Source organism: Lytechinus variegatus, chromosome 12 (assembly GCF_018143015.1).
Source record: "Lytechinus variegatus isolate NC3 chromosome 12, Lvar_3.0, whole genome shotgun sequence".
Classification (NCBI taxonomy): Eukaryota; Metazoa; Echinodermata; class Echinoidea; order Temnopleuroida; family Toxopneustidae; genus Lytechinus; species Lytechinus variegatus.
In genome coordinates this window covers 29034682-29287256 of record NC_054751.1, presented here as the reverse complement: position 1 = coordinate 29287256, position 252575 = coordinate 29034682, and the positions used below count along the sequence as shown (strand labels likewise).

General features: G+C 36.3%; 3 protein-coding genes and 1 long non-coding RNA gene across 8 annotated transcripts; 2 read left to right on the top strand and 2 right to left on the bottom strand.

Annotated features, from left to right (window-relative positions):
- Positions 1–1676: 1676 nt before the first annotated feature.
- Positions 1677–6940, top strand: LOC121425524. Its single transcript, XR_005971500.1, has 4 exons — positions 1677–1787; positions 3691–3820; positions 4461–4573; positions 6404–6940. It is a non-coding gene; the product is annotated as an uncharacterized LOC121425524 (long non-coding RNA).
- Positions 6941–30076: 23136 nt separating this feature from the next.
- On the top strand, positions 30077–67825 carry LOC121425696. Of its 4 annotated transcripts, XM_041621866.1 has the most exons (5): positions 30078–30282; positions 48516–48600; positions 51191–51849; positions 53303–62021; positions 62641–67825. In XM_041621866.1, exons 3-5 carry the CDS (start codon positions 51256–51258, stop codon positions 62649–62651), a joined length of 9324 nt encoding a protein of 3107 aa, XP_041477800.1. In that variant the 5' UTR covers positions 30078–30282; positions 48516–48600; positions 51191–51255; the 3' UTR covers positions 62652–67825. The 4 variants fall into 4 exon arrangements, with proteins under 4 accessions (XP_041477797.1, XP_041477800.1, XP_041477798.1 ...); XM_041621863.1 differs by having other exon boundaries at positions 30077–30282; positions 53303–67825; XM_041621864.1 differs by lacking the exon at positions 30078–30282 and adding an exon at positions 30338–30678 and having other exon boundaries at positions 53303–67825.
- Positions 67826–75461: 7636 nt separating this feature from the next.
- Positions 75462–152755, bottom strand: LOC121425600 (STE20-like serine/threonine-protein kinase). Of its 2 annotated transcripts, none has more exons than XM_041621714.1 (18): positions 152536–152755; positions 124158–124322; positions 122333–122531; positions 116512–116584; positions 113603–113797; positions 98452–98533; positions 96264–96368; positions 95611–95724; positions 93219–93923; positions 87357–87487; positions 85628–85751; positions 83569–83697; positions 81885–82140; positions 80783–80907; positions 80372–80563; positions 79262–79387; positions 78259–78372; positions 75462–77476 (listed from the first exon to the last, which is right to left on the bottom strand). In XM_041621714.1, the coding sequence occupies exons 1-18, from the start codon at positions 152665–152667 to the stop codon at positions 77354–77356; spliced, it is 3090 nt and encodes a 1029-aa protein (XP_041477648.1). In that variant the 5' UTR covers positions 152668–152755; the 3' UTR covers positions 75462–77353. The 2 variants fall into 2 exon arrangements, with proteins under 2 accessions (XP_041477648.1, XP_041477649.1); XM_041621715.1 differs by having other exon boundaries at positions 93804–93923; positions 152536–152749.
- Positions 152756–161876: 9121 nt separating this feature from the next.
- Positions 161877–197565, bottom strand: LOC121424761 (uncharacterized protein ZK1073.1-like; the record flags this gene model as incomplete). The annotated part of the gene is made up of 11 exons (XM_041620529.1): positions 161877–162481; positions 170638–170689; positions 172623–172709; positions 175133–175220; positions 182075–182175; positions 184826–184912; positions 188856–188942; positions 191254–191323; positions 192703–192765; positions 196635–196752; positions 197424–197565. Coding segments are annotated over 11 exons (993 nt in total), but the record flags the coding sequence as incomplete, so codon positions are not given.
- Between the last annotated feature and the right edge of the window lie 55010 nt (positions 197566–252575).

Below are 252575 nucleotides of genomic sequence, written 5' to 3'. Positions count from 1 at the left end.
TGTCCCTCGGACTCCCCTCCGATGGTTTGCGGAGCCGAAGCTGGAGGGGAAATACATACATTCATAATTTCATTATAAATGTCACTAAATTCAGTTTTACCACAGCCTTTACTATTCAAATACCTTCTTACATTTTTTCAATAAATTCATGCGTTGCATAATAGGGTATGAACTAAGAACTAGCGGGCGCCATCGTCAAGGCCTGTGCATGCAGGGTACTATGTGCATATGTGTAGGGGGGTGAGCTGAGCCGGAACCTACATGATCGTTCCATATTTTGTTTGTGGGTTGCTTGGTTATTTTTTTTTAATATTTGAAGGAAAGAAAAACTAGAATGAGAAAGAAAGGGCCTATCAGAAAGAACCATATAGGACTCTATTCGATTGAATTAAAAAAAAAATACTTCCAAGGCTCCGCCGCCAGGGTGAGCTTCGGACACCCCCCCCCCTTAAAAAAGGTCCACGACCAACAAAAAAGAAAAAAAAGTTAAGGAAAATGGTGATACATTATATCATTTTCTGATAATTATTTAAAAATGCATCACAAAATTTCATTTTCATTTTAAAAATGTCAAAATTTTCGCTCGCTCACAAAATATGCCCCAGTATCAATAGTGCCTCTTGACATTGTGGCATATTATCATGAGTAGCAGTATGGGTAAAATACCATACAGCGGATCCAGGATTTTCCCAAAGGGGGGCACATTTTATTCAAGGAAAAATGTTAAAAGGCAAAAAAAAGTCTTCTTTTAAAAAGGGGGGGGCAAACTTCTACTTTCAAGGCATTTTGCATTACAAATTTTAATTGATCCCCTGGATCCGAAAGTGCACAAAGTTATTCACCAGTTAAGCTTTTCATCATTTATCTTTAATGTAGGCCCTAGTCTTCAGTGGCGTAGCTACGGGGGGGCCTGGGGGGCACGTGCCCCCCCTGAGATTTGGTGTGCCCCCCCAGGTGCCCCCCAGAAAAAATTGGAAGAGCAAAAAAAAAAGAAAAGAAAGAGGGAGAAAGAAGAAAGAAAAAAGGAAAAGAAGAAGAAAGACAGAAGAAAAAAGAAGAGGAAAATAAGAGGAGGAAGACGAGTGTAAAAATAATGTAAGGGAAGACTTGCAATAAAAAAAAATCTTTTCATGTTTTACTATATAAAATTTTTGCTGGCGCTTCGCGCAATAATTGCCTGTTCGATGGGATTCATATCTTGCTCAATAGGCTGATGTGGAGCAAGTTTTGAAGTCAATATGCAAAACATATTTTAGCTCGGACATCGAGCTTTCATTATTATTTTTTTTTTATTTACAAATTTAAGTGCTCTGTGAAATGTCCGTTTTGTGGTCTACATATCAGCATTTTAAGCTCACGCTGCATGGTCACATTGTTTGATTTGCCAAGTTCATATTGTCTACGTGTATTCCATAATGTTCATAAACAAAGGCTTATGTCGAAAGGGTGGGTGCTGTCGCGTTAGGGTGCGTCAACGCGAACGCGAAGATTCGTCCAAAGCCCCCCCAGTTTGGCCGAAAGGGTGCGTTGGGAGCGTTAGGGCGCGTCAGTGTCGACAACGCCCCCAAATGGCACAACCGGGGGGGCTTTTCCCGAACCTTCGCGTTCAGTACATTTTTATTTTACAAATCGTCTTGAACGAGGTTCGCTGACTAATTAGGCCACGCCCACTCCCAAAGTTTTGATAAAAATGTAGTTTGTTTGATGTTTTCGCCGCGACGATTCGAAATGAAACGAAGAAATTAGCAGAAGTGAAGGTCACCGGAGAGGTGAATGAGGATTTTACCGTAAGTAAAACCATTCAAAATGTCGTTCATATTATATGTAAGGTGATGAATAATTTGTGGTGCGTAATTATCAATTGAATTACAAGAAAAGATAATCTTCTGGCAGGAACCCTGTCGATACGATCGACAAACTTGACAGTACATAATCCAGTCTAGTCCCATACCCGTGTTTCTGTGTCTGCAGAACTAAGTATCTGACTGAGGTCCACACAACGACCCATCGCGACCCTGTCCATACACGTTTTTATGATGCACACAGGGCTGTAATTTTGCTAAGAGAAATCTTTATATTGTTTTACCTTTATGACATTCGGCATTATCGTGATATAGGGAACCACCGTTCACTTCATACAGCAGCGCTTTATTCAGTCACACGCGCACGCACTACCCTATTTCCACCTCCATTCACTTTGTACACAAGTGCGCGTACACAAATCTATGAGTGGTTCCCAAAACCACGATTTGGCCTGACATTCTATATTAAAAATCATAATTTTTCTTTTCCTTTGGTTTTTGTATTAATTTTGTTGCTCGGTGTGGTCGGGGATATCCTCGATTACCAGCGTGTGCAATAGATGTACACAAATCCAATGTGGCCATCCCAATTCTGTGTTACAGTCATTGGAATTGGACAGGAGCTAAATCACATATTGATAGTGTGAGTGATAAATTGGATATTCTCAACTTATTTAGCATATAGGCTTAGCGAACACAAGTCAAACGAAATGGAGGCACTCGACAGCAGGCGAGGATTCAGGGGGGAGTTATGTGGCAGAGGTGCGTTCACACCCAATCAAAATCTAGATATTATAAGTTTTAAATGGTGCACCCGTGGCAGTAGACCAAAAGCTTCGGTCCCTGTTTTGCTGGTTGTTCAGCTGAACTCCGTTGGCTTCACTCACCAAATACAGAGACCGAAGTTCTAGCGCGATCTGTACAGGGGACTCAATGGCCATATGTTTACGTACTTAAGATCGGATAAAAAGGGGAAGTGAATTTGCGCGACAGCCGAGGTAAGTCACTGTTTTGTTCCTTTTAACTTCAATTTTCTCCGTTTTGGGGAATTATTGCCAAGAGGGAATATAAATTTGCATTTTGGTCGCGTTAATTTTCAAAATTGTTATTCATTAAAGACAAAATTGAAGAGCCCCGACGGGGGGATTTTGCATTGTAAGTCCCCTAATGGTGGCTGCACAATAGCAAGCCGTCTGTGTATGAGAAATAAAAAAAAATGTTTAAAAACTCCTCGAAACAGACAGCTGCCAGCTGTCTAGCTATCGTGCAGCCACCATTATGGGACTTACAATGCGAAATCCCCCAGTCGGGGCTCTTCAATTTTTCAATTTTATTTTTCATTTTTATCGTACCACATAAAGTTAGAGTCTAGATCTAGTCAAACCTAACCTTAAATAGCACGTAAAGGTACTTAAAGGTCCATTCATTAAAACAAAAATAAAGGGGAATATGCAATGGATCTCATCAAGCCCAAGTATTTTTTTGCCTTTGAATCTCATAATAAAGTACTATTGAACAAAATCCAGTAAATTAAACCAGCAAGGTATCCATGTGCTATTGGGTTAGAAAAAACTTTTATTTTAATTCAAAAATATATTAATGACAAAAATGTTTTATTATTTGTATGATTAATATGTTAATGACTGTCTTGCTTATAATCAAGTGGAAATTATATGAATTAACAAGAATTAATTGTTGACCGATTGTTGGTCGATTCTAGAAATTTCAGGATAATACAACAAGAAAGAAAAATGATTGGTATATTTGAATCATTCCCCTTTATAAAATGTCAACAATATTCATAGAAAGTGCAATATTTTTCAATGATCACTGTGTCAATCTACATATTCTTTGTTATATCAATGTAATATTAATGTTCTAATTTCAGACTGGAACTAGAGAGCTTGGCTCTGACTGGTCTACTACAGCAAGGAATGTGCCAGGGGCCAATCTGATGAACATGTGGCAGAAGATTTGGCAATGGGTGAAGAAACACTGAGATTGAAATGCAACCACAGGTAACATGTAGACTAGTAAAATGCTATAATGATGACAAAAAATGAAGGATATTGTTTAGGTTGCAGAATGTTAAATCATTAAAACCCACATCAATGATAATGAAATCGCACTGTACCAGATTTTAAAGTCAGTTTGTAATGTAGACATTACATAGACATGAAAGACCATGACCATGCAAAAAATCATCCAGATGGTCATTTTTGTACATGGTTTTGGAAAACAGTGCGGGAGCTGAAAAACATAAAAATTACCATTTGGTCATGATTTTTTGCATGGTCGCTCACTTTAAAAACTCTACAGTTAACATGCGACCCCAGCCCCCCCCCCCCTTCTGTTTTCGTAGCCCCTACTCACACCCCTCAATCCATTTTTCACTACTTGCTCATGTGTATGTACATACAAGCTACATTACGAGGAATAATTTCTCTAAGTTTCTCAGCCAGAGCATATGTCATTTACTATTTTTATTTTTGATTAACATAATAAAAGCTTGAACCCTTTGTTTACCCCCTTCTATATGAATTCTGGTAATCAAAAGATGTTTTATTTCCTGTTTTTAGACATGTACATATACATGTGAGAAGAAATACAAGATTGTGGCAAATATTTTAATTAGTTCAATACTCTTTTTTCCTTCAGGTGGAGGCTTCACCCAAACTTTTCAGACGGATGCGAGATACAAAGTTACCCAAGTATAAATGGTTGAAGGTTTTGGAGAGCCAGACAAGAAGGCAGGAAATGTGATGTCACTTGTAAGTTAAAACACTCTTAAGTATGACTGCCTCACTTTGGCGAAGAAAGTAGTCACATTAAAAAAAAATTAAATTGCCAGTACTGTTCTCTTCTTTATTTGGTCTTCTAGCAGTCAATATTTGAAAACAGTGACATCTATAAGTCTATAAGATAATAAGTGCTTAGATGCTTAAATGATTATTGATGATATTTCTTGGACAGTTGTAAAACATCCAATATCAATCAATGCTAGATGCTGTGTCTTGCTTTCTATTGCCAAAGTAGTAAATGAATGTTCCATTGTTCTGCATTCCTATTAGACCCCCCACACACCATCACCCTCTGCTTTGTCAGCTAGGAACACTGCAAAATTACCCAAAAAAGAACACAATTTTTTTTATATCTCTTGTAGGCATGTATAAATCAGATAAATTTAATGACTACAAAAGCAGTCATTAAACCTCACTTATTCAAATGATCTTGGTAGGGGGGGGGGGGGTGGCTCAGGATCTTGCCTGTAGATTGTGCACTCACTTCAGAAATCAGCAGGTTGGTTCTGAATCACGAAATAAAAAACAAATGTGATAATTTTGGATTTTGACTCCCTTTATTTTGTCATTAAAGTCATTAAAATCAATTATGTATACATGAACATTTTAATTTTTTTCTTATGCATTTTTTTGGGTTGTTTAACCCTAAGAAGACGGGGGGGGGGGGGGGGCTCGACATTTTTCGCGATAAATCAGCTGCTCAAAGTTTTCTTAATGTGTCGCTCGCTGACTTTTTACTTTCAAGACTCTCGCGCAACTTTTGAGACCAAAATTGTGACCCCCAGGTACGCGTTTCCGAAATAACGCAACATTTCGTAAGTGCATGCAGACCCAAAATTGCTCAAAAACATGAATTTGTGTACAAATCCAATGCAAATAGTGTTTTTAGCCAAAATTCATAAAATGTATCATTATTTTTCCTTTTACTGCTTAAAATCATTTAATTTTATCTTGTCTATGGTAAAAATAAAGTCCCCGAAAATTTCCATTGAAAACACAATGAAAAGCAAAAAGTCATAAAACAAAGAAATACATAAGAAATTTAGAAAACAATAGAATACATAAGAAAATAAATGTGATGTGTACATTTTTGAAAAATAAATTTGATCAGATGCCTATCTAGAGTATGTGAAACAAAAATGAGCATTTTAGGGGCTTTATTTTATTAATAAGCCAGTTCGTAGTTCCTTTCTGCGCATGATCAAAAGATTCTATGCATGATCAGAAGAAGGTCATTTGTACTAAAGTGACATGGTGCTTTAAAATCTAATGAGATAAGCACCAACTTTGATGTCTTGATTATTCATATATTCTTTTGAATTGTCATTTTCATTTTCATCCACAAAAAACAACAATGCTTCCACGAACGACTGGTATTTCACAGTTTGCAAAGTACATTGTGCAACATGCTAAGATATGCATTCAAAGTAGGAATGCAACAAATGCCTTCATTACGTGTTCATTTGTGTGCTATTCTAGTCACCTGGTCTATTCAATTTCTTCATCCTGCTATGTAAGGCAAGCTTACGTAATATCTTGCTTTGAAATCTGCCTATCATGATGAAAGAAATGAAAGGTCATTTGACCAAAATTGTCCACGAAGTAACTACGAACTGGTCTATTAGAGCAAACTTATGATTTTACGCATAAATTTTCATAATCAATGAGCAGTGAGATTTTTCGCAGAATTTTAACAGCGATAATTAAATTAGGAATAAATGACTTTGGTATCAATAATCATGGAAATTAATATCTTTATTAATAAAATATCACATGCTCTATAAATTAATTCCATTTCAGTTACTTCAATAAACATGAACAGCAGCAGGAGCAACAACAGCATCAGCAGCCGAAACCTCAACTGCAAGAAGAGATGCAGCAACCGCACCGACAACATCAAGAGCAACAGCAAAAATACCTACATGTATTACAGCAGAAATGCAACAATCACATTGGCAACATCAACAGTAGCAGGAGCTCCAACAACCATGCAGGGAACATCGCGCGCAACATGAATAACTTCATGAAGAGATGCAACAACCACAGTGGTAAACATCAACAGCAGTAGCGACAACGACAGTAGAAACAAAGCCAATGTCAAGGATTAAGCAATCATACAGGAAACAACACAAGCGGCAACATCAATAAATGCATCAGGGGATGCAACAGCCATACTTGTAAACAGCAGCAGTAGCAGCGATGACAAGAGCAACCACACAGGCAACACCTTGAGCAACATCAGTAGCAATGCACCAGCAATGAAACAATCACACCAACAACACCAAGAGCAGCAGCAAAAAGAAAATAAATTACAGCAACCATGATGACAACAGCAGCGGCAACACCAACAACACTAATGAATGTTGAAAAACTTGTACAAAAGTCAATGACACCACAGTTTTTTTTAGAATTTATTGGACATTATTGATTAAAAAAATGCACAATGATTTATTCAGGTTGAAGAAAATTATGTGTGAAAAAATTGTGTACATTTGAAGATGTTTCCTGTGTATTGAATAATTTTTATGAAAATATAGTTTTATAGATGAAAATATGATTCTTGAAATGTCTACTTTTTATTTGTCATTGACTAAAGATAAATACATTTTCTTTGAATTTTCTTAATGAAATGAAAAAAAGGGAATTTATTCAAATGTTATCATTATTATCATCGTTCTTATCTTTATTATTATTATCACTATCATTATTACTATTATTATTATTGTTATTGATATTATTATTATCATTATTATTCTTATCATTATTGTTATTATTATTATCGTCATTAAGTATTATTTTTCTCATTATTATTATAATTATCATTATCATTATTTTTTTATTATTATTATGATCAATAGGACTAGTAACATGTTAGTATTTGGATTAATTATTATAATTATTGTAATTAAAATCATTCCTTCATTTTTGTCTCACCTGCGAAGCAAAGTGAGACTATAGGCGCCGCTTTTCCGACGGCGACGGCGGCGTCAACATCAAATCTTAACCTGAGGTTAAGTTTTTGAAATGATGTCATAACTTAGAAAATATATGGACCTAGTTCATGAAACTTAGACATAAGGTTAATCAAGTATTACTGAACATCCTATTACAGTTTCATGTCACATGACCAAGGTCAAAGGTCATTTAGGGTCAATGAACTTAGACCATGTTGGAGGAATCAACATCGAAATCTTAACCTGAGGTTAAGTTTTTGAAATGTCATCATAACTAAGAAAATATATGGACCTAGTTCATGAAACTTGGACATAAGGTTACTCAAGTATCACTGAACATCCTGCATGAGTTTCACGTCACATGACCAAGGTCAAAGGTCATTTAGGGTCAATGAACTTTGGCCGAATTGGGTGTATCTGTTGAATTACCATCATAACTTTGAAAGTTTATGGATCTGATTCATGAAACTTGTACATAAGAGTAATCAAGTATCACTGAACATCCTGTTCGAGTTTCAGGTCACATGATCAAGGTCAAAGGTCATGTAAGGTCTATGAAATTTGGCCATGTTGGGTTTTTTTTGTTGAATAACCATCATATCTCTGTAAGTTTATTGGTCTAGTTCATAAAAAGTGGACATAAGAGTAACCATGTATCACTGAACACCTTGTGCGAGTTAGAGTAGTATTCAAAGTCAGAACTGCTGCTATATTGAACCGCGTGATGCCGGTGAGACTGCCAGAGGCATTCCACTTGTTTTCTTTTATTCTTCTTTTTCTTCTTCCTCTTCTTATTCCTCCTCTTCTTATCATTATTATTATTTTTATTATTATTATCATTAAGCATATTTTATCATTATTATAATTATTATAATTATTTTTATTTTTATGATCCATAGGAGAAGGAGCATGCTATTATTTAGATTATTATTATTGTAATTAAAATAATTCCTTCGTTTTTTATTTTCTTCTTTCTCCTCCTTTTGTTCTTCCTCGAACTTCTTCATCTTTTTCTTCTTTTTCTTCTTCTTCTCTTCTTCTTCCTCTTATTATTATTCTTATTCTTCCGCTTCTACTTATTCCTCTCCTTCTTCTGCTTCTTCTTCTTCCTCTTATTATTATTATTATTGTAATTAAAATAATTCCTTCGGTTTTTTGTCTCGCCTGCGTAGCGGAGCGAGACATAGGTATCACTATTTCCGGTGTCGGCGGCGTCGTCGTCAACAATTGTGTTGTACACCCAATAACTTTCTACTGCTTCGAGGTGGGATCACCAAATTCATACCAGAGGTCCATCTCGTGAAAGCACAGGTCAAGTTCGAATATGAGTTGAATTTGAATAAGGTCAAAGGTCAATGAACTTTCCATGACTGGCACTGTGCTATGTTGTACACCCAATAACTTTCTACAGCTTCGAGGTGGGATTGCCAAATTCATACAAGAGGTCCATCTTTTGAAGGTGCAGGTCAAGTTCGAATGTGAGTTGAATTTGATTAAGGTCAAAGGTCAATGAACATTTTACTTCAGAACTCAGTACTCTCTAATTGAACCAGATTTTGTATTTTACCTGTTTATTCTTTAAAAGCTATTGTTGTTATTTATTTAATGAGCTATAGTTCTTGACACCATTTATAATATTCACACAAATTTGCCAAAGGTACAATAGAAAAGCTGTCAAAGTTTTCACTCACATTGTTATGAATTACATTCTTTTTCACTAAAATTAATTTCCTTACTTCCATGGAAGTCATTATACATGTAGCTTCATAGTATTAACCGCATTCTTAGTCTCATTTCCTAGGGATAAAGTAGGCCTATAGCATTATTGCATATGTAAACTGTCAGAACCACAATTCACCCCCTAAACTGCTGACAGCCTCGGAAGTCATACAGCATAGTTTTGACATACATTCTCTTCATGACTGCAATATGCAGGCGAGACAACGCTTGGCGTTTGCCTTGTCTTCTTCTTTTTCTTCTTCCTCTGCATCCCTCTTCCTCTCCTTCATATTATTATAATTACTATCATTATAATTATTACTAAATTTGTATTTTCATAATTGTTGTCTGTGATATTTTTTTGTTATTGTTGTTCTTCATCATTATCGTATACTCCTTTTTCTTCTACATCATTTTCTTCTTCTACTACTACCTCTTCTTTTTCTTCTTCTTCTTCGATTCCTTCATATTGTAATTATTTTTTTACTATCATTGTACTATCTTCTTCATCTCCTTCATATTGTAATTATTTTTTTACTATCATTATTAATCATTGTTGTTGGTGATATTATTTTTCTTGTAATTGTTGTTGTTTTTCATCATCATTATCTTATTCTCCTTCTCCTCCTTCCGCTTCTTTTTCTTCTTATTGTTATTGTAATTATTATTATAATTATTAATATTACCATTATTATTATTATCATTATTATTGTAATTATTATTATTGTTAGTATTATTATTACTATTATTATTATTATTATTAAAAACAAAATAAAACGCACCCTTTCGGCACTTCCGGGGGGGCTTTGGACGAATGGATGCGTTCCAGTGAACGCGACGTGACATAACGCTCCAAGCGCACCCTTTCGGCCAAGCCGGGGGGGCTTTGGACGAATCTTCGCGTTCGCGTTGACGCACCCTAACGCGACAGCACCCACCCTTTCGAAATAAGCCATAAACAAATGTATTCAGAATGCCCAGATTTTAGGTCTAAATATAAAACATGCGCAATAGCCTGCATGTTCTTTATTTAAAATGTACTTAAATTATCCAGTTTCACATCAGAATATCAATAATTTTCTGCTCACGCTTCATGATCGCATTATTAATGATACCCAATTGACTATATCCTATTTATGACTTACAAAATATGAATAGGGTGTTCCGCTTTTAGGTCTAAAATCTCAATTTTCTTCCTCTCGCGCTTCGCGCTCGCATCAATTGTTTAGTTACATACCTATCCCATTAATTAATACAAAAAGTGCTTAGAACGACCTTTTTTAGGTCGGAATGTCAAAAAAAATTGCTCGCGCTTCGCGCTCGCATTATTGAAATATATACCGTCTTCGTGGGTAACTGTAAGCAGTCCTTAACAGGTCCCTTTTCGATAATGCTAGAACAGTTGATAAAAAATTCTGTTCGCGCTTGGGGGTAAATTGGGGGTAAATTGTTCAGGATCACACATAATATTGCCCAGAAAATTAAATTTTCTGGAAAAAATACATTAAAGTAAAAAAAATCGCTCGCGCTTCGCGCTCTCGCTTTTTATAAGGCTTATGAGATTATTTTATGTTTATGTTGTTTTATAAGAATAAAACTAAGAAGTGACTGATAAAGGTGAAGATAATTTTGGGCCCCGTCCCCTATTGGCGAAAGTCGGATCCGCCCTTGTGGACACATACACACACACCGGAAAAATGGCCGGTGCCCCCCCCCCCCCCTGAAAAAGCAAGGACCCCCCAGTGCCCCCGGGAAAAAAAATCCTAGCTACGCCACTGCTAGTCTTTAAACTGCGTATGAGGCTCTACGTCTGTTACGGTCTTAGATCGTAACATACGTCAATAACTTCATGGTCACTCCTTTGAATCACAAGAATACTCCATACTGATCATCCGCGAAACATGAAGGAGCAGGATCAAACCAAAGGCCAAACCCAGGGGAGGATCCACTGAGTATTCCAAAAAGGGGGGCACATTTTCCCGAGAAAAAACTGAGCCAAAGAAAGATTCCTTGCTTTAAAGGGAGGGGGGAACATGTTATTATAATGATGATAATAATAATAGTAATAATAACAATAATAATAACAATGATAATAATAATATTTATAATAATTATAATAATCATTATAATAATAATGTAGGTATATTTACTCAAGGAAACCACTTCAGTTCTGGAAACTGTTCTCCCAGGGCTGCCTAGGCATGTTCGGATAGGCATATATAGTAGGCCGCTAATCTCGGAAGAAAAAAAAATCCCGATTTCACTTGCTATCCGATTTATGGTGTATTTTGTTTCTGTCACTCCATTGAAGTTAATGTTATAAGCATGGGGTTTATCTTTAATTAACAGGAATTACAAATGGGTGGTAAGCATCATGGGAAATCGATCTGAAAGAAATATTTATTTCATTCTTTTGGAATCGAAACGCCGGGCCTTCAAAATGGATTTAAGATGTCATTTGAATTTTCCATGGTCATGGAATACAATGTCCACTAGACTTAGTATTTGACATGTTTGAAACAAAGTTGTTCGCTGATGAAATGGCTTGAAAGAAAAGTAACCAAATAGAAGAAAAAGTGAAAATAAACAAACTGAACATCAAATCCAAGATTCGTATAAAGGTTCGATAATGAATTTTCGGATGTGCTGCGCAGAAGAAGATCGGGATGATTAAAAATAAAAAAATAAAAAAGAATTCATTATCAAAAAAGTCTTATCAAAATCTCAAAAGCGTAGCACTTTTTTCCTTGTTTCGTTTTACCCAAAATGTGTATTGTGTGCGTCCATGCACTGTACCTCTTTTAAGAGCCGAAAAGATGTCTAATTTCACCTTCCAGTATGACTTAAATTTGAATAAAATCGAAAAGTAAATTCTATGACCATTGCAGGGGGCCCGGAACCGGGGGTTGCTGGGGGAGCTTCAGCCCTCCCCCCCCCCCCGTCAGCCCCCACTTTTTTTTTCCAAAACCGTGTACAAAAATGTAAAAATAACCATGATTGTCGGATTTTTAGCATGGTCAGTCCCCCCCCCCCCCCCGTTTGAAAACCGTTCCGCCGCCCCTAGTGACCTAACTGACAAACTAAAACTAAAAAAAAAAATATAATATTCATTAACATATGGTAAGATAATACAAAATGAATACTAATACTACAAAAGAATAATCCGGGGGAATAATACGAAGGAATGTAAAACGGGGCAATCAGAAAATGGCGCCTAATTAGGATACATCTCTCTAATCAATCTTCTCCCCCCCCCCCCCCCTTCTCTAGACTCTCGCCATGTTTCCCCATCTCTGACTCTTTCTTTCTCTCTCTCTTCCCCTCTCCCTTTTCTCTCTGAAAAAGTAATGACTTTTATTGGTTCACCGAACTCTCTAATTTACCGTGTTCATTATCTATAATTATTTTGCACTGAACGAAACTGACGAAAACTAACCGGTCACTTTCTAGAGAGGGCGGTGTTCAAGAGAGGAACACACGATCGTATCAGGAAGTATTTTTCTCCGCTTTGTTGTCTGCTCCAGGAAGCTGCTTCAAAATAAAGACCAAGCCAGGATATAAACGAAAACAAAGATAATAGATAGCACAAGACTTGATATGTAAGGCGTAGTACCCCGGCGTAGCACACTGTTAAAACGCTGTTTAAAATTTTACACAACGGCTGCGGTTGCATTAAGAGTAGAGTAACAATATAAACAACCATGCTTATCCATAGAGGATTAAAAAATAAGAATTAAACTTAGTTGTTTAAACTGTTATAACTTCTGTAAGGGTCATATATTAAACAGCCTTGTTTGAAAAAAAATAGATTCCTCAAGCTGCAAAGGAATTATGATTTTAACTGAGCAAAATTTACGTTACAATACAACTTTCATAAAACATTTTCATAAGTCTTTTCATAGGTATACCATGACGGGCTCGGTCTTATTCTTAAGCACATTTCTGCATGACGTTTTCCCTTGGGTGGGAAGTAAGAGATCTGAAGACCATCCTTTGCATAACAATGATTAAACAAATTTATAGTTGAAAAAAAATATTTTAAAGTATAGAGTCTAATGAAGGCTGTGGCACCATGAGCCAAAATAAATTGAGTAGGAGATAAAAACAAGAACAAACGAACAAAACGATGACCTTCTAATACTGTAAAAAACCGATCTTTTTGAGGTTTTAATTCTTAAACATATTAAGAGAAAATTGTGATAATTCTTTTTTTATCGCTTTCCCTTTTCTTTCTTTTCTCTCTTTTTTCTTGGTCGTAAAACTGTTAGGGGCCATCGCCTAAAAAGCCCCACCCATCCCATCTGTACGCCATTGACTGAAGGAAAAAGAATTAAGATATTTTCTTTTTCATAAGAATATTAATGAAAGTCATGTTTTTGTTTTTTCTGTATATTGATTAACATTTGATTGGACATTGCGTTCATAACGACTAAGCTCCCTTTCCTTTCTTGACCAAAATTTTTCTTCGTTTAAAAAACTCGATGCATTAATCAGTAGCCTTGAATCATTAACACAAACAGAAAATACAATAACAACAACATAAGAAAAATTGAATTACATATAACGAAATAAAAATTAACAAAATGCAAATAATAACAGTATAGCATATTCCTCAAATGGCAGCAATGTTCTTCAGTTCTACACAATTTTCCAATTAACATGTCCCCCACCTAAAATCCAGCGTTATAGTGGGCCTAAAGGAAGAAAAAAAGGACAAAGCTCGTTAATAAAACACATTAGACGTTTGTTTCGGCAGGTCATATACAGAGATGATTTTAATTGACCTATCACAAATGAAATGAAGTAGATGGAAACTGTCTTGGTTGATTCATTTTTTTTTCAATGAAATATTTTTGCTTTTAGATAATAGCTTATTCTCGTGTGTATTTGCATATTTGTTTTTTTTTCATTTTATCATTGTGAATGATAAAATGATTCAAAATTACTCTCTTTATTTGACATAAAATCAACCTTGCGTGCATCGTCCATAGAAATTGGGATTTCATTGCAAGTTAGACTGTATAATTCAAGAGAAGTTTTAGGGGAGTAAAATTTTTACTTTCTTATTCGCTATTTTAGCTATTACTAAACTAGACTTCGAATGAACGAATACCGTTTACATTTATGTAAACGGTATGTTACGATGTTACGATGACGTAATCTTGTGTATAATTCATGACGAAAGCTATTATAACTCACTGAGTTTCAAAGGAGAAAGATGTAGTATAGGCCAAACGATATTTTTCACAAATCAGCATAATCCTGGAATACAGCGACTATAATTGGAAAATGAAAAGATATCATCCTTTTTTTTTCGAAAGGATCTGAAGAGCTTTATCATTCTATAAGGATGTTTTCATTTATATAACATAAAATGAAAATAAACATTTTTTTCATATCGTAATAAAATCTATAACTTCCTACTATCAAGATTTACCATGTATCGAATATCACTATTCCCTTTTAAATACATTCCGGAAGTTCTTATTTTCGAATAGCATAAATATTGATTTTCAGTGTGAACATCAGTTTATTTTTCCCCAATAGAACTAAAGCGGTTTTGAAGAAAGTAAACAAACATGAAGATTAATATTGTCATTTTGTCGTCGTCATTTTATCATTGTCATTTTGTCATTCTATTCCAGCAACAAAATAATTCACTCACTAAGCTGAGCGTGAAAAGAAAACCACTTTTTTTAATGTTTGACCGTCAGTTTTTATGGTGATCTTTCTAAAGACTACAAAAATGGTACACATTAGAGACTTTCACATGAGTACATACAATTTAATCTTAAAGAGCGGATTTTGGCCGATAGAGTGCTGACGTCATACATGTCATAAGGTTGAACGACAACATTAGAGAGAGATAGCAAAATACTGATGCATGTGGATTGTAAATCAAAAGATAGCTGGAAAGGGAGAAGGGAAAGGGGGAGGAGAAAAACATACAGGTGTACGGTTCAAACTTACGTTAAAGTTGAATTACATTTCATTTCAAGCATGTATTGTCTAATGTACTGTCTTTTGCGTGTAAACCAGCATGGTAGCTGATTTTACCGCCAATAAATGAAACCTCACATCTATATAACGTATGATTTGGAGGAATGTACTCCCTGTGTATTGCACTTCTATCTTTACCTTCGTAAAAACAATACCCCTCAAAGTAATATGAATGACTTCATGTCGCCGTATGTTCAAAACCCTTGATAATAATTGAACGAGACAATAATGCATATGAATGTTGATATCATTTTCGAACAAGAACGTCGCCAGAATTAATATTTGGCGGTAGATGATATATTATATTGTTGGTTTCACTTCCGCCATCCAGTCACTTCACGTGTTGGTTATGTATTTACATAGGTCTTATATGCATATATCTGAAAAGTGTTTAGGCGCGTGTAGTTATTGCGTGTGGGGGGTACTTTAAAGACACATGTATAATAACATTATTATTTCTATTGACGTACGAGAGAAGGCAATTGCACAACTTTTCACCAAAACTATTTTCTTTTCAGTTTACCGTAAAATGCTTTAGTATTTTTTTTTTTGGGGGGGGGTTGCCATATTTTCACTGTTAAATATTTTCACAGTTTCCCCATGAAAATATAGTTATTTCTTACAGTGTAGGCCTATGTTATATTTTTACAATTATTGATTTATTTTGATTATATTAGTATCAAATCTTATATTGTTTTTGTCCTCTTTTCTTATCATCTTATATATTACTATAGATGTTATCATCTTAAGCTAACGCATAACCTAAAACTATAAAATACTTAACCTTAAACTATACAAATATATTTGTCAAACATTACTTATTCTAAAAAATGGCACTACAACATGCTACAATGCATTACGACCTGTGCACCTGTCATGTTCCTCTTTTCAATTTCAGTTTTTATTTGCACCTCCCTTATCTCCCTCTTTCTTTCCTTTGCCACCATTTACCTCCCTATATGATTTGTTAGTACTATTTTTATTTTTTTTAATTTATCATTATTATTTTTGTTATCACTGTATTTATTATTATATGAACTACTTTCTCTCGTTTTTGTTGTCGCTTATTCGCTTTATTTTGATATTTGTGGATTACTTGTTTTAAGCTCGTCTTCCGTGTCTGTCTCCATTTTTGTATTAAGTTTGTATAATATAGTTTGTTCATAATTAGTATTGAAACTAAGTTTAGGGACTTGCCTTCCATACAGGCTTTGCTTGGCAAGTCCCTTCGTTCATTTCTACATTCTTTTCATAGATGAAATAATTGCAACACACTTTAGTTTTGTTTAATTAATCATCAATATTTGTTACGAAATGTCATTGATCTGCCTGTATATTGAATATGCATTGTTACTTTCATCATATTTTGAAACTTTTGTTGAACGGAAATAAATAAATAAATCTAAAAATAAAAAAATCTTATCTTATATTTTCTTGTATTGTTATATCTTCTGTTATTTATCTTATTCTATTTTTTGTCAATATTTTTATTTGGTTTATCTTATGATATTTTTTAAATGTATATTTGCATAATGCTTTTTTACTGCGTATTCCTTACCATGGAGTTATTATACATGGCTTTGTAATACCATGGGCGGAAATCCGGGGGGACATGGGGGACGCCCCCCCCCACCCTAAATACTAGAGGGGGCACAATATCAAATTCCCCCTTTACTATTTTTGGTCTTTTATGATGGAAACAAAATCATCATTCAAAATCGAAATAAAGCATGTATTTTGAACGAGATGATCTTACTTTTGGGGTGATAAACTTTCTTTTATTTTCTTGTCAAATTTCTTTTGGTCAAAATGACATGGGATGATAACCCTTTTTTTTCTAGTCAAATTTTCCCTTTGGGGAAAGATTTCCGCCCTTGTGTAAAACACCCAACACTAAAAGAGTTTTTATATCAATCCGTAGAGGTGGCACAATTAACGAATATAATCTCTTACACTGGGTCACTATTTCATCTCTAGACAGTAAAAATGCGGTTTATTTTTATTTAAACAACGTAAATATTGTTTACTATATTAATTGTACAGTAGTTGTTTAACAGTTTAAACAACCATGCTTAATTTATTGAGAATTAAATATTAGAACTTAAACTTTGTTGTTTAAAACAACTACTGTACGATTCATAAATAGTAAACAGCGTTGTTAAAAAAAATTCAATGTAGCATAATTTTGTCCTATAGCTGTCTAATAATCGATGTTTACCTTGGACATTCCTTCTAAGATTAATTACTCCGTTTCAAGTAACATCCATTCAGAGAATATATTATTACATATAGCGTCTGTGTTGGGACTAACCGTACTAGGCTAATGAAACTCATTTCTTCGCCATTTTTTTAATGTCTTTTTATTTGAAAATTCACTGACTGAACGCGTAATGAAAAAGATGAAAAATTTATCTATTTCATATTGCATTTTGTCTCTCTTATTTAGGCTAAAGGGCGTATGAGGTCGGATTACCTTTGGAATATCGGGCTTAATTCATGCTGAAACAATTAAATTAGGCCCTTTATTGCACACCCTCCCAGATTTTTTTGAACAATATTGTTCATAAATAGAACAATTTAGCTCTAATATGAACCGACGATGAACTAGTATATTTTTAACCAACAGTGATCAGGTCATATTTTCACACGAACTTTGGGTTAGCTTGGTTAGTTAAAAAGTGTCTAAATATGAGAGTGGAATTCTGCACTCTTTTCACATTGGTCACTGAAGTTGCTTGATTGAAATTTTAAGCGTAGATGGATTCACAAGAATGTCATGGAAACGGAATAAATAAAATATATTAGATCTACAAAAATGTCTTTATGGTGATATGCGTCTGCCGTCATTACTTTTATAGCTAACCTAACCTACAGGTTCACTTGCTGTCATTCCCAGTCAATCGAGTTCATACAGTTTGTGATTGGTTTCTAAATATTTTGTGATTGAATTTGATAATTGTAATTACAACTTTTGATAACACAAGAGGCTCAGCTTTATCCAAGATGGCGGATCGAGTGCACACATGAAGACAAGGAGGCCTATATATTTTTTTATCGGCTATGCCTTCATAGCATGCATTATTGACATTATACTAAAAAAACACATTTCATCTTCTTTCAATACATTATAGGCTTATAGCTTTATACAGTAACAACATAGCACACGTACGATACTGTACTCCGTATGGCGTCCTAAAGCTATACTTCATTGATATGCATGGTTCGCTTTAGTGCCTTCATTTGTGTACACAATACACATACACCGTAAAAGGTGTACACCGACTTCAAGAAGATAACAATAGTACGAAATGCAAAGAAAGGGTCCCAAAGTCCACAGAGCACATCGAAACCATTTTCGTATAGCTTGCTTCGCGAAGTTCGCGCCAAGCTTGTATTCGCATTTATGACTATTGTATCAATCCGCAGTCACGCACGAAAAGTTTCGATAGACTTTAAAATTGCATGCAGGCGAGATAGGACACATATTCTATTAACGTTCGTTATCTTCGTGATAATATCGCCTTGCTGCTAATTAGTGTGGCCTTCCAACCAATGTGAATTAGATAAATTACTAAACATCCTACATGATAAAGTTAAGTATTGGTGATCCTAATTGATGAATTTCAGTTTTTACTTTCGTGTAGAAACTTTAAGTATAATTTACATCAATGAAAAATACAGCTTTTCACCATGTACAGAGGCTGAAGTACCTTTGATTTTATAAGCAGCATTTTAGGAAAAAAAAGATATATCTACGTTTTTAAGTATTTTTTAAGTCAAGAGATTACAGGTTGTGTCTTTGTATAATCATGATTATCACACTTTAGGCCTGTAGTGTCTAAAAATAGTAATAACACGTATTTGGCAACATTGAAGCATTGAAGCTCCCCAATATGATACATTTTAATAACTGACAAAATGTTTTTAAAAAGTATATATATATATATATGTGTGTGTATGTGTGTGTGTGTGTCAAGTATAGGGATTAAAAGCAGAAACTATTGGAATGAATTTCCCACATTCAATAATCACAGCTCAGCTACATCTTTACATGTACACACACACACCACCACCCCACACACAAATATATATATATATATATATAAATATATATATATATATATATATATATATATATATATATGTATGTATGTATGTATGTATGTATGTATGTATGTATGTATGTATGTATGTATAAAGCAAAATACAAGGTGAATAAAACAACCGTAGAGAGAATAGTTAGGAATGATGAATTTATTACAGCATCAAAAAACGCAGTGCGCAAAACGCAGATCGTAAGAGGCACAGCGCTAAGAAGTAAAATGTTGCATTTCCTCTGTGGGTGTGTGTGTGTGTGGGTGTGTGTGAGGGTGAAGCAAACTTACTTGCTATATAAAAGCTGCTTTGAAAACCCTCAAGTGTTGCATCAGTTACTCTGGAATTACATAAACGATAATTCTAAAACAGATTTAATCATTAATGCAACTAAACTAATTTATTACACTTAGAAGAATTCGAATGGGAAAGAAACCGAGATCGAAACTGTAGTCCTACGCCATTACTCAACCATCACGAATGCACGTAATTTATTGTACGTGATGACGAGACTGCTAATATCACGCATCTTTTCATGAAACAATGGCACCAAATCGGAACCGGGTATAGTTTATTTGTTCAATAATTATTAACCCCAAACCAGACATAAAGCAGAGAGGAAGGGAGTAACAAGCCAGGCATATAATCTTGATAGAAGGAAGTGCAGTCCAAAGATTATGATATGGTTCTCGAGTTTGTAATGTCAACACGAGTTTTGATCGGAGCTCGGTGTGCAGAGGAAGCTGGAAATAACGTGTGGCGGAAGTGCGTCAGGCGCGTCAACTGATATGACTTTGACTCTGGTTATCATGTCCCGATAAAACATTAACCCTTCTCATTTCACAAGCTAAAAGAATGTGATCAATCCTTATACAAGGAAACTTGTATATCACCACGAAACAATAATTAAATAATTACAATATTAAGTCAAATAATAATGATGATAATGATAATAATAATTATGATAATGATAATATTACTAATAATAATACTAATGATAATGATAATCATAATGACATTGATAACAATAATAATCCACTTTTATATAGCGTTTGATACATCGGAACGACGTCTAGAGCTTTACAGATTATTGAAAATGTTCCCCTCCTCTATACACTCTTTTTATTGTCCCATGTTCACCATGTTTGCTCAAGAGTATGTCAGAGTACGAGTGTATAATTATTAAAGGGTAACGACATACTCATCTGACATTTTGGGTATGGCTTAAAAACCTTACTATGGAACCTTAGTAGGTGTTTATTAAGCTTGGATACAATAGTGAATACAAAAATACGTACAAAGTATGAAATGTCACTCTATACTTTTCTATATTGATGTATCTATGTCATGTATGTTGAATTCCTTGCCCCCGCCCCTTTCACGCTCCCTTTCTCTCTCAAAGAGAATTGATTTATGACGACAAAATTTGCTGCGGTTATCTTATTAACTTTCCCATTTCTCTATAGGAAAGATGCTGTATCGGTATTTTAGCAGGACACTGGATGTTTGAGCTATCTTTAGATCCAGGATGTGACTTTCTTTTTCAAATGAACCAAATTTAGATACTCTGTTCTTTCGATCTCCAACTTCTCCTCTCTTTCTCTCTCTCTCAATTATTCTACCCCCTCTCTCTCTCTTTATAACCCCATCAATGTATTATTTTACCAATTCGACGATGTTCCATTCATCTCTCTTCTATCGAATGTGATTTTAAAGGTATTGTTTAACTTTGTGAGCAGCCGATTTAAAAAATTCTCAAACCAAGATGAAACATGTGTACAAGTGCATGTATTAGAACTAATAAACCCTGAAAACAACCATTATTGAGAATGAAAAGTTAAAACTACAAGGCAAACCCCGATTTTCTAAACAGGTGTCTTATAGACGCCTAAATACTACACATAAGTGTATTGGATGAAATTAAGATGGTGTTTCCGGTCACTTTATATTTCAATTTTTGAAGCATTAAATAATTATTTTCGAATGCAATTTTTTCTGGGCTTCATTTTTGTAACATATCACAGACACAGGCGACAAGTGTGACCTTCTAGCTCAGATTTTTTAAAAGTCAAACCAATGTTAACCAATCACTTTAATGATAAGGATAATATTGGACATTGCAAAGTGTTATTAAGCATCAAATAAAAAAAATAGTCATTGTAAGGAAATGTTCACTTGCTACGGCTTGATTCGCATGATAAGTAGGGCATATAGGCCTACAACCAAAATGCATAGCTTTTACAGACTGAACAAAATTCATATTACATATACAGTATGTATCGAATTTTAATAATCACGTCAAAAACCACTTTCCGCTTAAAAGCGCCTTATAAGCAAAGCAAGAAAAAAAGTTGATAAGTAAAAGCTTATACAAAAAAAATTAATAAAAAGCAAAGATAAAATAAACGGGTTCACTATATGAGCAATGAAATGGCGACGAAACAATTCAGATAAAACCTATCATAAAAAATGGGGGCGCACGAAATAGGGCCTAATATAAATATTTCGCCATGACGTTAATATTTATTTGATAAAACATGAATCTTGGTACTTAGATGTAAGAAGGCCTATGCTAATTTAGAAAGCAAAATATGAGACGTCAAAGTATGGCTGCTTTTAAAATTGATATTTGCTGAAAGGTTTTCAAAATAAATATCTAATAATTATGGTGTTACTTTCACTTTTCTTACCCGTTATATAACTTCCTTCTTTTTATTTGCATTTGCTCATTTTATTATCGCTTTTCTATAAATTGCTTTTTTTAGATGCATACAGAAAAGGGATGCCCCTTACTATTTTTTTTTCAAAAATACCTCTTCCTCTCTTTTTTCTCCGTATATCTTTCTTTCTTCCTTTTTTGCATTCACGCACCTGAGAACTTATTTATCACCATTGCCTATATTTAAGTGAAATGTTCGAAAACTAAACAGGTCAAATTTGGAATGAATGGAAGTGACTTATGTTTATCACAATTTATTTTATCTGTTTTGGTTTTAGTTACTGCTTAAAGGACAAGTCCATCCAAACAAAAAATTTATTTGAATAAAAAAAAGATAAATCCAACAAGCATAACACTAATAATTTCATTAAAATTAAGTGTAAAATAAGAAAGTTGTGATACTTCTATAGTGTCGGTTGATTTCACAAAACAGTTCTATGCACATCCTGGTCGGTAAGTAAATGAGGGGACTGATGACATCACTCACCAACGCACTATTCATTATATGAAATATTGCAATTTTCTTCGAATTTTTATATTCCACGAGTTTTTAAAGGTTCGCAAGATACTAAAATTATTAGTAGTAAAAATGACATCATTGTGTCAAAAAGAACTTCTCTATATATTTTTGAGATACGCTTAAGTAGTACGATATTTAATGGTCCGAACTAGATGACTGCCTCTTTAAATACAAATTCAAATGCTGTATCAATGAGGAATTGTATTTTTAAATATAATTTATTCATATTTTTCTTGTATCAATTATATCAATGATGAATTACCTAAAGGAACACCCCACATTCGGATTCTCTCGGTAGTAAGAATCCATAATCTATTTTTTTCTTCACCACTTATCGATTTTAAAAATTCCAAGAACAGCAAAGCTATCTGTCACACATGACATGTTGTAAAATTCTATCTGAAATAAGATTATCCACAATATTGTTTATCCCTTATGTCAGTTTGTTTATCGTTTATATAATTTTTATGCACCGATCAGGGGCATCGATCCATTTTTAAGATTGGGGGGGGGGCAAAATCATGAATTATTTTTCTAAAGGCGCTTGATCACACAGAACAAACAAACTCACCCACACACACACACACACACACATAGGCATATATATATATATATATATATATATATATATATATAGTATATATATATATACAGTATATATATATTTATATATGTATATATATGACTCATGAGAAAGAGACACATATCTCACCAACAAATTAATGCGAGCGCGAAGCACGAGCTGAAAGTTTTTAGTATATTGACCTGAAAGCAGGAAAAAAAAGTACCTGTTAACTGTTTGTAGTAACTCATGAGGAGGATACATATCTCACTACACAGATAATGCGAGTGCCAAGAGCGAGCTGAAATTTTTACATATTCTGACCTGAAAGCTTGATTTTCTAAGCATTTTCGGTACCATGAGATGTGTATTTAAAAAAAAACAATATATGCGAGCGCAATGCGCGAGCTGAAACTTTTGATATTTCGATCTGAAAAATGACAGTTTAATGGATATTTTTAAGAACAAGATATATATCCAACAACAAGTTAAATCAAATCGAAGCGGGAGTTCTTTTGAGGTTTAGATCTGAAAACGGGACATTTTATTCACCTATTTAATAATGAAAAGTATGGGTTTTTGCTATAGAAATGATGCGAGCGCGAAGCGCGAGCTGAAAATTTTCATAGTTCCAATCTGAATAGCGGACACTTTAAGCACGATTTAAATGAAGAACGAGTTGTCTATCTCAATCTCGCTTGCTGATTTCTGTGTAACATTACAATCTTAATTTATTTTTGCACATGCTGAATTACTAGGGAAGGGGGCAAAACGATATGTTTGCCCCCAATATTTTCATTGGTGGGGCGACCCCCCCCCCCCCCAGGATCGATGCATCTGGCACCGATCAATATTTTAAAGGTTTTGAAACTATAGCACATGCCATAAAACCTTAAAACATTATCCTGGAGAATTTCTATTGTATTGGTCACTTTTTAATGTCATTCTCTATAAATGTATTTATGCATGTGTAATGTTTTATTACAAATGTTTGTAATGTGAGCAAAACGATTTTCCATGTGGACTATAAAATGAAACTAAATTTGAATTGAACTGAATTGAAAATAACAATATGAAAAATGCCAATAAAAGGATAAATCACCTTCCCATTACCGTGCATACAATACTGAAAAGTATTATTCATCATCAATCACGAATTCATTAGATAAATGCCAGATAATAGCATATGGTCAATATGGGTTCCATAAACTCTACTGAATCAGCTTTTTAACTCTTCTGATCCAACGATTATTCTGAAATCAGGGAACAGTTTTAAACCTCTCATGATTAATCGTCATAAGATCATGTCTTGAAAAGTGAGACGGTTGTTCCACAGTATTCAATGATAGGACCATTCTTATTTAAACGATAAATTGAACAGTTCGAAAAAAAACTTTACCGTTTCATCACAGATGATATAACGTTGTTATACATTATACCGAATTTGATTTGTTTCATGTGAGAATCATATTCATTGATGAAAATTCCAAAGCTTTTCAAAGGGTTCAGAAGCAAGCAAACTCTTAATATCAACGAAACAAAAATTAGTATTCTACTCCAAAAATAAGGAGATGGCTTGTGTCCCAATGTGAAATACAGTTTAGAGTGTAACAAACTCGTAAAGTTCATGGGTATTACCTTCTATGAATATCTGAATTATTATACCAAACACTGAACAATTTATCTCACAATCATGCTTGGTATTATTCTTTTTGTTTTAATTCATAAAATTACTAAGGAATTACTCCCACAGGATATTATATTACTATTATGCGAACTATATATTTCATCACATTATGTATCTTTATACTATTACTTGCTTGAGCAGCTATAAGAACAAACACTCTTCGATATCTAATACCTCATTTCAGGAATGCAGAAAGAAACTGTAATTAATTGTTCAAAATAGTCCAATATACTATTTTTCTTCAATACAACATTATTGATCATTTAATATTTTCTATTTGCTGTATTTTACCGAACTCACTATATCACATACGTATGTATGATTTAATCATCAGTCTTTTCTGTATTGTTTACAATGTATCTCTTTATTGTCACCTTTAAATTGTTTTATATGTTTGGTATTACGTGGTATTACGTGAACGTGTTGATTTATCATCATGATCATTGATTCATGAATAAAATGTAGAAATTCCTGCAAAAAATAAAGAAAATAATTTTGTTTATATTGTAGACCAATTTCATTGAAACATGGTGAAATCATATCAAAGTCAGGTTGCCATTATGAATAACACAATTCATGAATCTATTCTCACCAATCGAGCATAACGTACTATTTGAATCTCTGAGACTATAACCACGCTCGTGTGAGTCAGCTAATGATTTCCATTTTGTCACGTTTTAATCTTATCTATGTTTGGAGATATAAATGCCTGCTATAATTCGATCATGTCGTAATTAATGACTAAGTCAATATCCCATGTTCGGCTGATGAGGAGTATATACACCCGCATACATTCGTAATTCCGAAGTTTCGTTATTCTGAAGCGTCGGATATTCCGGGGGTTCGTTATACCGAAGGTTCGTAATTTGATGGTTCGTAAGTCCGAAAAAGAAATGAGGTTCGTGATTCCGAAGGTTCGTTAGTCTGAAAACGTAATGCGAACGTTACTTTGTTTTCGGACTAACGAACCGTTCGGAACAACGAACCTTATATCGTTTTCGGATTAACGAACCTTCGGAACAACGAACCTTATTTCGTTTTCGGACTAACGAACCTTCGGAACATCGAACCTTATTTCGTTTTCGGATTATCGAACCTCCGGAATAACGCCACAAATGTTCGGATTAACGAGCCCTTTATACGTTTGCGGATTAACGAACATCGCGGTATAGGCAATTTACGTGTTTCGGAAGTACGAAGTGTAACCATGATATACACCATGCAAATCAACATTTTCATCAGACCAATTGAAGAGTCTCAATGTGCATAATTTTTATGATTTTCATGTGACGCGTGTGGTTGTGAAGAGAGGGTGTGGGTGCCGAGTGTGAGTTGGAGTGTGTGCGTTTTTTGCGTTGATGTAACAAATATGATTTTCAAATAAATCTCTATATAGGCTATGTAAAAAACATATGTGTATTTGTGTACTAGTGATGGAAGTGTGGGAATGTGCGAGTGTGGGTGAATAAAAGTGTGTTTTGGCGTGTTGGTGTGTCTATAATACTTACATTATTTGAATGATGACGTTCAAGTAATTGATGTCATCTAAATTGAAAAGGATTCAACCGAAAATTGGCGTTGAACAAGCAATATGTGTACATGGCGTTATCGTTATGACTTCTATTTCGTCCTATAACACTACTATAACCACAGAAAACATATATGAAAAAAAAACAGTACCAAAGTTACTTCCATAATGTACAACGATACTATATGGGAGTGTTAATATAGTCTTCGCCCCTTTCTTTTGCCGCGTGGCATTGCATGCTCCCTTCTCGGAACTAAAACTATTTCCACCACGACACAAACCGCCATTCGGCACAGACATGTCAATCCCGCTTGTTGTGATACTCTAGTGAAAGTTTTCAAGCAAGCGCCTTCAAGCTCCTCACTATCCAGCCACTATACGATTACTGTATATACTGTCTGCAGCATATACGGTCTCGTATGCGACAAAAGATTATGATATTATGGAGGGGTACAGAATATTACTTTCAGCCACATGTCATTACCTCTCCCTCCCACCCTCCCTCAACTTTTTAATTTCATGATGTGGGCCTACATGACACCATGAACCTACCACTAGGTCCATGATGACACCCACCACACACACAAATTCCTATAGAGCTATATAGTTCTGTGTTAACATTAGGGTTTGCTTACCACGAGTGCGGAAGCGGGGCAGAACTCTAAAAAGCACGTCTGTTTCGTTGATATAACGAGCTCGGTCAGGCCAGGGTCAAATGAGGAAGGTCGCCATTTTTTTCGGTTCCCGCCAACAAGTGGGAATAATTCTAGCCCCGCACGAAAGGAAATGAAATCAAGTCTGACTACACAATACTGTGATGCAAGCAAGCAGGGACCTTTCTCTTAAAATACACACAGCTTCACTCTCCTCAATGTATGGATGTAATTTGCTTCCGAATATACAAAAGAAGTAGACCACAGTGTTATAATTTAGTTGTATAATATAGCATCAATGGAGACATTATAGAAATATGAAAATGATAGACACATCTCAACACTTTTGAGGACTTAGAAAAAATAGATATAACCGGCCAAGCAAAAACCAGACAATGTTCAATCAATAAAAACAATATAGACCCAGATCCAATGTGGCCATGAGCAGTATTGGAATATTTCTATGCATTTTTGTGTAATTTATTTTCATAAACGAGTGGGATTATTCGTGAAAAAAGTTCTCAAAATTATTGTAAATGTTATTTTATGAGACTCTGCACTATATATTGACAGGGGACGATTGTTGCCGTTTTATTTTGGCGGCGTTAACTTTCAATACGCCTATCTGATAACAAATTTGGACAGCTGTACAAAACAGATTTTGGAGTTACAATGTGGGCTTGAAGTATAGGCCTGTTGCGGGTTGTTGAGTTGTAATGAGATGAACATGATGTTGATTCTGCTAATAAGAATGATAATAACAATAACAAACCATGACGAATTATAATGAATTATAATGGAAATGATGATGATGATGATGTTGATGATGATGAAAATAGTTTATTGATACTGCTCAAACAGATTTTCAACTAAAAAATAAAGAAAGGCTTTTCATCCAATGGAAACAACCTCAACTAAAACAACAGGTGTACAATTACCAAATAATGTTATCTATTTAATTTAACTAACCCCTATCTGATAAATCCATAGACATTGTAATTTTTTTTACTTCATTCCATTTAACAATTGAATTCACACCTTGTAATCCTGTGTAACTACATTCTTAAAATTTTTACTTGACATCCTAACTGTATAAATACCAATGACTCTGATAATAGTTTTCAGGCTGAGGATGAGGTGCGACACCTCGAAACATGTTCCGTTTATTAAAATGTTATGTACTATTCTTTATTTTTGTCTTTAATGATATACCATTTCGTCAGATAAGATGATAACAATGATATTCATTATTAAGTGATAATAGTATTAAATGGTACCAATCCTTACAATAATGTGAATATATTCCATCCAATGCTTTCCAGAATCGTCATGCAGCAAGTCAAGCTATGATTAAAGTGGTAACCCCTGCAACCTTGTTTAATCGAAATGTAATAGAAAATACCAAATACAACTTTGTCCATTGCTTTGCTTGTCAAATATTTTCCATTCTCTGTGCCCAGGACTCTGTGCATCTTTTTTTTTTGAGGGGGGGGGTGGAGCGGAGAGTTGATTTATATCCTATTATACCGCATCTAGTCGTGGCTAAGCCATGGGGCTGCTGACACAAAAGTATCTCCATAATTAAAGACAAGTTTTCACCGTGGGAAATGTCCATCTAGCTTATTCAACTCAACCGATTCACCCGGTTCACACATAATCTCACCACCAAAAGAGATTCTATCATTTTGCTTTGAAATAACGATAACTATGTATCAGAAGTGTCATTTAAAACGAAATCAATTTCATGGTAATCTTTTACCCGTGTTCACTCAGTCTTTTTAATTTCTGCAAGTATGTGAAAATTTAGATATGCAAATTTGTAACCATCAAAATTGGCTCTGCGTCCTCTGAAAATAATTTCGTCAAGAATGTGATATTTTGTACCAGAGAGCAATTCGTGGATGTATTATTTATTTATTTATATCTATTTATTTTGTTTTATTTATTTTATACTGCACGGTAGGCCTGTTCAGTTCTTAAAACTGCTTTACAAAGGCGCCCTGCAGTTTAAAATACAGTCAAGATAACTATAAAATATATCATAATATACATATATATTACACTCTAAAAACAAATCAGTTTAATAAAAATGACTGGTTAATAGGGTCAGCTGGGAGCAACTGTTATTCCAGTCATATTTGACTATTTTCTAGTCATATTTTACTAGAACAGAGTTATTTCTGACTAGAATATATGTCACAAATGTAAATATCAGTGATTGTCATATCAGTTGCTCCCAGTTGACTACTGGTCTAGTCAATTTGACTGATTTGTTTTAAGAGTGTATATTATATGTATATATATAATATATATTATTATATATTATATATATATATATATATATTCATTTATCTATATATAGGCTTAAGATTTCCAGATGCATTTCCAGATGCGATTAGTAGTGTTGGCATGTATGTAATATATACATATACCTTCTTAAACAAAACAATATAAACAAAAAATAAGTTGTCACATAATTAGGAGTCCTATATGCAAGACTTGCACATCATAGTCTATGTCAGATGTGACATTACCCACTTGATTTTCTAACGAGTCTGGCGCCTTCAAGAGATGTTCATTCTCAGCTGGTCTCAACAAAGTAATGGATTCGATCACTTCAAATCTACTCTCATTTGGGGGACTGAATGAAGGTCTTTGCATTTTGCATTTTAAATTGAGTCATATAAAGAACGTTGCCTCAGTCATGTAAAGCATTCCGAGAAAGAAAAAAAAGGTGGAAAGAGCAAGAAATATAGCTAAAATATTCAGCCTAACATTTGTGAAAATCATTGATGATGGTAGCAAATTAAGATTCTTTTTCAAGAATAAGCGTTATAAAGATGATCATTATCTACCACTTAACAACAATTGGGAGTTACTGGAAAAACATTATTAAGCCCAATAATGCATGGGCGGATGAGGACCTTTAAGTTTTGACTCTCCCCGATGGCAGAGCACGAGTTTCCAGATGTGCCTGGCCGCCATACGAACCCTAACGAAAATCCAATCTAATACTTTCTACCCATGCACACTCAGTTTCCAAACTTTTTTTCATTGGTGAGTCTGCATATAGCTAGAGAGAGAGACACTGGTGAGAGCGTAAATTGCTTTACACTGCACGCATTTCCTGTCGAGTCCGTGCTTGGGGCCGCAGCCGATCCGCCATTGAGCTAAACAACTCCTAAGTTTACCTAACTTTGCTTTTTACTCCTGCGAATACATTTTGATCATTTTCAAGTCATGTAAGTATTATCTGTTCAGAATGTTTTATCGAAATTAGCATTTGGTAGATTTTCGTGTACCCTACAAAGAGATAACTCTGATTCGCTCCATCATGCGCCGCACCTCACCGACTTGAAAGGTTTTTTTTCCCCCTCCATCAGCCAACCATGTTCAATACACGCGGTTTTCCTGTACTGTGTATTGCCAGAGCGCTGCGCGGCGGCTCCTCATTTATTGTGTACCGAGTGTGTGGCAGAGCTAGGTTTGCAGTCTTCTGTATGCGCTATGCTGAATAGGCATTTTAAACATCGATTTACTTCACGGCATGGCGTGACGGCAGGGCTTGTGATTTTCCCGACTGTTATTATCAGCCACTTCTCGCATTTCCGTTGAGATTATAGACGACCGAGCTATTTGTACGTATTTACTATTAATTTGTTTTTATATGCCATTTTTAAATGCCGATCGAGTGGTGTTTTGTTTCGTGATGATGAAGTTGGAAAAGTAGAGTGGCGATGAATTGCTGATTGTGTTTTGTGAACCGTGACCTTGGTTAATAAATTGGCGGATCCAACTAACTTTTAGGATTTTGTTCTTTCAGAATCTTCACACTTTGCTTGTATGAATAATGTATATTTCCCATTCAAAATGTAGTGGTTTGTGAGCTTTTGAAAAAGTATTCTCATGCGAGACAGCATATGTCTTTCGTCAATTATTAGATTGTCGGTCGTGATATTTAGCGAGGCAGAGTGGGTTAAATTGATACGGAATCGGATCTTAGGCGGCCTACTCTTTTGGCCTCGGGACACTTGCAAGCAGTTTTGTTGCAGTGTGTGTTTGTGTGTGCATGTGTAATAACACTTCTTCGGGTGCTGTGTGCGACTTTTAGATGCCTGCTCAACGCATTATCGAGTGAGTGTGTCTAAGCTCAATAAGATAACATGTAGGAACTTTTTGAGAAAACTTTGCGTGGTGTCGTCTGCGAAACTTGTAGAACCTATTAGGGGGTGTGTGTGTGTTGTGCTGTGTATTGTACATGCGGTTTGTGTGTGTATGATCAGGCGATGACGCCATGAGGCATGGGGTTTAAGAGTTTGCAGGGGTGCTATAATTTTGGGGTCATCTGGTTTATGGGAGTTGTGTTGAGGATGGTGACTATTGGGTTACAGTGTGTAGGAATTTGGGTTGATTGAATGTCAAATGCAAGCTCTAAGTAATTCTGTGTTGTATCTTTCTATTTTGATCTTATTGTGTTTCTTATGTTAACAAGGGCTAATTGTAACTAAGCAAATATCAATTCATGTTTTTCTGGTAGTATGATTTTTGGTGGGGAAGGGGTGGGGCATATAAGACATTCAATTTTTTTTAAGTTAATAAATTTTCTCATTTCTAATCAAACTGCAGGTCATAATTTTATTTCATGTTTTTTCATGTTTAATCTTCAATTATTCATTAATCATATTGTTAAAGCATTTTGTCTAGAAATGGGCATGTCTGATGACAAGTGATGCATGTTTTTTTTTTTTTTGCAGGGGGAACAAAAAGTTCAATTTCTCTTGTCAGGGGGGTAGAATTTCTGAGTGTCACTTAATAAAATAATTACAAATGTGTGAAAAGTATAGGATCTGTGAGGGAGTTGAAAAAAGAAGCAGATTACGATAATTGACACTGCTAAAAACATGGATTGCTTTCCAATAATTACTCTTCAAATTTAATGTTACAGTGCTCATTTATACATTGTATTCCACATTTTCTGTCTGGCATAATTGTCAAGAAATCCTTATTCTTAGTTGATATATGATCTGTGGTACATTGATCTGATCTTGTTCTACTTTTTATAAATGCAATTTATACAGAATTTTTAGAGTTATGCTTACATGTACATAATAAAATAAAAGGATTGAAGTTTTTAGTAAATATGATGACACATCACTTCTGTTTTAGTTGAAATGTAGGCCTAGTATAGATGAATATGTAAATCATTGTACTCAATTTGTTTGAGTTAGGCCTAACAAATTTTTGGAATATAAAGTGAATTGACTTTATTTCATTTTTCATAAAAACATACAAGTGTTATATGAGGAAATTATACAAATACACGGTTTAAAAGTAAGAACAACAATGAAAACAATTTATGGCAAATGAGGCGTAATAAAAAAGCAATATGCCTTATGGAGCGTAAACCCCAAAGTCATGAATATCATGGACTTTATTTAAATTCAATAATACAATTTGTTTGTTAAATTTAAATTTGAATTGATTTCCACAATCATAGCGCCTACAAAGAATTAAGAAGCAAAATAACAAAAATAAAAGAAATATAAGGGCATATTTAAAAAATGCTACAATCATTTGTGATTCAACTTTGAAAAAAACAGTCCAAAACCAAAGTGCTGTAGGCCTACTAGTCTACAGCTTGTATTTGTGCATTATGAGTATGCTCACTTACCTTCCCTGTACTGTAGAAGCGAGATAATAATTTCCCTCAAGACAACATGCATTCAGTAGTCATTGTCAAGCATGTCTTGTATTGGAGCATATGGACCTACAACAATTATGTTGTATAGTATAGGCCCATGATTGGGGTGATGTCATGAATTGATTACTCTTATAAGGAACTTCCTGTCTTTTATTGTTTGCTTTCAACTCATGCACTTGTTGGCCAGGTACATGCTTTTCTGTGGATTATTGTTATTTTTAGTTTAATTGTTTAATTAATCAACAGTAGTATGCATAGTGTAAGGAAGTTTGTATTATGAAAGAAAAAAAGAACCCTAATTTAGAATCATCCCGACATGCTGGTTGTTCATACTTGGTACCTTGTCCATAGTAATTGTGGACTGATGGAGGAAATTCATTAGGGGGACAGGTTTTCCCTAAAGTGGAATGATTTGGGCCAGAGATTCGGGGCTCCTTCTTTCCTTAAGCACCCCGAAATTAATGGCAAGCAATATCCAATCTAATAATTCAAAAAATAATATTCTACACGCTGCAGAATAATATTCGCATTTACCGGATAATAGTTCATTGCACACAAAGTAGCCCTTGAAATAAAAGAAATACCCCAAAAAATTCAGCAATTGCCCCAAGGTGGAAACAAAAAAGAGCCCCTAAAAATGACAAATTATTTCCTTACTGAGGAATCAGGATGTAGGGCCTATATGAAGATTCCTTGTAAGGGATCACAGTGACAAATAAATTGAAATTAAACATAATGCTGAATTTTGGAAGCTGCTTATAAAAATGAATAAAGGACTTTTAAACATGAAAACAATGAAAAAAGTAATGATGTCATCTATATGTATGATGCTCATATACAAGTGAGAATGTTTTATAAATATAAAAGTATTCAAGATTTATTCAGGAAGCACCTCGTTCAATTTGGAAGTACTCAAATGACTCAATTGCACAGTAGCAGTCTATAAACCGATGTCTACATGTACATGTAGACTCTCTCTGAAAACTTGTACAGTTTGTAGCTAACAAGATTGTTGCACCAAAACATTGCAAAGTTCAAACAGGTTAATGTTAAAGTCTACATTACACTGTATGATAATGATTTGGTAGAGGTAAAATAATTTATATCACAGCTAAGTATTTTTAAGGGAATTGCAACTTTCAGAGATAGAAAGCTGATTCTCTGATAGTGACTCCTTTATGTAATCCAGTCAAGAAATTGTAAGTCAAATCAATTTTAAAAACAATTCAGGGAATAAAAATAGTATTTATGATATTTATAGTGAAAGCAAGTTGATGTTACTACTTACTATGAAGCTAGTTACTGTAACTGATTATTTCCTAACATAAGCATTTAAATGACGGGAATCATAAAAGGGGACGTCCAAGATGAATTACATGTATTAGTCAAGAAATATCCCATTTTATGATATAAACCTTTTACTTTAATATTATGTTATGTAAATATGAAACACTTTCATATTTTCAAACATTTTCAAGAACACTAGTGATTTTTATTTTAGGATTTTTCAATTTTCATAGACTCTCCCTCCTTGAAAAGGTTAAATCCAGACTGCAATTATTACGTTATTTCCTGAAAAGGGCGATTTTTCTTCTTTCATTACACAGCAGGGAAATTTTAGTGACAATACCCTGATTGAAGGTATTTCCAGTTTTTTTCTTTTTTAAGATATACTAAATTATCAAAGCGAAGCAAGAGCAAACTATAGAATCATAATTGATAAAAATGAATTAATCAGACATTCATTGTAATCTTCTCTGCATTTCAAATTTTCTTTTGTTTTTGAGGAGCATCAATAAATAAAAAACAATATGCCTTAGAGCCCACTAATATTCAACCTTGAAATTTTGATAATTGTTGCATTTATTTGGTTTTGTTAACTCTCATTTCAAAGTCTAACAGAGATATCCTGACTTTCAAAATGTAGTCAATGATTGAATTGAAGTAGTCTAAAATACATTTATATGAAATCTTACTCTCTAAATGCATAAGAGCTATAAATCTGGAGACCTAATCACAACCCCCTCAGAGAGAGGCGAGGGACTAGTCATTTATTGAGTGGGATTTGTATCATTTTGAGAGTGCATTATAGCTCATTCTGCAGTGAAATGTGCATATTTTTTTTTTACATTTTCACTCCAGAAGGAGCTATAATCCACTACAAAAAGATGCAAATCCCGCTCCAAAATAACCGGTCCCTCGTCTCACTCCTGAGATCAATGTGATCATGGACCAGATTAGCTCTTTTGCATTTAGAGAGTATATAATCATAAAATCATTGATAACACAAATGAAACAAAACAAAAGCATGATAAGGACAATCATACATGTATGGGTTTTCAAGAAAATTATTTGTTTTGAGAAGAGAAAAATGCTCTTTCTATGTCTGATAAAAGCATGCATTTTCTATTCTATCAGTCTTTTTTTTGCTGCATTCAGAAAGCAAACAGTCAGTTGTTGAGTGCTTCTCAAACTCTTTTGTCATGCGGTCTTGGTGGAGTCGATCGACATTTACGCCAATTTACCATTTTGGTACCCATTCAATGCACGTACACAAAGGATTTTGAGATCTTTAACTGTACTTTGTATATATCTTCAGACTATGATTTTGTTCTCTTTTGAAGAGAATCAGTTTGAGATAATAATAGTTGCTGTTCCGTTAATGTACATACATGTGTACATCTATACACTGATATCATTTAAAAACTTGATACTAAACATCATCCATTAAAGGACAAGTCCACCCCAACAAAAACTTTACTTGAATAAAAAGAAAAAAATTCAACAAGCATAAACACTGAAAATTTCATCAAAATCGGATGTAAATTAAGAAAGTTATGTTATTTTTTAAAGTTTCGCTTCATTTCACAAAACAGTTATATGCACATCTCGTTCAGTATGCAAATGAGGGAACTGATGACATCACTCACTATTTCTTTTGTATTTTATTATATATGAAATATTCTGATTTTCTCGTCATTGTCATGTGAAATGAAGTTTCAATCCTCCCTGAACACGTGGAATTCCATTATTTTAACATTTTGTGCTTCAAGCAAGGAGGTCCTAATCATCAAATTTGTAAAAATTGAAATATTGTATATTCAAACAGTAAAAAACAAAAGAAATAGTGAGTGAGTGACATCATCGACTCTCTCATTTGGATGTAACTGGCTCGTTCAAATAACTATTTTGTTAAAAATAAGCGAAACTTTGAAATGTCATAACTTTCTTATTTTACATCTGATTTTGATGAAATTTTCAGCATTGTGCTTGTATGATTTTTCTTTATTGATTCAAATCAACATTTTTCTGAGGTGGACTTGACCTTTAAAAAAAAAAGTATCAGATTTGTCATAACTTTTTTCTTGCAGTTCCGAACAGGCCAACAATCGAAATATCTTAAGATGTACATCCTGTTTTCACAATTATATTTCATTTGGATTTTACTGTTCTTGTAAAATCTTATAGGAATTTTAAAGTTAATTGCCACTGAAGTTCTAATTCTGGCATTAATCAAGGTTTTTGTCCTAAGTCATATTCATGGTTATGTGATATTACCTTCATTAGTATTGACGCCCTTGTTGTATTTCCTATTTGCACTTTTTATTAACTGTGACAACTACATGTAGCTATTGATATCATCGTCAAGGCCAGATCCTCTAATGTAATTACAAAATATAGGTTTCTATCAGTTGATAATGGAGAGTGGAAAGGGATGTACATGGATTTCATGTCATTTTGAATAACACATACTTTCAGTTGTTTGCTCATGATTGATATTGTAATCCCCTCAACAAAAGTTCTGCAACTCAATTTTGAGGGATGATATATTTTTTGTAACGGAGGTGGAAAGGATGAAACTGGTATCATTGAAAAGTTCAAAGGGATGGTCCGGGCTGAAAATATTTATATCTAAATAGAGTAAAATTTACAGAGCAAAATGCCGAAAATTTCATCAAAATTGGATAACTAATAACGAAGTTATTGAATTTTAAAGTTTATCAATATTTTTTGAAAACAGTTACATGTATATACACATCATCATGAATATTCATTAGGTGGGCTGATGATGTCACATCCCCACTTTCCTTTTTCTTGTATTATTACATGAAATCATAAATGTTTCATTTTCCATACATGTGTAAATGATGTGTCTCCATTATGATGAAATCAGTTGCGGCGATAGATGCAACTTAATCAGTTGTCAATCCAATTTTTTAAGTTCTTGTTAGAAAAATTTTGAATAAACCTAATTTCATATAAAAAAAATACAAAAGAACAAGTGGGGATATGACATCATCAGCCCACCTAATGAATATTCATAAAGACATGCCTAGAACTGTTTCACTGGAATAAGGAAAATCTTTGAAATTCAATAACTTTATTTGTTATCCGATTTTGATCAAATTTTCAGCATTTTGCTCTGTGAATTTTACTCTATTTATTGAGATAAAATATTTCAAGCCTGGACCATCCCTTTAATTATTACTCTTTAGGTCAATTCCATTGTGACTTATGGGACATTTGATACTTTTTTCCACATTACTGAGGTGCATATCTGAAATAATAGCTGCACAAACATGGATTTACTTTATTAAACTGTAAGAAGAATACTGAAACTTACTATATACAAAAATGTATGCTTTCAGCTTGGTTGCATAGGGTGCTATATCGTCAGAAATGTCATTGTGACTTATGGGACGTCGATGGACCACACAAATTGAGCTCTTTTGTTCAAAGTGCCATATCTATCTCAGTTTTATGGCAATGTTTTTAGATTTGGGCTTGGAGATTTACCAGTGATAGTGCTCACTAACAGTACTTGAATTGGACTTGATTCATTTCATTTGTTTCAGTAGTTGTGTGCAATCGTGTGTGACTTATGGGACAAGTGAATGTGACTGATGGGACCCTATCTCTTTTCATGGAATTTACATTTCCTCTCGATGACTTTTTAAGTCAAACTTAATTTCAGCATGAATAAATATTCCCTAATAAGATGACACCTTTAATAATTCATGCCATTGTGTCAGAAATAAATTCAACAAAGGGCAGAAACATCTTTTCATGCACTTCATTATATAAAGGGAACATTAACCAAAAAAAAGCTTCCTAACTTGTCATCAAGTTTTAAGAACTGTAATCAAATAAGTACAAAATAATCAATAAACAATTACAATCATAAATAATTAGCAAACAGATGAAAAATGAACAATTAGAAAGAATGTACACACTTTCCATTGTGACTGATGGGACATAATGATAGGACATATTTGTTACAGATAGGGCAAATAAATGTTGCTTTTCTCTATCTGTCTCGTACAGTATGGTAAGAAAATGACCTTTACCGTGTATACATGTAAGAAAATTAAGACATTAATGCTGCCATGAAGTATATCAATATTCTTGTTAATATATTCTCTTTTGTGTCAAATGCTGATATTTTTCATTAGTTGTTGATGTTAAAATTTTGGCATAAATTCTTTTAAAAAAATTATTAACTGGACTGTCTAGAAAACAGTTGCAATCGATTTCTACTATCTTAACTGCATGTACATGTACATGTATACTTGTATAGTAAAAAGTGTATTCATTTTACATGGAAGATTTTACCATTGTCTGTGCAAAAAATATGAAAATAATTGATTTTCATGAAATATCCAAGATGGCCGCCAAAAATTGCCAATTTGGAACCCCATGGGACAGGATTTGACAAAGGGAACATCAAGATTCATTAACTATACACTTCAGGCAATACAAAAAATGTTGGTTAAAAAATATATCATGGGGGTGCACCCTATCACAACTTCTTTTTTGCCAGCTGCCTGGGTTGATATGCCATCTCTTTCATAGAAATTCTGAATGTCTGTAAGGACATCATCATTTATAGAGTACCAAAGTGATGATGTCAGTTGTCATGGTGTAATGGCAGCCTGGTTCTAAACAAAATAACCTGGGGCCATTTCATAAAGCTGTTGTAAGAACTTTAAAAATGACTAGTGATCCTTTCTTATATGCTAAAACATTGCCAATTTATGATGACATTTACCACAAGGATCATCCGTCGTTCTTAAAGTCGCTCTTAAGTTACGAAAAGCTTTATGAACCAGTGCCCTTTTACGACTCAGAATGATGGTAACAACCAGGGACAACACACATCACCATTTTTGCAAATACAAATGTGTAAGACGATCATGCAGCTGCGACTAGGTTTAGAACCGGCCGATTCGATGTTCATGACATTGTGACATCACACTTCGGTCCTCTTTAAATGCGCATGTTCCTTTCTATTGGCAGGCGGCAGGAATGATTCTGAGAAAACTTGATTGCAAGCTTCTGAACAATTTTTTGGCATTTACAGGGGCTTTAATAGCTCTGCTCATGGTAGCCTTAAATGCATCTGAGGACTGGTGCTCTTATTTTGACAGGATCCAGAGGGTCGCTCAACTACAAAATTTGTGACTGATGGGACATTGACATAGGTTAATAATAGTTTCCATGGAACTACATGTATATACCAAGTTCACATCATATGTAAAACAGTGGATGCATACTCCAAGGGGACAAGAAAACCAAGAGAGTGATCTGGACCTAAAAAAAATGAATAAAAGCTAGGGTGAAACAAACCCAATTTACCTGCACTCAGCTTTGCAATTTAGCGATCATATTCAGTTTTCTCCTTCTTTCTGGACTGGGCACACAATGCAAACTTTTTTTTTGTTCAATGCACTGCCTATGATATTCAGACTGTTTTTTCTGACAGTCAGCATACTGTTCTCCAGCTTTTAAGCATTCTTGTCTCTCTCTTTGCTGTCATGGACAGCTTTAAGGTGGCATGGTTTACGAACTGTATATGTGACTTATGGGACATGTGACTTATGGGACTTAAATGTAGGTCCCCCCAGTATAGCTATTTCAAGTCCAATACAGATGCAGCTGGCTATGTTGATGCAAGCATGTACTATGGTAGATAAAAAAGTCCAATACTTGTCTCCAGGAGTCTATGGCAGCATATGAGGGAAACTTATTGCTCAAAACTGTGACTTATGGGACATCAAACATACACACCTTGAAATGTATTTTGTGCCTCACAGTTTCACTGCAGCGTGTAAAACAACACAGCTAATGGTAAATTATTGCTAGGAGGTCACATGGACAGTGGAATTTTTCATCAGCACCCTTTGCTTGCCAGGAGCCAGGGATGGGTGAAAGTTGTACACTTTCTATGAAATCTCAGTACCAAAATGCAACAGAGTGCACATTGCGTATTTTATGAATGAATGAGGGTATAGTAAATATAAGTATGTTTTTGTAAACCTTAAACTGTATACTTATAAACAGTATAAACAAAATTGCTCAGAAAAGAAATTTTTGAAAATGGAAAAATGCAACATTTGGCTGGAATTGACCTAAACCATGATGTGCCATCTGCTGTGATTATGTAATCATGGAATGTGCAGTTACCCTGGGAAAATAGGGAAAAGTCAGAAGTGGAATGTTGCAAAATACATTGTTTTCCAACCAGAGTCTCCATTTCTATTGAATTTTGACCATGTAAGCAGGTGAATATATTGCAAAAGTGTATGTGGTGAATGGTGTATTTTTAATTAATGAAACCAAATTTGAAACTAACATCTCATCTTTTTTTTTAAATTCAACACCCTAAAACTTTTTGAAATGACAAGGTTCAACATTATTCCAAACACATTCAATCCATTGCGCAAATGAGAATACACAATGTGTGGACTTTCAGGCATCAATGGAGCAACATCGTTCAAACTCGGTCCATTCTCGAAGCGATTGGAAATTTGCTATTGTATATGTAAAAAACAAATATTGCAATATTTCATTTTTTACATTGCTGCGTATTTATCATGTCTGCGCATTCCATGATAACATTAGCATTACAAATGACACATGATTGTAAAGAGGGATATCCATGCCTTCCAATATGATACCACTTTTACATATAAAGTATGTCACAATAGAAATGTATTACTGCTCAAACTTATCTGAGCTGTAGAATTTTTTTTGAAGGGCTTAGTTTTATTTTCTCTCAAGAACACAACTAGGGGATTCTGAATTTTACAAATAAGATAAACCTCTATTCTGTTTCAGCAATAGAAAAAGATTATAAAGCCTCAAGCTCCATACACTTTCAAGCACAGTACTTTGATAAGAGCAGACAATTCTGAAGCAGAGCAAAAGCCCAGCCTGTTTCATTAGTTCTGTTTTGTTTCCCTCTTGCCTTCTTGCTGGAAAAAAGGAGAAAAAGAGAGGGAGAGAGAGAAAAAAATGAGGCATTGAGTGATCTTTTGACCTCAGCTTGGCTTGGAGCTGCATCAACCAGTGTGCTTGTGATCTGTGCAATCTGATTGGTTGATTGTCTCTGGGTGAGCGGTAGGATGAGCGCTTTATGTACCTCCCTGGATGGGTGAGGTCATCGCTGTCCCCCTGGATGCCCTTCCACTCAAGACTCTTTGCTGCTGTGGAAGCCTCTGAACCTCTCCGGGCTGGCCTACCCAGGGAATAACTATTGCACACATCATGCTGCAGGCTTTCGCATTGCTTAAAAAACAAAATGACTTGTCAGAAGAGGAATTTAAAAAAATGTACAAATAACAGATACATGTACACTGCTGTATTGGGTTGAGAGCCCTCCAGCAATTCCAGATAATGACAAAGAATGAGTAACTGTACCAACAATTCTAGTCAATCTGTACATTCATACTTCAGCAGTATCTGAAAAGAAAAACCACTCCATTTTACATTAATTCATTGACCCTCTCCCTTGCTATCTCCCTCTCTCCTTCTCTCTCTTTGTGACTGTTGTTCACTTTTTTGCCTTTACATGTATATTTTTTTCTATCTATCTCTATTGGCTTGTATCTGCTTGTTTTTGCCTTGTCTTTCCCTCTCTCCCCTTCTTTATCTTTCTACATACCTTCCTTTACCCAATGCCCCTCTTTGCTCTCCTTTTCTAATCTCTCCCCCTCTCTCTAATTCTCTCTTGCCCTTTTTTGGTCTTTGGTTCTTTCCGTCCTAATTCGTTTTACCTTGTATTTTTCATTTCTCTTCCTTTTTTCTTCTTTTCACCCAATTTTTACCCTTTTCGTACATGTACCTCTTCCTCTTTTACTTTCAATACACTCTTACTATAGGATATGCTTTCCACATTTGTCTCCATGACATTTGAAGGAAACCAGCTAAGTATTTAGGAAAATGACTTGCATCAACATTGCTAAATCAAATTTAACTTAAGCTGCATATGTTAAAGGGGGATGTACATGTAGTTAGTTCAGATATTGATGTGAATGAGCAGAATAGTAATTAGGCCTATTGAAATCAAGAAAAACAAATAACTTAATAATATTGTTGGCCAACTTTTCATAATATACAATGCTCTTGGTCAACAACATGAGATTAAATTTCTTTTCAGATATCAGTTTTCTGCTGTGTGTCTCAGTTCATTATGTAATCATGGAGCTATCTTATACCCCTTTCATAAACCCAATTATGCGGCTAATAGCAGCATAATTTGGTCGTAAAATTGGAGGAGGACCAGAGTTATCCGCATTATTTTGATGCTGCTATTATCCGCATAATAGCAGCATCGGGACAAGATTTTGAGTTTATGAATGCATTTCCAAATAATGCGGATAATTGCCATGATGCGGTCACAAGGTCACCCTTTTCCAACACAACCGCATCGGAGGGGGCGTGTCCAGTTGTCATGACGATTATCCGCCTTTTTCAGGACGGGCGCTCGTAAAAATAATGCTGCTTACTTTTGGAGTTTGTGAACGCAATTTTTATTGAATTATCCGCATTACTCTTAGGTGGCTAATTGGAGGATAGGTTTATGAAAAGGGTATAAAGCTCCATGATCTATTACAGGCCTACACTTCTTTATGTTTCAGGAAGCAATCATGTGTGAATTGAGATAAAATATAAAGAAATAAAACATGCACCGACACATTGGCTTCATTTTTAAACTACATTTTAATACATGTAGAGCTTAAACTTAAAGTACATTTTATTCACAGCAAAAGCAATTAGTCAAGCTCAAAAATGCTCTACCTCTTTGTGCATTAATCTCATTTACCATTATTCTACCTTTTTAATGTATATCTGTAAACTACATGTACTTGAAAATTAGTGCATTTTACTGTGCACATTGTAACAGGCTGACAGTTCATGTGCATTTGCAGCATGCTTTTAAAGGTATAGGCTAGTAGAGGGTTATAAATACCATAAATGGACGATGTCAATTTATAACCCTTTATCTGATTTAATCAATGATAAAGCCTATTCAACCATTGTAAACAATATGCATTAGCCTGTCCATGCGTGTGTGTGGCTCAATGCCCTTTGTGTATACAATTGATACTGCTATCATTTTGTGAGTTGTGAACTTGTAATATGCTATAAATTTTATTTTTGTTTAGTAGTTATTTTTCCTTTCCTCTTAAAATAAGAAAAGGTATTTCAATATCTTGTATCTTGTGATTAAGATGCATCATGCAAGATGTATGCACATATATAGCCTTTTGGTTGTGCATGCTTTTTAAGTCACACTGATAGTGATAAGGCACTATAAATCACTGAGGAAATAAAAATAACAACTTGCGTCAGAAGTTTCTTAGATTCAAGAAAAGTTGAGGCAATTCGCAAAATGAAACAGTCATTCCGGCGTGTTGGGTTGCATGTCGTCGTCGTTGTTGTGAGGCAAGCATTTCAGAGTTATTCTGCAAATCCCAGGCTTGTTATTGCTCGATCTAAATTACCGGTTTCCTGTTCCCCTAAACTGTGTTATTACCCCAAGAGAGGACACGAAGCTCTATTACCGTTGTCCTGCCTTCTTTGCCTCTCCCTCGATCATATAACACAGACATCCGAGTACTGAAAGTTTGGGTAAAGCTTTTTTCAACACAGGCGCACACTGCTACATGCATCTGTATATGTGGTACTGCTAGGGAAGTGAACTTCCCACATTGCATCCAAGTGCAGGAAGTACAATGTTAATTCAAGTGACAACTTGTGTGCATGTTTCCTTTTTTTGCAGACAGTTTTGCAGAAAGAAAAAAAAACAGATGGTTGGAAAATTTGCCTTTTTGGGCAGCTAGGCTTTTTACCTCTGTACTGAATGTATTTTCTATTTATTGTTCATCTTTAATGGACTTCTATCTTGTTTGAAGCGGACTAAGAGATCATGCTAATCATTAGTTTGATATTGTAGGCCTATCATTTAAGATAAGGAGCTTTATATTTTTCAATCCCTCTCCCCCTCCCCCAAAATTATGAATGAAATGCAAATGAATGCTATTTTTAATGAAATTGTGCAGCTTTGATATGAAGAAATTATTTCAACCTTTTTGTCAATGGATATTTAAGTGGAAGAAAGATGATGAATTTTGGAAAACTTAGAAATTAGAATGTACAAAGTAAATTTACCTATAACCAATGTATTTCTGATAGACTACATATAATTATTTGGTGTAATGTGCAATAATTTCACGAAATAATTGATTAATTCATCAGGTATTTCAACGAACTTATTAAATACCTGAATAAAATATAGATATGTGGATTTAATCAATATTTGGAAAGATTGATGGATGCTTTAAAGTGAATAATTGTTGAATTCATGATATGAAGAGAAAAATGGATGCATATGATATATGTGAGTGAATGATGAATGTAAAATTTAAACAAATGAATAGATGCATTGAATAAATGTGAGAGTTGAAAAATTAAAAGACACATTGATTAAGTGAGTGAAAGATAAATGCAAGAGTTTTTAAAATGAATAAATGGATGCATTGAATAAGTGCAAAGTTGGAAAGATGAATGGGTGCATTACATGTATGTGAGTGAATGGTAAATGCGAGAGTTGAAAAGATGATTAGATGCATTGAATTATGAATGCAAGAGCTAAAAAGATGAATGGATGCATTGAATGAATGCAAGTGTTGAAAAGATGAGTGGATGCATCGAATAGGTGATTGAATTATGAATGCAAGAGCTAAAAAGATGAATGGATGCATTGAATGAATGCAAGTGTTGAAAAGATGAGTGGATGCATCGAATAGGTGATTGAATTATGAATGCAAGAGCTAAAAAGATGAATGGATGCATTGAATGAATGCAAGTGTTGAAAAGAAGAGTGAATGATGAATGTAAAATTTAAACAAATGATAAGATGCATTGAATGAATGTGAGAGTTGAAAAATTAAAAGACACATTGAATTGGTGATTGAATTATGAATGCAAGAGATGAAAAGATTTGTGGATGCATTAAATGAATGCAAGTATTGAAAAGATGAGTGGGTGCATCAAATAGGTGATTGAATTATGAATGCAAGAGTTGAAAAGATCAATTGATGTGTTGAATCAGATGGAAAGATGAGTCATGGATGCATTGAATGACTGCAAGAGTTGACCAGATGAATGCAAGAGTTGAAAAGATGAATGGACGCGTTGAATCAGCGAGTCATTTGATTGAGTGATTGATGAATGAAAGAGTTGAAAAGATAAATCATTGATGCATTCAATGCATGAGTTCAAAAATGAATGGATGCAATGAATGAATGCAAGAGTTGAACAGGTGAATGCATTGAATAAGTGAATGAATAATGAATGCAATAGTTAAAAACCTGGATGGGGGTATTGAATGAGTCAGCAGATGATGAACGCAAGAGTTCAAATGATGAATGAATACATTGAATATTTATAAGTGAGTAAATATGAGCAATAGATTTTGATGAGGTGAAATAATAATTTTGTGCTCATAAGGAATTTTAATCATTGTTTGTTGCATTTTGTTTGTAGATTTTTGCTTTTAGTGAAAATGTTGATTTGTTGCTCAGCCATTTAATTTTTTTTTCTTAATTAGTTAGTAATACATGTACACCCACTGTGCCTAAATGCACTGGCTTATTACTGGGGCATATATGTGTAGTTCCTTGTTGGTATGCAAATAGATTACTGCACTCAGAGTTATAATATAAGGCATACTAGTATAGAGCACCGAGCACAAGACTATATTCATGCCCCAAAACAAAGACAATGCCATTGTTTTGCTTTCAGGAGACAATGCAGAAGGATGCATAAACATTTGGTATCAAATCTCCCCCAATTCCTCCCAGTCATGGAGCCATGGCCTGCCTACAACCGAGCTTTCTCATATGCATACAATGCATTTTTAGTCACATGCCGACATCATAATCTGCGTAAAAGGTCATCGAGTTCAGATTTCATGGAGTTGCTTGCTTGTCGCTGGTACAGTTCGGGGGTTTTCTTATCTGTCGTTGCCTCAAAATATCCTTGTCTCTGCCATCAATCTCCCCTTCTTTGTTTTTTCCCCTTCAGCAATGCTTTTTTCTGCCTGCATAGGTTATCTTGCTTCTACCTGAAAAGTTCATGAAATTGAAAGAGAAGAAAAAGTATTCAACAATCATGCTCTTACATGTAAAATAGAACACATTTTCTTAAAAAAAACTTTTCATAGTTTTTTTTACTGTTTTATGAGACATTTGTTTTGGGGAAAGTTAAAATGTATCTAATAATATACAGGGATGTTTCTTCCTAAAATTGTATTTTGATTTTTTTTTTGTAACATAAGAGCACAATCAGTCAATCATATGATGATATAGGTGGTCCTATATCATGATTTCCCTTTTTTATCATCCTAAATGAAGTATGGTTTGTTTTGATGTTTGGAGGGACATATTCTGTACATTATGATTATGTAAGACTCTCCCATTATGCATTTGGAGAAGTTCTTTACTCGAAATTTACATGTATGTAGTCATAATTTAGTTTCTTGCATAAAATGTCCATCCCTTCTTTCTCTGTCTTTCTGTATGTCTCTCTCTCTCTCTCTTTGTCCGCCTCTTTCTCTTTCAACACTATTGAATATCCTGTTATCTTTTGGTAAATCCCATACAGGTTTTTATGAAATTACAAGAAAAATTCCCTTCTCAACTTGTTGCGCAAATCAAAGTATCACAGTGTGTAGATATCAACTGGGCATTCAAGGCCTACATGTATGTATCGTTGGAAGCGCAATGAGCCAACAATTCTTAGGAGGCATAAGGGGAAAAATGTAAGCGTTGCAATTTCGCTCGATCGCTTTAAAAAATGATGGCATTTTAAAAATAAAATTTTAATTTTGTGATAGATTTTAGCATGATATTATAAAGATGATTTCATATTTTTTCGTGCTTGTTTTTTTTTCGGGGGGGGGGAATATCCCCAAGCCCCCCCCCCCCTCTCTCTCTCTCTCTCTCTGCATGCCAGTGTGTATTATAAGCTTACATTTGATTGTACGAGCAGTATGAAACTAAAGGAAAGAGATGAATCATAATCGTACCCAGATCATGGTGCATCAAGGATCAATTTACTGCCAGCCCCACTAATCAGTCTTTTCTGTCAGTTGGTCACATTATTGAATGCAGAGTTAAAAGTAGGCTTTAATTATTCATTGGACATGCAAAAAGCTTTATGATAGAAAAACTACATATCGGCCTGTTTCTTACATGTACACTCAGTCCATGTATAAACCTTGCTACAGGCTCTTGCATTCATGTGCAAGTCTGCCTTCATCAGCTCAAATCAAATTTTGCGAGAAATATTCTTCAAGGTCGAAAGATTTTTTTGGTTCGAAAAGATTCGGAAAAGTATGTACAATAACATGTACATTATAACTTCAACAGATTATTTTTATGTCATGCAGAAAGTCATTAGATTTTTAAAGTGAACTTCCCCCCTTTTTTTGCCTTGTGTTGCTTCCTGTCTGTGGTATGATTTTAGGCAAAGTTACAGTATGTACAATTGATTACATTATACCATGGAGTTCTACCTCCATGATTATATTTAAACTTCAACAGAATATTTCTTTGTCATGCAGAAAGTCATTAGATTTTTAAAGTGAACTTCTTCCCCTTTTTTGCCTTGTGAAGCTTCCTGTAATGTGGTATTTGTGCGTGATGATGTAATGATTGAGAGGCGAGAGCGGTTAAAACGTCTTCATGTCCCGTATTGTTTTAAAGGTTTTTATACTTGGTGTGTATGTACATGTATCCTGTTTGGATATATGCAGAACCAGCGTCTAGAATAACATATTGTGGATTGCACACTCTACATACACATACTCTAACAGACAGATATTTTACACGAACAAATGGTTGACCATTTGTTTTTATAATCACTGAATAAAAACATGTTATAAATAAGTTTTATATTTTGAAATAAATTAATAAATTCAACATCATCATCATCATCCATTAAAGTACAGTCCACCAGGTTGGTGTATCATTGTACTTGTAAAATTGTGTAGGAGTATGTGCAATGCTGTGGAATTAAGATCTATTCTACATACGTGCGGTTAAAAAAGAGAGAAAGAAAAATAATAATAATAATAAAAAAAAATAAATGAATGAATAAAATTGATATGTAATAAGTGATTCATTAACAATTACATGTAGAATCGGTTTTTCCATTTTGTTATTTACTATGGAAACCTTTATTTTGATTGGACAGGGAGACTTTTACTGTGGAGTTAGCATAATTGTGCTGTTTCTTTAAGAAAAAAGCCCCGAAAGGCTTTCTACCATAAGTCTTCAAGTATCTTGGGTGTGCTATGTACAGTATGTGTTTATTGTGCCTTTTGATTACCAGTCTCTATGAAGGGATTTCTCTTGAATTAATTAAAAAAGAAACATAGATTATAAACATAATTTCTTTTTTTATTTTCATCCTTTTCTTAATTAGATACCATAAAGTGCCTTACAATGGAGTGATCAGGTGTTGAAGTGGTGCTAGCTTCACTGCATGTACCCATGCAAAGTGAACTGAAGTAAGTACTGACACTGTACACTGAATTATAAAGATGAAATTCATTGCAAGCTCATGGATATATAATTCATAGTCATTTGGTCTAATTCTCTGATTCTGATGTAAATCCGTTGTAGTTTAATCCATTAGCCACTAATTGGACTAACACAATTTCATCCAATTCCAAGATTCTTATTTAAATAAATGTGATTAAATCCATTTGGTCTGCTTTCAATCCCATTCTTTTGCCATAATAATCATCTGGTCCAATCATGACTTGGTCTCTAAAATTACTATCTTTGTGTCATTGTTATTTTTCCATGTGGTCTAGGATCAGAATACATTCTAGAAATGAGTAATGTGATACTGGCTTTGCTTCCCTTTTATGAAAAAAACCCTTTTACACTGCTACATGTACATTGCACATGTAGTTCTCGTAATATTTGAATTTTAGATGATGATCAAAAACGGGGGGCAGATCCAGGATTTTCTTGAGGGGGGGGGATTTTGTTAAGGAAAATTTGCCCAGCAAGTAAGGTCCTCACGGGTGTATGCATGACATATTCCCCTCAAAATATTTTTGTGCCTCTCAAAGGGGGGGGGGGGAGCATCAGCAATATGATAATTTTGACAATACATTTATTCTCTTCTACAAAGGGAATTTTCATTCCAAACAACAGATCTATAGTCAAAACAATTGAATACCAGATAACAGGAAAAAGTAGGGGTTTATCATTGCAAGGAAATAAATCTGGCATATTGATTTATTCTCAAAGTAAAGTTTAAAACATGAATATTATCTATTTGCCTCATGGGTGGAACCCTTCCTGCCTTTTATCTTTATGGAATATCCATTACAGATATGACTTGTACACTCATAAGCCTATGTCCATGTATGTGTACATCCTAGCATTGAAACAATGCATTAGCATTCGACAATGCATTATCACTTCAACAATTAGGGAATTATCAGACTGTGAAAACGAGTAACGCAATTTCCTGTGGTAAAATCAGAGTCTATGTTTGCAACTCGTAATGCATTCATTGACAATGTTTTTTGTTTTTTTAATTCCATTTCAGGATGAGCTATGCATCTACTATGCACTCTGTATGAATAGCATTGTATCGACTACATACAATACTCTAAACCCACCACAAGATTTGATTAACTGTTTCAGATGTACTTGTAGATTACAAACAGGAATTTTTATGAAGCAAATCAATACTTAACTATTTTCAATATTTACTTTGTATTAATAGGTATTAATAGTAAGAAATTATTTAATATTTCTTTTCTTAAAATCACTGTGTTTTTTTTATTACTTGAAGCTTTGATTGTTATATTTGATATTTTATACTCCAAACATATTCAAACCCTAGTTCCACTCTCTAGAAAAGGGATTCGTGTGACATTAGTTCTGATGATTTTCTTGTAATTCTTGGAGTCAGTTAAATTAGTGCAACTGCACCTTTAGACTCAAGTGTGTACATTGAACTAATACAGATTTATTGATGATATGATAGTGGATTCACATGGAGTGATAATGAGAAATGCACATTGAGCTATAAAATGACTTTTAATTCATACCAGATGCATGACTCGTGTGACTGTACTAAGGTGTGGTTGCACTGTAATACCCCTTTCATACTGCCCTCTTCATTTTTCACTGGCGAACTTCTCCGCCTCGCATTCCTCACTTCCCAGGCGAAGAAAAAATGTACCCTTTCGCACTGACATTTCTTCCCCGGCAAAAGTCAATGAGCAATTGTAGAACAAACAAAAGAAAATTGTAAACATTACTTCTTACCTATTACAATACATGTAGGTATACAAAAATAAATTACAACATATTTTGGAAGTATTACAAGAAAAACAAGCAATATCACTTTGTTTTTATATTTTAGCACATTTTATACATGTAAAAATTGCTTTTTGATAAATATTGTTAGTAGAAAAAAAAAGTTCAAGGGTATCTACTTGGCCATAGCAATCAGCTGAGCTTGCAACTATCGCGCGCAGAATCTCAGTACAGGGGACTTCGTGAGAGAAAAAAAAATGACCTCTGACGTCATTAAAGAGGAGAAGTTCTCCGGTTTGCTTTCATACTGGCCTTTTCACCTTTAAAGTTACCTTTCATACTGGACACTTTCCCCTTCGCTGGCAAACTTCGCCAGTGAAAAGCGCAATTTGAAAGGGGTATGAATTTATTGAAGATCATCAAATTTAATAGGGCTTAGTCAATGCACAATGTGACAATAGAAACTTTAAAAAGAAGCAGGTTATTTATGAACATAAATTCATTGTGCTAAATTAACAAAAGGAATTTAAAATGTTATTGAATCTACATCACATTTTAGACTACTTATGATAATGAATCCTACTTTGAAAAGTGCAAACAGAAAAAAAGATTATGCCACATGAAAAGCCAAACGCATTGAACTTTGATTTTTTTTCTGGTAGGAAGAACTTTACAACCTGATTCAAACTGTTTATTTAGAATTGGTACTTAATAATGCTCAACATGTTCTTTAACAATCATTTGAGAAATTCTTTGCCGTGATTATTAAATGGTAGAGTAATAAAATGTCAATTGATTTCTACTCTTAAACAGGTGGCTTTTGGAGAGGAAAGAAACAATGTGCAGATAAGGGGATTCTATCATCACATCTCACCACGATGGATGGCAACAGTGACCATAATGAAGGTGGCACAGGAAGTGCTGCAGAAGAGAAACCTGTACTGCTCTTTGATGAAGCCAAGTCTGTAATTGAGGGTACCACATTGTCATCATCTGAGGAAACCCGCACCAAGGACAGAGGTCCCGATGAAGAGAATGTAAAGCCAAAAGAAGTTTCAGAAGCTTCGAAGAATGGACTGACAGAGGACTCCAAAGACACCTCATTGTCTCATGAAACGAGACAAGAACTTGAAGCTGATTGCTCTGAGACCACCAATGATGTAGCCAAAGCAGTTCAGGATCAGCAGCCATTGGGCCAGGGGATAGAATCCACCAAAGAAGAGAACAAGGCAATTCCTCTTTCTCTAGATGATACCAAAGTATGTGCGGAAGACCCTCAGCCACTGCAAGACCAAGAGAACTGTGACAGTCAACAGAATCTCAAGGACCACACCGAAGCCAATGCTGCAGAAGAAATCCCCAACAATGTTTCAGCAAAAAGTATCATCATGAATGAGGTCAAGGACCAAACCACCCCTGGAGATGCTCCAACCAAAATCACAGCTATCCCACTGAAAGATGAATCTGCCGATGTAAGTATGACATGACAAACTGCATTTCCATAGAAATCTCTATTTCCATTCAGAGCCAAGCTCTGGACATCAATCATCATTAGACAAAACCTCACTGTCATTCCAATCATAATCACTATACATGTAAATTACCTTTGACCAAGTATACAATGTATGACTTACTCATTGTAGAAATGTAAAAGCTAGTAAGAGACTGAATGATAATTATTGTGTTGTATTCATTCATCAAGTTATTAATTATCTGATACTGATGGCAATGATTAAATGTTTCATGAGATTCTTTGTTTAAATAGATACCGATACTGGTAATATATGAAATGAAATTTGATACTTTTTAAGATGCATTTGAAATAATCGTTAGAGGGTATTCATTTGTCACGCAATCTACTATGGTCAACAAGGAAATTCGTGATCACTCTTGCAAAAAGTGTTCACTGGCTTTCTAGGAAATTCGTGATCACTCTCGCAAAAAGTGTTTACTAGCTTACAAGTTCACGAGCTTTCGAGTGCCGCTGCAACTCTTTATCATTTATCATCTGGTTCCAGTTAGGATTTCCAATTGCCCAACTGGTTCCAGTTAGGATTTCCAGTTACCCGACTGGTTCCAGTTAGAAATCATTTCCAGTTGGAAGTCATATCCATTTACCCAACTGGTTCCAGTTAGGATTTCCAGTTGCCCAACTGGTTCCAGTTAGGATTTCCAATTTCCCAACTGGTTTCAACACTCGTGCTACGCGCACACATGGGACATCAAAATCCAGTGTTCAAGTCAATAGAGTTTTCATTGTTCGTTTAAAGCGAGATATACACATCCTGCAATTTTCATGAATAAAACTCATTTGATAAAGAGTTGCAGCGGCACTCGAAAGCTCGTGAACTTGTAAGCTAGTGAACACTTTTTGAGAGTGATCACGAATTTCCTAGAAAGCCAGTGAACACTTTTTGCGAGAGTGATTACGAATTTCCTTGTTGACCATAGTAGATTGCGTGACAAATGAATAGCCTCTAGCGATGGTTTCAATTGGTTTCAACTGGAAATTGTTAAATTCCAGTTAAAACCGATTGAAACCAGTTGGAAATCCAACTGGTTTAAATTGGATTTTGGTCCTGGGCATGCCTTATAAAAGAAAAGCTCCGAAAGTAATTCTCTTTCTATCAGTGTGACAAAAACATATAATACAATCAACACTTAAAAGAAAAATAAGTTACTCAAAGAAAGTATGGGATGTGCTTCAATTTCATGTGAGAGAATTCTTAAATTGTAACTGCAATTTAGTTACTGAAAAATGGATATGAATGTGCAGGATAAGCCCATTGATTCATGCAGACTGCTATTCAGAAATTCTAAAGCTCATAGATAATTTGACATGCGTTTGTTTTCACTGTTTAGGATTTATGTTGACGGGGCATGTCAGTTAATTCCCTTCATATTTTTTGTCACTTGTCATTTCAGATCAAGGATGAGCAACTCATTCATTGCAAGAAAGAGGAGTATGATCTTCATTTAGATGAAACAAAATTGTCTTCCACGATATCTTCCAGCCAAAGTGCCAATACCTGTTTGACAGCAAACGTTACACCAAATGGACAAAACAGCAAGCAGGAGTCCCTGCCTTCATCTCCGAACTTAAGTCTTCCATCTCAAGAAAATATGCAAATAAAAATAGATAACAAATGCTCATCAAGCGTTGAAGATTCAGTTAACAATAACATTCAGAAGTGCACCACATCTTGCCAAGAAACGATTGAAGTGGATTTAAGTGAATCATCAGTTCTTCCAGAGAGCCCTACTAACTCAGATCAATCTGATTGCGCCATGAAAAATGGACAGGAAGATAAAGATGGACCCTTACCTTATGTTCCCAAACCTGAGGAAACTGTTGAAAACACCCAGAATCGTTCAATGCTAATGAAATATCTTGGGTTACAACCTGTAGGGGAAAGTGGTAAATCAAGCAAAGACCCCAGAGCTGATGTATCATCCACAAAAATGAGATTGAGTTCATCATACTTGGATTCGTTTTGCCTGATGCCTGGCCTAGACCAAATGAACTCTTACCGAAATGGCCAGATCTACAATACATCACCTTTTGAAGCATGCAGCGATGGCAGCCATTCTCCAGAGCCTCCAATTCTGTCAGAGACTCCCGTCGTAGGTTCATCCCCACCTCACCATGATTATGATGCAATGGAGGCAAGAATGATGGACATGACTCCCAGAATGGGCCCAGTGATGACCAAGGGGGATCTACCAACCAGTTTTGCTCAATCCCATCCACCAGATCAAAATATGAAGACTGCTTTCAGCAAGAAGCAACATGGATTCTTGGGCCCTGCATCATCACATGCCTTGAACAGTCTGTGCCATAGGCTCGCAGAACGTGTAGAACCAGATGTTCCCTGTCAAGATCCTCATATTTCTCAGGGAACAAAACTCAGTGAAGACTTCTACTCAATACCTAACAAGAAGCAGAAAGACCATGACAAATATGCAGCAAAGACAAAGAAGTTCTCCAGCTTGTCAGATGTTGTTCCATGCCCAAGATGTCACAGAACTTTTAAGAACAGAAATCAGTTGAGAGGGCACCTTCGCTGGCATATCAACGATCCAATAAACCTTCTCTCTGGAAGATGGCCTAAAGATAGGTCTAATACACATGAAAGCAGACTTTCTTCTGCAAAGACCTCGGGAAATATCTTGGATAAAAGTGGAAAAAAGAAGAAAAACTCAAATATCCACCTAGTTCCTGAAAGACAAACTTCATTTTCACATCTTTCTGGAGAGACACAAGACAGTTTTCCTTGCACTCTTTGTTCCAAGGTGTTTCGAACCTCCCTCAAGTTACGAGGACATATGATGGTACACAAACGTAAACAATCAAAGAAGAAAAATATTTACTGGAGGAATAAGTCCAGTAAAAGCCCTGGTTCTCAAGGACAATTCCAGTGTGAAATTTGCTCTAAGAGGTTTGTGTCTCAGATAAAACTCAGTGCCCATATGACAACCCATGCAAAGGAAGTCCATCCAAGGAGCAAAGGCGTTAAAAGGCTTGGGAGTTTTGCACACAGTAATGGTGAAAACTCATCAGTTGATAATGGCCGTACAGGAATTTCAAACATAGAACAGACGGTAGTCCTTGGAAAAAGGAAAGGACCATTTAAATGTAGTATTTGCTTCAAAACATTCCATTCATTGCGAGCTCGGAATGGTCACATGGGTATCCACTCCACTAAATGGAAGTTTGGAAAATCTGTTCACCAAAGAAGTTCAGTCAGAATCAAAGAAGAAGCATCTGATCAAATGTCATCCTTTGTAGGACCATCTTCCAGTGAAACCTCTGGACCAACAGACCAAACAGTGTCAATTAAAACAGATGAGAATGTTGATCCCAACGAATCCAATGGTTCAGCTACCGGGAACAGTTACCGGGTCCGTAATCTATACTTCAAATGCATCCATTGCCAGCTTGTCTTTGCCTCACGGCACAGGGTGAGGAAGCACCTCATGAAGGTGCACTCCATCATGCCTCCTGGATCAGATTCGTTCACAGAAGAAAGAGTAGATGGTTGTAAATTCTGTGAGGTTTTCAAGAAGAGGAAAAGGGGAAGACCAAAGCGAGGTGAAAATTCTCTGGTGCAATGTCCACATGGGAAAATTGTAGTGGGATACAACTTACCTTTGAACTCTGTCAGACTTAGCAGAAAACAGAGACGTACTTCTAAGACAGTGAAAACTGAGGAACAATCTGCTCTCACACCAGGAGATGTCATGCCCCAGAAATGCTCTGTCAAGTTAAGTCCAGTAGATGTAAATGCAGCTAGAGAAAAGGACATTCAAGACCATCTAAATCATGAAGTGCAGAAATCAGAGGAATCTACGTTGCCAGACTCTCAGTCACTCAAAAAAAGAGGAAGGCCCCCCAAGGATCGCTTGAAACCAGCACATAATATGCAGAGTGCCCGCAAGATAGTATTCTCAGTTGGAGCAAATAAAAGAGGTAGAACACGTGCCCTTTCTTCAATTAGGAGACGCAGAATGGGAAAGGAAATTTCTCTCTTGGGCAGGCAACTTCAAAGTGGATGGGATCCAAAGAGGCAAAGGTTCATTGGCCGGCCTTACAAGTGTCATCTCTGCAAGATGTCTTACCGTAGTGAAAGGCAACTTTGTGGTCACATGAGATCTCATGGCATTCATATTTTTGACCTATCACAACTTCCTGCAGATCAACGAGGAAATACATTCATGCCCTGTGAAGACATGGATGCCAAGTTTGATGATGGGCCAGAGGTGGATAATCCTGAAAGAGATTTGAGCACTGAGAAGTCAGAGAGTCAAACAGCAACGCCTTCTACAGAACCAGATCTTGAGATGACAACTGGAGAGAATGGTGTTGGAGGAATCTGTGGAGTTTGCAAGAAAGAATTTGATAGTGATAACATGTTCCATCAGCATTTGCTTGGTCGATACAATAAGAAATGCAGACAAGAGTGGATGAAGCATACCTTTGGGTTTGGAACTAAAAATAAAGCACATCATGCTTTAGAGCAAGACATTGTAGATGATCATGGAACTGTCGATTCAAAAGATGAACAAAGCTCTGGTAACCTTTACGTCATTGACAAGATCAACATGGAAACCTTTAAAGGTTCTGGTATATTCAGTAACCTTCAACAAAATGTCAATGACAAGATCGAAAATGTGTTGCAAAGAGAGAAGCTTGTCAACAACTGTTCAAAAAGCCTTGAAAATCCTGAAAGGAGAGACAAGGAACAGCCACCTCCTGTCTCGACTCAAAGTGATTCTGGACTCGCAAGCAGCTTTTCCCCAAAAAAGGGCTCAGTTTTGAATGCAGTCATTAACAGGTTAACCCAATCATCCAAACCAAGTGATGCTGTCTTACGCAACACACCTTCGTATTCTCCCAGTAAACCCAAAAGATCGCGCAAAGGATCCCAGAAACAGATCTTCACTTGCAATATTTGCAACAAGGTTTTTGACAAGAAACAGAAGCTAAGTGTTCATGCAATGATTCACAGACTGAAGGTAGCCACTGTCATGGATCATATAGAAAATGCTTCTCAGAGGAATGGGTCTGGCATCAGCACTCTGCCAATTGGTGAAGATCAAGAGCCTGCTCAGAATCAAGAAGTGAATGACTCTCTAGTCAACACAGAATCTGTAGCCCCAATGCATTTTATGTACACATGTCCTGATTGCCCAAAGCAGTTTACATCAAACCTGAAATTTACAAGTCATTTGAAGATGCATGGAAAGAGCACTATGAGTAAAAGTCCCAAACGAGACACCAGTCTAACGTGCAGTCAAAACTCAAAGGCAGAGCATCCTGCTGACTCATACAAAGCAGATTGTTCTGGAAGTCCTTTAGAACCTGCAAGTAATATTGAGAAGCTTCCCAGTGAAGAAGTGTCTTCTGCCACCAAAAGTGATATATCAGCAAGGAAAGAATATCATAGCAATGAAAGCACATTTGACTTACCAGAACAACCTAGTTCAGATGACACCACAAAGACTGTGGCTAGTGTTCAAGATGTACCTATCAAGGAAGACCTAAATACAGACAGAGAGAAAAGCCAGGCAGAAAAACAGAAGCTGATAAGTAGGCCTCGCCTGCTTTTGAAAATTAACCCAACAACCTTGCAGCGCCTCTATGACTGCCCAGATTGTTTCAAATCATTCAAGAGTCGGCGTCATTTAGCTCATCATCAAAGAATTCATTCTGAAGAAAAGTTATCAAACAGTCATCTACAAGAAAATACCACACCTCAACCAGAAGTTTGTTCAACACTGTCTACTAAAAATGATCATAGCTCTCCAGACCAGTCTGAATTAGTATCAGATTCTTTTGAAGAAAGAACTGGCTCAACTGAATTTGGCTTCCAAGATGGTGATCAAGCTATTGGAATTGCTAATCCTGAGCCAGTCCCTCTGGAGAATATATCTGCATCTGCAAAAAACAGTATGGAAGGACACCCCCCTGAAAAGAATGTGCCCTGCAAAATATGTGATAAAGTCATGAAGAAGTCCCAGTTGGGTGGCCACATGAAGTCCCATACAAAGGAGCTGCTCTCCAGAAAATTCAATGGTCCTGATCATGGTAGTGCCTTCGACAAGAAGCGATTTTCTAGTTCTGCTTCTGCCAAGAGATTTATGGATAGAGAAATAATTTCTGGAGTAGATTTATATCGCTCAGTATCAAGGAATGCCGAACCATCTCTTGCAAAGTCCTTCACAGGAACAGTACATGATATTGCTACAATTGACAATTTGGATAAAGAAGAAGCAGAGTATGGTTCTAGCACTGCTATTATGGAAAACTATGTAGAAGAACTCACAGACAGAGAGCAGGAAAAGCAGCATCACACTTGCCATATTTGTGATATAAAGTTTGACACCTATCAACAACTTTGTCAGCACTTGAAAATGCATGTTGTGAAGAAACCAAGTTTTAGTGTGTCAACTGTTGCACAAGAGGTTAATGGAGTACCCTCTACAAATATGGTTGAGAAAGAAGTCTCCTTCATCGAAAGCTCCAAGCAGACATTTGCTCGCCCAAAGATCTATCCCTGTGAAATCTGTGGCATTCCTTTCTCATCCTTCAGACAATTCCGGGTTCACATCAGTCAGACTCATGGTGGCAAATACCAGTATCGTCTCATGCTTCAGCAGAAGGAAGCTGCCAAAGCTGGTGCTTTTCTCAAAGAACCTGATACCATTAACAAGACTCATCCTCACAAATGTGATGTCTGCGGGAGACGGTTCAAGCGATTAGCTCTGCTAATATTTCATCTGAACAAGTTGCACAAGGGATGGAAACAGAGATTGTGCATGATGAATGTTAGGAGCAGACCTCGACCACCTCAGACTGCTGTACAGAAGATGCCTGGAACCAATGCACCAAACGGACAGAGTGCTTCAGGAGACCCTGCAGTGAATCCTGCAGATCTTCCATTTACCTGTGAGCTGTGTGGCAAAAGCTTCAAGATGAAGGTGCAGTTATGTGGACACATGAAGACTCATGGTAGAGTTGGACATTCCCCAATCAAAATATCACCACTTGCCATGAAGGGAAAATATACTCTCAGGAAAAGTAGGAAACCAGACTTCAGGCTCAGTGATGAGTGGATTCTAGACATGGATGATGAGCAGATGAAATATGAAAATTCCATGGCCCTCCAGCAAATACCAACTGGGCAAAGTATAGTTGATCAGCCAAGCAACATGAAGAGTCCTCCCAATGCTAGTATGTATAATGCCCCCATGTATGCAGCCAAGCCAGTGGCGAGTAGTATGGTTGGAACACCAAAAGTCATTCCAGGCCTCGCAGAACATAGTGATCAATATAGAATGCCTATGTCAAGTCCAGAGATGCCGATGACCCCACCAGCTTTAGATCTTAAAATACCTGTAGCACCTCCACCACCGGAACCCAGCAAATTCATCACAATCCAAATGGAACCAGTCCTGCAGCAGATGCTTCACAGGTGTCTTCTTTGCCATTCATACTTCAGCTCACAGGAAAGTGCAGTACTGCATTGCAAGGAAGTTCACTTTAAAAAGAAACCCAAAGTCTTCCATGCTGCTGATTCTGCCCAAATTCCATCCCATCCACTAGGGCAGGATTATCATATGAGTGGTGCAGCTCAGGAGCTTGGGCCACATTCTTCTCAACACTCACCTGCTGTTTGTCCTGGAATACCTCCAGTTTCACCAAGCCTTCAACCACCAGTCCCACAGCGTATGCATTGCCCACCTCCCATGGCAAGCCAGATATCTCCAAGGAATCAATCCCCCACACCATCAATATCCAAAATGAAATCTCCTGGTTTTGATAGAATGAATGTGCCACCTTCTAGATTCCAGGAGAGAAGTTGTAATCCACCGGTACACCCCTTCTCTGGTCCTATGCCAAAGGCAGCTCCAACATCAACACCATCAGCAAAGACAATCAGTCAAACACCATTCAACGAGATGCTCTACCGGGTGGAGATGCTAGAGGGGCAAACACGGTATGTGTGTAACACTTGTAAATCAACATTCCTACACTACAATTTCCTCATGAGCCATCTGGCAGAGCATAATCACCTGGCATACACATGCTTGCAGTGCGGATATGCCACTTATTCAGAGAGAGATTACCAGTTGCACTGTCAGCTTCACGATGGTCAGATTTCCAAGAAAATTAGAAGAGTAAGACCAAAGCCACCAGGATATGCCTCCAATGCCGACAAAGGACCAGCTCCAAGGGCTGTCGCAACTTGTCATATTTGTCAACGGTCATTTGTAAATATGAAGGGTCTGAAGGCACACATGGTCCTTCATTCTGCTAACTACAACAGCATATCAGAGAGGAGAAACGAGTCCAAGAAACTCCCTAGAAATATCATTGTGCCTCTGACATGCTTCAATGAGGTGGCTTCAGAGCCACTTTCCCTTGTGAAACCTACAGAAGAGCAGACAGAAGCATTAGATCTAACTGTTAAACCAGTAGAAGAGGCACTTGACTTGAGCATGGGTCCAAGGAATTTTTCAGACCAAGCAGAGAGTCCAGATGTGGAAAGTTCAATTGATATGACAGTCAGTAGCATTCCAGACGAAAGTCCTGCTATCAGTCTGCCTGATGTGTGCCAAGTTATGCAGCCACTTGAGGTGCCAGAAGAGCCTACATCATCCCCCACCCCATCGCCCACAGAAAAGCTTACACATGTCAGAAAGCCAAAGAACAGCATTAGACTTGTAGGTGCAATTGATGTTGATGTTGCCAGCTTGGAAAATAAGTACAGTGTTGTTACAGATTTGATGGATACTGACAGTGATATTTCACCTGATGTTCCTTTATCAGCTGGCCAGGAATCTCCGGCCAGAAGTGGAGAAGGGGAGAGTGAGCTTGATGGCAAATCACCCAAGAAGACAAGAAATTATAAGTGTACAATGTGTCAGTATGCTACAGACTTCAAAGACTCGATGGAACGGCATGAGCAGAAGCATCGCAAGTTCCGCACATTGGCCTGTCATCAGTGCAGTTACAGGACTCCAGAAAAGAGACTCATGTTAAGGCATGTACTCACTATTCATGAGAAGCAGAAGCCATATCAATGCAAATTATGCTCGTACTCATCGGCGTATAAGCATCACTTGAAACGCCATCATACAAAACGTCACCAACAACCCCTTTTGACCTGCAATCTTTGTGAGTTTACCACAGACGATGTGGACAAGCTGAAAAGTCACAGTGCTTCACATCCTGAACCAAAAGTCTACCAATGCAAGCTTTGCCCTATGGTGTTTAATAGTGGTAAGCTCTTTCGAGCTCACAAGCAGATTGTTCACCACAAGAAGAAGAAGAGCAAAAAATCCAGCCGGGACAAGCACCATTCTTCCTCTCGTGTTGTCGAATCGTCAGAATCCACGACAGAGGGAAAAGAAACAGAAACTTTGGCCACGTCAGAGGAGACCACAGAACCAGTTGCCCTCAAGTATCCTTGTAACCTGTGCAAGTATCAGACAGATGATCAGAATGAACTAACCATACATCTCATGGAAAAACACTTTAGCAATCAGATCAAAGAAGGTTTGGGTGATGTCTGCTCTACAGCGCAGTGTCCTCAGTGTGGTTACCTGACTGGGAAAGAACAGATGAAAGCTCACATGCAGATACATGACATTGGGGAGCACTTCAACTGTGACCAGTGCCTCTTCAAAGCATGCACCCAGGAGGAAGTGGATGAGCATGTGAAACAAAAGCACAAAGTCAAACTTGCCCCTACTCTGACGTGTAAGATGTGCAACATGCGTTTCTGGAATGCAGAGGATATGAAGCAGCATACAGAAATGCACCTGAAGGATACGTCCATTTCTGTGAAAAACCCTTTCCTCTGCAACCTGTGTCCTTTGAAGCTGATGAACCGACGCGATGCCCTGAGACATCTCCAGCTCCACACTGATCGCTACCCATTCAAGTGTCGTCACTGCGTCTTCTCCTGCTTCACCAAGGCCTCCATACAACGCCACCTTGCCATCCACCGCCACGCCAACAAACCCAAGTCCCTGGGAGCCATTAGAAAGAATGGAAGGAAGACTCACTCCATGGGGGCAAGTGGGAGCTCCGGCAGTGAGAGTGATGTCCAGAAGAGCCAGAGGAAAAGCCACAGCAGTAAGTTCTCTACCTTTGGTCCTGTAGCTAATCGCTTGCCCATATACCAATGTCGGTTTTGTAGTCATAATTTTAGAGTAGCCGAAGATTGGCAACGTCATGAAAGAAGACATCATATGATTTGGCCAGAGTAACTTATTTATTTTTATTCTCATTTCTTCTTATTTGTTTTATTCATATAAATATAAAGCATTCTATTCAGTAAATTTTTGTGATCAGCAATATTTTTAGTCCTTTATCTATGCTGGTAGTTAAAAATTTGTTTTCAGGATGATAAATATAAGTGCAGTCCAGATACAGTGTATATTCAGAGAGAAAATATGATTTTATTCCATTCAACAGTTAATAGTTAATGATACTGATGATTTTATTCCATTCAACAGCTTATAGTTGATGATACTGCCATAGTTTATCAAGTTCTATTAATTCCAGTTTAAAGCTTTGTTCTATTTTTCCCGATGTTGTTTGTTTTCATGTTTGGTTGTTGTTTTACATTGCTCATATCTCAAAGTGAAATGTTTGATACATGGATTTTTTTTTACACTTCATTCTTTAACGATTCTCATTCTATCTACCCCATCCCCCTTTCCTTTTTCTCGTTTTTTGTCTCCCTCTACAGCTACATGTTAAAGTAGCTTTAAATTGATCAACGGAAGGAGAATTTATTGAATGCATCCAGCTTATATAATGTTGGACCTGGCCGCAGAAGATAAGGGGGTATCTTAGCCCATTTATTGCAAATGTATTGTTGTAGCCTAGATGTGAAAGAAAGTTCGTTGAAACCCTGTGAATGCATGATGCCCAAGATAACCTCTAATAAAGGATTTGTTTAAGGTTTTCTTTTGGGACTCCATGGTCTTTAATGTTGAACCTTTGAAGAAGAAATTGGGCAACCTCTGCATAATCCTGCTCGGATTTTCCATTCACATTTGATACTGGCTTTACAGGAGTATCTGTTTTTACCATTGTCCCGGAAGATTTCAGAGACACCAGCCTCAAAGTTTTAGCAAAGAAATCTACATTCCACTCCCATAATATTCATGTGAGACTCTAAGAAATAAAAAAGCATGTTCTGTTCTTTTTTATACTTTGAATTGAGGTATCACATTATTATTAGATCGCCAGTAACGACCATTATTCAATGTTGAATGGAACTACGTAGACTTGCAGGTGGTTATTGTGTACAGGCTTCCCATCTGTGGGTCAGGTGGGCCAAATTTGCATGAAAATCTCAAGTCTAGCCCCTGTTCACTGTAAATACATTACTTCTTGAGACTGGGATAGGGGTTGCATCCATCATTGTCTTTAGTGGCATGTCATGTTGCAAACATTGCTTCGTTGTTCAGCTTGCTATTACAGTAGTCGCTTTCTTCATGCTTCATCCATATCACTGCTTTCCACTTTTCGTCCATCCTCTTCACAAAATAACTGTTTCTTTCGTTGTCTTGCTTTCGCACTCTCTGTTCCCAACGTATAAAAAGTGTGTTTCATTGCATTTTATTCCACCAATATCATTGAAGAAAGCATTCCTTGTAGAGTATATGTTGTGCTCAAGTCTTGTGTTTTTTAAAGGTAATCACGGCATAGTTCATGATTCTTAGATGTTCCTTCACCCGTATTGGACATTTAGTGTGTTCCCGTTCATTAAGCTCAAGTGCATTTCATTTGCTTGTCACACTATTTCACTACAATGTATTTTAAAGCAAATTTTTAGAGGTTTTACTGCCATTGTACACTGTATGCTAAACAATTAAAAGTATATTACAAGTCAAATTGTGATCCTAACAAGTAATAAACTTGGATGATTTTTTTCACTAGGCAGAAAATGAAAGAAGTGAAGACAGCAAAAATCATTTTTTTTTACCATTTGGTATACAGGTGCTCCTCTTTGATAAAAAAATTGACTCTGATATTGAAGGATTCCTGCTATATTTTGTAATGCTTGTCGTATCAATGTGTGAAATATGTACATATTCAATTGAAAGAATGTCAGGGTTCTCACAGTCATGGAAAATCATGGAAAAATTCATGGTCATGGAAAGTCAGATAAAGTCAGGGAATTTGGAAAATTTGTGAAAAGTCAATTATATTTACCTCTCGGCTATGGCAGCTTCCCAGTTTGTCGTGTCTTACAACTCTTAAACTCTGTGATCGTACTCTGCATTAATAATTGGTGTTCATGATTTCCATTTTTTCCCAGTTTTGTGATATCCCAAATGCTACATAAGTCCCAGCACGTCATGGGAAGTCATGGAAAGCAGCAATTCAGTCATGGAAAAGTTACGGAATTCTGTTTTCAAATTTCTGTGGGTACCCTGGAATGTCCATGTAATATCATTACCGGGTATTCATTTTCATAACACCTTTTTCTTTATCCGCCAGTTTCCATGGTAGCGTTTTCTGTTATTGCATGCATCATTATTTCACCTTTAGACAGTGTACAAAACATATCCCATCATTCCATTCCAACTGCTGCATGTTGATGTTGGGGTGTTTTCCCCAAAAAAAATCATGTTGATTCTTTGTATGTTCGTGCTTCTTTAAGTTATGGCTATCAAATATTTGCAATCGCTTTTACCGTTAATTGCTTGCCAAGTTATCCCAGTGCTTTGATTGTAAAATCGATGGCCATCCCCAATAGTTTGAATTGTGAAAGTACTTAAGTTTTAAATAGGATATGTGTCTGTCATCTTTAGATAAAACATGTGATTATTATGTAAATATGTATATAAAAATGATTGGTTTTCTGCCCTACTTTTATCCGAGAAATGTGCCTTGAAAATTAAGATGGAGGAAGATATGATTAAAGGGTCTGGGTGACATCGCATGATTCAGGTCATCATCATTCTTGCCAAATTGTCTTCTTTATAAAGACAATTACAACCAAAGTTTTTTTTTAGGTATTATCCAGGTTTATTTGGGGATAACGACAGATCTCTGTATGCCACAATAGAAATACAGACCTTAACTCCCAATGTTTGTAAATTTTATGGTACCATTTGATTAACAGGGTCCCTAAGTCAGTCCTGTATTGCAATACCATACCTATCAACCTTTCTGAATTGAGAGGAAATCGTCTCAATTTTCTTATTATTTGGACAGGATTTTCCTAAGTTTAGATAAGTTTTACTCTGCTGTGGGGAATATTATTTTTTACCTTTCTTAAAAAAAAATCAATCCCTATTTTTTATTGGAAAGGATTTTAGGTCTGGGAATGAACAATGAATGCTCCTAATATTTGTTGTACACGATAGCAATTTACATGTTCTTAAAATTATGCGCAAATATTCACCCACCAGTAAAAGTATTTTTACTGCATATTTTAGCTAACTCATATCTTAAAAGAGACATTAAATGACACAGCAGTCAATATCCAGTGTTAAAGTCTAGCTGTTATGAATAATCCTTTTACATAGTATAGGACAATAGTTCAGAGGCAAATCCTTTTCAAGTTTATTTCATGCATCTTGTATTTGACTTTAAAAAAGATGAGAATTTTATTTCAATCAAAACCCTTTCTTAATTCCAAATACAGTCAATTTTCAAAGATAACTTGTGTACTACATGTATGACAGAACTGGTTTGCAATAAAACCAATATTATGTAATGTCGGGTTCAATTGAAATGGCAGACTTATGTGAAAAGACCTATTTTTGCCTGCATGTGTATACTTTTACTCTTTGCCAACCATTTTATTTTTACCTCATGGGCCCGTTTTATGAAACTTGGTATGATACACAATAGCTATTGACACCATTTGATTTGAATGGCTGTTGGTAAACTTGTTATAGAAAGTGTGCATTTGTCATTTTTTTATGAAATTGAACCCAGTGACCAAACTACTAATTCATAAATAATCAGAAAAGAGAAAGTGGGTCAGTCCAAAAGAATTTTCTTACAGAAAAATAAGGTTTTAGCTCAAAGGGGAAGGGGTGGCATTTGCCTTATTTAGGGGAAAACAGTGAATGCATGCCCCCTGACCCCCCCCCCCCCCCCAATTAAGCATGCATTCTGGGCCATTTCACAAAAGTTTCCAATTAACAGTTTACAATAAATTTTAGAGATGAGTGAAATGATGAAATCTTGCTAAGGGCAAATTTTTATATCAGAAATACATGGTATAACAGTGTTTTATGAAATCAGACCCTGTCTCTCTTTATGATACTTAAAGCTTTTTTCATTTTTAACCCAAATTTGCCTAAATTCTGACCAGTTTTATTTTAGTATACAATGCCTTATAAGAAAATGATTGGCAATGAGATGAATGTTTCTCAGTCTTCCATGTTACATGTTATGAAGTGCCAAAATACTTGTCTTTACTTGTATTATTACATTTACCACCAAGCCTTCCATACATAGAGTACTCGCCATATAGATATAGAGCTTTAGTATGAATGTCACTCACAATGTCTTCCAAATAACGGGTGGAAATGATGTTTAAGTAAATTATAGTTGTTTAAAATGTCATCAAAACTGACTTCTGCATTTATCCTACCCGCTCTAAAATAGATGAGTGGAGAAATTATAAGCAAATATTTCTTAAGTCCTCATGAAAATAGGAGTCAAATATTTTCAGAAGTTTGTAATGAAATAATTTTTAATACTTACATACCAAAAGATACATGCGTTTTGTTGTCCGTATAGGGTTTCGTTGAAAGCTTAAAAACAGAGCATTTTATCAAGTACTCAGATACTAATAAGTTATAATTTTATCAAGCTTGTAAAGTCCATTGTATTAGTATATTGCTAGGGGAGGGAGATACATGTACATTGTAGTATTAAAGTATAGGCACTCCAAGTATTTAAGATGTCACAAGCACAACTAGTAAGTAAAGGAAAAAATAGTATTTTAATGAAAAATTTTAACTGTGTACAGAATGCATGTGGTTGGTATTTTGTACAAATGAAAAGTACAGCTTTAAGGAGTGGTTTCTAAAAAGAGTCTGTGCATGTACAGGAGTAAATTAACCCCCCCCCCCTCCTTAATCTCTCTCTGGCTGAGATAGAAAGCTTGAATTTGAATTTTTCAAAATTTTCTTTACCCCAACCATGACAGAGAAAAACTCAGTAGATGGATGATTTTTATGTGCATTAGCTTTTTGTCCAATTTTGTTATTAGAAAAATGTCAGCTAAACTAGACTAGGTTATTTTTATTTGACAATGTTAGCATTAAATTTTAGAGGGCATTATATTTCTTGTTAATGGCAACTATGCAAATCCGTCGCATCTAGTAAACTTGTCCTATGCAGCTGCTAATCAATTCAGCTCAATTACACCAACTTTATTTGTATCAATCAAACACATATGATAAGATGATCGTGTTTTCTTAATTGTTCTTCCAGTATTTGTACACATGCATCTTCCAATCTGATGTAAACTTTTGCCTTGTTTCTTGTATTTTCAAAAAAAAATGTTCCATTTAAAATAAAATATTAAGAACTATAAACTCAATGTTTGTGTTGTCTTCTGTATTATATACTAGGTTACCCTATTCAAGTTTTTTTCTTTTCTCTTGCACACAAGGCCTAAAGGCCACTACACATATTATGATTAGTCTGTAAACGGATTTTGGAATAAAACGTAGTGGAATTTGATACTAATATGGAGACATAGAATATATTGCTGTGTAATGTTTTAAATCCATCGTACAAATACTTATGTACAAATCTGTGACTATTATGCTACCACCCTTAGAATGAAAGCAAATATATCTATTCGTAGTGACGTCATAGCAATGGTACGAATGGCTATGATTTGAAACTAATTTGGCTTTTTCTCCTAAATAAAGGCTGGTCATCATCCATTTTTTCTTTATATTAGTAGTCTTTCAGGTAATTTGAACCTGAAATAAAAAGATAAATTTCATTCAAATTTTCATAAAATGACAAAATGCGATTTGTTCCAAAACTTGGATAGTGGACTAGTCATAAAATGTGCGGTGGCCTCAGGTAACAAGGTATCTATTGGCCTATTAAAAATGAATGAGACACGGCACTATTGGCATATTATATTTGTTGCTATGTCGGGTATTTTCAGCTTAGATGGTCCAGCTAGAAGAAACTTCTATTTGAAAAGTGTGCATAAAAAATTTGAATTTGTTGGTAGACATCAGTATTGTGTTCGTCTGAAGCCCTGTGCACACGACAAGATCCGACGATGGCGTAATTTGTCAACAGATCGCATTTACCGTTATAAAACTGAAAGTTCCATGAAGTAAAATAGAAGTTCAGCATAATGCCTGGAATACTAAAATCAGAATTTTGCTTCATTGCATGCCTTGTGGTCAAAGGAAAGTCCAAAATCAGCTTCAAGTTCCAACCGACGATAACATCGTTCCTATTTGGAAATGACTTTGCATCTTCGTACGACGATGATCAAAATGGACTGGAAATTTTATTTTAGTATTGGTAGTAAAAGTTGCATTATTGATCGTTAATATTTTATAGATGGGAAGTACATACCAAAATGCTACTTTAATTTCTTTGAAAGTCAAATGGCAACAGATCTTGTAGTGTGCCGTGTGTGCCAGCCTGACAGTTGTTACACTAAACTGAGGTTTTACAGTTAAATACTCTGAAGGTTCCTTATTCTGAACATGCAAATACATGCATTTACCAAGATGTTTGTTAGTTTGAAAATAAGAGAATTTGTTGATGTAATATCTGGCATGTTTCTGAGGGTTCATTAGATCTGAAGGATTGTTATTTTGAAAAGAAAAAGGTATTTATTATCCCATAGTTGTATTAACCAGTCTTTAAAATGCAATCATGATTTGGTATTACATCGGTTCAATGGACTAGAAATGAAATAAGATTTATCAGTATGAAAATAACACATGATATCAAGTAGTACGGATTTTCAGTATTTAGTACTGAAAAATGAGAATACTGATGGTTTCATGCAAAATACTGATTTCTCAAGTTTCAGTTTTATGTGCTGTCTTATGGTATTTCTTTGGAAATACTGATTTCCTTGCCAAAATACTGATTTTCAGCTTTAAAAATACTGAAATGTTCTTGTGCAGGTTGGCAGCTCTGATCATATGAACTTACATGTACATGTACAAACCTTCTTTTTCAGATTATCAAACCTTCCCTATAGCAAACCATGTTCAATTTTGGAGTAACGATCCAATATAGTAATGAACATCTGTACTAGTTTTTTATTTTTTTCCTTACAGAGAGAAAGAATGGTGGAACAGAGTATAAATACATGAGAATAAGAGATACATGTAGGGCTATGTGAGTAAAAAAAAAATTGACACCTCACAAATCCCAATTTAAAAAAAAAACATGTCATGAACACAATAATTAGACAATAAGATGACAGGAAAGAGTACATGTATCTTCTCACAATTAATGTGATACCATATTTATGTGGTATGTGTTAACACTTGGATAATTGGAAGGTTCAGTATCCGATGTATATTTTGACTTGCGCCAAAGTGCGACTCGACTGCAATGAATTAATCCAGATGCCGACGATGTCATAATCCTACATGAAGAGGGAACCATATAAGGAAAAGGAAAGGAAAATCCATAATTTATTGTTCGAAACAGACATTAAATAAAATACTCCAAAAATTTGCTTTGCCCAATTGATCGTGGGCCCGGCAGCCACCGTGCAGCGCCAGATCGACGAGGCTCTATCCCTTTAATCGTTGAACGCCAAACAGGGTAGCAGCAACTCTCATCTTTTAATGTCTTTTGGTCTGATGCGGCCGGGGGTTGAACCCCCGACCTCCCGGTTGTGAGACGGATGCTCTACCAACTGAGCCAACACACCAGTGCAAATCCCTTTTCAATGAAATTAACTTGAGAATTGAAACTAAAAAGAGTTCATTAAACAATTATGTTAATTATTAAAAAGGTGTTAAGAAGTATATGTTAATGCAATTGTAGGATTATGACCCTAACATCTGGATTTATTCATTTCAGTCATATGAGCCTTACTTTGTCGCAAATCAAAATTTACATCACTGCAAAGAATACCTCCTGATTATCCAAGCATTAACCCCTACCACATGAATATGGTATCAGATTGTGTGGGAGAACATACTCTTTCAGGCCATATATAATAATGCGTTCATGACATAATTTTTTTCTTAAATTGGGGGGTTGTGAGGTATTAATTTTTTTTTTGCTCACACCGTAGATTGAAAGGCAAGGAAAAAATAAATAACATGTATCATATAATAAAGTGTTTTAAAATCAGGGAACTAAAAGGTTTTGTTTTTCCTCATTTTTTTGTGTTTAAAGGACAAGTCCACCCCAACAAAAACTTGATTTGAATAAAAAAGAGAAAAATTCAACAAGCATAACACTGAAAATTTCATCAAAATTGGATGTAAAATAAGAAAGTTATGACATTTTAAAGTTTAGCTTTATTTCACAAAACAGTTATATGCACATCTCGGTCGATATGCAAATGAGGGAGCTGATGACATCACTCACTTTTTTTGTATTTTATTATATGAAATATTTTGATTTTCTCGTCATTGTCATGTGAAATAAAGTTCCATTCCTCCCTGAACACGTGGAATTCCATTATTTTAACATTTTGTGCTTCAGGCAAGGAGGTCCTAATCATCAAATTTGTAAAAATTGAAATATTGTATAATTCAAACAATAAAAAACAAGAAATAGTGACATCATCGACTCTCATTTGGATGTAACTGGCTTGTTCACATAACTATTTTGTTAAAAATAAGCAAAATTTTGAAATGTCATAACTTTCTTATTTTACATCCGATTTTGATGAAATTTTCAGCATTGTGCTTGTCTGATTTTCCTCTATTAATTCAAATCAACATTTTTCTTAGGTGGACTTGACCTTTAAGCTGTAAAAAAGTGACATTGGATGTCTGTGGTGAGTTATGTCATCATCCACATTCTCTTTTTTTTAAAGGAGTTCAGTAAGTAAAACAATTGACAATTAAGACAGAACAATTATGATACATAAGATGACCGATTTATTACCAAAATGCAACTATGGCATAGCATATAACATGGCACAAATGGTACAGAATCGGAAAACACAAAAAATGAACATATATCTTCGTAAAATTTAAATCATCTTTAAAAAAAATTCCCACAAGTTTTATGAATATTTACAAAGGTACAAAGTGTGTTTATCCTTGAGACATTTAAAGGGGAAGCTTACCCTGATGGATAGTTGGTTTTCATAAAAGAAAAAATAGAGAAGAACATTGGTGAAGGATTGGTGAAATCCGTCAAACAATAACAGAGGGGTTATGCATTTTGAAAGCTTTAACTCTGTGGTGTCATGGACGAGCAGCATCTCCATATATGTGATATATCATGTGATTTAAAATCATGATTAATATTGCGATTTAAAATTATAATTTATATTGTATATTGTGCCATCTATCTTATAGAAAAAATCTATTCTGAGGCGCATTGTTATCATTACCCCAGCTTTAGCTCAAGCAGCCTTCCGGTGCTCAGTGCACTTGAAGGAATTAATTCTGCTGGGTACCCATTCACCTCACCTGGGTTGAGTGCAGCACAATGTGAGTAAATTTCTTGCTGAAGGAAATCACACCATGGCTAGGATTCAAACCCACCTCCCCCCTGATTGAGAGTCATAACCACTAGAAAATGAATCATTGTTTAATGTAGCATGATTGATATGAATATTACTCTTAATGAATGGGGGTTTGATAAATGTTGATTAACATAATCTTTTAAAACATGGCATTTTGGTAAATTTGTATTACAGTACATAAAGGAATGCTGCTCATCCGCGACATCATAAAATAAATTGTTATTTTTTTACAGATTTTTTTCATCAAACTTTCAACAATATTTTTCTGTTAAGTTTACTGCTTATATCAAAACAAACTAATCATCGGGCCGAGCTTCCCTGTAAATAGACAGATATAAATTTCAGGGTATAAAGACACAAAAATCTCGTTGCAAATTATAATTCTCTATAAAACAAATCCATCACAGGCTTCCTGTAACAGATGGCATTACAAACATGTACATATAACACAGATTGGAAATCACATCACAATTAAACATAGTATTTGCATCAAGCTTTTAGTCTTTTTCATATTGTACTGTTCCATAAATGTTGATATACACATTAATTGATTAGAGATCGACAAATTACATAGACTTCACAAGCAGAAATAGGCATGTTCGATGAATAAATTGCTTTGAAATTAACTCTTGTATTAACAATCTTACCCACATTTCTCAAGAATATATTCAAATGTATTATTATAGTAATTAAAGTAAACAGTTACATGATAAATAATATAAGAAAATAACCTTCCTTCCAGGTTGATATACAAAACTATTTTTTTCTTTTTCAATTAGTTAAGTACATTCTCATCTGTTACAAATACTGAGTAAGTAGCTTTATTTCATTTAAATATCTATGTCAACACATACATTTCGATTCAAACTTCAGGCTAATTTCTTTTAGAAAAGGGGCATACAAAAAAAAACTTGTTCATCCAATTATATCATAATGCATTTTCAAACATAAACAAATCATTTTAATCAATTTTGATTAACATTCATGGTAGAGGTTAACATAAAATAGCTTGGAAAAATATTTCATGATAAATATTTAAAGGAAAAAAAGACAAAAAATGTCAAAAAACATTTCCTATATTTTGACAACCCGAGAAATGATAACATCACAAATAAATTTCGTCCAGTATATATACTATACACAGTACTGTTCGTGTGAGACTTGAATAAATGTAATGTTGGATTATTCATATTCTAAAATAGACTACACACTTCTAGCTTAAAAAGAAAATACCAGGAAAATCAGATCTGTGGCCTTTGCATGAAGAAATTAAATAAAATATGATTAATAGCATTTCTTAATCACCTTTTTGTCACAGTGTCATGATTGATTTTAATTCTATAATTTATCAGATTTTCTAAGTTAACAGGAATAAGGGCTAGTTTTAAATTGAGGTGTTTCATATTCCATGAGCCACAACATTCGTTATCATGAGAGGCTCGTGGGGCAACCTCTTTTTCCTAAAACATTTAAAACAGTGCAGGTTCCACGAGGATTGTAAGATTTAAAAAATTATTTAACTGAACGAGTAACAAGCACGGGGAAAAGTAGGGATTACTCAGTAAAACTATTGAATTGGATATAAACCCGTTTCCAATTCTGTCTTTAAAAAATCCAGCAATTCTAACTTCCCCTTTTTCAAAAAATTTCATTTAACTTCAAATAATTGTATGAGAAATGCAATGATATGGATGACAAAAAAAAAGAACAGGAAATAAAAAATACTGAAATATTTTGTGAACAAAAATCTTGACAACCATGGTTACAATTTATAGTTTTGATTGCATAAAAAGCTTTTGATTTAAAGTGCTTGAATTATGCCAAACTGGTGAGCGAAAGGGACAAAAATCTTCACATCCAGCATCAAGGTATGTTGATTTATATTGAGCATCTGTGAATAAGAAAGAAAAAATAAGAAAGGGGCAAAATGCTGAGGGATCCCTTATCCAGAATTTTTATTCAAATATTAAAAAGGGTGTCATACTTGTCAAACGTTTTTTTCTATGTTTAATATTTTTAGAAACATTGTGTTACTACATAGAGTAAATATGAATATTACCACTGTTGCCAATTTGAAGAATGTGATTATTTTAATATGAAAAAAATCCTGTCATGCAGCCCATATATTCAATGTACTGATGAATACCCTAAAGCTTCCACTACATCAACATAAAGACATGCAGCTGTCAATTTTGAAATACATTATTTGTTTCAAGCAAAGTCCTTGCGTTTAAGAAAGTTTTAAGTAAATCTTATTTCTTGAAAGTGTTTTGATTGAATACAGGCCTCAATTCTGAGCTAATAAAATGGAAGACTGCCCAACATACAAACGTATGGAATATATTTTAAATAAATTTAGTAAAATCAGGGTTTCAAGATCGACATTTGAATGTGGAAGTACAAGAAACATCATTTTCAAGATTAGATTCAAGATTAATTTTAATCTAACAAAACAAAAGAAATGGAGTTGCAGGATTACTCAGGAAGATAATTAATCCTTTGAAATACTCTCATTAATAAGAAAATAAGAATATCACTATCAGTAAAAGAAAATTGCTGTTATCAAAGGGAGCTGTAATTTGTGACCTGATAATTGGCATGATCATTGCCATCCCAAAGTTTTAATTTAAAACCAAGAGCTAACAACGTTAGAAATGTGTTATTACACAAGGACTACACAACATACTCCAAAGAATAGCCCACAACTTGACTTCACCTGTAACAATATGCTTAACTTTAAGGAATACAGTGATACAGTGAGTACAAATATTAGACACTAATTTCTAAAATTGATACATGTATGCTCTTATGGCAATACTAATACTTTTATACAAAGACCTGAGGGATTATGAAGTGCTGCTACGGGGAAAGCACTAAGCATTTTAGAAAAAAAAGCAGACATATATTCATATTCTTCGCCTGACATACAACTTGCCAATTTGCTTTCAAACGGGAAGACGATAACACAGAAATATTTCAACACCAAGTAATGGTTTAAATAACAAAAATCACAAGTGCTTACTAGACCAGTCAAATCCAAAGGCAAAAATACAGAAAAATGAAAAAAAAAGAAAAAGAGTTGAAAAAAAATATTCCACTTCAATAAAGACTTGCTTACGCATGCTTTGAGACTAAGCAAAACATTGATTGAAGACAAATATCTCAATCTCGGAGGCTTCCATTTGCTGTTGCAATTTTCAAAGGGAAGGTATTGTTACAAATATTTGGCAATAAGTAGATGTCGTAGGTGAATACTTTTCATCATTAACTCTGGGTTTTAGGTGTAGGCCGCGAGAAGTTCTCACTAAGTAACTTGCACATGCATGCCTTTAAAGAATTGTATGTGTCCTGGCAGGGGGGGGTTCACAAAGAGTTAAAGTGTGATTTATGGGGCATTGCAAGAAACTTGTGATCAATTGCGAGTCGATTTTTGGTCTTTAAATCAATTGTAAGTCTTGAAAGTGATTGGATTTGCAATTGATTGCTATTTTGCTGCTTGAAACAAGGAGTGTAATCTGATTTGCTACAATTATTATTGATCTATCAGTGGTAAAATTGCAACAGAATATTTGCGATTGATTGCAAATATTTTCTTGCAACACCCCCATAGTGTCATGCTTAAATGTCAAACCGCACGATAAGTATTAACATGCAATCTTATTGATTAATAAGCAGCAGCGCGATGTTCTCTTAGCAATTTAACCAATGTGGTAACGTCTTCAATACAGCATGCAACTGGGAAAATTAAGTGCGGCTCGAAGTCACACTTCAATCTTTGTTTCTAAGTTACGAGCGACTTAAAGAACGACTGGTGAACCTTTCTTACGTGCTAAACCATCACCAATGAACATTTTGGTGTATAGTATTTACCACAAGAAATGATCCCCAGTCGCTCTTGACTTACGAACAGCTTTACGAAACACCCACCTGGTGTATATATATACAGCAAGGCAAAAAAGAAGACATATTTTACCAATCCAGTCACAGCCATTTGGGGCTTCTACTAAACATGAATGCAGCAGATTGTACTTGTGGGAATACTACAAAAATTATGTTTTTATGACTATTTCAACATAATCTCTGATGACTTATAAAAAAAATCTTATCTCACTTGCAGATGCAATAGCAGAATATGTCAACACTCATATTTTTTTAAATGACCCAAAGTAATACATAATTTTTAAACATTTTGAGTGACACTTAAAATAATAATATAAAGTTCTATAAAGATTTCAAGAAAATATATAGGGAATGCCAGAAAAAGAAACAAAAAATGGATTTGCCTTACACGTTTTCTGCGCAAAATGAAACAAAGTAATTTTCAGTATCTAAATAATATCTTCAATGACATTAAGTACAATGTATCTTCTGAAAAAGGGAGATATCAATCTAGTTTTTGAAGTCAATGCTTGGCAATAGTATTTACGATTGTGTTGAAATGTCTCATAAAAATACTCGTAAGTAAATATCTGCCCTTCCTTGAATGCATTTGAATACAAGACTGCGTTGACCGTGTCCACCCCTTAACAGAGACTGAAGAACATCTAATAAATTAAAAGACATCATGAGATGTCTTCACTTAAATACATTCATCGTTAAGTATCCTTGAAAACGGACATACTGAAGCTTTTCGACATGCACTCATCGGAGTAAAATCGCATGAAAGTCTAGAAGCAGAGGCAGCGTATATCCAGCTAACAGACCCGATTCTGTGCTGCCAGAAAGAGTTCATAAGAACCATTGCGTTATTTTAGTTGCTTCACTTCAATTTACGGCTGGTACTAAGCCTAAATTGTTTACCTTGACAGCCAATTACAGCTATCTGTTTAGCGCCCATTGTCTCTTTCGGTTCTATTATACATGTATATTGTTTCGCTCTGGCGTTCCAGTAATTCATGCAACTTTACTCCGATGAGTGCATGTCGAAAAGCTTTAGTATGTCCGTTTTGAAGGCTATTTTACAATTTCGCGGTACCAAACACTTATTTAAATACATTCAGTGTAACAAAACGTGTGGCATCAATATCAAGCCCTGCTTCGAGGTAGACTGCAGAATGCAATCTACTCCAACAAGCCACAAAATTATTGAATGTGGAAATGTTAACAATAAGCAACAGCCCACCAGAACAGTCAAATCTTTTGTATCTCTCTCGATTTTGGAGCTCATCCTAACCATATACTTGTCAAAGGTAAACCCAACATGGCAACTATGTAAACTGTAGGTATACAATGAGAAGCCATGACAACAGTTCATAACCATCATGCTTGCCCAAGGTTTGTCAAAGTGGCAATATTGTATACAATACCTATATATGAAGTCGTATTAAAAGTTCATCATAACGACCATGCTTGCCTGAGGTTAGCCAACATGGCAATAATGAAGCCATCCATCCGTCTCCTGCTTGTTAAGCTAAGTAATAGTTATCTGGAGTTTGCAGGTTATCTGCCACATCAAATCAAGTTGATTTACATATCGTGAACAATAATGTGGTGTGACTTCTACCGACGACAAATGAAACTTGTCACTGCCTCAGAGTAAAGATGTGAAGACGTCAGTGTAGACGATTGTGACAAGTGCTTTCACACGTATGGTCAGAGCTCAGAGCATCAAATGGATTCCTCCCATGTGAAATGTCTATGAGAAAGAATGGCCTTGCTGATTGACCTGACAAATCAGATGTGGCTTCCGCTGTTGCAACTCTGGCTACATCAACTAGCTATGGTTGGTAGACAAGAAGGTAGTAAGAAATAGATAGGAGAGGGCTCAGAGTACACTAAGACTGTTCCTCTTGTATTTCATGGAATCTGACGAGGGGGCTTCTGTGTTGTTCCCGGAGTAAAACTCTCCTTGCTTCTCGAGCTCCCTCTGGAATGACTCCTCCAATTCCTGGAGACGTGGGATAGGAGAGAGAAAGGTGGAGACATGGACAGAGCAAGACAAGGAGGTGGAGAGAAATGAAGGATAGAGCAATAGACAGGAGGAGGGGTGGAGAGAGGGGTAAAAGAAAGGATGGATGGGTAGATCAATGAATACATGCACGGATACATGGATGGATGGATGGATGGGTTAATTGATGGATGGATGGATGATGGGTTGATGGATGGATGGGTGGGTGGGCGGGAGGATGGATGCATGCATGCATGCATGGAAGGAAGAAGGAAGGATGGATGGATTGACAGATGAACAGAAAAAAGAGGATGGTGACACAGGTAGAAAAAGAATGGCACAGCAATAGAAAATTAGAGAGAGAAGGGGAGAATCAATGAAAGAAACCAAGAAAGGAGAGCGAAAGACAGATATACAAACAAGGAGGGGAATGAGTAAATAGTACCAAATCAATCATCATGACGAAAAATTGAGATATTACTGGAAGGAATGATGGAATGAACTTTTTAGATATTTCAAATACAGGTAACTCCATCAAAGTAGATCTTGGGTAAGTCAAAAAGTCAGATCAGTTGAAAGGTCAGAAAAAACGAGTCCACAAATACCTTATAGACTTACACATACTATTTCTGAGAATAAGTCATTTTTTGTTTGTTTAATTATCACCCAAGTCGATCAAATTATAATAAAAAACTGTATGAAAGAGCATGCAATCTTTGTCTTGGTCAACAAAAGTCTCATAAAATCAGAGGAGCAAATCTCTCAGCTCTACAAGTACTTACTCTCTTTCTTGGTCTCAGGTTTTCCCTCCATTTCTTGACCTCTTCAGCATGGATATCATCCCGATCTTTGACCTTGACCGTTTCCTGTTCCATTAGCACCTTTCGCTTCTCGTTCTGAAGGAGATTACGTAGGAAAGAACAACAATAATTTGATGCATTTCCACATGAAGGACTGATATAGAAGCAATGACTTAAATCCTGTCTTATAGCTTTGGTCTATCTCTATTCCATTTTTTAAATATATCATATGAGACTGCGCGCCCTAAAATATGTTGAGGATACAAGTAGGGTGGGGGTGTTTATCATTTAAAATATACACAACTGCAATTGACTTTATTCCAAAATTAGTGTATTTGGATGCGATACCCCAGTGTAATATGGTTACAATGTAATAATGTAATGTATTGTAGCCTACGTTTTTGATGGACCTGCCATGCATTCAGAATAGAACCATGGACATCTTGGCCCGTATTCTGAAGTCGGGTTTAGCTTAAACTCAGGTTTAATGTTGTGGTTTAAGTATGGGAAGCCATAAGTCTCAAAATTTTTATCAAGTTGTATGTTGCTTAATATGTTTACTTTGCTCTTTCCTGATTCTTCAATGGTGAAGACAATCATCTATTCATACTTCCAAGACAATTATGAATCATATGAGAGTCAAATGAGCTGAAATAGATATCTCTACTGTTGTGATTTATGTAACATTTGGTTATCCATACTTAAACCACAACTTTAAACCGGAGTTTAAGTTAAACCCGACTTCAGAATACGGGCCCTTGAATTAAATCAAAACACAGTCACAAATACAGCATAGGCTATTCTTAAATGTGCATATTACTGTTTCTGCAAAGATACACCTATACATAAGAGTGCTCTTTCTAACTTGACACCTAATCTTTATAAACCTTTACCTGTATTTTTAGAGGGGAAATATTACTCTCTTCTATTCAGCTAAACTTGTTAATACATTAACTTGGCCTTAAACCGTATTATAGTGACTCACGTGATCGCTGAGTAGTTCTTGCATGATGGCAGCGTTGCTCTGTCTTACATCATTTAGCTGCTTCTCATGTTTGCTCTTCTGTTTGGCGATCTCTGACTTGAAGCGGAGATTCTCTTTGTCTTGGAACTGGACATATAAGAAAACAATGATTCCAGAACACAGTTAAACTTGAAACCATCAATCCTCTGGTTGCTTAATTTTTAACTAAAATTATATAATCATACTCGCTTCTACAGCACCTAATACTGGGCTCGACATTAGCAGTGGCCCGGTGGCTCTGGGCAAACAAAAATGAGAGTAGGGCCACCAAAATTCTGTAAAATCCCACTACCAAAGTTTTGATAAATTGTTTCCTATTGTTTTGGGGCCACCAAATTTGCTTTGCAGGCAACTAAGAATGTGTAATTGATAATTTTGGTTGACCGAATTGGCCACCAAGAAAAAAAAATTGTATGGCGCCTTGCCTTATACCTCTTTATCACAGGTCTTTTAGTGCTCAACAATACACACAGCACACCGGCTGGAGCAGAGCCACCGTTCGTGCTAAAGCCTACCCATTCACCTAACCTGGGTTGAGTACGGCATAATGTGGATCAATTTCTTGCTCAAGGAAATTACGTCCTAGCTGGGATTCGAACCTACGACCCTCGGTTTCGAAGTCAAGGGACCATTCCACTGGGTCACAACACTCCATTATCACTTGCCTTCTTTGATAGCAATCGCTTACTCCCAAACAAATCTTTCACATTCAGCTATTCTAGAGGTTGTTTGTTTTTACCTCAGTGTCACTTTCATAAAATAATTGCATAAGTCAAATTTGACCTTTCTGAGAAAAATCATAAATAAAAGTCAGGTTAGGCAATTCTCTTGACGAGTTGGTAAGTCTGTTTTTTTTTACTTTGCATTGATATTTACGATTTTCACCCAAAATTCAAATTACTTTGGCCAAATAAAATTCTGAGATTTCCATTATTATTACCCGGCTAAGCGAGGCTAAGCTAAGCTATTACAACAGTTTCAAATTATTTTCAAACCAATTTTCAACCACCACCACCACAAAGCTATCACACCCCTCTGAACGTTACGAGGAGAATCCTGACTAAAACTTACTTCTTTAAGTTTCTCTCGTTCCTGCTCGGCTGTATAGCTCGGTTTGTGGATCTGCAGACTCTTCTTGAACATTGCTAGCCTGGCCCTCATCTCGTTACGTAGTCGTCGTGGTAACTGCCTCTGGTCTAGTATGTGCTTCTGATTCAGCTCCTCTTCTTGACGATCAAAATAGTTCTTGAGCTGCTGTACCTCCTGTGAAAAGCAGTAGGAAAGAAAACATGGAATGAGTAATCTAGTATTATTCATATAAGAAATTATCAGTAATGGTATTTCAAAGTTTTTCTCTGAATTTGCGGATGACAGAGATTTTCATGGGTTCTTAGGAAGCATTGAAAGACATGCATTTATGTATTTTCTGTGTCAATGTTGGATGTTCCATCTTGATATACATGTATATATGTTTATACTTGCCTTCTCCTGTCTGAGGACAAGATGATGCCTCTGAAGAAAGAACATATCTTTGAGTTGATTCTTTGAGATTTGATGCTTCTCTTTCAGGTGTTTCTCCTCCATCTCCCAAACTGCTGACTCCCTCGCTATAACGGATAAGAGAGATAGAGTTAAAATAATGTCCCTCAGATGGGATGTCCAAAGTGTTGTGTTAATATGTTGACTACTGATTTCTATCATTTCCATAGACTGTAAACAAAGTTCCAGTAGGTGACAGGTAAACATATTTAGATTTTCAAAGGTTTGAGGCCTGGTCCCACTAGCCGACGGATACAAAACGTATTCATAACAGATACAGCGGACAAGCGAAATTTAGGGGTGGCTCCATCCGTTTGCATCCGCTCCAGACAATGGACAAAATGGGCGAACAATGAACTCACAGTCAACGCATGCTCGATGGATATAGAAACACGCATGCAAAGAGCAATTAGTAAGGAGAGCCCTATTAAATTGTCGGCATGTACCTGCTTATCCTTATTGTCTGGTGGTATAGAACTACAGATTTGAGCCGAGGGATATTTCTTTCAGATGGTGGTGTGAAATGTTGACCCCAAATATGTAAATGATCAAATGCGATTAATATGGTTCCATGACATTTGCTCTGGCGACGATTGCTCCACTGCAAATTTCACACACTAAATGGGATGTCCAACTTGAACACTGGATCTAAGACTACTACCTATCCTAAACCTACCACTAAACTTAACATAAAACCCTATAGAGCCCTATATCTTAGACAAAATAAAGCCTTGAGCAATTGTTGCCAGAGCAAATGTTGTGCCACCATTGATAAATGCCTGAAAAACCTAATTTCATAGAAGACTCGACAAACACTTGTAAGGAAGGGGATCATTAGAGATTCTGACCCTACATTATTTCTTAGACAACATGACCATTCAATCAAGAACTAGCTGTGCTCATAATTCTCTTTTTTTAATGTTCCTCCACCAAAAAATTTATGTTCCAGTATGTTTACTGTCATTTCTGATCCTCTTCTGTATGAAGTCTAATGAATACCTCATTACATAGCAACATCATATTCACATACTAGCTTTCTACATACCTCTCTGTTTATTATGTTTCTCCACCAAAAATTTATGTTCCAGCGTGGCTACCTGTTGCCGGTGACCTTGGTTGATCTTGACGATCTCGGCTTCGAGCGTCCCCTTTTGCCTGGAGAGAAACTCTCTCTCTTCCTCCTGCTGCTTGACTTCAAACTCCTCTCTTCTTTTCCTCAGCGCATCCCGGTCTCCCTTGGCGTTCTTCAGCTCCTTCGCGGCCTTCTTCTTGCCATCTCGGAATACCTTCATTTCTTTGTCCTGGGGAGATTTCATAGAAATTTGTTCATGAGTTTAAACAGACGAGAGGTGCCCATTTAAAAAAAAACACACACGAAGGATCTATCTTGTATGAAAATTTCATTTTGATTGGCTACTTGACCCTGTTACTTGGTACTTGGTAGGATTCCTCGAATAGACTCCATAAAGGTCTTTAAACTGGTATGTCGTGTGAGGTCACCAGCTTAAGGCTCTGGTTTTACTTTATGGCTTTTTGGAGCGCTGATTAGGGATGGTTGGGAAATGACTGAAGAGGGGAGACGATTCCAGTCTTTTATGGTCCTTGGAATTAAAATGAGTTTGCATGTGCATCTGTTCTGACATGTTTGATGTATCTATTGATGTTATTTTGTCAGTTACCATTATGGCAACAATACCACAGTTGTAAGTGTTGGGTGAAGCAAAATGTGGATTTTTTTTTCTTTTTCACAGAAATAAAACATGCCATTGTTGAGAATTGAACCACAAGGCCAAAATGCACCCACATACTGCATTATAATTGACATACCCAAATGAATTTGAGACAAGTTTCTTTCACAACGCCCTTCATCAGCGCTCTAATCAGCTCTGAATGTGTTAACCCTAAACTAGGCCGGGCTTTTTTGGCTGTGTCCGGGGGGGGGGGGTTGATTCAACCCCCCACCCTGAGATCTCGGCTGCCGATCGCGCGAGCGCCGCAAAAATTTGCATGCTGGTAGTGTGCGATGTAATCTTAAAGGCTGTATGGTAAAATTTTCCAAAATAATGAGATTTTATTTTATATGAATTAATTATGCTAATTTAGGCATAAATCATACTTTTTGCTCTAATTCACTAAATAAAGCTCCTAGAATGCTAATTTTTGGTAAAAATATTCTTTGTAGCATTCTTAACAATCATAATTGAAAAAAACTTCGTTTTGGAAATCAATTTTGGATGTATTTTATTGTTTTATGAATTTCTTATGTATTTTTTTGTTTTTCAACCTTTTGTTTTTCTTTGTTTTTTTCACCAGATTTATTGCACAACCTTTTTGAAGCATAATTATGCTAAAATCAATTGATTTCAGCTGTTTAAAGTAAAAATAATCATATCTATATGAATAAGATGAGAAAACTCAATTTGCATGGACTTTGTACACAAAATCACGTTTTGGAACAATTTTTGTTCTGACATGCACTTACGAAATGTTGCGTGATTTCGGAACCGCATACCAGGGTGTCGTAAATTTGATCTCCAAAGATGCACGAGACTTAAAAGTATAAACTCTGTGAGTGGTGCGGTAAAAAAAATTGTGCGCGGCGGAATGATCGCAGAAAATGTTGATGGGGGGGCTGATTCAACCCCCCCCCAGCCATTTTAGGGTTAAGTTGACATTCATCAATCATTGAAAACACAAGATCCCTAAAAAAGAAAGAGCAATTATTTTACCTGTTCTGATTTGATTTTCTTCTTGAATGTTTTGAGCTCTGCCTCCTGAGCTAGTTCTAGCTTCTCAACATTCTGCTTCTGCTGCCTGTTCAGATGCTCAATCTCCAAGTCAAACTTCTTCACAGATAACTAAGAATATTAGAGAGAATTATATTACATAGGTTATGTAGAATTGAATCAGTGATAGGTCAATACGCCATCACGTGACCATGGCGGCCAGGATCACATTAATTATATTCTGGGATTTGATGTCACCTCAGTGAATATAACTGCGTTGCATGCGGCGTTATATTCACTAAGATGATGTCACTCGCTGCTTACAAGTTGCGTAATCAGGTAGTTTATTAGATGTACGCGCTAGTGTTAATGCGTTGACTGCATGACGAACGCGCTTGATGTATTTTCCAAAATTTGTATATGACATAAATGGATCAGAGCTGCAGCAAGAATTTTGGGTTAATCAGAGAGCCAGATGATGAATGCAATCTCTGATGGTGAATCCACATAAACTATATAATATACCAGATATTGCCTGGTCTATCTATTTAATAAATAACATTTCAACTCCCCTCCAAAACTATATTTTTCCCTTGGGAGAATATTATCCCTCAGCGCTGCGTGCTTCATGCAAAATATAACCCCGTCGGGGAGAGGAAATATTATATTCAAACTCTAGGTAGGCAATATCTGTATAATATTCAATTAGTATCAATTTAAGCATAAATTTTATATCCATAGACCTTTTTCATCTGGACCCTGTTCCATAAAACTTCATTTCAATTGCCATATGTCTTTGATAAGCTCTAAACTGGCCAATGAATTGGATGGATTTCAGTAGCTTATAAATGTAGCTTGTTATTTGACATTGATTGCAACTTTCATGACATGGGGCCCAGGAATCAATTATCAGCCACTGGCGTTATTGTCCATGAGGTAATCAAAATGTTCTGCTCTCAGAAGGAAATGGGTAAAATCTATTGAAACAAACTAAAAAGATAGGTCAATGATAAAAAAATTATGGAATGCTGGACTAAACAAAGCTGGCAGAACCTGAAATATCCTGGAATTAAGAGAGGAAAAAATCTTTCATCTTATCTGTATGGACACTCTCCCAGTGAAAATTCTGGATCTTCAATAGGTGTAAAGTGCAATCAGGGGTGTGAGTGGTCACAAATAAAAAGATCTGAAAAAATCTGAAGAGTATTGAAAAAGTCTGGAATAGAAAGAGCTCCCATACTTTTTGTACAGAGGACAGCCAAATATAAGCTGAAATTCAGCTGAAAATCAAAGCAAAAAAATCTGAAATCTGATAAAAATCTGAACTCTCACACCCCTGGGCGCAATGGCATTATGCCAATCTTGCTAAGATTTGGCAAACCTGCAAATTTAGTAGGATCACGGGAAAAAGAACCTTTTCCTTGAGTTAGTGAAAAATACTTGGCAGGAACAGAACTGGTCAAGTGGAGTGGGGGCCTAATTATGCCCACAGGCTGCTGTTAGTACATCTGGAAAAAAAAAGGTTACGACTGCGTGCCGTACCGTTTCATGCGTTTCCCGCTTTCCCCATGATTCAAAATAGGCATTTCTGATCAGGAAGATTGGCATGAAATTTGGAACCTGTTCAAAATTCCATGACGATCTGAATAAATGCCCATTTTTACCCGGTCCAGACAATATTGTTGCTATGCTGCTCCAGATTTAAAATGATTCCTATCCCGCCCAATCTATGGATGGAATGGGGTTTCAAAATCATGGTAGTGGAATGGCCCCTTAAGGTTTGAATACAGTTACGATTGATCCGATCAATCTCCACTGTATGGAAAACTATCAATGTCATAATTTTTTCTGTAGGAAATTTATACAATATCCATTTCAAACAAAGAGAAGCTCACTGAATATTCAAGAAAATGATGAATACTCATCATATCTCGAAAATATTTTGAACAAACATGTGCTTTAGATGTTGACGTTGCTGGCCGTCCATAGTTGTGATTGATCGGATCAATTGCAACTCTTTGTAAGACGGGGCCCAGATCTACCAGAAGGGGTGTAATCTTACCCCTTTCTCAGCATCCTGCCTCTTGTCTAGCTGCTCCATTTGCTGGAGGATCTTAGATGCTAGGTTGTTTGACTCTTTCACCTCTCCCTTCCTCATACGACGAATCTCTCGAAGCTCATTCTTCCTGCATGGGTCGAAGATATTATGAAAAGTAGTTGCAGTAAACACTAATTTCATGAGAAAGTCTTAAAAACCAAGGTTGATTGTCACATACCATTCTAGATCTGAATTCAATAGAGTGACACAACCTAAACTTTGTGAAATCATGAAATGTTAGGTAAACAGCAGTAACACTGAAGATTGCCAACAAAGATAAGCACATGCGGGATAATGCATTATTATTGCTGGGGAAAAAGTACCAGCAATTTGGTGAAATGTCATGCATATTTTGCTTATTTCTCACAAATTACACATTTTTTTCCATCCTTGGGCAAACATTTTTTATTCACAAAAACAGACACTTGAGTGGTCGTTTTATTGGATTCTGTATAAAATCATTTTGAAATCATTACAACTGGCAATTATCTTAAAAATCAGGGAGTCCAGATGTGCGGTTAAATGCACATCACATTAGGACTTGTGGTAGATACTGGGGCTGGAAGGAATGGTAGAATGCAAATGGGATATGTTGGTATAGACAGGTGCAGAGGAGGGGTGATGGATATGTGTTAGGGTCTTTTGAGTTCTAGGTGGGAGTCTTGGGAAGAGGAAATGGCCAAAGAAGACATAGGTGAAGCAGAAGGCGTAGAGTTGGAGCTTTTGGTTGAGGATGGATGCACTGAATCGTGAAAAGGTGAGGGAGGGAAGGGGGGGGCTGATGAGTGTTGTAAGTATGAGGTGTACCTGACCAATCCCTGTTCAACGAGGAAAAAGCCCTGAGGCCCATATGCTGAAGTCGTGTTTCAAGTTGTGGTTTAACTATGGATAGCCAATAGTGGCATAAATCTCTAACAGTATAATTTCACTATCAGCTCATTTTTCTCTAAAATCATTCTTCAACGTTTTAGAAGGACAAATAAGATAGCTTTCTTCTAATTCACAAGCTGGGAATGAGCACATTAAATATAAGAAACATCCAATGTTAGGAAAATTTAGACATATTTGGCTGTCCATAATTATAGCACAGAGTGAGACCATAGTTAAAGTTAAACCAAACTTCAGAATATGGGCCCAAGTATCCAACATTCGACTACTGACTGACCTTAGCCATAACAAAGAACTTCCACTGTAATACTGCTCATAAATTTCACCTTCAGCATTAGCTACAGCATCTTTGGATCGGAGACCCATTGCAAAATGATGAAATTAAATGCAAATCCCAAATCAAACAAAGCTTTACTCTCAAAACGATCTTTCAGGACTTGTGATTGATATTTAGGATTGCAACTATTCCTGCAACATTTGGAGTTGTTTCATAAAGCTGTATATAAGTTGAGCATGACTTATTAATGGTAACCTGTACCAGGGGCCGCGGAACGGTTTTCAAAGTGGGGGGGGGGGGGGGCTGAAGCTCCCCAGCCCCCCGCTTCCATGGCCCCTGTGTACTTGTGCTCAATGATAAATTGCTATGTAGCTGAATAAGCAACCACAATGTTGCAGTTACACACAAAGTCATGCATAACTTATGAAGAGCTTTGTGAAGACACCACCTGGGTCTATTTCAGCTAAAGAATCCTGTTGACCATCAAACTTAAAAAAAAATCAAACTTAGAAAGAAAAAGAGCCGTACCTCAAGGCATGGAGTTCCTTAGCCTTGTCTTCTTGACCTTCCTTCACGACCTTTGAAGTGGTTAAGGTCACAACCTTTCCATCAAGGACAAACTTCCTGGTCTTCTTCAGGGTCTTATAATGGACCTTCTCCTGTAAAGGTCAAAGGTGAAAGGTCATATTAATAACATCAAATAAACTCATCAGAAAAAATGTAAACAAATTTCATACAAATTTTAGATTAAAAAATTATATGATAATAATCTGTCTAAGTTTCTTTTGTTTGGCAGATTCATTGAGAACATTTATAAAATATGTAAATAGATACGTGATAATTAATTCCAACACAAATGTGATAATTTGAAACCAAATTATGAAATGAAATATTTATATATGAATCTATTTGCATTTTCTTTGCTGCGCTTTTTTAGATATTTTGTTATGAATATGAATCGCTTTATTCTTCAAATGAACAAAAATGGAAGAATGAATTACATTTTTCAGAGACTAGTATTTTTTCTATGTCTAAATGTTCATGCATTTGTCCTAAAATTAACAAGGCTGTAAACTTACCAATTTACCTCCTTAAAAAATGACATCATTCATATAAGAAATTTTATTTTCTATGTCAATATTTCATTCTCTGCTATTTTGCATGCACTTCTTTGTTTGTTGGCTAGCAATTGCAACATGTGATGCCACTACAGCTATATTGACCCTAAATGTAATTTTTTTCAGAAAAGTTTTCCAAAAGTAATCTAAATAAAGTACATCAAGTGCAAGCAGTCATGAGGCTTTTTTTTAACTTAATCAAAATTTACAACCGAACTAAACTTTACTTTTGAACAACAAAATGAAATAGTTGACATCTGAACTTATGCTTTACGTAATAAAATCTTACATGCAAAACATTCCGGTGCACAAAAGTGACATTCATTAAACTACAGAAGAAAACACATATCTTCTGATATGGACAGCTCCTAAATCATATTTAAAATCATTCAAATTTGTTAGATAAGAACTTCAAAAGAAAAATACACAAACATGACTAGGAATGATAGACATCACTGAAAAGTGAAGACAGATGTCGAACATTATGACACAAACATTGACACAAAACAACAAATGTTCCAAAACAGATTGTATAATCATATAAAATGAAATGAATTGAATACCAATGGGATGTATTTGATTTGTACGTACACCAATCATATCCTTGATGCATGTAATCCCATTATAAACATAAATTCCACTTACCAAAATTATAGCAATACAGAGAGAATGCACAATTTATGAAATAATCAAGGGATATATAATTGTACCAAATGCAAAAATGGGATATCACAAATTATAACCTGTTACATATAAACACTGCAATGTAGGGGGGAACATATGTAAAGAAACACAAAACCAATAAAGTCTCTGAAAACACAAGTTCCTGTATGTTACAGAGAACAAATCTAACAAAATCAAACAACATTTGTAGGGAAGCAGAATATATTCAAAATATTTGGCAATAAATATATGCCAATAGAATGTCACAAATTATACAAAACAATAAAACTGAATTGCAGAAAATAAAATAGAGCAAGGAAAAATACTTTAAATTATTTTCAATCATCTATGCGTAGAGTCCTCTTAATTTCTACTTAATCTACTTAATCACATTTTCGTATAATTAGAAGTGATACATGTTTCAAAAAATATATATATATTCTGTATTATGTACTTGTCAACATCGTAAGTTTGTGTTACATATATGTCATTATCACATCAAAGATTATGTTTGAAGTGATAAATCACTGAGCAAATATAAGCTGCTAACAGAGAGGGGGGGGGGGCATATTCTGAAGTGTTGTTCAACTTTCATCATCTAACTCTGTGTTAATTCCTAGGAAGCTGGACATTTCACAATTTTGTTTGCAATGTATTTTCTGATATTTAATAGAAATCACATATTATTCCAAGATAATTATGAATGACCTGAGTGACAGATGAGCTAATACAGTATATTAAACTTGTATTACCAGAGATTTGGTTATCTATAATTAAATAACTAGTTTCGATCAGAGTTTAGGTTAAATCTAACTTCATGGGCCACTGTAGCTGCAAGCAAGACAAAGGATATTTCCTAGAATATATATATATATATATATATATTACCCTTCGCACACTTTTAATAATTCAGACACACAAAAAGAGTAAAAACACTGGGTGCATGTCTCACCTAATCTCTAGAGAAATCATAGGAAATGATCTCAAAATCAATTTAATTCTGGGGCTGATTGTTTCCCCTGTTAAAGAAATCATACCCTTGGCAGGGATGCCAGGAAGTTTGGAATTTAGCAATCTTCAATATGCGTCCATGACTTAGAACACTTTATTTGCATAACAAATGGACATTGACAGAAATTAATCAAATCTATTATCCTGACATATCATAAAGACACATCACATTCTATATGACATGAACTTATTTGAATAAACTTTCAGAAGGAAATGATTAATAATGATATAATAATAATAATATTGATATATTTACCCAGGGTAGCCACTAATTGAAACAAATATTCTGGTATTAAATGAAAGACTATAGTTTTAATTTTAAATTGCAATTTTAAAGATTTCATTCATTTTGTTTTCTTAGTTTCATCACAGATTATCATTGATATAGAATTGTGTCTTGAACCAGGGGAAAAAAGCAGCAAAATATTCAATGTTATCGTAATTAAGTATCACACTGAGGCCATGTAACATAAAAATTGAAAAATACACATGGAGGCTCTGCCAAAATCGACTTTAACTAAGTTCATGTAGGCCCAACACATGGTCCCCATAAACCTAATACAGTTAAGATCAATTGTATGATTAATTGTATCATAGACCCCATTCTCATTATCGTCCTAAAACAAGTTTACAAGAAACTACAGGTAAAAGCTCGAAGTGGTCTTATAAGCAATATCCCCAAACCCGTTCGGGAAACCATCTCACGATGTAGTTTTCAGGATCATTTGCCTCATTAAAGTGGTTTCAGCGGAAGTGAGGACACAACCATTCTTCAGGAAGCGATCTTCGCACATGTTTTGTGTAGAATGCCAATGCTCCAGTTTCAAGTTTCGCATGAAACTGGGAGCTGCTTCAAGTTTCGCATAAAACTGAGAGCGTTCCTATAGCAACAAGATTGCTTTCTGTGAACCGAGTCTAATTTGTTGATGAACTATGCCTAATTCATATCGTTTTGGATCCCATGGGTTAAATGATCTGATAACAGCAACAAGGACAACTCGATTCCCCCCAGAGAGCACTGCATATCGTTTGTTTGATCACATAACATCCAGCCGAGTTGCTAGCAGCTGCCACAGGACATAACATAAGATTGATGACATTGGGCATTATTGAAGAGGAAACATATTATTGTGTTCCCTGATTTGAAGCCTAAATCAAATCAAGAGGGGGAAAATTACAGCGCTGAGATACTGATATACAGTATATTAATTAACATAATATTAAAAACCAATGAAATATACAATAATGAGTCAAGGATGTACAGTTTTACTCATTTAACTCTATCACATTAATAGTCTATTCACCATCTGTTCATGAATTAATTCATATATCTATACATATATTCATCTATGCTATTCTCGATCTTTCAATCTTTATGTCTATGCATCTTTTACCTTTCTCTGTCTACTGAAATTTCTTATCAATCTATCTATCCATCATCTAATATCTATATTTATGTAGGTATCTGTCTGTCTATCAATCTGTCCGTCCATCCACCTACCTATCTATCTATCTACCTATCTATCTATCTATCTATCTATCTATCTAATCTATCTACCTATTTATCTATCCATCCATCCAGCTATCCATCAACCGATATATCTACTGATCTATCTATATATATGTATCCATTTCTTTATCTTTAACTTTATTTACATATCAAACTACCAATTCATCTATATACATGTATTCATTTAATTATTCATTCATAAATTAACCTATTCATATATTAGGGGGAAAATAAATTGTACTCTCAACAGAAATGTATATCACTTTTAAATTTATTGAATGCCAAATTACGAGAGTCCTTATTTTGTGATGGGGTATGGTCTATTTTGGCCTTGGGCTTTCTAAAGCAGAATGCAGGCCTATATGGGGGGGGGCTTGCTCTAGTATTAGTGTGATGTGGAATGCATAAAAACATGTAGGTTTGCAATTTTTCCTGTTCATTTTTACCTTAAGCCTGTATGAAATTATGATAAAACCATAATAATATGACCTATATGACTCAATCTTCATATTGAATTGATGATGACTGCATTTATAAAAATGATGTTAAAAAGAAGAGATTATGACCCTTTTTCCCTATGGGCTGAATGATGATGCAAATTTTGTGTTTTTTTTCAGCAAATCATAAATACAAGCAGCATAAATTGTATGAATCTTGATGAATGAAAAGCATTTTTATTAGTCTGATGTCTGTTATCTTGAAAAGGACCTTCTAAATCATCCATGAAATATGTTATACAACTGAAAGAAGAGGAAAAACTGGATCAAATGGCTTTATGACATATTTGGGGGCCCAAGTCAATACTTAGGCTAGAAGCCTTGATTCCCGTTTTGTTGAGCCCTATTACCACAGCAGTTACATTATATCTGATGATATATACCCTACCCTACCTTTAATTGCCTGTGTTTAAAATCACAATTTCTATTCAGAGGAGTTTACCAATACAAGCTTTACTTTTTAATAGTCCCTCATTTTCATCTTCATATGTTATTTATCACCTGTAATTATTTAATCATCAAAATGTGTTTTGAAAGTACGACTTATTCATTAACCAATCACTTTTCTATATTATTTGTAACTGAAGTATCTATTATGACATTTGTTCTGCTTTGAATATTATGTACATGTTTGTTATTTGAAAATGAAAATATAATTGAAATTGAACAAGAATGAGAAAGTTACTATTATCATAATTTGCTTATGAAATAGGTCGGTATGACGTCAATTCCGCCTCATAAACACTGTCTACAACCAATTCATCAAATTAAAACACAAAACTAAAATATCAAATAAAAGAATAAAACAGCAAATATCTCAACTCAAAACGGCAAGCTCTAGTTGTGAAAGAATTTTCAGTTGCTCTAGATCTGTGCTAGAAAAAAAGAAAGAAAATACCTAAAAATAACGCAGGCTTGTTCAAAGACTAACAGTAGATTAGAACTACACAATGCACTACAGGAACTATCTAAAAGAGTTGCACTTGATCAACATCAAAAGGGTGCACATAAAATACAGTTTTGCGATGGATCATGGGGCTGACTCTACAATAGATCCTACACAATAACCAATCCAATCAATCATAGAAGATCCATATTTCTTTTGTATTAAAAAAAAATACATGGATAGTAGGGGGAAATTTAGCCCCAAAATGCTGAAAAGAGCCTGAAAAAAAAAGCGAGCCCTATAAATTCAAATAGGGTCTGATGTAAATTTTGACAAGTTTGGCTGGTGAAATAAAAAACTAGCCCCAGAGAGTTTTGAGCCATTTTTCCTGGCACCATTCATCAATGACTGTAAATTATGATATTCATCAATCTTGAAAACTTAAATTTTACAATGATTTAAATCATTGCAACTCTTTATGAAACTGCATCAGGTCAAAAATAAAAACTCCAAGTGCAATGTACAACAACAAATGTCTGAGAACTAAGACTAGACGTAAAGCAATGTGTGAGAGGCAGGTCAAGCAGGCAATGTGGGCAAAGCAGACAATTCATGCAATCACTGAGAGGGAGGTCGATGTGAAATGTGAGCAAGATGATAAAATGGGTGTGGTAGGGGGGGTGGTGATTGAAGGAGGAGGGGTACCTCATGGTTCTTCTTGGTCTCAGACGGGGTCTGGGGCGGGTCCATGCTCTCCACGCTGTCGATGGTCATCACGCTGCCCGCATCCGAGCACCGGTCCATACTCTTCCTGCTGACCACCGAATCCTTCCCAGACGATGTCACCAACGGGACGTTCCCATTGTTGATCTCGAGCGACGGCGGGCGATCCTTCTTGATTTCGATCGCATCGCCGTTCATCATTGGCTTCTTCAACGGGGCTTCGCCCTCCTCCGTCTCCCCGAAGACTCCTTCATCCACCTGTCCCCCTTCATCTATCTTCCCGACCCCTTCCCTTTTGATCTCTTTGGTATCATTCTCCTTCGATCGTTCATCCCCTTCCCCAAGATGATTCGAAACATAACCCTCTTCTCTACTCTCCTCCTTTTCCCTATCTCCAACCTTATTGTCCTTCTCTCCCTCTTTCTTTTCATTGTTCAATTCCTCCCCTTTCCCCTCGTCCCCTTCCACCGTCTCTACAAGTATTTCTATCTTGTTATTATCACTATCATTATCTAACACCCTTTGATTGTCTTCATGGTTGGTGTTGGGGGGCGTGTCATCACGTACCGTTTCACCCGATTTCTCACTGTTGCTCCTGCCGTTAGGAATGTTGTGATCGGTGTTACTTCCGTTTGCAGTGATGCTCTTGTCTCCATTCTGATTGACGTCATTGAGCTCCTCCGCCAACTACAGAGGGGAAAAAGAAAAAATATCAAGAAATCCAGGGTAATAATATCCAAAGTCCCTTTGGAAGCAAAATAATAGGAACATTAAATGATAAAATGATATACACTCTACAAGAAATTAATAGTAATATCATTATCATCATCATCATCGACATCATCACTATTACAATCATTACTTCATTACATTTTTTTTATCATCATTTTCAATATAATTATAATTACAATAATGATTATTATTATTATTAATATTACTATCATTATAAAACTAGAAGTAGTAGTAGTAGTAGAAGTAGTAGTAGTAGTAGTAGTAGTAGTAGTAGTAGTAGTAGTAGTAGTAGTAGTAGTAGTAGTAGTAGTAGCAGCAGCAGTATTAGTAGTACTGTAGTAGTAGTAGTAGTAGTAGTAGTAGTAGTAGTAGTAGTAGTAGTAGTAGTAGTAGTAGTAGTAGTAGTAGTAGTAGTAGTAGTAGTAGCAGCAGAAGTAGTAGTAGTAGCAGCAGCAGCAGTACAAAATTACTGTATATGCAACCCTATTCTTTAATACCTCTGATAAGAAATATACAGAAACAAAGAAAATCCATTAACTTCAGTTTTACTTATTCCTCAGTTTGAGAGAGTAAACAAAGACATTACAAACAGAAACACAAGTACATATTACAAGAATCCTTTTGAATTTTCACCTGGATAGACTGAATAGTGATTATGTACAGTAATGAGAGTTAACATCTGAATACCCTAAACTAACAAATTTCATTTTGCAATAAGCCATGAAACACTGTTAAAACCATCCTGCAAAGATTCGACAGCATAGAACAACTACACTGTAAATTGCAAACAGATGTGAATGATATCTCTTTGAGGGACATGTGGAAATTGTGTCAATGATAAAGCTGATGCTATTCCAAGTTGCCATGGAAACAACATCCTTATCACATGCTCTATCTATCATTACGTGAGCAGTTTTTTTTTTCATTTAAGGGGCTGCGCTCAACATTAGGGCACAATACGTTTTGTTATTGAAGAAAATTTTTAATGGAAATTTTTTCTGCCATTTTCATTTTCCATTAGAATGCAAATAAATGCAATAACAAGAGCGTAATACATTATACAGCTAGTTATAATATTGATAACAGATTTGACGATTGTAATGGGAAAAGTATCAGTTCCCGATGTTTGAGGAAAAGGGGGTGTCTGGTGGATGAGATATTAAATTATCCTCAGTTCCTATTGCAAATGGCGAATTTATATGTAGCACACTTTATAGGAATCATTCATAAAAATTACCATCCTAAACAACATCATCGTCATCATCAACATAACTTAAACATCATTATCATCATCATCATCACTGTCATCATTAAAATCATCATCATCAACATAATTTAAACATCCTTATCATCATCATCATCACTATCATCATCATCATCATCATCACCAACATCATCATCATCAACATAATTCAAACATCATTATCATCATCATCACTGTCATCATCATCATTATCACCACCACCATCATCATCACTGTCATCATTATCATCATCATCATCATCATCATCATCACCACCACTGTCCTCGGCATCATCAGCATCATCATTTTTTTAATCAGTCCTCTTCACCACGACCACCACAATCACCATGATCATCATTATCTATTTGATCACTGATTCGTTACTGGATATTCCGTTACCTTTTGAGCTTCCTTCTTGATGTTTGTTGGAGGTGTCGAAGGTGTAGGTGGACCTGTAAACGATGTGTCCAGACTTCCTAAACTTGTTGTATCAATAGAATCTCTTCTCTCAATCTAAAAAGATACCAAATGGGAGAAAAAACAATGTGGGATATGAGAACAAGACTGGATATACACGATTTTCATCGTTGAAATAAAAGATATTGCAGAAAGGGAGGTGTAGAATATGACCAAGCTTCCTGGTTGGTTTTATCAGTCAAATCTGTCCTCTCAATCTACAAACTAGCCAAAGACAAATAGGCATTATTGTGACACAAGGATGAATAATGGAGATCTGAAGAAATATACACTTGTGATTAGGCATAACGACATAAAGAGGGGTTATAGAGGTTGGGAGGGGGCATATCCCTGCCTTCTTGACATTCTCTCATTGTAAGATGACAATAAACAAAGTATATGTAGAAAAATTATAATATACATGTACCTATGGAAACTAAGTAAGTTTTGAACAGGATAATGCTGGTCTTTGAGCATATTTCATAGAAAACTTGGTTCAGCAACCAATCAAATGAAGGTTTTCAAGAAGGTAATAATTTCTCTCATTGGAACAAAGTTTTAAAATATCAACTGCCTAACTACTCAACTATACTTACATGATCTTCAGGCAGATCTTGAAGTTCTTCAAAGACATCTGCTTTTGCTTCTGCAAGCAGGTCCTTGATGGGCTTAGTGTCTGTGACATCATGGACCCATGGATGCTGTGTGGAGAGGATACAGAAAGCATTATCAGAAGAACATCGACGACGAGATATCCTAACCAAGACATGAGCTGTTGCAATGAAAAGATGGTACTGACTGTGATCACAGGTGACCTTGTACAGAAAGTGCATATGCATGTAGTCTGCAAGTACAGACTCTATTTGACACATAAACCAATTATACCAAGTCTAGGGTGAAGACTAGACTCCAACCTGTCTTTCTGTGAGGCAGCCACAGTACATAGTAAATCTAGTCTCAATACTTCAGACTCTGCATTATGCACTGTGCTAATTCCGAAAACTGAAGGTCTGTGCCAGTAGACTATTAGAGTATAATGGCCCCTATTCTGGAGTCGGGTATAATTTAAACTCTGGTTTTAAGTTGTGGTTTAACTATGGAAAGCCAATCGTGACATACACTGTAAATATTTAACAGTAGAGGTTCAATGTATCAGCTCATTTGCCTCCAAAAAAACATTAACTGCCTGCGAAGGATAAGTAAGACAACTGTCTTCACCATTAATGAATTAGTAACAAGCACAGTAAACATGAATAACATTCAATGTAAATAAAATTTTGAAACATATGGCTTCCCATAATTTTAGCACAGAGTTAGACCATGGTCTAAGTTAAACCCGACTTCAGAATACAGGCCTATGCCTCTGCATGACGAAAATTTTGCGTTTAAGAGCAGTATACCCCAAGTTTCCCTTATCATCAAATCTCTTCTCAAAACCCTATTGCCCTCAAGCATGAAATTTAAGTATAGAAACACCTGTTTCTTGACCTCGGTCCGAAGATAATACACCCCAGCATCAACGGTCACAGCAGGGGGCCACACACGATGGATTGCATTCTGTTGAGTGCATGGAGTTCCATGTATACACGTGTTGATAGAAACTTTTTTCTTTCTTTCTTTTTCTTTCTTTCTTTCTTTCTTTCTTTCTTTCTTTCTTCTATCTCTCTCTCTTCCTTCCTTCCTTCCTTTCTTTCGTTAAGACTGTATCGTTGCGCGAGTGAACGGCATGCATCCCATATTTTCTTGCTGTACGGACAGAAACTAGATGGGATGCATCGCGGTCCTTGCATGCTAAGCATACCGTAATTTTTATTCCGCATACTTTCCTTATTTCGAGGTCGATTTTCTTCGTTCGAAATTGAAAATGGACTAGTATTGGATGTCTGAATGTAATATGCCTTTGAAAACGTGATTAATATCGAATACAATAATTTCATTCCGAAGATCCTTCTACAGGCAGACAAGTCTTACGTAATAGCACAGCTGTTATTTATTGTTTCGTCCTTGGCTCAACGCTCGTTTAGCTGGCCCGTGGTGGTGAAATCGCGACAAGGGGATAACCTGGCCAAGATGGGTTTATCGGGGTTGGAAGTTGTTTGAAATTTGCAAACGCAAAACGGGGTATGCGACCGCAGTTTGCAGTCCGAAGTGAGGTCGAGAATCAAACGGGAAATTTTCGTAATGGAGAACAAAAGTACAGTACACTGTATTAGAGTTTGTGTTTAATTATCATAGACTCTAATTTAGTAGCATAAAGTGACCACAAAATCGGAAGCAATTTTCTCTTCTTTTTTTTTGGGGGGGGGTGGGTAAATAATACACCAATTGAAAGTTGATAGGCTCCAAAATACAACTATGCAAGTTTCATGCCTTTTCCCTAGCTTTCCAACTGAGTGCTTGCTTTAGAAACATTCAAATTCATGAATATCAAAAAAATGGCTTCACAGTGCTTCATTCATCATCCTTGATTCTATGACACATTATCACTTTGACGGAGCTATAATTACGCACATTTGTATGCAAAACAAAATTAGATTATTTTCTATAATGAAAATCAAATGATCTTTTAATGGTTTGCAAAGAAAAAATATATTTGCAAATATTCAGTGCTTACATGGACAGAAACCTACAAATATTGTGGTTTCTAAAATAACTTTTAAGCAGTTTTGCATTTAAGTTAAATCTGGCATTGTTCTATGCAGCTTTTTCATAGGTTTCCAATAATTGTTTGGCTTCTGATATGGTATTAAGAAGGTAATATGAATTTAGGTTAGATGTAGATACCTTGAGTAGATCAACTGCAGAGGGTCTCTTCTCTGGGTTCTTCTCTAAACATTTCTCAAGAAAGTCATTGAATTCTCTTGACCTGAAAGAAAACAGACAATAGGACAAATGTTATATTAAAAAAGGTTCAAAAGAGTAATGAATGCAAAAAAAGTGTCAGATAGTAAATTAAGCTATGAAAAAGCTTTATCTGGATACATGCAAAACATGCATGATAATGATGGTGATAAAAATAATATACTTCTATATATATCACTTTAATACAAGGAGATGACGTCTCCGTTGCAGCACTTTCATCTTACTAGCTGCAAAAGACGTTTCGATGTTCTCCACGGGTTGGGGAGCATTCCAATATGGGCTGCTAAATTCATATTGGTATGTTGGTTTTGGCATCCTACCATGTAGCAATATAATACCTGGGTGGAGAGTGGCAAGGAGAAGACTAATTTCTTGCCTATTAAGGATGCTAAGTGCCTATCAGAAGAACTGTTTTAACTAGATTTGTGCATGATCTGAACTAACCATCCAACTAGATCTACAGATTCCAACTTAAACAACATCGGTGACGGAGGCGCAGAATACAAGAGAATATCCTCCATTATACAACAATAGCTTCCAAATGAGGCTCCAGATACAGTGAGATCACATCCTTTCAATCATGTATCCAAGTTAAAGATGTTCTTAGCTGGAATGTGGACAGATCATTGATCCAATGAGTCCTTTAATATACATGTACAACCTGTATCAATGTCACACCAACAGTGCAGGAAATGTTCATTACTGATGCCTTAAATCCAATGACAAAAATATGTTTCCAAATTCACTTCGACAGTCAAGGTATTTAATCCTGATAGAATGACTGAAAAAAATTGTATCCTGGCGAGGAAAACAGGTATTTATATGTGTGGGCCAACCAACTGTTGCCCAATGGTATACCTTGGAGGTTTGTGCAATATTACTGAAGAAGAAGTATTAATGTACTTTCTGTTCTGATTGGAAATTATTTTCCCAAAGCTCCTGAATTTTCCTCAAGTGTGAAATAAAAAAAGGACATCTATCCAACCACATTTTTTATCTGACACTCAAAGATTGACAAATTTATCCTTTTTCATCCAAAAATCCCAAGTAATGCGTAGAAGTATTCCTGATGGAAACTACAAAACTTTGCTGAACGGATCCCCATTCTATTCTTCAGCATCCAAACATCCTGCGATCTATCAGAGCTTAACCACCTCCTGCACTGAGTAGGGGATGAGTGATTGAAATTCTTGCTTGCTAACTCGGAAGCAACGACACAGAGGCAACAGCGGTGACAACAACGAAGTGAGACAATCATCCAAAGTCTGTGCGGGGTGGGGAAAACATTGACTCAGAGCAATTGAGAATGGGAGGAAGTGGGCGCTTGTTTCCTCGCGGGGCGCCAACGCAGCTTTTGCTTCGGAGGGATCTTCCCTTCATTGACGAGGTGGTGGCGCAAGACAGGTGAGAGGGTAGGAGAATGAACATCATCATGATTCAATTTCCCTTTCCTCCTCCTGGTAATGTTGGATGGTGAGGTGGGGTCCACCAGACAAGGATCTTTGGTCAATTACCTTTCTTCCCAAACTGCCAAGAATGAGAGAAAACCTAAGCCTGACAGGCAACAACAGATCGATCTGGCCCTACCTGACTATAATACTAAGATAATACTATATATACATAGCATTACATATATAATTCAAGCTCCCTATAAAGTGAATCTTTGCTGGAGAAACAATAAACAACACCTCATTAGATTTTTAGAAACATTTAATCTTCGAATGAATGAATGAATGAATGAAGTATGCCATGTCAAAGGAAAGACTACCAAAAAGACACAGTGTAGCATGCTAGCAGCCCCTTTTTAACCCCCTGAACACTGAGGAATTTTTGAGATAAGGTTTATGTCACCCAAAAGCTATAAAAGAAGTTACAGCCCATCCTCCCCCCCCCCCACCAAAACTGGAGAAGTAAAGTACTTCATACATTTGCTATCAAAATGCCATTTCTTCAGGATCTATCACACCTGGACATCTTAGACAGTGTTTGCCGACGTACAAAAAGTAAGCCATTTACCACTTAATCCTATTTCTCGACACAAAAATGATAATTCTTGATATTAGGAAATCTTTTTTTCTCAATATAAGAATTAATTTGTTGGTATCAACAAATCAATTTGTTATTGTTAACCAAACTGTAATTTTCGATATCAAGAAAAAGAATATAATTATAAATTGCCGGCTATACAGACGTCGACATTCACTAGCGAAGATATTCAGACTGACAGTCTCTTTACCTGCAATCCTGATAAGAGGGTATGACCTATATCAGCAGGGTAGATAAGGATTTTTCTGAATGCAATTTGATACAGATTTGATCACCTTCAAGGATTGGAGTGTACGAAGATGGATCAGCATCAGGAGGTTATCAGAACGAATCAGTTGAAAGTCAAAGTCAAGGATTATCTTAAAACTCCGTAAGAGAAAGAATTGGTATAACAGATATTACCTGTCTGGGATTGATAGTTAGCAAGATAATCTGACACTACCCTTGTGATGGCTGGCAAAATGTGTTTGGTAATTAGACTAATAGTCTGTAGGTTGTAATGGTCAATTTTGACTTTTAAATACTGGGGAAGTTAATGCTGATTATTCCCAGCATGCAACCTTCAAAGACCAGGATCATCTTGAACATTTCACTCATCATTCCAGATGAATTCAATGTATTTCTGAAGTTTATTTGTTATCATGTAGGCCATAATGGTCAATTTTGATCAGATGCTGTCAGCTATTTTACAGCTATCATTTGGCAAGTGATCTCTCAAGTCTCAAGGATGTGAGCATAGTAACATGACATTTGCTCTGCGACATTTGCTCCAGGCTTTATTTCATCCAAGATGTACATGTAGGGTTAGGGTTGCAAAAGAGTATTTTATAAGGTTTAGGGTAAGGTTCAAGGTGTAGTGTTACATCAGGGGTTGAAGATGGTCATTTGATTAGTGTGTGGAATTTATGGAAGAGCAATCGTTTTTGGAGCATATGTCACAGAACCCTGGGCATAGGAGACTCTCATGAATATTATTGGCCAGGTTTATAAAAGATTATTCTCTGCCTCTTATTTGTTATTCATTTGAGGGAAAAAGACTTTCACAGCATCCCAATTTTGCCTTCCTCTTGCTATTGACACGCTATAAAAAGATTGTTGTTAGATTCTACCAGAACAAGTATAGGTTTTACAACTCTGAAAACGAGGTTTGATGAGCTTTCAATGCCAAGTTTCTGAAAGTCCTCAAAACAAATCAACACAGCTTCTTCTTCCTTGATACGTAATCCGGAAAACTGTTTCACAACTTAAAAATAGCTTAATACAGTAAACAGTACCAATATCTCAACATTTCTGAGTCATTCATCAATTTAACTTGCCATTTCTGACCTTCAAGAATACAAATTCTAGAAATCAAAACCTCCCTAGGGGGTTATCAAAAGCAGTCTTCATATCTGCACCAGACGCCAAGCCTACGTCACTTGTGTCGATGACCAATAGAGGGAGACATGACACCCAAAATAAACAACTTCCTACCTGGATTTTGGATATGTGAGTAATGCTGTATGGGACAGGTGAACTGCCTGGGATTATTGTTAAGCTTTAATAGGGATTTTTTTCAAAGAGGTTATAATTGAACTTGTATCTGGGTTATTGGAGAAGTAACACCTCGGTTCTATTTATAATGCTTCCAGATTTGGTTCTTGTGATGATGTACAGAAGCCTACAACAACGTCATAATTCAACTAATCATCACTTTCTTGAATGTGTGGTTTACTAGAACTTTTGAATGGATGCGAGACTGATGGTTTTGGGCCACGGAGTTGTTTCAGTATTAAAGCAAAATAACAGCTGGAATATAAACATTATTGAATAAAGGGACTTTAAATCACATAGAAACGCCTATAGCTAGAAAATAAATTGTTCGGGGTCTCAAGGCTAATTTTACGTGATTACCCATATTGCAAATGTCAAATAAACTACCTTGCTACTGCAGGTAGATCTATGAAAATTGAAAAATAAACTAAATTACACAAAATTACTTTTGAGCTTTGGAGGTAGATTCATACTGCAAATTTATTTTAGGGCTTACAACCTTTAAATATCTGCTTGTCTTACTGAAAATAATTGCTTTTAAGCCCTAGGTTAGTTTTTTGAGTAATTTCATCCAGCCTGATGATGATTTTTTTTTTTTATTAACGTAATTTCACACTTGTTAAAGAAGGAGAATGAAACCATTGGAACAAGATAGCTTGTGTAATAACATAAAAATCAAAGAAACAGATCAACGAAAGTTTGAGAAAAATCGGACAAATAATGAGAAAGTTATGAGCATCTGAATATTGCAATCACTAATGCTATGGAGATAGCAAATTGGCAATGCGACAAAGATGTGTGATGTCACTTGTGAACAACTCTCCCCATTACTTTAGTATATATTTCATTTGAATTGCCTCTTTTATCACATCTATCCATAGATCATGTGTTCTTTCTACATGAGGGCATGTAATACATATTTTTTAAGAATACATCATGGATAAAGAGTTTGTATCATCATAAGAAAAAGCAAAAAGAGACATTTTGAGAGTATTTTATAGTCCACCAAAGGGAAAGTTGTTCATCAGTGACATCACACATCCTCGTCGCATTGCCAATAGGAGGATCTCCATAGCATTAGTGATTGCAATATTCAAATGCTCATAACTTTCTCATCATTTGTCCGATTTTTCTCAAACTTTCTTTATTCTTATTCTTTGATTTTTCTGTTTCTACACAAGCCTATTTGTTCCAAAGGTTTCATTCCCCTTTAAGTTTACAAAGAGTTGGGACAGCAATTTTATTCTGTAAAATTTATCCATGAACTGGTTGACCAATTAAGAGATACCTATCATAGGCCTGCACAAACCTAATAAGTGTATGCCAGCAATACCCTCATCAGATATTTCATGACAATGATGACCAATAAAAAAGAATTGAATAATTCAATTTCAAATGCAAGACTTGAAGAAGGGGGTCTTCATTATCATCCGACACAGTCCGTGGATTAAACAGGATTAACGCTAATGGTGATATCATAATGGGTGTAGCTGGATCAAGAGAGGGGCGATTAATCAACTCCATGCGTGTCTGGATTAGAGCATATGGACTCTATATAGTAGGTCCATCCTTTAATAGAGAAAGGGGGGGGAAAGGGGGTGGGGGTGTAATCAATATACAAACCCAACAACTGACAGCAACAGTTGGCAATGGAAAGGATGTTTCCATAATTAAATACAGAACAAATTATAACTGGAACCAATAAGACCAATAATTTGAAGAAAAAAAAAACTTGGGAGTGGCTCCATTACTATATACATGTAAGTACAAGAGAGTTCAAGCTTAAGTCTATAAAATTTTCTCAAACCACCTGTTGAGAAATAAATAGAGGTATTCTAATGTTTGGTTATAGACAGAAAAAAAATGACATAGATCATTGGCATCCTGCAAGAAATCCTAAGTGCTAATTGTGAGTAAAGTATCATTGTGGTAGTAGGGACTATTTCCCATTATTAGGTTTAATAGGATGATACACAGATCATACTTCCTCTTCTATTCCCACCTTCTCTTCCAGTCTAGTTTCCATCTCTCATCATCTAAAGTACATTTCATTATAGTTTTCAATGCGAGCAGGTTAAAAAAAAACAGAGGACCTATGGCTCAACATCCTCTTCAAGAGACCTTACACTAGAACTACCTCACCAGAAGGCAATCATGCATCAACTTGGCATTTGAACCTAGGGTGCAGGGTTAATTCAAGACCACTGGTCTAATCCTCAATATGAATGGGTGACTCATGGACAAGTTAGAAGAACTATTCCAGGCTAATTCATACCGAGAAGAGGGGGGAGGGGGAGGCAGGGATGACAGGCTGATTGCCACCAGCTCATCGAAGATACTCCAATCCCAAGCAGTCAGAGCTGAATGACAACTTCTATGTGGCATAGATCAAGTAAAAACTGCACAACATCTTTCTTCCCGACAAGACTCTTCAAGCGTCAATATGAAGAGATGACTCACACAATACATACACAATCCTCCAATTTGAATAGGTTACTCACCGTACGATTTCGAGAACGAGACTCGCAAAGTTGCGCACCGTTCCCTCGATCTCCCTGTAGATTCCTTCCTCTTCTTCATCCTCATCCTCTGATGAGCCTTCAGTTCTTCTCTCCTTCCCTTCCTCTAACATAGTGCAATTAGTCTTTCATAAATCTTTGAGAAACTTCGATGACTGACATCCATCTTTAACACAGGCGTACACAGATGTACACTATGTACAAAAATTGATCTTTCAATTGTTCAAAGAGCAATGTTACTCTTTCTCAAACGTTTCATAAACTATAGTCATATGATATTTCTCATCTATGTATTTCTTTGCAAACCATGACTTAAGAATTGCATTCATATCAAACAGCCATATTATTCAAGCATCAATAATATCTACAACACAAGAAAAAAGTTTCTTTGAATTTCATTCTAGAGATTATCCAATGAAGCAGAAGTTTCAGACTCTTAATTTCTTCAACTATCAATCTTCTTTTCTAGAAGATGACAACCAGAGTTAATCATATTTCCAGCTCCAGGTAGACAATATGATTGCTCCTATTCTATTGCATAATACATTTTGCTTGGAGGCTTGAAAAACAATTAGCATTATGAATATCTTTGGTTGATGCTGGATAATCCATTAATTGAATTAGAAACAGCCTCATGATTGAATCATCAATGTCCAAGGCTAAGATATCAATAGCCTCCACCCACATGGTCTGAGCATCATCATCATTGTTGTAGGATGCCTCCGGCCTTTAATTCTACATCCATCACTATCAAAGCACATCAGCAAAGAAGCATCATGAAGGTACATGTAGGTCTCCTTGAGAAGCAGTTATCCAATTCTGTGAATTTACAACCATCTCCGCGATGGCAATGAGTTTTCCCAGGCAACTGCTTCTACAATCGCAGCATTTCTGTTTAAGACAGCAAACCAAACTTGGCAAAATCATGTAGAACAACTTCACAGGATCGGCTTTCCTGCAATGGTCAATATCGAAAGATGAATGAGAAATGAATTTTCCAATATTTTTATTCCAGGGATCAATCCATTCACACAGACTCTTGATTTCCCATCAAGATCTGTCACCTTGCCACCCCCACCTTTGATTAAAGACACACCCAACAAAGTCTTTGGTAGTACTGATATCATACATGTAGGAAGCAATATGCAGCACAGTCCCTTTGGCTGCACTCTGACTGCTCGGAACTACAGGTAGACCGACGACGAGGGATGCACTATAACAATTCCCTAGTAGTGGGCCGATGGGAGAGATGGGTGGGAAAAGTTTTTGACCGTGGAAGGCCGACAAATCATGCACAAATACTTTCTCTGAGGAAACTACAAGAAAAGAAAAGCCCAGGCACAAAACGGAGATCCATCAACATCACTGTGACGCCCGCAGCTATATTTGGAATCAGATTTCAAAGAGAGCTATTACTGGAGAAACTTTGTGTTCACAACAGGGTGTCGGTGGTGTAAAGCCATAGTTCATCTTGATCCTTGATCCTGCTTTGCTTGCCATATTTCTTTCTTTATCTTCTTTCTCTCTTCTGTCCATCTCTTGACATGTAGCTTTACTGTGGATCCCCATTCTCTCTGCCTCTCTCTCTCTGTCTATCTCACCTTCTATCTTACTGTCCCACAGAATCATAACTAGGGGCAGAGCTACAGAGGGGGGGGGTGGGGGAGGGGCAACCAGCCCCCAATGATTTTTCTAAAGTACAGAATAAATATTAAAGGAGTGACAAAAAAGAAGAAAAGGGAAGAGGTAAAAAGAAGACCATAAAACAGAGAGGTAAAGGTCATGAAACTCTATTTGCAACATGACACAGTGATATCCTCTGATACAGTTGTATGACTTTGCAAAGAATTATGAAATGCCAAATGGGGTGTCAGATTTTTCCTTTCTTTTACAAGTGTGACTGCTTGTAAACCCTAACAATCCCTAAATAGGCCTACCTCAAATATCTCAATTTTTCATTCAAAATCATGTCAAAAACAAGAATATAAATCTACAAAGCTAATACATTTGACATTTCAACATAAAACATGTGATGCTGATGTGAGAAAAATATTTTAATTCAAATTGGGTTTTTCCATAAGTCGATTGTTAGAACCCCTTTACAAACACCTCTACAACACATCAACTAGTAGTCTAATCATTTTGCTAACTCCCCTTTGAAAAAAAACTTAAGGGTCGTTACAAGAAAATGTTTGCAATTAATTGCAAATGTTCTGTTGTAATTTTACAAATGATAGATCGATTTAGCTGTAGCAAATCAGATTACACTCCTTGTTTAAGGAAACAAATTAGCAATCAATTGCATATTTTCAATTACTTTAATGACTTAATATGATTGATTTAAAGACCAAAAATTGACTTGCAATTGATCGCAAGTTTCTTGCAATGCCCCATTAACATTATTCCACAAACACCTCTACTTCCATCCATTCTTTAGTGGGCTAAACATGGACCTTATTTCACATTCCTTTAGGAAAAGCTCATGCTCCATTTTTATCTGATGACAGCATTGCTTACAGGTAGTACCCGCTGGGCAGGTAATACAGGGCCACCAGGTCAGGGGAAGAAAACCAGTGGGTCATACCCTGTTTTCATTAAGGTTTGTATTTTCTATCATTGTCAAATATTGAGAGAATCATTCAATTAAATTACACATTTGACTCAGAGTCCAAATTTAGCGTATTGTGATGTGGCTGCAATGGGGGGGGGTTATACCGATGAAATAGATAAATATGTAGCAAATCAGGTTAAATCAACACAGTGACAAATGATGAAAAAAAAAGATTATCAGCACTTCATATTTCCCCCCCCCCCACGGCCCCACCAAGGCATCACTACGTTTTGTACCTTAGTATGATTCACTAATAATTGATATCTCTATTAAATAGTAACAACCAATAAAACATATATTTTGGGACCCTCCAAGTGTCTTTTTATTTAATTAATTTCATTCCGTTTTTATCTTCACATTCTGAATTATCTAATTATTTTGGTGCATTTCCTTGCGACAACAGCATCCTCCTCTCCTGAAATCTACTTTTTAAAAAGAAGAAGTGCATGCCACAGACTTCAATACACATCTCACATTTAATTTGGCGATAGGCAGTTTGTTGGTTAGCTTCATGTAGGCTTCCAAACATGAATGCAGATCAATATTTTCACATTTTGGTCATGGTTTTATTCATTCTTTATAAAATGTATGCCCACATAGAACTCTTCTCTCTCCTTTGGCATAAAAAAGAGCGGTGACACTTTAATGTAGATAATGGGTCCCTTTGGGTGCTAAAATGACACCATTTAAACTTCACTACTCAATATTCATGCACATAAAAATGTCAACTGAATTTTTTATGAATATGTGATGCACTTATCTTTACATGAAGCTGCAGTGTTCATGAAAAAGTAAAACAGTTCCTGTCAATAGCCTGTCAAGCATATCAATATGGCCTAATGGTTCCCAATAGAGTGATAATAAATTATCATCGTTTGATTGGCTAGCATGATTGTATCCCTATCGCTAGGGAAATTCACGTAAATACAATCCATCTTTCCATTAAGTTCGATACCCAAGAATGACCAGAATTCAAATAGAAAATATGCTTTATTCAATTTATCACACACCTAAGTAGGAATGTTAATTGCAGAAATTACCCCAAAACAATTCTATACAAAATATACCGAGATGAAAAATTATGAATCATCGATAACAAAATTGTCCTACATTAAAGGCCAAATAAAAACTAATTAACTCAATGACTTTTATGTGTTGTTTGGATTTAAATAAAAATCTCAACCATCTTTCAAATTAATGTAATTTTCTTTTAAAAAACAAATGACCTCCGATTTTCACAAAAATCTGGAGCTAAAATCGGCCTAAACTGAAAGATCAAAATATTCTGCTGTACATGCAAAAACCTTCACTCAAGTTTAATAAGGTATGAATATGCAGCCTACAAAATATGTAGTGAAGGCCCTCTCGCTGACTTTATTTGATAGTCCAGTTATTATACCTCAGTCACATTTTATCTACATCAGCCATCCAGCAATCGAATACAGTCACTTATACAGCTACATATAGGTGGTTTGAAGAAAAATGAATATTGACAGCTGTTTTCGACCTGCTGTACGGCTGCCGTAGAACAAATGTGACTGAGGTATGACTCTTTCATTTATCAATTAAAATGCATATTACTTTAATTCATTATCTAGCTAACCTATTACTTACCTACATTTATATACATCATTAATGGACTGATTTATGTATATATTTATTCATGCATGCACTTATTTTTTTTATTTACATATTTACCAATTCATATATCAGTTTATTCATTATCAATATATTTCATTACTTCTCCTGATTATTCATTATAATTTATTTATTTACTCATTTATTCATTGATCTTTCAATCATTTAATTTTAAGGCCTGGTCACACCGCCTGAGCATTGTTGGAGCGGTCGTGGAGCAGAGAGAAAAAAATCATCATCGCTCGCTACCGTTCACCATTTTCGATTTCGATTGTTTTTTTTGTTTATTTTTTTTAGTTTGTTTGTTCCCCCCCCCCAATTTTGTGAGCGAAATTCGACCCTCTCTCCCTACCGCTCCAAGACCACTCCAACAAAGCTCGGGCGGTGTGACCAGGCCTTAATACTTAACTTTGGTTTTGAAACTTTGTATTCATACATCGTATTCCATGTGAAAGCCATACATTATTGACACAGGGGGTGTTACCATTAATAGCATGCCGACAAGGCATAAAACAAAACACTTCTACGTCATGTCCTACCTCATCAATTCATAAACAGATGTGGTAACAACCAAAACCTACGCCTCCATAAACATTGGCCATGACATCATATTGAAACGATTAATGGTAAAGATATGCCAGTCAAAGTTCTAACCATGGTACTCTTGAAATATATAAGTCAACTGTGCTTTATTTTTCTTTTGAATATGTATACCAGAAAGCCCATTGTTAAAAACAAAGCAAACAATACATGTAGGTATATGATCATAATCATTTCAACCACTGCCCCTCTAACTTTCATTTTCTTCATTGTAATGATAAAGATAATTGATTCTTCCAACAACCATTTAGAATTTTCATTCTTGTTGAAGATACATACTCTATTAAGGTTTGTATATATCCAACACGAAATTAACCTTTTCTGGTTTTAGGATTTTCTTAATTAGTCTTGACCTTGATTTCCCTTTGTTCCCTTGTCTTTATAAGAGAACAGACTAACCTGTCGAATTATTATTTGCACAAGTTTCTCTCTGCAAATCATATCACAGCAATTTGCCCACTGCTGTCCAGAAAACACACTTTGGATATTTGTGTTTTTAATCAAATCGGCACTAGAGGGAGCCCTACTTCACAAAGATCAAGTTCTAACCAGGGTAAAAGATACCAACAGAATGGGTACATAACATGTAAATCAAAGGAAAGAATACACTAGTGCATGCAGGATATGTTTGATAGAAGGAAGAGGGAAAGAAATAAAGAAATGGAGCAAGAAAGTAAGAGCTTAATGTTTTATACCTTCTCAATCTTTCTCAAAGGTTGAAAGAAAGAGAAAAATAAAGAAAAAAAAGAGAAAGAAAGAAAGAAAGAAAGAAAGAAAAGAAATCAAGAAATCAAGAAAAGAAAGAAAATTGAATGAAGAGAGAGAGAGAGAGAGTTGATCAAAGTAATAAAGTCACATCATATGCACTTGGAGCATGAAACTGTGTTTGCCAAGTTCAAGTCAAACAAGGTTGAAAGCTGCGGATAAACATTGGAATAAAGGTCATTTGGGATCTGTCAATGTAGAATACAAACATGCATTACTCTCAATGCATAATTCAGTATTTATTGAAGTGTGGTTATTCCTAGGGTACACATGTAAAATGTAAACCCTGCAGCATAGCCCTGCAAACTTTTTCACAGATATGTTTTGGTCTAGTTGTAATATAGTTGGTAGAATAAAGTAAAACTGTAGTCCCAGGGAGGAAAAATTCGGAAAGAAAATCATTAAAATCAAGTTAAATTACTGTGCATATAGTGCAGAATAAATTGCATGGATTTTAAATCCGGACTGGCTGTTCTTTACAGTGACCAGTCAAAGTCAATTTCTGGATTAAGTCTGAATCCCTATTAAGATTTAATATTTATCGATAAAAATAAAATAAAAAATCTATAAGATTTAATTCTAAATCAAATATTCTGCTGATCAATGGCCACAGGCCAATCTAGGTTTATTTCCAGGATTGATTATGGCTCTAAAAAAGACCAGTCAAAAATGACTTACGGTACATTTTTGGTTCCGTAAAAAACTATTTCTCATGTTCTGTCAGAATCATTGGGAACACAATATTATCTTTATATTTCGAGCACTTTGGTGGTGATTTTCTTAAATTCTGTTGGAAAGACAGGTCATTTTCTGATCTTTCACAAGTGTGGGTAACTTTGTCTGTCAGAAAATACTTCAAAGTATCTTTAATATCATATTATCCAGAGGTAAAGTATATGTTCATGAAAAATAAACAATGTAATATGCTTAAGTGTAGTATGAATGAAATATTGCTATGTCAGGTAGGCAATTATCTGACTCCTCAGAGAGAAAAAATAGGCAAGGTTAGTTGTACAGAATAATTTACATTTTTAATTTACAAGAAAATATAATATTAACAAAACTACAATGGTCAGAGGCACTAAAACTAAAAGCAATATTACCATGTGAGAAAAATATTAAACAGGACTTAGAAATCCCCATTGGAATAAAATGATATAGGCCTACCATTTATAAATACAAAACGAACTTTAAGTGATACATTATATATAGAAGGGGAAAAAGTTTGTTGCTTGTGAATACAAAAATACTTTTCTTGACAAACATGTGTTTTTTTTCATTAAAAACTTACTCATGACAATTTGTGAATTTACATGTATGCACTTTGTACTAAATATAAAAACCCAAGTTTGTTTTTCTTCTCCATAGCAGAGCATGCATACCATATCATGCCAATATGATCTTAACTGACAAAGGGAATGCAAATAGCTCAGTAAGATTAATTTACACTCCTTACAATACGATCTTTACCTCTTCGAAAAATATGAAAAGAAGTATGAATATATCATTCTTTAACATCAATAAACATGAATTCACACATTTCAAGCGGAATAGTATAGAAATGTATTATTTGCATGTTTCCACGTGAAAAATCTCCCTTTACTTCCTCAATCGTGTTTAACATATTAGAAATAAAGGTGAATAGATGGATACAACAGGCTCTTTCAGCTACAAAATATTGCCTTAAAAGGGAACAATGGGTCTAAAATTTCCTTAGGAAGGAGCGAAATGGAGAATAATGAGTGTCTCAGTTGGATGTGGACTAAAGCCCTTGAGATTTCAGTCTGCTTTCAGTAAGATATTAGTCCCACACACACGTACATTAAAAAAGCATTAAAAGTTCGAGTTGGAGGTCTGTGGTTGCAGCAAACAATAATTTCATGATTGAAAAAAGTCTTTAAAATCAAAGGTAGTTGCCACCATATCATCATAGATCTAGTGCAGATAGATGGAGATAAGCCTACGTGGAACAGTGCATTAATGCTTAGAAAATGACCTCACAACTGGCTAAAATGCTGTACAATTTTTTAATTGTTTCAGCAATCAGGCCAGTACATATTTTCCATCAGAATCTTGTACACCAACACTTGGTAGTAATCTATATGTATAAAAATTAGCATTTTTGATGACTGGCCAAAAATGTGACTCTCAACAGGTTCTAGATGTTGATTTCATCTTCCTCCAGAAGAGGAGAAGGTGTGTTTAAACACAATATTGCACTCAAGACGAAACAAACGCATTGAAAATGGTATAAACTGCCGAAATAAAAAAAAAACATATCATTCATGTTCAATGATTTTGGCATTGAACTGTCCTTGGATAAAGGTGTAGCGCCACCTAGTGGTTGACAATCGCCAATCAATATTAGGGAGGACTATCAATTTTGTCTTGGTTCTGAAACTACATGTAAACGAATCTGAGAGTGGATCAATGACAGTCCTTATTTCCTGTTTATACAGTGTAACAAAGGGAATGTTGGACATAAGACTTCTATTGTTAGAGATACAGGAGTACATGTATTAAATGAGACATTATTTGTTGAAGAAGGGCATTCGCGCATTGCGTGACTATTGGTTAATGGTAAATGGTGGTGATATTTTTTTTTAACCTGATTGCGTAGAAAGCATGAATGCTTGTAAGGAAGCAACCAGAGGACCGACGAATTATTAGATCCTCTCCTAGGGACCTGGTAATGAGAATAAATGCCTTACCAAAGGGCACTAGCACACCAAGTGGGAATCAAACCCGGGTCACCGGAATCAGAACCCGCGCTCTACTGAGCTAGAGTGCCTCCTATATTATCAACAGGTATCCAAAAACAATCTCTAAAAATCTGAGGATTTTAGAGAGCATTGAAGAGAAGTGTGGCTCAGTGGATAAGTCTACAGACTTAAGGTCCAGGGATTAAATCCCGCAGAAGCACTTGAGACAGACGGCGATGCATTTATCTACATTTGCCACTCTCCATCCGGGCGTAATAAATGGGGACCCATTAATAAATTCAACCAAACAAGTACACAAACTGACTAATGATAGTCTTAACATCTTTTCTTATAATAATATACTAAGTTTGGTGGTGATGCATTAGAGACTGTCGGCGATGTATTTAATTACATTTGCCACTCTTCCCCCAGGTGTAGAAAATGAAAGAAATAAATTCAACCAAAAAAGCACACAAACTGACTAATGATAATCTTGCCATCTTTTCTTATAATGTAAGCTTGGTGATGATGCGCTTCAGACCATCTGCAATGCATTTATCTACATCTGCCACTCTCCACCCAGGTGTAGTGGTAAATGGGTACCCAGAAATGAATTCAAACAAACGAGCAAATAAACTGACTATTAATGATATTCTTACCATCTTTTCTTGTACTGAAGGCTCGGTGGTGATGCCTTGGGGATCTTAATAAGCACCCTCATCGGGTTCAAATCATGGTAAGGGGGTTCCGTCTCTGCCAGTTCTATTAACGTGATACCCAACGACCATATATCTGCCTTGTAGTCGTACGGGTTGTCCTTCAGCGTCTCGCATATGACGACCTCTGGCGCCATCCTGGATGCAGAAATGTAATCAGAACAGATTGATCAGTTTAATATTTAGAAATATTTTACACTGGTCAGTCCATATATTTCATGGAATCAGAATATATAAGAAGTTTATGTCCAGAAGTTGTAACAGGAAGAGATTCATGAAGATGTACCTTATGTAAGAGCTGTACTTATATGTAAGATGATCAAAAATTTTTGTCACCAGTCCTTGATCAATTAGGACTGTCTTTTGATGAATTTCATTTAAATTGAAACAAAAAAAATGCACTAAATCATTTTTTTTATTAACAGTAAATCGATATTGCATGTACATTTATAAATATAAAGAATTTTACAAAGCACTCGTATATAGTGCCAGATGATCAATGACTATGCCGACATTCTCATATCATAAGGGACTGTCTTTTAATTAATCTCAAATTGAAGCAAAAACAAAGAACTCACATTAAATATATGTTTAGAATAAATTTCTAATGAATAATGTACATATTATAAAGCAATTAAGAATCCCCATGGGATTTCCATGTCATTTCATAAGTTATGCTTAAAATCTCTTTTTGCATATTACCAAAGTAGTTATATTCCATGTACATGTTTATGTTTGTCTTTAAAAGGGCAATCATCATGAGGAGGAGAAAGAGATACAAAGAATGACAGCGAGAGGAGAGGATTTTGAGATCACGTGTCTAGAAGAAAAATTATATGCTATCAAAATAAACAAACACATTACTGGGATAGATGACAGTCATATTTTGTTGATGATGTTGCCTTGGAAACACAAATGACCTATGTGTACTACCACGTTCTTGGTACATAGCAACATCAATCTGTCATCCTCTCTTTTATACTTTTATACTATGATAATTCATGTAAAAAAACATTAGTATCACTCTAAACTATTGCCCAAAGTCTATGAAATAAATACTGCTTACAAATTTCAATGGAAATCTATAAACCTAGAGTTTCAACCAAAAAATGTTTAATAAATTGTTTTTCTCAGACGTTTACTTGGAACAAAATTACTAAAATAATTCTGAACTCATGTTATTTCTTTTTTTTTATGGCCTGATAGCTTTCATCACAACCACTATGATGAAAAACATTTTCTAAAATTCAAAACATAATTTCAGTATTAAAAAGCAATGTCCCTTTATTGGCCCAACATGCAATTATGAAATATTACAGTTTTGACAAGTTCTCTGAAGAAAGCATTATTCCTTTTGTATCTTACAAAATCTTGCACAGTGCACATGGAATAATCGTGAATTTCAGGTAGACTTTCTTTCAAAACCAAGAGAATCTAGATTCCTGTGCCCCTGTCCTATTGCTGGTGAAAAGTTTTGTGAAAGTCTCCACACCCAAACAATAACAACAAAGATTTGGAATATAGAAGCATCAATACATTTACAAAAGAAAGGGATGGGACTTTCCATTCAAACTCAATTCTATGAACTCTCAATTTATTGAGCAAAATCCAAATGGATTGTACATGTAAGACGCAGCACTATTATAATTGAAACGTCATAACACCACGCCCACCACCTCAAAAAATAATTGAATAAATGAATAACTATGATAATAATAATAGAATTCAATTTTTTTTCAAATAAATTCTGGAAGAGTCCTGGGAATTGTTTCATTAGTTTTGTCAATGATTTTATACGCAGCACTGTTTTTTTATGTTACTGCAAATTCTTGCATCAAACTGGTATACATCCAATCTTCAATATTTTCTGTTACTTTTTCTGCTATTTTTACGGAAAAAAGTTATAGGCAGTGTGAACTTCCCCTTTAAAACCAAGAAACACCCCTGAGAACTCAGACACAGGCTTCTTTAATCACCTCTTTAAAAATGAAACAAGAGGAATAGTCTTCGGCGGTGCGGTAAGCAAAGATCGGCTCAAATTCCACTAAATCCCGTCAATGAAACACCACCCAGACCAGGAGGGGCATAAATAATGTGGTTGCCATGGCAACAATGATGCTTATACTGATTACCAAAAGCCCGGGTTACGCTTCTCTGCATAATTTGGACACTTTCGAGCAGATCACTTTCTGTTGATAAACTGTGCAAGCATTAACCCTCTGGATGCCAATGACATATTACAAACAGAAAGCTTACAGCAGTTTTCAGATAACAGATCATGTTCCTTATGAGGTTTCTAAATGAATGCCATTAAAGCCATATGGCGAACTCATAAACAGATCACTTTTTGTTGATAAACTGAATGAGTTTCCTTTCAGCTTTACAAACTCACAAACTGCTGAAAAACATGCACATCTAGTTTGTAATCTATCTTTGATTTAAAAATATAAGAAATTTAATCAAAATATGACAAACTTAAATCATGATAGTCAAAGACCCTTGCATTCATTTGATAATGCTGATTAAAGGGATAAATATACAAACATAAATGAATTTTGGAACATTAAACTTTCACTTACAAAGAACTACAAACAATGATAAAGGGATAGCTTGACTCTTCTGAAATGCAACATTATTTTTATTAATGAACTTTATAAAAGATTTTAACACATTTTTGTCAACATAATATTATGAAGATGTTCAAAACTCAACCAAAAGAAAGAAAAAAATACAATTTCCTTCATCAAGATCAATTTTGCTCACTTTTTTTGTTGGGGGGGGGGGCACCCATACAAACATTATTGAATATGACAAACATCAATGTTATCATATGAACTCAGGACAATCCCTACCAGTACGGTGTTCCAATGAATGAATCTCTTCTCTGCTGCGGTGAGGAATTCTTGGCGGAAACTCCAAAATCAGCTGAAAAAAAAATCAAGACAGAAATAAAAATTAATCATCAATCAAAATTCTGCAAAAATTTAATGATTTGAACTTTATTTAATACTCTATAATCAAAGATGAAACAAACAAAAATAATCATATGCTGAATGCAGTCAGCGAATGTAAGTTTGATTAAAAATTGTACAAAACCAAGATTTTGAAACCACTATGGATGGAAGCATCTGAAGCAATAGATTTGAATCAATTCTGCCCTAAACTTTCTTTCATTCTTTCCTAAGTAAAATGGTCCACTGATGACTGGCTTGGATGTTGGCTTTAAACTAGCCAGCCAATGAAGAAGTACACAAACTTGAATGCAAATCACAATAAGGAAATACATGTGTCGTGTGCACATTATATTTGTGATGTCACAAAAAGAGAGATAATACCAATCATTGACCTTCCCTGTGATGTTGAATTTACAGCAACAACTTCTAAAAATATCAATGCGGTTTTTTCATCTTGAAGAAAACATAATGAATGAAAAGTTAAGTTACCTTTGCATATTCATCTTGAGAAAAAAAAATCTTGAAAAAAATTAAAATGGCAGGAATTTACTTGATCAACTGCATTCTTCTTCACCAGAGGACGGACATCACAAATAAAAGTTCTGATAACTGATTCGCAATATAAAACACATGACCAAACTTGTTAACCCTCACCAAGCAAAGAGTTTTCAAAAATAACTGAAGTTGGATCTTCATTCATTTTCTTCCAGGTACATGTATATCAAGCATAAATTTTACAACCTACACATATTTGTCCAAGACATTGAGAATAACAGTAGGCCTACATCATGTGACAAAATTGGGTTTCGGTCATGGGCATCTCAAGTGCATATTAATTTCACAATCACAAAGATAATAATTGGTAGTTTATATGACTTTATAAATGAAAAAAATAAAATTGTTTAGTAGAGTTTCAATCTACAAATTCTGTTCTCATGTCCTGTGCAAAACTAAATATGATTGAGTCCCCACCAAAAACAGGTAGCTAAAACATTGCAAATAATGGTTGCACTACATGTACATACAGTTTTATTGGGTTGCACGAATTAAAAAAATTGTTAGACAAATATCAAATATCTAAAATTTGCATATTAAATAGCTTTGTTATTCAAAGTTCAAATAATGATGTTTATTTTCAAAGATTTTTTTTATCCCTTAAATATATATATTTGTGAATTCAAAGATGATTTTATCAAACATTGATGCCTTTAGATTGTTTGTTCAAAAAACAGAAAGATTTGGAATACTACTTAGCCAAAAAAAAGAAATAAGCTTTCCATCCACTTAAAAAAAAATGGAATTTGAGGTGTAACCCTGATTTTTATAAATGTGCTTACAGTTAGATATTATTTATTCGATATTTCACGTCTTTTTTAACCCTTAAATGTAGCAACTGCACAATGCTATGTTGTTTGTATAGGGACAGTGATTTTCCGCGATCGCGGAAAACGGACGGAATTCACGGAAAATGCTTTTTGAAACGGAAAGTGGCATTTCAAACGGAAAATCACGGAAAATGCATTTTCCCTCAAAATACACAGAATAGCAACAGAAATTACTCCAAAATCACAACAAAATGAGTATATTAGATGGCCACAAAACCCCAGAAAACACGATCTCACTTCGCTACAATCATGACAATTCACAAATAATGACTGCACCCGACATCAGCACACTCGATTGTACAGTACCCCACGCCCGTACCCGGCCAGCCGCGCCGGCCGGGTTGGGCTTCACTGCACTGTACACATATTGTTCCAACTATGCACGGTCGTGTGTTGCTGCCCTCTACGTTTGAAGATGTAACAGCACGATATCGTGGTCTTAAAATCCAAGATGGCGGATTGGCAAAAGCCGTTGACTGATGATAACGATGTCAGAAAACCCCCCAAATTATCGATGAAAAATCATTTCACCGTGAAATAATGCTAATGATGTGAGAGGTGAGGATGTATGCATGCTAAATGTCTTTGTAAAAATAATATTTACACCCGCATAGATCCGATTAGAATGGATTCTATTGTGTTGTTGGTACAGTAGCAGATATAAAGTTTGACCAGTGCGAGTGTACGTTCATTTTGCTATTCAATTTGGAAACGGAATTGTCACTTTTCCGTGTGTACAAAGTCAATGGGGAAACGGAATTTCCGTTTTCTGACGTGCTGAAACGGAATTTGAGATTTTCTGAAACGGAAAAGGCAATTTTTTGAAACGGAAAATCACTGTCCCTATTTGTAGTGTGTTTGCTGTGTATCATTTCATTGTTTTGTTTGCAAAGCTACACTAAAAACTTGCTTTTTGTCACATTAACTCTGATCTATCTTAATAAGTTGTAAATATTGAAATGTTACCTTCATTATGACTTAATGATTTAATAAAACAGACAAATATAAAAGAACATGATGGATAAAAGATCTCACATCATATACTACTACTACTACAGTTTATCTAGAAAGTCTTAAAAAAATACTGTGATTGTACGCATCATCTTTCCTACACTCTTAAAGTTATTACCAGAATGCATATCAATTACACTTGTAACAAAAGATGACATATTAGTTGTTTGTGATATTCCTAAAAACAAAAGGTTACTACAAATTGTGGTCAGAACTGAGATTGAGAAATGACCTATTTGAACGTTCTTGTATCATATTACAATTACCATATACCCAGAAACCTGTAGTTTTCAAAGGTCATACAAGATGAGAGGCCTGGGAAATCAAAACATCCCATTTCCTTAAGCCCTCTTGAATTATTTCGGAAAATGGATGCGACTCCATAAGATTTGAGCCTGATTTGAAATCGAATCCAAAACCAATTTAAGTAGATAGTTTTATAAAGAGCTTTTGAAACTTTAAACTAAAAAGGAATGAAAATTTAGGTAACAGAGAATACATTCATACCAGGAGAGAAAAATCAAAATAGCCGATGGTTTGAAAGATAATTGTTTTCATACATTGGCTCAAAATTGATGGATTTATATACAGTTGAAACATTCAGATTGGTGTTTTTTAATTATATGTTCCCATTTAAAGTAATATTTTTTAACAAAATCTTACATTGAAATTGAAGAGCCTGTGAAAGATATAGAATTCCAAATAAGAACAATATTGTTTCCAACACTGGAGACAATATTATTGTGCCCAACGTTGGAGACAATATGAATATCTAACTTCTTGCATTCATCAATATTTAACAATTAATTATTCCATTTGAAGAACAATGTTGTTCTTAAAAACCCTGTTCCTGAATTATTCACAAACAATATGAGACTTTCAGATAAAGTTTATAACATTTTCAAGTTTCAAGTACATGTATTTCAATCTTAAAGAGTTAACAACATGCAGTATGGAACCTGTATCTTTAGAAACGTCTTCCATTATAAAAAGAGCATCAATTTTTAAGAAGTTTGAATGATTGTGAAACAATTACGTTCACAGATCTTTCTTCTCATACAACTTCAAGCTCTTTTTCTCTCTTCATTCTTCTTCTGACTATCAGCAAACTATCTTGAACTCTGCAAAGTGCAATAAACCTTTAGAATTCATGGAAATTAAATACTTTTAATGTTTCTGTTTATTTATATAGGTTGGACTTGGAGGTGACATGTTTCGAGTCACTGGGTGCACTTTGTGAATTACAAAGTCAGAGATATTCACTAGTTGTTAAAAAAACTGAAATCCTTGCATCTGATTGGCTTAGTACAAATTTGTTGGTGAAAACCACTGCAGTGAAAGGAAGTTTCATGAAACGCTACCCTAAAAATATTTCAATTTATCATTTTCCCTATAATAGGCAATATGATAGAACCAGTGATTATCTGTTCCATTAATTCAAGTCCAACCTAGAAAAATGTTGTTATTGTTAAATAGAGAAAAATTCAACTAGCATAACGCTGAAAAGTTCATCAAACTCGGATGTAAAATTTTTAAAAATATGACATTTTAAAATGCCACTTATTTTTCACAAAATAGTGATATGCACAATTCAGTGACATGCAAATGAGACAGTCGATGATGTCCCTCACTCACTATTTCTTTTGCTTTTTTAATTATACAATATTCATTTTTTTTACATACCGTATTTGTCAAGGACCAACTTGACTGAACCATATAGTATTAAACAATGCTAATCCCACATGTTTGGGGAGGAATTCATCAATGTTTCACTTGACAATGAGAAGAAAATTATAATATTTCATATAAAAAAATACAAAAGAAATAGAGAGTGGATGTCATCAGTCTCCTCATTTGTATACTGACCAGAATGTGCATATAACCGTTTTGTGAAATCTTTCTTATTCTACATCCGATTTTGATGAATTTTTCAGTGTTATGCTTGTGGGATTATTTCTCTTTTTATTCAAATAAACTTTTTGTTGGGTTGGACTTGTCCTTTAAGGACTTGAGATGTCTGCTAGTTCATGTCCGCTTTAATATGTACGAGTACACAGTATGTCATTCACCTTGAGTATTGCATACAAATACTCATACTACAATAACTAAGTACTTTTTATCTGGATTCAGAGGCACTTATCCTTATCAAAATGGGATCTGAAGGATGAGCAAATAACTAGACCATGTCCCACTTTTGTCCATTCAATATCAAAATAGAATGAGGGTAATCAAGAGCTGGATAATTACTTATGAAGATTCACAATGCATTGTGATATACTTTATTACAAAAATTACCAAAGGGCAATGTTGTACATGAAAAGGTTTTTTTTCCCACAAACTTGTACTGTATATAATTATAAAGAATCTTGCTCTCACATGAAATATTAAATATGTGTTCCATTATTTCATGACTATACATTATCTATTTCTTGAAAAGTGAAGTAATAAAAGGGCGAGGGCCGGAGAAGTCCACACTGTAGGCGCACTCGATCTGGAAAACAAGATTTCCAAAGAGTGCAGATGCTGCCATCAAAGGTCACTTGTTTCCCCCGTGCTAGCACTGCACTTTGTGCCTCTGATCCAAATGCACATCAAATGACCACCAGCAGTTAATTCCATGATGATATAAAGTCCACAACATTTCCTTGCTGCACGGTTTGTAAAAAATATTAGAATATTCCTGAAACAATAACATCAATTCTTGTTTGGGGGTCTGCACTTCTCTCGGGTGAATTAACGGCAGGGGTAACAGTTTGCTAGGCCATGGTGGGATTCAAACGCAAGGCCCTCCAATTAAAAGGCAAGGGTCAAACCACTACACCACAATGCTTCTGCAATGCTACCATGATATTGGTTTTTAACAAGGAACTTGAAGTATGGCCAAGGATCTTTAAATCTGACATTTCTATCCATTTTGTGTGAAGTTTGCCAGTATTCCTGAAGATGATGTTGTGTTTATGTCCACGGAAAACAGCTTCCATCCCCCCTCCCCACTTTCCCCCACTGTATTCATGGAGACATACAGGAGCCTCCATCCTTGCCATTCCGTTGCTTCTCCAGTAGCTCTGGTCAGACCTTTGCGACTTCCGCCCCCCTTCCTATCCCTCCCCCTCTTTCTCCCTCTCTCCCAAAACTATCTTATCTACATCTATTGTGAGTAGGATGTTGCCAGCTTAAAGACCCTTGTGGATGATGTTGTGTTCACAGCGGCAGTATACCCGAACATTTCTCCCCTCCCATGGCTTTGATCAGACCCTAAGCCGTACATGTACCTTCACATCCTGCCCTCCCCGTCCTAGCCCACTCCCCCACAACTATCTTACCTAATCTGACATTCCCATCCATCGTGAGTAGGATGTTGCCAGCCTTAAGATCCCTGTGGATGATGTTGTGTTCATGGAGGTAGGCAAGAGCTTCCAGCGTTTGCCTGCAAACGACTTTGATCTGTGCCTCCGTCAACGGTTTCTCCAGCTCTAGGACTATATCATCCAGGGCACCACCTTCGCAGAACTCGATCATCATCTGTGAAAAGCAACAACACACGTCAACATCAACCATTACAATGTGTCCATACAAGTTGTAGTGCATCAACCTGAAAAACTTTAAAAGATTTAAGAGTCACCACCTTGTTCTAGAACTTTATGGACAGGTGTCTGATATTAAGGTGTTTGACTACAGGGTTTGAATCGACCTACAGCCCAGGTAAGGCCATCCAAGGTCATGGCCTCCAATGCCCTCTAGAATGGCCTTGAAACCCTTCCAAATATTTGTAGACTGAAATAAGTACCCTTCTTGCCCAAGGCCTTGGTGCCCTGTGGTAATCCAATGCATGTGTCTCACTGAAAAGATCATATTACTATTGAATTGATGCCTCTTTTAATGGACTTGGATGCCCCTAAATGAGCACTGCCTTCCCTTTCCTTTAAGGGCCCTATTAAAAAATCAGACTTGCCCCCTCAAGAAGTTTCAATTTCAGCCCTGTTCATACTCTATACATTCTCATATTCTAAGTTCCCATCGCTGACCTGTACTTTTGAAAAATCCTGACATGGTGGCCTTAGTTTTTTAACATTGCTCTGTAATGGCTATTCATGAATTCTACTTTGGAGGAGTCAATCTTCTTTGACCAAAACCCGATACCAATGTCCCCCCCCACAAAAAAAAAAATGGTAAATTGCCAATTCGTCTACTGCCAAATCATCCACTCACCATATGGTTTACTTTCATTCAGTCTAATGCTGTTTTGTCTATCAATATTTCGTCTAACCATTTGGTCCAATAATCATTTGGTCCAATCATCACTTCGTCAAATCACCATTTCGTCTATGACCATTTCGTCTCATAACCAGTTGGTCTAATATCCATTTCATTTTCATTCATTTTGCACAATCAACACTTTTTTAGTCCAAGTAGATCAAATGGTATATGGACTAAATGTCTATTGGACCACCTGCTTATTAGACGAAGTGGGGAGTGGACAAATTCGCTAGTAGACCATGTGAATAGTGGACGAACTGATGTAGACCAAATGATAGTTGCCGAGTCGGAAATTGGACGAATAGGCATTAGACGAATTGGAAATAAGCCAAAAAATAATGTACTGTAGCAAGCCAGAATGATGCTGATCATGGTAGAGTGTTGCTGCCACTGATGTAGCTTGACTGCAAATGACCCTTGTCAAGCCCTTTGGACCTGGGTCCCATAACACAAAGGTTAACAATTAATCGTATGCTTGATTTTCACAATTAATCCAGGCCAGATTAATCATACATTTAGTCTGCTATGCAGACTCTGAATGGCTCATGAAGTGGGATCTGCAGCTGGTTTGCGAAGCAAACCAGCCTGAAAGGGCGAGCGAAGCGAGCCATTTCCAGTAGATGCAGACTCCTTGAATCAGCTGTGATACACACACTGCAGATGTGGGTCTACAGTTGTAGACTATCATACATTGTAGTCAATGCAAGCAATCATACAAAAATGTTGTACGATGATTGCAAAGGTTTGTGTTACGGGCCCCTGATCAAGTTGATAGATCAGCAAATGAAACCAAGCATAAGGAGTATGAGAGATATTTTTACATAAATTTCTCAATTTCCTTCTTCATCCCTATTTTCTTCTTTACCCCAGATCCATCTAAAACCAACTTACCCATAATTTGGACTGGTGAAGAAACGTCTCCTCCAGACCGACAATATTTGGATGCTTGCATTCTGTCAGGATGTCAATCTCAACCCGGAAATCATTGAGGTCGTCTGTGTCTCTGAGTTCGATGATCTTGGCTGCTACCGTGACCCCATTCATTTTATTTCTTGCCTGGATAAGAAAGAGAAAGACAGAAATCGAAATGTAGGATAACTACTATGGACTAACTAAATAAGTGTACTACAAATGTATGACAACATAATCAACAGTATGACCAGCAATAGTAATAATAATGATAATATGCAACATTTAATACAATATTTGTAAATGCTGCATACTATTACCCTGGCTTCAGCACAGCTACCCTGATCAGACGCTTTAGCATTCAAGGAATTTCTTCCGACCAGGTACCCATTTTAACTCCACCTGAGTGGAGTGTGGCAAACGTATATAAATGACTTGCTAAAGGACATGAATGCTGCGGTGGGATTGGAACCCCGGACGTTGTGGTACAAAGTCTGGAGACCTACATGGTATCCTAGTCACAACACCTGATGATGAACTGCATGTACATGTAGGTCTAGATAGTAGGTATAGCTGGAAAAAAGTTCCATGCAAAGACTTAAATTTGCATGCTCTAAAGGCAGCACAGAGATTGTGCATTAATTACCATTTTATGTGAAATCATTTCGGGACCAGTTTAATTTGCACAATTAGTGTAGCCTCCAAACAGTGGCCCTGTGAAGATCGAGTCTCAGAGACATGGCAGAAAGATGGTCAAAAGCTTGTGTTACACACACATACACTGTGTGGCAAAATTATCAATATTCTTTAGCTGTGTGATGTTCTGGGGATGAGGTGCTAATTTTCTTAACCCTAGCTATATTACAGCATATCATGTGGGGCTACATGTAGGAAATCAGTCTGACCCCACTCCCCCCCCCAAAAAAAAAAAAAAATAGGACTTGGGTTTAATAATAATTGGGGATTAAAAATCTGGAGTCTGAATAGTGTACATGTAGTGGGGTTGTCTAAATCCAAGCGCACACTATACAATTCATTGCTATCCAAATTTCTAAGAAATTGATAAAAACATTCGAACCAATAAAGTAGTAATCACAGTTCAGAATAGAGGTACGACAACTGAAGTCCAAATTCAGTCTTGTTTGAGCCTCCCTGTAGTAATAAAAGCAAATTCAAAATTGTGATGGCCTCATCATCAGCTGCGATTTTGAAGCCTATTTGGACCTTACTCCAACCATAGGGCTTGCCGCAAAAAAAATTGAGATTTTATTATTCCTAACGTTATACCGATCTTCAAATAAAATAATTTTACTTAGAACTTGTAACTTAAAATTTAAATGCAATCTACTAAAAAAATTGCTAGGTAGGAGATCATATAGTGTGCGCTGGTCATTATTCCGAGTATCATACATGTCCCTTTACATGAAAATGAATTCAGTATCATGATTTCTTTTCATTTCAAGTGGTTTTCCAGCTGCTCAGCCTGCTTATATTTTAATCATCTTCTTTGCATTATTGTGAATTGCTGAATCCTGACCACAAGTTCCTTTCAGTAGAAGAGAGAACCTATTTTCGAATCACATCAATGGGCTGTAACTCGTTAGATACATGTACTTCCTAGTTTTGGTATCAGATTGCACCGGTTTCAACAATCTCATAGACATGAAGATTACAAATATATATAATCTAAGATATCTTCAGATTGCTTCTACACTGTATACTTCTTCCTCATGCTTGAAATGATAAAGCTTCAAGAGAAATGCTAGTTGTGGTAACGATCTCAAAATATTTTTGAAAAGAATCAAATAAAATGACCACCCAAGTATGTAAAAAAATATTTGTCATATCACTCTGGAACAAATTTGTGTGCTGAGGAGTGCCCTACACTGTACATGTATGTAAAGCATGGAATTCCATCAAATGTCAGGTATTTTTCCAAGCCTGTCCCACATACATGTACATGTAGTGTTGTCAGTTTTCAGCAATTAAAGATTTCATGATTTCACAAAGCTAAGTTCATGGTAATGTATCAGATCTAGATCTGTGATAATACATGTAGGATATGACAATGACAATTAATCTTCATTTTTTTAAAACTTTCTATAAATGAAATAATTGCTTGCTGCAACAACATTCTTTTACCTTTAAAAGGGACAACTGACCAAATGATATCATTAAAGGAAATTTTAATGGCCAGGAAATGTAAATGAATATCACGTATCACATATGACGACAATTTTATTTTACAAATTTCGTAAAAAAATCATTATATTTTCTCAATAAGAAAACCTCATCTGTACACACATGTACATGTACAATGTTCTACATAATGTATTTCATTATGTCTGTGTGTATGTCCTGCAGGTTGCTTGTCTATTTGAAAATATTATCTTCATTGTTTAATACCTTTTCATTGTTTATACTTGTTATAATGTATGTATTTGTTACTTGTATGCAGGGCCCCCAAGAAAAACAGTGCTTAGTCCACTGATGGGGTTACTCTGGGTAAACAAAACGAAATGAATAAATAAATAACTTAAGGAAGTTGGAGAAGACATACAAGATCAGGAAAATGACAAAGGACAAGAACAAGAATGAGAAAAACAACAAACAATAACATTCAAATGCAAGTCCACCCCAGAAAATTGTTTATATGAATCGTAAAAATCAAACAAGCATAACGCTTAAATTTTATCCAAATCGCATGTACAGTAAAATAAGAATGTTATGACATTTTTAAGTGCTGCTTATTTTTCACAAAACAGTTATATGCACAACTAAATGATATGTGATTGAGAGAATCGATGATGTTCTTCACTCACTATTTCTTTTGTTTTTTGTTTGAATTATTTACACAATATTTCCAGTTTTACAGATTTGATGATAAAAACAAACTTGACTTAAAAATAAACTGTTGAAATAATTCCACATGTTCAGAAAGGATTAAAATTTTGTTTCACATGACATTGAGGAGGTTCAAATTTTTCATATTTCATATAATAAAATAAAAAAGAAATAGTGAGTGTGTGACATCATCTGTCTGCTCATTTGCATACCTACTAGGATGGGCATATAACTGTTTTGTGAAATTAAGCGAAACTTTAGAATGTCATAACTTTCTTATTTTACATCTGATTTTGATAAAATTTTCGGTGTTATGCTTTTTGAATTTTTCTCCTTTTATTCAAATGAACTCTTTGTTGGGGTGTACTTGTCATTTACTTAAGAACAAGAACACGATCAAGACAAGGAAAAAGACATTAGGATAGAAGAATGAGAAGATACAAATTGTGTATTTTGAAGAATCAGAAGAGGAGGAATTGTGGAAGATGATCGAGAATCAAGAAAATATTGAATGAGTAAATGCTAATAAGACAAAAATCAGATGAGAATAATGAGGAGAAAGTTTCCAAAAGAAGAGGATAGAAGAGAAATAGAAAATGGAGGAGTTGCCATTTATATCTTGACTCTCGATACAAACATAGTATTGAATTTCATAGAATGCAGAAATTACATCTGCAGCTAAAGAGGTATTTACGAATTATCCTCTAATTCATATTTTTTTACTTCTTCTTCCTTTTTCTATTGTGATATGTGATGGCTGTTTTAATCTCAATGAAATCTATCTAATTCACAACATACAAAATTTGTGTATTTATATATAAACAAGTTTCTTTATGTTTGCACCCAGAGCAAGGCCATTCCTTTCCAAGGCCTCAAACTTGATCAATTTGCCCCCCCCAAAAAAAAAAAAAAAAAAAAACAATGAGAAGCTTGTATAGTGTATACAGCAAAATTTATATCAAGGTGAACAGGAAAATAATATCAAACAAAAAACACAAATGGTCAAACTTTTGAAAAAAAATATTACCTCAAAAATTCAAGGCATGTACATGACAAAAAATATATCACGAAGATGCCTTTATACGTATGTATATGAATCTGGGTAGAGCCATTTATGATTTTTCCATATATGACATCTGAATAAAAAAATAAATTATTGCTGATACATGTATACAGGAAAACCATCAAATATTTGCTTTGAAATATTTTTTGTGTTACACCCACTTTGTACATTGTATCATCAAACTTTGATATCAAAGTTCAGTTTCTACACACTGTGAAGGCAGAGATTGTCACTTGTACATGTAGAAAACTAAACATGTGTATAGGCAATAATGATGTTTTCACAAAATATGCAGGGAATGCAACTCATATGTGGATGACACAATACATAATTGAGAAAAGAGGATTTTATACAATTCGATAAATGGTTTTCAAACAAGTGTATTAATATTTCAGGATCACCAGAACAGGAAAATGCGTTCATGGATGAAAAGAAAAAAAGAAGTGATATGTTGATGGCCGGTACAGAGTGGTAGGGGGAAGTCCCTTTCCCAATAACAAATGGAACATGAATGGGAATGCCTGAAATTCCTATAAATGAAAGAAATACTTGCAATTACCAATGCAGACATGTACATTAGGTCTACACTTGTCTTGTTTGTTGTAAAAAAAAGCAGAAAAATAATAAGAAATATTGGTGAAGGTTTAAGGAAAATCCATTTTGTATTAAGAAAATACATAAAATATTAATTTCAATATTTTTAATGATTCATGATGACTTATTTTTGTTTTCTTTTTAGGAACGGGTGTGAAATAATTTGTCTATTGATCTGAAGATAATGACATTTCATTGATTTATTACCATTTAAAATGTAGGAAAGCTGCTCACATATGACATCACAAATGAAATAATTAAAATTAAATAAAACTGTTTTATTCTTTGATAGATATTTCACAAACTTTCAGAAATTTTTTCATTATTTTTTCTACTACATGTATGTTTACAATTAACTGTTTGTCAGGGTGAACTTAATTAATGCCCATAATCATACTATTGAATATGGTATTGTGTACCTTTCCAGTGAATACAGTACTTATCCAGTCATTTTTTTCTATTTGAATTGTCATGAATTCTCATTTTAATTGGACAACTACAGATGCACATATTCAGATTTATCATTTTTCTTATTAGAATACAGGTAAATTGTAACAATTACAGTGCATGACTTTGTTTTAAAATTATCTGTACACCTGAACATTTACATATGACTTGAAATATAAAATAATAATACTAATAAATAAGTGGGGTACTCAATCTCATGTTGTATAGCTGATTATGAATGTTACATGTATGTACATGTATACATGTTCATGTACAATGGACTCTTGTGTAGGTAATTCCCTATGGGTGTTTTTAATATACACAGTAAAAACTGTGGTGTTAACCGGAGTACATAGAGGACCACACCAGTTATTTTACACCGTTGTTCAATTGGTGGTGTTAATTTTACACCTATGTACATGTAGGTGTCACTACAACACCTTTTGTTGTTACATTTACACTCTTTGGTGTTACATGTGTATGTTTAATCTCTAGGGTGTAATTTTAACACCTCAGGATGTGGTCCTATATTAACACCAATTGGTGTCAGTTTAACACTGCAGTTTTTACAGTGTACATTCACAAATGTACATGTACATGCCATGCATTTTATCATTTGCAAAATTTTCAGAAATATGTACCACCACATTTCATTTCACTTTCTCGGAAAGTCTTTTGTCCTTTTTACTTTTTTAATATGAAAATGCACTTTCAAAGTGGGTACGCATTGTGGTTTGTGACTGTATTTCAATAACCAACATTGTTTTTTTCTCCAAAACTCACTTTTATTGTGATGATTATTTTTTTGCAAATTAATGCACAAATTGTTGATCTGTACCTTTAAAGTGTAATCAACAAGCTATTGCTTGCTTATGAATTACAGTGACACAGGATAATTATATGGCCATTGAAAAAGCAATGTCAGCACAGCCGTGCATAATACAGAGAACTGGGTTTATCGTTGTAAGCTGTTATTCTTTTACCACACGTGTTAATGAATTTAATAGTCAATAAAGAAGTAGTGGTTTATATTGATTGCATCATTTCCAATGAATAATAGTGTGACCTCCAAGATGAGGGCTATTTGTAAATGCACAACGTCAGTAAAAAAAACAACAGCATGCAACAGCCCTGTGTAATAATCATATATAAAACAAATGAGCATGCATATAAAAACCATGTAGTGTGCAATTCAAATACACCATGTTTTATAATAACAATATATAGAATATTGGATAACCCAACAGATTGCCTATGGGGCAAGAAACCACTTCAAATTGGCCCTTTTTATTTTTATACAAAAAGTCCTTTACTTACAGGTGGCCAAAATGAGCACGCCTCCACCAAGTTCTACCTTCATGTGTATACAGGGCAAATATTGTTTATTCATGGTACCGATATATAAATTCTAGATTGGAGCTTCAAGTATACATGTATGTAGGCCTACCTGCAAAGTTTCTTTTAAATCAACACACCTGACTCATCAATCATTTGAATATTCTTCTTTTATTATCTTTACTGTAGATTGGAAGTTCCATAAATGTAGTTCCCTTCATTGCAGCTGACAGAAATTAGTCAATTTTGAAAGAGAATATGCCTACCAGTGTATGTATGTTGGCAAAGGTGTGTGCTGCAACATAAAGTTTCCAATAGAAGTTGTGCAAAATTTAAACAAGTGGAATGCCTCTGGCCGTCTCACCTGCATCACGCGATTCAACATAGCAGCAGTGCTAACATTGAAAACTACTATAACTCGCACAAGATGTTCAGTGATACTTGGTTACTCATATTTCCACGTTTTATGAACAAGACCAATACACTCAATACAGAGATAGGATGATAATTCAACAAATACCCCCATTGTGGCCAAAATTCATTGACCTCACATGACCTTTGATCTTGATCATGTGACCTGGAACTTGCACAGGATATTCAGAGATACTTGATTACTCTTACAGTACATGTATGTCCAAGTTTCAAAAGTCAGATCAATAAACTTGCAAAGTTATGATGGTAATTCAACAGATACCCCATTATAGCCAAAGTTCATTGACCTTTGATCTTGGTCATGTGACCTAAAATGCGCACAGGATGTTCAGTGATACTTGATTACTATTATGTCCAAGTTTCATGAATCAGATCCAAAAAGTTTAAAAGTTTTGATTGTAATTCAGTAGATACCCCCAAATCGGCCAAAGTTCATTGACCCCAAATGACCTTTGACCTTGGTCATGTGACGTGAAACTCATGCAGGATGTTCAGTAATACTTGATTAACCTTATGGCCAAGTTTCATGAACTAGGTCCATATACTTTCTAAGTTATGTCATTTCAAAAACTTAACCTTAGGTTAAGATTTGATGTTGACGCCGCCGCCGTCGGAAAAGCGGCGACTACATTATAATCTCACTCTGCTAATGCAGGTGAGACAAAAATTTCCCCAAATTCCTTAATCTCGTACATCCACATGGCTTGTCAGAGAAAACGAAAGGTCTCTAGTATAATATAGCCTACTGTACATTTTGTACAGCACGTCTTGTGTCTTGGCCGATCCTTGATGCCAAAATAAAAAGCAAAATATTAAACGAAATCTAAATAATATTCTTTAAAGGTCAAGTCCACCTCAGAAAAATGTTGATTTGAATCAATAGAGAAAAATCAGACAAGCATAATGCTGAAAATTTCATCAAAATCGGATATAAAATAAGAAAGTTATGACATTTCAAAGTTTCACTTATTTTCAACAAAATAGTTATATGAACGAGCCAGTTACATCCAAATGAGAGAGTCGATGATGTCACTCACTATTTCTTTTGTTTTTTATTGTTTGAATTATACAATATTTCAATTTTTACGAATTTGACAATTAGGACCTCCTTGCCTGAAGCACAAAATGTTAAAATAATGGAATTCCACGTGTTTAGGGAGGAATGAAACTTCATTTTACATGACAATGACGAGAAAATCAAATTATTTCATATTTCATATAATAAAATACAAAAGAAATAGTGAGTGAGTGATGTCATCAACTCTCTCATTTGGATGTAACTGGCTCGTTCATATAACTATTTTGTTGAAAATAAGTGAAACTTTCAAATGCCATAACTTTCTTATTTTACATCCGATTTTGATGAAATTTTCAGTGTTGTGCTTGTTGAAATTTTTTTCTTTTTATTTAAATCAAGTTTTTGTTAGGGTGGACTTGTCCTTTAAATATACATGTACATAGTACTGCACTTGCTCTAAAATTATGCGAATGTTGGCTGCCCCTACACCGCTTCTGTATTCTGACAAATGTACCTGAATTTCATCATTACACCTGTCAATACTTGAACACTGAATGGATTAAAAGGCCCATGATTCATTGCAAAGCATAATACTGTATGCTCTCACTAATTAAATTTGCAGTAGTCTTGACCGCATTCAGCTGCTACATCGGCGGCACTGGAAATCAATAATTCCTTTATTGACGTTTTGAGGAATATGTCTTCTCGCCCGACATTGGCCAAATGATGCCTCATTCAGGCAGGACACCATGCAATGATCCTATCACCTACATGTACAATAGGTCACATTTGACTTGTTCTACGGTGGCCGTACGGCAAGTCGAAAACAGTTGTGTTAACATTTTTTTTGCACCAGCTACATGTACATGTAGGTGGTTCGAAAAAAATGAATAAAACGGCTGATTTCAACACGCCATACAGCCGCCGTAGAGCAAATGTGACTGAAGCATCAACAACATTTACCATGTAGAAATTGGCAGAACTGTTATGCGATTCAAAACATTAAAACCAATGTAAAAATTACTTCTACTGCTACAAGTATAATTGTTACTAATTGACACATTCATTACAAAAATATCATGCATAGAAAAAATACAAAAGTTTTGGTCAAAAACTTGCATGTATGATGTATCTAAGACTTGCCAGACATAGCAACAAGTAATGCATGATTATAAAAAATCCAAAACTAAATTCCTTGTGAAGTCAAAGGTCACTTGTTGAGCTGTGACAAAAGTCATGTACATGTCCTATTAATAACAATTGTAAAAAAAAAACTTGTAGGACTTCACAATCTATTCTACATGTTTACATGTAATGTAGGCCTACAGACAGTACATGTATGTACTTGCTAATGACAGCAACCATACAGTAGACAAGTGTTGTGGTACATCTCCCATGATACTCTTAAAGGTCAAGACCACCCCAGAAAAATGATGATTTGAATAAATAGAGAAAAATCCAACTAGCAAAATGTTTAAAAATTCATCAAATTGGATGTAAAATAAGAAAGTTATGACATTTTTATAAAGTTTTGCTTATTTTCACAAAACTATGCACAACTCAGTGACATACAAATGAGATAGGTGATGATATCCATCACTCACTATTTCTTTTGTTTCTTATAGTTTGAATTATACAATATTTCACTTTATACAGATTTGAAAATAAGGACCAACTTGACTGAACCATATACAAACAATGCTAATTCCACATGTTTTGGGAGGAATCAATCTTTGTTTCACTTGACATTGAGGAGAAAATTAGAACATTTCATATTTCATATAATGAAATACAAAAGAAATAGTAAGTGGATGACATCATCCGTCTCCTCATTTGCATACTGACCAGGATGTGCATATAACTGTTTTGTGAAATTAAGCAAAAATTAAAATTTTCATGACTTTCTAATTATACATTCCAATTTTTATGAAATTTTCAGTGTTTTGCTTGTTTGATTTCTATCTCTTTACCCCAACCATCAACTGATGGTTGGGGTAGACTTGTCCTTTAATAATCAATGATTCATCTACATGTACATTTGTCTCACATAAATTGAACACTCATGTAAGATTAGTGTACAAAAACAGTAATATCATGTTGCACGAAAATCAATACATACATGTATGAGACTAGCTCAAATTGGATTGAACGAACTCAGACATGAGTATATAAAATTGTAACTCCAAATTTGGGTAAATGTACAATGTACATGTAGGCTTTATAATGACTTCATAAAAATAGATAGATGAATGGATGAATGAATGAACTTTTGATGGATGAATGAATGAATAAATGAATGAATGAATGAATGAATGAACAGACGGACAAACAAACGAACGAATGAATGGACATTCGATGGATAGATATGGGTAGATGGATAGATACATGTACAAGGGTGAATGGATGGATGGGTGGATGGATGAATGGATGAATGGATGGATGAATGGATGAATGTGGATAATAGATGGATAATAGATGGATTGATAGATGGATGAAATATGTGCATAGGTGAATAGCCCCACCTGTAGATCAATGAACTATTCAAAGAATTAAGGCAATAGGCCTACAGTTTATGTCTTTTCGAACACACTTGCAAGAGGGTTGATTCAAACTGGCACACTAAAGCATTATGGGAACTGCATCACTTATTTTTCTGTTCTTGACTTATTGATCTCCCTTCGGTGGGAGACCGAATGAGTCATACACAGTATATTTACATCTTACAAAGCATCAGGCAAAGCAAAAATTTCATCTGCCAAAGCACATGTACTGGCATTCATGTACATGGGGCATGGGTATTATCCCTCCATCCCCAAATAACATGAATTATCCTTTCAAATAAAAAAAAAATATATAACTTGTGCTAATACAAGTATGTACATGTACAATGTAGGCTATCCCTCCCCCACTTTTATAGGTACATGTATGTGGCTAAAGTAAAAGTAATATGGCTACAATGACAGAAAAATGCACTTAAAATGAAAAAAATAGGAAATGTTAATATTTCAGTCATCTTTTTTTTCTTATCGTTTTCCTGATCTTTACCTGCAGAAATGTGAAAACAAGCAGTAGGCCTATACATACATGCAAGTCTTATATTTACATGTATAGAGCACCTGCATTGGACAAATAGGCCTAATTTTCACTTTAAATACCACCTTCACATTGGCCACAAACACAACGTGAATTCTTGGACTCGAAATAAACTACCCAGGATAACCTAACCTCACGATAACTCAACGACAATCTCGCTAGGCAAGCCATAATAGCAGCGGAACATCCCGGAAACTGTCGGGGTGTTCCTTCAGTGGGAAGGCACAGCGCTACAACACTAAGATTTATGGTAACCACTTGTGATATGTTTACGGTACTTTAATGTGGGGTAGACGTGGTCTAGTGGTTATGACTACATGTAGGGACGTTAGAGGGTCCCTGGTTATGACTCGTCTTTCAATCTGAAGGACGTGGGTTCAATTCCTCGCCCTTAAGTATTCCCCATTGATCAGAGTCGGGTCTTTCACTGGGTCACAAACTTACACGTGTTTTATTACGAAGGTCATAAAAATCACCTGCTGCGGTGGGAATGGATACATGTACATAATTTTTTTCCCCGGACTGTGTGGGGATCACTTTTCTACTGTGAATGCATTTATAGCTGGTTTATAGCGGTGTCACCGTCCCGCGATGTTCAGCACCAGGATATACTTGAAAACTTCATGTAGTGTAATTTTTTTGTATACATATTACCTCTGAATATGTCTACAGGGTCTACTTGTAGAATATTTGTTATTTGAATTCAACCCTACCAATCATTATAGGTCAAGTCCACCTCAGAAAAATGTGGATTTGAATCAACCAACCAAACATACGCCAAAAATTTCATCAAAATCGGATGTAAAATAAGAAAGTTATGACATTTTTAATTTTCACTTAAATTCACATCAGAATCAATGCTGTCCCTCACTCACTATTTCTTTTGTTTTGTATTGTTTGAATTATACCTTACTTTATTTTTTACAGATTTGACAATAAGGACTGACTTGATTGAACCATAAATTGTTAACCAATGGTAATTCCACATGTTCAGGGAGGAATGAAACTTTGTTTCTCAGGACAATGGGGAGAAAATAAGAATATTTCATATAATAAAATACCAAAAAATGGTGAGTGATGTCATTGGGTCCCTCATATGCATACCGACCGGGATGTGCATATATACAGTGTACATGTTGTAAGTTAGAGCAATTACGGGATCGGAGTTCCGTTCGGAAGTTTTGCTCCTAAAATCGGAATCGGTTCGGATATCGGATCGGAAGATATTCAAAAACAAAAAAATCATTAAAATTTGTATGTGGCCGGCGCGTGGACAAATGCGGCACGCTACACTGATGGCAGAATTTGTTTTGATCTCCGACAAAAGCGGAGGAAGAAGATGATGAGTTGTTTTGATCTCCGACATAATCGGAGGAAGGAAAATAAGATAATGACGTTCCAGCGCGCGACACTACCGCCGATCAACGATAGGCCTCTTCTCTACAACATCGTGGTGATGGCGGAGGTAATCGTAAACTCTTAAAGGTCGCATGACCTCCCGAAAAAGACGCATTATTATCCAGAGTTGTTTACCATGATATTCACCTTCTCTACAACATCGTAGTGATGGCGGAGGTAATCGTAAACTCTTAAAGGTCGCATGACCTCCCGAAAAAGACGCATTATTATCCAGAGTTGTTTACCATGATATTCACCTTCTCTACAACATCATAGTGATGGCGGAGGTAATCGTAATCTCATAAAGGTCGCAGGACCTCCCGAAAAAGACGCATTATTATCAAGAGTTGTTTACCGTACGTGATATTCACCTTCTCTACAACATATCACTTCGATGTTGTAGAGAAGGTGAATATCACGGTAAACAACAGGCTCTTGATAATAATGCGTCTTTTTCGGGAGGTCATGCGACCTTTTTGAGATTACGATTACCTCCGCCATCACTACGATGTTGTAGAGATGATGAATATCATGGTAAACAACTCTTGATAATAATGCGTCTTTTTCGGGAGGTCATGCGACCTTTTTGAGATTACGATTACCTCCGCCATCACTACGATGTTGTAGAGATGATGAATATCATGGTAAACAACTCTGGATAATAATGCGTCTTTTTGGGAGGTCATGCGACCTTTAAGAGTTTACGATTACCTCCGCCATCACTACGATGTTGTAGAGAAGGTGAATATCACGGTAAACAACTCTTGATAATAATGTGTCTTTTTCGGGAGGCCATGCGACCTTTATGAGATTACGATTACCTCCGCCATCACTACGATGTTGTAGAGATGATGAATATCATGGTAAACAACTCTGGATAATAATGCGTCTTTTTCGGGAGGTCACGCGACCTTTTTGAGATTACGATTACCTCCGCCATCACTACGATGTTGTAGAGATGATGAATATCATGGTAAACAACTCTGGATAATAATGCGTCTTTTTGGGAGGTCATGCGACCTTTAAGAGTTTACGATTACCTCCGCCATCACTACGATGTTGTAGAGAAGGTGAATATCACGGTAAACAACTCTTGATAATAATGCGTCTTTTTCGGGAGGCCATGCGACCTTTATGAGATTACGATTACCTCCGCCATCACTACGATGTTGTAGAGAAGGTGAATATCACGGTAAACAACTCTTGATAATAATGCGTCTTTTTCTAGAGGTCCTGCGACCTTTATGAGATTACGATTACCTCCGCCATCACTATGATGTTGTAGAGAAGGTGAATATCATGGTAAACAACTCTGGATAATCATTCGTCTTTTTGGGGAGGTCATGTGACCTTTAAGAGTTTACGATTACCTCCGCCATCACTACGACGTTGTAGAGAAGGTGAATATCATGGTAAACAACTCTGGATAATAATGCGTCTTTTTCGGGAGGTCATGCGACCTTTAAGAGTTTACGATTACCTCCGCCATCACTACGATGTTGTAGAGAAGGTGAATATCACGGTAAACGCATTATTATCCAGAGTTGTTTACCATGATATTCACCTTCTCTACAACATCGTAGTGATGGCGGAGGTAATTGTAATCTCATAAAGGTCGCATGACCTCCCGAAAAAGACGCATTATTATCCAGAGTTGTATACCATGATATTCACCTTCTCTACAACATCGTAGTGATGGCGGAGGTAATCGTAATCTCATAAAGGTCGCATGACCTCCCGAAAAAGACGCATTATTATCCAGAGTTGTATACCATGATATTCACCTTCTCTACAACATCGTAGTGATGGCGGAGGTAATCGTAATCTCATAAAGGTCGCATGACCTCCCGAAAAAGACGCATTATTATCCAGAGTGGTTAACAATGATATTCACCTTCTCTACAACATCGTAGTGATGGCGGAGGTAATCGTAATCTCATAAAGGTCGCATGACCTCCCGAAAAAGACGCATTATTATCCAGAGTTGTTTACCATGATATTCACCTTCTCTACAACATCGTAGTGATGGCGGAGGTAATTGTAATCTCATAAAGGTCGCATGACCTCCCGAAAAAGACGCATTATTATCAAGAGTTGTTTACCGTGATATTCACCTTCTCTACAAGTACAACATCGTAGTGATGGCGGAGGTAATCGTAAACTCTTAAAAGTCGCATGACCTCCCGAAAAAGACGCATTATTATCCAGATTGGTTAACCATCACCCTCTCTACAACATCGTGAGGTAATTGTAATCTCATAAAGGTCGCATGACCTCCCGAAAAAGACGCATTATTATCCAGAGTTGTTCACCATGATATTTACCTTCTCTACAACATCGTAGTGATAGCGGAGGTAATCGTAAACTCTTAGAGGACGTATAGTCAGATAGTCGTAAATATTACCGCGCATGTCAGCGTGTTCAACTAAATCTTATTTGCCTCCACTTAAGATCAAAACATAGCGTCTTTTCGTTGTTTTTCTTCCTCCATTTTTGTCGGAGATCAAAACATATTATCACCAATTATCATCATCATCGTTTTGTTCTTCCCCGATTATGTCGGAGATCAAAACAAATCATAATCTTCTTCTCCACCTGCCTTTCCGCTAATATCGGAGATAAAAACAAATCATAATTTTCTTCCCCTTTATCTTCTTTTCCTTCCACCGCTTTTGTCTGAGATCTAAACAAATCACCAGCGCATTTTGACGGCAAACATGTCGCCACATGTTTTTTTTTTGTCTTGTTATGTTTTGGTTTTTCCGATCCGATTTTTTCCCCACTGGTCAAAAATCGGAGTTCGGAAAAATGTAGAAAAAAGGGGAAAATCGGATCGGATCGGGAATTGGAATAAAAATCGGTTACAGCATTAATATATACAGTGTACATGTACATGTAAATGTTTTGTGAAATTAAGCGAAACTTTAAAATGTCACAACTTTCTTATTTTACACCAGATTTTGATGAAATTTTCAGTGTTATGCCTGTTGGATTTTACTCTTTTTATTCAAATCAACTTTTTGACGGGATGGAATTGTCCCATGCAGGCCTACGTGTGCATACATATATGTACAAATATTGGAGACCTACATAGTATGTACAGTATATGTATTGCTTCTTGGTATACATGTAAGCCTACATACTGTATACAGCATAGGTATAGATCTTTCATTTCACATCACAACAATAATACGGGGGGATGAAGGTGTTCCGCAGTGACATGCATGAATACACGCACAGTTCAATTCAATGTACACACCCACTTTACAGCACAGGTATTGCCCACTAAACAAATGAACTATATAATAATGCTATTGATGATTCACTGCACCAAACTACATGCAAACTGGTCTTTATAATGCCAGGAGATATAATAGTTGATTTTTGGAGGCCTACCCAAAATGTCATATTTTCCTAGAGTACATTATTAAATACAATAATAGCCTTTATTTTATTTACATTCATGAAACTGTATGCCATGTATTGTTGATGCCAACAGCTTATAGATCCATACATTAGTTTAACAAATACTGTAATTGTTCAACCAGGCAAGCATCTTAAGTGCAGACTCCACCCCAACAAAAAATTGATTTGAAAAGAAATAAGAATATTATGAAACAAACACAAAACTTAAAATTTATCAAAATTTGATGTAAAATAAGAAGTTATGACATTTTGAAGTTTATCCTAATTTCCCTGAACAGTTCAATATGCACATCCTGGTCGGTACGCAAGTGAGTGGACTGATGACATTACCCACTCACTTTTTTTTTATCCTATTTGCATATATGAAATATTTCAATTTTCTCCCCATTGTCATGAGGAACAAAGTTGTATTCCTCCCAGAATATATGGAATTACTCTACCATTGTTTTAACATTTAGTGGTTCAACCAAGAGTGTCCAATTCTTGTCGAATCTGTGAAAATTAAAATATTGCATAATTCAAACAATAAAAACAAAAGAAATAGTGACTTCATCGATTCTCTCATTTGCATAACACTGAGTACTGCATATAACAGTCTTGTGAAAAATAAGCAAAACTTTAAATGTCATAACTTTCTTATTTTACATACGATTTTGATGAAATTTTCAGTGTTATTCTTGTTTGATTTTTCTCAATTGATTCAACTCAACTTTTTTCTGGGGTGCATTTGATCTTTAATTTCATTTTGTATGTGATCAAGAGTAGCCCGACATTGCTTCCTGATATAATTGGTTTCAGTGTGTACATACACACAGCTCACTGGTCACAGGAAATATCTTGAAACCTTGTGTCACTCCTTGTTATGATTGTGAGAAAACATGATCCAAAGATGATCACCTACATGTACAATATCAATGAAGGTACATGACATACTGAAAGTGCGTCTTCTTTCAACCTATTGCACCAGCAGGCGGCCTATGTGTAGGGCATGGGACACCCCCCCCCCCCCACCCTCATCCCCACATCCCTCCCAATTATCTTTTTCGTTAAAGGTCAAGTCCACCCCAGAAAAATGTTGATTTGAATAAATTATAGAGAAAAATCAAACTAGCAACACGCTGAAAATTTCATCGAAATCAGATGAAAAATAAGTTATGACATTTTAAAGTTTAGCTTTAATATTTTCACAAAACAGTGATACATGTATGCACAACTCAGTGAGATGCAAATGAGACAGTCAATGATGTCCATCACTCACTATTTCTTTTTTTCTATTGTTTGAGTTATACAATATTTCATTTTTTACAGATTTGACACTATTACACAATGCTAATTCCACATGTTCAGGGAGGAAATCTGACTAGGAATTTGTTTTTTCACTTGACAATGAAGAGAAAAATGAGAATATTTCATATTTCATAAAATACAAAAGATATAGTAAGTGGTTGACATCATCAGTTTCCTCATTTGCATACCGACCAGGATGTGCATATAACTGGTTGCGAAATTAAGCAAAACTTTAAAATGTCATAACTATCTTATTTTACATCAAATTTTGATGAAATTTTCAGTGTTATGTTTTTTGGATTTTTCTCTTTTTATTCAAATCCACTTTTTGTTGGGGTGGACTTGTCCTTTAAAGTAGAAATATATTGATTATGAATGTGGTCTTATTATATATCAATGGAAAGGTAATGATGTGGGGATCATCAGTGGGTTATTCAAAAATACCGAAAATAATACAAAAAGGTGAAAATCGCCGATTAAAAAATGCTAAAATGCCCCTCCGAAATATGCCTCGCATCGGTCTCTGAATTGACTGGAATTTGATGACGTCACTGTCTGTACGAGAGGCGTGATTGGCTCTCCCACGTGAAGCTCCACTTGCATGCAAAACCTGTTGCGTGGGTACGTTTTCTCCACACTGTCACTGAATACTTCTATCACGAAATGAAAGAAAACCCAGAATTTTATCTAGATTTGGATTTTCAAATTAATGATTTTGAGATGAAGAGAATGATGATGAAGTGAAACAACACAGTGACGTAGTTGGAGGTAAATAATGGGGGAACAATGCCGATGATTATGATGAAAATTCAACTTGCCTGACGATCACAAGTAAAGTCATGTACATGCCGATTCGCTACCAACTCATGCAGCTGCTGCTACAAGTGGTAGCTATACGTACACCGCGCGGGCCCAATTTAATCCATGAAAGTAAATAACCACATCCAGAGAGAGTCTATCATAAGAAGGAAAATAATGATATAACTGTACTTACAAACAAGTGAATAATCCGAATTAACCTGAAAGCAAATCAACTCAACGAATAGCAGCAGACGATATGCACCGACGATAAACTTCATGTGGCTGGGATAGATTGTCACTCGTTCTGTTAGATGTAATTTGTTACTCATTAATTTGACAAAATTACGAAACTCGGGGAATTATTTATAAAAATATAGTAACATCTCTTATTATTTTTTGTATTACGATAAAACCTCTTTTGAAGGAAAACGTTGAGATAAACTAAAATTACTTTTAAATCCCCCCCCCCCAACATGCGTAGCTTGTATGTCATTGCAAACAAACCATCGCAAACATGCACGTATTCCTTCCTTGCTGATTGAGAGCTGTGCAACACGTGCATAGATCTCAGTCTCAGCCAAGGCGAGCAAACAATACGGCATGTGTTGTTGTGATGGTTTGTTTACGATTACATAATGCTACGCATGATGGGATGATCTTTTACATCTAATTTTAATTTACCTCAAGGTTTTCCTTCAAAACAGGTTTTATCGTAATTCAAAAAATGATAAGAGATGTTAATATATTTTTATATAGAATAATAATTCCCGAGTTTCGTAATTTTGTCAAATTAATGAGATAAAAGTTACATCTAACAGAACGAGTGACAATCTATCCAGCCACATGAAGTTTATCGTCAGTGCATATGCCATATCGTCTGGTACTATTCGTTGAGTTGATTTGCCTTCAGGTTCGGATTATTCACTTGTTTGTAAGTACAGTTATATCATTTTCCTTCTAGACTGGATGTGGTTATTCATGTTCAGCATGAATTCAATTTGGCCCGCGCGGTGTAGCTAGCACTTCCAGCAGCATGAATGGGTAGCGAATCGGTATGTACATGACTTTACTTGTGATTGTGTTGCAAGCCCGGAGGGGCCACTTACATTGACGAGTGGATACCATGCGCGACCAAAAAAACACGTAAAAAGGATGTCTTTTTCACGATAGGGCACGTTACGTACGTAACGTGATAAGGGTGTCAAAAACACAAAAATAATGAAAAAAGGGTATCTATTTCGTTAGGAAAATTACGTGTTTAGGGTCGAATTTGCGGGGATGATAAAACAAAATTAAATGTTTTATAAAGGATGTCCTTTTTGCCCCAACACTACGTGTTTAGAGTCCGATTTGCGCGAGGTGTAGAAGGTGGGGTCGTACTAAACCAAAAAAGGTAAAGCCGACGACCGAAGGACCCGTGACAATAAAACATTCCTGTACTTGTTTAGGGGTTCATTTCAGGGAATATTTGCCAAGAGTATCGTTTTGTTTCCAATACTTGTTAAGGGTAGGGTTTCACACGCCAATACTTGTTAAGGGGTGCATTTTCGGAATATGGAAATTACGTGTTTAGGGTGCTTTTCGAGACCCCATGGTCGCGCATGGTATCCACTCGTGAATGGAAGTGGCCCCCCCCCCGGAATTTTCATCATCATCATCGGCGTAATTCCCCCTATTTACCTCCAACTACGTCACTGTGTTGTTTCACTTCATCATCATTCTCTTCATCTCAAAATCATTAATTTGAAAATCCAAATCTAGATAAAATTCTGGTTTTTCTTTCGATCATTTCGGGATCGAAGTATTCAGTGACAATGTGGAGAAAATGTACCCTTGCAACAGGTTTTGCATGCAAGTGGAGCTTCACGTGGGAGAGCCAATCACGCCTCTCGTACAGACAGTGACGTCATAAAAATATCCCCAATTTCGCGGACGTAATTCTGCGTGTTTGAAGCATTCAGAGAGAGAACTTTAAACTATCAATTAACTGAGTTTCATCAGTCTCCATGATAAATGATGTACACCATCGTGTTCTCCTTATTTTCTCCTTTATTGTGATATATGATTCTCCAGTTTTACGATTTTCAATATATTTCTACTTTAAATAGTCAATTTCCAAGATGGACACTTGTGCCTACAATATAGGGTCCTACATGTATGTACTTGTACAGTCCTACAACCTAGAGATGACAGACAACTCTGCTTTCTACAGATGAGGGCACAAGGTTACGGACCACTGGTCTTTATAGTTTCTACATGCAATGAAAAAGTTCCTACTTGGATGCAGCTCTCTTGTGAATTTTAAGCCTGTTATCAATCTGGGTCGTCTGATTAACTACTTCCTAATGAGATTTCCTACTAGACACAACAGTAGCAGAAATCACACAGGGTTTCATTGAACCAGAGACCGTCATGATTGAACTAGATGTATGTGACAGAGCCAGAGGTGATCTTGAGCACCCTGACATGGGGGTCATCGTCAGGCTCTTTTCCTGTACATGCTTTTGTGGTGAGGAATGAGTATCCATGAATCCAGGCCTACGTACATTATGTAGTTAGGGTGTAAAAATGCTACGTTCCATATTTCACTTCCAACAACTCGCAAAAAACTTCTCCTTTCTTGGAAAATTTTCAGGTGAAAAAAAAAATATTATATTTCCTAAATGTAATTTTAAGGTCTAATCGCATTGCCACTTTAGGGCAATTAGTCATCAATTTCAGGTGACCAGTACACAAATTTTCATGACATAATGTACATGTACATGTAATGATGCATTTTAAATGGTCAAAGAATGTGTAGCCGATTTAGAATTTCTTCAATTTCATTTGACATACATTGTATTTTGCATGATTTTTGTGTTCTGATCATACATGTACATTGTAAGTATGGACAATGATTTTCCCTACTGGTATTAAAATAAAAACAGTTGATATGTTTTTGTTGTTCATTTTTTCAAGTGAAAAATTCATTGAATTTCAATAGCATTCCAACATGGAATTGACGGTTTTGTCCTGAGGGGGGGGGTGGGTACTTCGATATCAAAACTATTGAAGGGGGTTGAACCCCTGTAACCCTCCCCCCCACACACACACACCACTGCTGATTTTTATTCTAGGGGAACATTCCATGAAAAAAATGTATTGCTTTTCATTGACTACTCATACATGTATGCTTCCACCCAATCAGATGCAAGGGCTTGCAGTAGCTTTAAAGGGGAAGTTCACCCTGACAAAAAGTTTATTGTAAAAATAGCAGAAAAAATAATAAAAAATATTGCCGAAGGTTTGAGAAGAATTCATCAAATAATTAAAAAGTTATTAGAATTTCAATTATTTGATTTGTGACGTCACATGCGAGCAGCATCCCTCAATAGCGAATGGTAAAAAATCAATGAAATGTCATTTTCTCAGAAAATTGAAAATGGTTTTCACTGTAACTTTTGTATATCAATAGACAAATCGTTTTACACCCGATCATGAAAAGAAAACAAAATTAAGTCATCAGGAACCATACCAAATTAGAAATTCATACATTTTATATTACATAACACATGGGGCAGCTGCTCGTTTATGACGTCACAAATCCAAAATTTTGAACTCTAATAACTTTCTTACTCTGTAACAGATTTTCCTCAAACCTTCACCAATATTTTTTACTATTTTTTCTGCTATTTTTACAACAAAGTTTTCTTCAGGGTGAACTTCCCCTTTAAAACAACAGTCAGTAACATACAGACTAGTAGTTGTTTCTTAAAATGCTTCCCCTACATGTAGTATTATGTCCAGCTTAACAAGACAGACAGATCTATTGAACATTCTATGCCCTTTGACGGTAGTGAAGTTTTTTTTCTAGCCTTTTTGACTTCCTTGTTGAAGAAATCATAATCGCATGCATTCAGCTTTAATAACTCCATATTTCAAAGTGATCGTTTAAACATGTGAAAGCATTTGATATTTGAAAGCATGCAATTGATCCATTTACGTCATAGATCAGAAGCTTTTTTTTTTTCCTTCCCACGTTTCTCTAGATGAACTTTAAACTGAGTACCTCTGCACAATATCACTATTGTTATTGTTAAATTTCTTATTAATCATGGATAGTAAACACCAGCACATGACCTTGGGTATTAGAAAAAAAATCATTTGTAGAATATTTGTCGAAATAGTTCTTGAGAAAGGTTTGTGTTTGCATGACTAAAATTTCAATGTTTGAAGGCATAAGACCTCTTTTCTACAGGGTACAATAACACAAATGGAAAAAGACAAAGGAGCACAACAAATCTCCAAAGCTATAGTTAAAGGTCAAGTCCACCCCAGAAAAATGTTGATTTGAATAAATAGACAAAAATCTAACTAGCATAATGCTGAAAATTTCATTAAGATCAGATGTAAAAGAAGAAAGTTATGACATTTTAAAGTTTCACTTATTTTTCACAAAACAGTGATATGCACAACTCAGTGACATGCAAATGAGACGGTCAATGATGTCCATCACTCACTATTTCTTTTGTTTTTCATTGTTTGAATTAAAGAATATTTCCTTTTTTTTACAGATTTGACAATAGGGACCAACTCGACTGGATCATACATAGTTTTAAAAAATGCTAGTTCCAATTGTTCATGGAGGAATCAAGCGTGGTTTCACTTGACAATGAGAAAATTAGAATATTTCATGTAATAGAATACAAAAGAAATAGTGAGTGGATGACATAATCAGTCTCCTCATTTGCATACCGACCAGGATGTGCGTATAACTGTTTTGTGAAATCAAGCAAAACTTTTAAAATGTCATAACTTTCTTATTTTACATTTGATTTTGATGAAGTTTTCAGTGTTTTGCTTGTTGGACTTTTCTCCTTTTATTCAAATCAACTTTTTGTTGGGGTGGACTTGTCCTTTAAAGACACCATTCTCATCATTCTTTCTAAACTAGTTTACTGGAAATCAATTCAGGAAACTGGTTTGGAAGATCGCTTTGCTAGCATTCCCATTTGATCACCTGAAGGTGGTTTTCAAAACCACTTCACGTAAAGCCACAGCGGTCTTGTTGCTATGGGAACACTCTCAGTGGGTTGACAAGTTTAGCTTCCAGAAGAACGGTTTTGTGTCCTCACTTTAATACGTTTAAAAAGTTTAACGAGGCAAAGCGATCTTGAAAACTACATCGCGACTCGCGAGGTGGTTTTCTGAACCGGTTTGGAAAACTATGGAAGATCGCTTCCAAGACCGCTTTGACTGTTCTCATTTCACATTAAACTAAGTTTCCAGTAATTTAGGATGGTAGTGAGAACGGTGCCAAGGAGGGGCAGTGAGGTCAATCAAAAGGACACCCCTGGCCATGGCCTTAAATGGGCTTAGAATAATTTACACATTAATAATGCAGTCCTTCATTGCCGTACCTGTATACCACAGGCAGTGTTCAAGCTACATGTAGACCCATTTTAGTTGCGGTCACTATTACATGGCATTAAAAAGTTTTTTTCAGGCCGAGGTTAGTGGTATCAAAGCCAAAATACAAGTGAAGGATTAGAAGGAACATCAATGCAATAACAATCTGACATTAGTAGATCTTTGAAAATGAACTAATTTTTATGAAATACATGTATAAGAATGGTATTACAAGATTATAGATGGAGAGGAACACAGGTGCTTTCAGTTTTGAAAAACTTTTCATTTGAATTGAATAGTGGTGGACGAAAGCAGTGTTTTTCATGAGTGGTGGTCAAAAATCTTCTGTGCCCATTGGACAGACCACTGCAGCTACATGTATAACACTAAACCACAGGTTATAAAAACAGGACAAGTCCACACCAAGGAAAAGTTGATATTAAATTTTTTTTTAAAGAGAAAAATCCAACAAACATAACAGTGAAAATTTATCAAATTCGGATCTGAAATGGCATTTTCAAAGTTTCGCTTAATTTTACAGAACAGTAACATGTACATCCTGGTCAGTATGCTAATCAAGGGGACTACTGACTTTTCTTAACAGTATTTTATTACAGAAAATATGAAAAATTTTATTTTTTTCCTTCTTGTCATGTCAAATATAGTTTTATTCCTCCCTGAACAAGTGAAATGACAGGAAAACATTGTTAATCATTTTGTGGTTCAGTCAAGTTTAATAGTCAATATGTCATACATGTATCTGTAAAATTGAAATATTGTATTAAAATTCAAACAATAAAAATCAACAGAAATAGTGAGGGACATCATACATGTATCTAATTTGCATGATTTGTATGTTGAAAACTAACCAAATTTGCAGAATTAAAGGACAAGTCCACCCCAACAAAAACTTGATTGGAATAAAAAGAGAAAAATTCAACAAGCATACATGTAACACTGAAAATTTCATCAAAATCGGATGTAAAATAAGAAATGTATAACATTTTAATGTTTCGCTTCATTTCACAAAACAGTTATATGAACGAGCCAGTTACATCCAAATGAGAGAGTCGATGATGTCACTCACTCACTATTTCTTTTGTTTTTTATTGTTTGAAATATGAAATATTTGGATTTTCTCGTCATTGTCATGTGAAATGAAGTTTCATTCCTCCATGAACACGTGGAATTCCATTATTTTAACATTTTATGCTTCAGGCAAGGAGGTCCTAATCATCAATTCGTAAAAATTGAAATATTGTATAATTCAAACAATAAATAACAAAAGAAATAGTGAGTTACATCATCGACTCTCTCATTTGGATGTAGCTGGCTCCTTCATGTAACTATTTTGTTAAAAATAAGCGAAACTTTGAAATGTCATAACTTTTTGATGAAATCTTCAGCATTGTATTGTCTGATTTTTCTAAATTGATTCAGATCAACATTTTTCTGAGGTGGACTTGACCTTTAACCAAACCAAGATTAATATTTCAGTGGAATCTTGTTTGAATCAAATATTTCATACTCCTGAAAAAATGCATAAGTACATACATGTTTTAAAGGTACTTGAATGTGACTTGATGAAAACAGTACACATACATACATGTAGATGGTGCAGGCTATTAAAACAAATTATGGTTAATCCACCTTTAACCAAAACTGATTGATAATAAACAACAGGAAATACTACAGTCAAGTGTAGTCATTTCCATACTACCTGTAGGCCTGGGTGAATACTTGTAAACTGTACAATTGGGGTATCAGAATCGTATTGTTCGTACACCCTAAATTGCATGTTAAATAGGCCTACATGTATCAATCCAGGTACATAAAGTCCTGTAAATAGTCAATTTTTTTTATTTAATTTGAATCCTTATGATTTATTTTTATATCTAAAAAGGATAAAAGGATTAAGAAGTCAACAAATCAATGAATACAGTTCGAATTCACCCCCCCCCCTCCCCGCCCATATACTGTACACACATATGTACGTGCATACATGTAGGTGCGCAAAGCCACAAACTACACTACATGTATGTCCACAAAATACTCTCTCATTGAGGACATACATATGTGCTGTACTGCATTTCAATACAATTCATGTACATGTAGGCATATAAATAAACCCTACATAAAAAAAAATCCCTGCTGAGATTAAGGGGAGCTTAAAGAGCTGGTGATGTATTATAATGTGTAGAGCCTACAGTACACTGTAAAGGTGACTTGACAGATTTTAGTCAATGGAACAAGTTATTGAGTACAGTATGTATTTTAAAGAGCAAGTAATAATAAGTCAAGGGAATGAGTAAGTCATGGGAAAGACTGATACAAAAAACATGTCATTTCACCTTGATCATTGTATGTACTGTACATGTACCAACTAAGTTCTCACTAGTGCAGATACAGTCAAAGAATCTGCACATTGGACCCAACTGTAGTGTACACCTGACTACAGGAACAATAGGGGTGCGTTTATTCGACACTTTTTTACCCTAGAATCATGATTAGAATCATGATTCAAATCACGATTCTGCAGAATCACGATTGCGTTTAGTCGAAATTGAATATAATCATGATTAGAATCACAAACATGAAACACGAAAAAAGGGGCGTTTGGAAAGACGTTTCTGTAGAATCACGAACGAAAAAGGTCGTATAAACGATATCGTGATTTGAATCATGATTCTATGACGTCATTGTGTCGTGCTTCTTCCGGGTTCGACTCAAAGGCGCGCGCTGTGTTTCGTGCAGGTTAATTTTCGTGTAGCAGTATTGCCAGCATTTAGGAATTATCATTTTGTGTATTGTACCCCCGGGGTTGTACTGTAGCGTCATTTGTATATTTCATTGTTTTCATCAATCATTTCTTCAAGTTCCAAAGGCACAAATTGGACTGACGATGAACTCAGGGCTCTGCTTGTGCTTTGGGCTCAGCCTGAAGCACAAGCATCCCTTACCGGGATTCACAGAAATAAGACGATCCCTTTCAGCGGCGCTTGCGAGGGAGGGATTTCAACGGAGATGTGGCACCGCCTGTCGAGACAAAATTAACAGAATTCGTGCCCAGTACAGGACCATCATAGACAAGAAACATCGATCGGGAGGTGGGAGGGAGGATAATGACCCCTTCTGGTTCCCGATCAAAAACAATATGAGGTACAATACATGGAATTCTGGAAGTAAAAGATTTATTTTTCGGAAGCCGAGTAAGCGTTGCACTTGCACAAACGTTTGCTCGTTAGCTCCGGCGGCAGCAAAAATCTAGCAGGCGACGTGAAGTTAGAAACACGTGCGAAAATGTTGACCTATACTTCCTGGGTCAAACTGCGCACTGTGATGCGCACTGGATCGGCCCGAATTCAGGGAGAAACAGCGTTAGAAAGATGGTCGTATAAACGCTGATTCTGTCGGATCGTGATTCATGCTGCTGTTTTGAATCATGATTCAAATCGTGATTCAAATCATGATTCTGGGTCGAGGTCGCATAAACGCAGCCTAGAACAGATCATGCTATGCATTAGACTGGTGGTCCCAACGATACACAATCTATATATGGACATATACATGTACAAAAATAAAGCGCACAGTACTCTGCAGTTACATGTACAAGGATTGTGGGTCATAAACAGAGGCCACAGGTTTATTGTTTACATTATCAGACGAAATGTCTGTTTTATGGAGCTTACAGTATCTCCAGTATATTGGTGTGATGCCAATTACATTGTAAAACAAAAAAAATGTGGATTGTTGACTTAATTGGGGAAGAGAAAATATCAGGATTATAAGCAGAAAAAAAAACTTTTCAAATTTTATACAAGTTCCATCCTGGTATAAATTCACACGGATGCCATGCTTGTAATAAACATGTATCATTTGTATGACACAATTGACAATTGGCTTTGACATCAACTTCAAGGTGTCAAAACAAAATTAGGAAGTTTTCCATTATTAACAGTGCAAGTTCAATTTGTGCAAACAAAAAAGTAGGCCTAATAGTTTTGCATGCAAACCAAAAGCATTTTTGCTCATATACATGTACATGTAGATCTAAAGTGAACTACATTAAACTGTGAAAAAAAAGGAAAATTCAATTGTTTGAAACAGAAATACATGTATAACAATAACATGAATACTCGGAAAATTCATTTCCCCCAATTGATCTTGGGCCTGTCAGACGCTGAGCAGTGCTGCTGTAGATGAACTTTGCCAGATCATTTAACCACAACGCCAAAGAGGGTAGCAGCAACTCCCATCTTTTGGTCTGACGCAGCCAGGGCTTGAACTCCCGACCTCCCAATTGTGAGGCAGATGCTCTCCTCATTTCATTGTACCAACACACTGCTACTTTTTTTACTTTTTGTTTTGCAGTCTTAAAAAAAAATTAAAATTGGGATGCGCTGTACATACCAGGAAATTATTCCCTAGCAAGTTTTATCAATGCATATTACTTAGACCAATATTAAAAGAAGTCTTAAAAATTGTAGCAACATGAAGAAAATGTGTGTGAATTACATTATGTAATACTGCACATATAAGCATGGAGCTATAATCTAATAGCTCCATGGTATTACATATAAGTGTACATGTATGTACGCCTGGACTGTAGGCCAGTACACACATACATGTACATACACTGTACGTACACATGTACAGTATAGAGCATGGTTATCTTTGTGGGTACTATTGCCTACCAAAGTGTATATGACACAAAGTTTTGTGATAAAAATCTAATGTTTGTTCCACTGAACTCAAGTACTCATCAACTTTATCTTCCACATACAACCAAAGTAAAGTTACACAAGTATATACAGTAAGTATGTAATGGATGTTTTTTTTTCATCCAATGTGAAAGTTACCGATAATTGAAAGGATTATGCCTAGGAATGATTAAATACTGCCTTGGGAATATTGAGAAATGTTCTAGATGAAAGAAACTGGTGTTATACCCTAAATTTGTATACAGTATTCAAGTCAACCATGTACACTAAACCATCACCAATTTGTAATACCATAATTTCCAAAAGGATCACTAATCATTCTTAAAGTCAATCTTAACTTTACAAACAGCTTTATAAAACAAACCCCAGGTAATTAAACTATTTATTCATATTGAGCGTACATGTATACATACAACACCTGTCCAAAAAAAATTAACATGAATACAAGATGAAAACAAATTTGGTGTAAACTATATGATTTCATAAAGGCCTACGTGGATGTGTAGATCTCACCTTGTGAACTTTACCAAAAGAACCATCTCCAATCTCTGATAACAATTCCCAAGTATCGTTAGGGTCTCTGTCTCGAATAATATGCAAATACTTGTCCCTTTTTGTCTTCTTTCGCTTGAAATACTTGCTCATGGTGAAGTCTAGTCTCTCGATCTTGGATCAAATGCCAAAAAATCTAAATCCCTTCTTATCCTCCACAATGCTTGAAGTAAAGTGCACAGGGGTGCAGACATGTAACACTGATAGGGTGTTCTTTATTTTGTACATTGACCCCATCTCGGAGATAATAACAGAAGATGGCAAATATGTGTAAATGGAAGTGGCAATATACATGTTGTAAAACAGATGCTAAAGGCACATTGACAGATTACATAATAACAACCCTTGCCACACTAAATGCTTAACAATTGAAAAGAAGTAAAGTACATGAAGGCCTACAGTATGTTTTTTTATTGATTTTTCATACCTTTCTTTCCTTTGTTAAATGAAACCTTTGGAGCAAATAGGCTTGTCTAGAAACAGACAAATCAAAGAATAAGAATAAAGAAAGTTTGAGAAAATTCGGACAAATAATGAGAAAGTTATGAGCATTTGAATATTGCAATCACTAATGCTATGGAGATCCTCCTATTGGCAATGCGACAAGGATGTGTGATGTCACTGATGAACAACTTTCCCTTTGGTGGACTATAAATTACCCTCAAAATGTCTCTTTTTGCTTTTTCTTTATATGATGATACAAACTCTTTATCCATGATGTATTCTTAAAAAATATGTATTACATGCCCTCATGTAAAAAGAACACATGATCTACATGAATGGATAGATGTGATAAAAGAGGCAATTCAAGTGAAATATATACTAAAGTAATGGGGAGAGTTGTTCACAAGTGACATCATACATCTTTGTCGCATTGCCAATTTGCTATCTCCATATCATTAATGATTGCAATATTCAGATGCTCATAACTTTCTCATTATTTGTCCGATTTTTCTCAAACTTTCGTTGATCTGTTTCTTTGATTTTTCTGTTTTCACACAAGCTGTCTTGTTCCAATGGTTTCATTCTCCTTTATGTTTTTTTTTCAGAAGGCTGTTCAGAAGTCCAATATGCTTTTCACACTGTACTTTTTGTCCTAAATTGGTGGGGCTAAGGGGGGGGGTCTTAGCCCCACCAATTTCCCGGGGGTAAGCTTAGCCCACTTCGTTTTCACACTACCTTTTAGCAAAGTGGGCTAGCACGGTAAATAGTACAGTACTATCTGGCCCTGCAAAAAAGCAGGGTTAGCCGGCTTATTGTGGTGCTAGCACCACAATTGCGGTGCTAAGAGATGCAGTGTGAAAACGAAACAGGGCTAAGGAAAGTGGGGCTGAGCATTAGCCAATCACAGAAGTCGAATTGCACGTTAATCACACTCTGTTTGGTAAAACCATCAATATTCATGAGTTGAGGGATAGTCCGGGGTAAGGCATTAACCATGGTTGAGCAGGTAGTATGGGGTTAAGACAGTGTGAATCGAAAAAAAGATAGTATGGGGTTAAGGATAGTCCGGGGTTAAGGATAGTATGGGGTTAAGGAAATGCAATGTGAAAAGCATACAAGAGGGGATCAAGCAGAAGCAGAGTGGGGCAAATGAGGAACAGAAGGGGAGGAGGGGGATGAGGACAGGGATAGGATACTAGGATAAGGAGGGGAGGGGGTGGAGGAGGGGGAGAGGGAGGAGGGGGGAGAGGGAGGAGGGGGAGAAGGGGAGGAGGGGGAGAGGGAGGAGGGGGAGAAGGGGAGAGGGAGGAGGGGGAGAAGGGGAGGAGGAGGAGGGGGAGAGGGGGGGAGATGGAGGGGAGGGGAGTAGGAGATGGAGGAGCGGGAGGAGGGAGAAGAGGCAGGGATGGGGAGACGGCGAGAGGAGGTTAGGGGGAAGAGAGGGGATGGGGAAGAGGGGGAAGATAGAGGGGTGAGTTGGAGTTGGAAGTGAGGGGGAGAGGTGGTTGCGGATGGAATGAGGAGTGGGAGTAGAGGGAGAGGGGGAGGAGGGGGAAAGGGAGATGATGCAGAAGGAAGAATTTGTATTTCTTTCTGGTCAAATGTGTGTACTTTTTTGTATTTTCATTTTATGCATGATGTAGATGGTGTTTTAGGTTGAAAATCCACCTTCATGATCAAAAGATTATTGAAAAAAAACTTGAAAAAAAGGCCTATATTATTGTGAAGGCAGAAAAAAAAGAAACTGACAAATGTGAAGTCAATACACATGATATACATTTTATACATCTTGACCAATGCTATGGCCATTGGCATTATCAACATCATAGTATCCAGATTTTTTTAGGATCTACTACATGTACATTTATGAACATGTACACGTCCATTCACTAGACAAACAAAATGTGCTTTTTTTTATTATGGATGGACAATTATTATAAAAATGCTATGACATGACATGAGCCTACCCACCACCGAACACAAAGAACAAGATCAAGAACAGATGTACGTGTACAGGACTCATACTCAGATAGAGTTTTATCTTTCTTGTGTACTATATTAAACTGAAAAGTTGTTGAATGTTGTATATCAATTAAGATTAAGATAAGTCTATGATCAAATCTCACCTTGTAAACTTTTCCAAATGCTCCATCCCCAAGTTCAGATAATAATTCCCAGGTGTCATTTGGATCTCTGTCTCGTATGATGTTCAAGAATTTGTCCTCCTTCCGCTTTCGCGCAAAAAATCTGCTTACGTTTTTGAACATTTTGAGTTAGTCTTCGTGGGGCACAAAAACTGTGCCACCGAATCAAGTGAGATACTCAAGTTACAAACTGTTTTATCAGTGTTTATAAAATTCAAACTCACGTTAAGTCAGTGGTTCAGAAGAATTGAAATGTATATTTCTGATTTCGATATTAATACTACAACACAACATCACTCCAGCAACAGTTGTTTTTTCACTTTATTCCTTTTATTGGTGGAGATGTTGTCTTACCACTGCGCCATATCATATCTAGCACATGCATGAGTACATGAGACTCCGGAACTGGGATGCGATATTTATACGGACACTTGACTTGCACTTTCTACCGGAGCGCCGGGCGAGGTTGCAAACTCCACTACGGCAAGGGCTGGCTCAGCCACGTCTACCGGTATGGTATGATATAATTACCGAGACAGTTCAAATAATCTCCGTTATCTTTAGGAGATAAAAATCCTCTGGAAGTCACATCGATGACGGAGCGACGATAACATCCGACTTATATCCATGAACGGAAGCGCTGCAAGTGACGAACAAATTAATTAATCCTCATACATGAAAATGGTACCACAAAACTGATAACCGCCTCTGTACACTGCGCCATATTGTGAAAGTACCGTCCATGAAAATGTAAAACTAGTCTTCTTCCAAAACGCTTTGAAATGTGTATTTATAATAATGCAGCCATTTTATCATTCACCTTTCGACTACCCCACCCTTACTATGAGTTTAATCATATCTTGGGAAACTAATCACATTGTATATTATTACGTTAGTTCCTCATTATTGGGCATTTTCGTACATTAGCGTTGACAGTGTGACGAAACGTTTAATAGTGGACTAAATATGGGTGTGGTCAAAGGGCGTGGCAGGATCTGCCAGGTCTTGAGCTCCCAGGATCTCCCGGGCAGGATCTGCTTGGGATTTCTGTTTCTGTTTGTGGTAACTCCCGCAGAAACTCGGCAGGACAGCATTTTGCTGGTAAACGCCAAGCTGGTATATATTAACCAATTACCTATGAAACATTTTACTTCTAGGTTAATCAGTCATAATGACTGACGTTATAGACGACAGATATCACTCTCGGGCCTTTTTATTAAAGTGGAGACAATGGCAGAGTTGGGATTCGAACTCACAACCTTGCGATTATGAGTCCAATGCTCTAACCACTGGACCACACGACCCGACCATCGGATGCATGTTTTCATGTTGTTTTTTTTTCTTCTTCTTTTGAGGGTCACAGTTTCTATCATCTTCTTGAGGGAGTAAATATACAAGATATTTTTGGAAATGGAATTATAACCTCTGAATTTACTTATTTATTTATTTATTCTCCATGCACTCGTGGGCTTGATGACCCTCCAAGTTCAGCCACAGGCTGTTCTTCTGATATAACCATTTAGGTCCATGATGATAAAATCACTTGTCAATAAAAATTCCAAATTGTACTTCTGAATACATTTTTAAGAAAGCATCAATTGTATTGGCCCACTCTGGTCCATTTTTATGGCACATTTTTTATTCCCATAATTTCACATATGAGTTGAAAACTAGTGTTTCTTTTACATCTCTTCCCCAATATAGTTCTTCAAACTTATCTTATACGATTTTTTTTAGTAAAAGGGAAGAGGATAAAAAGGTAAACAAAGGCAGGACGAGAAAAGAAAGGTGTTTCAAAAGGGTGTTTTAATGTAATTGCTTTTTTTCACGATGTCCCTAAGTTATAAGATTACTGAGGCCTCTACAATTTTGATTAAATCTCGAATTGAAAAGAGAAAATGAGCAAAGAATAATCTGCAAATCGCCAATGTTGGTTTTTATCATTCTGTATGTGTGCCAGAGCATCAGCGGCCTTCTGTACTGGCCAGGGTATAAATGTTCCAGAAAAACATAATTCCCTATAACTTTTCCATTTTTGCGTACGATTTGAATAAATAATTCTTGCTGGATCGTCCTTAGCTCAAATTTGTTGTTTGGAAATTTATTCATCCAGAAAAAAGGCAAGCGACGATGACTGAGAGAAACCCCCATTTTTCTCCCTTTATTTTGTTTGGAAGCTGGTATTGCTGTTTCCTCTTTCAAAATCATTCCATTCAATTAAGTTCGAAATATGATTGCATATTACTGTCATGATGAATAATTCACATTTTGGTTCAGGTATGAATCTATTTTTTGGTTACCCTCATCGCTTTTTCCTCAAATTAATGTCAAGTTTATCTAAATTTCATCCAACAAGAAAGAAAGAAAGAAAGACAGACAGACAGACAGACAGAAAGAAAGAAACAAACAAAGAAAAAGGAACAACATGAAAACAAAAGAAGGAAGAGAGAGTACTAAAGGGAACGATTAAATAGAAAATTAAAGAAAAATTGAAGACACAAAAAGAACTTTTTTCAAATTGTTCTTGACGGCCCGAACATCTTTCTTTCAATACTCTAATCTGAAGAATGAAAAACCACGAACGAGAGAGGACGCTACAGTATTTTGATTTCAAGTTCACTTTAATTTTATTCTCTCTGAATGAGAATCCCGAGCTTGTTTGAGAAAAATCTTGAATATAGTTTGATAGATTGATGGATGTAAAGAAGGGACAAAATAAAAATATATTGTTCTTCTATTAGGTAAGTAAAATGTTTACCGTTATGTGAATATGTTCTTTTCAACTGTGTTCTGTAATGTTTGTGAGCATTTTTCAATCTCTATGGTTACTTAGATTTTCATTTGCGCGTTCACTGTCCCTTTCTCTCTACTTTCGCCCTCCCATTAAAAATACATTAACATGTTTTTTTTTATATAATTATTATGATGGTTATTATCATCATTTTCCTCACTATCACATTCATGATTTTAACTCCCATCATAGTCATTATCCTCATTTCAAAATCATCACTTCTCTTATCCTAATCACCATTATCATCGTCACTATCAATGAAATCATCCTGCTCATCCCAACCACCACCACCATCACCATCATTATCCCAATCATCATCTTCATCATTGTCATCATTATCATCATCTTCACCATCATCATCATCATCACCACCACCATCATCACCACCATCATCATCATCATCACCACCACCATCATCACCATAATCATCACCATCATTATCATCCTCCTCCTCATCACCATTATTATCAATTCATAATCACTACCATCATAATCATCCTCATCATAACCATCAATTCATAATCACAAGCATCATCATCATCATCAACACCACCACTGACATCATAATAATCCCCCTGGGCACAATCCTCTCCTATCTTCAACTTATTAGCCATTGCATTTATTTTTTTAATACATGACCAAATAAAACTTGACAATTAGAAAAAAAAATACTGATAAACTTCTGTCTTTCAGTATTTGACAGTCATAAATTTCTACAGATTCAATAGTTGATATGCTAGAAGTGTTTATTATACTACTTATTGCTTAAATTTAAATATTAGTGGAGTTTTTTGGGGGGTGGCAGCCCATCAGATTAGAACTCAACAAAACAAAGAAAGAAACAAGACAAACAAGGAATTTGGAATGATGAAAATAGTCTGTAATAATTCCCAACTCAACAGAATAAAATGAACATACAAATTGGTTTCTTCATACCAGGTTTCTAATGATTCTCATCTTGTTTAAGTTTGATAACATACACATAACAAATTCATCCGGACATTGTAAAATCCAGTTTGTATTCACTTCTGTTAAGTACAATTGAAAATTTTAAACTCTTTTGAGACATTCCATCACTGCATTTTGCACAAAGATGCATACACACAATAATCCTGTGCAAACATAATGTGGCACGTGTATAACTCGTTACAACATATCTTAAAATTCTATTTAGTTGCATACCACACAATTTATTTTTGCATCTCCAATTAATGCAGATAAAGCATAACAGCTTTGGTTAATTGTCTATAAATTCATGTCTAATTTAAAAATGTATACAAGGTATGATTGTATTTGACAGGAGGCTAGAAACCCGATTTCTGAATTGTTTTATGACAAAGGAGAGAAAATAAGAATAATTGAATCAAATTTCCAGCTCACAACAAATATAGAATTATTTTATCATACAAACTGCTTCCAAACAAACTTCTAGTTTTAATCCATAACTGTCCTTTCAGACTGAATTTATTCATCTTGTAAACATTTACATCACATCACATTTGGAAAATACAATCATTAAAATTCAATCTTGGAAAAGAAAAACAGGAGATAAAAACAAAAGAGATCTTATAATTCCCTTCAAAGAAAATAAAAACTTTAAAAAGAAAAGTCGGACAAATATTTCTTTCCAAGGCAATTTGTCCAAGCTTTTTATTCATGCAGTCCAATTTCACAAGAAACAATAACGTGTCATTTTAGAGAGGCATAGTAGAATATCATGCAATGAGGGTATACTACATGTAACTCTAGAGAATTATCAATTATGCACAAATTCAAATTACTTTTCAAGCTAAAAGAGAAGTGCAAATGTACTCTATTACATAGATTAACACCGTACAGTCATTTATTCAAAGTCACTGGGATCATCTTTTAAGATGGGGGTCGACGATGTAAATAGCTATAAACTTGGCAAACAAAAACACACAAAAACAGAGAAAATAAACTGATTTGATCCTATTTCAGATTAAGGGTAACTCTATTACACTTGAAGGAGAGAGTTGTGACAAGATTATAGATAAATGTAAACAAGTGGAATGCCTCTGGCCGTCTCACCTGCATCACGCGGTTCAATATAGCAGCAGTGCTGACTTTGAATACTACTCTAACTCGCACAAGATGTTCAGTGATACATGGTTACTCTTATGTCCACTTTTTATGAACTAGACCAATAAACTTACAGAGATTCACCAAAAAACCCCAACATGGCCAAAGTTCATTGACCTTACATGACCTTGGTCATGTGACCTGAAACGTGCACAGGATGTTCAGTGATACTTGATTACTCTAATGTCCAAGTTTAATGAACTAGACCAATAAACTTTCAAAGTTATGATGGTAATTCAACAGATACACCCAATTCGGCCATAGTTCATTGACCTTTGACCTTGGTCATGTGACCTGAAACGTGCACAGGATGTTCAGTGATACTTGATTACTCTAATGTCCAAGTTTAATGAACTAGACCAATAAACTATCAAAGTTATGATGGTAATTCAACAGATACCCCTGATTCGGCCAAAGTTCATTGACCCTTAATGACCTTTGACCTTAATCATGAGACCTGAAACTTGCACAAAATTTTCAGTGATGCTTGATTACTATTATGTCCAAGTTTCATGAATCAGATCCATAAACTTTCAAAGTTATGATGGGAATTCAACAGATATCCCCAATTCGGCCAAAGTTCATTGACCCTAAATGACCTTTGACCTTGGTCATGTGACGTGAAACTCATGCAGGATGTTCAGTGATACTTGATTAAGCTTATGTCCAAGTTTCATGAACTAGGTCCATATATTTTCTAAGTTATGATGACATTTCAAAAACTTAACCACAGGTTAAGATTTCGATGTTGATTCCTCCAACATGGTCTAAGTTCATTGACCCTAAATGACCTTTGACCTTGGTCATGTGACATGAAACTCTAATAGGATGTTCAGTAATACTTGATTAACCTTATGGCCAAGTTTCATGAACTAGGTCCATATACTTTCTAAGTTATGATGTCATTTCAAAAACTTAACCTCAGGTTAAGATTTGATGTTGACGCCGCCGCCGCCGTCGACGCCGCCGCCGCCGTCGCCGCCGCCGTCGGAAAAGCGGCGCCTATAGTCTCACTTTGCTTCGCAGGTGAGACAAAAATGATATTTCAATAATAATAATAATAATACATGAATATAATGAATATTTACTTTAAGCTTTATTGTATAAAGTTAAACTTTTCTTGATTTCAGATGTAGGATTTTGTATTCTATATAATTTCAAGTATGTATTCAGGTCAGATTCTTTTAAATCTTCAATAGCAAAATTGGCATTGAAACTGGTTATTTTGGTTGCACAATACCATGAAAATACCATGTCACTATCTAGTATTAAGCGCAAGTTGTATTTATGATCCAGTGAAAACAATGAGGGTCAACTTTTGGTTCAAATTAATTTTGACTCAACAGGTAAACAAATGCTATCAAAATTTTAGAAAAAAATGTATAAGCACAATTTAATGTATCGATATATTCAATTTTTATTTCATTTGAGACAGTAAAAAAAAGTTTTCTACAGACAAGTGGGTTAGTCATTATATCTTTCATATGTTCAAAAAAATCATCAAACCCAATAATGTAAGTAGTAACTTTTTAATACAATTGCTTAAAACTTGATGAATTATAGAACCATACACTAATTCATGTCACCGGTTGTGAGTAATGACACCAATTTTCTGTGCATATTGGGAAATCACTAAATGAGAAAAGGAGAGATCTACATAACATCAAGTTTAAAATGTTTCAAAAAATGACGGGATGGTGGAAAGGCAAGTTAGATCTATGTTACATTTAACAGTGACAATCAACAGGGCAAAACAAGTGAACAGTAGATATATAAATCTATATATCTTGATATAAATCTCTTCCTTTTTGTTCAAATTCTTATCTAAAGTTGGTCCATAAGGGACATAAACATGCAATAACTCTACTGATTCCAACGTGACTGAATACAATTAAAATTGTTCTCGAAACATAAACCCTTTCCTCTACTCCTTTTAATCTGCGAAGCCAACCCAAGATACATCTTACATTGTAAAACCCCAATACCACCAGAACTTGTTCATAATCCTCTTTCACTTACATCACAAAACTTGAAAGAATGAACACAAACCCCAAAAACATTATTTTACAAAATATAAAATGGCAAAAGAGTCCCTCAAAATTGCCCTTGCAGTCTCTGCCTTTCATAAACATTTGCATTGATATTTGAACTTTGTGCTTTACATAAAAGTTGAGTAAGAAACATAATCAAAGGTGACGATGGGTGCAAGGGCTTTAGATTGGATTCTCGACTCCGAAGGGCTAATGATTGGTCGATTGGTGCTGGCGAGAGGAGGAACGTGGGAGGGGTGTCGGAAGAGTGCGGGCAGCAGCAGCTGGCGGAGATGCTTATTTGTTGGAAGGGTTGGCTTTGTCGTAGTCGGTCATACTCCCAGAGCGCGGCTTTACAGACACCTGGTGAAGACCTGGAATACCAACGCTGCCGACTGGAAAAGGGAGGAAGAAGAAAAGGAGTCTTTGAATCAGTCAAGGTTTTGCTTTCTTTGGTTTAAACAGAGAGAGTTGGGAGTGTGAATGCATTCAGGGAGGTGGGGGAGGTTCATTTCCCCTTTGTTCTGACCGAGTGAGTTAGAGTGTGACTGCATTCCAGGAGGGGGTGATGGGTTTTATGGGATGGTCTATAATTAAGCTGTTCGTAAGTTACATACGGCTTAATGCAAAACCTAATGCATGACTGGCCCATGTTCAGTCTGCTACATAAGGATATATGATTTAGCAGAATAGAATGCCAAACTGTCACTGGCCAGTCATCTTTTTTTTCTTTCTTTTTAAACACATACACACATTGGCACCAATAATGCATAAAGCATTTTCATCTGTTTGATGCAAAATAATAGAGGAATGTAGATAAAATTGCCTTGGTCAAGGGCCGTGCCAGAAAATCAAACCCCAGACTTTCAAAGTGTAGTCGAGCGCCTTCGACCACTGTGCCACGGCTCCTCGCCTGCGTAACTGACAAACAGATTTGTGAAAGATCCCACAAGGCATCTGGAAGACATGCATTTGCATAACGGAAGAACTTAACACTGGAGAATGTCTCGAAAATCGGTATTACCACCAAGGAGGAAATATATTGGTAGAAACCATGATTAATTAAATAGTAAGAGATGTGAGATGCACAAGAGAGGTGTAAACAAGTGTGAGTACAGGGAACAGTGTAGATGATTTACAACTAAATGCCAAGACCCCAATCCTAAAAAACACATTTTCAATTCTAACAATTTCTTATCAATACCAGATACTAAGGGAAATATCTGAGGGCAGAATAAGCAAAGGTATTGAGGAATTTTTTGTGACTACATCTAGGGAAAACTTTTCAGCAAGGATTAATAATTTGTGATGAAACTGTGATATAATATTTGCACAGTGCTTCATACTCAGAAAATACAATTGCATCCAAAAATGACATTATTGAAGTAAATCTTAAGAAAAATCAACTCATGGATTAGGGAAATGTCAGTTGATCCAAACCAAATGTATTATAAAGGAGATTGTAGATATCTTTACAATCATACATTCAGAAGCAAGTTTTCTTTCTTTTCTATTTAAAGTGAATATCTTTATATTAAAAAAAATTAGGATAAATTTAAATTTTATAATGATTCAAATTCAAAATATCTGATAGATAATTGTATTATTATCAGTATCCATTCTTTCACTGAAAACTGTAACTAAATTATTTCTAAAAAAAAATAAAATAAAATGGAGTTAGGATCAAAAGCAGATTAACCAAGGTGTGAAGCCCAGACTATGGGGGGGGGGTGCAAGGTGTATGGCCTAGACAAGGTGGTGGGGGGCAAGTGGTGTTTGGCCTAGACCAACAATAAGGAGGGGGATAATTGGTCTAGACTAGAGGATAAAAGTACAGCAGATAAGATAAAGACATTGAAAAGGAAAAGCTCAGTGAATGACATAATTTTTTCACTTGAATACACTGATCACAAGCGAAAGACACTAAATAGAAAATCAAGTGAAACTGTATTGTACAGTCAATAAGTTTACACACACGTATGTTTGATATGTTTTTCATATGAAAATAATTATAAAACATTGAATGAATGATCCAATAAAATAAAAGAATTTAATGAAGATGAATGAAAAGTAATAAAGGTGAATGAAAGATGACAAGGTACTTGAGGATTAACACAAAAAAATGAATAGAACAAAACATGTAAGCATTACGCCAGCTTAATAAGATTATGGCTAAGTGTTTGTATTTTGTATTTAGGGGACAATGTTTCTATCTGATAATCTCTATCCACATTTTTTTAAAAATTCTGTTTCGCAATGGGGATGGTCATTTCATGTTACTCTTCTTTCAATTTCGGATTTGGTAACATGAGTTTCAAAATACTATTCACTGTTCATGGTGAATTTACTGATTAATGAAATATGGGGGATGTTTCACAAAGATTTAAGTATGACTTAGAGTCGCACTTTAAATGTCTAGTTGCGCGCAGTATAAAAGGTATAACAGCATTGGCAGATCATGCCAAGAGGACGCGCACTACTGCATATTGATCAATAAGATCGCGCGTTGCATATCATGTACGCATCAACATTTAAGTGCGACCTAAGTCATACTTAAATCTTTGTGAAACACCCCCCTGGTCTTCACTATGGTAAGCAAATAATCACCAATGGTGGAGGTGATGGGCAAATTATCACTGATGAGGCAAGCTGGATTTAGCTATCTTTCCAAAGCAGAGGAACGATAGCGAGTACACATAGCTTGCCGAGAAAGTGATAGTTTGCCTCGTCACCTGAAATCAAGAGGTGATTATCTGCTTTATAATCCCCATCGAGAACCACTATAAATGAAGGAACCGATATCAATTCGTCTCTGTAAGAATTTACTTTTAAACCAAGATTTCCTTTGAAAAAAAAGATCCATCAAGACGATTATGCTTCTTTAATGCTAACGCGTATGTAACCTGTGTGCAGGCATCCAAGATCCTGTTCCAACAAGATTTATTGTGACCTCACAAAGGAACTTCACCATCACAATCGAGAAGCAATGCATTTTCTTTTTGGGCGCATATACACGGCGGGTGCCAATCTAGATCTTGCGCGATCGTCACTGAAGGAAATGGAGGATGGACCAAAAAATCGAATGGCAAAAATTTGTGCGTACTCAAACTAATTAATAACACGTTATGACCCTATGAAAAAAAAGATTAGTGAAATAAAAAAGGTCTATCAATGCAAGTGATGAATGATGGGAAACTACCCTTTCTAACATGACTGACTTCAGACCAATCCTATAGCAAAGTTTTTAGTATGTGGAATATAAAAAAATATAGAGACAGTTGAAAATTGATAGTAATTATTAATGGTGTACAGATGGGGGGCTTTCAGTCATGGACCCCCCCCCAAAAAAAAATTAAATAACAAAGAGAAAAAAAAGAAGAGGGAAAGGGTGAAATTTGACATTATGATCTGAATTTTATGTCAAAAACAACCACAAAATTTGATATTTGTATTGAAGTTAAAAAAAGTTTTGAATTTTTTTCCCATATGCCAGGTCTGGCTGAATTCAATATAAGGGAGTATTGGCAACAAAGAGAAAAATACGAAACCAAACAAACACCTATTCAGTCATTTATTTATTTATTTTTTGTTCTCTAACTTTTCTCTAAATGCCATGGTCAAAGCTAGTTTGTCTTCGTGGCACTTTGGATGTTTGCCCCAGAGAGGCGCTCCGACCAAGTCTTGATAAAGGAATTGAGGACACTGTTGCCATGGCGATAGATACCAACGTGAATTACCAATGGTTTTAAGAATGATGGTGGTGAATGATTATGTTGTTGTTGAGGGGGATGGAGATAAGGTTGGAGATAATTATGTTGATGATGATGATGTGTACATTGATGGAGATGATGATTTAATAGTGATGACAATTATGATTATGGTGATAATGGCAAAAATAATGATGAGGAGACATTTTCGATGGTGATAATGTCAGAAAATTAAAGAAAAAAAACATGACATTAATAATTAAATGAATAACAGAATAATGATGAAAGTGATGAAAGTCAAATGAATCAGGAAAAGCATGATGACAAGATGAATAATGATTATAAAGGACAATGACCATGAAGACAATGGTAATGATCAAAATATAACATAATTGGGTAATAATAAATTTTTATAATTAAAAAGAAAAAAAGTGATATGAAATAAACATTTTTAAAAAAATATACAAGTGAATGGCAAGAAACAAAACAAACAGTAATAATCGAAAACAAAGGGAGATTTTGAAAAGTTTGCTCAATTTCATCAATAAGAGAAGTGAGAAATTTATAAAATGAGCAAGCAAAAAAAAACCAAATAATAAAAAAATTGTGTTATCAAATATGACATTGATAAAACGCATGATGAACATGTGGCAAATGAACGATTTCATCATTCATGAAACAGATTCAATAGTCACATTTGAATGTGGAAATATAATTTGACAATTGGATGTACAAACAGCATATATGAAATTTAAAAGCAATGTATGTGCATTTTTATACAAACATTATGGTGATGATTGCAATAATGATATATTCAGGCAAAGTTTCAAACAATATTCATGAGTAATGACAATGAATTATGATGAATAAATCATAATATAGAATGACATGAAATTTAATAATACAATATTTATATTAATGAGGATATGATGGTGATTTAATTGGTAATGTCAAAAAAGGGGGGGGGAATGGTGGCCATACATGTAGATTACATGCATGCATAAAAATAGAGACAGAATTTTTAGCCAGGGAGGGATAGTGATGTTGAAAGCACATAGATCACAGCAAATGAGAATATCAAAGATTGACACACATAACAATGTATAATCATGCAATACATTGACAAGTTATTTTGTACAAAACAAACACAGAGGCCGGATAAACGGAAGATGCAATGAATGAACATCGATTAAACCCAAGTTAAGATAGAGACGTAGAGCCAACCACCAGAGGGTAAATGTCGGCGATTTAATGAGAAAAAATAAAGAGAGAGAGAGAGAAAAACAGAGGTTGTCAAAACAGAGGTTGTCAAAGAATGGACTCAAATCAAAAGGGGTTAAACAAAAACAACCTCAGCAAAGGATTGCAGATTTGTAATACTACAGAGGATCAGATATGAGATATTAGTGATTCGTGACATGTATACTATATCTATGCAAAATTGCAAATAATTGTCCTAAAAAGATTCAAGCCAACTTCAAGATCAATTCAAATTGCCTATCAAATAATAATAATAATGCAAATAATTGTTCACAAAAAATATTCAACCGAACTTCAAGATCCAACATTTTTTATGTTGAATTCAAATTGCCTACCACAGAGTTGATGTCAATCAGAATTGTGAGAAAATAACTAATGAATGAAGCTTAAAATAAATGAAATAAAAGTAATTATCTTAAAATGTTACGATGCACCAAAATGCTAAATAAGTTGCGGGCACATGTGGAAGAATGTGATATGAAATGCAATATGGGTTAAGTTGCATATTACAATGAAAGTCACAATTTTAATCTGAAATTTCAGTGTTGTGGACATTTAAAAGAAAGTATCTCAAAACACTTAATTTATGAATGTATTCTATCTGATGCACAATGAATAATGTTAATGATTTGTTATGCTTATACTTCATATCTTTTCTCTCTTAATGGGGAAAATTACGGCACATCACAACTATATGTACACATCAGACCGTATTACCCGTAAAACTTGGATTCTTCAAGAAGCATTTCATCGTTATCAAATAAAGAAGAATAGTATTTGGCAGAAAAATTGCTATTATACCATAGGTATGGAATTAGATTTCAAATCAAATGATTCATTGGGGTATGAAGTACTAGTTTTATAGTTTCATCCAGGATATATCATTTAACAAACACTAAATTCTTCTAACTGGAACAAGCACAGCAAGATATGATATTTAGACCACTACAGTGGCAGTCATCACTTGATTAATTTGAATTTTCATTGAGAGACAGGAAAAAGATTTAATTTTTCTTTTTATGTAATATTTTCAATTAAGTTGCTAGGTATCCCCCTTTGATATATGTATAAATATTTTTTTATTTACTTTTTTGTTACATAAGTCTAATTCAATTTCATTTGTACATTTCATATGTTCTACATTGTGAAGCGCTTAGATATGGATTTATGAAAAGCACTATCTAAGACTAGGTTATTTTTATTATTATTATCACTTATAAAAAAGGGAAATGAGCAATGTTAGTACAAAAGGTGATAAAAAGCATTGCGGTTTTATAGGACAAGGGGTAATTATTAATACAGAATGCTGCAGAAGCTGCATGTTAGGAGCTTACTAAGAAAAGAGGGGGCATCTAATATTGCAGGGTCACATAATTTTGGGGTAGTTTATATGATTTCAGAGGATATATCAAGCTGATCTGCATATTTTAAACTATTCTATGACTTTCATGAAATAACCTATCAAAATACTACACTGTGGAACATGTCAAAATAATTTTTTTCATAAAAGGCCACTCCATTAACAATGATTTAGAAACATTCTCAAAATCACGATACTGAGAAGGTCCTCAAAATCAGTTGTGATATAAAAAGGTCTTAAAGTTTCCCTTAATTTATGAGGGAACTGATGATCAATTACAATTTAGTGGATTGTCGAGCTGCCAATATGGAAACACTTATAAGGCTACAGCTCATAATATTCATAATATTTTCTTGTTTAGTTTTCATTTTCATATACAACATGCATCATGTTGTTCATATCTCCTTCAATGCAGATTCTACCCCCTCAGAGTAAAGGGTGGCTAATCCTCCCCCTATAAATTCATTTAGTATTAAAGAGAGAAAGAAAAAAAAACAATCCTAACCGTGACTACTACTTCTAATTTGCGACCAGGAACCAGTTTCACACACCAACTATGGTGACTTTGCCATTACAACATGGAAAACCTTGAGCTAATTTGCTGCGAAGCCCAGTTACCATTATTAGTTGCTACAATAGGAAATGTTAACAACAGTTGAAATTTTCTTTGAAATAGGCCCTAGGACCAGATAAATTTCATTTCTACAATTGTATGTGTTCATCACAATTTTGCTTAATTATGAATTCACCCCCACTCCCCTTCAAAGAAAAAAAGACTGGCTCACTCTGAACAGTAAAGACAAAGTTAACTTTACAACAACAAAAATGCTGTGATTTTAAGAGAAAAAAGGGATTTATAGACTGAAATTTCACAAAGGTAATTTATATACCCTGTATTGAAATAACCATTAAATAAGCTCATTGCTCATAAACACATCTGAAGAAAACTTTATTACCCCAGAATTGATGTGCATGCATGGTTGAAATAGCTACGTTTGGAGGTTTAAACCTTGTTAATTGGAGACAAAGGTGGTTTTTAAAACCATCAGTTGAACCTATGGTTTATGAAGATTTCCTGTATAAATCACGCTTCTTTACCACAAACACGTATATCAAACAATGTCCAATGCTGATGCACGCTTTTGTCACAGTGCACCAAAGTGGCGCCTGTTACCATGGTTAAATACACTATTTTATGCACGAGTCCACTGTTTCAAGAGTGGACTCATTAATTCAATACAGTGGTCTCATGAATAAAATAGCGTGGATAACCACAGCAAATGCATCATGGGTTCAAGCGATGGTTTTCAAAACCAGATGGTTGAGAATCAGTGTAGTCTTAACCATGATATATATTTCATGCATAGATCATGCTTGAATCAGCGTGTACAATGAGAAAGAGTACTGTAATGAATATACGTTTTTGTCACACAATGCTAAATTCATGCTTGTTACCAAGGTTACAGATAATGAACGAGCCTGGCATGTTCTGAATTAATGCGTCCACTGTTTATGTAAATCAAAGAGTTTGCTCACTAATGCTGCACGAATGGTAAAAAGCATGAATTTGCGTTCTACGACAAAAGCATGCATTCATCATTAGACTATCTCTCAATATGCATCCTAAATTAGGTTTAAAGGGGAAGTTCACCCTGAAGAAAAGTTTGTTGTAAAATAGCAGAAAATGTAAAAAAATAAAATATTGGTGAAGGTTTGAGGGAAGTCCAGTAAAGTTTAAGAAAGTTATTAGAATTTTAAGGTTTGGATTTGTGACATCATAAATGAGCAGCTGCCCAATATGTTATGTAATATAAAATGCATAATTCTTTTTTTAATGGTTTGTGATGACTTATTTTTTGTTTTCTTTTTAGGAATCGGTGTGAAATGATTTGTCTATTGATATACTGAAGGTACAGTAAAAACCATTTTCAATTTTTCGGGAAATTTATATTTCATTGCTTTTTGCCAAATGATATGTAGCAAAGTTGCTCTCACATTTGACGTCTCAAATTAAATGATTAAAATTCTGATAACTTTTTTTTATTCTTTGATGGATTTTTCTCAAACCTCCAGCCATATTTTTCATTATTTTTCTGCTATTTGTTCTCCTTTATCTAGTGCATGAAAAGAACACCATGGTTTCAAAGCACTGATTCAAAAGCACCTTCATGACTTCAAGAAAGATTTCCCTTCCCATATCATGCATCCTGTTGGCAATACTTACTGATGCCTACGCCTTGTAAGAACAACTGAAGAGATTCCGCCAGGCGGTCAGGCTACAGGAAAGAGAAGGTGAGCAAAATTATTATTCCGAATCACTGAGAGCATAACAAATGGCAAGGTTCAGAATATTATTTATTCTCTTATATAGCGATCATCAGATCTGGGGTCTGTTGCAGAAAGAGTTGCATTCAAACGCAAGTCAAAAAAAAATAACTGCAAGTCCCAAATGCATGCTGTTGATTGGCTGAAAATCAAGTTGCGCATGATTTTTATAGTTGCGATTGATTGCAACTCTTTCTGCAACGGGCCCCGTCTTACCAAGAGTTACAATTGATCCGAACAACCTCAATTCTATGGAAATCCATCATAGCCATAATATTTTCTACAAGAAATTTGAACAATATCCTTTGTTTACAAAGAGAACAACATTGAATTTTCAAGAAAACAAATGAATGTATGAATATACATTTAGAGTTTGAAAACATTTAGAACAAACATGCATAATAGATGTTGATCTTGCTGGCTTTCCATAGTTGTGGTTGATTGGATCAATCCTAACTCTTTGTAAGACGAGGTCCAGGGGAGCGTTTCTTTCGTCAAGTTGTCACAACTGACAACTTTCTTTGTGTTCATTAGCGAAGAGTAAGAGGCAAGAACAATCAAATGCTGCTATGGAACTGTGGGATTAAAGAGACTTTGTCGGATAACAATCTGACAATTCCTTTCATGAAACGCTCCCCTAGATGACATCTCTAAGCACTTTTACATATACTTAGTCATTGCATACTGGCTTGCCGGAATACAATGTCTGAATAATCACTGTAGACTTCTGGGGAGCATTTCATCAATATTTTCATCCGACAGGTTGTCAGATCTGACATCTTTCAATGATTTTGATTGGCTGAGAGGCACTGTTACTATGGTAATTGTCGGATAAAATGGGACTTGTCGGATAAAATGGGACTTGTCGGATAAAACGTCCGACAAGTCCTTTCATGAAACGCCCCCCTGGGCTCCGTTACACAAAGATTATCGATCAATCGCTAAATGAACTGGCCAATCTAGATCAAGTTTACATGCAAATTTGGCGCAACATACTGACCAGAAACCAATTAGAAATGTTCTTTAATATTTGCAATTCATCGCAAACCTTTGTGTTACGGAGCCCTGGAGAGCATTCTATTAATGAGTACTCAAGTCACTAAACATTACTGAGCTAACAACATTGATGTCTTCATGCCTGGAAGTGCCCATTTAAAACCTGGGTTGAGAGTACCACATTGTGGATTGATGTCTCTCAACAGGATACCAATGCAGCAGTGAGATTTGAACATGACACCCCAATAAATAGAAAAAATAATCAAATTATAAATATACTGACAAAGGATTCAAAGCTCTGAAATTGGTTGATGCAGAATAGGACTTTACTTTAATTCCAATGGCATTTCTTAGTTTACATAATGACCATTGTATCAAGATCATCAACTGAACAACTCCTTCAAGTACCTACACTAAGAACTAAGACGCATGGCGAAAGGTCCCTATCCTACAGTGCCCCCACCCTTTGGAATTCCCTCCCCAGTACTCTCCATTCACAAAATAATCCTGGACTCTTCAAATCCCAACTTAAAACATTTCTTTTTAATGAAGTATTCAAATAGACCTTTCCCCATAGTTATGCCATATGTTGATGTTATTAAAGTGTTATTCTTAGTAATGCCATGTTGTATAATTTTATTTCTGTAAAGTGCATTGAGAGTCCTTTCAGGTCTGAAATGCACTATATAAGAACTGCATTATTAGTAGTAGAAGTAGTCATGGCCAAGTTTTCAAAAAACAGATTTTTGTAAAAACCATCATTCATAACATCCATTGATGAGAAAATGTATGACAAGCCTGTTTGACAAAATCATAAACACTTTAACATAACATAGTTGAATCACCTCTCTCTCTCTTCCTTTCTTAGAAAGAGAAGAATAAACTTACATTTTCCTCCTTGATATCGCCTCCGACATCATTAGGAATCAAGAAACTGGAGTTCTTCTTCGATGGAAGGCTCTCATAGATTTTTTCCTGATCAAGAATAAACAAAAAGAAAGAGAGAATTCAGTTTATAGATATACAAGCTACATTTCTCAATTCAATTTGATTCATACAACCCAACCCTGAACATGGCAAATACAACAGAAAAATAGATTCATGAAGATTAAAAAAAGATGGAAATTAGAGATGGCTTGGAGTCTCTGGAAAAAAAAAGGTAATGCTTATAATAAGGGGTCTTCGCAGTAATAAATGAATACATATATGTTGCAAATTCAAATACAAAGAATGGTAATGAGCAATGTTTTAGAAATAAAATCATGCCAAGAAATGAAATGAAATTAATTAAATCAAATTAAAAAATAAATCATTGTTTAATTGAGGTTAGCTTTGAACGTCTTTTACTAGATCATAATTCAGTTTACTCTCTCTTGCTCCTCATATATTTGCAAAACACCCTATACAAGGATGCCTTCATATTCTCTGTTGTTCCACACATGAAATGAGAGATCATCACATTAAGCAATACAGCTAAAGAATTCCGGAATCCTCCCAATGTATGTTGATATTTTTTCCCCAACAGAAACATTTTAATACTACATGTACCACCAAATGCCTATTTGTTCTTCTCATTACGTCCTTAGGAATACTGGCACCCCAAATACACTTTGTCCAGAGGAATTATGCTTCTTCTTTTTTCAGATTATGTTGTGTTTTTCTTAAACACCATAAGTGGCACATGGTTTACTTAATTAGCCACTTTTCTGTCACTTGGTTTTACCCTGAGAATAAACTGGTAAAATGGAAATAAGAAAGTTAAAGAATCTTGCAAAACTGAAAACATTCTAAATCTCATTCCTATTGGCATTGATATAAAGGTAGTTTAAGATAAAAATCAGATTGCAAATCTAAGCCACAGGCGAGTTTCGAGAAGTATGAAAATGCTTTTGAAAATTTTGGAATGAATTATTAAAATATATCCAGTGGGGGCCCCATGGACTAGAGGCTAAACTCACACCGATGATGGTGATGATAATAAAACCATCATGACGTGATTCAGTTAGAGGTGTGAATCTGATTCAGCTACTGTGTAAAACTTTCAGGAGGTAGAAGAAAGGTAACACCTTGGGAAAATGCAGGACAGGGAGATATATAATATATATATATATAGGTAATTGTTGAAGAGGATGACGTTAGGTTACATCAGCTTCTTCAAAATATTGTTGCATTGAGCCTTGGTGTAGTGGTTCTGACTCTCGCCTTGTAAACAGAGGGTCGTGTGTTCGAATCCCACCGCGGTCTAGCGTCGTTTGGCAAGGCGTTAATCCACCCTTTGCCACTCTCGACCCAGGTGCTAAATGGGTACCCAGTAGGATGCAAAAGATATTGTACGTTTGAATTTGCCCGCGCCATAATGAGGCTGCGATGAATGCTCCCCAGGGAGTGGAAATTGTGCACATAACGTGAGGGATTGAAATGAATCCAATGGCCGGGGTAATAATAAGCTGTAATGCGCTTTGAGCCATTCTGGGAAAAGCGCTATATAAAAATTGGCTATTATTATTGAACAATTTGTGTGCTTAATCAATTTTGAAATTAAAAATAAGGCCTGCATTTGTCACAAAAGTAGCCAGTAAATTGCAGATTAGTCTACACTTGATTTGTCTCACACTTTCTAAATTCCTTAATTTGTCTACTACCGTTTTGTCTTCTAACCATTTGGTCTAATTGCCATTTAATAGCCTATTTACCATTTCGTCTCTGTTAGGCTATACCCATTTCACCTCCATATCAACTCAGTCTAACACCAGTCAGTCTATGTGATTAGATGAACCCTTTAGGAACAAAATTTTTATTTGACAAATTAAAAATTAGACCAAGTGGGTATTAAACCAAATGTAATGAATTAGATCGAACTGATAGTAGACCAAAAGGGTTAAGCCCACCTCAGAAGTAGACCAAGTGAATAAAATCAACATGCTCAACCACACATATGCAATTTGTAAAGGAAGGGTGTTTCGAAATGTATATCCAACCCAATGACTCCTTCACTAAATAAGATGTTATATTTGTTATTTTATCATTCATATTCCACTTTTGATAACTAGGAGTGTGCATTAGTCAACCCATACAAATTACACCTCAGATAATTGACAATGACAAGTATCATGATTTACACAATCGTATTTGGCTGCAAGGCATAATAATTTGGACTATTTTAGTCTATTTTCACATTTTTCTTACTGTTTCACAGATTAACACCAGAAAGTGACAAGCTAAAACTTTAAAAAGTATAACTATTTATAAAGACTCATTCTTTAAAAACAATAACCGTTACGAACCCAAAATATCTTTAAGTTGAATTTACATTTCACATGCATATATTAGTAGGAATTTGCATACATAAGCAAATACATTTGCATATTATTTGCATAGATGCACAGCAGTGTACATACCACTTCATGAGCATGGGGGGATTTCTTCCCAGTCACTAGAAGTAGGGGCAGGGTGAAATCCTTTAGATGATGGTTGATGTCTGTTCGACTGCAGGAAAATATGATGGAGAAAAATGGTTTTTATTGCAATATCGTAGCCATTCTTCTAGCATACATGTATCAAGGAAATAGGTCAGTATGCAATGAATACTGCTTGGTTAATGATCTTTGTATTCAATGTCATTGTGACATCACATTGCCATTGCAAAACAATGCATGATAAACACATCACACCCAACACGAGCAGCTCAACAATAATTGCTGATCCAAACCTCCAAATCATTTTGCTAACGAGGGATCTCAAAATATATTTTTGCATTTCATATCATTATTATATACATGTAAACATATTATTCAATTCAACATAACAAGCAATCTACATTTTCAAATATACAAATATTTTTAGGTTATTCATAAGCAATAAAAAATGATACAGCAAAAGGACTAATTTAATAGTCAGCGGGGAAATAAATAGGCAATACATACTACCTAATACATACTAAGTTTGTGACATATCTCAACGGCTCCAAAAGAAACCAAGTGTCATTAAAATGAACTGAGAGAAAATGTTTACACTACAATGAAATTTGGTCTCATATCTAGATAATAAAAACGCTTTTCGCAAAGCTTTGAAAACCTTGCATCTCAAAGTTTGTCAAATATAGGGCAGCTCATAAGAGGCTTCATTTTAAAAATATAGCAATGGTGGTAACCTCATTTTCTCTGAAATCAGTCTAATTCCTTCGGAGAATTCTTTCTGGACAATAAAAATTTGTTTCTAACTCTGAAATCAAGCTTGTTCTGAGCTTTACTTTTTTTTTCAATTTTGAGATATAAGGTTTTTTTCAACCCACAGACAAAGTACTAGAACTACATGTATGACAATGACAGATGAAAAGCACTCAACCTTCCTTCAAGGGCACATTTTAGCTTCTTCTGAAGCACCATTCAATTATTTTCTAGGGGTATAATCTACAGGTCTGGCTCATTACTCACATCGTCTCCATAAATCTTTCCCATCCTTTCTCATAAATTATCGATGCCCTCTCACCCGCTTATCATGAGGGCATATACCCTCAGTAGATCAAACTCACACTCATTCTTGCTGTAAACTTGCATGCATCCCCTAGCTGTGAACAAGGTCAATCCACACCAGCCAAAAGTATTCTAATCTACTCATTAGGTGGTCTATGACAGATCACCTATTGATTTCGTCAGAATTTTCTTTATTTATTTATTCTTAGCACCTATGTTTGTAGCCAACTTTTCTCGGAATTGGCTGAATCAATTTTGCTGATTTTTCGTCATACATAGAATCTATCATAGAGACGGCATACTAAGCTTTTCTAGGTCTTATGGTCATGATGACGTCATCTACGCGCCATTTTGTAAAATTCTTCATTTGATCATATCTTCATTATCAATTATCAAAAATTAACAATATTTACATGACATTAACTTCAGGTCAAGGGTCAACTGTCAATGTCATCAAAGGTCATGTAAAGGTCATGACGCGCGCGCGTACGGGCGCGTCAAAGGTAAAAAAATTCTCCAAATGGCCTATAAAAATTTTTGGGTACGTTTCAGGTCATTTTAAGCATTTAAAAAATTTGCGCGCGCACATATGCGCGCGCGTTTCCGCGCGTAGCGCCTTAACGCAACGCAGAAACACCGTTTCTTTTAATATCATTGCATTGCTAATAAAATTTTGAGCAATTTGATACCTTGATCAACCTTCTACAACCATTAATAACGAAATTAACACCCGTTAAAGTTTGCAGCACGTGCGCGCGCCAGCTCTCACTATAGGCCACATATGGGCAAAAACATGCCTATTGCAAATTCACTGTAGCTCTTTAAATAGTCCATTGACCCCCAATTTTTTTTCATATATCGATAGAGTATGAGTTGTAGATTGGATTTCATGTCACCAGTGTCCCTCAATTTGATCATGACGTCATCAAAATGGCGCCTAAACTAAAAATTTCATTTTTTCAAAAATGACGTCATCAAATTTATGCAAATTTGGTTGTAACTTCTCGAATATCGATTGTTTTCCGCCCAGATTCGGACATATTCTAGTTTAGAATGTACTCTTTCTCCTTAGTTAACATAAATTTTCGTTTTGAGAAACGCATCATGGCGTAAAACAGCGATGAAAAGAGGCTTGTCATTTTTCCTCATTTTGCGTGTAATCTCTATGGGACATGACTTTTTCTCAAAACTGTATTCGACATTCCTCTATTTCGTGAGCCATATCTCCATTTTTTAGTGTCACTTTTCCCTGAGCTTTTAATATGATGTAGCTGAGATCCTAAGCTTTCGGTAGTGTTACCTCCATTTTTTGATCAGATGCCAGGATCATGCCCGTTTTTCACTTGCAAAATTGGAATTGTAATTCTCAAAATTGCTTACGTGTAATCGATATGGGGAATATCGTGGCTCAATGGATAACGCATTTCACTTGCTTTCTCGAGGGCGGAGGTTCGAGTCCTGGGGTAAACAAGATGATTTTTTTTCCATTTTTTTTTCTTTTTACCACCTCGTACATGATCCTTTATGATAATTTAAGGGTACAAAAGTTAAAATTTAGCAAGATAAAACAGATTATAATTACTTTTTTCATATCACATGTATTGTCATACATCAAAGAGACCCTTTTCAGTGCTTTATCATCTCCCGTCTTTCACAAGTATTCCATCCATAATGAGCATTCCGTTGTCATCATGAAGATCATATTGATATGCATGAACATGGTAATGGTGATCATGATGGCGAGTATAAAGACAGACCACCTAATTCGTCCGCATGACGAATAAATTCTAGTTTAAAAACACTTTACGTATTTCAACATCCACTTTATCACAGAAAATGCCAGATACATGACCAGAGCGATAGCAAAATATTCATATCGTCCCTGATAGAAAAAAAAACACCAATTACTTTTTTTATATAAATTGCAAGATTTTTATCAGGAATATATTGCCAAGGTTGCTTGAATTATTATATTTTTTTGCAATGTCAAAGCATATAGTGCAAGTGCATTTGATAAAAGGCACATAAATGAACATTCTGGAAAAGATTTAATATGATAAGATCATAGATTAATAAACAAACAAATTTTGAGCTAGTATGGATAGCCCCTACCCATTTATGGTTAAAAATGTCATAAAGTAGCCAGATCATACCTAAACAAATTTTGAGCCAGTTTGAACACCCCACCCAATTCCTGGAAAAGATTTCATCCAGTTAGATCCATGGACAGCTTAACAAATTTTGAGCAGGTATGAACACCATCACCCCCTCCCCCCCCCCCCTGCCCATGATTCCCCCTCCTGGGAAAGATTTCATACATCCAGCTTCTAATGAGTGAATAATTGAGGAATACATGTAGCTGAATAAGTGATGTCCTGAATGCGAGAAATCTCACAACCTTTGCATGCATCCCCCAAGTGAACGCTTTGTCGCTATCATGTCTATCCAAGGACCCTAACAGATCCATCATACTCTAGTCTTCTTACCAAGACACAATTACTGGCCTGAAGTTTTGGTTTTTAAATGATGATTTTATGCCGATTTCACATATGACTGAATGTGCAGATACATTAGTTATCAGTCACTTCACAAAATTTATCAAAACTTTTGAATATGGAAACCATGATATTCATCGCTTTGCAGAAAGCATATGGTGTACATGGTAAAAGGGAGAAATGAAATGCTGTTGCTCAAGGAATGTGTCTTTCATATTATCCAGGTAAATCTGAACCATGAAACTTGACAAATGCTATCATCAACCCAAAGATTTGATCAACATTATATCATCCGAGAACCACAAATCTCCCAGTATCTGTTGACATATTTTGCACATTTTAAAGAGCTCAAAGATTTTCTAAAAACAGTTCTACACCAAGGTTGTGTTCTAGGGTTTCCGCTGAAAAACATGTCTTATTTCATAAGCTTTGCAACTCCTATCATATGTTTATGATTTCATCATCATACATGATGTTAGTGTTGTAGCGTTATGGGCCGGGCCCATTATTGTGTGATTCTAAGGGCAAAGAAATGCCCTGGATTACTATTTTTTTTTTTGGGGGGTGGGGTTTGGAGGGAGGGGGGAAACAGGGGTGCTTGGAATACTACCATCACATTTTGTTTTAATTTACAGAACAAAGGAGAGATATCTGCAGGTAATCTTATTCAAGGTGAACTTAAGAGCTGAAAACATGTTTTTCAATTTGTGTCTGCATGAAAACATGTTTTCATATCTTAGAAATTGTAGCAAGGCTTTTGATATGTATCAGTCCTGTATCTGATTAAGTAATATCTTTAGGGGTATATTAGAAGCACCCATGATGGGCAAACATGCCCCACTTCCTTGATCACATAAACAGAATCAATAGTTGGTATACTTTGACTATCTTTTGTTAATAGGAGCTAGCTGGTAAAGAACGTTATTTCAATCTGATTCAGAAAGCATATCAGATTGAATGATTTACTGCGGGCTAAGCCCAGATATAAAGTGAAATAAGTCCAAATAAAAAAATGATGAAGGATTATTTTTTTATTTAATAAAAAGAAAGAATTGATCTGCAAAAGCAAATTTAAGGAATTGGCAAAATGTTCACAATGTCCGATATATTCTTCTCTGGCAGTTTTCAAGATAAATCCAATCCATAGAGTGATTACATCTCACTAGATTTCATGTTTTCATGTAACTTTCATTTCAAGATTGTCACAAATCAAAACTACCTTTAAAGCAAGGTCTGTCACATCTGTTCTCGGTCACACTACTAATTGTTATTTGTCTAACGAACAACCACAGTTATATCTCTCTCTGGACCCTATTAAACACAGTCCATAATTACCATCGGAGATAAGAATCATAAAGTCCATGCTACTTGTACACATGGGCGTATTTACACCAGCCCAATCATGAAAAATACTTTACATGTTGACCATTGCATAATCATTACGTCTTAAAAGTCATATATTTCACAATTTTTATATCCATCAGTGTGCAGCATGTTTGATTGTGTTGTATGTATAAGCAAAATACTGAGCCTAAAAGAAAATTGAATAATAAAGTATTTAGGGCCTAACTTTCAAGAGCAGAATACTGAATATACTTAAAAATTCTGGCAAATATTGAAATTTGAATACTGGCTCATACCTGATAATTTTATTGGACATTAACTGCTTACCAAACAAGAAATAGCTCTTATAATCAGAGTCAAGCAACATGTACACATTTTTATTGACAAAAAAAATGCACCTCCACCTTGCCTCACCTCCCGATGGGGATAAAGTTCTTGTAATTTGCATCAATATGCTACAAATATCTCTGTAACCATGGCGATATCCATACGAAAATGGTGATCATACTAAGAAGTTTTTATTGATTTTCAGGTATTTTCTTCCAGGATTATCAAGAGCATTTGCTTTCACACTTATAAAATAAAAAATATTTATTCTAATAATGCAGGTGTGAAAATGCCTACAAAGCATATATCAATTATGTATATGGAGCACCAGACAATGCAATCTTGACAGGATGTTGTTCTGAAAGGTTAGAAAACTAGAAATATCACTGAAGGTGATTAATACACCGTCCCCCATGCCGTTACCATGGAAACAGAGTTTCAAACACATTTTAAAAATGGATCTTGCATGTCTTTGCCCCAAGAGAGATTTTGTTTGGAGTTGAGGTCCAGAAAAAAAAAATCATTTTTAGTAATCATCACACCTCTCGTAATACTCTCAAAGACCAAAGTCTTTCAATTTATAATTCACTACAGGAAACTAAATATCAGACGAGCGGGTCAAATAAAAACTATTTTAATTTATTAATCACCACACCACTCATAACACTCAAAGACCAAAGTCTTTCAAAGTGTAATTCACTAAAGGAAATTGAATATCACAGGGGCATTTCATAAAAAGTTTTGTCAGTGATTTTTCATCTACTAATTTGCTCTCGGTCGATTACATGCGAGGAATTGCAGTAGCTTACGACATCTGTCAGTGAAAACCACTGGCTATATGTTTCGTGAAACAATCCCTCTTGTTCAATTGCCCTTTTGACCTATGATAAGATCCACCCCCTAGAAAGCAGTTTGATGGTGCAAGTATCAAAGCATGAAATATAATCAACCTGTTCAGTTGCAAGGACAGTTTGATGGGGAGGGGGAGATGCCCAAGAAGGGACATAATTTTCTCTCATTTGAATAACATTAGCAATATAGAGCCACATGTCCCAGATCTCTCATCGTTTCCATGACACTTCATCCTGCAACAATTACTCCTCTCAAAATCCAATATCAAGCCAAACATACACCATAATTTCAAACTTCTACTTCAAATTTGATCTCGAATTCTTTCCACATTCTGTTCCACCTCAATCTCAATCCTAACCTTGATATTTTATCTTCAAAGAAAATAGCTCCTATTGTCACAGGGGCAAATGCCACATTGCCCCCTCGGTTCATCAATTATTCTGTTTTTTCTTCTTTTCTTTTTTTTCCCCAATACTTAAAATAATATAATAGAGGGTGGTTGCCTACCCTATTATGCTGAATTGTCTTATGGCTGTTGCTCTGAGAATAGGTTCACTATTTTTATAATGCTTTTCTTGTTTTAAATATCATTTCAACTTGGAGATATGCAAGACCCAGAAGTCTTTTGACAAGCCCCCCCCCCCCTCCCTACCCAATTTTCCCTTCTTTTTCACTACTTGGAAATCATGGGAGTGTGAAGAGTAGGTGGTGTGCCCCTCCCCCCCTTACCACCTTTCCCTTCTTTTTTCACTACTTGAAAATCACTGGAGTGGAAAAGAGGAGGGGTGCTCCTGCCCCCCCCCCCTCCCCTAGCAGTGCCCCTGTACAAACAGTTTGTTAATATACTCACTTGCAGAAGGAGTCAATGAAGAGTCCAAGATTATGGGCATTCATCATTTTGTAGAGGTTTTCATGGTACTGCTTCACAATCTCTACATACTCCGGTGAGTGCTACATCAGGAAGAAAATAAAATAATTTAAGGCCTGGTCACAACGCCCGAGCGTTGTTGGAGCGGTCGTGGAGCGGAAGGGAAAGAGGGTCGAATTTCGCTCACAAAATTGAGGGAAAAAATCGAAAAAAAAAATAAATAAATAAATAAACAATCAAAATAAAAAATAATGAACGGTAGCGAGTGGTGATGATTTTTTTCTCTCCGCTCCAACAACGCTCGGGCGGTGTGACCATGCCTTAAGATTCAAAATTATCATAATACATAATACTTGAGACAGACGATCACGGAGGGGGGGGGATAATCTGAAGGGATCTACAGTATATATATCTTCTTGGAAAGATGGAAAGTCATTGCAAGCAATCCTGTTGACTGGGTCCCATAAGACAAAGGATTTTGATCAATCGCAAACATGAATACAACCATTCTGACTGGATAATGGCAGAGATGCCAACCTGATCAAGAACAATTCAGTATCTTAAAGGCTGGAAATCAGTAATTTATTAAGAATATCAGTATTTTAACAGAATTACCATAGAAATACACATAAACTGAAACTTTAGAAATCAGTAATTTGCATGAAACCATCAGTATTCTTTCTCATTTTTCATTAACAATTACTGAAAACCAGTACTAGTTGGCAGCCATGTAATGGGGTCTTCTTGCACATTTACTTGGTGAGTTCTTCAAGATTTATCAAAACAGAAAATGTGTTGGTAAATATGTTTCTGATAAAAAAAGGTGAAAGTCTACCAAATCGCTGATTAGAATCAATCAGAATTTGACCAATATTTTGGTCAGATATATGCTTGTATATTCACCAACACATTGGCCATTTTGACCAATGCTTTTAGAATATACCACAAAACAAGCCCCCTCTCCTCTCTGTGAAATGCAAATGGTGTTTGGACAAATAAAAATTCTTACAGTGCATTTACAAGTTGAATTCAAATGAAGCACTATGCACTTGTGTGAACATGCCCATCGTCAAGAATCACTTCAGGTTAATCTTCCTAACCACAGAGACCCTAATATCCATGGCCCGTATTCTGAACACGGGTTTAAATTAAACCCTGGCTTAAAGTTGTGGTTTAACTATGGAGAGCCAATTGGAACACAAATCTCTATTAGTACATGTTCAATTTATTATCTCTTACAATGCTCAAATCATTTATAACTGTTTCAGAATGATTACTGAAATATTTTCCTCATTATGAAAGCAAAGAAGAACAAAATAGTAAATATAAGAAATTTACAATATAAGCAGAATTTTTAGTCTATGGCTTCCCATAATTTTAGCACAGAGACCATGGTCTAAGTTAAACCTGACTTCAAAATAGGGGCTCATGATTCCATGACACAAGCTTGCGGCAGCAACAATTGTACCAGGGAAAAATCCCTGCATCAAGCCAAACAAGCTGTAACATCAGACCTAACCCACACCGTAATTTTAATTCTGACGATATTCTAAACCAAACCCCCCTATCGAAACCCTAACCTTATCCCTAAATATAAAGATAAGGTATCTATTATCTTTAAAATACAGCTGAATAGGATACATGTATATTACCTTCTGAGAAATAAGAGCAGTAGAAGTCACATAATTGTTGACCCACAAAAGTTGGACAAATAGGTGGACAGAGGCTGAAAATTTGACAGAATTTTTCACAAAACTAGGGGCACAGTGGTTGAAGTGGCTCTATTTTTCTGAAGTCCGGGTCTGTCCCTATTCAATCCCAATTCATCTGTATTATAGGGATGATATCTACCTTATCCTTATGTCATAGGGATGATATCTAACTTATCCTTATATCATAGGGATGATATCTAACTTATCCTTATATCATAGGGATGATATCTAACTTATCCTTATATCATAGGGATGATATCTAACTTATCCTTATATCATAGGGATGATATCTAACTTATCCTTATATCATAGGGATGATATCTAACTTATCCTTATATCATAGGGATGATATCTAACTTATCCTTATATCATAGGGATGATATCTAACTCATCCTTATATCATAGGGATGATATCTAACTTATCCTTATATCATAGGGATGATATCTAACTTATCCTTATATCATAGGGATGATATCTAACTTATCCTTATATCATAGGGATGATATCTAACTTATCCTTATATCATAGGGATGATATCTAACTTATCCTTATATCATAGGGATAGGGTTAGGGTTTTTGTTTAGAGGTTTTAAGAATTAGAACTAGGGTTCAGGTAAGGTTTGAGGTAAGAGTTTCAGAAGTCTGGGACTGTCCCTATTCAACAGGGACAGTTGGCAAGAGTGTATACATCAGTACAAAACATGGATCCAGGGTGGTGTAAGGTGGTAAGGTGAGGGAAACCCAAAATGCCTTTATTTTCTGAGTGCTGACCTCAATTTTCTTTTGGACCAAACACCCTTCATATGAGAAGGATGACCATCTTTCTTCTTTTTGCTGGTCAAATTTTGGGATGAAAAGCATCCCGAGGAAAAATCTTAGATCTGCTGCCGAGTACAGACAGATTTGTCACAAAAATATGAACTCAAAATGATTCTCTCTTTCACCGATTGGGACTGTCCTTATCAAAACCGAAGATCTGGTGGGTATGTTATTGTTGCAGGATATGTCGGGGGTACTTACTGTTCGTCTACCAAGGTGATGCCAGAGGATATACTTCTCAGCATTAGCTGTCATCTTATGACCGTGTTTCAACTGCCATGATGCTACCTATAGAAAAGAAAATCATCAAGACACAAAAACAATGAGCAATTGATATTTGACAACCGAGCATAAAGCTGGGATGTAGTCAATGCTGGTTCTTGCAATTCACGTGGCCACTAGAGAGAACCTCCCAAAGACTTTGCGCACGTGATACGGCCTCGGGCTGAGGCCGGCAAATTTTGGCCTTAACTACATTCCTGGCATTATGGATATTGTTATCCAGCCTTTCTCCCTTTAGGAATTTTCTCTACTCTGGAGCTCTAGTCTTATTTTTATCTCCTTTCTCTCTTTTCACCTCTCCTATTCTTTTTCCTGTTCTCACCTTTCTTCTGGACTTCTCTCTTCCTTTTATTTCATCTTTTTCATATTTATTGCTCCAACCCTGTGCTCTTCTCTTCTATCACTATCTCTTTCTATTAATGCTATCTTGCCTGTAGACCTATGAGCTGTTTCAGATGAGCGTAAAAAAAACATGTTATTGTAGAGCGTATGTTTATTTTTTGATACTGTCATATTAAATGATTTTATCATTTTTTTAAATGTCGTGTTTCAATGATGAAATTCTACAATAATTCTTGTATTTTCATTGATGTTTGGGCCTAATTGGCAGGTGAAATACATGTATACACTTTCTACTGAGGCGAACTGAAGACTAAAATATAAAACTTTATTCTTCACCAATATGAATAGATGTAAAGTACGATATTAAAATCAGGTTAAAAGACACCGTTATCTTTCTTTCTTACATGAACTTTCATTGAAATAACCAGCTCTCTCACCAAGAGATGCTTATTAAGAGGGGGAAAATCAATAGACCACCTCTTGTATACTAACTGATTCTCATTAGCCTTAATGACCATCCAATTATCAGTTTAAAGGTGTTAGACCTCTATTGTTACATATACAAAAGGGCATTCCCATAGCGGACAATAGTCCACAACTAATGATGTGAGCAGAACACTGGTCTTGTCTATGTTAACAAGAGTGCATGGATTTTTTTTACTGTTTGTTAATGAGAATTTCTTGGCAGAAGACTCTGATCACTGATTTCAGGTCTAATGAGCATTTATTATTAATTCACACAAGCTTAGAGAGACTGTACACTTAATAAAAATAGGTCATTTGTGATTAGGTTATGATAAATCATTGATAATCCTCAGTTTCATTTTTTTCTGGGAAAAGTGCTCTAATGGATTTTTTTTTCATGTGAGAATTGCAAAATAATAGTCCTATATTACATCAAAAGGAAAAATCTCAACAACTAAATATCAAAGAATTCACATTCTCATACAGCACAACTTTTACAATGTATGTGTTCATGGCTATAGCAGATATTCAAAACATATAGACCCATGTTGACAATGGTGGTGGCAAGTCAGCATACTCATCAGATTGAGTCAATCATCAGTAAGCAACTAAAAAACTTTCTAATTCTAGTTGGCCTTGGTATGAAATCACCCCATGCTGATCTTTTATTCATTACTCTCTGATCACTGAGCACCGCTATGAGAGTGCTTGAAAGTTCTTGAACTACATGACTGGTCCCCTAGAAGTCTACAGAGATAAGAATGGCCCATTAACAGAGACAGGGTCACTGCCGATCAGGAAGGGGAGGGGGAAATCAGCGGGGACAAGGATCAAGGGTAGGTCTGCCAACTGTTCATGTATGATCACTGCAGCAAGGAGATTCATCCTCATAGCATCTGAGCAGTTTTTCATAGTTTGATGTGATCATTGGAGGTATGAGAATAACAATAATAATAATTGGATTTATATAGAACTTTTTCCAGAGGTTACAAAGTGCTGTTGATAGCATAAGACAAGTTAAGGTTATGGTTATATAGGCATGTTTTGAGATATTTTTTGAAGATGTCAAGAGAAAAGAGATTTTGATGAGATGGAAAGAGTTGGTTCCAAAGACGGGGGAACAAGAGATTGTAATGAGTTGAAACCGGCTTGCTTTCTAGATTTTGGAATGACATAGGAAGGAGCAGCTGCAGAACGAAGAGAGTATGTAGACCTTTGTTGCTAAAATAATGTAAGAAGATAGTGTGGTTGACAGAGATTTATAGGTTTGAACAAGTATTCGATTATGTATTCTATCAGAAACAGGATGATACGGACTGCAATGTCTGCAGTTAATGTGTCATGCCACCAGAGAAACAACACAGAAAGACCTTGGTTTGTCTTCAGGATCATCAGGTGGCAATAGGTCAGGTGGGTGTTTCATAAAGCTGTTTGTATTAAGGTTACGACAAATGACTGGTGACCCTTTCTTGTAGTACATGATATATCCCTAGGTAGCTGATGTAGCACTTAAAAACATGTTCCAGTCATGCATAAAGTTGTGCATAAACAGCTTTATGAAACACCCCCCAGGAAACTGTTTCATCACTGAATGTTCCTCCCTGCCACTGTCAATTAGGTCTTCACTGGTGCCACTTCCTGTTACTCAAAACTCCACGGAAAATCTTCATCGGTTGTGGACGCTAGGTCAAACCCCGGGTCATACACCAGTTGGTCTAGTATTTCCTCAGAGTCAAAGACCAACATGGCTAATATCAATGTGTATGTGATTAGTATGGTTCACGGATGAGTTACATTTATGTGCACAACATTTTGTTCCAAGCATTAGTTGTTCTAATACCCTTTTTTCTAATTGTCACTTTGTCTCATAAGCGAATGGTGCAATTTTCTAGTTGTCAACAGATTATTTCTTCACTCTATCTAATGATCACTTGGGCCAAAACCAAGTTTGCCTATCCAGTTCTGTACAACCAGTAATGTTTGGCCCAGTGGGCATCAAGTGGTAATCAACCAATGATCAACTCAAACTATAAGGGATAAAGACCAAATGGTACATGTACAGGATCAATTTGGTTTCATAAGAAAACACGTCATGAGATCAGGAGGTCTTCACATCCAAGGAAGGCTAGGGGGTTGCAATCATACAAAGTGACGGACCGTGACCAGGAGAAGACAATGATTGGAGGGGCACTGTATTGTTTGTAAACAATGCTGTGCCCCTCCAATGCTCTGTCTCCTCCGAGTCACGGTCCGCCACTGATCATACATTCTGGTTCACAGGTGTGGCCAAGGCATGGTCTTGAATTTAAGGTTCAAGTGAGAACTTCAATCTCAATTGATGCAGGAAGTCGTCATGAAGCATATGTCGCTGCAACATATGCTGCACAACCCCAGTCACAACAGCTTCAAAGACAGTCATCTCCAGGGGTGGTCTCCACAAAGGAGCTGTAGACAAATGATGGTATAGAACTCTAGTGACCCTGAAAACTAAGTCACAAAGTAATCTTCCAAACTGATTCTCAAGCTCACTCCCCAGATTGCTTGGAGCAGCAAAGTCATGTTAAACCAATTCCTACAGTTTTGTAGGAACCAGTTCAAGACACTATATACAAGCTCTGCTTTTCTTGGCAAGTTCAGTTTATTTATCTTCAATATTTGTTATGAAATGTCATTGAACTGTATGTATTATTTTGAACATGTACTTGTTCTGTAACTTCGATTATATCATTTTGTTGAACGGAAATGAATCGAAAATCTGATTGTGAACAGTATCATAGACTTGGTTCAACTACATGTACCAATTTGCTCTGAATTCAAATTGAATTGAAAAAAAAAAAGATTTTCTACAGGTTTGTTCTTGGCTGGATGATAAAACCACACTTTAATTCCTCTTAAGTGACTAATCAATTATAAATATCTGTTGATCACTTTCTACAACATTAACATAGATAAGCATCTTATATATGAGTTCAGCTACCATTATAGAGACAGCACTCCACATGCTTTCCAACAAATGTAGCAAGTTCTTTGGGATATATTCACGACAGCGGCTGAACACATTTAGAATAAATGTATGAATGTGGATCATGAATATTTTAATCGTAATTAAACCTGTAAAATACTTGACTTTATCAATATTTACCTTCTCGCTTCCCCACTCTGAGAAGCCAGCTGTTGTGGTGGTGCACTCCAGCAGACATAAGGCTAGTATACGCTTTGGATATTTCATCTGCAGGGATAAAAAGTATTTACAGTAAAGCAGGAAAGAACAGATTTAGGGAATGTTGCAAGAAAATATTTGCAATCAATGGCAAATATTCTGTTGTAATTTTACAAGCAATATATCAATTGTATCTGTAGCAAATCAGATTAAATTTACAATTAATTACAAGATATATGATTGATTCAGGCACCGTAAATAGACTTGCAAATTGATCGCAAGTTTCTTGCATAGACAGACAGACAGAGCAGGGAGCGGTTTGGAAGGAAAACAAAACGCATGGGAAAGAGGGAAAATGGATAGCAGATTGTGATGATACAGGGAGGGGGGGGGGTAATGAAGAGACAGGATAAAGATGCGAAGGAAGAGCAAGGAAAATGGGACAAGGGAGGAGAAATACATAAAGGAAAATACAAAGAGTGATAGATGAAAAGAACAAGACAAAGACAGAGATGAAGAGGAATGTAAAAGATATGAAATAGATAAATGAGGAAAATGGAAAAGAGAGAGAGAAAGAGGAAAGACAAAGAGATGGAGAGCAGTGGTTCATGAAAATAAAGGAAGGGCAAATAAGAGAAAAGAGTAGAGATTGTGACAAAGGAGTGGCCCCCGAAATAGACATTAGGAATAAATTTTAGGAAAAGAATGACAAACATGGGTTGAACAGAAATGGAAAGAGAAAAAGAGTGATCAAAAGAAAGAGACAGGAAAGGAACAGAAAAAAGAGAGAGAGATTGAAGGAGAGGAACGAGTGAAAGACAATGTGAGAATGGTAAGCTAATTCATCAATATATCTTCACAGTCATTTTTTAATACCAACCAACAACCAATGTCTATAATAGCCTGTTTGAGAAAGAATTAAGACAAGCAGATGCATGTCTGATAATGTTACTCGTACTACTGCACTGTACATGCTTTAATAAAGAAGAGCATATGAAGCAATGAAAATGACATTTGGCACAGTGTCGTAAATGACAAACACTCAGCCTCATAAATGTTCATCTTTGTTACTATTATCTGATCATATCTCTGATCTTTCATTTCAAAAGCATGGAAATGTTGCCAAAACAAACGTGCAAACGATCATTCATTAGGAATGTGAAGGACTGTGTGCATTACTCTATCTTGGAGGGGAGTTGCTCTATCTAATGGAACTTCTCAATATAAAAATATTGCTTTTTATTTCACAAATTGCTTTATATACATGTATATTTCGGGGGGGGGGGGGGGGACGTTCCTGACCAACGGAATATGGTATTTGAATAATAGACTTTATCACTTCATGTTCACTGCTTTATCTATATTCAGCTCCAAAATATTTTCTAGATATTATAATAAATGCTAATCAGGGATTTTCCTTTTAAATTCCCAAGGGCTGTCAACAGTATTTCATAGGTGCATTCGCCAGAGCCCCATGTAATTTCATAGTATATTACTCTTTGAGTTTCAGTAATTCACTAAAGGCTTTTTTTATTATTTATTTTGTAATCTTTTGGAATTTGTTGCATGAAATCATTGTCACATTTATAAGCATTTAATACAGTAAAGCAATACGCAGCAGCAGTAATATCTTGATGTAAAATTATTGCAAGTGATTTCTCACTTGAAAGATACATGTACCAAAATACCTATACTGGCAATGATCATTTTGCTGACTTTGCACAGCCAATAGAAAATAAAGCATCAATTGTACATAATATGAAAAGAAGCTGAATAAAGGAATCTCATTGTGAAGTTAAACCATTCCGACATTTCTAACACAATGTCTAGTGATAGATCTTTGTCATATATACAGAATAGAGGAGATAAGAAAATGAAATATTAAAGTGAACTGTCGTCAACTTTTCATGGTCTTGTCCCTTTCCCTTACGAACATTTGAATAGTTGTGATTTTCAGGTGTAAAGGCCTACATTTATCTGGGGATGGGGGATTATTCCCCCTGTCTATTTCAGATTTTGCACAAATAAACACAAATAATATATACTGGGCTCTTTTTTATAATGAAGAAGTGTTACTCTGAAAATTTCTGCTGCAAATAGTTTTTAGCCATGTGGATTTTTCCTCTCATATTCGTGAGTTGCATGGGTCATAGCGACATGGTACTACTTGTAATGTTTGTATGTACAAGTACATGTTCAGTACATGCATTTTTGTAGTAACTATGAAACAAAGCCCAACAAAACAAAGAAACCTGTTCTTGGGTTTGAGCATAATATAACTGATTCCTCATCTGGAATATTAAACCAACCATCAGGGAGTCTATTTCCCCGCCAAATTTCTAGACAACCATTTTGTATGAGAACATCAAGAAATACTTACGGCCAACCTGAGTAGAACGTTCGCACCAGCTCCTTCACCTAGTCCAATCAATTCACGATTCTCTGGAACTCTGAAACATGACAGAAACAAATATTCAAAACATACTTTAAACTCAAGACTTAATTGTATGCTATAAAGGAAAAACTCTAAATATTGTCACAATACTGCATAACTATGGATGCTTTAAAAGGTAGTTCACTCTGACGTAAAGTTCATTGTAAAAATAGCACCAGAAAATAACTAAAAATGGCTGAGGATGGTTCAAGAAAATCCATTACAGGTTAAAGAATTTTAGATTTTTTTTTTTCTATTTGTGATGATAAATGTAAGCAGCTTCCCCACATATCAGGTTATACAAAAAAACAATGAAATGTCATTTTCTCGAAAATTTGAAAATATTTAGTGTACCTTCAGTACATCAACAGACAAATCATTCAACACCTGCTTCTGAAAAACAAAGTCTTCATGAACCATTAATAGAATTGAAATTTATGCATTTACATGTATATTACATGTACATCAAGTATGATGCATCCTCTCGTAAATATATTTTTGACATCATTATTCTAAAGATTAAAATACCAATACCTTTCTTGATCTTTGATGGATTTTCTTTAAACCTTCATTTTTTTTATTTTTTTTTCTGATATTTTTACAACAATCTTTAAATAATCAAATGAACAAAATGGAGACCTCATTATAACAGAAGTGGTTTGCTTCCACTTCAGACATGCATTGCATATAATCTAAAGAGACCTTGGCCCCGTTTTGCAAAGAGTTGCAACTGATCCGATCGATATCAACTATGGAAAGCCTGCAACCCTAATACCTACAAACTATTTTGAAATACATGAATTTTTTTTTATTCATGTATTCATCACTGCCCTGACAAATCACAGTCCCAATGTGAAGTTGTATACACTTCCTACAAGAAAAAATAATGACACTGGTGGATTTCCATAGTTCAGTTCGATTGGATCATTCATCTCTTCGTAAGACGGGAGCCCTGAACTTCTTGGGTCAAACTATGCAGTGAAATGACCACCTGTACAGTGGCTGCACTGACCAGTTGGAGAGCAAGTGTTCATAAAATTTACCTTCATGCAGTTTACATGTTTTGTGGTTGAATTTGGTTTGTTTTTTAAAATTTTTAAAATGTTATGATGCTTGAACATTAATGTGTTTTGTGGGAGTATTTTGATTCTATAATTAATGTGCTTCATTCCTGCTCTTACAAAAACTGCCTGAACTTATAAGTGTATTGGGTCACATTTCATTTGTTATTCATGATTTTATTTTTCCTTTTTTTTTTAATCGCTTCTACATAAATGTATTTTGCAGTGCACTTTGATTTGTAATCATGTTTGTGATTCCGGCTTGAGAAAATGGCTTGAATCCACCCTAAGTGTAATTCTAGAAGGTTACCACAAGGGAATGGAGAGGACTTACCCTAATTCTTTGAGGATTCCCGGAATCTCATCGGCCAGCTCTTGCATCTTTGGATACCTGTACCTGTATGGATGTAAGCAACACCACAGGAAAATATTAAGATACTGTACGTCTGGCAGTCTGGCTAAGTAATGGTTACTCTCATCGCCACACTGCATGACCTCGTCAACAAACCGACAGGGATTGATTTCATTTTTACCTCTTTTAAAAAGGAATTCTTTGATTTGAAAAAAGATTGTTCAAATAATTAAGAGTGGGTAAATATCAGACTGACATATCTGGTGATCTTGCTACAGGTGGTACTATACAGGTATTTACAATATAGCGTACACTCTTGTTTTTATAATCTGCATCAATTTGATAAATCAATGAACATACATATTTGCTACAAACCATACAGGTGTATTGGGACAACCAAAATAATAGGGACAAGTATAAATGAGCTCCTATCCACTGCTTACAATGTATATATCCAAACTGTCACAAAAAAAATTTAATAAACTTTCAGTGAGTGTGGAAAATGTGTTTTCCCTTTTCAATAAATAAGTTTGGTTGAAATCCTGTGAAAACTGAATATGATTCATTCACACTCTGTATGTCTGACATTCATTAACCAGGGCGCGACAAACCCGCTTGCCCGGGGCAAGTGAAAATGATGTGCGGGCAAGCACTTCTCAAAGTCAATTGCCCGATCGGGCAAGTGGTTGTTGTGTCTTTTTTTCTGTACCGTACATTGTTTTTTCCATAAATCATCCAAAATCCACACTCAAAATCATGAATAAGCCTTAAAAAATAGCGAGGAGTAGCGCAGTTTCAAATTCCGAAATTGCGTTATTTTTTCTGTACCACGTATTTCCATACATGGTACGGTACCAGGTATGAAAAAAATCAACGCAATGGCCGGGAAATAGTTGAATGTAGTATAGGGGCCATTATGACTACCACCATGTGCAATTTCTAATGCACATTTTCCCCCTTCCGATATCACAATTCTGTGATACAATAATTAGAATTACACAGGAAATAAATCACAGAGTATGGTAACCTCGCATTGGTGAGTTGTCATTCGGCTTTGCTTTTCAAAACGGCCTACATGTATTAACATCCAAAATAACTTGCCGTATTTGTTAATTATAACTTAAAATTCATTTGTTTCCCTTTTTGAGGGGATGAGGTAAATATCAGACAATAAATCATCAAACAAATCTCCATCTATTTTACAAGGCCGGCGGGAGGCTCACACACGTGCGCATACTAGCTAGCCAGTCTGAGCTCTGTCTCTCTGCCAGAGCTCTGGGGGACAATTCGCTCAGTAAAGGCCTCAATGATGGTGATTTTCTGTTTCAGACAGAGTTTACATTTCGGGTATATTATTCAAAACTTCCAATTAAGTTTGATGATTTCTTCATTGTCATGTAAATTTAAGTTATTAATGAATACATTCTCACCGAATTTAGACTCCTCCATAGAAAAATGCAATTTTCGTAGAAGTCTGCGTTTTCAAAGAACTTCAGGAAAAGTTAGGGTATGTGGGCCTTTATTACATGGCCGAGTACAGTTATTGTACTGGAATAGGCGAAGTAGAAATTAGATATTGAATTCATTTATATCAAAGTTCAACTCACAGTCACACCCACACAAACACACACACACACACACCCAAGATTCTAAGCATAGTGAAAAAAATTACTAAAAAATCATACAATATTAAACATGTTAGTGAGTGAACAGGTATTCCTCAAAATGGAAAAAAGTAGCATGTGAAAACGTGTAAACAAAAATTATTGACCAAGTGCAACATCATAAAATGATGAAGAAAAGACTTGATGGTTTCCAACTAATTTTTTTTTTTTAAATCAAGGAAATATGGAAAATAAATGACCATTTCATGGATTTAAAGATGCAAAATGTGAAATTTTAGCCACTCCACTTTTGATGATAAAACAATTTTTTCCGAGTCAATAAAGAGCTGAACATTTTTCACTGGCTTTCTTTATAGTTTCCAACTACGGTAAATGAAAGCAATTCTAAGGAAATATGGTAAGCAGGTAGCCATTTCGTGGATTTAAAGATGAATATGAAATTTTAACAACTTTTGTTGAAGGGTTTTTTAAAACCTTAAATGCCCATAAAATATCGATTTTTTTATCTCCAAAATAAACATAAAGACTCAGGCCTACGTTGCTGAAAATATCCTTTTCAATGTGTGTTCTTTTATACTGGACATGATTCTCAATTGTTATTTTGTATACCTTAATAAAAATAAGAGTAGTGCCGTCATAATGAAAAAATTATTTTAAAAATTGGGCAAGCAGTTTTTTCTATCGGGCAAGCAAATTTTTTCATCACTTGCCCAACAGGGCAAGTGATGAAAAAATTTTTTGTAGAGGCCTGCATTAACATACTTTTCATGTCATCATACAGATCATTATGGTGGTGCGATGAAGATGCACTTCATATAATCCAACTCAAATGGTACCGTTTTTATTTAGAAATGATTTCTAGATCTATAATATAAAGAAAATCAACATTAAAGGTCAAGTCCACCTCAGAAAAATGTTGATTTGAATCAATAGAGAAAAATCAGACAAGCACAATGCTGAAAATTTCATCAAAATCGGATGTAAAATAAGAAAGTTTGATATGACATTTCAAAGTTTCGCTTATTTTTAACAAAATACTTAGATGAACGAGCCAGTTACATCCAAATGAGAGAGTCGATGTCACTCACTCACTATTTCTTTTGTTTTTTATTGTTTGAATTATACAATATTTCAATTTTTACGAATTTGACCATTAGGACCTCCTTGCCTGAAGCACAAAATGTTAAAATAGTGGAATTCTGCGTGTTCAGTGAGGAATGAAACTTCATTTCACATGACAATGACGAGAAAATAAAATATTTCATATTGTCCTTTAAGTAAGATGCGTGCATTGTAGATTTTAGAATCTCTTGATCGAGTTCAGTTCCTTCCCTGTTTATCACAATTATATCTCTAGCATGTAAGTGTGTCTGTATAATGTTAGTATTCAAACAAATTTGCTGAACTCACAACTCATAATAATGGACATATATTATATCTAAAGCCAGAAAGTATTGACTATGTTGAATATCTTGTGGTGGTCGTACAGTCTTTCATTATTAAACCTATCGTGCCTGCATCCTTCCAGCCGTTGCAACCCTGGCTTTAATACCATGTGAGTTTCACTGTCAAAGATCAGAGCTACCTCCTAACTCCAATGGTGAATTGGGGCATTAGAACAGCGAAATCGGCTCAAACATTGGGCAACAGATATGATCCTTCAGGCCTCAACTCTCCATCAATCGCAAGTGGTGATAACACCTGAATGATATGTATCTGATCACCACTGGTGACTGATAGCACTATCCATTGCAAGTGGTGGTTGACCTTCCAAACCACCATACATCACTTGGGTTGGGCTTTGAGCATATAACACATTGATTATGGATTCAATTCCCAGGCATCGACATATTTTCCTTCAGCAAGTATTCATCCACATTGTGCTACACTCAACCCAAGTGAGGTGAATGGGTACATGGTAGGATTATAACTTGAATGCACCGAGAACTGCTGATGAACCAGCAGCTGAGGCTAAAGCTGGTAAAATAACAATCATGTGCCGTATCTTTTATCCACAGTGTGCTGCAATCAACCCAGGTGAGGTGAATGGGTACCTGGTAGGAATTTATTCCTTGAACCGCAGTGCACATAACAGCTCCTCTGCTATCAAAAGCCAGGGTAATTCTGCAGCATTTTGTAGAGCGCTTCTGATAAAGTAAATGTAAAGCGCCATACAAGCAAGTGTAATTATTATTATCCTTTGGAATAAGTCTCACTGTCATTATTTCACAAGATTTTAGGGGACACTGGGAAAATTCAGTTTTTGATAGAATGTATCACAGAACTTACGCGTCAGGGAGTCTATCGGCATTGTCCTGTTGGCCAGGGGCATTGATATGGATGAAACACACTTTACCCACCATCGGGGCCATTGCTTTTGTGCTGATAAACTTTACCCATGATGTATCTATAAAGAGAGTGTACAAAATTTAAAAAAACGATTTAAAGGATGGGCCAATTCCAAGCAAAAGTCAACATTTCCAAAATCTTAAATTGGCTATATTTCAAATTTTTAGATTAAAACTCATATTAGAAGTTCATTAATGCAAACAGAGTTCATACGTGTAGTCAACCCCAAAATCTGTCAAATGGTTTCCCTGTATAGGAGAATCCAAACCATACAAAGAGGGATATATATATGTGACTAAATATATTTTTTGCTTATCTTCAATTTGCCAGCAAACTATTGCTTGTTTTATAAAACTTTTAAATGGATAATCCGAGGGTCAATCACCATTTTACATCAAATTGAAAGAAAATTGGTAAACATTAGTTGCCAGAAGGTTAATAGAAATTGTAAAATTTGTGAGCAGGAAAAAGTGTAATGCGACTGACTGTAATGCAACTGTCCGCAGTTTTTCTATCCACAAAAGATTACAATTTTAGCCTTCACTCTTCGCTTCGGGTGTAGTCTTTTAGACATGCTTCAACAGTATATATGATGTACAATTCATCAAACAAGAATTGTGAGTATCAAGTAGCCATTGTTAAGATATTTAATGTCTGAGATATCAATACAGCTGTCAACTGAGTGAAGATTTGAGCAAAATCCATAACCAAATGAAAAGTAGTACTCACGATTTAGTCCGATGTCGTGGAATGTGACAACAATATGCTTTTGGTGTACTGGATCACCCTGTAACAAAACACATAAAAAAACAAATACAAATGTTAATTCAGAGATTTTATGTATGTAATGAAAGAAGAAGATTAAAAAAAATCATTTTTTTCTATGTATCTTGATCATCAATTTCTATCTAGCTTAAAGGCTACAACCGATCTGATTTGACTGGAATGAGAAAAAAAAAAGCATAACACTACTGAATAGAAACAGGATCTGGAAAAGATCTAGTCTCAGCAGTATATGGAGGGCCCGATATGCACATAGTCTGTAATTCCATAAGTTGTATTTACAAGCACATTGCAAATAAAAAACAAATACATGTAATAACTAGTGAAATTAGAATGCTTTTTTTTTTATTTCGATGTCATAATACAGGGGTGTGAGACTTCAGATTTTTTTGATCTCAGATTTTATTGTTTTGATTTTCAGCTTAATTTCAGCTTATTTTGGGTTTTCCTCTGTACAAAAGGTATAGGAGCTCTTTCTATTTCAGACTTTTACAACACTCTTCATCTTTTTTTCAGATCTTTTTACTTTTGACCACTCACACCCCTAATAATACATGTAGGTGAAGAGTTTAAAATCAGGAACTGGACGACTATATAGGTCTCCATCCATAATCAAAATGAAACAATTTTTTTTATTGCCATTTATACACATGTAGGTACACAAACATTACAGGGCAGGGCACGGCCAATGTCTGTCATGACCAGGATAATTTGTAAAGCACAGGTTTACATGAAGATACTTCATTTAATTCTCAAGCACTCTATAAAATAATTTTTGCTTGTTGTACCAAATCTGAACCATACTTGATTGTAAAGCTTCGCTATGTATTTTTTCCTAGCTGGAAATGTGCTTAGCTTTGCCTAGTACTACGAGTAGGTCACAAGGTCTAAATTGATACAGCTATCAGGAAGCAATGCTTTACGGAAAATGCCAGGAAGGAACAAATGTCGCTATTGCCTTACACATATCAATTTCAAATATCATGAAATTTTGTCTAAGTTTCTTAAACAAAACCTGGATGAATATACTGTAAAATTTTCCACCTCGAAAATAAAGAGAGATTTGCTAGATAATCCAATACTTGTATGAAATTAGTACAAAGACAGGTGATATGACTTTTTAATGTAAGATTTTTTTTTAAACTTTTATATGGTCCCAAATACACCTACATAAAAATTCAAAAGCAATAATGCTTCAAAACACATATTCAATGGTATCATAAAAGTACATTTTCAAATTGTATTTTGCTACAGGAACCTCACAAAATAAGTCATACATTATAAAAATGAAAAAAAAAAGTACAATAATTTTCTTCCAATTCTTCTAAAAGCTACATGATGCTAGTCATAATTTCTTAAAGGCTCTATGAGGCCGTTCTCATTACGCTTTCTAAAACAAGTTTACTGGAAACCGATTCAGGACACCACTTTGGAAGATCGCTTGGCTAGCGTTCTCACTTGATCACACGAAAGTGGTTTAAATTTCACTTCACGTAAAGCGCTCTTGTTGCTATGGAAACGCTCTCAGTTGGGTGACACATTTCGCGCAAAATTCGAAACCGCTGCATAGGCATTCTACACCTGTCGTGTGGAGTAGCGCGCTCAAAATGTGCGAAGATCGCTTCCCGAAGAACGGTTGTGTCCTCACTTATGCTAAAACCAGTTTAACGAGGTAAAGCGATCTTGAAAACTACATCGCGAGGTGGTTTTCCAAACTGGTTTGGAAGATCGCTTCCAAGACCGCTTTGACCGTTCTCACTGCGCGTTATACTAGTTTCCACTAAACTAGTTTCCAGTAAACTAGTTTTAGGAACGTAGTGAGAACAGCCTCTATCAGGGTGTCACCCTATGACCAAGACAATTACTTTGTCATAAGGTGGTTTCAAACCGCCTCGATCACAAGAATCCCCATTAAATTACGAGAACTTTTTTTGGCAAAAAATACCCATTAATTATTCCTGCATTCACACCGCCCCGAAACGTACCCTTCGGGATAAGTTCCCGAAGTTACGAGCATGCGCACTATGGTCTGATAAGCAGGCAAGGCGCGAGATTCAAATTCACTAGCCCAGCAGCCACCCACACCACAGCGCCCAACGACACGCTAGGCTAAAAGTTCCCGTAATTTGCTTTCACATCGCCAAAATACCTGCGACCTTGGAAAAATCCCCGCGAAAGTTCTTGTAATTTCGCCAAGTACCTACTATTTAGCGGGTATTTTCTTTCGGGAAAATACGCGTAGTTTGCTTTCACATTACCAAAATACCTGGTATTTTCTGATCGGGGTAAATTTCCCGATCAGAGAATACCTGGAACTGACCAACTTCGAGGCGGTCTGGAACCACCTATTGATATTGTGAGCTTGCCACCGAGAATATACGCAGTATGAAGGTCAGGAGGTTATAAGCCAAGTGTGCTCAATGTTCAGACATAAATAAAGTGTACAATGATCCTGCAATGCCTAAATTCAAATGAAAAAATGTATAACAGATTTTTTTTTTTTTTTTTGAGGTGGACATTAATTTTCTGGAATAGACAATGTGTATAATAGAGGGCAAAGGGGTATTTCGATGAATCCTGTAGCATTTACATTTAAAACAAAACAGTAAAAATACATGTACTACAAAAAAGGTAAGAAATCTGTGCTGATATACATGTACATGTATGTACCAGCTGTAATGATGAATTCATGTGTCTAATATAGCCAATTTTGAAGCAAAATACATCAAACAGGCAAAATCAGGTAATCAAAGAATTAAGAATAAAATGAAAAGGTTTCTGAACTTTATATCAATTATTTTTCAGAGGGAGTAATTTTCATGGTATCGCATTGCAATTTGCTTGCTCCACATTTTTTAAAGAATACCTAAACTCTTTGGTGTCGGACCTAGGGGCCGTTTCATAAAGCTGTACATAAGTTAAGAGCGACTGGTGAAACTTAATACGCGCGTAACCATCGCCAATGAATATAAACCATTTACCACAAGAAAGGATCACCGGTCATTCTTAAAGTCACTCTTAACTTACGAACAGCTTTGTGAAACACCCACCAGGTTTTCACTTTAGGACAGTGCAGAACTATAAAGTTGAGGGTTTTTCTCTTACGACCAAAATGCCATAAATCAAATTTGGTTTGAAAAATCCTTCTGTGATGCAAATCATTTCCAATTATTCAGTAGGCCTATTTCTCTTACATTGTTCATTGACAATTATCAAACATAGATGGGTCCGCCCATGGTGAATATCTCTCGAGATCACATGAATTTAATTGACATCATAAGCTACAGTACTGTGGGTCTATTAAAATCACACTTCTCACAATCGGTTTCAGAAAACCTATTTTTGACCATTGACGGTTGTTATGCTCAGGAAATATTCACTATAAAGAAAAGATTCACTACAAAAGCCAACTGTACATCAATACTATAAAACGGAAAACAGTTTAGATGCTGTACATTTCTTCCATAACTTTTGCTATTTCATAGTTATACTTGTTATATCTCCGGGATATCTCTGGGGGAGTAATTTCTTGAACAGCAAGCAAAAACTATATACTCTCCATCACAAAATTTCAAGACTTTCATATTTGCAATTATTTCCGAACTGGCTTGATAAAAAAAGATAGAACCACTTTCAATTTTCCTGCTCTACATTTCATAATGGATTGTTTCTTTGAAAGTACGATTACATCCTCTCAGTGAAAGTGTATACCTTGTTGTGTATATTACGACATCTATCAATTTGCTAAAGGTTAGTGGTTGTTAATGAAAATGTCAAAGGATTTGGAGGATTGGTGATGAATATCGCTTTGAAGCTCTGAGAGCACTAGAAGTAGCCATTGTAAAATAAAAACTAATTTCCCCTATCCAAATCTAGGCACCTATTTTCATACTCTACATTTTACCCACAATACCCTCATCCAAGTATTGGAACCCACACGGGAAGTGACCTTTCATGCTGACTTAAGGTTTACAACAGGGACGTCACCGCACATTCATCAGAAGAGACCGATATATGCAAAACACCACTCAAAGTATAAGATCCTTCCCACTATTACTTGAATTAAGTATTTTTCTTACGACAGTAATAAATTTTGTACATCCAATTATTCTCTTATAAGAGAATGACTTCTCTATTTTTTCTAAATTTTGTATACTTTATACTACATGTAGGGAGATTACAAAGAAAAAATTGAGATCTATTGCAAACAAAAAGGTGGATCGTTTTATTCATGAAAAAGAGACTTGCTGTTTTAGACACTGTCCATTCTAAAATAAAATGATTCTTAAAAATTCATTAATAATCCACAAGTGGGTATCATGAATGTACACGGCAGTGATCTCTCTACCTATACAGTAGGTTCTACATAGAAGTAGAACCTATGGTTCATGCATATAGCAGGCCTTGGCCAATAGTGCATTACAAGATACAACACTTTGACTGACTACATGTATTTGTTATGAACTACTGAATTCCTTGCATCTGATTGGCATAGAGCAAGGTTGTCAGTGAATATCCTTGACAAAATGCTCCATGAAAGACTTCCCGGTTGGGCGTTTCATAAAGCTGTTCGTATATTAAGAGCGACTTTAAGAACAACTGGTGATCCTTAATATGAGCTACATTTTTGTAAACCATCGCCAATTGATTACATTTACCCAAAAAAGGGATCATGAGTGGTTCTTAAAGTCACTCTTGACTTTTATATGAACAGCTTTATGAAATGGCGGCCTGATCTATGTTAAAAAAAGATCTAGCATACAGACCTAATTTCGAAGCGATTGAGATTTACAGCATTGTGGGCCATACACGTAGTGTCACTTACCTGTACTGCCTGAAATCTCCATACTCTGTACTCAGAGAGCGTAAAACCCAAGCCCCCAATGCAATCAAGACCACGGTTGCTATGCATAGTGTTCAAAATATCCACTATCAAAATAAGAATCATTGCTTGAAATTTGCAATTAACTGGAAATCTTTTGGATGTATGTACTGTATACAGGACCCTTGGTAGTGACTATGAAAATACTTACCTGATTTTCTTATTTACGAGATAACTCATACATCTACTTGATTTGCTAGTTCAGCCCTCTGGACTGCCATACCCGAATAGAACTCCCAAGGATTTAAAAAGCGCGAGCGCGCCCTCTCCCGTTCAGGCTTACTACCCATGATCACCGCGCAATTAGCGTCCATCTTCCTCACCTTTCGCAAGCCCATACGTTGAAACATGTTGCTACGCAAGGTGGAGGGTCGGTGGGAGGGTATCAAGTAGATGTATGAGTTATCTCGTAAATAAGAAAATCAGGTAAGTATTTTCATAATTTACTTCAATAACTCCATACATCTACTTGATTTGCTAGACCAGCACGGACTCAAACCGTAGGGAGGCATGTTTTCAATTGTAAGCCTAAGAAAATTTTAAAAGAAAAAACAAAAACAACGAAATTTAGGGAGAGGGGGAAAAAGCCGCAGCTGCTTTAAGCGCCGAAGCAGCAAATCTCGCCTCGCTGGACGGAATGTCCTTCAAGTAGAAAGAAGTGAAGGAGTTAGTTGAGCGCCAAAAGGCGGCCCTCAAAAATGTCCTCGAGAGGAATGCCCTGTATACTCAGGAATACTAAGTATCATGGGCCCTCGGCCTAGTGTCAGGAGAACAACATCACCTGCTGACTAGAGCGTAAGAATTGAAATTTGTTGAAAATTTCAACAAGAATCGTGATCGGAAAACTGAAGCTTCTAAGGCTCAGTAAGTGATCAATCGACCAATCTGAGAAGGCGAGATATCTCAGAACCCCTACCGAAATTTAAGCGTGCCGCTTGCTAGTAACTAGCATGCGACTAGCAGGGCACTCGCTTAATAAGCGAGTGCATGCTAGCGAACAGTCCCTGCTCGCTAAAAGATCGCTTAACTATTACTCTGCACGCATATCACACGCTTATTAAGCTAACCGCATGCTAGTTACTAGCATGCGCAAGCTAGTCGCACGCTTCCCGCAAGCTTGGAAATTTCTGTAGGGGAAGCCTCCGCGTGGGAGAAAGCGCCCAGAATTCGATATCTGTCTCAAATGCGTGAGGGCAGAAATCTGCAGAATTCTGATAGAGAGCTGTGGTAAAAAGTTACTAGCGGTCCGAAGGGGACCAGGAACGACGGAGAGTAGGGATTTAGGAAGAAAACCACTCGTAAGGCAGACAAGGGTCGAGAAAGCGACTGAGTGCCATCCTGTTAATAAGGAATGCCGCGGACATGTTGCCTATGTAGAATAGAGCAGTCTGGTCAAAACAGCTCAACCGGGCGTGTCAGGGATACAGCGCGGTACACATCACGACAAAAGTGTGTTAGACCGAGTGATCGAGAGAGAACTCAGGATCCCCTTTCTCCCATACTGATTGAAGCACCCATCTGAGGGTGCAGTGCCCGCGGTGGAAGAGGTGGCTTGGCTCAAGCCACCATCGCCGAGAGAGCCCGTGAGGCTAGGCTGCGATGGCTGTCCGCTGGGCGGGGGAATCCCTAGCAGCAGCAAGTGTACGCCAGAGGGAGCTGGCGAAAAAAAATCTGTCACGATATTACGTGTAAACGACCATCAAGAGATGCTCTAAACGAACAGACATCGCCAGATATGATACCTCAACCGTTACATTCCCAACGGAATCGAATGAGGTAGCAACGGCCCTGTCCTATCAAGTTAGGGACGGAAACTGGCTAAGAGTGTCGAAGTCCTCGCTTGAAGAAACAAGCGAAGGAGACTTGAGGAAGTAATCACAAAATTTCCATCAGTCTGCGGTGAGAACCAGTTGTTTATGAAAACAGTCACAAGGCCTGTTTCTCAGGTGATCGTAAGAGCGAGCACCGCCGGCGCCGGTTGCGGCAGCGTGGAACAGTCCGATATCGGTAAGATAAGGAGCTCCAAAAAGCTGCGGGGGGGGGCGGCAAAAATGACGCCCTAAGCAGCGGGGGATGAGAATCTAAATTTCTAAAAGAAGAACTCCAGTGAAGTAAATCACTTACATGGAGAGGCTCATCCACAGTCGGCCCGAGAGAAGGCGGGTCGTAGTGATCGTGGTTAGGAAGGCATAAGCATACATCCATCCACTGTTACATCATCCTCGGTCGTGCGGTGACCCTGGCCACATGCCTTGCATGGAAGGAGGATGAAAGCAGCATGCGGGGCGACTCGAGTGTGCCGTGAAAAAATTTCTAAGAAAGAAGCCGATTCGACTAACGGGCACGGTAAAGACATCCACCGTAGACCACTCCGCACAAGGAGGGAGCGGCGGAGACGCCCGCAAGATTGACCCACATAGAGGGCAGTCTATAAGATAGACAGTTAGAGCTCGACCGATGGTCTGGCGGTGTACAGTATGGTGTGAACTCGCCGACCCGGTACGGTGGGTGTGCCCAGAAAGTAGGCATAGAATGCCGACAGAGAATCCTGGGGCTTTAAACAAGTTTGAACGCGCGTACATAGCCAACAATCTCATGAGATGTACGGCGGTTACTTTCCTCCGAGATGATGTTTACCCAACCGGAAAGACTCGGGAAACAGCTGTGAATGTCAACAGGAGGGATATCTAGCATATGAAAAGCTGATTCCTTCCACGTATTCGGTGCGGGTGCTGCCGGCGGTGTCCGGGGGGACGACCGGTGATGGCAGCTCGGGCAGGGTTCGTACGAGCCGCCCGAATACGAGACAAATAGGTTAACATAACCATAATGCACCGGGTGGTGAAGGCATAGCGATTATTAAGCACAGGAGAACTTTTAATCGCCGTGACATTCAGATCCGATATACATACTCATAAGCTCGGAGAGCTATGAGATAGTGAGACATACCGCTGAGCGGTGATGGTGCTCATATCAGAGTCGCCCTCTCTTCAGCGGCGATCGCTGGAGAACGGGTGTCTGTACTAGCCCTGACTCTGGCGTTGCAAGGGTAGGAGCTAAGTAAGACAGGGCACCCTTACTTTCGAATAGAAAGTGAGGTTCAGGCCAGAAAAGCGACGGTCCCGTCGCCTGGGCGGACGGTCCGTGGACGTGATAGGTTGTCCTCTCAAAGCAGCCAAACATTCTCACGAGAGAAGTGCGGCATGCGGTATGTAAGAGATTCATACCTCCAATCTACGGGCCCGCTTAGGGGGAAGAATGGAGAGAGTTACCGCTGAAGGAGTCGTCGCCGTATGTGAGCTTGACGTAGAGGGCGAATTCGGGAGTACCTGCATAATAATCGCCCCCCCCCCCCTGCCTCTGCCTTCTCGCTAGCCTCGAGAGGCTTGAAAATTTCGAGACGGCGGCGCCGGAGCCTGGCGCTTCCGGGCAGCAGCAGAGCGGGGGTGGGTTTACACCCACGGAGCTGGCGGCTTCCTCGTCGTAGGAGCCGCCTCGTCTAGAACGACCCCGTCACTCTCCGAGACCCCCAATTCGGCCGATTGAGCTCGGAGCGCCTGAAGAGGCGGGACGAGAAAATATGGACTCCCTTGCTTCATCAATACCCCCGCTCGGAGGGTAGATGTGAGGTAGATACTTGTCAAGCAGCGCCTGAGCGCTTACTGAAAAGTCGACCGCGGGATAGGGGTTGTCCTCGTAAAGGGAGTCTCGCTCTATGGACTGAACCGGGGGGTTGTCCAGTAAGCGCCGGGGTGGCCCCGCGTGTCGGCTGGGGCACGTGCTCTGAGATCGACGAAAATGCTGGAAAGCACACGCGATCTTGGGGCACCCGGTTAGTCGGTGCACTGGCTGGCGATTTAACAGAATCGCTCGAGGATTTCCCGGGTGTCTGGTGGTTATTGCCCACTTGTCTCGCTTGATGCTCAGGGGCATCAGCGGGGTGAGTAGACGTCGAGGGTGGGGTGAACCCGCACTACTCGAAAGCAGAATGTAGCAGCATGAATAGCTGTAACATCTGACCACCGACACAAGGGTCTGAAGGAGGGACGCCCATGGCAACAGGGCTGGCCGACCTCACCTTCGACCTCTTCTTCTTCGCGGCCTCCGCCGGTGTGGCCGGGGCAGAAGAAGGCACAAGAGGCACGGGTGATTTCTTACGATTTGCCGCCCCTGGCAAGGCGGCCGTCAACAACGAAACTTCACCCGAATCTGACGGGGTCAGATTGTGGTCACAGTCTGATGTGTGACGCCTCTCGCGGTAGCAGAATGTAGCAGCATGAATAGCTGTAACATCTGACCACCGACACAAGGGTCTGAAGGAGGAACGCCCATGGCAGCAGGGCTGGCCAACCTCTCCTTCGACCTCTTCTTCTTCTTCTTCTCTTTCTGCGGGCTCCGCCGGCGTGGCCGGGGCAGAAGAAGGCATGACAGGCACGGGTGATTTCTTACGATTTGCCGCCCCTGGCAGGGCGGCCGCCGACAATGAAACTTCACCCGAATCTGACGGGGTCAGATTGTGGTCACAGCCCGATGTGTGACGCCTCTCGCGGTAGCAGAATATAGCAGCATAACATGTATGACTGTAACATCTGGCCACCGATAAGAGGGTCTGAAGGAGGAATGCCCATGGCAACAGGGCTGGCCGACCTCTCCTTCGACCTCTTCTTCTTCTTCTTATTTTGCGGGCTCCGCCGGCGTGGCCGGAGCAGAAGAAGGCACAAGAGGCACGGGTGATTTCTTACGATTTGCCGCCCCTGGCAGGGCGGCCGCCAACAACGAAACTTCACCCGAATCTGACGGGGTCAGATTGTGGTCACGATCAGATTGTGGTTACAGTCTGTGTGACGCCTCTCGCGGTCAGGGGCTGGGCGATCTCTCCCGATGCTGTCAACGGAGGACGACTTATACGGCAGAGATCCTGACCTGTGCCGGGGGGAGAGAACCGCACTCTCCCTCCGGACTTCTGGTGACCCGGTAGCCGGTGGGTCGCATAGCCCTATGGGTGCTGCGGCGGCAGGACCTAGTTTAGGCTTGGAAGCCTTGGCTACCACTTTTTCCTTTGTCCGAGACCATGGCACCACAGTCTCGGCCTTCCTTCTCTTAGCATCCGACCGCAAATTCGGAATGCTGATCGACGCACCCTCATACTCACCGCCGCTGGGCGCTCACCGCGGCGTCCCTCCTGCTCGCCTGGAGGCGGCCGACTTCTGTAACTTGCAATCGGGACGGTCCCCGTGGAGGGCACCAGGTCCTCTGGGGCTGTGTTAGTCCCATTCAAAGATACTTCTCTCTACCCTGAAAAAGGAAAAACAAGAATTTTTCTTTTTCTTTTTTTTTTTACAAAGATCTCGCTTAGATTAAAAGTGGAGACCGGAGTGGTCTTTCCCTCCTCCTAAAAGGAGTTTGTTTGAGCAAACAGAACAAAACAAGAGGGGAGGGGTAGGGAGGAAGAAGAACCTAAGAATAGTTTAGGTATCTGCCTGTAAGAAAATAAAAAGGAGGTCGGAGACTTTGAAAAAAGAAACTCCTACAAGGTTCCCCTACTATATTCTCTTTTTTTGTGCCCGAAGGAAAAATTCGAAACAAAAATTCAAAAATGAATGCAAGTTCAGAAGAGAACGAAGTTTCCACCTGCGAAGAAACACAAAAACAAGCATTTCAGAGCAGGAAGAAAAGGGATTGAGAGACAAATAATTCCAGATAAGAGAAATTTTACGATAATTTCCAAGAGGAAAAAAAAGAAAAAAAAAGTAACCTCCTGTGGAAAGGTAAAGAAATTCAGAACAGGAGGAAGGAGGAACGTCTCTAGTAACGATTCCAAGAGGAAGAACGACACAGTAAATCCTCAAAGGGAATCGTAGAGCCCGCCTGTCGAAATAAAAAAATATATAAGACTAGGAGGGAAGAGGGAATTGAACGAAGAAAACAATTCCGGGACAGGTCAAAAAAATTTCTAACAGGAAGGAGACCCCACCTGTAAAGAACAAAAAAAATTTTTTTTTTTTTTTTTTGGGGGGGGATTGAATAACCAAACAATCATCAGGTATAATTGCGTAAGCCGAATTAAACAATCCCCGAAGCGTCTGTGAATAAAATATTAATCAAGAATTTTATTCAGAACAGAAAGGAAAAGGAATTGAGCTTTAGGATGCGCCTGTGAATAAAATATCAATTAAGAAATTTATTCAGAACAGAAAGGAAAGAGAATTGAAGAATTAATCAATCAATAATCAATCGAAAATCTTAATAAATCAATTCCAGAAAGCAAGGAAGGAACAGAGTTGAAGATCCCAACCTGCAAAAAGAAATAACAATAACACCCTCGACAACAAAGTATAGAGGCTGTCTAGAATTTAATTCAAAAACGGCACCAAAAGCCACCACGCTTTGAACGTGAAGAACAATAACCATGACAGGTGGTGAAGGCTTGCTGCCACGTAGGCAGGCCAAGCCCGGTGCCTCGCGAACGCGCTAGCGATGCGGCGCGACGAGAACTCAAACGTTAGAAAAACAATTTAAGTGTCACCAAAAACACGTCTAAAAAGTCACGCCAAGTGTAAATTCTGAACACAATCTTACACACAAATGGAAAGATTGAAATTAAAAGGGAGAATGCACCACAGATAAGCGAAAATAATATACCAAAGCTCAAAAAGATTTGAGCTCTTAGGAGACTTATCTGAGCACGTCTTGACAGGTGGCTTGCCGAAAGCAAAAGAGGAAGATGGACGCTAATTGCGCGGTGATCATGGGTAGTAAGCCTGAACGGGAGAGGGCGCGCTCGCGCTTTTTAAATCCTTGGGAGTTCTATTCGGGTATGGCAGTCCAGAGGGCTGAACTAGCAAATCAAGTAGATGTATGGAGTTATTGAAGTAAATTATAATGTTCACTGTTCTGTGGAGCATTTCACGAAAGGACTTGCCGGATGTTTTATCCGACAAGCCCCATTTTATCCGACAGTTACCAGAGCAACATTGCCTCTCAGCCAATCAAAATCAAGAAAAGTTGTCAGATCCGACAACTTGTCGGATGAAAATGTTGATGAAATACTCCCCAGGTGTGATGCAAGTTATGCATAACTTTTTTTTTACAATGACAGGAAATTTCCTTGGATGCATACAGGGAAATAATACCATGGGGACTCGTGGCATTATCGCCCCCAAAACACTTGCAGGAGCCTTGGAAAACAAAACAGAGCTCCCAAAATTCACACAGGTTCTAATGTAAAATGTCATATGAAAAAATTATGATGTAACATATTTTGGCTGGTTTGCTATAAAAAAAATAGACTTCAATATGTTTTTATTAATTTTCACCCAATGCTATATATCTGATTCTCAGTTTATTCCCATCAGCTAATTGTAAAAGTTGACATGATAATCATGTAATTAATATCCCATTGCATTTATTTGGCCTACATACATGTAAATCAGTTAAAATATTCATAACAAGGGTCAAAGGAACATAAATTCCCTCCCACTGATAAGACATGGAAAAGTCATCAACCGTGTATTAAAGTTATTGTATAACTTACATGTACAACATCTTTGTGAAACACCCTCCTGGAAGTATAACATGTGAATCAATGATAGAGTCTGGAAACAAAGACTAGGTTACAGACACACTTTGGACCCTGGATGTGTAATTTACATTTCCTTATCATCAAAGGCTGGCTATTATAGATACTCAACAAAGCATTTGACCTCACCAGGACACTGCAAATTAGACAGAAAATTATGCAGGGTCTTGAATGAAAATGAGGCGATTCATGTTTACCTACAGGTGAAGTGGTGTACGTGTTTTATCTACTGGTACCAACAACCTCCAAGCTTGGGGCTATAAAGCTCTGTGTCAATGCATTCATATCAGGTTCAAAGCCAGCATGAAGCATTGTCGGTTGGCTTCATTCAAAAGACAATGTAGCCCTTCATGCTACTGAAAAGTTCAAAGTGTAAAATAAGACCTAGATACACAGTAGGTCTCTCACCATGTTTGTTCCTTTAACAATCAATTTTACTTTCATCATCTTTTTTTTGTAAAGCAAACAAGTGCACGATCCACCACAAATTCGAAGTGTTCATGAAATAGTGTGCCACAGATCTACTTTAGTTTGAAAACTGTATAGTTCGAAGAGTTTGATATCTGTTTACTATTGCTTTGTTCCTGCAAACAGTACAGGTTTGACCTGAAAATATATTGCCACATGTATCCAAATGTGACATCATTATGATTATTTCAATTTAGACTTTCCCTTTTCGTGATTCTATTCATGAGAAGCCCTACATGTTCTAACACATATAGGCCTAAAAAAATGCTCTTCAGAAGAAACATCAATTCATGACAGATTCAATTATGGCTAAAATGGCTAAAAATATATATGGTTGTACAGCTAATATATATAATTATTTCAAGTTGAACTTTCCCTTTATTTAGCAATTCTGTTCCGAAGCCCTACATGCTCAAATACGCATACTTCAAGACATGCTCTTCAGACGAACCATCAATTTGCAACAGATTCATTATGTGCTGGAGTACTTCAGGCTAAAAATACTCTGCAAACATCCATTCTCTATGGGGGGAATCCATCTCATTGTATGCTAGCAGCAGTGTTAGTTGTGGCCCTTGAACCTAGTAACATGATGACAATGGAGGTTTGAAGCCACCTCCCACCTGGAAGAAAATGTAATTTGGAAGCACCGGCACTCTCAGCCATTACATACAATTAAATGTCCAGACGGTTACTATTCAAACTGCTCCTGTTAGCAGCATGTCCATAGATATTTTGCTAGTAACCTGATTTATTTCCAATGGCAGCAAAAGCCAGCATGGTTGGAAATTTGGCAAAAATAATTATTTGTTGGTGTGTTGATTTGATAAAAATAGTGTAATGTCTTTCAAATTTGACATGTCAGCTTTAAACGTTTTTTAATAGGTATTCAAATTTGATTCGGGCAGGTGGCTCAATGGTAGAGTGCCAGTCATCTCATGAATGGGAGGTCATTGAGTTTGATAACCGAGTCTAAGACTTTATTATAAAAACGGAACCTTCTGCCTTCTAGCTTGGTGCTCAACATTTTGATTGGAGTGGGTAATAGTAGGTGGTTTCAGACCGCCTCAAAGTTCGTCAGTTCCAAGCATTTTCTGGTCGGGAAATTTACCCGATCAGAAAATACCATGTAATATTGGCAATGTGAACGCAAATTACTCGTAATATCCCCGAAAGAAAATACCCACTAAATAGTAGGTACTTGGCAAAATTACGAGAACTTTCGCAGGGATTTTTCCAAGGTCGCAGGTATTTTGGCAATGTGAAAGCAATTTATGGGAACTTTTAGCCCAGCGTGTACATGTACATGTAGTTGGGTGTGGGCACCGTAGATGGCTGCTGCGCTAGTGGTTTTGAATCTCGCGCCTTGCCTGCTTATCAGACCATAGTGCACATGCTCCTAACTTCAGGAATTTATCCCGAAGGATACGTTTCGGAGCGGTGTGAATGCAGGAATAATTAATGGGTATTTTTTTTGCCTAAAAATTTCCTCATAATTTAATAGGGATTCTTATGATCGTGGCGGTTTGAAACCACCTATAGATGTGCCTTGCTATAAGAGTAGTTTTATAACTGAAGTGGTTACCCTGGGGAAATAAAAATGACTTTGCAAGATAGCAAAATTTTCTCTTCACAAACATAACCACCTCACTGATGCAATGCAATGTACTCAAGTTAAGAAAAAGCCTGTGCTTTAAAGACTATTCTGAAGATTGACGAGGGTCTCATATTTGCCTTTGATGGCGGATGGTTTCCCATACATTAATCCTCCTCCTTGCTAATTGGTCTCTGTTAAAGAGAAATGCCAGTAGTTGCAGTGAACACTGATTTCATGAGAAAGTCTGTAAAACCAGGCATAACTGTCAGTATATCGAGGATCTAGATCTGGTTCAGTCACATAAACTGAACTTTGTGAAATCTTGAAATCTACGCTGAAAAATATTCACACTGAAGATCACCAACACAGATAAGCGCATGTGGGACAGTGTATTATTATTGCTTTGAATGTCGTGCCCGACGCTTGACCCGAATCCTGTGCTTATTTGCTAAATTCTCAGCAATTACACAATTTCTTCCAGAATCCTTTGGCACATATTCTTTATTTATTCAAACAGATACTTTGGTGGTCATTTCATTGGATTCTGTACGAACTCATTTTGACATCGTTACCAAAACTGGCATTTACTTTTAATAAGTGACAGTGTGTGGAATGTGGTGTGTCTTGGTATGCACTGAAGACTTTACTTCACTGGATACAAAATTTCAATACAACATTTGGTGTCAACATGGAACTTTTTTTACCAGAAAAATAGATACAGTTCACAGGCAAATAAAATTGACTTTATGTATTAAAAGATTGGAGATATCCCCTTTAATTTTCTCTTTAACCAATGACATAACATACAAATAATCGAAAATTTCCTTCTACATGTACCTTGTACACATAGAATCACCATTGTTTCAATTAATATTATGATTCAATCAAGATATTCTTTATTATGAACTCCACTCCAAAATAAAATTCATCTTTCATACACTGTAGCATTAATACATTAATGTATGTTGTGGACATGTACATTGCCCTTTTGTAACATTAAGAAAAAAAATAAATTTCAAAACTTCTCTCATTTTTTTACAAATCAGGGTTTTTGATGTTTTTATTACATTGTTACTGCAAGATGCTATTACGATTCTTCTTGATTTTCATAGTGAACTCAAGTTGCTTGGGTGGACTTGACCTTTAAGGACTCTACGAGTATCTATAAATCACAAGCAATCTGAAGGCAATTCAATTTACTCGACATCTAAATGTACAAGTATGACAAACAACCCTCCACAGGTTCACTGGAGAAGTACGAGGAGAATTAGCAGTCTTGTGCATAAAAAAAAGTGAATAAAGAACAGAAAGATCGTGAATCACTCAAACTTTGTACAGAAATTATCTTGTATCTGTATAGCACAAGTGTGAATAACCAAAATATGCAGCTTTTTTTAGGATACCACATAAAACAACCCATGTTAAAAAGTGAAGCATTAGAATGAAGAGATAATGATGATTATCTCATAATCTGCTTGTTATATGTGAAGTTTTTAATTTTATCATGCCTATTACCCTAGTTACTAGAATCTGGCTTGCTCACATACAATGCATGGACATCCTCCACTCCCTGGGGAGTGGTCCATTCAGTAAACATCTGAATGCAGAATGTTATGCAAGCCGATGATGACAATGAACAGCATTTGTACACTGTATATACATGGAGCCCTGTGGAATTGCTGCCATTTCATATCAATAAAAGTTTTTTTTTAAATAATAAAAAAAATCACAGGCAACAGCTTCCCAATATGTTACGCATTATTCACAAAGTTACTGGAAAAGATGTGACTTTTGTTCAGATTTAAAGGTCTCAATGTTAATACAATCAAGAAGATATCACCCCCCCCCTCAACCGACTCAATTGTCTATGGGGGAGGTATGAAGGTTGTATACAGAATGACTTGGGCATATTGCTGCCTAAGAACCTGTCATCAGAAGAAGATAATGCAATGAAAATGTATCAAGGTCAAACATACATCCACACTTTCCTTTTCTACAGGTAGGTCTTGAAAGGGTTCCATGACATTTGCTCCTGCGACAATTGCTCCACAGTATTAAATTCAACACACTTTTAATACACTGTATGGAATGACCAACTCGGTCCCAGATTAAACACTATAGGCCTACCCTATCCTAAACCTGACCCTACACCTATAAACATAAATCCCTACTGCAACCCTAACCCCATATCTTAGACGAAATAAAGCCTGGAGCAATTGTCACCAGAGCAAATGTCGTGTCACCCTTGAAAGATATGCCATTAATAGGGAAGATTACAGATCCTTGCAGACTACGACCTCATTCTAATCTACTCTTCTTGAACTGATTTCCGCTATAAAACCAATTTAGGAAACAAGTCCTGAAGAGTGTTTTGCTGGCATCCCCATCCACGTCTTCTGATCAAGTTTCAAGAACCACTAGAGAACATATAGTAATTACACTTTAGGTTTTATCATCATCACTTCGCACCTTCAAGGCCTGGGTGGCTCCATTCGTTTTCATCCTCTCCAGACGATGGACAAAATGGGCGAACAATGAGATCACAGTGGATGGAGGCTCGATGGATATAAAGTGCATGAAACACGTTTGCAAAGATTACACAACGAATACATAACGTTTTCCAACAGATGGCAAGATTCTTCTCCATTTTACATCCTCTCTGCATCCTTAAGTGCAGTGGGACCAAGCCTTTATACATGTACATGTACATTGTAGGGAATAATTGTCCTGGTATCGCATCACAATTTGCTCCCCATTTTTGAAAGACTGCTTTGCATAAAGACTTTGGTAAAGCATATTTTTGTACTGGACTGTACATTACTTAATAATTGAGAGCTTTTCGCTTATGACCAAAAATGTTTTTCAAATTTGTAAAGCAAAATTATTCCCTGCATTGAATCTTCACCAAGGCCACACCCAAAGTCAAATAGGGAGTCATTTTTTAAAAGAAAATATGACACGGTCATTTAAAATAGGGGGTGCCCTCCGCCTCCCTTTTTTGACAGCTTAAAAATGCTACACAATGTTTTCTCAGACGCCAACATGATTTGCAGTCATTTTTAATACACTTAAGGCGCTCCTTCCATTTTCATGAGCTTTTGACATCATACTGTTTACCCATTCCACCCATTCATGATACTTCCAACAATAAACGATTGAAAATTCTCATGAAAATTCCTTTTACATTGCCACATACACAAACATGTACATTGCACTTTCATCATGTGGTTTACTGTGAGCTACCGGAGCATATAGATCTTTGTGTACAGTGTATGCTACTTGCAATACCAGGTAAAAAGGGATATTCAGGATAGTGACCTTAATGACGAACATTAATACAAATAGTTCGCTAGCATCCTAATGCTTTATCCTAATTCTTATGTTTTATTTATTGTCGCAAAGTAACATTCAGTGATCTGCCATCTTAAGGTCAGCAACGTGCAGTATCTAATGTACATGGAGGTTACTTTCTCCCTAAATGAATAGAGCTTTTTCATGAATATACAACAGCTTTTTTCAGATCAAGGACAAATTAGGATGTGCAATTCTTGCATGAAGGTCTAGGAAATGTGTCTGCCCTTTTCAGACTTCGGTGCAATAATGCTCATCAAATGTCTAAGGAAGATTAAGGGGGGGGGGGGAGTACTTACAAATCATCTCCTTCGTGCTGTAGCCCTGTAAACTTTGTGCTTCACAGGTAATCATTCAGAATCAACAGCTTTTTTTAATTTATAAAATATCTAGCATTAAGAAAGATATCTTCGGGGGGGGGGGTGGGTCTTTGAATTAAAAATGGATGCGCAGTACTATACTATACTGGTTTGCAATATCTTGGTACAGTGGTAGAATAAAGGGACTTGTATATATGCACTTGTAGATTTCAGTCTGTTTACTTTAAGTATTGAACTTGTTCTTCTACACACTGACCTTTCTCCGATTTATTACAGGAATCTTCTAGAGTTGCCCCTTAAGGTTGTAAACATTCCCCTTATCGGCTATCACTGGTTTTATTGCCAGATCAGAACTGCACAAGCTATTCTACAGCAGTGTCATAAATTATGTGTGTCTTTCCCACAAAATTGAAGCGTGCCAATTCAATATACCTACATGTACATGTATTTCACGCCGGAAATGATAGGCACCTTTGTAAAAGTATTTGTATTTCTTGTTTGTTTCATCCTTTTTTTGGGGGGGTTGTTTGGTTTTTTGTTATAAAGAAGTCTTTGTTGACTATTTGCCTATTGTCCTTGATACATTTTTAAAAACATTGAGGTGCTTTCTCTCTCTGCCTTACATGTAGATCTATGCAATGGCAGTTATTTCACCCTTCCATTATCAAAATACATTCAACCTTCATGCTGTTTCAAAGAGTGGAGAGTAAAGTGACCATTTTTGCAATGTTATTTCATTGCACATTGTTTTCCTTCAAAATTTCAAGATTGAAATTTTCAATTGAAAAAAACCCTGTATTTTTGAGAGGTTTTAAATACAATGCCAGCTAACTGATTATAGTGATTATCTACAGTCAATTGTTTTCCAGTAAATGTAAGATATACATTGTAGGCCGACAACGCAGAAAAACTTTGATTGAAGCTTTAAGAAGTGAATCATACAGTATTTTCCCCCCTTTCTTTCAATCTTCATCAATTAAATGGGCTTGTGTTGTTTTTTGGGGGGAGGGGGTGTTCCGTGTCAATGGGAGCAAACAAAAAAATGAAAAAAAAAAATGTTTTAAAACACTGAGAGCATTGTCAACAGGAAATCAACTTCATTTTTTGTCTGCTTGCACCCCCTCTCTCCTAAATATAAATATATACTTACAAAGAGAGACAAAGCGCTTTGTTTTAAATTTTTCAATTTCATATTGCTTATTTCCAAGATATTATTGTATTACATGTACAGTGTATCTCTGGAAAAAAAGGAACACCTAAATGAAAATCAATTGGTTCTTTTGGTAGCAGGGTTCTTCTAAAATTGGTTCATTTTTTTTCAAATAAATGAAACAAAGTAAATTCTCGTAGAGTTGCATGTACATGTATGAAAATGTGTGTGCTCTACATAATTTTTTTTGCATGAATGTGTATCACCATGAGAACCTACATGTATGGCCTACATTGTACAATTGCTGTAGGCCTATGTACATGTATGTACATGAACATGCCAAATACAAGGCCCACAGTAGAATTTGACCTTAATGCTACAAACAGAGAAGGTAATCAATATCAAGACATTGTCTCTTTCCCCGTTCATCTTCCCTTTGTTCAGTCCTTATTTCCCAGAGTATATCTCAGGGTTTTTCCATCCATGATGTAGGCCTACATGTATATATACTTGTTGTAGTTCAAACTGACCTTAAAAAAAAGAGAACTGACTATAATTTCTAAATGTAGCCTACAGATCAATGCACAATTGACGAGAGGTACAAGAATTCAATGCCTGGGTGGTACCTACACCTACATCCAGTGTACGTGACAATGTACATGTAAGCATGCACAGTTGAACATAGCAGCGTGAATGAAGTATGCATGAACAGCATAGGAAATAGACACCATGAGAATACCTTTTTTCTGTTTCTCTGCCATCTACAAAATTAAACTGAGACTTTGTTTCTAGAAGGGTGATCACAGACTGTCAGTTTATGCCATTTACCCCAAAAACCAAATGCAATCATAGCCATTTATAACTGAGTTTGGCTAATTCGCTTTCAGGAGTTAAAAGAATTTCACATTCAAAATTTCATTTGAATTGTGCTTGATACATTAAAGTGCACTTTCAATACAGAAGACACCGATTGAAAGCACATTGGCTATCAAAACTCTGTAATAATAAAGGTCTCTGACTGCATCCTGTGCAAAACCACCAATGTGAGATTCCACCTTTAAAGTCCATGGTGAAAAATAAATGAGTTTTCCTTTATCTTCAAAAATTTACTTGAAATGGACCCTCAATTACATTCACAATGAAACCACAGTGTTGTATACAAAGCACTGTGGTTAGGTGGTTATGAATCTCGCCTTTGAAGCAGAGGGTTGTGTGTTCATTACTTTGTTTTTCCCCCATTAATTACATGTATACCAATAAGTAAATATTATGATTATGTTTGTGATTGAAAAACCAAAAAAACTCATAATTTTAAAAAAAATCCTAGCCATGGCTTCAGCAAGAAGTTCATCCACGCTATATGGTGAACGTGACCTGTGAGAGGCTTCTCTACTCTCTACAATGTACTTCTCGGCAATATTACTCTCATGAAGTCCCATATTGATATGTACGTTTAGTACATAGGTCTGCTGGTTCTGCACCTGGCCTTTGAAACAAGAGGGTTGTGAATTTAAATCCCAGCCATGTCTTCAGCAAGAAAACACTATGGTGCACTTGACCTACAGTACGTGAAGACTACTCTCTACTACTCTAAAAAATGAAAATGTAGGTTCCTTGATGTTCCATCAATGTGTGTGTGCGTGTGTGTGTTTAAAGCACTGTGGGCTGGTAGTTCTGAATCTTGCCTTTGAAACAGAGGGTTGCGAGTTTAAATCCCACCCATGATTTCAACAAGAAATTCATCCACACTTAATAGCCAGTGTGAAGATACTGCTCTTCTGCAGGATAAATTCCTTGAAAACACTTGTGCACTAGACATGGCAGCTACGGCTGATCAGCACCAAGAGGGAACACTGTCACTCACAGTACGAGGGAATCAATGGACAGGCATCTGATCAATAATATCAGCCTGTTCCTTTAGACCTCCACTTTTAATACTGACCGACAGAATACGTATCACATTACAACTGATACTTGTTACATGTCATTCTGCAATGGTGGCTCCCCCCCTCCTCCTCTCCAAATGACAACATCCCCCCCTTTGTTTTTTTTACAGAATATCCGACCATTCATTAATGTACAGTAGTAAATTATCAAGGAAGTCCAAACAAATACTTGTACATGTAGATATCCTTTCCCTGATTAATTTTAGTTACTATTTCATACTGTATTTCAATATTTTTTTGTTTTTGTCCTTATTTAATGGAAATACTGAAAGATACGCCGACATGGGGTTTACTACAGAGACTGAACTACCGTACATGCGGGGCTGGAAGTTCTTTTTTTTGTAAATTGCCCATTCGTCTACTCCAAGCTCACCTACTCACCAAATAGTCTACTAGTCTAATGCCATTCGGTCCATAAACATTTTGTCTATTAACCATTTGGTCCAATCATCACTTCGTCTATTACTCTAATCACCATTTCGTCTCATAACCAGTTGGTCTAATATCCATTTCATTTTCATTCATTTGGCACAATGAACACTTTTAGTCCAATTGGACCAAATGGACTACTAAATGGCTACTAGACCAACCGGTTATTACAAGAAATAGTGAGTGGACGAATTGGCAATTAGACCATGTGGATAGTGGATGAACTGATGGTAGACCAAATGATAGTAGACAAGTTGGCAATTGGACGAATTGGCATTTGACGAATTGGAAATAATCCTTTTTTTTATCACAAGCCTTATTCCTATCCTAATGATCTTCCCTTCTTTTTCAGTGTCCCCTGCCATTATACCTTCTTCTAATCTCCCTGTACATAGACAAACCAATGTATAATTATGCTATTCACTGGGGATGTTGAACACTACCACACTGAGTATTCATCTTGATTTGATTCAATGGAGAAAAATCTAACAAGCATAATGCTGAAAAATTCATCAAAATCAGATGTAAAATCAGAAAGTTATGACATCTTAAAGTTTCGTTTATTTTCCATGAGACAGTTTAATGTACAATAGTGACATGCTTGAACTTAGAACTTTATTGAATAAATACCTTTTGGCAAATGAGAGGGTAGATAATGTCCCTGACTATTTCTTTTTTTTTATTATTTGAATAATACAATATTTCAATTTTTACAGATAAGGCACTAAAGACCGACTTGACTGAACTACAAAATGTTAAAATAATGGTAATTCCACATGTTTCCACTTTGTTTCACATGGCAATGAGAAAATTATAATAATTCATATTTCACTTCAGATAATGAAATACAAAAGAAAAAGTGAGTGACGTCATCAGTCCCATCATTTGCATACAGACCAGGATGTGCATAATTGTTTTGTGACATTAATCAAAACTTAAACATGTCATAACTCTTAATATTTTACATCTGTTTTTGATGAAATTTTCAGTTTTATACTTGTTGGATTTTTCTCTTTTTATTCTGATCAACTTTTTGTTGGGATGGACTTGTGCTTTAAATATTTTCTCAATATATTAGCAATACATTCGATTACAAACTAGTCAAAGCTACAATACATTACGTTGTACATGTTAACTAGAGTCTAGAATGTTACCGGGTATTCTGAATTTAAATCCTTTTTGGGCATATCAAAATGTATCCAATCTAGACATGTGCACCCCCCCCCCCCTCTTCCCCTTTTATACCCTGAGGAAAAGATGCAACAGAAGTCCATGAAGAAACAGACATCAAATTCAAAGCACGTACAGCAGTATAAATCGAGGCGAGTGCAGTTTTTCAATGCGTGGGTGTAAACAAATTACAGCAAGCGTGGGGGAACAAATGCACCCAATTCGATGAAAAGTCCAGTTCCAAAACATCTCTCAAATAATACACACAATAATAAACCACGATAAAGAATTTTGTACAGGCGAGTGGTCCAGGTCATACAGTATGTATCAAAGCTACCAACCGTTATCAAATAGATTCTTGGTAAATTCAAAGTTCATGCATGGGATCATTCTTTATGACAGCTCGTAAACAGATTGTATTATTTCAAATATTTGTAAAGCAAGTTAGCTTGTACATGGGGTGGGCGTGTCATAAACAGACGGCATGCTGTGCATTTATAGTGTTCAAATGTTAATGGACTTTAGGAAGTCTCCAGTGAAGGAAATATAATGAAAAACATATTGTACAATTTGTAATTTACAAACAATGCTCCAACAATATTCTTTGTTATGTCTTTTTATTTGGGGGGTGGGGGCTATTTTTCTCCTCATTCTTTTCATCAATGTATTAATTCTTATACATGTACTTAATACTTGGAGGAATGGGACTCCACAGTATACAAAACTCCTTCAAATGTGAGACTAGAATCATGAAGACCCCTGGATATTTGCAGATAGGCTTTAATATATGGTTCTAGTATTGAACAATTCCCCCTACAGCTGGTCAAGTTGCCCTCTTGGAAGATTCTTTCGGGGGGGGGGGGTTGACTTTGGAGGAGAGCTGACCTTCGCTGGCTCTCTTCATTACATGGCTATGCTCAATGGGAAGAGGACCCCTATAGAAATTTAAGCGTGACTCCACAGTATACAAAACTCCTTCCAATGTGAGACTTGAATCATGAAGACCCCTGAATATTTTCAGATAGGCTTTAATACATGGTTCTAGTATTGAACAATACCCCCTACACCTGGTCGGGGGGTTGACTTTGGAGGAGAGCTGACCTTCGCTGGCTTTCTTCATTTCCTAATATGGGTAAGACCTACTCAACTTCTCTACACGTCCCCCCCCCCCCCCCCGCAAACAAATAAATCATTCAATCACACTGTCAAAGACTTACCTGTACATAACAGTAAAAATCTCCAAAATGCTCACTCCTGACCCGTTTTTCCTGCATAACAGAACATAAAAAAGAGAAATACAATTTTTAGACAATATTGGTTGGTAACCCTGAAATTAATTCTTTTAAGAATTTCCTTTTCATTAGGCTTCAATATTCTTAATAGTCATGATACTTACCAACACCTCATGACTACAATTTTCAATATTTCTTTCAACCAATACAAGTTATAATGCATTCAAATACTGATGATTGTCATTTTTGTTACAACTTATATATGAATGTTACATGTAGATTAAAAACAAAGTTGAAACAATATATGCCACAGCTTATATGAAGATGTACACACAAACACCTAAAACAAAACAAAAAAATCATGCAGTAGTTCATAAATTCAGTTTCATTAGTGCTGTCTGCACTATCCCGAGTTTTCAAATTAGCGTGCTATTTCTGATTGGGCAAATTATCCTGATCTGAACAATCTCGAGATTATTTGCAATGGAGATGCAATTATCGTGCTAGTTCATAGGATTAATCTCGAGATTGCAATCCCAAGTCAACTTGGGATTATTTGCAAAATACCGTGCTATTTTAGTATTTTAAGAATTATCGCGCTAATTCGCAGGAGCAGACGCACACTCGGGTTTCGGGAATCGCTCCTCTTGCGATGGTGGAGACGGGGTTTCTTGAATCTCGAGATTAATCACGAAGAGAGCCGATCGGGCTAAAATCTCGAGATTGAGCAAACTCGGGATGTTGCAGCACTGCCTATTCTCTATTATTTTGATCACTCAGACATGGGGGAGGAGTCATAAACTCTTTCCTATGTCTACAGAGCATGTTTACTCATACCCCTTTCATAAACCCAATTATGCGGCTAATAGCAGCATAATTTGGTCGTAAAATCAGAGAAGGACAAGAGTTATCCGCATTATTTTGATGCTGCTATTATCCGCATAATAGCAGCATCAGGACAAGATTTTGAGTTTATGAACGCATTTCCAAATAATGCGGATAATTGCCATGGTGCGGTCACAAGGTCACCCTTTTCCAACACAACCGCATCGGAGGGGGCGTGTCCCGTTGTCATGACGATTATCCGCCTTTTTCAGGACGGGCGCTCGTAAAAATAATGCGGCTTATTTTCGGAGTTTGTGAACGCAATTTTTATTGAATTATCCGCATTACTCTTAGGCGGCTAATTGGAGGATAGGTTTATGGAAAGGGTATTAGATTGCATAATCCTTTGCATCTTGCATCTATGCTACCTTTCATACCCATCCAATGCACCAATATATTCCTAGCAGGGAAAATGCATTGTAAGCATATGGATTGAACATTTTAATGAATGTTTGTTCAAGTCAGTAGATGACCTGGGCATCACATTGGGCATGCACATACCTACAATGTTGGTTCTTGTTCCGGGGGGGGGGGGGCCTACTTTCTACAGCTTACTGCTAAATCTGAAACATTCGATAAGCTTTAACATCACAACAATTATGGGGTTTTTCAAGGGTTAATATTTTGAGTTTCCAGGGATCTTTTGAGCTTTTCTGGGGTGCAATCCCTTAATAAGCCTGATAGACTCTCATAGTGAGGTCATAATATATCTCTCTATTAGGCCCGTTTCGGGTACACGTGTACACGCACGGTCAAGTCAGTGCACGTGTACTAAATTCCATCACCGTGTACACGGTAGCATCTGCATAAACAAGCTCACAGCCTCACATTGAATCTTAGTTCTCAGACACTGCACATGTTTTAATTACTAATATGTCAACATATTTCAATTAATCCAGAGTGAGTTCACTTCCAAAATCGCCAATTTAATCCACATTCTTTCTGGAGACTCATGTTTTTGTACCACGAAATCGGCACGAAATGGGTCTGCTCCGGTCTCAAAAGCTCGAAAGCGTTGCTCAATCACACTCAGAGTCAATTTGAGAATCACCAATTGCGATAGCGATCATCGCTACAACTTATGTGTTATACGCTCGCACACAAGCCTACAAACAAACGCTCTTCAAATTGGCAACATAATAATGAAAATTAATCGATAACTTCAGTTACACTTATTCTGCAGCGATCTGTGCATGCATGTACGGTACAGTATACAAAATGCGCATCCACCGAGCGTCGGCGATAGCTAGGGCCCTGCACTGATTTTCTTTTGCATTCTTTATTAATTTAATGCGCTGCTAAGCCGAGTAAACTTTTAATTTGCACGAATTTTTGTGGATTGATACTTCAAACTTCTCAGGTAAGCTTTAAAACCGTGACTTAGGCTATATAGACCCCTTTTTATGACATATTGATTCGGGTCCGTGTCGACATGAAAACAGAACTCGCTCTCACGGTGTTTACAACGTGTACACGTGTACACGACCGAAAAACACGCCGTGTACACGTGCATCAAAAATGGACTTTCAAAACGGGCCTACTCTCTATATTACATAGGTTATGCAGATTGAAATCAGTGATAGGTCAATACGCCATTACATGACCATAGCTGCGAGGATCACATTTGTTACATTCTAGGTATTTTGACGTCACCTCAGTGAATATAACTGCGCTGTATTGTCAATTGCGGCGTTATATTCACTAAAGGTGACGTCACTCGCTGTGTACAAATTGCGTGATCACGTAGTTTATTTGATGTACTCGCTAGTGTTAACACGTCCGATTGCATGAAGACACGTTTGATGTATTTTCCAAAAAATTTCTTTAACGACGTAGATAGATCAGAGCCGTAGCAAGAATTTTGGGTTGGAACCAGATGATGAATGCAATCTCTGATGGCGAATCCCCATAGACTGCTCAGATATTGCCTGGTCTATCTTTTGAATAACATTTCAACTCCCCTCCGAAGCTATATTTTTCCTCAGAGCTGCACGCTTGGGGGGGGGATATATTCCCTTGGGAAAAATAAAACTCTGTCTGGGAGAGGAAAAGTTATGTAGGTAGGCAATATAGATAAATATTGCTGAGTGAAAACTCTTTACCCGTAAAAAACATCGCAGGCTTTTCAGTCTTCAAACAAATCAAATTGACTAGACCACTAATCAGCTGGGTGCAACTGATATGTCTTGAACTTTGTGAACATTTCTGATGTATATTCTAGTCAGAAATAATAGTCAAATAGGACTAGACAGTTTAACCCAGCTGACCCTATTGACTAGCTCTTTTTGGCTGATTTGTGTTAGAGTGTTGGACAATTATACTCTTGCACACACTTGTTCCTAGGTTACTTTGCAAATTTATAATTTGCATAATAATCAATCAATATTCATTTAATATGATCTGGAGATCAGCCGAAATCCAAATGTAAAGCCAAAACCTACATGTACATGTAAACCCTCACTGGACTAATTCTCGTATGTCCCAAACCAAAATTCCCATCATAACCGATATGTAGGCTACATGTACACTGTACATGTACGGTAGGCATATTATCAATGTACACTGTATTCAAATAAATACAGACAGAACTAAAATGATTTTGAGAGTAGAGATACATGTACCTGGGCGTCTTACAGAGAGTTACGATTGATCTGATCAAACGCATATATGCAAAGCCAGCAGAGTAAGTATATAAAATGTATGTTTGTTCAAATTTCTTGCTAGATATATTAAATGTTTACTCAAATTCATTGACTTCTTGACAATTTGGTGTGTTCTCCTTTATTTACAACTTGTAGGACATTTTGCAAATTTCCTGTTGAAAAAAATTATGAAACTGATGGATTTCCATACAGTTACCATTGATTGGATCAATTGTAATTCTTTGTGAGACAGGGCCCAGGGTCCCACAACACAAAGATTAGCGATTGATGACTAGTTGATTTTAATGATCAATTACATGTAGACATGTGTATAGCTTTGGTAAAGGGTCAATAATGTGATTGATAATCGAATATCATCTAATATGACAGTCTTACTGAAGCGTACAGACCATTAGATATTTTTCCAACTGCACTTCTCTGAGAAAATTTCAAATATTCAAATCTTGGATATATAGCGCCCTCTCTCGGCGATGCTTGTTTTAAATTTAAAAAATGGGCATTCAAGCACTTATCTTATAAATTTAGTGATTAGATATCCAAAAGTTACAGACAAAGAACATATCTTGAAAGTTTCAGCCCATTCCATGATTTGGAATAGGATTTAATTGAAAGACCAAAACACGCAGATATTTCAATTTGATCGGGTGACCCGATCAAGTTAAATTTCCATGTAAAAGCGCAAAATTTATCCTGTAAAACACATTTTCATTTCATATCCTCCACATCATAACTGTTATAGGGCATATCCATTCATATAAGCTAGCAATGAATTGGAATAGTGATAGGTGCATTTTGGTGGATTTACCAAAACTATACACAAGCTTTAAAGATAAATTCCTGTTTTGGTAATGATCTCAAAATGACTTTTTACAGAATCTAATATAATGACCATCCAAGTGTCTGTTTGTATGAATAAAAAATATGTGCCAAAAGATTCTGGGAGAAATTGTGTAATTGCTGAGAAATAAGCAAAATAAGCGCGAATTCGGTCACTTCCGTCGGGTCTTTATTCCAGCAATAATAATACACCGTCCCACGTGTGCCAATCTGCGTTTTTCAGCGTAGATTTCAAGATTTCACAAAGTTCAGTTTATGTAACTGTACCAGATCTAGATCCTCGATGATATTCTAACAATTAAGCCTGGTTTTACAGACTTTCTCATGAAATCAGTGTTTACTGCAACTACTGGCATTTCTCTTTAACTGACAATCCCATACCCCGTGTTTTTTATACACAAGCATGGACGGCCCATGTATGCTAATGGCAGGTCATCTCCTCCTAGTGTTTGTCAGATAGAACTCCCATCAATACTTTGCCATGTGGGTATTAAAGCAAGCAAGCAAACTGGATGGCATGCTGCAGGGAAGGCGGGCTAGAAAATGGCTATACCAGCCCGGCATGCCAAGAGCTGTATAAAGACTACATGGCTACAGTTTTCACTGCATGTGGTTTTAGAGAGGAGGGGGATGGGAAAGAAGTCACTTAAACTTGCTTAAGTGGATTGCATGGAGAAGTGTCATGTGCCATTTCACCCAATAAGAGATGCCTGTATCAATACTGTTAAAAGACTCACTGAGCAATACACACAGCATGAAACAACTATTAATGGCAAGGTCAACCAAGAAATACTGCACAAACAGTGTGTACACTGTACAGTAATCTACATGGGTAGTAAATTTCCCTAAGGGAATGGCAAAGTAACTACAGATCTAATGATTTCAACTTTTAAATGGAAAATCAATTAATTATCACAATCTATTCTATAATCATTACAGGGCAAAGAGGGTCTGAAATTACTGGGCATATTTGTATTTTTATCTTACAGTACATTCATTTTTCTATTCAAATTTAATATTTAAAATAATAAACCTATTGACAAATAAAGGAAGAAATTATCAGTTTAACATTTTTCTCAAGTTTCTAAATACCAAAGTTTTCTAGTTTTCAGATGGATGCAATCATGTACAGTGTAAATGTAATTATAAGACTGCAGTACATGTGTTGAAAATTGGAAAAGGTAAATGTCTTTTGGTCCAAAGCAGTATTTTCACATTTTATGTAATACATGTACATGTATGGGGAGAGAGTATTTTTCATGAAATCCTGCAAAAAGGAAACACTTGTCATCTTTGTACTCGGTACTCAATACATTCCTAGTTCATATGTAAGTGCTATCTAATGCTGATGTAGAAGTATTAGTTCAATCTTTGCAATCAAGGTCTACATACATGTACATTACCAGGTGAATGAATATGGTTTTACACCAATAGACAATTATTAAATAATGTACAAAGTTACAAACAATAATAATACCTCAATAATGCTCAACTTTAGCATTATTGAGGTATCACTATCAATGATACATGTCTCCAATCTTCAATAACACATCAAGGATATCAATATGAATGACACAATGCAACAAATCATTTTACAGATATAAGTTTAAAAAGGTCAAGCTTTATTAACAGAATATTCAAGAGCTCACTTTAAATGTCCATGTTTGAGCAGTCCTGAGTAACAGAATAAAAGTATAGTATATGTATTTGAACTACATCAACATCAGCAGTAGACAGATACACTGATTGATTAACATGCAATTGACCATACAGCTTGACAGCTTCAATATATGAAGTCGTATATAAAATGGGAAGGTTTTTTATTCGACTGGACCCAACTACAAACATACACCAATGCCTGATGAAGCTAAAGTTTATTGGCAAATATGTTTAATCACAGGCTCATACAGAAAACAGCCCATTAGAGCATGTCAACAATCATCAGATCAAGTTTCAGGCAGTAGCTATTATAAGAAATTAATGATTCCAACACAGCCAACCAATGTTGAGCATGAAACTGATTGTGCTGAAATTGCTTGATTTCTATATAGTCTGCATTCATGTACATGAAATACATGTATACAATATGTCACCACTCCAGTTGGGTGTTTCATAAAGCTGTTCGTACATTGTAAGTTAGAGCGACTTTAAGAACGACTGGTGATCCTTTCTTGTGGTAAATGATATATTTATTGGCGATGGTTAAGCGCGTAAGAAAGGATCACCAGTCATTCTTAAAGTTGCTCTTAACTTCTGAACAGTTTAATGAAACGGCCCCAAGGGCCCTACGATTAGGGCTACATGTATTTCATAATTGCTAACAATTGTCTTGTATCAGTGGAAGAACGCTCTTGGCAAACATTTTCACGCACTGCAAAGGTGCAGAAATGCCCTACAAAATGCACAAATGCCTGCTGCTATATTAAAGGTGTTAGTAGTGTGAATGCGATGCGTGAAAGTTTGGTGTTTAGGGCGTTCTTGCACTGATATGACAAATTGTTCACATGGTTTGCTATAGCTACATGTATATGCAAAAACTTATTGTAAGTTGTAGGTTTCTGGGCCCAGCTTTAATAGAGCAAGTTACTTGTATATGTGTGCTTATATCATCTACACGTACGATCTACAGCAATAGATGCAGAGATTAGAAGAGAAAAATCTGCTGAATCGGAATATATCCTTATCCCCCTACATGTACATCAACTTGGTGCATAATTTATGTCAGCTGTGTACCTGTGCAAGAGGGGAGTTTACATGGTATGCATGCAGATCTAGGCAGTGTTACCTTTGGCATTCACACGTTTCCCCATCAAGTAATACTCACTCTCCAAATCTCCTCTTCCTCGTCATAAAATGCCACATACCCTGGTAAAATATCACCAGAGTCAGCAACACGTATACAGATTGCATAAACAACTATTTTTATATGCATTTTTTTCTACGCATTCAGTTTCAATTCTGTCACGGTGATTCATGTGTACCATCCATTAAACAATCAAAGTAATTATAGCCTGTCAATCCATCACACATTACTCCACAATTAATGACCTCCACATAAAGTACAGCTCTATTATAAAGTACCAATGCGCACAAAGTTCTCACATATATGTACATACATGTAGACGTCCATGTATTGTATTGAAATGTTGCAATTCCTCTAATTGTTGTAACTTTTGAAAGTACTTGTGTATTTGTGATAACTGAAAAATCAGAAGAAATGGGATGGGATGAAATGCAGGGATTAAATCAAGTACATGTACATCAAAGGCCATGGTAGTGGATGCTCTGTTGACTGGGCTTGGAGATTTATTGATATAATTTTATTTTTTATTTTTTTTAATACCGCTTGTGCTTTAATATGCCTGGCCAGATGGAAAGGTGGTCTTGCCCTAAAAATGTAAAAAATTTCAGCAAAGAAACAAAGAAAAAGTTTAGGGTATAAAAGCATGACAGCTTCAATAATAGGAAAAAAAGGTAAATTTCAAAGGGCAGAGTTGAAACTTAAATACAATTTTAGTAATTTATGAGACTGGCCCCTCTGTGGCAAAAGGGAGACCTCTGTAAACCTCCATAATCCCACATGAATGTGTGCATACAGTACAGTGTACATGTAGATGAGGCCTAGTGTATGTAATTTCATATTATGATATTCTACAATTAATTGGTTATGGTACAACTTTACATTGCAAACCATACATGTACATGCTGTCCTTTGAGTTCATGATTAACATAATCAAAGTTTGAATATTGAGACTTACCGTAGATTAAAACAAATATTTCTTGAGCAACCAGGTACATGCACATGTACGAGATAGTAGGCTCCTCACTGACTACATGTAGGAGTCTATATAGATCTTGTTCTATACATAGCTCGTTCGTATGAGTGTTCAAATTTGAGGAAAGCAATAACACATGGTGCTACGTGACAGAGAGCTTCCCAAATAATCCCCAGTGGCCAACATCAAAAACTTCAAGATTCTCCTCTCCTCCTCTATTCTCCTTCATCACAAGGCACGATCTCACGTTCCACACTACCCCTACCCTCTCCTTCCTTCCTTCCCCTCCGTCCTTTCCCCATAATTTCCTAGATTAGTTTCCCCATTCTTGTTTCGATTCCCTCATTCCCCTCCGCCTTCACATTTCTTTTCTGATTGTCCATATTTTGCACACTCCCTCCAAAACCGTAAAACATGCAATGTGCATTATTCCCAATAACTGCTGAATTGTCAAATAAATGCAGTTGTTCTATACACGAATAGTAGGCCCTACTTTTATATTTGTATGTGTTTTTTACTTATCTATTGGATGTATGCAGAATGCAGATAGTGATTTGTCATCAAATTCAGAACTCAGAAGAACCAATAATTGCATTCTAAAGCTGTGTGGGTTTGTCCACGAAGTAGGGAAACAAATGATGACATTTCAGCATAGATGTAACTCTGGATTCACCAATTTATAGATTTACTTTTTGTAGACTTTACACTGAACATTTGTATTATCAAAGACCATATATTTACTGGAAATTTTGTGCCATTTTCATTTTTTTCATAAGTTCAGAAAAAACAGTGTATAATAATGCTGTTTACATGTCCATGGTGTGTCCATGAAGCATATCATGGCAAAATAGTAAACTTGGGTTATTTTTAGCAATTACACCAAATGATAACTAGATGTATTACGGTAAAGGCAATGTGGTAAAAGACTAAATGAAAAGTAGATAAAAGCAGTTGTCCATGTAGAGCAATTTGCAATTTTCACAAAAATAAGTTGGGCATTTTGTCAAAAAGGTGGATATCATCTTCTCATGAAGGTATTGGGGAAAGCCACTCACATTTCTATGTGGACTTTCCAATATCTGTCTGTCTGGCAGTTGGAAACACTACATGTATGTTAATCACAAGGATGTTGTTTCCTGTGACATTATTCAGGCTACTTAAAAATGAGCACCTCAACCAGAAAAGAGACTGGTGAACGAAAAAATAGAAAGAAGAAATAAGTAGCAGGCTGGAGCTCAGATCAGCTCTGGAAATGTCAAATGTAAATGCCCGTTCACTACGTTCGCTCTCTCTCCTCTATAGCAGATTACGGCTTTCACCCAGTGCATAATCTAGAGCAGTCTCCATTCAATTTAAGGTGGTTGTGACACTGTGTTTATGCAATGCACGCATCTTGACCTAAAAATGATACAACCAACCAGTAGAGAATGTCTGGTTGGGGAACTGCCAAAGCAGTGACCACCAGAGCAAAATAAAGTCATGAGAAAGATGTACACCATGAAACATAAAAGTATATCTATATCTACGACTACATGTACATGTATTATCAATGGTATACTTCAGAATAGGAAAGAACATGGACCAAAGAGTGAGAGGATTACAAAAAAATCCTGGAACTTTGATGCGAATTATATTTTAGCATAATTCATATTTAAATCCAGCAAAAAAAAAGCATATCTGTGCAGACACTTTCTAGATAGTGAAAATTCATTGATTTTTTTTCTGCCATGAATCTAATTTGTAAGGCATATATAATAAACATAAATGTGTAGTATTAAAATTTAGATGTGTTTCTGGGCCCGTGTTCCATAAACAAGATGAGTTTTTTGCATAAGTTTGAGGAATTTGTCTAATAGCATTATGATTGTCTATTAAGAAATCTTACCGAACGATGTTCTATAAACTTAAAGACATTCGTCTTGAGTCAGACGATATTGCTAAGCCAAAGTCTCAAATTCTATGACGTCATCAGAAAATTGCAACGTCGCACAACTTTTTGTTGTGAACGTACACTGTAACAGCTGCTCCTTGGTAAAAAGTCTATGTGTTTTATGTGTAAAAGCAAGAATCGCATCATAACAAATATCAAGAAGGAAGCTGAGAAAAAAGGATGGCCAATTTCACTGAAGGAGGGAAAATTACGCTAATAATAGCAGAAATAATAGAAAGGGAAGAGATATTGAGACCAAAGCTTAATTCATGATCACGTTTCAGGAAAAAGAAAAGGCGTGGGCCGAAATTGTCTAGAAACTAGAACAATTAAGACATCACAACTGTCTTAAAGTTAGGCCAAAATTCTTAGCCATGTTGTATTTAATACTCTGTAGTTTTAAGAAAAGTTACTTACCCATTCATCCTTTATCTGTCTTAGTCGCGCAAAAACTCTTAGCCAAATTCTAAGACAAAATTCTTAGCCAATTCGTTACGGAATACGCGTTTTGGCTTAGAATTTTGTCTTAGACAGAAAGTACCGTAAGACAAAATGCTTAGATCTTAAGCATGCTTATCTTGTTTATGGAATACGGGCACTGGTCCCTAGTAGTTGTACATGTACATTTATTTTCACTTCATTGAAGCAATAAATGATTATGTATTATGTAATTTTTCTTCATGGTAATATCTTTAAAACATACTGTATCACAGACACAGATAACAATTGGGACCTAGTTACAGCTCAGATTTAATGAAGTCAAATCAATGTAAATCAATAAATCTAATATCTCTGAAGGCGTAATCACACAGTGCTGTTAAAATCAGATAGTGGTTCATTGCCATAATAATGCAGATTGGCAGTGAAGTATGGATTATTCATTGGAATGAATTGAACTGTATTTCTGTGCAAACACACACAGTATAAAAATGTCAGTAATCTAACATCAACTGAAATTTGCATATTTATAAAGCAATCTTTCATACACTGTAGTCAACAAAGGGAGGGTCATTTTGTTATAGATGTGAAACTAATCTCAACTTTTGGTTGAAATCTAAACTTCAAATGTCAACTTTCAGCGGGTTCAAAAAATGTGTCCCATACATGATACAGTCAAACCGTGAAATACAAACTGGTAAAACATTTAGGCTGCGTTTATGCGACCTCGACCCAGAATCATGATTTGAATCACAATTTGAATCATGATTCAAAACAGAAGCATGAATCACGATCCGACAGAATCAGCGTTTATACGACCATCTTTCTAACGCTGTTTCTCCCTGAATTCGGGCCGATCCAGTGCGCATCACAGTGCGCAGTTTGACCCAGGAAGTATAGGTCAACATTTTCGAACGTGTTTCTAACTTCACGTCGGCTGCTAGATTTTTGCTGCCGCCGGAGCTAACGCACGATCGTTTGTGCAAGTGCAACGCTTACTCGCTTCCCAAAAATAAATCTTTTACTTCCAGAATTCCGTGTATTGTACCTCGTATTGTTTTTGATCGGGAACCAGAAGGGGTCATCATCCTCCCTCCCACCTCCCAATCGATTTTTCTTGTCTATGATGGTCCTGTACTGGGCACGAATTCTGTTAATTTGTCTCGACAGGCGGTGCCACATCCGTTGAAATCCCTCCCTCACAAGCGCCGCTGAAAGGGATCGTCTTATTTCTGTGAATCCCGGTAAGGGATGCTTGTGCTTCAGGCTGAGCCCAAAGCACAAGCAGAGCCCTGAGTTCATCGTCAGTCCAATTTGTGCCTTTGGAACTTGAAGAAATGATTGATGAAAACAATGAAATATACAAATGACGCTACAGTACAACCCCGGGGGTACAATACACAGAATGATAATTCCTAAATGCTGGCAATACTGCTACACGAAAATTAACCTGCACGAAACACAGCGCGCGCCTTTCAGTCGAACCCGGAAGCACGACACAATTACGTCATAGAATCATGATTCAAATCACGATATCGTTTATACGACCTTTTTCGTTCGTGATTCTACAGAAACGTCTTTCCAAACGCCCCTTTTTTCGTGTTTCATGTTTGTGATTCTAATCATGATTATATTTAATTTCGACTAAACGCAATCGTGATTCTGCAGAATCGTGATTTGAATCATGATTCTAATCATGATTCTAGGGTAAAAAAGTGTCGAATAAACGCACCCATAGAATCATGATTCAAATCACGATATCGTTTATACGACCTTTTTCGTTCGTGATTCTACAGAAACGTCTTTCCAAACGCCCCTTTTTTCGTGTTTCATGTTTGTGATTCTAATCATGATTATATTCAATTTCGACTAAACGCAATCGTGATTCTGCAGAATCGTGATTTGAATCATGATTCTAATCATGATTCTAGGGTAAAAAAGTGTCGAATAAACGCACCCATAGAATCATGATTCAAATCACGATATCGTTTATACAACCTTTTTCGTTCGTGATTCTACAGAAACGTCTTTCCAAACGCCCCTTTTTTCGTGTTTCATGTTTGTGATTCTAATCATGATTATATTCAATTTCGACTAAACGCAATCGTGATTCTGCAGAATCGTGATTTGAATCATGATTCTAATCATGATTCTAGGGTAAAAAAGTGTCGAATAAACGCACCCTTAAACATATTCACTTTCATTGTCTCTCACTTTTTATATTCAAGATAAGGTCTTCTTTGGCTGGAGATTTCTAATGACTAATCTTTGGGATGGAATTCAGAAAATTGTCTGAAGTTTTCTATTATCTTTTGTCTTTACTCACACTAGTATAAAAGATAAAGTATGATCTTAAATTGGTATTTTGTATTAGGACCAACCATATTTCTCTGCTATATGCCCATCATTCTATCAAAAATTTCTACCAATATTAACAGAAATGTCTCTATTGCAGGCTAGTCTGCAAGTACAGACTCATATTTGAAACTTTAAACATTCATACCATGTCTAAAGTGAGGACTACATGTAGACACCAACCTCTCTACACGTGTCTGTGTCAAAGCCAACCACAGTACATACATGTAGTGAATCTAGTCTCACTACCTTCAGACTCTGCATTACATGTCGTCGCACGCACCACGAACCGTCCTCTCTGCGCACTTCGATGCGAAAGTTAGTTTTGCAGAGAATGCATTAAAAAAAAATTTTTTTTTATAACCAGCAATAAGTGCACCTACAAGGACAGCAAATTATTTACCCGTATCTTTTTTTGATGTAAATAATCATATCTGATTGATACCCCAGGGGGGCCAGTTAAATTTGTTGCTATACACACGCGTGACCAAAAAACGTGGTAATTAAAGGAATGTTTTTTCAGTTGTGGACACGGTCCGCGCGTGGACTCGTTAAGGGTATCACTATCAAAAACACCTATTTTCAAGGAAAAGGATGGTTTTGACTGGTCAATGGTCAATCGCGGGGTCAAACATATTTAAGGTATGTTTTTTCCTCTAAAGATTTTATTTAAGACTAGCCAAAAGTGTTTAGAGTAGGCCTAGGCCCCTATGTTTTTTTTCCCAAAAAGCTTTTTCCCCGCAGGTCATATTTTGGCGACATTTTGATTAAGGCTAATAAGGGCCAAAATGTGTAAATAAATCCCGCAAACTTTAGGGGATCATTTTGCACACAGAGAAAAACTCGTTAATTAGGGGGTGTTTGGAAATTCCTTGGTCACGCGTGTGTACAGCAATTTTATTGATACACGTCTGAAAAAACTAAAATACACACACACACACAGCCACATCAATTTCGACTCAAGGCACGCGCGTGATCATTATCAGACTCCCGGGATCAGCTCAGGCTAGGGTACTTGAAAATGAACGCAAAATCACATTCACGGCCGGACACATTGACCTCGTCCTCAGTCAACAGAAAAAAACATCAGTCATCAACATTTCAAGATGAATTTGATAACTTTATTTCATGAACGGTGTCTTACCACAGGTTCAGCGATGGAGGCCATCGAAGCTGCATCCGGATTATCTGCCATGGCTGAACTAAGTGAAATTCTTATTTGAGAAAGCTCCACAATTTTAAGACAGAAATCAGATGTGCCAACCGGTATCGGGAACTACAGCGTGTGCAAATTGTGAGCATGCAAATTCTTCTGCGATCTAGATTGTAAAATTAATTTCATTTCGGTACGCGCGCGCACAGCGCAGCGCGAGCAGAAATCGCTCGCTGATCGATTTAGGCGCTGGGCGCTAGTCATATCATGGGGATCTATTTCTAATACTCTTTTAAAAAAAATAAAAAAATAAAACACATGATATTGATCTATCTTGGCATAGTGGTCTACATGGTCTACAAATTGGATCCGATGGGCCAAGTCCACCCAGTCCACCAAAGTAAAAAAGTGGATAATTAAAAAAAAAAGTTGGATAACAAATGCAAAATATTTTATCAACTTATCGGATGAAAATAAAGTACACGGCAAGGCCCCAGTACCCACGGGCCGCGGAAGTGGGGGGGGGGGGGCTTTTTTCCACAACCGTGTACAAGTATGATTGCCGAGTATGATTTTACATGGTCAGCCCCCTGTATTCCCAGGTTTTTTTTTTTGCGCTGAAAAAGTCGCAAGCCGGCGAAATCTTTTAAAAATGAAAATCTTATTATCTTTGAGATAGATTTTACAACATAATCAGATAACGATATCAAATTTCACATTGTTTTCGAATCCCTTTCTTTTTTTCTCTTTATTTTTCCTCCGGGTCGTAAAACTTTTCGGGTGCAAAGGTGGGTACATTAATTTACTAGAGCGTTTGTTTTTGAAATATTTCATTTTTTATTTGGAAATAAGAAGTCCTCTTTCGATTGATAAAGATAAAAGTGAATGGAAATAAAGGGGTAGGACCGTAGGCGTAAGTTACTCGCGAGGGTCTTTGAAATACCAAAAGAAATAGAGAGAGTGACATCAGCGATCAACCTCCATTTTGGCAAACTTTCCTTCCATATTTTGAATTTCATTGTTTCATGAACCTGAGAATAATTTAATAACTATTCGACGACCATCATTGTTTATAATGCCGGAATGGGAAACAAGCAGACAGCATAGGTATATAGGTCTAGTATCACAAATACTTTTTAAAGGCAAAATAATTGCAGCTCACTTTAGTTCCTTTTTAATTATTTTCAATATTTTGATATCATTGAAATGTCAGTGTCATTTTGAATATGTACAGTTACTTCAATTGTATTTTGTTTATTTTGTTGAACAGAAAAGTAAAAACAAAATCTAAATTCGAAATCCAGATCTATTACAGATTGTTTTTATCCCAATTTCACTTTGGAACCAAACGGAAGGACTTGCCAAGACAAACTTAAAAAAAACCTATATAGGCTGCACTAATAGAGAGCTTGAAACAAGTAGGCCTAATCAACAAAATATCAATATATTTTGTAATCATTCAGATAATTTTGAAATTTACTTTGCTTGTCGATGATTATGCTATTCAATATACGTACATAGGACAAGAGCAGTCCGAGGGCAGACTGGGGGTGTGGTCGGGGGTGTGTCTTGGGTTGGTTGGGGTATTGATTTGGGCTCATACCGCATCGAACATGATCATCAAATCAATGTACATGATGATTTAGTATGACAGAAAAATCCTTGTTAAGATTGTCTTTGTAATATCAGAAAAGGAGGAAATGCTTTGATTTAGCGAGTTCGACGATTAATCCCGCGATTAACAAAATAATGCATCAAGGACAAGAAACAGCATAATTATGACTTCATAAAATTCTATGGTGAACTTTGACAAGCGAGGGCGCTATATAAGAAATCTTTTTGAGGCAAGATGCAGAGACGAAAATTTATTGTCATGCAGTGGGTGTTGTTCATGACTGCAATAGGCAGGACCAATGCAGTTTGGGGAATAAATATTTAAATACTTACAGACGAAGCTCCAATACGGTATGGTCTATTAAAATGTTGTATGGGGTTACCTGACTTACCCCTTGGGACGTTTTCCTCAAGTTCAACTTTTTTTTATCTTTTTTTTCGTGAATTCATTCCTCCTTCGATTACGTCATTATACATCTCCATCATGACCACCATTATCTCCATAGCCTTCATCATCATCACCATCATATCACCGTCACCCTCACCTTTATCATCTTCATACTAAAAACATTGCATGAATTGATGTGTCGTATTTTAAAATATATGCCCATTCTGCTTTATGAAAATTAATATATCAATTAATTTAATTAGTTTTAGTTTGGGATTGTCATTTTTTTTCAAGCAATCTGCCTATGATGACAATCCTTCTCCTGCAAATTGTGAATATCATATAATAGTTTGGTAGTTAATCATTTTTGTCTGGAATTATTTTTTTGTACACTTTATTCATGATTCATGCCAAAAATGCTGACATATTATCTTTATTATGTTATGGAAAATGTTTTAAACGAATGTTCCATGGATGCAGAAGAAAACAATAAATCAAATCAAATCAAATCAAACTTCAATGCAGAAATTTATCATTACAACAACGCGGAATAAGGCAAACTCAAATGACCCAACATTTTGTAATAACTCGTCTGGACACAATATTGTACCGATGAAGGGTAAATGGCGGCAGATCAAAAAAGAATTTGGTATCAGTTAGCATAATGGTATCGCATTTTTTATGATACCTTGAAAAAAACAACAGCACATGTGAGTAATATTCTACAGTGTAGATTGATGGATTGATATGAAAATGGTGTGATACTGCATCAGTTGTCTTGCTGAAGTATATTTAATGGATTCCTTAATGACTTGGAATGGTCACTCTGAGACGCGTCTGATGGACAAAGCTTGCTAGAAAAACAAAATTATCTTAAAAGCCCAAAATAGAATCGCAGTGATTTCATCACTTACGCTCTACATGAACCATTCAAGTCCATTTGTAAAAGTTGGCATTGATTTGCACTTTGTAGTCTCTAGATTGTTTAGAGGGATAACATCATTCTAAGAAGAGAAGAAGATAAAGTTGAGGGTCAACGTTACATAATAGACACAAAGTGCATTCTAACTTGAGCGGGTCAAACGACAAATAGCCCCCCCCCCCCAACACGCACACACACGCAAACTGGCGTATTACAAAAGCTGTTAAGGGGTTTTTTCGCCCAGTGAATTATCAGAACCATTGTGCTGAACGAAAAAGATTTAAGCCTACATGCACTGGCGTAGCTGGGGGGGGGGGGCAGACTGGTCTGCCCCCTGACGAGTCACATCTCATGCAGGGGACGTACCCCTGCCCCCCTGACGAGTCACAACTCTTCCAGGGGACAGACATTGAAGACCTTCTTTTTGCTTGCTTGTCACTTTTTTTCTTGACAGGTACGAAATCCTTTTTTGGGGTTAAAGACCTTTTTTTTAATAGATGTAATTAGAATTTAACAACGATCTTAACAAACACAGTTAACAGAGGGATATGAGATGAAAAGTAATTTTCTATGTAATTTCATCTACCAAATGTTTAATATCAAATGTTATTTCGAAAAAAGGATTATAATTCATTCTTTCTTATTTTCTAAGTTTTATCAAAAAGGGGCGGTACTAAGGTAACGTAATTTTTCTCAATTAGAGCACAATGACACGGACATCTTTCTTTACCTTTATTCTTTCGTGCATAATTATCTTTCTCTTTTGTGAGTGTTGTTCTTTTTTTTCCTGGTCCTTCCCAAACTACATTATTACTTGAAAACTAATATAGGGGGTCACCCACATGCACCCCTTTTACGCCAGCCGCGACAACCGTCCATTGAAGACACACAGAGAGCATGCAATAAGAAGTGCAAGCTTTTAAGAACCTTCCCTTATCAGTCACGCCGAGACGGAATCCGATGCGGAGTGAAATTAATTTCCATTCCTCATCACCGATCATTTTGAAAGAATGCACCTCCGGAACCTCTTTTCTTTTTTCTTGAATATACCCCTCTGGTCGTATGTACAGTTCGCTGTTGTGTTTGTGTACATAATTAAAAAGTGGGAGCGTGCAAATGTGATTTGGGAAAGACGGAAAAAATGAAGGGTCTGCACAATGCGAATAATGATAAAATCAAGATTAGAGGTCGATTTCTTTGTACAAGGTTATGCCATGCATGTAGATTTATAATAGAGGTACACAGATTTCCATTGTTTCTTGTAGTTTTCACTCGAAACGTAATAATAATAATAATAATCTACAGTTTTTGTATAGCGTATATCACATTATGAATAATATGCGCTTCCAAAGGTTATGGATATCATTACCCCAGCTGTATAGCTTGCCAGCCGTAATTACTCAGATTACAGCGCACACGCATTTCAAGGAATAAATTCACGCCAGGTACCCATTCACCTCACCTGGGTTGAGTGCAGCACAATGTGGATGAATTTCTTGCTGAAGGAAACTACGCCATGACTGGGATTTGAACCCACGACCCTCTGTTTCAGAGTCCGGAGACTAATCCACTGGGCCACAACGCTCCACAACGTATTTATGTTTTAAAAGAGAACCAATAACCAAGTTCTCATCTGAGGCAGGCCATTATACGAGTCATCTATCTTGTGTCCGCTTTTATCAGGGAAATTGAAATCGAGAGCGACTTTCATATCTCACTTAGATATCGCCAATGTGTCGAAATTTATGAGGGAAATAAATGCCAACTGCCATAAGCTATGAACTTATCTGTTAGTAACTAGTGAAACCTAACAATGTAACAAACACTCCTCATAGCCGCCCTTTCCCCTCTCTCTCTCTCTCTGGCTGTCTCTCTCTTGTTCTGTCTACACGATCTCTGCTTCTGTCTGTCCATCACTCTTCCTCTCTCCCATTTTCTCCCGCTCTGTCTCCCCAGTGTCTGCCTCTGTCCCCTTGCTCACTTATTCTCTCCTTTTCTGTCTCCGCCTTTGTCGTGTCTGCCACCTTTCTATCTATCTATCTGTCTAACTATCCATCCACCCATCCACCCACCCACCCATCCAGCTATAGTATCCATCTATCTATCTATCTATCTGTCTAACTATCCATCCACCCACCCACCCATCCAGCTATAGTATCTATCTATCTATCTATCTATTCATTCATCCATCCACCCATCCATCTATTACTTATCTACCTACCTACCTATCTATCTATCTATCTATTTACATTATCACTCCCTCTCTTTCTCTCCATCTTTCTGTACCTCTCCTCTATCTCCTACTTTACTTTCCCCCTGTGATGCTGTTCAATACACTTATAGAAAGTCGAATAATCACGATGGTATAACGGAAATCAATGTGGTTTCTTTCTTCTCCATGCGTGGTCGTACGAGACCTGAAAAACTCTTCTCAATGTTTCAGTAATCCCTCGGGATACCCTGTCCCCTCGTACATGGCGTCACCGTCCTCTCAAACGACTTGGCTAAAATCATCGTCCGGAGACCGCTCAACGATAGAGCCCAACAGATTTCGAAACAGTCTCACGACATGAAATATATAATAAACTGCACTGACGGATCTAGGAGGGAGGGAGGGGGGATATCCGGCTCATGCCCACCCCCCCCCCCCATTTGAGAGTCATAATTAAAATTTTCAATGTAAATATGCCATTTTATCCACGGTGTGCCCCCCCCCCCCTAATTCTGAAAGCGAGTCATTTTTTTAGCTTGTCAAATTTTCATCGGAAAATGCTCCCCCCCCCCTCTTTTGGGGGGAAAATCCTGATAAACTTGGAAAAAGAAAATCTGTAAGGGGTGAGGGGGATGGGGTCCAAAATTTTCTGAAATAAATATAATTTGTAGTTGTTACCTTTACATTCATTTGGTGTCATTTGGTGTCCAATCCTGGTAAGTTAAGAATGTGGAGGTGAAGTTATTCATCTCAAAGTAGTCTTTTATTATTTTGAGGTACATGGTATTAAATAATGTTTCTCTTTTTTATGTAACAAAGCGGCGTTTGCATTGTATAACCTAAAAAGGTCATACTTATAGTCTTAAACATATTTCTTTTAAAACTAATTCTTGTTTTTTTTTCACAACAAAATTATGAATGCTTTAACTGAAACCGTATTTTATTCCGACGAATTAATTGGCTACAATTCTAGGGACTCTTTTGAAGGAAACAAAGATGTAATACCTAAAAATCTATGTGTGTTGAGTTAACACCAATGATTTAACGCTGAGGTGAAATGAGTGGTACGGTCCTCTATGTGTGCACCAATCAACACCAAAGTTTGGTGTTTCTAATTTGTTTTCCATGATTCCTTTTTATGGTGGTGATATTCATGTTTCTTTAAAATAAAAGAGTATTATCTAACAGTGGGGATTTTGTCTACTTACGGCCAGTTTGTCTAGTTACAGCGCGTCATATAAGACAACTATAGATTATCGGCGCCTCATAAATGCTACATTATCATTATTATTATGACTATTATTATCATTATTGTTTTTATTATTTTTTATTATTATTTTCATCATTATCATCATCATCATCATCATCATCATTATTAGCAGTAGTATAGTAGTAGTAGTAGTAGTAGTAGTAGTAGTTAGTAGTAGTAGAAGTAGTAGTTGTAATAGTATAGTGGGAGAAGTAGTAGTAGTAGTAGTAGTTGATGTAGAAGTAGTGGGAGAAGTAGTAGTAGTAGTAGTAGTAGTAGTAGTAGTAGTAGTAGTAGTAGTAGTAGTAGCAGTAGTAGTAGTAGTAGTAGTAGTAGTAGTAGTAGTAGTAGTAGTAGTAGTAGTAGTATACTAGTAGTATAGTAGTAGCAGTAGTAGTAGTAGTAGTAGTAGTAGTAGTAGTAGTAGTAGTAGTAGTAGTAGTAGTAGTAGTAGTAGTAGTAGTAGTAGTAGTAGTAGTAGTAGTAGTAGTAGTAGTAGTAGTAGTAGTAGTAGTAGTAGTAGTAGTAGTAGTAGTAGTAGTAGTAGTAATGAGAGGAAGAAAAAGGAAACCATTGACTCTGACTGCAAGCTATATATCTACAAGATGACTGCATGCATTTTGTATACCGGTATACTTTTTTACATTTTCACGTCTAAGTATTCTGTACACGATGGCGTATCTCTTTGCAATCGCTTCGGGGGTCCATAGGGCGTGAAGATAATATTTCACCTCAGCGGGTCACGGGGTAACGGCTTAGGATTCCGAACTGATCGAGATTAGATAGCGAAGAGGGTTAATCAAGTAACCCTCGATGAACTTGCTCTAGAATTCATCATTGATCGGGGAATAGAAAAGAGAATCTTATGGCGTGAAGAACGCCACACATCGTAGACTGGCATATTATTTTAACTTGCATCATAATGATTTGAGTATGGCTACGTAGTTATCACAGCAGAATTGCAAACAGGGGTATAAGCTGATCATGAGAATGAAAATAATAATGATGGTTATGGTAATCATGCAAGATGCTGTTGCTGCTGTTGATGCTGGTAGTGGTGGTGGTGATTACTGTACTATTACAAATAAACTTCACATTTTACCCTTAAGATGATGAGCTCTTTAAAAAAAAATCATTATAATTTTTCACATATTCTTAGAGAGCAATTGATTTTCGAATTATAACTTTTGTAATCTTAAACATTTCAAGTATTCTGTATATTATTATTGGCCCCTATTTCTTTGGTTTTTTTTTTTTGGGGGGGGGGGCTGTTTGACTCAATGATTTTTTTTGCTTACGCATGTAATAACTTTGTCTCTTGCTTTTTTTTCATTATTTTTTTTTCTAGTATGCATATAGTATTTATGTCTCAATTCTATTATCACTACTCTGTTATAAATTTGTCACATTGTAATATACTTTATTAGCATACTTTACGATTATTTTCATGTACTATACATTAATTTTGACTATACAATAAATGCAGAAACACTTGCCCCCCAAAACGATGCCTATAATATTGACCCGTGTTCAAATATTATAGGTTTTGCTTTGTTATCCAATAAAAAATACCCAATAATATCAGCAAGAAAAAAAATAGCATTGCATTCAAGTTGATCATATAATTGAGTTAGCATTTTGATAGATGTAGTCATATAATTATGTTCAGCAGTCACCCTTTTTGAGTTGTAAATATTTGAAAGACAACCCTCCAGAAATTTCTCGAAAATCAGATTAACGATTCTCGATAAATAAGTTTACTGTCATTCATCATATGCCTGTGGAGCAGGTGAAAGTCTTCAAACTATACAAAAATAGAAATGTCTTTGAGGAAACTGGCCTCATTTTCTCCACTTCGTTTTTTTCTTCATAAATTTCCGGGGTTTTTTTCTTCATACATTTCCGCCCGGCAGAGCTGATGAAAGGGGAGAAATACATTGGCCCGTATTCTGAAGTCGGGTTTAACTTAAACTCAAGTTTAAAGTTGTGGCTTAAGTATGGAAAGCCAATTGCTACATAAATCACTAATAGTAAATATATCATAATCAGCTCATTCGGCTCTCAAATCATTTATAATTGTCTAGGAAGTATAAATAGATGATTGTCTTTACCATCGATGAATCAGGAAAGAGCACAGTGAAAAATTAGAAACATACAACTTAATAAATATTTTGACACTTTTGGCTTCCCATAAATTTAGCACAGAGTTAGACCATGGTCTAACTTAAACCTGAGTTCAGAATACGGGCCATTGTATTTATAATAGCTGATCTCCATATACATACTCCTGACAATAGCAGATTTCAATCTGACATGCATGTTAATTTATTTTTGAATCAGTTATTGAATATGTATTTATTCAATGTTGAATTTTGTTCATGCTTTTATTTAAATTGAATTTGAATTGAATCTTGTACTTATTTGTATTATGTTGAAGAATGAAAAAATAAATTGCATTGAAATCCGACAAGTATATGCCAAATCTGGCGCGTAATTCAATAATCAATTTCAAATTTACTTCAAGTATTAGTTTGTATCCGAATGGGAGTGGATTCGCATAGATCGATATAATTATGTAGAGTTTCGTTTTAAACAAGGAAAATTAGAAATTATATTTGTCATTATAATGAATCTCACTCAATCAGTAGAATCTATTAATTAATGAGAATCAGTGGGAGACGATGGAGGGTGGGATTTGGCCAAAATTACCGCTCCATTCCGGAGCATTATCGGGATTCGCAATTGTAGACGGGGGCAATTATTAAGATGTAAAAATACAGAATGGTGAAAAATGCATCCATGACGTCATGATGACGTCGTAAGCTGTCACTTGAGATGGTAAATGAAGATGCGGTGAAAGTCGCGGTGTTCTGAGTTGAATATGGCGGGGGCGAAAATAAGTCGTGAGCTCTGCATGCAGACAAGAGCTGAATAGGAAGTAATGGGGTGGGCGGTAACCCCGGTGTACTGGTCCACCTGCATTCCCCCAATCAGTAATTATATCGGAAGGAGAGACCTACGGGTCACAGTGATTCAGTTCAGAGAGAGAGAGGGAAACTCTCGTTTAAGTGCATGTTGAAATAATATACAAATTCAGGTTGATCTTAAAGACAGCACAACATCGGGGGGGGGGGGGTATTGCCAGAAAATATTTGAAATCAATAGCACTGTTCAGATACAAATTACAAGTGAAATATCAATTTATACTTGTTGATAAAATAGGCATATCAGCCAATTGGAAATTTGCAATGAAATGACTGACTTTATTTAAATTGAAGTTGGGACCTATTGTTGACTTACGATCAATTGCAAGGTACCTGCAACACCATTCTTTTTGTTTGATGATTTTCGGGGGGGGGGGGGGGTGAATGTTGAAATATTTGTAGTAGTATATTCAGTAATTTATGAATATCAAATGCCATCTCTCTCTTATTTGTTTTTTAATGTTTTTATACATTACCAATTTTTAAAACGCCCGCAGTTTTTTTTTTCAGAAAAGAAGCGACACAATGTTTCACAACCCTCACTCTGTCCGTGTCATCTACATTTATTCCTGCAAACCTTCATTGACAGATAATCATTTATTCAAAGCACAGATTGGATTATCATCCAATTGTTTTTATCAGAAGAGTAAATGATAATTCGCGCCATTATTTATCATCTTTGTAATCGAATCAACACACGATAGCATAAATAAACAAGCTTTGTTACCTTTTCTCAGAATACTATTTTTTTAGTCCCTTGTAAAACAAATCACGTTCTCTATGTACAGAGGCTAGTCTACTGTGCAAACACTTCACTCGAGTCTAAGGGTCTGAACGTGCAGCCTAATCATGCCTTGTGTACTGAAGGCCTCTTTCAGCAAGTTTTGTATGTGCTAGTCTTTGTGTAGAGACACACATGTTGATGAAAGTTCCAATCAGGGCCTGTGCCCGCAGACTATACAGAGGCTGCGTGAGGATTCTTTCATAAGAGGGGGGCTGACATAATTATGACGTATTATTATCCTATTTTGACATGCCGTTGAATAAAATGATAAATACAAAGATACAATTCTTATATCTCGTTTTCCTTATTTCTTCCATGTCTCGGCACTTTTTCTCCTTTTTTATCACTTCTTGGAAAATCATGAGGGGATGGTAGCCCCCTGCCCGTTCATGGGACCGCCCTTGCAAGGGCGTCGATCCATTTTTCAGATTGGGGGGGGGGCAAAATCATGACTCACTCACACACACACACACACACACATAACATCCACACACCCCACACACACCCTCTCTCACACACACACATATATATATGTGTATGTGTGTCTGACTCATGAGAAAAAGACACATATCTCACCAACAAATGAATGCGAGCGCGAAGCGCGAGCTGAAATTTTTTAGTATACTGAACTGAAAACAGGAAAGAGGTACCTGTTAATGACTGTTTTGTATAGTAACTCATGAGGAGAATACATATCTCACTACACAGATGATGCCAGTGCCGACAGCGAGATGAAATTTCTTTGTTCTTACCTGAAAGCTTGATATTCTAAGCATTTTTAGTTCCAATGATTAAGATGGGTGTCTAAAATAACAATAGATGCGAGCGCGAAGCGCGAGCTGAAAATTTTGATATTTCAAACTGAAAAAAATTGACAGTTTAATGGACGTTTTTAATAAAGAACAAGATACATATCCAACAAAAGATTATTGCAAATCGAAGCGGGAGTTCTTTGGTGGTTTCGAACTGAAAACTGGACATTCTATTTACCTATTTAATCATGAAAAGTATGGGGGTTTTTTGCTACAGAAATGATGCGAGCGCGAAGCGCGAGCTGAAAATTTTTATATTCCAATCTGAAAAGCGGACGATTTTAAATAAAGAACAAGTTGTGTATATAAATTTCCCTTGCTGATTTCCGTTAAACATTATTTTATTTTTGCACACATTTAGAATTATTGGGGGGGGGGGGCAAAATGATATGTTTGCCCCCCCCAATATTTTCATTGGTGGGGCGATCCCCCCCCCTACCCCCCAGGATCGACGCCTCTGCGCCCCTGATTATGTAGGGTATTATGTTGAATACGGCAGTCACTAAAATATGCACTCGTAAGATACGATTAACATCATCGTTCGATATCTTTCTTTATCTCGGTTCACAAACCAAGGTTAACAACACAAAGGCCGCGTAAACTTGTATTAAGCGCGAAATAAGCGTTGCATATTATGTGTGTTTTTTAATCTAAACACCATCATTTTGGTGGACCTGTTTTTCATACATGAGGACAGGCTTAGCTTAGCTATAAAAGAACAATACATTCAAAGTCAAGTCTGTTTTCTTTTCAATTTCAACAATACAAAATAAATATATATTTTCCCCATAAGTATAAAGTTACATAGTAAAGCAAATTATCATTAAAAAAAATCATATATATGAAATGGAGTGATTCACTATTATCTGAAAAAAACCCTCAAAAGTAAAACATTGCAATTACCCTGATTAGAAAGTAATGATTTCAAGAATTCAACAATATAGTGTACCTGCTGCTTCTATAAAACATCATCACCGCAAACGAACGGAGTCAGCTGATGACATTGTAATAAAACCATGAGCCTAAGAATTATATAGCAGCTTAATCAGTATGATTACTGTACGTGTACAAACTATCATTGTCTTTATGCTATCATTGTACAGGTACCTGGGCTTCTGTGGACGATGTTGACTCGAGGTAAACAATGTTCCAGCGGCCAGACATAGGCCTACTCAGCAAATAAGAAGGAGCTGTACATGTGTTGTGTTTTAAGAGTGTACTAGAACAAATTACCGTCCAGTTTCATCAAAAGAAAATCTAATTGTTTTAAATCTTTTATTTGATTATATAGTTTGTTGGTATTTCTTTATTCATGATCTGCTCAGAACTAGTTGTAAATTGTAATATTAGCTTTGATTTATTTGTTGTGCGAAGTTTTTCTATTTCTATTTACTTTATACCTCATATTTTCTTTCTCTTAACCGCTTAGAGACAAAATGCGAATATGCGGTGTATAAAATTATTATTGTTATTATTATCATTATTATCATTATTATTTTTAAAGAACAACTACTCATCTTTTCATTGATACCCAATGGTACCAATGACAATAATCGTGATTGAATATTAGTTTTAAAAGAAAACAAGAACACAACTATTTTTGTTTAGTTTTCATCGGTTCCCGTCATAAAACAAAATAACAGGATGGATGCAAAATTATTATAGTCGATTATGTGAAAACACACTATGCATCATTGTAACATTTTCCTCAAGAGTTGAGCTATATGATAGTGCGCTGTACGAAGCAGCAAAGCTATTTATATAGGCTACACTATAAAAACTATGGTGTTAAAACTGACCCCATGCAGTTGGTGTCTACAGAGGACCACACCCTGAGGTGTTACAATTACACCCTAGAGATTGAACACCAAAGAGTGTAAATGTAACAACCAAAGGTGTTGTAATAACACCAATAGGTATTAAAATTAACAATATTAATTTAACACCGGAGTAAAATAACTGGTGTGGTCCTCTATGTACACCGGTTAACACCACAGTCTTTTGCTACGTATACTTAAGTATAGGCCAATTGGATTTTTTTTTTAACAAGTTCACACCTAGTTACCATTAATGCATATAGCATTTCCATTTATTTGAAAGCAGGATAAAAGAGCATTGTAGATTAATGCCTTGCTCACGGGCATAGCTGCCGCGGCCGGGGATCGAAACCCGGACTTTTTCATGTATAGCCAGGCGCCTTAGACCACCCGGCCACGGCACCTCCACGATACCGAAAGTTCGAACACTATCTTCGAACACTATCTTTACCCCAGCACAAAGGTTCGAAATCGATGATAATATTCAAGTGCTTTTCAAAATCAGATATTCTATTTGTTTGAGGCAACTTCATCAAATAATTAGAATTCTAATGACCGCACACTGTGGTAAAGTTCAAAGCATGTAAGGCAATATTTACTCCGAGTTGAATAATTGCCAATTTAAAACAGTTAAACGGTATCATACATTACAATGAAAATCACCATCCACAGAATTATATCAAGGTGAAGCATTGTAATGTGTTTACATGATATTATTTTTAATTTGTGCCACCGTTTTGCAGTTTAAGTGAATGTTTTTCTAGTCATAGTAGTGTTCTTAAAATTTAAACCTCAAAGTATGGAAATAACACAGCCTGGAATACAGTAATATTGAACACTTATCAGGGGCCGCGGACAAGGGGGCGGGGGGGGGGTGCTGGGGGCTTCAGTCCCCTCCCCCACTTTTTTCCATAAAACCGTGTACAAAAAGGTAAAAATGACCATATGATTGTGATTTTTTTGCATAGTCAACCCCCTCCTTTTGGCCCAGCCCCATCACTTTGAAAACTGTTCCACGGCCCCTGCTTATTAAAGGGCATTTAAAGTTTCCTTCTGTAAGGAGGATTACTGTATAACAGTTTGACGAGGTAATGCACTTAGCTCTAACAAAGTTTAGGCAAATGAAATCCAACCAACTTCCAGCTTTGCCAACTTTGTTGGAGCTATATGCATGAAGGTTTTCCTGTGGTAGAACATATGGCAGTTGATTGTTTATTGCACACGAAATGTAGCATGGTAGGTAAGAAATTGGTATGAGATATTCAATATGATATCAAGGACTTTAATCAGTATTTTTCTAAAATAACAACCACACACGCGATGTAACGATTTATCTTCCTTATGCCCTAGTCTTAGTAGCTTTAAGTTCCATCTAATATATATAAAAATATATATATATATGTTATTATAGACAGGGCTCGTCATATACACTTTCCCCACTTTCTGCAGGAAGTAATTAAAAGTTCGTACAAAGAGTATCAAAATCTCCTCACTTTCAAGTCGGGGGGGGGGGGGGTGGAATGAACAACTTTTTACCAGGGGGGGGGGGCTATACCCCCTTACCTTGTGTCTCCGGGATGTATTCCATAATTAAGCAAAGAGATTGAGATATCTTGCCAACTTTCTCTTTCACGCGCAGTCGGCTCTATGTCAGATTCAAAGTACCTAGTACATTACTGAAGCGATGTGTTGGTATATTTTGCTGAATAAATATAGGCATGATATTGGTCATGTTGGAGAGTTTTCGCATTTACTATGGAGAAGCTCTCTACGGCGCATCGATTCCTTTGAAAATACAATTAAAAATCACAATGGAGAGCTGAGAGGCTTTTCACGAAAGTTGGTGGATATTCTATTTGTTTAAGGCAACTTCATCAAATAATTAGAATTCTAATGACTGCACACTGTGGTAAAGTTCAAAGCATGTAAGGCAATATTTACTTAGTTGAATAATTGTCTATTTAAAACAGATAAAATGTATTATACATTACAATGAAAATCACCATTTACAGTATTATATCATGGTGAAGCATTACAATGTGTTTACATGACATTATTTTCAATTTGTGCCACCGTTTGTAGTTTAAATGAATGTTTTTTCTAGTCATAGTGTTCTTGAAATTTAAACCTCAAAGTATGGAAATAACACAGCCTGGAATACAATAATATTGAAAACTTATCAGGGGCCGCGGACAAGGGGGCGGGGGGTGCTGGGGGCTTCAGCCCCCTCCCCCACTTTTTCCACAAAACCGTGTACAAAAAGGTAAAAATGACCATATGATTGTGATTTTTTTGCATAGTCAACCCCCTCCTTTTGGCCCAGCCCCATCACTTTGAAAACTGTTCCACGGCCCCTGCTTATTGAAGGGCATTTAAAGTTTCCTTCTGTAAGGAGGATTATTGTATAACAGTTTGACGAGGAAATGCACTTAGCTCTAACAAAGTTTATTCAAATGAAATCCAACCAACTTCCAGCTTTGCCAACTTTGTTGGAGCTATATGCATGAAGGTTTTCCTGTGGTAGAACATATGGCAGTTGATTGTTTAATCACAATGGAGAGCTGAGAGGCTTTTGACGAAAGTTGGTGGACTGGGACCGCAGATCATCCGAAGATTTGCACCGGACGATCAAAAATATGCCGTTGTCCAGATTCCGATGCTGTCCAGCTCCGACAATTTTCGGTTGAGATTGATTGGATCAATCGTAACACATATAAGACTAGGCCCTGACTTTACAACATCATACAAGCTTTTGTAATAAAGCAAGCTCATTATTGTATTCTGTGGGTTGAAGTGTTGTCTACAGGCGTATCCCGCCACAAGCCTCAGCTTTTAGGGTATACGCCTTCTTCCTTAAACCCAATATGTACATATTTATATTTTTTATAACAAATTGATTTATGTATGAATTTATGTTTACGAAAAATGTAATGACATGGAAGAAAATAAATGTTTTATTTGAATTGAATTGAATTGAAGTGGAAGCATTTGACTGTATAATCATATACGCATTATATCTGAGAAGTGTTCAATAAATTCATTCTATAAAAATATGATGGGACTTGCATCCAAGGAAAAGCAAACTGAAGTAAATGAACTTTGCTTGTACAGCACGAATTCAGTCTCGTTGTGCGTTACGTCAAATTGATAAAATATGCAGCTTAGAAGTATGATACTAACACGTGACGTTGTCATCGAAAATAGAAGCCATAAAACTAAAAAATATTTTACGATCGTTTGTAGAAGGAACTGAAGTTTGGATGAAAGACACAACAAGCCACAGACCCGTGACTATACACACCTGACGATTTTTTTTTTGGTTCACTTGACCCATCTCAATGTATATATACACTCAGAAATAATTTTGTTTTTATCAGGTCAAAGTAAAGTGTAACAAGACCATTGCATTTATATAAAGTGTCATCTTTGATTACGTCACTTTTAATGTTAGAGTCCTGGGCCCCGTCTTACAAAGAGTTACGATTGATCAGCCACAACTATATGGAAGGCCAACAATGTCAGTATCTAAAATACACATTTTCTAGATGTGATGTATATTTAATACATTCAATGATTTCTTGACAGTTCCGTATGCTTCTTTTTTTTTTTAAAGGACATTGTGCAATTTTCCTAATGAAAAAGTTACGACATGGATGCATTTCCATATACTTGAGGATTAAGATCAATCGTAACTCTTTGTAAGAAGGGGCCATTTTTTTCAAATACAGAAAGATGTAGCATACAAGACAGGGGAACGAGATGTTGGTTTAAAATGGAAATGAGTATGAGGGAGAATAATAAACGAGGTGAGTGAATTGTGGAAAATAGATAACGGGAGATGAACCCCTTAATGGGTGTTCTTCCTTTGTTTTTATCTATGTGTGGGGGTGTGGGTGGGTGTTCATGGAGAGGGGGAAAGCTGTATAGGTGTATACACTGAGCATCTCCAGATGTAAGGAATCATGTTTCTGCAAATGAGTTGCAATGGCTCGTTTCTACAGCCTACTACCGAGAAACACTTTTGCTTTATATTGGTATGCTGCGTTCATTTAAGTGGCATGCTAGATCCCAACTCGTACATAGGATATGTGGCTACATCCAGTAAATAAGAACAACTTTAGTTTATTTTATTTGCATTTGATAAAATCAAAATGC

Coding starts and splice junctions, on each gene's coding strand:
- LOC121425696 (XM_041621863.1), top strand. CDS start 51,256: ATGGATGGCAACAGTGACCATAATGAAGGTGGCACAGGAAGTGCTGCA. Junction 51,850..53,302: donor TGAAAGATGAATCTGCCGAT/GTAAGTATGACA, acceptor TTGTCATTTCAG/ATCAAGGATGAGCAACTCAT.
- LOC121425600 (XM_041621714.1), bottom strand. CDS start 152,667: ATGAGCAAGTATTTCAAGCGAAAGAAGACAAAAAGGGACAAGTATTTG. Junction 122,532..124,157: donor TTCACCAGTCCAAATTATGG/GTAAGTTGGTTT, acceptor TGCTTTTCACAG/ATGATGATCGAGTTCTGCGA. Junction 96,369..98,451: donor CTGCAGTTGATCTACTCAAG/GTATCTACATCT, acceptor CTCTCCACACAG/CATCCATGGGTCCATGATGT.